The 218,991-nt window shown below is 41.6% G+C and overlaps 1 protein-coding gene across 5 annotated transcripts; it reads right to left on the bottom strand.

Moving 5' to 3' along the window:
• Positions 1 to 11,251: 11,251 nt before the first annotated feature.
• On the bottom strand, positions 11,252 to 209,639 carry asic1b (acid-sensing (proton-gated) ion channel 1b). Of its 5 annotated transcripts, XM_053867455.1 has the most exons (11): positions 208,577 to 209,639; positions 191,397 to 191,592; positions 36,837 to 36,987; positions 31,487 to 31,614; positions 28,107 to 28,257; positions 23,674 to 23,730; positions 23,068 to 23,221; positions 19,084 to 19,175; positions 18,860 to 18,939; positions 17,910 to 18,011; positions 11,252 to 13,537 (listed from the first exon to the last, which is right to left on the bottom strand). In XM_053867455.1, exons 1-11 carry the CDS (start codon positions 208,936 to 208,938, stop codon positions 13,442 to 13,444), a joined length of 1,569 nt encoding a protein of 522 aa, XP_053723430.1. In that variant the 5' UTR covers positions 208,939 to 209,639; the 3' UTR covers positions 11,252 to 13,441. The 5 variants fall into 5 exon arrangements, with proteins under 5 accessions (XP_053723430.1, XP_053723428.1, XP_053723431.1 ...); XM_053867453.1 differs by lacking the exons at positions 191,397 to 191,592; positions 208,577 to 209,639 and adding an exon at positions 82,674 to 83,345; XM_053867456.1 differs by lacking the exons at positions 191,397 to 191,592; positions 208,577 to 209,639 and adding an exon at positions 55,832 to 56,028.
• Positions 209,640 to 218,991: the final 9,352 nt, after the last annotated feature.

Genomic DNA, 218,991 nt, shown 5'->3' with positions numbered 1-218,991 from the left:
CAAGCAATAGACTTTATAGAGGACTTGTCCTCCACATATTTAATCCAGTGGACAACATAAAGCAGATTGTGTTTATTGAACAAATAGCATTAAAATATATTGATAAAGAAAGACAAAATAATTACCATTTGACAAATTATCCGTCTTAGAAACCACTTTCATTGTGTGATGATTGTTTTTAAGAACTGGAGGGATGCCATGTTTCCATACAACCCAAGGCGATTCTGGTGCCACAAACTTTTCCAGAATCATTTAAGGACAATGGATGTGCAATTACTTAATCGCCCGTCTGGGGATTTATATAAAATCAATGACTAATAAAAAAGTGGTGACATTTTTTTAAATGGGCCCTGAGTCATCCAATTTTTCACAGAAAATGATTCAAGGGCACTAAATACTTCCTCATTTTGCCAGCTCCCGTTCGTACCTTTACTCAGCGCAAAACTCATCAACACTGGCTGGCATTTTCAATAAAAGGACGTATGGTTGGTAAATGCTAGGAATAAACCTTTGAGGCACAGGGTGTCTTTTCTTTAAGATAAGTATAGCCACATTCAAATCCGCTTAAATTGTATAGACATTACATACTTACATGTAATAAAGCTTTCGAAAAAAGTGAAGGAGGAAGAAGTCTTTTTGAAAATGTAAAAGCCACAACTGACACAAACCCAACTGAAGGAGGCTTTTTCATGGTAATACTGACATGTCCTGTGAAAGCTCGCACCTCAGTTGACGTAACCTCGGGTTTTGCTTCTTGTCTTTGTTCTTCCCGCATGCCAGTTGGACGTTATTTTCTGTGCTGCAGAAGGATGAAATCACAAATTCCTTCAATAAAAGTTTTTTGCAGAATTCCCAGTAAAACCAGCCAGCATGTTTGTGTTTTGGAATGTCAGTATGCGGTAGCAAACCTTGATGGGAATTCCTGACTCGATTGGAATTCCACCTTCCTCATGACTAAAATCAGAATGTCAGACTGAAAGCTTAAAGCTGTTAAGTCACAGTTATTATACATTAGAAAATAAGTTTAAAAGTCAGTTTTAGTGACTTCTAGAAAAGCCATTATTAAAAAATACACTTTCAGAGACAACAGAGTTGAATTCATTACACACAGACTGCGTGCGACCTTTAAAAAGGGCACGAGAGAAGGGAAATTTGCATCTTCGACATGAAAACATTGAGAAAATGGAGCATGAAGGAGTGAAGGAGGGAAGAAAACAGAAAGGGCGAAACTTTAAAATGGATCAATTCAAGTTTTTAGACAGGACATGTGCGCTTGCACTTCAGATGTAAAGTGAAGAGATTCTTCTGCAGATCTAGGAAGATTGTTTTGAGGGGGTCAGCAGATGACACTGCAGTGATTTTAGGGATTTTTGGTAGACACTGGCTTTTGCCCACGTCATCCCTGTCAGGACTATGTTTTGACCACTTGAATAGATGCACTGATTTGACATCTTGACTTGTTCAACTCACTTAATCTCATTTAACGTTGGAGAGAGTGAGCAGTTGCTTTTAAAGCTCTTCTTCGAGGCAGTGGGTGGAAAAATGAAGGCCAAAGAGGCCACAGTATACTTGCCTTATGCTCTTATTCTGTCACTGCGGGCTGCGACACTGGATGATCCCACATGTGGTTTCAAAACAATCATTTTTTTCATACTCAGATAAGATGCTCTTTCAATGATTTTTTTTGGGTTCAAATCATGCCAAAAGAAACAATTCCCTGGAACCTTCCATTAAAGCTGTCAGCAGCTGCTGAGTGGAACAAACAAACATTTGAAGGGAGTGGTCAGTAGGAAACTGTGGCAACGCTGAAGGCAAGAGATGCACACATGGTTGGCTAAAAATGCATTATACAATTCTAATTTAAGTCGCTCCAAAAACTAGCATATTGTGACCTACAAAGATTACAGGGTTCAAGCAAGGCTGTTTTTCAACATTTTCAATTACAGCGGACTCTTCCAGAACACTGTCGCTGGGTGGAATTCTATTCAATGCAACTGAAAGCCAGGAAGTCTTTCTTAGACCAAGTGCGACACTAAGTTTTGATCCTGAAAATATGATGAACAACGAAAGACTTGAAAGGGAACGCGTGCATTTGTGTACATATTATAATTTTAAAGAAAAACGGCCCCCAGAAACTTTGATTCACCAACTCTTCTTCACCCACATTACAGCCGTGCAAGAATACAAACTCAAATGTCTCATCTGTTTATATGCCAGTTAGTGTTTGATCATTGGGTGTTTGTATTCATGAGAAGGGAAGTGGGCGCATCTTACAACAAATGCCAGCAAACTCCTCAATTATTGGCTTCAGTGCTCGATATTTTATTGTCATTTTTACCTGCAAGAGCAAGGCTTGGGAATTTGATCTTTAAAGTAACCATGAAGGGTGATAAAGAATCATAGAAAATTTGCAGCATATAAAAATGCAAGGTCAAAATAGGTCGCCGTAGTAAGAGCCCAAAATGAATTTGTGTAAAGCAGGAAGGACAATATGCCAAGAAATAATAGATCATGAACAATTAAAAATATATGTTTTTTTTCTTTTATATTTAACCTTTTAATGTCTGGCATGCTCAACTGGCATCAAATATTTTCCTATCGATTATCAGGCAAGATAGTGAACACACAACACGCATAGAAGTTGGTGCCGAAAAGAAGTTCACGAGTTGCCGGAGAAAATAAAAAGATGCAAGATAAAAAAACAAAAATAGAACAAAACTGAAAAAATACAATAGAAAAATAATGACGTGAATAGAATTTAACAAGTCAATAAAGAAGTAAATATATAATACAAAATACAGTATGAAGTGACTGAAAAGGGAAAAAAAAAATTGTGGCAAAAAATAAAATAAAATAAAACAAATAAATATTAAAAATATTGATTGATGCACAATAATGTTTCAGGAATAATATAATGTTACCAAATTATATGATAATAGCTAACAATTAAAGATTGCAAATTTGGTAACACATAACTTAATACTGTATAGGAGAGAAAACACATTAGTAAAAAAATAATAATCTTATTTTCATTGCTCTTACTCTGGATGAAATGAAAACTGATAATAATGAAAGAGAGAACTGTGAACACAGATTTTAATTTGCTGAAATGAAATGCTTGTTCATCGTATACAGAACAGTGGCAGGATGATTAAAGGCTGAGAAGGGCTGATACTCGGCGTGGATGGAAGAACAACTCACGCAAAGCAATGATTGAAATCAGATGCAGCCTCTTTTGTGGCTGTGGAAATTGACTGTGCTACAACATATTAATCCTCTTAGGGTGAGGGATGTAAGCCCAGAAGAGAAGAGCCTCAGTTCTATCACAGACCAACGGCTGAGAATCCAAACTGCAAGACATGTGACTGAGTGGATTCATGCTAACAAGACCAGTCATCCGACAAACCGAAGCCTCTATTGTGCTTTTAAAATTCACTCTCCATACACTTGTGCGGTAAGTTAAGAGCTCTTACGACAGCTTGCTGGATAACAGGAAGCGACAAAACACTGACAACTACATCCTGGACTGTTCTCCAATTGGCTTCTCTTTTGAAACTAAGATTTGTTCAGAGCATAAGTACATAATGATCCGTGATTCAGCAGCTTCAGGCAGGTGCAGTCAAAACGTCTGCCTGCAAACACATTCATATCGCTGATGCTAATGAGTCTTTGGAGCCTTCAACATTTGTCAGCTTCCAATTTAGCATGCCGTGTTCCCACGTGGCAATTATCGTCAAGTGCGGCACCAGCTAGTGTGAACGTGATGTCTTTGGGAAATATTAATGAAAGTGAATTAGAGTCAATGACGTTAATAATCCGCAGCGTCTCAACGAATGCTAAAAACCACTTAGCCTGCTCCTGAATATTGAAAGAAGAAGGCAGCACCGCACACTATAATTTCCCTTCCCTGCCTCACAAACCACATCTGGGAGAGTTTTTGTGCATATTTCTTTATGAAAAAGTCAGATGGAGAAACAAGGAAAATATATTTGGATGTCAACAAGTGTCTTGGAGAAACAATCATTTTAATTTAACATTAAAATTGACAACATCATGAAACATCTTTTTTCTTTTTATGTTATGTAAAAACGATTTGGAAAATATGCATTATAAATGTACCTTTAAAGAGAGGAGAGACTTACTCACTTATTACTATTGCATGCCATTTTTTCAAAAATGCCACAGTTTTGTTGTATTTCAATCTCATAGTAGAATTCAATGAATCTGATGCAAAGGTGTAGCTCCACCATTTTGCCCATCAGCCGGTGCAGTATCTCGTGCACACCAGTTGGTCACATTTCCTCCATATAAAACCTCAATATGCTACACAAATTTTTAAAATCAGGTCTCAGCTCTGGTATTTTCACTTTAAGATTTCAAAGTACACAGGGCGGTTTGGCAGGGCCGGATTGTTATCGGCAGTTTTGAGTTGCCAAAGCCGAGCATTGTCTCTTGTCCCATTTTTTATGGACTGAGTTTCTCCTGGCAGCTATGGCGGGGAGGGTTTTTGTTTCTGGTGACCTCGGGATCTCATCTCTGCTTTCTGCTGATGATGCAGATTTTTATTGGCAACATAAAGCTGAATGGTGAAAAGCCAATTGTGAAGTTCCCAGGGTGATATTCCGAGTACAGGACCAAGGTTCTCAGTCGGAAAGGAGTTTTTTAGTTTATGGTTAAAGAGAGCAGAGCCAAAGGGCAAATCCTTGGATTCACTGGTGGCTCTATGAGGGGATCTACAGGCTGACTCAGGCATCTCACGTCAGACAGCAAAACAAAACGCGTCTCCATTCCTCGTCTAATCAGAATTCAAGATGAAATTCCGACCTGTCAGAAGGCAAACAGATGGTGGGCGGGAGTGGAGCTCTCCGTTTCCGTCCATCTGTTACGATTCATCACACAATTAGGAAATAGAAAGTTTACAAAGTCTGCTTTGCCTGGCAACTGTTGAGGTTAATAAGGAGCCCGGACATTCCCACACAGTGGACTTTTAGCCAGTTAATATTTTGAACTTTGCAAATGAAGATGGATGCAGGGAAATCAAGCTCTATTCCTGGATGAGAGTCACATCCTGCCGCTGAGGCGATGAGCTCAGGATGCTGAGGCTATTTAAAGAGGAACAATAGATTACAGCACATTCCATTACAGAAGCGTTTTGTCCCTGATGGCACTGGCAGACTTGTCGGCCAACAAGGTGGAAGCAAAGAGGGAGCAGTCACCTCCAATGTTTTATCAGCACTCGACTCAGTATTGATCTCACCCGCTCGTACAGAGAAGAGAACATGCTACGGTGTTGCATTCTAAAGAGTCCTGCAGGTTTATTTTGGGTGCTTTCGATCCTCTTAATGGCTACAATCATTTGTCATCATGCATATGTATGATAAACAAAACAAAATCTTCAAACAGGCCAAACCTTCTGTTCCACTCCAAATGCAGAACACCATTGCTGACCCTATATGCACAAACTGAATTATTTATCTCGAGCCTCAATTGCACATCTTTATTTCTAAAAAAACCCACAACTGATCTATGAAAGTTAAAAAAAAAAAAAAAAAAAATGGAAACGGATATCAGTGTACCTTCACAACAGTTGTGTCAAACTGATCCACAAAAGGGCCACAGTGGGTGCAGTTTACTTTCCAGCCCATCAAGCGCTCACAGTTTAACCAATCAGGTGTCAGCTGAAACAAGCAACACCAGACTGACAGTCATCTGATTGCAGTCTCAGACATCTGATTGGTGAAAGGGTGTTTGACTGGAAGAACAACCTGCACCCACTGTGGTCTTTTGAGGACTGGTTTGAGATCCTGCTTTATAGAAAATAACTGACGGCTAAATTTAGCATAGGCTTCACAGTGGTTCGCTTCAGAGCTGTACGTCCTTGTCAACACATGTCCCTGTTAAATCGTGTTGCTTTAAAACAAACATTGTAGTGCAACAGTTTGTGGTGGCTCTAAGTTGACCACGTGTAAATCAGGAATGGAAAGTAGCAACAGAGCTTTTCTTCTTGAAACGCAAACAATCGACACATGGACTTTGTCTTTAGGGGCATCAAACTGAAAATCATCTGGAGTTGCAACTTAAAGCAAATAAACCAACAGGAAATCCATAAGAACATTCAAGGAACATTCAAAGTTCAGGGACCAAAAGGCCATGTTAGCAAATTAGATCTTACATAAGGAAATACGTTCGGTTAACAATGTACCGGTAATCGCCAGTTCTTGAAAATAAAATTTAAAACTAAATAAACATTAAACAAGCACGTGTTATTTATCAATGGATTTTAGAATTTAGCGATAGCTGGTAGCAATAACGGTCTGATGAGGTTTCCTGAATATTATTTCCCAAGGTCAATTGGGAGCACTCTCGGTTTAAAAATGATGCAACACTTCATTGAAGTAGTTAGTCAAAGCTAGTGATGGGCAAATGAGGCTTCATGAAACAGTGTCCTCATTTTCAGAGACAGGGATGGAGCTCTCTTTTTAAAAATGATGAGGTTTTCTTGTTTGTTCAAATGAAAGAGTTTAGTTTGTGCACTAGAGGATCGGCCATATGGTTTGTACATTGTTGGTTATCGCAGTATTTTTCAACTAGGGTGCCACAGAAGTGTGCCGTGAGAGACTGTCAGGTGTGCCGTGGGAAAATGATCCCATTTTTGACCCCAAAGACTGTCTGCACCGCAGAGCTAACAGAGCTCACTTCAAAACTTTATTGATACTAATGGACTGTCAAAGTCTGCTTTGTGGTTTAAAAGTTGGCGAAAAACGAAATAAACGAAAATGAATGTGCTCCAAAATGTAAAGAGATTGTTTTTATGTAGCAGGTTCAAGCAAAGAACGCTAAGGATTTGTTTGGAAACTCAAAACAACAATAAAATCATGCAAAAGAGAAGTGATAAGTTAAGTTAATAAGTAAAGTTATTAAATCAATAAATCATGACATATTTTGCCATATTGCCTGTACACATTTGAAACAAACACATTTTCTGCAATTTGTTCCTGCAAATAGCCCGGTAAAATAACAACCGAGTGTCTCTACAGTTTTTCACAAATGTATAGGGATTTTCCATCGGACCTGAAGCACAAGTGCGCTTTGGCTGAAGTTCCTTTTGTGGTGTGCCTCGGGATTTTATTCAATGAACCAAGGGTGCCGAGGCTTGAAAAAGGTTGAAAAACACTGGGTTATTGATGAGGTCAAGAACTTTAGTTTCACACATTTTAAAAGAGGTTTAAATTAAAAACACTGAAATACTTGGATAACAAATCAATGTAAATTACATGTACCAATCTGAAGAGTCAAATATACTTTGACACTCAGGGTGCAGACTCAGGCCACATTCGGCCTCATTTCAGTCTGTAGATTTTAATTAATAATTCTTTTCATTGCATTGCTTATATCATTGATGGCACTGAGTTTAGTGGGACAGCAGGTGGCAGCAGCATTCAGGAGCTTGCTACTGTCACACAACATTCAACAATACAGAGAGTGACGAATCATGCACAAAGGTTGGTGAGTCAGCAGGTAATTCTGATGGATCTACAGGCTGCACATTTCCAATAATAAGTTAAAAACTAAAACACTCTTTTCTTAATTTCTATGGCAAGATTTGACAAGGATGTAGCAACAATTGACAGACACACGTTTGATGGCGAGTTTGTGTGATCGCGGCTGTAAAACATCCACGCACACTGACATGGTCTTTTTAAGATCCGGTGGGTTTCATCCAGAGGATTGGCAGACGCATCTCTTCTTCGCCTTTGACTCGTCTACAGACGTGTGAAAGACTTGCGCTGTCACTCAGACAGCGTATAAAAAACCAGCCTCTTGGCAGAAATAATCAAACCATCTGGGAGGAAAATCGTCTTGCATTTTCACAATCATGTTCCGTCAGTTTCAAGAAAAAGAAATCATGATGTAATGCATAGAAACATAATATTTCCAAGAATTCCCCAAAAAGCAAGGAAGAGGAAAAAGTTGCTGGCTCCTGGACCCCTGAGGTGAAAACCGTCTGCGGGGAGGTCTTAAATCGGCTAAAAAACCAAATGGGGCTCACTGGAGTTCCTCCAAAGAATGAATTAATGAAGCAAAGTGGGTTAATGAAAAGATTTAGATCAGATGATGCAGCGATAATTCATATGTGATCTCATTAGAGCGCATTAACTTATCAAATCCTCAACCGACACAGCACCTCCAGCAATATTCTTCCTAGTCATCTGTTGATTATTCCAGTCAGTGTTTGGACTGTGCAAGGCTCGCTGAACAACAATCATATTTCTATTTTATGATAATGCTCCATGGCACATTCTTGGCAGGGTGATGTGAACCTTTATGCTTGCAGTGATGAAGCGATATTTAAAATGTTTGAAAACTCGACAAACCTCTGCAATGCTCGCAGGAGTGCATAAAAGTCACTCCTTAGTCACGGCTTGGCAAGGAGGTGGAAAAAAATGACAAACCAGGTCCTTGGAAAAAAAAGCCCTCTTCACCCACCAGAAAAAAAGGGCATTCACTGCAAAGACTATGATTGTTTGATCGGTTCTTTAGTTATGGAGGTCGTTTCATTTATGGCAGTGATTCTTAACCATAGGGCCGGGGCCCATGGTTGGGCAGCGAGCGCCTCCTAGAGGGCCGCTTAAAGTTCTTTTGTTTTACATTATCGGGCCGTGAGGGCCGCGAGACGCTCAGATTTAATACATGAGCCACGTATGGTGGAACTAGTGTGTCACTGAACTGACTTCACAGCTGCACATCTGTGATAGTTAACAACAATGGAGAACTTCTTGAAAAGAAAACATGCTGAAGAAAGTGATGCCCAACAGTAAAAACAGTTCATCAAAGCACCTGTTGAAGCAGTTTTGAAATTTAATTCGTTTTATGGCGATACTTAAATTTACACTACACTTATACCTTCTTTAGAGTTTAAATAAAATATATAATATTTATTTTATGATTATATTATATTTATTTAATTCAGAATTTTATTGAGTTTTTCCAATTTTCTCAACAGTTTGCCTGTTTTTTCTCCAGTACATTTGATGAATATGAATTGCACCTGGTTCTGCTGCTGGTTGGACTTTTCTATGACAAATATCTTTGCGATGATCACATGGTTTCACGTCATTTCACAAGATTTTGTTTTTTTTTTTACATCTAAGTAGATTAAATGTGGTTGTTGATCACAAATGAAAACAAGAGTCATGAATCAGTTCTATTGAATGGGCCCCAGGTCCATTTGTTCGGGGAAAGGTGGGCCCCGACATCAAAAAGGTTAAGCACCTCTGATTTATGGAACTGTATGCGGCACTTTAATATAAAATCAATCAGTTTTTATGTTGACTGTGCTGACAAATTGCTGAATGACGGGAACAGCTTTGACAGTGCTCATGTCCACGGCCAGGGTTCCATTCCCTGTCCTGGATTCAATTTCCTGAATCATAGGATTTGATGTTATTTTCCTTGGAGGAGTGAGGTGCGTGTTCCTAGTTTGCTTGGTTTAAATGTATAAGACCTCCAATGACTGAGTCTGGATGCATGTTAAAAAGATCAGTACAACTTCATACTGTGAAACAGGAAGTGAATATTGTGGCACTGCTATCGCAGTTTTACTTACCTGTTCTCACAGGTGCTGTTAAACTAAATTGCTTTACTGATTTTCAAATATCTAGTGAAGATGGGAATTGTAAATTTTTCCTCCAGGTATTGATATCCACCTGTGATGTGTAGCCAAGCGCGCAGCAAATTGAATTTCCAAGCATACCATGTTATACAGGCCCTAATATTCATGCTTCAGCGGCCGTTGGCAGCAGTAGCCTGACAGCATCACAACACAAACTGACCAGCAACGGCAGATAATGGCTGACTGAGGAGGTGAGTGAAGCTTGTTTTGGCAGAGCAAAATATGTCTCATCTATCTTTTTGTCATTGCCCAGATGGAATTGTTGAATTTCTTATTGAAAAAAAAAAAAAAAATCATCGGTTCTGGTCATCTGCAGAGAAAACGAATGCTCAGCGCTGATAAGAAATAATAATACCAGGCTGGGTCTTCAGTTGATCTAATTCAAATACAAAACTGAAATAGAAAAATGTCTCGGATGACATTCCGCATACATAATATTCATTCTTTAAAACAGTAAACTCAGCTGGGAGGGACAGAAAATCACTTGAGCTTTGATGTGTCACTGTCTCATTAACAAATGTTGCTCTGAGGTGGAGGGAAAATGGTGGAAGAACACTTTGCATTCAGAACTCTGCCCACACAAGCTCTGTCCTGTGGCCTTATGGTCTGAAAAATGGCGAGCAACTATGTTCCGTGAGAGATTGTGTAGTCATCTTTCATTTATTACTTTTTTTTTTGAGACAGCAAAGACGAACACAGTCACTGATGAGCCGCCCCTCCCCTGCTCCCCTCAGGACATGCTCTCTCAGTTCAGGAAGCTGAACCTTTGGTAGGCTGCGGGTCCGGACAGAGTTTCCCCTGCCATCCTGAACCATTCTGCTACTGAGCTGGCTCCAGTGTTCGCGGACATCTTCAATGCTTTCTGGGTGTCCTGTCAAAAATTGAACAATGACGAAAAACAAAAAAGCACCTTAAAAAGGAACATTTTTCTCATGGTGCTGAAAAAGAGCTGGTGCCATCAGTGTCATAATGTGTTTTATTTTTTTGAATAAAGTGAATTGTTCTTGTTAAATTGAAAAGATAACACACACAAATACTTAATATCACCCAATTTCACCTACTTCTTATAGGTTGTCAATATTAAATAATATGAAAGACGAGTATGTAAGTGAAAAAAAAAATACTGGAAAAGGAATACAGTTATTATTTAATATAAAAAATATCTGTCATCTATATTTTCTTGGAAATATTACTTTTATCTAAAAAAACACAGAGAACTAAATGAAAAGAAGTTTCTTTTTTAAAAATGAGTAGACGACTCAATAAAAAATAAAATTGAATAGTAATAAAATAAAAACTTTAAGATCCCTTGAGGGCCACAAGTGACCCAGTGCCCAGACTTCTGGTTTCAGTTTCCTTCTGGGATTGAATTCAGCATGATTAGGATCAGCACCCAGGTGTGTGAAGATTCTCAGTTGGATTTTCCACTGCGAGGCACATCCTGGCCACTGAAGAGGTGGTATTTGGGGAACCTACCTGTTATTCCAAGCATAATCCCACTGTTACACACGACACTTCAAAAATACAATTTCAATGTATATTTACATTTTATTGATGTTTTAATAACTAAATATAACAGTATTTACCTGGGAGATGGATTATCAGGCAATATCGAGTGTTTCATAGTAACCGAAAGAAAGATAAGCCCCCGAAAACAGTCAGATCAACACGATATTCATAATAATGACAATATATCAAGAAGAAGTATATATTTCTGTTACATCACCTCTACATACTGGCGGCGGTTTTGTGCTTTGATAAGACGTTTGCAACGAGAACACAGACACAGGAAACAGGCTTACAAAACTCAGCAGTACGCACTCCTCACCAAGGAACACAATAGAAACACACTCTCACCTCGTTGTGAACTCAAGATCGGAGCAAATGAAGCTGAATGGAGGCGAAGGTGGGCGTCCTGACTCAAAAGGCTGTTGTTGGAGCGTTAAAAAAAAAAGAATTGAATCAGCCATTTACATTCACTCAGCACGCACTCCACCTGCTTAGCTGTAATACATGAATACACACTCATCACAGGCCTGTACATTAATGCACATCTCCTACCTCTCAATATCCTCGCTTTTACACATGGTGCAGAGACCATACAGTGTGTCGCTGAGACCACAGAATAGAGAGACCAAGAGCAAACTTTGAGGTCCTGAGACTGAGGTGACACCATGACCAATGAGGGGCGAGACCCAGACCAAACTGAATACAGAGCACAAAAGCTGAGTTGTCTCTTACAGCAAATTTTCTAAATATATAAAGGAATTAAAGGCTTTCTTTAGAATAAGCTAGTTTTTTGTTCTGTATTCAGTTTGGTCTCAGTCTTGGTCTAGGTCTTGCCCTCACATTGGTCTTGGTCTCGACTGCAGCACTCCTGGAATAGTTCCAATATAACAGAGTTCCTGACAATCCATGAAAGAGTTGTATCTAGATTGAAGAGAATTGAATCAAGCTAGTTGGTCTTCATAGACAGTATTTTTTATGAACTAAAATGTTTAAGTAATACGGTCACTCTTCACTTGTCAATGGGACACAGTGGATTTTATTTCTAATAATGCATTGATAGGAAGGACAGGGCCTGGTGGAATAAGGATAGCTATAGATCAGCTCCAAGTTTGAGACATGGTTCTCAGCAAGAAAGCAGAACGTTCTCTGGAGTTTGACAGGAAGTCAAGAGTCTCGCAAAATCTTAAGTGGACGACGGTTGAAGCACAAGTTCAATCATTGGGTCGGCCGCGTGCCCTCCGTCATGAGGACTCTGAACTGATGAAGAAGAGTGGCGCAAAATGGTCAAGCTCTTCATGGAGAGTCTTTTTATTCTTTGTGTCGGAACTGAAAGAACTTCACTGATGATACAAGGAGCCTACATCTGTTTTACCTAGGGTACACTAGGGTATAGTCGTCTTAAACTTAGCCACACAAAACAAATGGCTGACCTTCAACAGGATCAGAACCAAACTTAAAAGCAGTCATATTGACCTTGTGGGGACAGGCAAAACCTCAAACCCCCACAAATGGCAAAGGAGGGACCCTTTGGTGTGTTTCCAAGAACAGGTCCCCACAAGTATAGCTATACAAGCTATACAACACGCACACGTACGCACGCACACAAATGTGATGCAGATGTATTATCTTCCCTTTAATTAATATTGTCGAGGCAAACCTGGTAATTATGTTGCAATATAGATCATATATAATAAAAAAATCTAAATAAGAAATGGTATGTAAAAACGTGCACTTGACAAGTATAAGCATGCATTTTCATGATTGGACCTGAATCGTCACTCCAGAGCCTGTAGATGATGTTTCACAACACACCTTGAAACTGCGCAAAATACACTCAGTGTGACAAGAGATACATTCTTGTACAAACTAGTTTGGACCGCAACATGTATCGATGCTGCTACATGGATGGTGGAGAGAGTCAGTATTCTGAAGCCATCACGTGTGGATGCGTAATATAAAGGCTTTTCTGATGTCTAAGTTGAGATACCTGTACATAGATATTTTTTTTCAAAAGTCTTTTGAAGAAGAGGTCCATGTTGACAAGGTTCTAACATAATTTTCTTTACGGCAGTTTTCCCAAATTCCAGCATGAAATAGGAAATCTCCTGCTGAGTGAAAGTCCGCCTCCCGCCTCTGCATTTCTGTTAAAAAAAAGTTGCCTCCATGAGCCTTTGAATCAGTTCTCACAGCACGATGTCACAGAGTCTTGTTGTATGGTTTGCTTTGGTTGCGCAACACTCCCGCGAAGCTTCAGTCTGCTCAGCAAGTGAAGTCCTCAAAGTTTCCCTGCGCCGGGTGATGAGGTAGCATGTTGCCTGGATATGTAGATGGAGTACGCAGGTTCTCACAAGGAGCCTGGGTCAGGAAGAAAGAGGTGGAATTACTATTAACCAGATAAACAGAGAAGACAACTTCAAATTGATTCATAGCAACAAACTCATGGGGTATGCTTGCCGTACAATGTATACCTAAAACGAATGTGGATGAACCTTGACCTTGAGAGACGCCAACGTCAACAGAAGAGCAGTTAAAAAAAAGTTTAGTTTCGGGTGTCTACATCTTGAAGAGTCTTCAAGTTGTGGAGCAGATGTGGGCATAGTGAGGCACGGCCTCATGAGGTCAGAGCAAAACTGCAAAAGCTGTTTGACATATTTCATTGTTCATTACTAATTCAGTTGTTGTTACTCATCCAATCAGCCTTTCCTTAGTCTTAGTTTAGTGTTTAGCTCTAGTTTTAGTATTAGGTCTTAGTAAACATGGACTATTGTTTCCCTCTAAAGTATTCCCCCAAAAGCTATTTGTACTTGTATTGAAATGTTGAATTAAATAATGCTCATTGTAACAGAATTTCTCGTCCCTCAAAATCATCATTTTTGGATAACTGAGTGCACCTGAATATAAGATGCACCCACATGATTTAAGAACAAAATAGATTTTGTACACACATAAGCTGCGCCGGTCAATAAGCCGCAGATGTAGTGGTGGAGTCTATATCATAGAAAGGTCAGAGATTTCTGTGTACTGGCTTAAAAATGCATGAGGTTATGTAGGTATCGGTATCAGGACCATAAAAGTCGGATCGGTGCATCCCTAATCCAGACGCCATCGTCCTTCTGAAGTGGTGCGCGACGGGATTTCATCTCGTGGCTGCAGCATCAGCATAAGTATGCAGCTTTTGGTTTGAACAGTGGAGTATGGCGTCACGTCTGCAGCGAGCTTATATGAAATTGTGGTGGTGGAAGATCACTTAACACTGTGCTGTTTCGCAGCCCGGAAACAGTGCTACTTGAATGTCGTGGTGTTGGCGGTTGTTGACCAGCCTCGACTCGCCTGCTGTCACTGACGCACTGTGGTGATGGTCAACGTATTTCCACGAGCAAAGAGCCTTGACGTGGACATGCACAACTTTTTCTGCGGACCATGTGACCACAGGCGGCCCACTATTGCTTTATTAGCCACATTGTTGTAAGCAACATGGTTCGGAGTGTACGAGAAAAGTCACTTTTTCGAGCTTTCTTGTTTTATATTTTTTTAAGTAGCAAAATATGAGACTCATTTTCTTCTTTTGTGGTGGTCCCTCACCACAGTCACAGTACATGATGTGGCCTACAACCCCAGTTGTAGAGCGCCTGTTAGCGCTTCATCCCGCGCCACTCCCACGTTAGTTGGAATCATTACGACAGTCATTTTAGCCTTGGTATCTTTTTAATTAGAGTTTTTTTTTTTTTTTAATTAAAAATGATTTGTTCAGTTGCAGTAAAACAAACAAAAACAGCCTGTTTTTATTCAGTGTGTTCCACACTTTGGAGGAGAAACTGAGGTGGCTGAGTAACTTTTAAGGATGCTACCTTGCTAGCTTTGTTTCTGAGCTTTCCTGTGATGTTTCTGAAACCAAGCCAAATCCCTTCCCTTCTGTTTCAAGACGAAACAACCAATTACTAAGTTCTCGAGTTGAATAAGGCCACTTATTTATCTTGGAAGAGTTTCACCTTAATTCCACAAGGCTTCTTCAAACAGCGACATGAAAGAGGACAGAAGCAGCATCTTGATGAAACTGTTACATAGCAACCGGAGAAGACTTGTTGGAATTAAGGTGAAACATTTTCAAAGTTCACATTGTCTTATTTTAATCCTGGGAAACTTAGTAAAAGGACCCAGATGCATGAGAACCAACGCAAACCTTTAAGACTGTGGAAACTGTGCCTTTCCCACTGATGTTAGCATCACGTGTAGCAGTTGAGAGTGATTTTTCAACAAGGATCTTGTCATTGATATAAACCTTTAGAACCATTTGCAGAGCAGAAATGAGAGCAGATGATGGAGCATGTGCCGCTGCATTTGCCCTCCGATACACAGCTCCACTGGGACACGACATGCAATGATACCTGCATATATGCAACGTACTTCTCCAAACTGGGTGCACTGGAGCTCAAAAGGAGGCGAAAATTTCAATACACCAGAGTGCAAAATGATCAAAAATGAAATTGAGTCAGATCAGAGAAGGATCTATTCCCCCCTATGATTTACAATTTAACTGAGTGGAGTTCATTTACTGGGGGGAGTAAGTGGGCTGTCACAATTCCCCACCGCTGCTTTGATTAAATCCCAACCACTTCCCTCTCTCCCACTTCTCTCGCCCTCTATTTTCGCTGTATTTCAATGAACTCATCTCTTTTAAGTCTCTCGCCCGGCCGGGTACCTTCATCTTCCCCTGTTTTCACTTCACAATCACCATCCGTCTGGTGTAGGAGGGTTGAAGGTCTCACTTTCAAAGCAAAAAGACTTGAAGAAGGGCAGACTTGCTCCTTTGTCTTCAATAAATAGAAAGATTCGGAATTATGAGCGGGAAGTTTAAAATTACATTCATCAATAAATGGATTTAAACAAGGAAATACATCTTTAAATGCAGTTAATCCGTTCAATGCACATATGAATTTAAGTCGTTCTGTCCATCATGAATATTTTCTATGCTATCTTTACACCTCATGATTATATTTATTCAGTTTCTCTACACGTTTATTTATTTATCTCATTTTAGTAATCAGTGCTTGACAGGAAATGAATAAATAAGTCTTGGATCTTGATTTTGGACTGAGCGTCAGTCACAGCTAACAAAACATCATTACAGGTTTTTAAAATAAATAATATAGATGATGAAATGAAATAAATACTACAGCTTTCCCCACACATTTTACTGAAAAAAAAAAAATCCACTCATTCAATATGGTCACGATTCAACTCAGGCTATGCGGATGTTATTTCAAGCACATTCTATTTAAGTTTTCCCCACAATGTCTTGATGTTTAATTCACTTGTACCATTTGTACTCCCAGTCAATTCAAATTCTTTGTCGGGCTCCATCTGTGCCTGATTCATGTGCACACTTTCATTTTGAATTTCCACCTCTTCATCTTGTCACGATTCATCTTCCAGTCAATTATTAGATTCACATATACATTCATGTATCTATTGATGTCAGGGATGTGAAACTGAATCACAGTAAGGGCCAGAATCCTACCCTCAGTTCTTCTTGAGTCTGTACTTCAAGCAGCACTTCTTTAACAGAAAAATGACAAGTCTGAACGGGATTCGACATCAGTCTCTGTTTTCACTCTCGTACGGTCAGTTTAGCATCAAGCATCCCAGTGGTTAAATAAATCAATTGTTCTTCCTCTCCTTCGACTGAAAACACCACAGTCTATTTTTTTCTCCTTGAAACACAAACTTACATTTGCTCTCTCATCTTTCATCCAATTCCCTTCGATCTGCGTCAACTTTTTAAATCAAATGCAGACGTTTATCATCATAGCCTGTCATACAGTAAAGCTTCACAAGAGACAATATCAATTAAATAATTCCAGAAGCTGTTGGGATCACAAAAAGTTTGACTTTCAGAACCATTTTATCCTTGAGAGACAGTTGAAAGTGAATTAATCTGTCACAGACACAATGAATACTAATGGCAGACGTGCTTGACAAAGTGCTTCCTACAATGGAAGTTACTCACAAAAACAGCCTTGAAGAAGAAGTAAAATCAGATTCCCTCTATCTCGGCTGAGAGTGGCTGACAGCGGCAGCAGAAAACACGGAAATCCCAGATATTTCTGCCACTGTCCCTAAATACATTTTCTAAAATTGATTTTCCAGCTCAAAGCATCCTTTTCTCTCCCATGACAAACTCAAAATGTCCTTTGCAGCCCAGGTGCCTTGGTGTGTTCGGGTACGTCATCAAATGTAGGATCACCCGGTTCCTTTTTTGGTGTTTGTCTGTTTTTAACTTACATTTTGGCATTGGGCATTTATGTGTTAAGTAGTGCCAAGCCTCTTTGATCTTTTTCAAGTTGGAGGTCTGTCTGTTCCTTCATCAAATAAAGCCTGTCATAGATCAATCTCACATGATAAATTGGGCTTGTGCTATATTGTCAGAAATAAGTATATTTATTTATTTACATTTATATTGACACTGTGTATAAACTGAACCACCATGTGTCTTTCCTTTGATGTTGTCAGTTTGTAAATGGTTCTTTTTAAGGTGAGCAACTCTGATGCCACATCTCAGTTTGTTGCATTCCGTGAACTCATTGAATTGAATTTAAGGCTCTTTTTGGCCACATAAAACGACTTGTCGGGCCTCGTTTGGCCCGCGGGTCATAGGTTTGACGTCGGTAATTAAATCTTTGATCAGTGGAGTGCGACTGCAGTTGACGAGTGTCTCCGGGTTACTGACGTGGCGTTTCACATCGTCCAGGCTCAGCACAGCTCCTCTGTCGTTGTTGCCCCGGCTTTTATGTTTCTTCTTCACGCAGCGGCACATCTTGTACTTGATCACCTGAAAATCAGCACCAGACAGTCATTGATGATGTTTTCGGGATGAAAGCTCAGCAATCTTCTCCGTCACCCCCCTCCTCCCCCACCTCAAGTTTCTGAATATATATATATATATCTCCTCTATTTTCAAGGCGTTCACACAGTTCAAGCTAACAACACTTTGAAGCCTGCAACCAGGGAGCAAGTGGAAATTCAAATGTGATTGATTTTATGCTTCTATGAATAAGTTTCCTCATCGATCCCCAACATCAGCGGCTGAGATTGTTCTTTCATTCCTGCTGTCCATCACACACACACACGCACGCACGCACGCACGCACGCTCACAGCTGGGCGTATAGAATCACAATGAAAGCAGAAACTGACAAATAAAGAACTTTCTATTTAAACTATTAGAGAGTATACAGCGAGAAATGTTTTTCACTTTTATGATGTGTTCCCTTTTATATGCCAACAATATACATAATTTATCCAATTATTCATCCAATATTTTTCGCATTTATCTGTCTATCTTGAATGTACTCATGCTATTTTTCCTGATCTTTTTAGTCATTCAAATAAACTGAAGGAATGCAGTAGTTTGTTCTTCACTAACATATCACCTGCATTTTCATATTCATCTTTTACAAAAAAAGCACCCTTGAAAGAAAGATGATTCTCAGATGAAAGTGAATGGACACATCGTGACTAACCACTCAAACACATGATGAATGTAAATGTATTCAGCGTTAATGCTGCAGAGACGGGTATGACACGTCACTGGAGCAGAACATGGCAAACGGTAACTACGTGTGAAAAATTGAAATTAATGAGGACGTAATGCTCCATGTGACATAAAAGATGTCAGTTACCTCGTACAGATAGTCAAAAAGCTCCAGGATGGTGAGGATGCTGGCGCCGATAAACAGACCCATCTGGCCGCCAATGTCACCTAATGAAAGGAAACAAAAAACAAAAGTAATGAGCAGTTGCCGGGGTGAAATACAGATTCAAGAGACACCTAAACTCAATGCAACTGTAGCCCAATATGTAAACATGTCATTTGAGATGACAAACATCTGCTGTTTTTTCTTACCCAACAGCCCCGCCAGTTCGTAGGCCTTCTTTTGTTCGATGGTTTCGTAATTCAGAGCTTCAAAGAAGATATCCAGAACCAAAATGTTATCTCTGAAAACAGAGAGAGCAGGAACAGAGTTTCAACTCACACATTTCCAGCGCTCAGAACTACATTTCGGCTGATCGGTCGAGAGTGATCTGGAGCAGACAGGCGCGCTCACTCAGGAAGAAAAAAATAATGAAGTGTGCTTAACAAATAAACCAACCAAGCGTGCGTTATCTCGTCTTCAGGACAAATGAAAGTTTCTTATGTTTTGCAATCCATCAGATTTTTTTTTTCATATTTCCCATTGAGGTTCAGGACAGCAGTGTCACATGGGCTCCTATTGTACCTCTTTGTTGGTACATCTGGCTGCAGTCTACTGTAACTATGGGTGAGCACACACATGGAAAACATTGCTTCTATCTTAGATAGTTCTTGAAGTTTCAATATGAGTGTCACAGTATTGTTGAGCGCGCACAAGTAATTCTCACATGTTGACGATTGTACTGACTGCGCGATGTTGAAGCAGGACCTCGCCATTCAAGTTTCAAGTTGCTTGGCCATTTCAGGTGAATTAAATGTTTCCACTCCATGACAATTCCTGATGTTATATATAAAAGGGGCTGGAATGAAAACGGGGCAAGGCGACGATTGATGTTCTCATGGTTATTTATTTTGTACTTTTCTTGATGCTAGTTGGTAAATGGTACCTTGTGTGACTCATGGTGGCAACTTTTCAGCACATAAAAACATATGGTACTATATATACCCTATGGACCCGTGCACGGAACCCCGACCTCAACCTTCTTTTTTTAACTACGGTTCAGGCACATAGGGAATGTTGTGGAAGGGGAAAACATCTGATTCAATTGAATGATGAACGTCAAAACGTTACGCCTTAGATAGAGAGAATAAGGCCTGACTGACAGAGGTGCGCCACAGACTGGGGGTGATAACAGCCTGCAGTGCCAAATAGGAGCCACAGATGGAGCTAAGTGGTCCATATGAATAGGTGAGATGCACAATTCAGTGGAGTGAAAACATCTGCACCGGCTGACTGAAGCATGGGCAAAAGGCAAGCGGCGCTGTGCCAGGATAGCCTCTAGGGCAGGGCTTTGTTAACACATGATCGGCCAAGCAATCGACTGTCCTTGGGTTTCCTTTCACATTTAAGATGGGTGCGGAGGATTTTCTTATTTTTGACCTCAGGATCACAAGAGTGCTCTTTATGGATGGAGTGAAATATGAATTGGCATTTGAAAACAAATGAGCAGCACTGGAATTGAAGTAATCTGGGGTGAGGGAAGGAGCATGCTGTGCCAGAGAAGGTAGAATTGAGACCTTCATTAACTTTGGTAGTGCTCAAACAAGATAAACACAAGCGTTTCCAGCTCGTGGACCCTCCCTTCCAGATGGGCTGTCATCAGGGGGGCACTAAGAGTAAACCCTTTCTGACAAGAAACCAAGAAAAAGTGGCTCAGGCATCTAGAAAGGATGCCTCCTGGATTCTCTGGACTGACATTTTCCTGACACGCCCGAGCACCGGGTCAGACAGAGGACAGACTCCAGTAACTGTCCTGGTATACCCTCTGCAACCCGCAGAACAGCTGGGCCTCTTCCTACTCTGACTGGTGGCCCCATGACCCGACCTCAGGCTGGCCAAAAATATGTTATGAAAAAAATCTTTCTTAAATTGCCCTTGTATGACAGTGTCATTATCATGATTTCACACTGACATTTCTTCCACAACAAGCAAACCTTTTTATTTTAGCGCCCTAAAAATCCAACAGAGTGAACAGATTTTTTTTTTATTATTTGTGAAATACTGTTGAGTAAACAGAAGCAAGTGAAAACGGCTGTTCCTCTCGGTAAATAACAAAACAGATGTCTTGAATTATTTCCCATGAGTAATAAAAAGCCCTCAGGTGGAGTTGGTAATTTCAGAACACAAAAGAAATGATGACAGTTATTTAGATTCCACTGTGTTCAAGAGCAAAACTTAAAGTACCATGAGTTTAGTAGCTGGGGGCTAAACACTTTTATTCTCCTTCTTTATTATCTTTTTTTTGTAGGTCAAACCTGTGCAAGATTAAATTTTCGGTTTCGGTTGATCCATCTTTTATTTCTTCCTCTGGGGCAAGACAGTGAGGTGACTTTTAATTTCATAGCAAAACATGACACCATTAAAGCCAAAAACACGAGCTTAAACTATTCACCATTTGTATACCACATTTCCATCTGCTAGACAGATGCCTACGTTAGAACTGTTGGAAGTTTCCATCCAGCAGTTCTGACATCCACTCATCAGTTCAGTCTAATAAGAGCTGCCTGCCAGCCAAGCAGTTAGATGACAGTTTGTCTCTGTCATTATCCAAAAGACATAAAGTCCAAATCCTGTCAACTGCAGTTTCACACCACTGATCTCCCAACCGCTCAATCACGCCGACCATAATAAAATCATTTAGCAATATCGCGGAATGAATCTATCTAGAGTGGCATAAAGAAATGTAAGGGAGACTGTTTGAAGCCATCTATTCACGTACGGTGCAATGATCTCATCCTCTGCAGCTCCACTGGGAATTATAGGTAAAAGTCTTCCAGAACCTTTCGCAAATTCCCCCTTGGCTCTTATGATGTTTTCCATCAATTTGGCACTGAATCACTCCATTCTTGTGCAATTTAATCAAATTCAAGACCAGAAGGTCCATTTCACATTTCCCTAATCCAGGATAATACTGAGTTCAACACTGTTAGAGCAGCGGTTTAAAGAGGAATATCTGTTCATTTAAGCTTGGAACAGTCACTGCAGTATGAGCAGGCGTGATATACTCACTGCTACAATTGACAAACCTTCATCTGTCAAATGAATGTGGCTTTTGGAAATCTTTATTTTAAGAGGAAGAGCGTTGAAATTCAAAACAGTGTTCTACCTCATACTGATGGTTATTCAAGTTTTTTTGTTTTTACATTTTTCTTTTCCAGTGAATGCTGTGTTAAAAGAAGACAATGCTCACATAGTTTAGCCACAATTCCTATAGTGAATAAATGGATAACAGGAAGTGCCTGACTAAAGCGAGTCCATTATTTACTCAAGGGTTGAATACATTCATTTTTAACCCCCGGAAATTGTTTGTCAAACTCCTGATCTGATGCTGACCTAAAAAAACTCCCTTGACTCAACGCTATGTCGGAAGATCACTGGATGAAACTGTAGGGGTGTCTGAGTCACATTCCTGCACGCAATAACCAGCAGTGGGGATAAAGAGAGCAGGAGGCATTGGAGAGCCATACTGGGTGGAGGATGGAGAAGGACCAGGGTGAGCTGAGGATGACCTGAAAATGTGTCTTAAGTTAAGCATGTGCATCACGGTTTAATGTAATGGCGGAATAACACGGTGGACTTGTGAGTGTTTGCAACTTCATTTTACTTCAACACTCCTCTACGTTGTGTTATAACACTGCTTAAACGTATAATGCTGCCTCCACCAGTGAAGCCTGGGGATCATCTGCGTTGCACTCAATTGTAAGCAAGATGTTGGTCATAACCAGAAGAAAAATAACTACTCATAACCTAAAGTTAGGCCCTTGCAAGCCAAGCCCTGATGTGTTCACAGGAAACACCAGATAATTGCTACTACGGCCGCACTGGGATTGTTCTCAACACAGAGCTTGTAATGCCACCTTCCCTGAACACCTCACAACCTCTTCATATGAACCTGGTTGTATACCTTTCCAAATCCACAAAGAACATGTAAGATTGGATTGACATACTCCCAGGATCCGTCCAGGAGAGCCGACATGGTGAAGTTTGTTTCTTTGCCAGGCAGAAATTTAGCAACATAGTGTGTAAAAATGCTGAAAAATGTGAAACATTTGCTCTTGGGAATGATGCACAAAAACGTTTTCCATTTTGATTAAGGACACATTTTGGCTGCTGTAATACAAAAAAATGTGACTCACGAAATGTACTGCTCCGTCTTGTTGAATTTCTTGGCGAGGTACTTGGCCGAAGCTTTGCTCGGGATCTTGACGAAGGACATCTCTTTCCCATAGCGAGTCAGATTACACGGGGTCTCACAGACGCAATAATCATTGTCCCTCTCCACCAGGAAGTCTAGAGAGTCGGCACGGGGGGTTAGAAAACAAAGTTAGAAAAGTCGTGAGGACGCGGAGCTTCATCGTCGCATCAGGGATGAAGACACCAGCAGAGTGAAAGGCATCAAAGATAAAGTGTGAAAAGAAGCTGGAGGCTGCGATGTAGAGTCACACAAAGTTACACAAAAGATTTAAGCGTGAGAGACAGCAACAGCCCTGAGGCGGCACGTGAGAGGAAGATGTCGTGAAAGAGCCAGAGATTGCAAGTCAATAAGGATGCAAACAAGTGACATGGAAGCCCGATAGGGGTCAGCTGATGCACAAACAGCCTGCGGCGAACGAAAGAGTGTGAGGTCACAGGTTTGTAGCTGGATCACCATCAGACTGGGTAACACTATTGTCTGTTATCAGCTCTGATCACTGGCTCAGTTGAGAGCGGCATGTACAAATGGTTTGGGTTATCTCTCTTACCCAGGGCTGGATCTGCACACTCCTTGTATTGCTCAGGGGTGCAGTATGGGGCGTCGCCTGAGGACAAGCAGACAGACAACAATGTTAGAGTTAGGGGGGTCCATGATTATTAGCACCTTTCTCTCATTGTTTGTGTCCAAATTTTCCATTTTCATATTTGTGCTCAACTCCGAGGCTGAAATGATGGGATTCCTTATCTGTGAGACAAAAGGATTTTTCTATCTTATCTCACATTGCCCCGAGGAAAACACTTTTCACTCCAATTTTTCATCAACATGAACAACAAACATATTCCATTTGATTTCATTTTACTGGAGATGGAGCAAGAGCCTCTATAGTCAGTGTGGTCATGTTGATGTTGACGTGACTGTCATTTTAACCCTCTAAACCTTGTGAGGACAGGCCAAAATGTCCTCACAAAAGAAATCACAATTGACATTACAATCAGTAAGTAATATAAAAAGGCCCCGTTTATTTATTGGACACCAATGGCCAAACAAAGCACCTCTGTGGTTCACCACCAACTCTGGCTTGTGGTGATCTAGTTTTCAGTGCAGTACTGAATTGAATATATGCTAGATACATACTCTTGCGGGACACAAATATGACATGTTGGTCCAAAAGGCGGCTGGACATCTTTGACTTTATTACTTCAAAATCCTCCTCTGGCAGTATTGATGTATCGCCTCAGGTTAGGGTTGAGCAACGTTTGGACACTCAAGGATTAGGGTTCCGGGATCAAGTCTGTAATATTCTTAGAATATGTTTCAGTGTTTACTTTTTATTTAGTATAGCGCCATCTGTAGTATGTTTATCATATCCATTGTTAATCACAGATGATGTGACTCATGTGCTTCTGACTAGAAAAGAGGATTCTGGGAAACAGAGAGGCCACAGAAATTGATGAACCTGTTGCACTGTCAATAAATTATAACTACTTTTAATAGTGGGTCGTCCAGATCCTTGGTTACAAGAAACCCTAAGAACAAGAGAATCTCAACTCGCTCCTGTCCAGCAACCAAATGAAATGATAAAGGTTTGGCTTTTATGTAAATCAAAAGTCAATTTTGTAATTTAGTTATTCATGCGTGGGAATCCAAAATGAAACAATAGAAACACACAAATCAACAGTTTGGCTAGTCAGAACTTCCCTCAGGTCAACAGCATTAAAAATATTTGGATGTGTAATCCTCTCACCATCAAACATCTTCTTGGCATCTTTTCCAAAATGTTTTTTTCCTCTCTAATTGGGGTGAGTAAACATTCTAAAATTCATTAGATTTGCCTCACAGAGACTCAACAAACAGAATCGACATCAGACACAAACAGAATTAAACCAGCAGAATAGCAAAAAAGAGCAGCAACGAACGTATTTTAAAATAAAGAACACAAAACTTCTTGTCACAAGGTAGAAAAGAACTCAGAGAGTGCAAACTACCACTAAGCAGCTTCCATCTACCCCAACACTATCTCCGAATGAAAAAACAAATCCTGAATTCAGCAAACAATTAGTCGGCACAGTGGACTCTAATAGTCGATTAGTCGCCAACTGCTCAGGCTCTGGGACCATCGGGACAACAAACTATTCAGCACACAGTTTGACTGCATTTGATTGAATTACTGTAAAATATTCGGTTTGAAAACAACGCTTAACACTGTATAGTTGCTAAGATCGTTGCGACTTGTCGACTGTCAGTCTGGTTGTAATTGAATTTAACTAGTGTTTTCAACACTGGATGCCACTCGGTCTTCTCTATGACGACCAGTGTGTTACTTGGTATATAGAGCACCTTAAAAGTCAACTTCAGTTCAGTCAACTCAAGCACAATTTAGAAAACTTTTTTCCATAGACAGAAAACATAAAACTCAAGTCCAGCTGAAAGAGAACACGCTGACTTTGTGAAATGTGTTACTTCCTGTTTCTTAAACTTTGAACTTGATTTGAGCAAAGCTGTTGCCATAAATGTTTCATGTTTCAAAAACGTTTCGAAGCTTTGTTTTCCTCTAGATTTCCAAAAATATAGCTTTTTCCCGAAATAGAGGTTTTAAAATTTTCTTTTCTAAGCAAAACCCACTGTTTTACAAGAAGTGATATTGTGAAGTCTCCTGAAATAGTCTGATGCTGTCAGCTCTGTCTCTCGCTCACTGAGTGACGACTCCTCATCTGCCGTCTCTACCTGGCTGATATTAGTTGTCAGGTGGATTCAGAAACAGAAACAGGAGGACGTCTCCTTTGAAGATGGTGAGTTGGTGTTCTTCCTCAGCTGAAAAACAGGTTGTGACTCCAACTCAAAACAAAAACATCCTCTGATAAACATTTCGTGTGTCTTGTTTTTGTTGTGTAGTGGCTTGTTGGTATTTCAGATCTCGTATTTGCCATGACAAGAAACATGAAGTTGCAGTTTTCTCAAGATCATTTGTATGTTGTGAAACGAAAATATATTGATTTGGGACAAAATAATGAAGAAGAAATGAAACAACAAATAAAAGAAACAACCACTCACAGTTCAAACACAAGGACCTGACTTTTTACTACCGAAACAATATCTGTATTTAGCTGTATTTCTCCTAAGGTAAATTTAAAACTTAAAATCTTCATTTGTCCTGTTGACGATCTTCCACAACAAGACAAGGGATGTGCGGACAGTTACCACGATCTTTGTTGCCAGCCGTCGATATTCCCAACAATTAGTAGCCCTAAACCAAATACTGGGGTTAAACACTTGAAGCAGGGACAATGGCGACAATATTGCTTTGGCATTAAACTAAATCAATCAATTAAACGTGTCTAACCACTAATCCAAGGAGACCTTTCCCCTCCATGCTGTTACGGAGAGGACACATCTGGCAAATGATCTGCTCCCTGCTTGCCACCAGCAGAACACCAAACAGCAAATGCTCCATCTGCTCATTGCTAGGCTGCATCCATGTGTGTCAGATCTTCTGGCAAAAATATTAAGTGAAATAAAGAAGACAAAAAAAAAAAGAGGAGAGTTCATCCGTTACAACCCACACGTGGACTTCATGACTAAGCTCATGCTCTCACCCACTCTGCAGGCCTCCATCTGGTGGCCAGTCAGCCCAGCACTTCATTACTGTGGGCAGTAAATGAAAAGATGAACAGGAAATTATTTTCCAGGAGATAAGCGCGACAAACAAGGCGAGACGGGGAACACGAGGTGGATGCCACCTGTAGGCTTGCGTTAAATCCACAGCGATTTCAGATTAGCACGAGTATGGATCGGCTGCTTATCTCAGCTCCAATATTGGTGACAACAGTGACCTCAAGTAAGAGCACTTTGATTCTCTTCAGAGAGACACACACAGCGTTATTACAGGACAAACACAAACTGAGTACAGCAAAGTCGGGTAATCGGGTAATTTAACCAGCCAAATGAATTAGCTGCAATGTTAACAACTGTGCTAGCACCCCCGAGCCATGCTACTATTATCTCGATCAGTTTGTGTGCTACTACTCATTGTGTATATTACCACATGAAGACACTGCTCGCAGTACTTCCTCATAAACAAACCCTTGGACTGCGGAGACCCAGTTTCTATGACAGTTTGCAATTACACTCTTATTACCAGTTGTGGCGCACAACAAATATTTTTTATTCCTATTGGGCAACTACAGTGGTGGAAAGATGTTTTCAGTTTCACACAATCTCAAATATGACCATGAAACACCTTTTGTATTTCAGAAGGTGTGGCTGCATTATACAGACAAACACACACAAATACAAACAATACATTTTTGTACATTGTTTCCAAGAAAAACTGCCAAACTTCAATATGTCAGTTTTTCATATTGTCGGTGTCAAAGTCAACAAATAAAAGATAATGTGATCAAAACTGAAAATAAATAAATAAAAAAACAGAACCATGACATCATCAGATTAAACTTTAGTAGTCGTGCCATTACCACCGCAGGATGCATGGGGTTTTTCCACTGCCGTATATTTAGAAACACCTAACTCATGTTTAAACCTCGTGGAACAGAAAATCACAGGCGCAGAGTGATAATGATAGTGGACATGCCAGAAATGAGCCTGTAAAATTAATAAACTGTAGTGTCAGAACCCCAAAATGGCAGGCCATTTCCTGGATAAGTGAAACCTGCTTGTGTTTATTATAAGGTTCTAACATTATATTTGTTTTCTTTGATGTATATTATATGAAATAAAGGTAATTTTTGAAATTTATTGGGTCACAGCATGTCATTGAAGGGTGGTGGACCTTAAAGCCAGACCGGTTAAGAACTACTACTCTAAAATATGCCAAAAGCAATAAGACAAAAATAAATACATTTTTAAAAAATGATGATACAATATGGAAACAGAGCACTGGTGTCTAAGTCAAGGCCCTGGGGCCAAATATGGCCCAAGTACATTGATTCAGGGCTGAAGGAGAACCAAATCATTGACTTCTACCTGGCATGTGGACCATCCTGCAGTTGCAGTTCTCCACCAGATATCTTGTTTCACAGTCGATCCGACACGCTGTGATGCTGTAGGAGCTGAAGAAGTCTGAATCCATCGCTGTGGCCTTGCAGTCTCCCCACGGTGGAGGCAGATACGTCAGCTGAGGGGGATGAAAAACACTTGAGGATCATGGAGACCACCTCTAACGAAAAAAAAAACATTTAATCTCCAGTCAATAAGGCAACCGCTGAACTTGTTACACCGCTATTAGACTCTCAGCAGAGGAGTGGTGGCCTGGAACAGCGAGGGAGGGGGCGCTTGAATGGAGGTGGATGGGGTGGGAGTTTTATCTCCTCCACTTCTATTCTTGTGCTCCCTCTGAGCATTCACTTCACTGCCCACTTGCACAGAGCAGGAGATGAAGAGAATCAGCTGTTGAGAATGGGTTACTGGAACGCTCCAAACAACTTCATCACAGGAGTCTCGTTTCCTCGGTAACACATCGGTGTATTGAGAGATTCAAACTCGTACTAGTGCAACTGCATGCCTCAATAGAAGAACCCACAGAAAACTCTGCTCTAAGTCCCATTTGGGGAATGTACCAAAGACCTTGGGCCTGGAAGAAAAAAACACTTAAGCCTATTATCTATCTATATATATATATATATATCGGTACAAATGAGTGCTTCTGGGTTTGACTTTCAAGGTCCAGTTGAGGAGTTCAAATGAGGTGCCTGACGTGGAAGCCAGGGCTCCTTCGTGCTACAAGTTTCCAAGGATCTTAAGAGCAAAACTTTTTTTCCCCAGGATGTTTTCAGGCCAAATGTCTGTCAGAGCCCGTAAATAACCTCCTCCCCGCTGTCCTTTATCTCTGATGAGGATCATAAATGATGGCTTGCTGGCTGGGGACCAAAGTTTCCCTCTTGTTTTCTGAAAACTCATTCAGCCTTCACCTTATGCTTACGACATCTGAAAACGAAATGTCTGTGGAGACCCATTGTTTTCCGTGACCTTTGAATGGTCGACCTTGTAAAGGCTTCATCAACAACAACAACACCAGCTGCTAATCTGCCTCAAACTGCTTTTATAAGGCGTCCACTGTGTTCTGGTTTTCAGTTCTTTTCACATTTCGACTGGGTTTTCAATGTGCGTGAGATGGTGGATTGGATGTCGATCGTGTCTGCAGGTTTACTGTCCCCCCTGATTTCTCCACCTGCTGCTGCATTTTCATTAGCATCAACAATCCCTCTCTCTCCTGCTGCTTATACATTTTTCACTATTCATGCATGTCTATGCAGGTGCCTTATTTTAATATTTCTTCAGCTGAACTGTTCGTTCCTGCAGAGGAGGACATTACCTCTGGTAACCCACTGAGTGACAAATGTTGCTATTTTCATCTTCTGATTCACTGGGGAAACGCAGTGATCTCATGGGTCCTGCTATTTTTATCAACATTGATCCAGTCATGGTGCTTCCCACCATTCTCTACACCCTTGACCTTCAATGGGCGGCACATGGGCCCCTGAACTGTTATTCCTTAACCCCTTTTTTTACCGATCCTGTGCTGCTGACATGATTTGACACAAGCATTGAAGATTGATATAACTCTCTGTATCTGATGTGGATAAGTCGCTCACCACCTGAGAGGAGAGAACCAGGGCTTTCATAATGGCCACTATGGTAGTCCCCAAAGCTCCTGGAGCGTCCAAACACTGGGCAAATTTACCAGAGTGGCCCCAGTTTTTGTGAATTTTGGAGTACAATGGCTATTAGATGGTCAGTGCAACTAAATAAAGAGTCCCTGAGAAGCTACCAAGCGCATTCATATTGACAGAAAAACATTGCTAAATGCAGACGGTTTCAGCAATGAGGAGCGTGACAAACTGAGAGTAGTGTTGCTTAATATGTTTGATGTTGAGTGAATGAGATTATATTTCAGAAGGCTAGTTTGGGTGTGCTGCTTCACATTTCTAGCCTGAGTCTCACTCAAACCCATGCTGTGACTGTCACTGACAGTGAGAGAGACCACCAAGCTGCTCACTCTTACCCGGACTAGTTAAAAACGCCTGGACAACACTCTTATCTACTGGCTGAAAAACGAAATAAAACAGGTGCAGAAGTAAAAGTTCTTGTTTTTGTAGCTGTGTAGAACAGTTCAGAGTTTCAATTCATCACCTCATTTTGCTTATTCACGTCATTATAGAGTTATTACCACATTATTAAGCGGAAAATGCTGGTTGCAATTTGTTCAACAGTCATCTAATAGACAAAAACTCTTTCTGCTAATCTGCTATTCAAGGAGAATGCAGTCATTCTCCCTCCGACCGCACCAGTGTGCATCATAAGCCAGGAGACTGTTGCTCTGATGAAGATTCATAATTTAAAATGGCTTCCTGCTTTCTATTTTCGTTTGTTTTGAGTGTCGCGGTATAGCATGTTGCCAAAACGATCAAAGAATCTGCAAATAACAATTCTTTGAGTGTCTCATTTCCTTAATTCCAGCTTGCTTGTCCAGTTCTGACTGTGTGGTCAATCGCAGCCAGGTTCCCCAGCGTCCTGCGACGCTTGGTACTCTCAGACATTTCCTTCTTTCTTTAGCTCAGCAAAGTGAAAAGAGCTCCCCGCAAACCTTGTTGTGATGGTACAAGCACCTGACGCTAAATCATTTCATCAGGTGTTTGCTTCTCTCTTCAGATTCTGAACAAATTTAAATGCAAATTGTTTAACGGAGGAGACGGAATTCACAAAAAAAGCACTAATTTAGTTGAAATATAGCAGCGTCCTCATTTAATTCAGCATCACCACTAAATATGTCATGATGATTTCTTTTATAGCACTTTACCTGATGGGTTTTCACTCTCATTTCTGGACTACATACAGTATTTGTTTGTGTGTAACTACTGTTCTGCGCATTGCTTTGAGTTACAATCAACCACATCCAGTATTCTCCACAGGCAGTTGCCTCCAGCTCCTCACAACAAATTGTAAAAAATGCAGGTCCCTAAATCACAGCGGTGGCCCTTCATTTATTGCTGCGTGAGCACTCAGTGATGCGCTGGTGAGATGAAAACACACAGAGGCTGTTTTATGGCCCCACCCGCCCTCATTTAATGCATGGAGTATTGCCCCCATTCCAGCGCGACGTAAATCATTAGCGCCATAATTTATGATTATTATGCGAATGAAAATCCCTCGATGTGAGTTCAGGTCACAAAATGTAAAGTGCATCGTCACGTTAACTAAATGTGAGCCATAAAGGCGCAGCGTTTCAATGATTGATTGTGGATTTAACGCCTGGCTTTTGCAAATGAAGTCGAAAGACTAAAACTCTGGGAAGTGAGCCCCTGGCCATGTGGTGTTTGGGTTGAGACGTCAGTCCCAAGACGTACCCGTTGCTCTTGACAGGAGACAAAGGTCTGGAACCCCGGTGCCACTCCAAAGCCCAGCTGGTCTATGAACGGCGGCTCATCCTGGGTGTGGATTTGAACTTTGATCCCGGCTTCAAACGACGTCTCGTCTGTTGGCAAGAGCGGATACAGCCGGTGAGGATGAGGGCGATGACTTGTATGCACGTGTAATGAGATCCCACAGAAGCGAAAACAGAGGACGTCGGAGAAGAAATAACACAAGTAATGTTCGATGGAGGAACTAGCAGATTAATCCCTGCTGTCTCTCAAGAACGCGATTGTTGAAACATCCTACATACTTTTAACATGTCTATAAAAACACGGCACACAATCTGATAAACAAAAACAGTTCACTTGCTGTGTTGTACTGGCCTCTTGGCCAGCAGTGACATTTGTTTTAGCTGTAGTCTGGAGTTATACCTCTTGGTAGCAACAATGTCACGGCATTACAATGCATTTTGTCACTGTGGTCACATCATTTCATTTTTCATTTTTTTTAAGTAAAAGTAAAACGTCAAAATAAGGCACACGGGCAGCAACGGTGGAAGCCATACAAATGAATGACATGCCCCTTTTGACCTTCTTAAATCCAGGTAAACCAGAAAAGTCAAATTAATTATTCTTTTTTTTTTATGGATCAGATTTCCGTAACTTGTCGTACTGTGTTGTGGTGTTCCTCATAGTGACCTTTTTTTAAATCAGCAAACTGTACTCTTACATCGAGTGGTGCTGTCATTTCATGTCAAGTATTAGAGGATCTATATTCATTTATTTTACTCTAGAGACATGCAAGTCACTTCCTGGGTCAAAAATGGAGCTGTTGGATATAAGCTCTGTTTTCGTGTCTTTAGGTAGTTTCATTACACCTTTATTTTCTCAAATGTACATTGTGTATGTGCAACTGTGTTTCCTCCATTCACCACTTTATTTAATTTGCTGTGGCAATGTAATTCCTGCAGAGAAAAATCGATTTATCTAATCTCTTATCTTAATGAAGCTGGCTGCTGTTAACCATGAGTTTACATTGGAGACACAGAGGTTAAAGAGATTTTTATTTCGACTCTGTGTAGATTTAATTACTTTTTGAATAACAATATCTGTACCTAACTTGATTATGAGCAAGTCAGATTATTGCACTCTGAAATGAATTCATTGCGGCAGGCACAAGTAAAATAAGAAACGGAAGCAAAATGCAAATTAGAATATTGAATTCCTCCAATACTGCATCAAATAGGGGCGGCGAGTAGTGACCAAGGGAGTAAAATGTTTATGTAATGATTTTATTTTGTGATTTTTTTTGTTACACAATTGATAATTATTGGGAAAACTAAGGAATGAGACTAGTACTTGAGAGGAATATAATTTATCATCCATTGTTTATCGTGATTTCAGGAGTGTGTACTGAACCAATGGAAGCCCTTTGGGTCACACAGTGCCCTTGGAATTAGCTTGCGGTTGTTAAAAGGTTGGTGGCCCCTGGTGTAGAACGCTTTGTATGCTATATGATGTTGGCTTTCTTACTTACTGTTGTTTTATTATTTTTGTTAATATTCCACCCCAACCAACCTACTAAAAAACAAAATACAAATGCTGAAAAAAGAATTGAAAGTCTTTTTTTTTCCCTTCGGCAGCGCTGATGAAAGCGGAAACAATGCAGCAGACAGTTTTCCCGCCGACTTAACAGTGGATTTTAAACAAAGCAGATGTGTCTTTGTCATCGCGAAGCCAGAGAACATCGCAGCGACACGCTGACTGCAAACCAACGTGTGCGGTCATGTCACATTTGCAATGACCTGGAATCGCTTGCTTGATAAAACCAGGATGGGGCCATGTTTTATTTAGGTCATTTGAGAGCCTGCTGAGGCCTGGAGGCTGAGGATGTATTTCCCAGACATTTTAATGGCCATATATTGGACTTTAACTGGAGGGCTTTCAGGCTGTTCAATAAAACAGACCATGACAGTGCAGCAGCAGAAATAAAGCAGCTGTCTTGGATGTTGACACATAAGAAAATGTAGTGCTGCTTGTGTGATCCTCTTTCATGACGTCAGTCTTGGAGTTTAAACTTCAGCCAGTGATCATGAGAGTGTGCATAGAGAGTTTGCGGGGACCACAAGCAACATGCTCAAAGCAAAGGCATCCATGTCACTACTTCAGATCAAGAAGGAGAAAAACACAAATCCAACACTGAGAAGTTGGTTGTTGGCTTGATGGCTGATGTCACTACACAATTATGTATAGTCATTGCACTTCAGTAGGAATGAAGCGAAATTGTCTGTGGCAAACCACAGTGACATCTCAGAAAAAAAAACATGTCCCTTGTCACATCTTCCATCGAAATCTTCTTTGTTGCTCTGTGTCCTTTCCATCCAATAAAAAGGTGTCAAGTCACCAACATATGACCGACCATGTTAACCATTCAACTGTATTGATCTAATACTCTAGTAATTACACCACAGACAGAGGTCTAACTTTGTGTTCAGAGCTACTGCAACTGGTACCAGAGTGACTGCTGCATTCCAGGTACCAAAGCGACTTTCCCGCTATTCTCAAGTCTCATCTAAAGGGTTGGCTCAGGGTGGGTCTAACGCCTAAAGTGGAAGGCCAACACGATGGTTTCGAGAGCTCTTTTTTGACTATGAAAGTAGATCGAAAGCAGTTTTGGACACCTTACACGACAGCTATCAGCTTCTCTACTATTTCATTTCCTCAGCATGTTGATGAACTTTCCCACTCTACCTATGTCACTGCAAAATCTAGGCTCTGATTTTTCAACTTCAGCGTTCGATGCGACAACTATTTCCTGTAACGCAATAACATTGCGCCCTCCCATTTTGTAGCACTGCAGTTGCATGTAACCTGAACTGTAAATAGACTTCACATACAAATCTGTCGTTTTTTTCACTTTGATTTTGTATGTTTGGAGAGAACATACGATAATAATGGATTTGGGTTTCTGAAGACTTTGGAGGTTGCTTTTAGCCTCGTGGTGCCTTTTCAACAGCTTCATACATGGAACAAGATTGAAAGCTTGAAAGCTCCATCAGTGGCATTGGCTGCTCATCTGGCTCACTGCACTGATATTGCTTGGAAAATACCCCCCACAATCTAGATACCACCTGCAAATACAACCCAGCATCATGGAGGACTATCAGCAGCATTGTTACTGACAAGTCAGACAGTGTCAGCCTGCAGTCGAGCAGCTTCCACCCCCTCTGTCGATTTGTGTTACATCCATCTACTCATCCCTCTGACAGTTTAAGAAGCGGTCATCACCGCGGATATTCAGCTGATTGTTGTCTCAGCCGCAGACTAGAATGAGAATGTGGCCATCAACCCTGGAGGGATCCCTCCGTCTCGCTGCATGCAGCACTTAGACCAACGTGATGACTCTCCAGGCGCGCCGGCTCTCTCTGCCCTCTGTCTCGCCCGACTACATCATCTCCCCCACCACCACTCAGCCGCTCACACCAGCCATTACCAGCAATAAGCCTCCGTCTTCTACTCACGCCAACGTGTTTGTGCCAGGCTAGCAAGGGAACCAGAGGTGACATCAAGTAGTTCAAATCCCTGTAAACAAGTATCCTATTTGGGTTCTTTATCATGAATAAATCAAGCCTGGATTATGTTCCCGCAACATTGTGCACAAACATAAGTGCCTTTTTCACTGCCTTACAATTACACTGCCATGAATTCTTTATGCTTCAACCAGTTTCTAAATTTACCTATTAGTCTACAGCATGTGTGAATGACGTATCTGGGGACTGTGTTTTAGCGTGAGGCATCAAACGCTAGAGCGATGATGCTGGTGTTAGAGCAGTGCGATGAACTTTATGCAACCATTTTAATTTCTCTGCTGGTGGTTTAAACGAATGACCTTTCATTGAGCAGAGAGTGTCCCCTAGAGGCATCAAAAAATGAGAATGCGGGTTTATGAAACCTCAGTAGCCCACACAATTGAGTTAAAATGGAGCTCTCTGAACCTCATAATGGCTCCAAAATCAGTCAGAAAAGCAGAAGTCTAAATTAAGTTTGGTTGTACAGTAGGTACAAAATGTGTCAGCTTATGTGACGTTTCCGTGCAACAACATAAGGTCCTGCAGTTTTTCCAAGAAACCTTTTTTTAATGATAAATGGAACTTTAAATATATATATATGAACAAGCGTCAAGCGGGTCATTTGACAACCGTTCCACTTTGTGGTCTGATGACGGATCAATGGCGATTGGCTAACAAGTTCAGTTTTTCTCCATTGCAGAATTGCCTTCTCAGTAGACTTTTACTCACCACAGAAGATACATTTATAGCAAAAATATGCAGCAACGAAACAGGTATTCCATGTCAGCCAATCACAATGAGCCCATTTACAGACCCGTGAGTAGAACGGACAAATGCGTGGAAAAGACCTGCTGGACAAATAATGCCTTTTCCTGATGGAAATGTTTCACATGAGGTGGAAAGTGGAATCGAGTCCTTCATTTGAAGTCCCTTTTACTCAAAACAAAATTTTTAAAAAGCCGACATCATTACAAGGCAGCAGCCCGAACACATTGCGCAAGTAGAGACATTTGTCTCCATCCGGGTCGGGAACCTACGGCTCGCGAGCCAGATGTGGCTCATTTGACTGCGGTGTCTGGCTCTGTCAATGGCTCTCGGTCGAAATAACCGTCATAACTAAGATTCCCTGACTTTGTCTCAGCCACACACGAAACGGATGCTCATCTACCTTAGACAAAATGGAAAATTCCAATGAAGTGTGTCGGAGGTACAAAGGGATTCATCAACTGTCTAGACACTTTGTTGAGCACTCATAAGAATCAGAGTCAGGGATTTTGAAAAGGAAGATTTAAGTGGCAATTCAACGTTTACTGTAAGTTTAGCTCACTTAGAGATGAGCAATCGAGTAGGCAGCCTTCGCTGGACTTGGAAGCCTCAGGTCACGACTGCCCACAAAGAAAGTGAAGTCTTGCAGCTTCTCATATCAGTGCCTTGAATTTATCCAAGGTCGAACCTGAATGACTAAATGAAGCAGATTAAGCTGACACAACCTCGGGTTAGCATTAGCATAAAGCATTTAAATAGTAAATAACTAGACAAAGGATGTTTCTGGATAATAAGTGATTAATAATTCAGCTGGAATGAAATTTAAGGTTAACATCAAAGGGTGTGCGGCGAGTGTGCTAAAGTCTAAGGGATTTGGGGGAAATCCCAGTGATCTCAAATTTCCACTGATGTTAGGAAACATTGTCGCCTTTAATTGATTATCCTTTCAAGTCGAGTTCACGCTTAAAGGCAAAGACGTCTCAAACCGAGCTTTCAGACGAGCAGCTTACCGGTTTCTCCCCACACCGGCAAATACTCGTCCTGCTGGATGTCCAGCATGAGCTCCAGGCCGTTGCCCATCCCTCCCTTCATGGTCACCAGCAACGGTCGTCCGTCCTGGCCCGAATTAAAGGTGTAGCATTTTCCATAGCGCGTGAATATCTGGAGAGAGAGAGAGAAAAACTGTCATACAAAATAATATCATCCAAATCGTGTTCCAACAGGTACACAAAATTCAGAGGTAGTTTTTGGGAGACAAAAACACACATGCAAGCATGTGGCGAGACCTTTGTGCTGGGAATATAAGGCAGCACAAAGCAGAAAACGGAAGCCGCTGCAGGCGACTCCACAATAGAAAGGCCCGGCCTATTGACAGAACATGACTGCCAGTGGATTAATGGTTGTGTAATCAAATTGCAGACATATAGGAAATTGAAAGGGACAGCAATGTCTCCGACGTGTACCGCTTCTTTTATTGTTGTCTAGCTGCATGATTGCCAGTCGCCCATCAAAGCATCAATTAACTTTTTATTAACCTTCTGACATTTGTGAGGAAATGAAATAAAGACAGGGAGACAAGGAGACTTCTGTGCGCAAGAAATGGAGATAAGAGTAGCCAAGCAATATCTGAAATGAGCGTTGTCTGCCTCCTCAGCCTCTTTGTTCACATGCGTGGAATAAAGAGAAGATAAGCTTTCACTCGAGGAAGAACAACTTGCTGACTGCGACAGAGAGGCCGTGCAACAGCAGAGGGAGTGACCATGAAGACTGCATCACACACATGCAGTCGACTCTTCAATCATCTCAACACCGCAGGACCATCAGTCCATGAGTGATCTGGACGTCAGTCTTACTGAAGGACACAAATATAACCAAATTAAGCTAAGCAGTGGCTTTTTTTATTTATACATGATCATTGAATTCCATTTTTAAACTGGATGCATTCCAAAAGTGCATTAGCTGCTATTTCCACGAGGTGATCTGTCTGTTAGCAAAACAACTCAAAAACAGTTGAATGAATTTTAGAAGTTTTCAGGAAATGCAAGTGGAACACGGACTTATTTGACAGGTTTTATATGCTTCTATAGTTATGATGTTCAAGAGTGCCGCAGACATCTAAATTTGAATTTGGCAGAAAGGTTTTTTTGGTCGCCAACACTATATGCAGCAAGTCAGGCGTGAAACTATAAAGATTTTATTAATGGTCATTAAGCAGATGCTTTTATCCAGAGTAACTTAAAGGACGCAATAAACCACGGCTGTTAAAACTCAGAATAACAAGAAACAATGTTATTTTTTAAACTCCACAGTGAGGAAACATCACAAAATAAAGTGAATAATAACTAAATGACATGAAAATGTTGCAGAACTAAATTGCACGCATGGACATGGACAAGACGGCTACTGCTTGGAGTGAGGTTCACTTCTCATGATTATACAGTAAGATACGTTTTCACTGTCAATAAGTATTAAAACTTCCCCCTTTACTTCAACGTTTCTCAGGTGGAAAGTTGCTTCTTGACTTGTTACATTCTGTTACACATGCCAGCACAGGAGCAATCTGATCTCACCATATACAAAATTAGAAAAGCACTCATACAGATCAAACCTCTGCCAATATAGAATCCTTTAAAGAACTAAAAGTTAAACCCAGACCATGGTGGTGACAGCGCCCAATACCGACCCCTTGTACACTAGAGAGTACGGACACCTTGAAAGTGTGTACATTTTATTCCCTTATAAGTACAAATCAGTAAAGACAAGTAGAGCTGCCAACAAGCTGCAATACATGGACGGTGTGGTCTCTATATTTGTGTCGACTGCTGCCTCACAGACCTTGGAAAAGCCCAGGTTTATCTGTGAGGCAACACATACGTAAGACTTTTCCACGAAACATCCATCAACAGCAACAACAAAAGCCATGTTGCCCTCTGTGAGTACGGAGATGAGATGGAGGAGTGGAATTCCCAATCCATCAGTTGCTTCAGTGGACCCAAAGAGGTAGAATGAAAGGAAGAAATCATCAAACACAATATGACATGTGACTTTGTAAACTCCACGACTGTGTCTCCAGGGAAGCGAAAACAAACGTCGCTTAAGCGCAAAGCCCAGACTCGCCTTCACCACACAATCAAATCAGCGCTTGTCATTCTTCTTCAGAGTGTGACGTAAAGGAGGACACATCCATCCCCGACCACCGCTCACCAACGCTATTGGCTCTGTTCGGAAAACAGCTTTTCTCCCCCTCATACCGATTTACTTTCAGAGCAGACCCACAGCTGCCTGTTATTTAAGCACAAACAACCGATTTGTCTTGTACAAGACTTTTTTTTTTGCATAGCAGATAACAAAAGCAGACCCTGTGAAAGTAAACTACTGGCTTTATTTTTTTCCAAAGCTTTTGTGATACAAATGTGAGCCACAAAGTCTGAAAGAAAACATATTGATGGACCAGTTCTGGACTCCCGTTTATTGATAGCGGCTTTCTAGGTAATTCAGTATTGCTCAATGTCCAAGTGCGATGAAACCTGGCTTCTCATGTTGCTCCACTTACTTTTCCAACCACTTGTGCCAACCTCAAGCCCCGGGGGCCAAATCTGGCCTGCTGTGTTGTTTTATGAAATAAGATACAGTATAAATGTGTAGTTAAAAACAGCAAGCATGTTGACATCATTAGCTGCTGGAGATCATAAATGTCGAGAATAAATAAATCTGGAAACTCTGAAAAACTGATGCAGATCAAAGAGAGTATGATGAAAGGTGGGAAGTGGATGATTTTTTTTTTTTTATTCAAGAAAGAAACCAAACTGCTGCCGGCATTGTGAGTGAGTGAGTGGTGGCAGTTTTTTAAAGCTAACCACAAAGAAGCCTGATGCTGAAATTAGCCTCAAAGAGGAACACCAATTCAGTATAAACTGCTTTTTCTTATCAAAACATACAATTGACAGATTGCTCTATAAAAATGTGTATGGAATTTGGCCCCTGGCGCCATGGAAGTTTGACAGCCTTCCTAGAATATAGCCAAATACCATCAGTACCAAAAGACTGGGGTGCTTGACTACTAAATTCAGGTCATCAATCCAAAGCACAGAATGCTTATTCCAGAGAGCAGCTCTGTTCTTCTTGTTCCTTTTCTTCACAATATAAAAGCAATTGGGATTAATGCTCCGAATGCTAACAAGATGAAAAGATTGCATTCCTCCGACAGAAATTTCACCGCAAAGACAGTGACATTTTACATTATTTTTCATTCATTGTATGCAGAAGCAAGACTCTGAAATGTGATTTCCTGTAAAATATTTGCAGGGATATAATTCCACAGGGCTGCAGGTGTGAGGCACCTCGTACGAGAACATGACGGTGCGTTGGCAGTGCTTCTGTACAGTATTTTGGGAGCATGTGTGAATCCACCTCTGCATTCCTTCTGCGTGCACGACTGATAGGGTGGTGATTGACTACAGGAGTCCTGCAGTTGGAGTTGCTGTGGTAACCAGGAGGAGATTGTGTCGACAGCATTGAGTGAGGAGCAGCAGTGGGGGCCGCTGGTGACCTTGGGGAGCGATGATCTTCATTGTGCTCCGTCGCTGTGACGCTCATTTTTCTCTCGTCTGTCAGCCACGCAGCCTGTCAGTCGTGTTCTAGTTTTGTTAAATGCTAACGGTAACTCGCGCAGACTGAACTTTACTGTTGCCAACAGGTTCTACACAAGTTATTTGAAACTTTCTCAATTTTACAAATGTGTGTGTATGTGTGCAACACAGTCAAGAGTAGCAAAAGCAGACTTTCTCATTTGTGAGGTAAAACTTAAATTGAAAGAAAGAGAAAAAGAAAGAAAGAGAAAGAAAAAGCTAAACATTCAACTTGAAATGCTAATGTTGTCAAGGAAAATATTTTAGGTTTCACTTTTTAACATTTTTTGAAACAATAATATTATTACCTCAAATTGTCATGGTTCGCTTTTATTTTGGTTTCTGTAATTCCCGTCTTCTGTTTCCTTCCTTCCTTTCTGTTTTGTGGCACACGGCTGGAGTTGATTATCCTCATCATCTGTGCATAAAGTCACCTGGACTCCAGCAACGTGCACCAGATCGAGTCACTTGTATCCATAGTAAATTGGATCTCCTTGCTTGCTCTTGTTCCGTTGTTTATTTATCCGTTTGTTGACTTATCTTTTGTTCACTCTTTCTAAAACCCTGGTGCTTGTTTTGTACTTTTGCCTTCCTTTGTCTATTTGCTCCGTGTTGCCTCCTGGTTTTCTCTTTGTTGTTGCTTTTCCCTGGTTGTGAGTTCATTTTGACGACTGTAGTTACTTCGTGTTTCACTGTTCATTATGTTTGTTCTCTCTATTTACAAACTGTGTATGTGTGCATTCGTTCCTCGGTTTGGTGACACTTCATGTTGGACTCATTCCGGTTCGTTGATGCTTCGGATTTTAGACTTTAGCTTATTTTGCCCATTTTCGTGAGGCTTTTTGTTGTATTGTTGTATTAAACTATTGTATTCGACCCGCTGTCTGCCTCCTCTGACTCTTCCATTACTGCACTTGGGTCCCGCTCCACGTCACGAACATTAAAACAAATATACCAAATCTGACAATCAAGACGGTGTAAATACAGGCCCCGTTCTCATAGTCCTAACACTGCAGCAGTGTCTCATTCTTGTAGCTTCCACCTTGTTATCGTGACCATAAAATATATCCCATTCTTTAGCATCTATTGTTGAACAGCCCCAAAACAAGTGTAGCCATGATCAAGGGAACTGTTGGATGAAAGCATGAGCACGGCATGCTTTGATGTTGCTGCTGAGTAACAGAGAAAAGTGCCTGTGATGGAGGCGGTCAGAGCGGAGGAACATGATGAACAGACATGTCAGGGATTGTTAGTAGACACTCCTGAGTTTCAATTAATTTAATGAGATAATTACAATGGGGCCAATCAGTGGAGGAAATATGTTGAGTGATCAAGTGACAAGCAAGGTTTCTAGGTGTTTTTTTCACCTCAAAAAGAGGTGAGTTGTCCAGGGAAGGATAACCCTTTAAAAGCACGGTGGCGGCACATACCTTCTCAGGGAGACGGTGATTTATAGAAACACAGCTTGCGATCAAATCAATAAAAGGCCTTCCACGACTCAAGAATTACGTTTGCTCCGGGCGAAAGGGAATTTCCTGACCTGGACTCCAACAGAAATCCATTATGCATCAAACTTCATTGAAGTATGTTCGAAAGCGACAGATTGAGAATATCGAGTAACTTCCTTGTGGGAGGAAACAGTGGGTTTTTATCAGTACTGGTCAAATGTGCCTTTGATGTATCATATACAGGTTTTTATGTGGTTCACCACAAGGATATGAATGCACAAAAACTCCAACTCCAACAATTAATACACATTACTTCCATTCTATGTGATACGTACTCTGCCCTTATTGGTTACCACAGGGTGCTGGGAGCGGAGGTAACCAATAGCGAAGGCCGTTAGAGGGCGTCGCACGTATTCATAGAACTGAAGTTACAATAGGTAACTCAGCATTTCTAAACAAAGGACGTTAACACCAACTAATCCAGCAATGCTCTAGGATGGCTGTTGATAACTTGGATCCTGTTGAACACATTACACGGTCTTCCACACTGTACCACTGACCAGACATGTCCAAAGTCCGGCCCGTGGGCCAAATGCGGCCCGTGGTCAAATATCATCCGGTCCGCAGCCTCTGTCATAAAATCAATAATGTATGGCCCACACATAGACTTATTAAATTCAGCAGCAGTACTGCTACCCGCATATGAAGTAGCTTACACACTAAATGCTGTTACTCATTTACCCACTAGAGGGCAGCAGCACTCTGAGCGACATCACTGTGTATGACGCTTTACCCCCAATTTTCTAAAATGGCGACAATAAACAACAAAAGGAAAGTTGACTGCGAGGGCCGACGCTTCAATGATAGGTGGAAATTGGACTATTTCTTCACTGAAATACGCACCAACTGCGTCTGCCTCATTTGCCAAGAGACAGTGGCTGTTTTTAAAGAGTTCAATGTCAAGCGACATTACCAAACGAGACATGCTGACATGTATGACAAGATTACAGGGAAGGAACGCAGCGAGAAAATGAAGCAACTTGAAGCTAGTTTAATCTCACAGCAGCAGTATTTCGCAAAAGCCCGAGAGTCAAAAGAGAACGCTACAAAGGCTAGTTACGAGGTAGCAGCACTGATCGCAGAGCATTGCAAACCTTTCACTGAACATTGAACTGCCATGGTGATATATTTCATGTTTCAAATGTAATTTGCACTCAAGAGTACAATTACTTCTGTTTAAGAAAAAAAAAAAGTTTAGTGAATATTCAGCTGCATGTGATATGCATGTTTCAAATGACCCACAACACATGCTTAAGATTGTTGAAATTATAATAAAACAGCAAATGTGAAACACGTAATGGCCTTCTACAATTTGTCTAAATATATTGTTGTTGTACGTAAAGAACGTCAGCCAAGGTCGGCCCCCTTTGCAAAAAGTTTGGACACCCCTGGCGTAGACTCTCTCGCAGGTCAGTCTGTTTAAGTCTGTTTGGCTCAAAATGTCTGAGATTCAAATTCCAAATTTCATCCAAGACTGCTCAGTGGGAAGTGTGAAATTTTGCCAGAGGCTACTCATCTCAAGATGCGGCGAATGACGTGACCGACAAAAACAGCCCACAGTGAGTAAATTAGTGGTCCAATTTGGAAAGAAAACAACTTGATGACAGACACTATGTTGCCATTTTTGATCGTGTTAACTTTGCAGAAGAATTGCTTCCACTGAATACGGAAGGCGCTTGTAACCAGTGACAACAGGTCTTCACATACAACCGACCAGACTGAGCAGTGAAGTGTGGCACAGAAGGTGTTAACAGAAGGTGCAACACATTCTCACTCTTCATGTGTCCCATATTGACAAGTTTGGATCCAGAAATTGAATTAAATGTTCCCTTCCTGTGGCATTTCCAGACATTCAAATGGTGGGGTTGAGGTTAAGATGAGGATGTGGGGAGGATCATTGGCTCTAACTGTTACCTGATGTCAGGTGTCAGGGACCTGACTTGGAGTCTGGCTCTTTGACCAAAATGAGTGCAAAATACTGTCTGAAGTAACTGCAGTTTCTCTGATTTATTTCCAATTCTGTTTGGCCAGCACTAGAAAGGAAGTCGCATATGAGGTGCCATCGCCCTCGACAGCCAGCTCAGTGATGGTGACTTCCCATGATGCTCTGCAGCCCAGTCAACCAATCACAGTTGTTGGTTACTAAATGATGGAATTTTGCGATCAATCGAGCTTCATGCTGCCAAGATTGAAGATCCTTGTCACATCAAACCAATGAACTTACAGTACAGGCGTTTTATTGACTTTACAGTGCTTGGACACGTTGTTTTCGGGTATATGTTTTCCTACTACTGCTGTAGAGACGGAGCCATGTTGTAGCGATCAACCACTGTGATTGGTTGAATGGACTGTAAAAGCATCATGGGGACTGTTTACCGTCACCGTAACTGAGTTTGCTATTTAGATTGGACCGATGCTGCTCTGCTCTGAGTCAAATAGATGTTGCTAGTATTGGTTGGATGTGCTGTACCGTAATAACACAAGGTTCGTCGTCAGCGTTTCTCAGAACCATTCAGTGTCATCAACTGGTGCCTGGATCAACTGGTGCAGTCGACCTGGCGCACGGAGTATGTAACTTTATAGAAAAAAAAAAAAAAAATCAACTCACGATGGTCTTTACTTTCCATTTCGTTGTATTCAATATATATGTAGTTAGCAGTATATATATATATATATATATAGATAGATAGATAGATAGATATAGAGAGAGAGCTCTCATGGAATTGCATGTGGGTTTTTCAGCTCTTTCAGTCAAAACGTTTTCCAACCCCTGCCTTATGGTATACAACACGTAAATATACTTGATATATGTAGCACCTTATGCAACCATGAATTTCATTCATGGTGCCACATTTCTGGGGAAAGTGAACTTAAGGTCAACTTAAGGAACTCCATGCCCTAACCGTCATCCCAATTGACAAAGTGCTGCCTGCGATGGAGTCCTCTGGGCCAAACCCCCTTCAGGTTCCCAGACAGCAGGGTCTTCTCTCTATCCCTCACTTTTCTCCCTGTGGACCAACAGCTCCTGACATTTTGGTTAGCGAGAGGAAACCAGAGTGCCTGGAGAAACCAACACAATCACGGGAAGAACATACACACTCCTCACAGGACAGACACTGGTTCACCACAAGCTATTGTTCCTCACCTGAGGGACGGACACTACTTCATCACCTCCTCTGAGCCTTTCCTCTGAGTGTGGAAATCTCAGAGAATCGCTTTAGGATAAATAATTCACAGACAGGCAGCCCGAGACCGAGGCGGTGGCCCTCGGCTATTCTTCTCGCGACAGTGTGACAAGGATGCACAAGCTGTTGCCCAAAGTTGCCAGGGAGCCACTTTCTCCTCCTCTCCATCTATTCTAGTTTGACAGAAGGCTCAGAGGAACCACGCGTTATGACAGCGAGAAAAACACACCTGAGAGAAATCGTTTGGGAAACTCTTGGCACGCAGTCAACACAAATCATGTGAGCGGCTCTTTTATCAGTTTGTTGCACATTCACATTATTGTAAATCAATTGAACATTACTGGATAATGAAGCACAGCTTTTAAAAACTTCCATCTGTCTCTCTCTCTCTCACACACACACAAGGCCGGTCACAATGCACTCCATTATGGGACAACAACTACAGAGTAAACCGAACATATATCAACCAGCAGCACAATGAAGTCCCAGGATTAACATTAAAACTGTACTTTACATAACTGCAGCAGCTTTTTAAATCATTCAAATGAATTTGCCATTCCAACACACAATCCTAATGGTTGACTGAAACGCTGCTTTGTACAATCGCATTTGTGTCTGTACTGCTTTATATTATACAAATATTAATACACATCAGTATCCTTGAAAAAAAAAGACTATGTGTCCACAATGCAGTGCTTCTCAATCATTTTCTATCGTGCCGCCCCCAGGAAGAAGAAAACGTTTCGCACCCACCCTCAACTCTCCACTGCCTCTGTAAATAGAATTTTTTTTCTAGTTATTAAGTTATTATCAGTACACCTCTGCATAACATTGGATCCTTGTTAACATTAAAGAATAGAAAAAGGGAAGTAATGTAGTTCAACTTACAATAAAGAATAACTTTATTAACATTACACTTTATTCTAGTATGGCCAAAAAGTATGTTCCCAAAAGTTTGCGCCCCACCCCACTATTTGAGAAGCCCTGCCATAATGCTTACCAGAAGTTATTGGACTCATGTGTGCCCATAAGCTTGAGTACTAACCTGAAAATGAAAGTTATAGATACTGGTCCAGCTTTTTGGTGTTATGATCGGTTGCATTTCTTCAATCATAACAGTCGTTACGCATGTACGCATAAGGAATGACAATATGTCATATGTCTAATTCTAAATATGTCTAATTTCTACAATTATTCAAGGATTCAGACAAAAAAGCATTGTATAATATTGTCATTTTTGATTCATCAACACTCAGCACTCAGGCAAGACTAACCGCTAACCTGTTGTCTCCATTTGTTTGACACAAATGAACCAAAGTCTCTTGGAAATATATATAAGAAATAGACGATGAACATTCAATTCAGGCCTGTGGAAGTACCTGGCCAGGACACATGAGGACGGACTTGCATGCATTCCTGATTTGTGTCAGAGTGTCAATTTTCTTATTCCGGTCTTGCAGTGGATGAGTGGCAGCAACAAGGCTGGAAGGTCAAAGAGCAGGTGGAAGGAAAATAACATGCCATGTGTGAATGTGAGAGACACGAAAACAATACGGCCGAGCAAATAGCGTATTTATTAATGGTGGCCTGAAAATGCCAGGCAACACTTACCAAGATGACCTTTGCAGGGGGAGAGGAGTGAGCCAAGGTTGCAAAGAGTTTGTCCATTTTACACTTGAAGGATTTATTCTCTGAGCAATGTGTGCTGAATGAATTCCTGAAAATATTCCGCAAAACAAAAAAATGCTGAGGCAGTTGAGCGCTTGATACAGCACGTTTGTTTTCCGGATCCATTAAATCATTACAAAGACAAGGACAGAACATGCAGCAGACCGGCTCTTAGCTTTAATATAAAAGCCAACTTTCATTATCCAGTTCATCACATTTTGCACCTTCACTTCATTTTATCTGCTTTGAAACTTCTATGTCGCTTCTCATACCTTTTTAAGAAAACTACGCATTAGCTATATTTAAGAGTTTGGTGCAAAGTTCAGGTGAAAACGAAAGATCAACTGAAAATAATCATCTGTGGTGGCTTCATATGACACATTAATGTGAAGGTACAAGGTATGGAGCTCAATATTTGAGTCAATAAATATTTGAGTGGCTCTGTTTTGCTTTCAGGTTCTGCCAACTTTTCCCCGAACACCATTTCTCCATCCCCACTTCCCAGTCCAATTTTGGAAATCAACTTCGGCACCAGATTTCATGTGAACACTACCAACCACGTGATCAGGTTTCCATGCTGTTTCCCAGTGGCCCTGCGCCATTTATGATTTTCACGATTCTGCGCAATTCCAATCAGAGCAGGTTGTCCTTGAGTGTTAAGTCAAAAAAGTCACACTGTGCAATTCATCACAGTTTCAGGTTGAAATTCCTTTGAAAGCAATGTTAACATTTCAGAATAACTCATTGTTTTTTTGAATGCTTTTGAATATGTCTTCCACACGATTACTGGATCAAAGTCAACACCTGTATTTCTACTCTATAAAGACTAAACATTTGCATAGTGCTGTGTGCTGTTTTACACTGCAGGCTGCCTTTTTCGTCAATATAGGACGCAAAAGTCCACTTTCCCAACGTCAATATATTATGCCATGGACGGGTTGTCCAGTCAGACCACCAAGTACAGTGATGATCTGACCAACTTACTGTCCGTTAAATAATTCTCTCCAAATGTATTTAAGGTTCCAACATTTCATGTGTGGCTGGCGTGTGAATCCAGGCACTAGCACGCTGAACTTTCCGCCTTCCATCAATCACAACTAAGAGGGTGTGGTCTCAGCGATGACAGCGTAAAATTGCGCCACAGTGTGAAGAAGTTGCACTGCACATTAGTCAAAAATATTTAAATGAACTTTTTGCCGCAGGACACTGGGATCATCTATCAAATTGATGGCATGAAATTAGCATAACACTTAACCGTGAAGTTCATGCAATGTCAAGGAGAAAAAAAATGATTCGCTGGTGCTTCAATGTAATTCCAAATATTTGCACTTGCACCCCCAGGAGTCTAGTGGATAAAGTTCCATGACAAATATTGCACTTGCTGTGCCAACATTTCTGCCAACAGGACAGGATAAGTTGTGTCCTTGGAGTGAGAAAAGAGGACTTTACATAGGGCTGGGCGATATGACCTGGACGTAAACAGGCTGGCTGCAGCTGTCGCTCAGTGGCAGGCATTGGTTTGTGTTTAGCCTGTGTTTTAGCTTTTCTCTGAGGGGAGAGCACAAAAGCGAAAAGTTGATCATTGTTGTCGGATTGATTCGCTATTTCCTCATCATCTGTCTAGATGGGTGGAGTCACGTCACAACACCACACATGCATCTCATCTTAAAGGAGAATGAACACTGCCTACCAGAACACATGGTCTGAACAGATGAAAAAAGACTTATTTCTTTTTTTTAATTAAAATATGGAATCATGTTATCTTGGTAAAGTTCAGTTTATTGCTGCGACCTAACTCTACATCAGTGCGATCCCAAACAAATAGACCTGTGGACGGAAATGACTATAGATGGTTCAACCATTTTATTTCAGTGGAAGGTTTACAACAAACAAAGCTGTTGTGAAGGAGGATGCTGGCCAAACAATTTGGATCTGAAACGCATTGGAAACCAAGTCAGGGAAACATTTTTGATCAAGTATAGATTATAATGGGGATGTCACACAGATGGATTCAGGGTCACAATAATCGATCCAACTTAATAATTTTCTTAAAACAGCATCACGCTTCCGCACAACGTTCGATAACTCCTGACAAGTTGGCCTCTCCACTCCTTGCTTCACTTCTCAAGTGTAGCCGGCTCCTCCGCTTCAACTTAGTTTGCTTAACTTGAGACCAAGTGGGGCGACATAGGTAATCGATACGTATAGCCACTGAAACTCAGGCCGCTGCAGTCTGTCTCCAAAAATTAGTGCCGTAGGAAATGGAGCTAATGTGAGGTTTTTGTTGTTAGTCATCATTTTGAGCTGCTTTAAATCAAGTCTTTTGGGGGAACTAGGTTGTTGACATTCCTCATCCTCACAGATAGGTTCAACTCATGCAGTGTCTGTCTGTAACACCAGTCACATGCTGATAGAAATGCTTTCAACATCAAGAAAACACACTTCACGTACTTTACTTGATTATTTAACTGTCCTTTCATGAAAGGACATCGAGATGCAACACCTCCTGAAGGCAGGGATCATTGCCTACAAATGAAATTCTCACGCTCATCTTGATGCTCAGAACGAGAAGAGAATGTCACAGACCAATGAGGCCAGGAGAACGACATCATCTTCAAACACCACTGATGAAATCCTGAGGTCATGAACGCTGGTGTTTACAGATACTTCCAGTAATTATAATGCAGAGTTCAGATGTTCCTTAGTGGCTTAGCATCACAAATATCCTCTCAAAAGCACTTTGGAGACAAGTACGATGTACTTTCTAGCGCAAATATCCGCAACAATGCATTCATTCTATTTTTCCATGGAGCACAGTTTTCCACTGACTGCTGGGAACATTAGATGAAACTGCAGTGAAAGGAGAAACAAGGATGATATCGGAAACAAAACCCCAGAGCCCGCTACTTTGAAGTGCTGCAAAAAGTGTAGGAAAAATTAGGTAGAGGGCAGCAATGATTATGATCAGTTGACTAGTATATGTTGTAAATAGAGACTGAAAACAGAGTGAAATGTTGTGTAGTGTTAAATGTTAAGCGTGTTAAACTAAATGCAGCCATAAATATCCTGTGTAGTCAAAGCCAACCTGGCGCAGCACTTCCATCCCTTCCATAAACTCACACTCAGGTCTGACTTCACCAGCCAAACTGCAGGCGACAGAGGACTCACATTTGACACTAGTTCTCTTCTATGCAGACAGGACTTCAAGGTTTTTATACCAGTGTCTCAGAAAACGTCCCCAGTTCAACCTCAAACCAGACTGAATTGGACGCTGGCATCTTCTGCTGATAGCTTCATGTGATATATTTCCACCATCACCGTTGCCGCTACCTGTCGCTGATAACAATAACATCAAACTGCGCTTAACGCAGCAGAAGAGAATCTATTTAACTGAGAACAAATTTGGGTAATGAAGTGAGAGAGGGAACGCCGACTTTCACGTTCGATGATGGATCACAATCAATGAGCTTGTGGGTTCGCAATGAAGCCTTCGCTTACGGCTCTTTATCACACTGTCATCTCGCGTAGCTAAATAAATGAAGTGTCTCTGTTCGAAGAAGTTTGGTCTCCAATGAGCTCAGGTTTGTTCCCGATTGATCCAGCAGTGATGCACGACAGAGAGGGCCACTTTGGTTGTGGGCAATAACAACAAACAGCCTGGCCACTTGTATAAAGATCATTTTGTGAGCTAAATTTCCTTTGTTGATGCCTTTGGTCAGTCATTTTAGATCCATACATTTTTAAACAACGAAACTGGATTATTTTCGTATTCAGAGCGTAGCTTTCGGCCGACAAGAGGAGCATCCCTGTGTTTGCTCATTAACGCTCCAACAACAGCGGACGACTGTTTCATTTTAAAGTCCAACGTCTCATTTGTATGATGAAGAAGCATCCTGGGGCAAACAAAACAACTGGCTCATAGATCATTATTAAGTTGAACAAATGCACTGCGAGGAATATTTGTGGATAAACCTGAAGCTAAAGGAAGACGACTACAGCCGCTAGAAATTAAAGATGAACACTGTCAAAGGAGTAAAAAAGTAATAAATTCAACTGATAACTTGCCTCTGAAAAAGACAGAGACAAGGAATCATACAAACTCGATTTGTCCTGCTTCTATGATAACTATTACTGGCGAAGTGAAGATACTCATTATCATCATCATAACTATCATCGTCAAGCTAAAGAGTGCTAGTTTGGCATTTCCCCATCGTTTAGAGTTCAGTTGTGGCTTGAACCTTCCGCTGGCATCCACCAGTCCAGATCAAACGCAACCTTTAAGTTAGTGTTGGAGTCGCGACCGCCCAGCCAGGGACCGAGTCAAGACCAAGACCCATCTGTACAGACACACACAACGGGGAAATGAAGCGAATTATTGTGAATATTGAGGTTTCATTTTGAGCCAGGTTGGTGCTGAGACAAGGAGCTCTCACTTTCCTCTTTTCATTAGGTAAATAAGGCTCATTAGACCATTGTTTTCCAAACACTGTGGAGGTGACGCTGAAGTCGGCCTTCCATGTCCATAGAGGCACCTTCCAAGGCACGTAGTGAGATGTATGTCACGTAACAGAAAGACACACAGGAGGGAAAACTCCAGTGAAACACCTGGGCATAAACATACCATGCGGAACGCTGCCTTCATCTTCATTCATTGGACGCAAAAGTACAGTTGAAAATTGTCGAGATTTTATGCCTTCGTGAGCGTCCTGGTGCACCCAATACAAACAAAGTCACCCCATTGAATGGGCAGTTTGTACAGCACGCATCAACATTCAAATGGGTCACCAGGCTCCTACTGTTCCTCCTTGTTGGTTCACAATACTATAACCATCTCTTTTCATGAGTGTATGGTTGGGGTTAGGCTCAGTATGAGAGGCTGTTCAAAGCTTCCTGGCTGTCTCTCATGGCATAATACCAAGTTCATCTGACTTGTCAAGAGTTCGGGATCAGTAGCCATCAGCTCCAGTCAGGGTGTTTTTGATACATAATCATAATTTACCAGAATCTGGCAATGTATGTTATATGACAGTATATTTCCTAGCTGCGTTATTGAGGAAAAAACATGAGTTTTGCGACCCATAATTCAATGCAGAAAAACGAAATGTGTCAATCCCTCATTGAATGGTGTGATTGGTGGCTACTCTACCACCTAGAAGGCACAGTGGGAGCCCACTGGGCCATTTGAATGGGTGATGCGTGCTATAAAAAACTCCCATTACATGGGGTGTTTTTGTCTGTATATCAGGTGTCAGATCAATGAAGACCTAGTTTAAATGCAGTCCCGACCAAAACAATACCAAAACCTTGGAAATGTGGTCTGTGGTGGTTTGAATTCATTCTTGCAGTTGTGAACTGATTTTAAATGTTAAAAATGAAAGAGTAATAGTTTATGCCAAGCATATCAACTCAATGCCAGGGGGCTATGTTCATAGCTAAAACCATCTGTTAAATGATATCAGTTGCAAACCTTTTGATTCATGTTGCTTACAGACGAAGACCAAACATGGCCTCCCTTGGTGGAGGGCTTGATAGCTGGCTGGCTATATCATTTTACATGTTGATAATTGGCTCGCCTCTCATACAGAGGCAACAGTTTGATCTGTTTCAGAAAGTTCAATAAACGCCCAAGCTGTGTAACCCCATGGATCCGACTCCATTCGCTCTGTAATTGAGGCTGATCATCCGTTCATTATGGAACTTGCTGCATTATTATAGTTGCATTCGTCCAGACCAGAGGGTTCAAGCTGTGGGCTTCTCTCTTTCAACATTCGCCCCTACAGGTCCTTCTTGTGACGCTACTGCAGCCTGTGTCGCATGTCTCTTGACATCAGCCTCTAACCTTTACAAAGACAATATTTCTCTTCATCCTCTCTTCTGCCCACACTCTTTGTGAATAAAGCTAATTGAATGAGGAAGAGGGTGAAATAACGGCACGATGCAGCGGGTCAAATTGCAGTGATTCAGTGGAATGAAGACGCTTGCATGCGTGTTCAGGCTCTAGAATATTGAGTGCATTAATAAATGTCGAGCGTGTGAACAGCATGCTCATGAATAACTGTATGAAAGCTGTGTCGGTGAGAGGGCCATTTAAATGTAAATATGTACAGGTTATTGTCACTCATGAAGACAGAAAATTCCACGGTCATTGAAATTTCTATGTAAATCAGCGACTCCAACGGCATCAAATGGGAGCTAGATATGAGGGAGTTTAAGTTGTAGAGTCAAATCTTTTTCTGAGTTTGCGGATTTCCGGCAGTTCTCTTGCTTTGTGTTGAGAACAGTTGGCGAAATAGACTGACTTTTTACTGCACAGATAGAGGCTGATTGTGAACTTCCCCACGGCCGATTCTCTATTATCTTTCCATCAGAACATCCAAGCAACTTATCTGCAAACAACAAATGGCCATCATGGTTTTGTTAGAGAGAAAAGAGAGCGCTATCTGATCCAACATAAAAGACAATTCTCTCACAATTAATGCATAACCAACATTCAACATCGTAAAATACTGTGTGCAATGTAATCTGTGCGTGTGTTGTATGGAGAGTGAACAGTGTGGTATGAAATCTTAGAGGTCAAACGAATAAATGAAATGGAAGCAGGCGTGTTTACTTGCATGTTCACAAAGATTAATTACAGTTGCAGCGACCAGGAATGAACTGAATTCTAATGATTCTAATCCTGCATTAGGATGTGGAGGGCGGTTTAGTTTGAAGACACTCACGGTGCTGAAATTGCGCGGCCCACAGAGTTCCCCCTGATACCGACAGTACAGCAGCATCTCCTCCAGTTGGTGTCCCAACCGGTCCAGGAGCTGCCTCATGGACGGCTGGGACTCCCGCGGAGGAGGGAGAAAGTGGTTAAAGTCCAAAATCCGAGACAGGGGAGGCCATGGAGACTCGCTCTCCTCATTCCCGGGATCATCCCCGCGCAGAGCGAGAAGCGCGTCCCGGGCCGCCGGGGACACCTGCCAGTTCCGACCCAAGAGTCCCAACCACCTCCCCGCGCTGAATATATCCGTCTTCTTCATGCGCCGGGGCAGAAGCAGGTTCTGGTTACAGATGGTAACCGCGGGGAAAACGAGTCTTTTGGCGTAAACCATGTGCGCTTTTGTGTAGACGGGCGAGGAAAGCAGGTAGCGCACTCGGTTGGAGGACCAGGTAAAGAGAAGCGCCACGGCGGCCAAGAACGCCAGCAGCCAAGCCACTCTCCTGGGGTAAGATCCACTCAGGAAAATGTGTTTCAACCCGTGGAAGGTGGTGTGTTTCAAGAAGAGCCTCCCGGCTTCGGACAGCGACTCCGGTCTCGGTTTGGATCCAGACGTGTCGCAGTGGCACATTTTGACAGAACGCAGTTGCGCGCCGTCAGTGCGGACGCGCCGAGTAAGTCCGAACAGGCATATGCGCTTGTTTCTGATGGTCCTCTTCGAGAGAGCGAGAGGAGGGAGACGGAGTCAGAACGAACGAGTGGAAGAACAGAGAGAACGAGAGAGAGAAAGAGAGGGAGGAGGAGAAGCGCTCGCGCGCAGCTCAGGCGCTGATGGAAGAGCGCTCCTTGAGCTTGTCCTGTGGGAAGAAAACTTATTCCCGATGATGAAGGGACTTCGGCCCATCCATAAGAGGAGCGTTCTGAGGATTATTCAATCTCAAAAGCATTCTATCTTTCGATACATACAAATAGATTTCTTCTAATTAAAAAAAAAAAAAAAAAAAAAAAGGAAAAACAGGACCGTGACATCTGCTGTCTCACCCCAAAGCACTATTATGCCCCAATTCTTGTGTCGTTACTTATGCACACACAAACACGCACACTCCATCTTGCCTCTGTTTACTGAATGAAATAATTGCCATCATGGCTGCAGACCATTTGTCTTCCTTTGAAAGCTGTTATACACAAATGGACGCGGCTGCAGTGGAGCATTAACGCGCTCTGGGCCACTCAAGACGTGCACAACTTTATTCTAGACACACACCTGTTACACACCTGCCAACTTAATGTATAACCACAAGATGGCATGCACATACGGACGCACCACACAAATACAGCAAACGTTCAACACAAATAAACATGCGCTGCTACGAACTACAAACAAAACAACACACGTTTAAAGTAAAAATAACACAGCACACGCACAAATTCCAGAGGTTACCCAAGTATACATTTGCATGCATGAACATGCATCAAACTGAAAGCATAATGAGACACCGAAAACACCCCAAAACAAACTCTCACACATAAATATTAACACACAGGAATGTGATGAATCAACACACACAACTGACCTACTTATACACAAAAACAGCGCGCACAGAAACACACAGGAGGAAGGACATGTCAGCAAACGCACAGCTACATTCATCAACACACACACAGCTTCACACGCATCCAAACAGCGCCTAGAAGCTACCGCTGTACCGAAGAGTCTCTCACCAGTTGAATATTAAATATTTCACATCAAAAGCCAAACGATCCTGCGGTGGGTGTTTAACATTTAGGTGACACACAAACATCCTGCCTGCCAATTCTCCGGTGTTCTTCAGCGCGAGATGTGAACTGCTCGTGAGGGGACGAGGAAAAGGTCAGGGGGCTGCCGACAAATTAATGCTAATCTTGTCGGATCAAAATCTCCTTCAGTCTTTCATTTGTGATTTAATTGATTTTTTTTTACCCTGCAAGTTCCCTCTTCTGATGGATGGTATAAACCTGCTCCGACAGGAGACAGTGCCTCGACTGAACTATTGACCGGATGAGTTTAGAGCAGCGTCGCTCAGGTGTTGGCTAAAAAGTTGTTCACACTCATCTGCTTGTGATCGCAGTGTTGGACGTCCGTGAAAAAGCTCTGATTCTCACTCGAACTTCGGGTAAATGGACTTCTTCAGTCCATGCTTGAATGAGCCACCTGCAGTCGGACTCCAAGCCGCATTGATGAGACAGACAGTCGATTTTCACGCCTTGGATAAGAACAGCAAATTGGGCAGGCAGCAGGTTGCAAACACCAGAGCAATTAAGTCGGCTCACCTGGGCACGGAGAAATGTCGGTGGAGACTCTGCACAGCGAAATCAAAACAACTACAAACACTCTTCAGCTGGCAGGAGGAATCAGACAGCATCCCAGAGTGGACCTCTTCAGCACTAATTTCAGCCGAGTGAAGGATTATATTTGAATATCTGTCCATACTGACATCTTGAGAACTAACCACCGCAGATGTAAACAACAGAACCTCCTCTCGGAGTTGTGCGCACTGATCATTCGCTGCTCCAGGACCTCTTTTATTGGAATTCTCGTCCCATCACAGCACATTTCTGTTTGCAACATCAAGCTCGGTTCAAAGGTCAGACAGTCTTGAGCTACATTACGATGACAACGACAGCTCAGCACCTAGCTTGTTCTGTGACAAGCCGGCCCCTGCAGTCACAACATCACACCTTTGTGACATCAAAGGAAAAAAACAAAACTCCTCTGCTGTGAGGATGACAGTCGCTCCAGCTGCTTGATGTTTCTTCTACATATAGAAGAGTTCATTGATAACCTTTGACAACTTGTGGAGTACTCTGCAATTATGTGTTATGAAAGGTTGTGAGTCAATTTGTCACGGTCCATTGAGGGCGCTGCAGTGCTAAGCTGCATTGCGTTTGCATAGACACAGCAACATGTCTCCTTAAAACAGTGGAGTCAACCTCTTCCTTTCTACTGTGGCGCCAACATGTGTGGCTGTAGTTCATTCCACATCACTTGAGGTTGCTAAAATGGAACGCGACAGACTTCAAAACTCAAAACCACTTGAGCTTGCATCAGGTGGACCAAAGTCAAGAATTGAAATACATCACAAAAATACAGACTTGAAGTCACATTGCTTGTGGAGTTTAGATTATGAGAGGAATGTGTGCTCTCTAGAGACTTATTTATTCATTTTACTGTGATGCTTAATGTAGATAATTTCGGGTGATGTGGACCTCAGGAAGACAGGGTCTCTGAGAGGGTCACACATCTCATCTATGGGGCTTTTCACACTGCGTTTCTGTCTCAGGAGTTTGATTCGCCCCTGCTGTGCAGCCTCACACCTCTGCGCTTCAGGCCATGTCCTTTTTTTCTCCTCAGCTGGTGGTGCTCTGCGCAATATAGCTGGTTTGTGACCCACGATGAAGCATGTGTCAAGGAAGTTGTCATCAGCCGTGCGACAGCCTAATAAATAATGTGGCGTTTCACGGCCAAAACTAAACATGAGAGAGTCTCGTCATGTTTATTTTACAAGGAAATAGTGGAAACAACTTCCATAATATGAAGCGTCTTGGTTGATCCACGCTACTCACACAACACCTTGAACGCAGTGAAAGAGATGACTGACCATCGAGAAGATTTTAATCATTTAAGTACAGATCCAGACGTCAGAAATGATCAATGAATAGTCTGGTGATCTTCGGTAACTTGGGGAAAATCAGCGTCTTTCCTCCTTGCAGTTCTCCTCATGCAAACAACAGCGCTGCAGCCACATCACAGCAGTGAAAACAGTTGCTGTAGAGCGCGGCATTATTAATTTAAGCAAATCTGTCAGTCAATAAAATCAGATGTTTATCAGCCTAATGAAGGCGAAAACATGTGAGTTATCAAACATCATCACACATTTTCCTGCAGCTCCGGGCTGCACACCTCAGCGTTCTGGGAGTTTGCATAGTTATTTTTGAACCATGTTGCCTGCCCAGACAGCGATCAGACCCTTTACTGCCCGGCACCTACCATGTTTGTGTGGCGTCGCCCTGTACACGTAGTTTCCAGCGTCTAGCGCCGAGTCGCCTGCGGTGAGAAGCTCAGAAGTGTAAGATCTAATGAAACTTGCTGCAGCTAAGAATAAATCCACTGATCCATTTTGCTATCTATTAATTGAACTGTTCTATAAATGACAATTTTTTTACAAGAAACATGGAGCTTTTGGTTGGATCAAAGTCTCATCTATAAAGCATAATCAGTCCATTCATAACCTTTATGGAAGATGTACTGAATGCTCATAATCACGTATGACAACTTCTAACAATATTTATTTTGTATTATAGAGTTAGGTTTATATAATACTTTATAAACCTCATCATGAGTTCTCAAAAATCCAATAATAAAATCAATACAATGAAGTGACACTCAATGTTTGGTCTGAATAATAACACTGAATTATTTGTTTATTAAAAAAAAGTCGACTTAGTAGGGTGAAGAATTTCATGTATCATCTATCGAGATAACACAGCTGTCTGAGGGTGTTCAACAAGTTGCAAGGCACACATCAATTTGCATTGTGGGGATCAAGTTGTAAGTCAAATTTTGGGCCACATGAAATGGCTTTGTAAGCTGAACCCTGCTTTCCAGAAGGTGGATGGAAAGTTGGCCTGTTTTGAGGAGACTGGTTCACTGTTGGATAATCTATGCTCCCGGGCGACTTCATTGGAAAAGAGTCAGACCAGATTTTAGCGAGGACTGAACTTCTGTATGTCTCTTATTTGCCTTTGACTCTCTTGATAATGATCATCGGCAGAATTCTTAGCCTGCAGCTGCCTGGAGTGTAACTGTGCGCCGCACATCTGTGACTCTCAGATCCACTGAGTGACAGAGTTCAAGTGTCTCGAGTGAGGGAGGCAAGTAGTGTGAGACGGGTAGTCAAATGGATGCAGAGACCACAATAATGGCTGTTACTCTGCTGAGGAGAAGATTTAAGTCCCCCCTCATCATGAGCTGCTTGAGTGACAATGAGAACTGTTATCCACAAGAAGCTCCAAGTGGAAGTGCACTTCTCCTCCACATGGACAAAAGCCAAATGTTTAATTATATTCTACTTCTGCAGAATTCGCCGCTCCCAGATGGCAGGATGGGGGGAGGCCGCAGGGCAGCCCCGAGACACACCGACAGGTGGAAACCTCTCAGCTGAACACAGAATGGTGCAATTCTTTAGAGTAGCTGGAGGGAGAGTCTGGGGAGAGGGCAGTGGAAATGTCTTCGCTGCAGCTGGTGTGAAGACTTGAGTCAGAGGCTCTTAAATTAATGATCATTTACCATATTCTAACAAGCACACTTGAACTCCCTTTTTAAGTATTGAATGCCATGAAATAATTATGACTGTGGCATTACAGGACCTCAGACAGGAGAGGACTTGAACCACTGGTTGTTGTCTACAAGACCTTTGTTTTTCAGATGACTTCATTTTTCAAATTCCCACAAGCTCTACATGCAAACCAAATCAAGACGAAATGTAACAAACGGAGATGAAAGAAAACAAGTGCATTAAAAAACATTTAGAAAACAAGCGGCTTAACTCCTTGGAGGCAAGAAGAAAGCCCGTCTTGGGTGAGTTGCAGTTTAATGATCCCACTAGATGCACTTCATGAACCTCATTTACATACATTTGGAGGAATGACATTCACGCTAATATGGACCCGGCAAATGGAGATTCTGGAAATCTGTGCATCCCAATCTGAAATTCAAAAGAAAACCTTGTCGTTTTAGTGTGGCTGCAAGAAGATTCCTTCCACACAATCATCACCTGATTCAACAAATGGTCTGACTTGAACACACAGAGGACGGACATTATAAGTTCAAAGAGGAGATAATGGCCAGCAGGAGAGAAATCGAGTCTCACTGAAGGTAGAGAGCGATCCAAACTCCAGGCTAACTGCCATACTTTGCATCTCAACATCTGTTAATGGAGGCCTGTTGGTAAAAAGCATCCCACCACTCCAGCACAGCACAAGTCTGTTCCAAAATGCACTGCCGTGATTTAAGTGCCACACTTGTTTGGTCCTCACTGTAAGACTGAATTTGTCCTGAGGGCCTTGTTCTGCCGTTTGGACCATGAATCACTGCGGCTGTAGATGATGGATACCGTTTTGGGATGATATGAATCGTTTCCATTTGTGGTGAATCGGGAGCTTGTTTGACAATGAAGATTTAGCATTGACACTAGATCATGAATCTAGTCAGCGCAGGACTCGGCTGAAAAGGTGAGCTGAGGAAAATATTACTGGGGAGCAAAATGCCGTCCCCTAAAACTGCTCAGTTCATTGACGTCAAAGAGCAGATGAATGGTATGTCACCGCTCAGAAAGCAAGAACCAGATAAAGACCATAAGGGGTAAATTTTCTTCCTCATTTTAATCCTATACAGTATGGACTTTTTTGTTCATTTCAACTTTTGCAATACATGGGTCTTCTTTAACATTCACAAGATTAAATATATTTAATCTTGTGGGCCTCGGCCCTATGGTTAAGAATCACTGATCTAAGCAATACATGGTGGTAGTGTTAAGGCCAAACGGATATCTGTAACTCCCAAGAAACAGAAAGTAAACCAAACAGTATGGGAAGTTGCCAGCATGAAACTGTAACTCCTGCATAACTGTGTGCCTTTGTAATAGCTGCGACCTGTATGCGTTGAAAAAAACAAAACAAAACTTTGTTGGACAGGTGTAAAGCATGATAGTAATAAAATTATACTGTAATATAGCATCAGAGGTGTGGTTTGAATTATTCAATTAATGAATATTTGGTTCAAAATTAGAATTTCCAATGAGTATGTTGCATGCTATTCATCAAAATTCTCGCCCAATGACTGTTGCGATAAGCTGCAGCACTCCCTGCAACCCTGAATGGGATGGTTATTAATGTATGCTTGTATGTATGTTGCATGTTAATTCTATGAGAGACTGAAGGGCATTTTGAAAATAAGCCACTGCCTCCAACGACATCACATGAATTTTCTTCCACCCAGGGTGAAACGGAAATCCGCTTTCCCGTTGCATGTTAACACATTTAACTGTCAACTGAATCAAATGTTCTCCTCCTTTGGCAATTCCTGATGCTGTGGCCAGCGAGGCACAGAACGTGTCTAAAAAAACAAAATGGTTGGGAAAAGGATTTCGCCAGAGGGTGGCGCTCCCTAAGCTTGCGCTCTTACATGGAACGTGACTTGGGGTATATATTGTATGAGACCATGAGCTGGACTCATGGCACCACACTCATAGCGCTGTGGGTCAAGCTCACGGTCACATAAGGGTCTACACATGCCAAGAAACAGCGTAATAATGAGAGTTTTTGATTGGCAGCCTCCAGCTTCACCTGACCCTAAACATTCTATGTTAACATCAGGAAATGCCACGGGAGAGTGAACATTTGATTCAGACAGAAAGCCTAGTGTCAACACTGGATTGTCCTGTGGTGCCTTAGGAGTAAGAATAAAAATAGTGTAGTTCAGTTTAGTTTAATATACATTTTGACACATTTTTATATTGTTACGCTCAAGGAATGCAAACAAAAGTAGCTTCAAAGTCGAGTCCAACATTACACTCTCTTTGAAGACACGTGCCGACTCGCTCAAGGTCACCAAATTCAGGGGACTGAAGGCAGCCAAAGTCATAAAAACACAGCCACCAGCTGCAGTAGTCGTGGATGATTCAGGAACAACTCAGTTTGCCCAAAACGCTCAGGACCCAAAAGTCGTGAATGCGAGTGGTGAGTGGTGCGTGTGCTTTGATGGACTAGCGACCTTTAGAGTATGTTCCCAGCTGTGACAGAGATAATTCACTCCCGAGTCTCGGAGACGTGCCATCATGAATTAGTGATTTGTGAAGCCACAGATTCTCATGAGGCCAGTTAAAAGACAAGTTACCTAAACACATTAGGTGAACTGGAAGTACTCGGCCACACCCTCTTGAGGTCATTTAACCTTTATTTCTGTCCTCCCGCTCGCTCTTCAGCCCGACACACATCATAACGTCCCCATGGGGAGCGATCAATTCCTCCCTCTCGACGATTACTCACGTTTTATATGGAGGTGTTAGATGGAACAGTTGCTTGAGTCTCATGATGAGATAAAGCCATCATGTATTCACAGGTTGTTCCTCTGCTTCTGAGCACAGTCAAGTGTGAACCAGGAACCAGAAGGTGAGAAGGTGAGAGAGAACTCCACTCGACAAGAAGAGGCTGAAGCAGCTTTCATCTGTGGTAAACAGAATACAGGAAGTAGCAGCGGCACTTCGCTATGTATAATTTATATTCTATCAACATCAGAATTCGCTGGGGAATCACGCATCCTGCCACTTTTGGCATTTAACAACTTCTATTGAAAGTCGGTTTTCCCGGGCCGGCTCATCAGCGCCGAGACGTCTCAAAAGAGAGTGTTTGCGAAAAGCTAATCCATCTAGGTTAAGGGATAAGGACGCGCTTGCTTGACAGGGAAACACAGTTCCATTGCAAGTATGACAACAATAGAATAACAAATGCATGCTGCTCCCAAACTGAACCGTTGGAGCTTCAGGCTATTGTAAAGGCAGAGATATTTGTTTGGACTTGCCATTGAAATTATGGGCTGGACTAGCGACCATTTTAATCAAAAGTATCAGGCACGTAATTCAATTATAGATCAGGTAACTTACATTCTTAGGGCTTTATTTGTCACCATTTTTATTGGGCAGATTATTCCTTGATGCCAGGATTCTGGACGTTTTCTTTGCCACAAAAGGGAATGGAGAGTTCCTCACAGGTTACACATAGACAGAGAATTAGGGCTGCAACAACTAGACGACAAAGTCAACTATGATCCATCATTAAACTGGTCGCCGAGTCATGATGTCATATCTCTCTCCACAGTGTGCTGCAACTACAGGACCACCACGACCCAAACGTCCAACCTAGGGAACCATTTCATTCAAAAGAGGACACATCCATCAAAGGACACATGTCTTTCACACCACATTTTGAGCTAGTAGGAAGTCACTTATGACAATTTATATAGGTTTCCTTTCTTTTTTAAATGATACACAACATGGTGTATTCATCAACCTGTATTCGTCATAAGCTGACTCTTATTAAGTTAGTTGGTGACTAGTCGGCTACCCACCAATTGTTCACTCAGTTAAACTTCTCAATCTTACATTGCCTGGTACATATCCTACTGCATATGATCATGAGCTTGACTGTGTCGAAATGTGTCTGATCATAAGTTAGGCTCATGATCACATGACATACTTTACACAAGTAACATCCGACTTACGACCTGCTCGACTTATGTCCGCCTGTACTTACAATCCAGAGCCAGCAGATGCCTGTTTTTTTTTGTTCAATGTATGGCACTGCAGCACGTAGCAGCCTGGCAACACGTACGACAGTTACGACAGCACAGTATTCCAGCATCTCACTCTCACACAGCCATCTACCACTACCGTAGTACCGATAACCCTCGCCTCGGCTATTTTGAATGGCATTTGACTTACGACCGGTTGGTCGTAACAGATCCCGGTCATAAGTCGGATGTTACTTGTATACCAAGTGATCAAAATGTTCTGTATGGTTGGAAGCTCATGGAGCGACCAATGTCTTGACCCATACCTCATCCAGTCTTGTCATATATATATATATGTGTGTGTGTGTGTGTGTGTGTGTGATTGCGACATAGTTCAGATGGTAGAGCGGTTGGTCTGATGGCATAAAGTACAACCGTCTCTTGACCCCAAAAGTCCTCACTGCATGCCACCGAAGAAGCTTCTTCAGCTGTGGCAAAATCCTCAGTTATTCATCTGTTACAGTGAATGGTTTGGACGCAGACAGTGACTGAGAATCACCAATAAAAGTTCAATATTGGGTGCGACCTTGAATCTAAAATCTACCGAATTCTACAAAAGGAAGCTCATGGCCGTTTGTGGAGCACATAGCAGGTCCTAATAAATAGCACTAACCCACAGTTTTCATTCTCTGATGCCTCTGCTGATATGCTATTCTAGTTGTGTTCAACACTTGTGTTTCTGATGTAATAAATTTATGCACTCTTTTACCATCTTCTTCTGTGTTCTTGTGTGTGTATTTTAACACCACACACTGGCCATGCGTTTTCATCTTGACAAGCCCTTTGTTAAAGAAGTCCATGACTGTTGCTGTACTGGAACAACCATAATCTGATAGATGCCCTGGAATAGGAAGCGAAACGAAACTATCCTGCCCTTCTGTGAAGACAATCCAGCCAATCACTTTTAGAAATGAATTCTGGAGTGTACAGAAAGCAAAATATGAATCCACAGAAGATTATTCTTTCTCTCTTCCATACTGTTATTGGTTTCTCAATATTGTGTTTACTCCCTGCCAGATTTATTTTTTATTTAAAAATACTTGGAAATAGCCGGCAAATATGTCTGTCAATGACACATTGTTATGCCTCCATGAAATGCAAATACAGAGTATTAGGTGTCTCATGGCTCGCAGCTAATGTGGATGAGTCTTATCAGCCGATTGCTGTTTTTGGTGGTTTGACAGCTCCAGCAAATAAGGTAACGTTTACCATCAGTCATGGCGGTGAAGCAGCAGCGGCTCACGATGACTGAAACGCTGCGATGTGAGAGCTGCCATTTGACGTCAGACATTATCACTCACCGAAGCGTGCAAGTCAAGGTGTTTACCTATTTCACACACAAACACACACACACACACACACACACACACACACACACACACACACACACACACACACACACGGTGGGCGTTGCGCTGATTTACATGCAAAACCAAATACAGCTATTTTTCATAACTCAAACTTCTGGGCATTTTCAAAGTTCACAAAGTAACAGCTGCGGTATCAGTCAGAGTGATTTCCGCGGCTTCCGAACTTTTGTTAATTTCGTCGGCGTGGAAGACTAAATATGAGAACAGACAGCAGCTAGGTGCCAGAGGGTTCGCTTGGCGGTGCACATTCACCAGACACCATGCGTTCACACCTTTCTTCTTTCCAGAGATGCAGGATTATATTTGCATCAACGACACGTTCAGAAACAGTTGTGTCTCGCTCAGTGATGCCACATGACTACACGATCGACTCTCAAAACAAGTGAGGACACTAAGAAGCCCTCTATTTAAAGTTTGAAGGAGCAAGCCTGAAATTAATAAAAAATGAAATGCTATTTTTAAACAAAGTATTTACAGTAGAACCCAATGGATTTCTCACCCTTCTCACCCTGGACATGGACTGTTTGTTCCTCTTCCCTCTGGCAGGAGGCTACGGTCCATCCAGACCAGAACCTCCCGTCACAGGAACAGCTTCTTCCCCTCGGCCATCAGACTGTTTAATTCGTGAACAGCCTTGTTGTTATGTTATTCTATTTATTTTATTTTATTTTATTTGTTCTTTGTTGCACTTTATTCCAAGACACTTTCCTAGTCAGTGGGCTCCCCACTGACCATGGCAATAAATCTGATTCTGATTCTGATTTCCACCTAACTCTCCATGGTTACGCACGGCTCATGGCGTCAGACACCCCAAACTAAACACATACCATGAAGTTGCCATTGAACCTGCCGCTGTGTTTTTGGCCTTGTGTTGACTGTATTTGTGTGAGGATAGAAGGAAGATCTGAAACTGCGCTGAAACCTTCCATTGTGTCGTGGAATCAAGCTTCTCTTTTTATTATGGCTGTTAACAATATTATATTTTCTCTATATTGTAACATTTTTCTATCCAAATATTTAATTTGTATGGAAGCCAAGACCGTACATATATTTCTTGTTTTCTAATTTTATAATGCTCTCCTAACTTGTTATCTTGTTATCATACAGAAAATGTTTTTGTTTTTGATAACTGGCTGAACCTCCTGAACCATGTCTAGAGTAACACACATCTAACCAATCTGCGCCACTGGCATTTCATTCAGTAACCATTATGGCAACCCTCCTATCCACTTCTGCCTCTTTCAGACCTCAGGTAAAGTACACCCTGACTTGATGACCAAAACTTTTTGGTCTGCTATTTTCACCGCATTGGGAACTACCTGGACCAGACAGAGATCAGATCAAGATCAGGACAACCCCATAAACCACAGCACTATGATCAGACTTCATTAGATTTGTTAGCCTTGGGAAAAAAGGCTGTTTTGGGCCTCTGTAACTTTGAAATATTACTAATAAACTATAACTAGTAAAGTATAACTTGTTTATAAATCACCACCTTCTTTTTTATTTGACTTTTTTTTCACTCTTTTTTACCTTATAGTACTTAGTAGTATTTAAATATTCAATGAAATAACATTCTTTGTCTTTGTTTGAGTTAATGATTATACTTTGATAGTGTTTCATGTTCGCATAATTTCGTGTGAGTTCTTAAAGACTACTGCCACCTGCTGTCCCATTGTGCTCATTGCCACTAACAATATTTTAAATTCCAAAAAAAGGAATAAAAAAAATAAATGTTGGCCACCGCCTGCATCCTCATTGTATAGGGCATGAACATGAGTATGAGGAAGGAAATTATATTAACTTTTTTTTTTTCATTTAAAAACAAGTCTCCTTTGGTCTTCTTATATTGTCTTACTGATTAAATCCACATCCAACTACTGCACTATGCAGTGATTGGAAAAGAACTTGCAAAGTGCCTCGGTCTGGAATAAAAATGACTTGCAACAGCATTCACTCAATGATCTCGTGCAGAGCACTTGTCGGTGCTGGTGCCAGGATTGTTTGTCAGGAGTGTTGAGTCTCTTGGCAGTTAATCAAACTGTCACCCCAGTTCTGAGTCAGAGTGGCGCGGCCCTGACTGACCCTCGACATGTGATATTACGCTGGTTACTAACAGCGTGAAACGCTCTTCAGAAGCTCAGCATCTCTTTGCCCCCTGAAAGGATAAAAGTCAATAGATCTTTGCTTCCTGCTGAAACTGATAACCAACCCTCCTCACACACCTTCTCACTTGGTCTGTGAGCCTCGTCTTGATCTCCCACTGGGACTGTTGGTTCCTGTTGGCAACCTAAAGAGCGACGATGACAAGAGAGGAAGGCGCAGAGAGTAGGCCAGGCTCCTGCTATGTATTAAAAAAGGGCAGCCACAGCAGTCACGATCAGGCTGACAAAGGGTAATGGCAGGCGACTATTTGCAGAAACTATTTACAGGATAATTGTGGTCGACACAATCGTCGTTGGGACCCCTTAAGAATTATCCTCTGAATCGTGCTCTTCACTGCTGAATTAAATGCAGGAGAAGCACTTAAGTACGTCTGCCAGGACAAACATAAGGGATGCGAGTGAGTGAAAGACTCTGAGGGGTTGAACAGAAACACTCCCCAACTGTGGCTCAGTGTTGTGCAAAGAAAAATATGAGGTTTATAAGCATTTGTCCTTGTCCTACTTACACCAGAAAAATAGTCATGACTTCTCCGTGAAGGAAACTGAGTTTGTGAAATTGAATTGCAAACCATCAAAATTCAAATCTCATACAGGAGGGTAAAAATGAGGAAGGGAACGGCAGAAACAGGGGTTGGGAAATGCTAGAGTGACTTCATTACATTTCAAAGACAGATGGCTTGAACACAATGTGTTTTGAAGGTAGTTTGATTGCTAGTCATGATAACTAGAAAGTCAAGTCGTTTTGTAGAAATATGTATGTTATTTTGGAGCCAACAATATGTTTTTTACTTGTTTGAATTTCCTTTGAAGTAAGAATAATAAGTAGGAATGGTCTGATCAGGTTTTACTCCAAAACGGCAACGGATCGTTTCTGTCTCCACATAAACAACACCTGAGAAAGGCTGCTCATCTAGCTCAGTGAAATTAATAATTATTTCTTATTACTCCGAGTGTCACGCTCAGATCGGCGGGTAATGCTAAGCGTTAGCTGCCCTAACTCCCTGCTGCTGAGGAACCAGGATCACACTTTCACGAGCCTGGAAAACTCTCTGTGCTGCTTTAAATGGCGTGTGCTGCAGGATGCAAACTTTACATGACAGATTGAAAGACCCTCTACAGCAGACATGCCTCTGCTTAGTGAGCAGCGAGTAGGGAGGAGCGGACGCATAGAAACCAGCGGGACTTCATCAGAGCGCCGGCTGTCACACGTGATCGGTTGTTGTGATGGGCATTCACAGATCATGCTGAAATCGGTGGCCGATCGTTCGGAACATCCCAAATAATAAGGTTTTCTCCTGGTCAATCCCAATATGGGATGAATTCGTGGAGCGTGTCCCAGCTACATAGGGACACAGTCACATGAATCATCTCATTTTTATGTAATTATTTTGTGAGGAAACTGGAGATGAAAGATTCATACCAAGTTTCCTCAAGATAGATTTAAACCTGGGACCTTCATACTGGGACTCTGCAACACAAACCACTGAGAAGGTTCTGCGGTATTGAATTAACAAAATGAAACTTAATTTACATTCATAGAGGCAAAGCCACACAGTGGGAGACATTTTTTTGGGGAAAAAAGAATCCTCTTCTCCTTTTTGAAGCTGTCACAAATCCCATGTTCCCAAAATTAAAAGAAAAAATCCTAAAAGACTTTTCCCAGTTACCTAAATAATGAACATCACATAAGGCGGATGTGTCAAACCCGATCACTCAGGGGACCTCGATGCAAAGTGCAGCCTCAGCGGTGGGCCAGAAAAAAACACCTGGAAAGTCTGTGACTGGTGGAGGAAAAATGGATCATGACAGAATATAGAAATCAATTTGCTTTTTAGTCGTTGGAGCCGACTTTCATTAATTTTCCAATTAATAAAGAATTATAATTTAATTCAACCACAAACTGGACCATGAAATAGAAAGTCCTGAAGCACAAACATACACCCACCTTTTCTGGTTAACTGCTGAAAACTATCATCATCCTGTGGGACGACTAAGCAAAAACACATTTAATATGCTTTGAATGTAATTGAATTTTAAACCAACCGTAAATGTTACAAGCATGGCTCAGGAAACAACACTTCACAAAAGTACTAGAAAGTTCAACTGTACTGTACACTCTGTTGTCCACAACCACTCGATATGACTGGTACATGAATATGAAAGCTTGACCACATTTGAGAAGCAGGAAATACCAACATGTTTGTCACTTCAAGTGAAGATATGCGAAGCACGTCAGAGCTGACAGCTGATATTTCAGCACAGTTGACTCATGCGGTGAGTCACAGCCTCTCACTCTCTTACTCTTTCACTCAAGCAAGCACTTGTAGGAGCCTGGAGATAGTCCGACGGGCCAAGAGCACCACCACAGCAAGGAATACCCCAGGTTCGCTTATGTCTGCTTGGAATCATGAATCTTTTATTAAAATAAGTGTTCTGTCATCCATGGTCGATCTGCTTCGATCTTGAGGAGGAGACACTGCAAGCGATAGTATCTCAGAGGGGAGAGGAGAGGCTTCATGAAACTGTGCTGTCATTTTCAGAGGCCACTAGATGGCTCTCTTTACTGGATATTTTTTTAAACAAGGGCACCACCTACTGAGCATTCCTGATTCAAGAGATGCTGGATGATGTATTGTTTATGAAGCCTTTGCTACCTAGTGGTGAGTTGTAATACTCAACCATGTATGAATCATTACTAGAGTAGAGTGCATCTAAAACTACACAATTGATCCACAAAAAACACAGTTCAGGCATTCAAGCATGCAGTTTTCAGTGACGATATATACAACCAATTAATCCAAAAATGTCCACATCTGTGAAAGAAGAGAAGGGATTTAATGAAAGATAAGTGAGGAGGAGGACAAAACAGGATGTTACTTTTATACCGATATAAATCCCACTGTGTGGCCAACAGTGCAGTTGGCTGCTTGTCTTTTCGAGTTTGACTCAGGAGAGGCAGCAAGCTGATAATGCATCGTCCACTGCATAAAAGTCCAGAAGTCTGAAAACTCACAGTCCAAGCAGCTAACAGATATTGGTCATATTGGAAAAATGAACACATGTGGCAGCTCTTTCATTAGCTGACACAAACCTACTAACCTCTTACGGACAGAACAATCTGCAATGTTAAGTAGACAACAAGGTTCACCTCGCACCAACCCTGGATTTTCATTGAGGGAAACTCTGTATCATCACCAATTCCCACAAGGCACTGCAGCAGTGAATATTTATTTTACCCGACTCAGTGATTCAGTCGAGGCTCCCCCCCATTCCCTCTTGTGTTTGATTTAAAGACCAGACAAAGAAGCGATGCAGACTGCAAGACTGCTCCGTAATCGCAATCCTACAAAGACCAGCGTGTGGACGCGACGGATGGAACACTTGCTCTCTGAAATCAAACCATTACTTTACTGGTGGCTTTAGAAATTGGCTGAATCGCAGAAAATCTTCTTTTTCAAACCACACAATTGCTCAGTCGCTCAACGATACAATGCGGTGCAACCGCTATCTGCTCGTAGCGTGACTCTATTAATATGAAAATTGCGGGTAAAAGTTGAGCCAGAAGGGATTCAGATGCGCTCCAGTGTGTTCCGCTGTGAGGTGGCAGTCTACCTCCTCCTTACTCAGCCGCTGACACGGCTAATTCATCCAGGCGGCACCATGGCAGCTGGGCTGAGTAGAATTTAAGGAAAGGGGGAAATGTTTCTGATGAATGAGTTTCAAAGCAGTGCCGCTAGATACAGCAAACCGTCTCCTCACTCCCTGTGGGCTTGATGCATCCTATTTGCCGCTCAGGGAGAATGAATGAATGGCCCTTTGTAAAATAAATGGTTCCTTCCTGTCTGACATTTACAAATGAAGCCTTTTGGAAAAACTAAATCCGCCCCAGTGGATGTATTAGTCATTGAGGTGGGTTTTGGATGCAGGTGGATTTAAGCATTTTGTTTGGTCAAGGATCAATTACAGAGCTGGCGTGACAGCAGGAGCTCATCCTGCGACAACGTGAAACAATTATGGTATAGAGCTTCACTGGCGTTGCCAAGATTCCCTTCACAAAAATATCTCATACCTTTTGAAACACGTTGGTTAGTGGAGCAGTCCATTCATAATGTCAGATATTATCTATTTTTTAAATGTGTCAGGGTGTACTTCAGGACACTAAGTGCATAGTAACAGCACTTAGGCCGCCATTTCCTTGGTGACTATTGTTATCTTCCTCACTCACCTGCAGCAGTTTTTGGTTCACAGCTTTCTGAATCACTCTTCTTAAAATGGAGTGCGGCCAGTTGATAGTCAGTCGTGGTCGGTGAATACAAAAGGAGCAGTCTACAAAAGTCAACCATGTTAAGATGTTGGCAGTGATTCAAGGACCCGGATGAGGACTCATCCAGAGGCTTACAAAGGAAGGTCAAGTAGGTCTAGAGGTACATTCAGTGGTGCAGGTAATGTCAATGTGATTATGCATGAGAAGTTGCACTAGAACAGGGATCACCAACATTGGGGACCATGGGCACCAGCTAGCTTCCACAGTCCAAATGAGTAGCCCACGGGCAGTTAGCTCGCGGTTGTTACAGGGTGGTGACCCCTGTCCTACAATATGGCAACGGGTGACGCAAGACGTTGTGTGACAACACATCTTGGAGACTGGAGACAAGCACGTGCCACTAGCAGGACATGGGTTTACTCTGTGGTGGCAGTAGAACTCACCCCTGCGCTGGGAAAAAATTCTGGGGAGGACCATGCAGAGTGCTTTGTACATCCATAAAAGGTGGAGTCCTCCTCCATCCACAGACGGTGATGGAGTGCCGACATTTTGAGTCACACTTCACTACATGTTGAAAAAAATGGCAGAAAACTCACCATACAATGGGAAAATCCAGGGGGGTTAAATCCCCAGTGTCGGGAGGCCAATGCTGCTGAAGCACTGGGAAGAACCCCGAAATTAATTTCAACAACTGAGACTTGTTTTATGCGATATTGTTTGAAATGTCGACTAGTCTCTGTTGAGTCATGAAACTTCTTCCGAAAATAAAGAACTGACTGACTGAGTGGTCGTAAATTATTACTCTTGAGATATTGTGTGCGATAAAGCAAAAAGAGCTGAAGCCATTATTATGCTACATGAACTATATTCTCTAAATGGAGCTTTGAGCTTTCAGTGATTGCTATTATTACTTTTGTCATTTCTCCATTAGCCAGTCGTAATTTGGCTCAGAAAATGAATACGACGCAGCAGCAGTCTTAATAGGTTGAGCACAAATATTCATTCTTAAATAAATCATGTATTTTCGCATTTTTTTATTTTGTATCACAACAACACATTACATTCTTCAAGTCAGGAGGAAAATCTGAAGCAAAATTGGTTGTAAAATCTGTTGATGGGAAATTTAAAAAGCTTCTTTTGCTTTGAAATGGAAAGTCTCTCTGAGAAAGTAAATAATTCACAACAACTTTAGTCAGGACTTAGTTGGTTTTCTCAAGAGCTTAGACGCCATTGAATCGGCATCATTACTACCCAAAATCATCAATCTGTAAAAAAAAATAAAAAAAAATAGTGTCCTTATTTTCAGAGCCCAGGAGATGGCGCTCTCTTTTTTAAAAATCATGAGGTTTTCTTTGAATTGGTCGTCCAAACCTAAAGATTTTAGACCAAAAGAGTGTCATTTAGCAGGTTCTTTAAAGGAGCACACTGTTTCCATGAAGCCCATCACTAGCGTCAACCCAGAACACAAAAGACGAGCGTCGCTACTTGACTCCTTGGGAGTGAGATTGGGTTGCAAAGAAAATTGTGTGTTCAATGAGGCGCTGTGTTGCATGGTGGTGGTGGGATTTGCTTTGATAAAAATCGCTCTCTAGTTTTGTAGATATTTGCCTCTTGGTATTGCGTATTATTAAAGACAAAATAAGGTTCAAGAAGGGGTTAACAGTGGAGTATATGAACGCCTTGCAGTCGTAATAACAGTTGCTTTATAACGGTATATTAAAGCAGAGGACTTTGTAGCGTCCTAAATTACACGCGGCTTTGAAGCAACCCAATCTCTGGTGAGGTACGAGTCCTGCTGATGCAACAATGTTCCAAACAGCCACCGGCTACTTCACTGAGTCCTGCTGACCACAATGAAAGCAGTCATCTATGAAACCGTGCAGTGAGGAGGCAGAGTGACCGCAGCTTACCAGCCAACTTCCCCACAACACTTACAAAAAATTTTTTCAGGCATGAAGCCAACAGAGGTAAATAAAGAATGGTGTTTTAGCATGAGCTGCCACATACGAGAGAAGGTGGCATCAGAATCCAGATTTAATCTGCTGCAAAGCCAAGGGTGGCTAACGCTAGCTAGCTAGTGATGGCATTTAGCTGGGTTATTTAATCAACAGCATGAGACGCGGCGCGTACGTGCGCTATATATCAAAGTTAGGAGGCGTCACACTTATAATATCACAGGCGCGGGAGGGTTGCTAGGTAACACTGGTAACTCCAGAGTTGCTCTGACACAACTCCAATACAATTTTCCTGATGCTGAAATGTAGCCAGGAGAGTCATTACTTGCTCTCTGATCTTATAAGACCCATCATGTGTTGACCTTGATCGAGTTGTTTGTTTACACCTGATGTTTACTTCTTAGCATGCTGTCCTTCCAAACGCCATGCCCAAGCTCAATTATAGTATAATTATAGTAAAAATGTATATTATAGTATAAATGTACTACTTATACACGCGCGATCTGCTGACTTTTTTGGCTCTGGTATAACATGCAATTTGAACGACTAAAGCGCTTCCATCACCCAAATTAGCTCTCCTTTTTCGGCCACATACAGGACACATACGTCTTGTTCCGCTCTAATAGCTCCGACCAGACGGCCGGCGTGGCTCATTTTCACATCATTAGGGCTCATTTATCCACGTCACAGAGTAAAGTAAATGTTTCAGACTTTCATTCGTTTCTTTTTAATGATTCTTTAATGAAGGCCGGGGCAGATCCAGTCGATGGTGGTGCGACATCACGATAGAGAGATGGCGAAATGATGCTAAATTAAATTGAACAGAAGAAGGTGATTTCACAGTACATGAGTGTTAATAAGAAGAAGGAATAAATCACATCATTGATCATGAACTTGGAGCCCCTTTATGGACATATGTGGAAGGAAATTGAGATAAATGAACGTGTTTACATACAATTAAATGTTAGCAGTTAGCAAGACTGAGCACACATGCTAGTTTGAAAGACACAAACTAGCATGCGTGCACCTTAGTTAGTACTTTTGCTCCAGTGTTTAAACAATGTTTTGGTGGAAGAAATGAGAATACCATGTAATATAATAATACCTTCACCAAAGACAGTAACTGAACCTTTAAACCTCTGCACATTGCGTGAACGTGCGCACAAACATTGTGTTTGGCATCGCTGGGACGCCAGGAATCATGAGTTAATCTTTTTTTCATGTCAGGGAACTGTTCTACATTCTCTTTTTTTAGAGTGTAAGACTGCATAAACCATGGAACACCAAGCTCCGATTTAAAGCTGGGATCATGCATGGACATGTCAACCACATCCTATGGTCCAACCCTCTGTGCAAACTTTGAAATTGTGCACGCTAACAATACAGAACTGTTGGACAAAGGTGTTAAACTCACAGTCCAAGTTGTGTGCCGTACTAAATCTTAAACAATGAAATAGTTTACGACAGGAAATCAGCACAATATAAAGTCAGTGTCTTAAATGTCTTCAGGCAAATATATAACATGAAACAGTTTAATAATTCTCATGTTTGAGTAGGTGGTGCCCTTGGATTCAAGATGATGATAAGTTTCATTGCAATAGCTGGTAGAAGTCAAAGCCCATCACTAATGTTCACCATAGACTCACAAGAAAGTTTATGTATTTATTCTCTCCAAATATTCACTTGACTTTTCTTCCATAAAAATAAAAAAATGTCCAGACTAACTGTTGACATTTTTTGTCACTGCCTTCAGGGGTCATCTAGTTTTGAACGATTTGATTTGAGTGTCACTTAAAATTATATTAGACACATCTTCTAATCTCTATTGAGTGCATAAGCCCTGCACATCATACAGCAATAACACCATAACTGAGCATCTTACTGAGCTTACTGAATCATGGTGAGGAGGACGTCAACATTGGAAACAGTTGAGTTCAGGAACATCAGGTGAGATCCCTTTTAGGGTCATATTTGTCCCCCAGGGCTGGAGTTTGACAGGTAAATCATACAGTCACCCTTTAAAGGAGGACAGACATTTCAGAGAAAGAAGTGCAAAATTAACGCATCTACATATTCCGTATAAAAGTGTCTTGGATGCAGACAACCAGATGCGGCCCCAGGCTCAGAGGTGTGCAAGGAAATGTGTGAGAAAAAACAGCTTTGCCTTTTATCCTACGCACTTTCCAAAATAAAGGGAAGCTGGTCAGGCATCAAGGGAAGCAACAGATCCATCACCTGGACTCAGCCTGAGAGATAATGCGCAGTGACAGTGCAGGCGACTGATATCAGGCGAGGAGGAGAGCCAGCTGCAACAGAAATAGCGTAATGGGGTTTGGGGACTGAAAGCAGACGCTGGCGCCTGTTTGATTTGTAATACTGGTTTTTATAATCCCTGCATCACAAATAGCATGCGTGTTCCCTGGACTGGCGGCGGCTCTGCCTCCACATGAAGGACTGCGGTCGGCGAAGCTGTGATCCCTGAAATCAAAGTGTTTTTCAGCATATTTCTCTCAGATTTCATTTGAACCAACAGAGAAAGCGCCTCACCGCCAAGAACCACGGGAAATAATTGTAACACAGTGCCCCCTTGTGATCACAGCCTCACACTCCCACACATGCCAGCAGTGTCCAACTGGCGAGCCAAGTGACTGCAAATAAAGTGCAAATATTTCCCAAAAAAAAGGTTTTATCTTCTGCAGTTAGCTCTTCAGGCTGGCCAGGAAAGCAGTTGAAACTCAAGGTAATGTGACTGGACGCGACATAATGATGCTGATGACAACCTAAAACTGCGAGGTAATACAGTTTCATGAGCTGCCTTTGAGCACCTATGAACTCGGGGTAATAAAGAGTCAGACACAGCCATCTGAACTTCACAGATGCTATAAATATTTCATGGTCCTCTGCTGTCACTCTGCATTTGAGAGGGCAGAAGGGAATTTAGGCGGAAGCTTTAATAAGCCCTTTCTAACAGTTCCACAGTCTGAAATTTAAAATCCATTTGTGTTCACTAATGTCATTCACGACTGCTGAGGCAACGGTTAAAAAAAAAAAAAAGCAGAAGGTATTTTTATGTTAGGAAAGGATGCAGTGCTCGTAGTTATGCAGCAAAAACTTGGTCCATTATATTCATTTTTCAGTCAAGGCAACAAATTTTCCCCTTGGAAATTGCTGATGCATAAATGACTCTGCGTGCATCAACAAGAAAAGGAAAATTGGAAACAATTTTGTTAGTTATATTGCCAATTCTAGCAGGAAAGAACAGAGGGGAAAAAATAGAATGTCTGCAGATACATTTTAATATACAAAAAAATGAAGAAAATAAGCAACATTTAAAAAAAAATAATGAATTAATATTTATTTAAAATATTTATCTTATTTTTTATTATATTTATCTATTATCACAATAGGTGTAGCTGCATATTCCCCTGAACATAAAGGCTTCATGTAATGATGGTCTGCTGAGGATTCATGCAACAGTGTCACTATTCTCAGAGTAAAACAGAGGTTTAATTGAAATACTTGGTCAAAGGATTATTAAGTAGACAGAGCCATCTATAGGCCACAGTTTCATGAAACCTAGTGATGGGCAGATGAGGCTTCATGAAACAGTGTCCTTATTTTCAGCCGCCTGCTTGAAATTGATGAAGTTTTCTTTCAAAAAGTTGTTCAAATCCATCTATTTTAGTCCAAAAGAGTGCCATCTAGTGGGCTCTTAAATGGACTGCACTGTTTCATGAAGCCTCACAAGCCCATCACAGATGAAACCTCAGAAGCAGTGAGGGGTCGATAAGGTGGTATCATTTTCAGAGCTCAGTAGGTGGCGCTCTCAGGTTTAAAATACTGGTTTCATTGAAATACTTGGTAAAAGGATTATTAAGTAGAAAGAGCCACAGTTTAATGAAACCTAGTGATGGTCAGATTCATGAGACAGTGTCCTCATTTTCAGCGCCCATGAGATGGCGCTGTCTGCTTGAAAATGATGAGGTTTTCTTTCAATTAGTCGTTCAAATCCATCTATTTTAGTCCAAAAGAGTGCCATCTAGTGGGCTCTTAAAAGAACCACACTGTTTCATGAGGCCTCATGAGCCCATCATGGATGAAACCTCAGAAGCAGTGAGGGGTCAATTAAGTGGTATCATTTTCAGAGCTCAGTAGGAGATAAAAAATAACATAGAAGGTTTCAATGAACTAGTTAGTAGGTAGGTAGTAAGTAGGTTACACAAAACCACTAGGTGGCGCAAGAAAGGTTTCTAGAGGAGCAGTCGCACACAAACGTTGTCTTGCAACCCTGGGATGAGGATATGAGCGGATACAGTTTGAGATAGTACAGATCAGATCCTCTTTATTTATCCCAGAGTGAGGACATGTACATATAATTATCCAAACAAAAAGACAACCTATCCACTTCATCCCCATTTATGAAGCATGGGAAATTGATGGATGAACCAGAAATGAAAGTCCATCATGCAGATTCAACGTCTGTGAAAGCCTGTTCAGTCTGGACGAATCGCTCCACGAAACAATTACAACTGCGTCTGCTTGTTCACGTTGATGGATTTGAACTTGAAGCCAAATGATCCAAAGACAAGGTTGTATAATGACAAACAAAACGGCCACAAGCTTAGCTGGATATTCGAAAGATAAAAAAAAATCCATTTTTGTTTGGAGAAGTGACAGTTTAATTAGCCTAATTGTACAAGGTGAAAAGCAAGTGTCGCAGCACAAGTGACAAAGACAAATGAAGTTCAGCGCGCTCCTGCTGTTGCCGTCTCGGAGGGCGCAAACATGATTTGTTCACAATAAATTACCAACTGTTCTTCAAGGTAATGACTCATGTTGACGCAATGATGCATCTATTGTTGAGAAGTGTTTTTGTCTGGGCTGTTTATCTACTCAGGAAAAATAGCTAGTGACGCTCTTAGTGGGACAGGAGAAGGGCGTAACCGGATCCCGGGCTGATTTTATTGACAAAGCAAAGCTGGAGAGAAAGAGAAGAAGAATCTAATGGCACGTGGATCGGATCAGGAAGCTGGGATTTGGTTCAAGCACTCCGAGGGAATCTCACATTCTGCTCTCAGACAGAATTTCAGCAACCCGAACCCTCCGCCTGCAGGACTAAATCAGAGCGGCTCATCCACACACACAGTCCAACACGCGGCGACAGAGATAAGACGAAAGAAGTGAGCAGGAGCTTCGGCAGACAAAGGGGCCGATCAAATTGCTCACCTCAAACCTTCCTTCGTCGCCGCCGGCCATTAGTGGCTTAAATAAAAAGGCGCAAGGAAGAGATCAGAGCCTTCCAGGCGCGGCAGCATTAGCAAAAATAAATAGCTTCTATTGATTTCCTGTTGGGAGGAAAAGACATTACACAAATACATATTGTTGGCTTCAAACCAGTCTGCTGAATATAGTGCTGAGTAGCCAAGGCAGAGCAGGACTACACGGTACTTAAAGAACTTTGTGTTTCCACGCTGCCTCGTAATTTTTCTTTCATGACTCGTTCACAAACAAAGATGCTATTTATTTTTGTATCGTCGCAGGCTTTGTGCAAGACTGCTCATCAAAGAGGGAGACAATCGATACAACTTACAGGCCTAGCAAACAAACAAGCTGCCAAAACACATTTAACTTGCAAAGAAAAACTGTTTTTTTCTCTTTCCCCGAAAGAGGGAAAAAACACTAAGTGAAAAATGTGGTTTGGTTTTCTGATCAAAGTTTATACTGATTTCCTTTAATCATTTAAAAATATTGGTGACACATATTAACTATTAATAAGCTAATTCCTTGCTTATTTACTGTCATTAATAATCAATAATTGAGGCTTTGTTTAGTGTGAACTTTCAGTGACCAGCCCAAGGTAAAACTTTGTCAGGCTTAACAAATATTTGGGAATATTTGTTTCCTAATCTAAAGTGAAACTAAAACCAAAAACAGAATGAAACCGATGAGACTAGTATGAAGAGAGCATTGTAATAAAAACAATAACTAAAACACAAAATATATATAAAAATTGATTTTGGCTTAAAAATGCTACAAAAAAATGACTATAACACGACAATATTGACTATTATAACACAGGAACATGAACAACACAAAAGACAGTGGCTGGTAAAGGTTATGAAAATGCTACCATGCTACAAATAAATACAAAGTGTAAAACCTGAAATTTTACAAGAAAAGGTGTGATTTTTTTTTTAATTAAGTTATTTCTTCATATAAATTGCTATGCTTTTTATGCAACAACTTTTCTTTTTTGATTATTTTATGTAACTTTTCAGCATCTCAGTATAGAACTATCCCTTACACACCAATAAATAAATAAACTTAACTGAATAAATCTGCATTATGCATGTGTTCATATCATAATTTAATACAAATAAATCCTTATTTATGTTGCACCTTTCAGACAAAAGTCACAAATTGTTTTCTCTTACAAATATTTAAATTAACTCAATTAATGAATGTATCAAATAATAAACAAAATTCCAAGACTTTAATCTGATGAAACCAGTAAACATGTTTTCAAAAATGATGTAGTATTATGAGAATGACACCATAAACAGAAGGAATTCAATATTAAAATAAATACAATGACAGAAAATATGAAGAGAAAAAGGACACATTTCTGTTTTTGTTGCATTTTATTGCACTTTGAATTCGTTATTTTCCGGTTGTGAACAAACTACTATATGTATTTATTGACAATTAGAAGAAAGTTTCAGCTCGAAAAACTATTTACTCAGAGGATCTAACTATCGGCAACCTAAACAAATAAGTGAGCAAACATGTTCATGACTAACATCCAAATGTTGGCTAAAGAATCCCTCCCTTTTTTTACACTGCGCTATCGCCTGATGTTGTTTATGCACCAGCCAAAAATGTGACAGACTACAACAGCAAAACCTCATGCTTTTGAAAACATGCAGAGGTGACAGCTGGCCTTATCTCACCCCGAGGACGATGCCCACACAGATTATTTTCCTGATCTGCAACACTTCTCGCACTGGTGTCACATGAAACCTTGACAAAAATGCCAGGAAAGGGAGAGAGGGTCTGTCAAAGTGACACTTGGTTCCCTGCCTGGTGTCCAATATTACATTGTGAAAGCTGCTGGCACAAAGTGTCAACATGCATCATGTGCCTGCTCCCTGCAACACAAATATCTCACCAGGGTTTTTACTTTTATACTTCACATCACAGCATCCATTCTCCAACAGCAGGGCAAACATGTCTCCTCCTTTCTTTCTCGCACGTTTCCAACCTCTGGTAATTATGTCCATCCATCCATTCAGATGACCCCTCTATCCAAATGCAACTTATTAACTACACATGTTTGTGTCCATCAGTCTATCTATTACTCACATTTTACGAATCCATCCAATAACTCAGCCCTTCCTTTCATTCACACCTTCATTCAACTGTCTCTGTTTCTTCAACCAATCATCCATCGACATGATTTACCCAACCCAGTCATACATATGTCACAGTAAAACAAAGCACAACAGTATGGAAATAAAATAATAATAATAATAAAAGCGAATGCAGTCTGTGGAAGTCTGCTTGTTAAAAGATCATCAAAGAAGCTGCAGACTCAGCCCGTCTCCTCAGGCACGAAGCTCCCAAGTCGAGGACCTCTGACGGAAAACGCTCCCTCTGAGCTCAGCCTAGATTTAAGAACACGTCTAGTTGGAACTCGCCCGAGATTGAAGACTGTGAGCTGGTTCAGTGGTGGTCAACATGTCTGAGATGCAGCTGAGAGCTGGACCAAGGTGAGGCTTAAACATTACTTTAAAATCGATTCATAAATGGCAGAAGCCAGCGCAGGGAGGAGGAAACAAGGGTGAGCTGATGCTGACTGTTGAAACCAGTTACAGTGGAGGCTAAAGAATTAGGGCTTAGTTTTTCCTGGTCAGGTGTATTGAGTCGATTTCACTTCAAGTCTGAAAAATTTTTTCATGTAGGAGACCAACGACAGTGAAGAAGGAGACCAAGGTTTCTGGCTATGGGTTTGATGTGTTTTAATGTTGAGAGAAGGCGATTCATTTGGGGGACGGGACACAATGATTTCAGATTACGTTTTGGTCACATTAGAGGAGGTTTTCAATTCAAAGAAAACCTTATCATTTTTAATCTGACAGCAGCATCTCCTGGACTCTGAAAATGAGGACACTGCCCAGCACTACTGGTTACAGTAGAGGAGGTTTTGGGCGATCTGACTGGCCACATTGTCCATTAATTCATCCACCGTACATGTGGCATAGAGGGGAGCCTATCCCAGGTAGTCAGGGCAAGAGGCAGTGGACACCCTAGATAGGTTGACTGTCCATCACAGAGGGCATAGAGACACAAAACCTCTTACACCTACAACTGGCTTGATTCAAACCTGCACCACCTTATTTGACTCTGGGATACGGACATGAGCCAGGTGAGGCAGCAGTATGTCATTTGCCAACCAATGTAATGGGAGCTCATGTTTCTTGGCTCCAGACATTAGCAGTCGGCACAAACATATCCAAAACTTCGCAAAGGTCAAGCAAATCAATAGACCGATAGCTGGATTGTCAACACGACGGAGTCACTCTGTATTCTACTCGTGTTCAGTCTGATATGCAGCAACACGTCGGTGCAGGAGTTGCGAAACAAAACCCCCTCTTTCCACAGGTCTGCATTCTGCGTCTTTTCGTTCGACGTCATGTGTTTGCCAACAGCGGCACTTAAACTAATGAGGAGAGTTTTTATGATGTCAGCCGACGTTTCATTGAGGCAGACTTGCTGACTGGGAGGAGCCTTTTATTTGCCCACAGAGTGGCAGCTGTAACAAATGCATTACTCCTCCAACCCGAAGTTTTCTGCTAGTTTCTACTCATCTAAAAATGGACAGAATAAGGAGTGAATGTGAATAAAACAAATATTGTAATCAGAGAAAAGCAGAGGTGAGATTAAAATAAATCATTTAAATACAATTTAAACATTTTATAATTTGATACCAGAATTATGACATTTAAGTTGAGCCTGTACACCTAAGCTTAAACGTCGGAGGTGAAGTTCTCCACTGATAAACAGATCTATGATGCATAAAAAAGTCACAGAAAAACATTTTTCCAAGAGGAGCTAAATGAACATGCACTCATACACCGCAGACCTCCACCAAGCTGCTCCTTTACACCCACAATGCATTTTTTTCACCCAATATTATTGCCCTACATTTATGATATGATTGCAATGAGCACAGCAGGAGACGGTAGCATTTCAGAACTTCCTTTTTTTGCTGGTAATTTGGAACACTGCCAATTGGCCCATGTAATTGAAATCTGTTCACCAGACTGAGTCACAGACAAAAACATGAAGGTGGAGGCAATGACGTACATTGTCTCAAACGCTGGTGCATCATAGTTGTGTAATGTAATGAGTCATCCAAGACTCTTTTAGTGACGCAGCATTGAAGGCCACATCACCGGTTTATATGCTGATATCAGATGATGTCTGCTAGTCAGACATCCTCCTCCTGCAGGGGAGACCTCTGTAGTGTGAAAGTTGATGGCCAGCCTGGGAAATAAAAGGTGATATCTGACCGCCAAGCTACCGAACACTGAAATTTGCCATGTTTCCGAAGCATAATTGATAACAGATTTAATAGTCTATAGGTAATGTGGAAAACTTCAACTTCATTATTAAGATGTTGAAAATCAAGGGTGAAAGTCGTGACAGCTGTGATATTTTCCCTCCATTTTCTACTATTGACTTAAGATGATCAAGTTATAAGAGTGTTTCTATACGTTAAATCAAACATGAAGGTGCAATGATGAATGCTAACTGGTCAACACATGTTTGGTAAAATACACAAATGTTCAGTCTTCTTTAGCCGTGGTGCATCAACTGCATAGACTTGCATTTGATAATATGCATGGACAATAAGATGAAAAACTTGCAAACCCTCCATGTTTCCTGTTTTCACTCTTCGATTGGAGGACAGATCAAAAGTGGTTTTTAGCAGCCATCTGGCCCAGGCTCACCTCTCTGAAGCTCTCCGGTCCACACTCCAACCCCCTGAAGTTACACTCCAGCAGCATGTCTTCTATGCGGTGCCGAGTTCGGTTGTAGAACTCATCCAAGCTGAAGCGCGAGCCTGGTGGGCGATCTGGCTCTGGGGCCAGAGGAAACCCTGGGGCCATTCCTTCTTCGAACCCCAGCAGGGGACCCATGAAGATCAAGTCACTGTAGCTAATCTGAGACTTCCGGATAAAGTTGTAGTTACAGATAGTGATGGCTGGGAAGGTCATATTGGTGGCCCAGCGTTCATCCAGCATGGTGATGTGATCATACTGCAGGTAATAAATGACCCGGTCGGCCACCTGGAACAGGAAGAGGGCCAAAGCGGTCGTGAAGACCACTGCCCACATGCCCTGCCGGACGCCAAACTTTTTATCCTCAACGAAAACATGGTTGGCTCCGTGCAGGGAGCAGCTGCTGAAGAAAGTGGCCAGATCGTTGACCTGAGGGACACTTTCCTCCTCTTCCTCATAATCGTCGGCCTGACTGCAGCCGTTGAGGTACTCCTGAGAGTCTCCATCTCCGTAGTCCTTCTTCACCCGCTTGTAGTGGTCGTCGAAGCCGTCTTTGCCGAATCCTCTGCCGGGCTCATCGTCGGCAGAGAAGGAGATGGTGCACATGATCCGCACAGGCATGATGGCTGGGTTGTCAAGGTCAAAACCAGGAGCCAAAAAGTCAAGCAGAAGCTTTGATCCGTTCTATCAAACCCTCTCTGAGTTCCAATTGTCTTCTAATAGAGCACAAGTTCCTTTCCACTAAGACGTGTCCTTGCGGTGCTCGGTCAACCTTCACAGCAAGTTAGAGAATAAGATGAGGAGAAGGAGGCGGAGGAGAGGCCACGAGCAGAGCAGGAAACCGTACACTCCCAAAGGGATCGGCAACAGGTCCCCCTCGACTGGGGCCGGATTTCAGGCATTTACAGGAAAAATACAACCTTTGCCGCAGTGCTAATGTCAACTAAGGTTCAGTTAAAAAAAGTAAAAAGTAATTTTTCATGAGCTTCAGTAAGGGTCATTTATCTGAGATAAAAAGGAAAAGAAAACATTTTGATAAATGAGCCTGAGTCAAACGTTGACATGTTTTCCTCTGATCATTTTAGTATGTTTTGGATGCTACCCTGCGCTTGTGTTGGCTTCCTCTGTGCACTGGTTTCCCCCCACAGTCCAAACACATGCAGCGGTTCAATGAGTACTCTACATTTTTCTGCAGCTGACCAGTCCAGGGTGTCCCCATCTCTCTTGCCAAGTAACTGGAATGAGTTCAAGGCAGGAATATGGGACAGAAAATGAATTGAATGGCAGGAAATGAGAGAATTTGTTTCAATGCTTCAATGTAATGAGTTCTATTTATATAGATTCTTAAGTTGTTGTTGATAAAAATCAATCATGATTTTGAAAACTTTATTTTCACTTGACAGATCTCTTTCCTGTGTACTTTTAACCTCAAACGTAAATCCTAATAATCCGCTGCCAGAGTGAGAAAGCAGACTGCTAAAAAGCTGCATCAATTGAATCCCACTTCCCAACTGTTACCAAACTACTTTGACAAACTTATCAAATTGGAACACAAACCTTGGCGTGGCGGCAAGCGGTTCGGGGAGAATCAGATTATCTGAAAGAAAATACCTACCAGTGAATACGGCGAGGAAGAAAAACACCCTCAATTGATCCTGCCGTATTGAGCTAAGAGCTAACGCAGACTCCCAGAGGTGGTGTTGGTTGTGATATGAAAAGGAAACATGAGATTCTGATCCATTTGAATTGATCCACAGCCATTAGAAAGAGAGGATTATTTTCAGACACATGATGGTGCCAGGAGATTAAATGTTGGTATCGCTGAGGGGAAGGAATCAGACATAAAGACATCATCTCTTATGAGCCACTTGAAGAACCGTTATGCAGTAGAGTGAGCTGTGGTTTAATATGGAGTAAACAAAAACGTTAAAAAGGGAGCGAGACGGGCACTTACTCATCACGTAAAATGTTTATGGAAACAAAGATGTGTTTAATGGATCAACTAGCAGTTGGTAAATGTGCTCATGAGCATTTTCTCTCCTCAGAAAATAATTGTGCGTAAGCACCATACATTTGGCAACTTGTTTTCTGCATTTCGGAGAGTGAGTAAACAGGTTTGTATGCGTTTCAGAGAGTGTAAACCCTTCTCAGACTGAAGCAGCTGAAATGACGCTCTGAACCACCAAACCAGAAACAAAAAAACAAAACAAAAAAGCAACTCACGCTTGTTCCTCTCCAGGGCTCACAGCGTGTCCCAGCTCCATAGGTTGAGAGGTGGGGAAACCGTAGCCAAAATATCCAGCCACCACATACCTTAAATGATTTGCAAATATATATGGTGCGTTTGCTTCAAGAAAAAGGAAACGTGGTGTTAATCATCGTATTGATCTCACCTTTCTAACACTTGGTTTTATGTTCGATTAAGCTGTTCACTCTTGTTGAAATCACCCCAAAATGCTTGATCTAAAAGTTTAAAATCCAGGCGTAAGGGAGAGAACAGCAGCAGCTTCAGTAAATATACAGCAGAAAAGTGCTGACCGAAGAACTTGGATTTTTTCCAATTGTTCTTGAGCCAAGAAGATGGCAAATATAAATACGTGTAACCAGCCGACTTACAAGAGACATCACATGAAGGTCGCTGGGCCTCTGTTGGTGAGACTTCGGGTTAAGTTTTAAATTGATTTAACAGCGCTGAAGTCGGTGCGATCATGTATATAGCCACCGGGAGGCAGCAGTGGTGCATCCCACAGTGTCCGAGGAGCTGGAAGTAACGTGCTGCTCGTCAACCTGGCAACTTGGTTAAAAACCTGCCAGTCTCACAGCCCTGCACATATTGGTCTGCAACGCATATGGTTAAGGTGATTCTGAAGGCACAGTCAGAAATCTGGTGTATAAATGTCAAAAATAAGATGAAGGAAACGCTTATAGATGAGCTTTAACACTTGAAAATATTGGTCTTGACAGGAAAGTTTCAGAACAGGTTGAGCCTTCCACAAGAAATTGGGAACATCTGCATCGCATCAGAAAACTAATTCTCTGACCACTTTATAAAAAGTTGTGGGCACTGCTGAGAAACAAAGATGATCTCGAAACACTGCAACCATTCTGAAAACTCATGAGAGGTTTCATTTCGGAGTGGATCCAACGGGGGCAGTGTTGCGAGCGGCCCGAGTCACAGACCCCTGAGGCCCCGAGATTTCAACAGGGCCTTGCGTGGCAGATGAGAGTCGAGGTTTAACACTCGCTTTCAAGTCCCCCTTCAGCAGCCCCACTCTCCGCACGGACCGACCTGCCGTTGCCATAGATACATCCAGGCCGTCAGCAAGAAGGGATGCACAAAGCCCATTACTCAGAACAGGCAGAGAGACAAACACATATATCCATGGGCATATAAAAAACAAGCGCATCAGTTTATAACACCGTCCTCCCACACAGCCGAGGGACATGCAGCTATGTTAAGATGCTTTGCTGAGACAGACTGTAGATATTTCGTGTCACTGATGTGGTCGGGGGTGATGTTGCATCATTGCTCTGCCATTTGTTTTCACCTCTTCTACAGGGACCCATGCACACACGAACCCATTCCAGCCAGATGATGGACGACAGATGGAAGGCGAAACCTGATATTCTTCACAATCCGATGAGGCAGCAGACAAGGACGCCCTCTATCAAGTCTGCTATGGTCCGCTCTCATGATTGAGTCCGGAACAGCAGATAATGCAACACATTAAACTCAATTCACAAAAACACACAATTCCATCAGCAGGGTGGCTGAGTGCAACTTTGAGCCTCCATATTTCAGGATGCAGCTGACCCCCATGAGGACAGTGTGTGACTAAGAAGCATTTCTGACCATTCTAAAGTTTGTTGTGACACCGGCTGCTCATGATTTCTGACATGTGCAGAAGTAAAAAGGAAAGGATTTTATTTTTAATCTCATTACAGTATTCTTTATAATATCCATGTGATAAGCATAAATAAATAAATCATTTCAGAAATTATTAATGTATCAATGTGAGTGTTTCTTTTTCACCTAAGCTTTTATGTAATTTTAATCAAAAATAAACAATAAGACGTGTTTATGTTTTTTCTTAACCTTTAACCGTAATTTTTCATTTGTGCAGAAAAAAACAATTTATTGAATCAAATGAATAACAGAGCTGCAGTTGATTCAGTTTTAATCATTATAAAATCATCATAAAAGAGAATATAATAACTATACAGCAGGCTTAACTTTGGTGAACAGGGGTCCTTTCTAGTCCTCACTAAACCGATGATGCTATTCAGATGAGACTATTTTTTTTACCATTAAATATTAGTTCTTGAGGGTTTATGTTGTGCTTTTGCAGATATTCCTATTCATCCAGATGAGTGACCCCAAACAAGGGACATTGCCATCCAGAGCATAATGGTAGCAGAAAGCACAATTACCTCCTGATTATTTTCTGTTTACAGAATATTTTTTCAATTAAATCAGGTGATCTGAAGCAAAAAAAGATATGATTATTACCCCCATTTTATTCATTCGACAAAATAAGGCTACTTTTCTGCCTAAATTCCATTGCTAATCCTCGAGCCAGCGTTTACACAACTGTGAGCGAACGCATGTCCTACTTTTAACACTCATTATCTGCTTCTACCTACATCCATCCAGTCTGAATTTTGGCAACATACTGTCACAATGACTCATGGAAAGAGCTGCTCATAATTTACTCATGTGTAAAAACCGCATTAATATCCACCAGCAGGATTCATTTTTTGGGTTTAAGTATGTTTAAAATTGATGCTCATGAGACATGAGAGGGAAATTAAAATTGTGAATGGGCCACATGAAACACAAGGACTGTGTGGAGGAACTCCTGAAGTAAGTCTGTTAAAACAGCATGTCGTGAAGTGTTTTCTAAGTGTACATCAGTGCTTCTCAGTTATTTTCATTTTTCCCAGGAAGTAAACATGTTGACCCCACGCAACTCTCCGCCGCTTCTGTGAATAGTATCATTTGTCTATACAATTATCATCAGTACACCTCTGCATAACATTGTGTCCTTGTTAACATTAAAGAAAAGAAAAAGAAAGTAATATCAATCAACTTAGTCTTTAAGTGCATCAATTTGCCTGAAATAAAAAATAAACACTTCCGACATACTACAATAGTTTCAGTCATGAAGCAATCTTTGTTTGGCGTTTTATTAGAAAGTGCATCACAGCACTATTCATCCATATTTTATTTTTTTTTTTGAAACCCTATAAATTGCTAAACATTTATTTTACCTACATAAATGAGTTAGTATTTGAAATATCATTGATTGAAATGTGCTGAATTGGACAGTAGGTGGCAGTAGCACCACAGAACCAGTAAGCAAAATACAGTACAGTGGTACCTCGGTTCTCGACCACAATCTGTTCCAGACAGCCGTTCGAGAATCGATTTGTTCGAAGTCTGAATCGATTTTTCCAGTCACAATGAATGGAAAAAGAAATAATGCATTTCAAGCCTTAAAATAGTCTTTTGTAGGAGTGAATGTAGAGTGTCTGCTGCAGGTGCGCTGTTCGTCTATGTGTGTGGCCGCTGCATGTGGGAGGGGTTGCCTAGTGAGTGCCGTCTCTCCAGAAGTGAAGAGGTGCCCGGTGCGTGTCCAGCTCTGAATGTGCACTTCTGTGCAGTTTGGCTGTGACAAAGTCATAAACCAAGTAACACTCTGTCCCAGACTCGCCTCATCTCTGTCCGAGCTCCAGCCCACAACAGGACATCAAACCCTGGAGTGAGCGCTCCAGCCTCGGAGGTGTGGAGGAGCACCTCCCCTGTGACACTCTACCACGGTCCAGTGCGGAGACAGGAAAGGTTTTACACCTCAATATGAAGAACAAAACAGTCAGTAAATGTGTTTGAGGCTGCGTTATACACAATAACAACGCGCGTCGTGGGTCCTCTGATAGGGGCATTTGAGTTCTGGATTTTCGTTTGAAATCCGAAGCAAAAAAATCTCAAAATTTTTGTTCAAACTCCGAATTCTTCGAATTCTCGGATGTTCTAAAACCGAGGTACCACTGTAAGCTCCGAGAAGGAATATTCATACTCTGATGATGATCGTACAGAGAGACAGGATGTGACGCTGCTTCTACGCACACTGACAGCAACAGTCCACAAGATGCCGATGTCTCACCTTGTCCAGGGATATGGTGGCGAAACAATACAATACAGAGCTAGGTGGAATGTGAGAGAAAAAAATGAACCACAGTAGCAGTGGACGTCACGGTCGATGCCATGGGAGAAAACATCAGTGATGCCATCATTGACGCTTGAGAGACTGGCGGTGACGTGAGGGAGATGTGAGATGTGTTTACTCCCATCCTCGACCATTTTCAAGCTGACACCTTTCAAAATAGTGTTATTGTTCATATAATAGTCATACGTTAATATTTCATTGAAAAAAACTCTAAAAGGAGAACATCTTCTAAAAATTGAAATTGAATTATACTCACCTGTTTTTCAGTTATTTTGTAAACAGACAACAGACATGACTGCTGCTTGATGTAGCAGTAAAAAAAAAATGAAACCAGTTCTGCTGTGTCTTTGATCAAAAAACAAAGACATAAAAACCACAGTGACAAGTGACTGAAGTGATCAAAGAATTTCAGACTGAATCACATTGTGACACGATATTCAAGAATCATCTGTGTCTATTTTTACCGAGCAGTTGAAAGTGCCTCCGACACAGACAGACAAACGAAGCGTTGACAAGATAAAGAGACTCAAAAGGGACCTAACTAGGAATACACACAGTGTTTAAATAGATGCCTTGTCAGTTCCCTGCTGGCAGGATCACGGCCACCAAGAGATTTTCAAATAAAATCGAGACTTGAACAGAAGCGGAGACGGAGCCAACTTGTTAAGGTCACTGCAATTAGCGCAGCATTGAGGTTTGAGATGGATGCCAGACGGGATACAGAGCAGAGGACAGCAGTCTCTGAATCAATGGTGATATCGCCCGCTCTTAAGATCGATATAATGCAGGCGAATAAGAGTGTGAATATAGATCACAGGCTTCGGAGAGGTCGCCACTCTCCAGCTGTGGCTGACGTGTCATATCTGAAGACGTGGTTGGCTTCACCTGCTCCTGAGGTAATTCTAAATAAGGAAACTACCTTTTCAAATTAAAATACATAAATCAAGAATTATAACACATGATAGTTCCATTCCATGTCATCCAGTAACATGTACATTCCTAATGTACATCTTATTTTCTGAAGAGATCAGGAAGGAGAAGATAATACTAATACTAATGCTAATATTAATACTAATCCAAATACTACTACTACTACTACTACAAAAAATAATAGTAATAATAATTTTGGAAAGCTGTTCACACATTACCTGCGCATATATATATATATATATATATATATATATATATATATATATATATATATATATATATATATATATATATATATATATATATATATATATCCTGTTCTTTGAGCCGTTATTAACCCTTCAAGGGCAAAATTGCAGAACGCAACATCACCACATTTAAATAAGCTCAGAGAAGGAATTTTCATACTCATATGTGACGCTGCTTCTATGCACACTGACAGCGACAGTCATATATATACTGTATGTATACACACAAAATAAAAAAAAAAATCATAAAAAATACACTTGAAAATCGGGGCATGTCTAATTTTTGATAAATAAGTTAAAATCCCATTATTTGAAAATAAATAAATTAATAAAAATCAAGCAATCTCACAAAAATAACCCCAGCTTCATGCAAGTCAAGCAAAAACACATCACAAACGTTACGCTAATATGTTTACAGCTGCTGTTTACTCCCACCACATGGACACGCTGACAGGTCTGAAGCCTCATAAACACAGAAAAGCCACTCCAGCTACCCAGAGCCTGAGGCGCTTTATTGTTCAGCCTCATTTACACCGTTTCACCTCTGAATCTTATTTCTCCTCCGTCCAGCACGTTATCTCCTGCACCATGACCTGGTCAGTTCCTTTCTAAATCAGCCTTCACTTGTTTGATTCACTCTGACTTTTATCTTTCTTCGCCTGCGCTACCTTTCCCCCCCTCTATTACTCTGCTGGGGCAGTGGGCGGCCTTTTCACACATCAAGCAGAATGGGTTAAATGTGTTACAATGTGGTGTTTTCAGCCATTGAGGTCAGAGCTGGAGTCCTGCAGCTCTGGGATCTGAACTCAGACATCAGTGAATCTCTGTCATCATGCATACTAATACCATTGCACCCCACAGCTTGCTGAAATGAAGCACTTCATCGGTTGCTCCTCTCTCAAAGATTAGTCAGTAGCAAGTGGCAGCTCGTAGCCTCTGAAAATGAGGACAACGAGACATAAAAACCTCATCAGCCCAACACAAGTCCAAATCCAGGAAGGTACTGACACCCATCAACCTAACACTATATAAACCCAAAATATCAAATTAATGAAAACTTTGATATCTACAGTGTTGACACGTTTTCAGAAACCCCATGCATTCGACTGTGTGCTTAACAATGAACAAACAAACAAAAGATTTGTTGGTTTGTGTCTGTTAAATGATAAATAAATGATAATAGAAAAAAATATTACAATGTAAAAAGAAAATATTTTTTTCACAATATTTCAGATTGTGTGCTCCTGTGTCAGCGTCTTCATACGAGACGACTAACATACTGTAAGGCGTAATATGTTGACCTTATGAAAGTGGACTGTCCCGCGGACTTCTACCATGTTTTACCGATTGCACTTTCTTTCTCATGCATTACTTTTCTAGCTCATTATTATACGATGATTATTTTAAAGCATCATCAACACACCTCTGGAACAATGCGTAAATATGCAGAATCATATATGGTCTAAAAAGGTAGATCTCATGAGGATAGAAGCCTGTTCTTCCAACCGAAAGATGTAGAGCATCACCAGAATAGGTGACGCAAATTTAAAGAATGAGGGACGACTGGCAACCATCTCTGCAGGGTTATTTTGCTTTTTTACAGGTTAGGAAACCTACAACAAATGGCGAGTGACGATACCAACACAAAAAGAAAGAAAAACAGCGGTGAGGAGAAGTCAATACTCATTCGTAAAAGTCCGACTGGTTACCCAAACGCATCAGGTGTTTTGGACTGCTTAAGACAGTTTAACATTACATTTACATTACTGTAAAGTGCTGACGTTCTTCATGAATCTGCTGTTCTTCCTCAAAAACCGTGAACAAATCCGTCTTATTGCCACTACTTCCATTGCTTCATACTGGTACTTGGTGTCTCCAGTGACGTCACAAGACATTAGGACTACTTATGCTCGTATATGAAAATGAAATTCGAAAGATTTTTTTGTAAACAGGGGATGAAAACCCTGTGTTTTTATTTTATTTTTAAATCTAAATTAACACACGGACAATACACCAAGATATCCCAAAAAAACTACTACAGTCAAGGTCTTGTGGCCATAATTAAACAAAAGAAAACAAACTTCTTTCTCTTTCGGCTTCTCCCTCCAGGGGCCACAGCGGATCATCTTCCTCCATCTCCCCCTGTCCTCTGCTTCCTCTTCTCTCAAACCTACAAACCTCATGTCCTCCTTCACCACCTCCATAAATCTCCTCTGTGGCCTTCCTCTCCACCTTCTGCCGGACAGTTCCAACCTCAACATCTTCCTACCAATGTACTGGCTCTCTCTCCTCTGTACATGTCCAAACCATCTCCATCTAGCCTCTCTGACTTTGTCTCCTTGACAACACCTGACATGTGCTGTCCCTCTGATCTACTGCTTCCTGATCCTATCCATCCTGCTCACTCCCAGAGAGAACCCCTCTCATCTTCATCTCTGCTACCTCCAGCTCTGCCAAACAAAAGAAAACAAACAAACAAAAAAGAAAAGCCAACTAAGTAGCATTTGACCTCTTTGGTCTCATATTACATGACTTTCATCCTTGGCGGATTCATTTTTCCAATACAGCACAGTAGACAATGATATCATGTTCTCAACGTAGCATTAACCAGCATTTCCTCAAGAATGAACAACCAAAATCAGATGTTTATCTCACACTCTGGCGCCTCTACTGATCAGGAGGAGCAGCGTCCAATAACACTTTTCTACTAACCTTCAACAGGTCGTATTAACATAGAACATTTCACATTTGAATCAATCCATCAAAACTGCTTCCCACTTTCCTCTGCTCAAAATGACTCTTTCCTTGCTTAAATCTGGGCCTGATCTGACTCAACTTCCCTCGAGCCTCCCAGCAGGATGTTTCAGCCTCTCTCAGTTCAAGGAGGCGCAGCAGACTGAAGGAAGCGCACGGATACAGCGGTGGGCATGTTTTTCCACCCATTTCTGACAGCTTTGAAGCTTCATCTACAAATTCTTATGTCTAATAAATTATTGATTGATTGAAATCTAAAAGCTTCGCACAGCGCAGCTCTTATTTTTAGCCTCCTCACGCTGCGAATCACAGATGAATTTCTGTAGTCAAATGTGATGAGATGTATCAGTGCAGAGCAACATTACATCTCGTGTATCTGCTGGTTAAAGATGTCAGGATGAGTCAGAGCTTGCCAGAAACCATTCCACATCAGTCTCTGGTCTGATCGGTTACAAGCAGAAAGACAAACACTCCTCCGAGGCAACAAGTCAGGACATTGATGCTGCTGACTGCACATCAGAGCTCAGTTGTAAACACACACACACACACACACCTTGCATGTTTGGGCATCACAGTCACATGCAGGAAAGGAGCCAGTATTTTCGGAGCTCTTTCTTTCATCCACTGAGGTTTTACTGAGACAAATCATGTTTGATTTGTTTATCTGTACTAAAAGTCAAAAAAAGGGAAACAAATCACAACAAACTGAAATGTTTTATTTAATAGGACTCTGGTTTCTGCAACATTTTTGTCAAGGTTCCTCATTATCATCCTACTTGCTTTTTTGTGCGCTGAAAAATCCTCCCAACCCATTTGTTTTCCACTTGTTATACAACATTGGATCATGGGGGCCACAACCAGAGCAAAGAAGTCGAGGCTCTCTCCAGGTAAATGTTAAAACAGATGATCATAAAATCACTGTCCACTTGCAACCAACCGGTCGTAATTCTTCCCACCAAACACCTACCCTGGACAACATTTTGTTCACGATTGTGAAAATCAATGCATCAAAATGGATTCACCCATTGTGAATACACGTATTAAGGCAATTCAATTGAATCACAAATCTAATTTCACGACTTCCACAATGTTTATCGTTTCTCTGTGCAACTAGTCAGGCAGTTTGGTTGAGAGCAGAAAGAAACTGTAGCAGCACTATCAACAGTGTCCTTATATTTACAGCAACCAAACACTCCAAAAGCTGCAATGAACAACTCAATGACTTTACCTGTCTTCTACCTCTGACCGCCGTTGCAGCTCCCTAAAACTGTTCACTGTTCCACTACATTGGAATTTGTGACGCGTTCAAATCATAAAATTCGCTCCAGTTAAGCGGAAAAGTTTTCTCAAACATCCACTTTCATATCTGAATTCCAAGGTCCCAATGTGTTTTTTTTTATTGGAATAATATAAATCAAATATAATAAAAAAAGGATGGTGTTAAACCATCATGGCATTAAAAATCCAAATGAAACATTTGACAGGAAAAACTCAACAGAATGTCCCGGGGATTGAACTTAACACCTCCGACTTCTCATCATCCCATGAATCAAAGATATTTGAAAGAATACAGAGCCATCAACTGGAGAAGATTAGGATGAAGACAGGTCCTGACAGCGGCTGAGTACATGAGATTTACCACCGCCTCGGCCCAAACCGAGGCCTGGCTTCTAATGAAACGGGGCAAATCAATACTTCCTCCCGTTCCCATGCCAGGTATTTGCGCGAGGCACTAAAAGAGGGTCAGTGATTTAGGGCAACTCGAGCTGAAGGAGATGAATAAACATGAGTAAGGATGCGTCTGGTGTGGCACGTTCACATCAGAGCGCTGAGAATGATGAGGAAAGTTAATTCCGCCCGCCGAGGCAAGGTCACTTCTATTTTGTTGAATCATGAATCTACCTCTCTCAGTCTTTCTTCAAATATTCTCCCAGCGTTCTCCCATTCCCCGGCTTGTCATAACTTGAAGTGCTAAACGCTAATCATTTCAGTGAATGTGTTTTTCACAGCGAAATGTAAAATTTAAGTGTCTGTCATCGTCTATGTAGCTTTAGAAAACACACACATTCGAGGAAATGCTTCAAGTGAATCCCTTACTTGATCTGGAGTCAAAGACAAAGAAACATTTACATATATTTAAAAGTGAATCAAATAAACAATGGTTGGAAAAAATGTATTATCTCGCGAAGAATTATTCTTTGCCATTGAATGTAACATGGAAACATTTCAATTTCTTAAAACAAAGCCATTGTCCATACAAAAGATTACCGTAATTTGTGGAGTATAAGCCACTACTTTTTTCTCACGGTTGGAGCCCTGCGGCTTATACAACAGTGCGGCTAATATATGGAGTTTAACAGGCTGAAATCAGATTAAATCATAGCCGATGATATCAGCTTTTTATTTACACTTAAAGTGCTGAAAATGCACTGTTTTCGCCTGCATGTCCACATCTCCGTCAACAGAGTTGATCTCCTGGAGGTTTGGAATCGAGAAGCAGCCGCTGAGACCGGGAGTGGGGTCGGAACTTTTGAGGCATTTTGAGGCCTTTAAGGTGAGACAAAGTGCATATGGCTCAAAAGAAAGTGAACACAAGCCAGTCGGGTTTTGGCCACTGACATGATCCCGGCTGGAGAGCTGCACCTTGTCCATTGTGAGAGCAACGGGGATAAATCAAGAAACTCTGTATTACGCGGCTTGTTTCCACTGTTTCCTCACTCTTGATGCTGGACCCCGTTTTGAAAAGGGGTTTTAAGGTGGTTCATTACTGACCTGTCCATGGCGCAGACAGCACCACTGAATCTATATAGACTGGTGCAGATAATGTATGAACAAAATCTATTTTCCTTCTTAAATGTAGTGGGTGCAGTTAATATTCCGGTGCCCTCTATAGTAAATTATGGCATATGCGTTTGTAGTACAGTCAAATGGTGAGAGTCATTGTTTTTAAAGGGGCAGGAAATAGCTCGGCCTCCCATTCGGCTTCCTCAGTAACACTGACTTCAATTCTGTTCAGAAAGTCCCAGTTTATTTGCTCAGACTAATGTTCATCCAACTGTATATTAGCACACAAAGAAGTTTTCAATGTATTCAAATGAAAGGATGACGACTGAATTTTGATGACCTTCTGGGGTACTATTTGAAATTACCATTCAGGATGGCATCAAACAGCTCATGCTCTCGCACCCTTTTCAACTTTGAACTAGAAAAAACTTTGAGCAAAACCAGACTTTGATAAAACAGCAAACTAGAGAATCACTACAAGAAATAGACTTTTGTGAGACTGTGGAGGCGAAATGAGTTGCTGTTGTTCATTCCAGGTTATTTTTGGGACTCTAGATAGGAATGCCACAGCCTTGCAAACAGCACAACATGGCAGTTGACAGTATCAAGTCATCTGTTTTACTGTGACAAGAGAAACAAATCAATGAGTGGGAGAAGCAAGCTTGATGAGAGAAGGGTGTTCTGCTGCCTGCCACTCAACTCCAACAGGATGTGTTTTCTCCTCAGTAAAATCATCCAGAGCTACTTGCATCAACTAATGCTCCTGCTAAAACACTAGACAATGAATAAGACATGTAAAAAAGCATGGTGCAGTCTCCCTTTTCAGTTTTTTGGAGATATTCTCACACAGAGCAGTAAAAATCTCGCCTGGGGGGACAGCGCTCCTTTGATAGAAGCTGCAGGGAGCTACCTGACTGTGATTTAAATTCAAGGAGAATAAAGGCTTTGTACTGTATGGAGAGTCGCGCTTCATTAGCGCACTGCGCCGTCCAAGCCTGATGTTAGGGAGAGTGAGGCAGACGACGGCGTGGACTCAGACACAAAACCAGTGAGGGGAAAACCAAAGACGAGCTTTGACCAAGCGACCAAAGGCAGCGTCTAACTGGAAACTTACATTTGGGAGAGCCTTTGATGTACATCGCAATAATAGCAATGAGAAAGAAGTCCATCTAGCAACCTTGCCGAACCCGCTTCTCTGTCCACCCTCTCTATATATGCTGGGCGTGCTCATAAAAGCAATGCAATATGACCATCATATGGATGCAGAGGAGCTGGTCAGTAGGCAAGAATGAGAATGAAGATTAATCGCATCACTGGTTGAGCACCTTCTCTCTCTGCGGATTTGATTGGTCAGCACTTTGTATAAGACGTACATTGCGGCACTAGTTTATGGCTTGCTGAAACAAATAATACGGGGTAAAAAATTGTTTCTGACAGACAGAGAAAAGATCTAAAAACTGAGCTCTCAAAAAGACAGGAAGTGAGGAGGTCGATTCCAGTGTTCCGAGTATGTTGTCAAGACCTAAGGACCCAAGACCAGAAAATCCAAGCACATTATCCATTGAGGACTTTGGCCGATGAGTGTGCTCCAGTTGGACTCAGAACTCCCAGTTACTCCCAGTTACTCCTGATGAAGGATTTCCTAGCTGGAAGGTCAGAGAATCCTCATTTCCCCTGAGTACGCTATTCAAGTTGGCTTCCCCAAACGTAAACAGGAAGAAGAAGTTTTGAGCAGAAATACACAGAGAAACAAACTCATTCTGAGAATTTGATTTTGCTCTCCATCTGGACGGTTTTTCTCATTGCAAGAAGCTGCTTATGTCTAGACAAGGTACGAGTGAGAATAGCTCTTGTGGATCAGCCTCAGCGCAGCAGGCCACATGAATCCTGGCCCCTCACCAGCCCCTCCACTTGGAACCACACCATCACCCATTGTTCTCAGGCTAATTGAAGCACTTGAACTCCTTCCATGTGGTCTGCATTTGAGTTGCCTTGTCACATCTCAGGTCTCAAAAGTAGCAGCTGATATAATCAAACGTGCATTAGCAGGAGAAACAGACCAGTCGTGCGGCTAAATCAGAATTGGGGTCTGGGTTATCATAACAATGCTCTTTACACAGCAGTGGAAACAGAATAATCGACCACTGTTTAGTGCTGGATCCAGTGCAGGAATACATGCTGTTGTCGTCCAACAACGATACACAAGCAGCTTCTCCATACTCTGCATTGACTCTGATGATTCTCGCTCCCGCAAAGAAGTGTTGGTGGAATACATTATGACGAGGCGACAACATATTCTGTGTGTACACAAATCACACAATGCTTCATCGTCTGCATATCTGCACACTTTGGTGGACAATGCGTTGCTCCCTAGAGCCCCCCTGCAATGTATGTTGTCACTCAATGACAAAGCAACAACATCACCCATTTCTACCTGAGGTTGAATGGCACTGTGTCCGAACAGATGTGTTTTCGTGAGGTGTAGATTTTCCCTGATCCAGAGCCAGTTGTCACGGCCGCAGTCACGGCGGAAACTTGGCCAACGAGTAAGCACACGAAAGGTCTCAGGGAGCTTTTTTTTTAAGTAGTTAGTGTTAGTTATTGTGTTATTGTTAGTTATAGTGGTTATTGTTTAACCGTAATGGCGTAGTTTGTAACATATCACTTGTCGGCTTGTAGTTTACAACAACATATTGCATTCTGGTATCAGGGTCATGAACAGCCCTTGCAACAACGGCCACAAACAAGCACACTGTTTCTAGATTTGAATCACAGTTGCTTGACTTCTCCAAATGCCTGAGTCAGCACATTAGGAATCCAATACAGTTTAAATGAGGTTAACGCTGCAAGATAAATATCTGAGAAGAAAATGACGTAACAAACTCATCCCAAACTCATAATCACACCATCTTAGCTCTTGCTTGAAGTGCGGCTCTGTCAAAATCAAGTTAAAAGGAATAACCCCCAAAAAGATGGTAACAAGGGAAAATTGCAGCAGATATTCAGACACGCCGGGGTGAAAGTCTCTGGTTCTGAAGGAGGCTTGAGATCATATAACGGCCGACACCTCAAAAAGAAAAACCTGCCTTCCACCAAAAGTGGAGCCGTGAGAGGAAACGCAAGTGTGTGATTAAACAGAAACACGGCCATTGATATTCCCGGCATGACCCTCCAGGTTCTCGCCAAAGGAGAGATGAGGAGAGACAGAGAAGGGGAAGCGGGAGAAGGGAAATGTATTACTCAATGTCAGTAATGACCATAAACATATAAATCACAAGCAACCGAGGCTGTTCCCTGGGAAATGAATCGGGCGACGTCATGGGTGAAGAGATGCCCGGGATACAGCCGCGATGGGGATGAAGGCAAAAGTTTAATGAGGAGAGTTACTCTCAAAGAAAGCAATATGGGGCTTCCAGAGGATGATATTGACACTTAATGGAAGGGAAGGAACATCTATCCATCCATCCCTCGACTACCACTCTGGCTATAATTGGATTCAAATGAAAGTTCAAACCTAATACGAACACAGTTAGCTACGCAACTTGATCCCATCATGATAGTCCAAGGCTATTGGTCTGAACACCCACAGGATGACATCCAAAATTTGATCCAGTCTTTGTCCACCTCCATGAAGTAGAGAGACTCGTCTTGTTTTTTAACTTTTATTTTACTCTTATTTTAGTAGCAGCACAACAACAGCACTCCTGACGTCGCACCATCAGTATATATATAATTTTTTTTATTAAATTCTGATGTTGACTTTGTTGGAAATGCTAACACAAAGTAGTTGGCATCTCTATCCTTATGAGCAACAGCCCATTGTTGGTAACATGTAATGCAAATGAGTTGAGAAACACGATCGAGAAAAAGATGTCAATCAAAAACAACTTTTTCATCCCAGAATCAAACAAAAGTTGAATTCAAATGTACACCAATAACTCACATCTTGACTCATAGAAGCTTCCCACACAGCAGTCACTTTGTTGTCTACTGTGTCAACTGTGATGAGGTTTTCTGTTAACTCTTTAGTTACTGTAAAGAGTTTTAGACTTTGGATTATTGCTATGGCTTCCACCAAAGTAGTGGCGTGGTCAAACTGGTGCACAGGAGGACACAAATACTATGAATTTGGTCAACGCATTTCTGGGCTGTTCACAACCAGAGCTGCAAACCAGTCAATGCATCGCACACCCCAAATTTATCATCAAAATTTCACAGTGGTGAAGACAAAGTGTTCCTGCACTCTATGGTTTTGGTCACGACTCATTGTGTAGAAAAGGATAAAAGGCTCCCTGCTGTCAGTCACCACCTTGACTAAGTGGTTTTCTATGAGGAAACCCTGTTTCTACCTATCTTGAATATGTAAATTTTTATTTCAAATGCAAATTAATTCCATTAATTAACACCATTTGATATGTGATTCTTTGTGTCATTTGAATTCAAGAGGCCCAATTTTCCCGAAACATCTGAAGAAGCAACCATTTTTGATAGTTTTGGGCAAAAATCTATTTTATTTCCAGAGGAAAATCAGTTTTCAATAGTCATATTGTAATCCTTAGACACCCCCAAGGGTCATATAAAAGACTTTTGCGTGGTCTATATTTGATCTCAGGGATTCGTTTGTCAGTTCTGGCCCACAGAGGACTCAATAGCAATTAAACCAAACAAAAAAAAAAAAAAACTTCCATGGTTGTGGTAGTTGTTGTTGTCCGCACAGAATCATCCGATCACACATGAAAACCTCAAACTGAAACCCAATGTCACTCTTGGCTGTGTGTCGCCCTGAAGGTCCATTAACCTTGCATGTCATCATCAAACAGGAAGCTGCAGTGGGACGCGAGCACCCCCTCCGCACCGTCCCATGTGCTCCGGCGGAGCCAATGAGCTGACCGGCACCGAATCCATCATGATTACCTGGCTTAAATAAGATCAATGCAGTTAATGACCGTGGTGACTTTGTGTCTCGATCAACATGAGGAAACAAGGACACCTAAAAGCCCAAATCCCCATTTACACCTCGCACTGTCGGGACTGTCATAATCCATGTGTTTTACATGTGATTCTTTTGTATTTCTTTACTTTTGTCAGGAAGGTTTTCTTGAAACTTTTTATGACATTAAACATGATTGTTTCTGCGATGTTTTACAACCACTCTCCACCGCCGTCTCTTGTATTTTCAAATTAGACCCCAGGGACGGTTCTGTCCGGCCTGACTGAGGACTGTCCGTTCACCATTGTTTTTGTTTCTCTTCGGACATCGTGATTAGATTGTTTTTCTCCTCCTTGCCGGCAGTTGTTTTCCACAGAACGACCCCCGGTGGCTAAACTTCCTCATTAGCCGTGCTGCTGAGTGGCGCAGGAGCACCTTACCTGCGCCGATATGTCTCCATTTAGCCTTCACTCTGCCGACAAGCCCTTCAGCAAAAACCACCTCACCACTCTGACATCTTAGTTTCTCTTTCATGTCTAGAAATGCACCATTTTTTTTTTTTATTCTCAGGTGACTAAAAAAACATTAACGCTGCTTGTATAAATGGTGCCGCATCTCATACCAAGTCATCTCCGTCTTTGTCCCATCAGCATAACTGGAGCTGGTTTAATTGCTGACATGGCAAATGCTGCCATTATTTTGAGGAGAAAACAATCTCAAGAGATCGAAGAGTGAAACGACACCTGGCATACTGTAGACAAACTCAGCAACAACTAAACTAGCATTTAGTGACTTCCTTTGTTGTCACACAAACATAAAACTGTTGGTAAAATACATTTAAACAAAATTTTCACATGTATGGTCTCTGACTGCCCAGCTCTGTTCAGAACTAGCAAAAACATGTGACTTCCTTAGACACAGCGCACTCTTGTGTGGTTCACCCCAAGTGGTGCTCACTTGCGCTGTTCGTCTATGTGTGTGGCCGCTGCATGTGGGAGGGGTTGTGAAGTGAAGAGGTGCGTGTCCAGCTCTGAATGTGCGCTTCTGTGCAGTTTGGCTGTGACAAAGTCATAAACCAAGTAACGCTCTGTCCCAGACTCGCCTCATCCCTGTCCCAGCTCCAGCCCACAACAGGACATCAAACCCTGGAGTGTGAGCTCCAGCCTCGGAGGTGTGGAGAGCGAGCACCTCCCCTGTGACACTCTACCACGCTCCAGTGTGGAGACAGGAAAGGTTTTATAAAACCTCAATATGAAGAAAAAACAGTCAGTAAATGTAGCTAACGGGACACGTCTGCATACAGAGGCTGCGTTATACATAATAACAAATTGCGTTGTGGGTCAGCTGATCGGTCAGCGCATGTCATGTTTTATTCGGCTTTTTTCGGGGGTGTTTGAGTTCTGGATTTTCGTTTGAAATCCGAAGCAAAAAAATCTCAAAATTTTTGTTCGAAATCCGATTTGTTCGAATTCCGGGACGTTCAAAAACCGAGGTACCACTGTAATTATGATTATTAAACAAAAAATATAACACGAGTCGGCACTAGCAAACAGCTCTGTATTCTTTCTTTATGTTGTTTGTAAGTGTGAAAGTGGAACACACTCACAGCACGCACGCCTGCAATGGACTTTCACACAATCTCTTTCAATGTGTGTAATTTTGTCGTACATCACCCTTCTTTCATCGCCTCTCTAATTTTACCCGATTCTGCGGCGGAGATAAAAGAACCCACCTCTGACTTCCCACACTTGTTGGTTACCACCTTCTCATTTGAGGCCTAATGCTGCTGAAGACAGATTCTCCAGCAGGTTTATGTAAATGAGTCGCTGTGCCACTTGGCTCAGTGGCTCTTTGAAGTGCGATCTCACAAACAGGTCTGCTTGTGTTTTACTTCCACGAGCAGAAGGGAGGAGGAGGCTGAAGTGGGATGGAACCTTTATTTTGGGTGACTAGCCTATATAATGAAGAATTTGTGTTTTCTTTTGTGTCAGAGATGTGATGCTTCGTGAGCGACACGGAGGGATGTTCTGTGCTCACAAAAGATGTCCACAATTCTGGGGGAGAAAAGAGGGTGACATTTAGCGGTGGATGGAGCTCATTAGCATTTATGAGAAAGCACAGGCGGCACAGGAGCTGGACGGAATTAAAGGCTCCGTTTCTCAGCATCATTTAAAGAAATCTTTTAGAGCTGCTGAAGCGCTCTTTTTCCATTAGACAAACATGGATATTTGTCTTGACAACTGTGCATGAAAAGCATTTTGCAAGACAAAGTGAAACTCTGTTGATTAGAAACATGCCCTTGAAGCACAACAGCCTGCAGGGCTGAAGTTGTTGAATAAAAATATACTCATTAAATGTGTGAATACGGTCTTTTCTGTTCATCCCTCTCCTTTTTATAATTATCTGCTGGAGAGTAATAACCAATATTCTGGTTCTGATACCGTCGACAGCTCACAAAAGCTTTGTTCATGTTGGTCGGAGGTCTTATGAAGTCATACGCAGCTACAATAAAGGATGGGTGTGAAACGGAACCTGAAAGCCAAAAGGTCTGGCCTGGCCCATGGGACACAGTTCAGTCAGTGCTGCGTGACAAGTAGAGCAGGCTTTATTCTCAACGCACGGCACATGCACATGTTGGCAGGCTGGTGTACAAAATGGCATCTATCGCTAAATTGTTATTATTATAATTATTACTGTTGGAAAACAGCATGCAGTCGAATCATTAAAAAAATCAACTTTAATAAGTCTGACAGCAACTGTAACAAAAACATGTTACATGTACTGCACATGTCTGTTCAACTGTATAACGGAATGTTGGAGGATTGTATCCAGCATCTTTTAAATGCATTTGACTGTGTTTTAATTCTAAATATCAAAGTAAACACTGCATTTTCTCAAAACCATTGAACAATCAAAAATAATAAAACTCATCAATACCCTGGCCGAAGGGGATCGAACTGAAATACAGTGGTACCTCGGTTTTCGAACGTCCTGGAATTCGAACAAATTGGAGTTTGAACAAAAATTTGGGCCCCTGAAAAAAGCCAGAAAAACATAACGTGCGCGGACCGATCAGCTGACCCACGATGCGCTTTGTTATTGTGTATAACGCAGCCTCTGTATGCAGACGTGTCCTGTTAGCTACATTTACTGACTGTTTTTTCTTCATATTGAGGTATAAAACCTTTCCTGTCTCCACACTGGACCGTGGTAGAGTGTCACAGGGGAGGTGCTCGCTCTCCACACCTCCGAGGCTGGAGCTCACACTCCAGGGTTTGATGTCCTGTTGTGGGCTGGAGCTCGGACAGGGATGAGGCAAGTCTCGGACAGAGCGTGACTTGGTTTATGACTTTGTCACAGCCAAACTGCACAGAAGCGCATATTCAGAGCTGGACACGCACCGGGCACCTCTTCACTTCTGGAGAGACGTCACTCACTCGGCAACCCCTCCCACATGCAGCGGCCACACACATAGACGAACTGCGCACCTGCAGCAGACACTCTACATTCACTCCTACAAAAGACTATTTTAAGGCTTGAAATGCATTATTTCTTTTTCCATTCATTGTAATGGGAAAAATCGATACAGATTTCGAAAAAAAGTTGCTTGTCGAACGGCGGTCTGGAACGGATTGTGGTCGGGAACCGAGGTACCACTGTACATTTGCGATGATTTTTTTTTTCCCTGAAGAAAAAATGGGCTCCACACTTTTCTTGTGCATGGGATTAGGGACTGGTGCTCAAACAAAACGAGGGGTCTATCAGTGCACGGCCCTTCTCAACTCTCTGAGACAAGTGGTGTCTCAAGTGGGATGGCAATGACAGGCTATCCATGGGTTAAGGGGACTAAACAAGAAGAATCGTTGAAGTTAGGATAAGGATGTGCCAGGGTTATGATTTCCAGTTCTCAACGACCACGGTTACATGGAGAGAGTAGCCCGACTAAGGCAATAGCTCGACGAAGCCACCGAGTCCAATTGTGTCATGTTGTCCTAGTTTACATGCAGTGGACAATAAACTGAAGAATGAGTAAAGTCATCTCCGTGACAAGGGGGTGGCGTAGAGAACACACATTTCTGACAGGTTGTGAAGATATGTTTCAGACTTTTACATTGTACTCTGTGTACAGCCATCGTTCTAAATGATCTATGAGTTTAACTTTGAGTGTTGGTTTATCTCCGTCACCGCCATTGAGCTGTCATCATCGCCAACACGCTTATTTAATCTGTACCGTCAAGGACGCGTGATGCGTTCTGCTGTTCTAGTTACTGACCAACCTCAACCCGGAGGGGGATGGTCGTCCTAGGGTGAACCCCAGTCAGACGAAGCACTGACTATGATATCAGGAAATGCCACAGAAGAACATTTGATTCTCCATCAGATCTGATTCAGTGCAGCCTCGGGTTCCGGATGTAACCTCGCACCTATGCAGCTCAGTCTGTTTTTTTCCAATCGGCTGGGGGAGCTATGTGTAAAATAAGTGGTTTGTGACCCATGAAGAAGTGTGTTTCAAGGAAGTCATCATCAGCAGAACATTGTCTTGATCACCTCATTTCTCCGTCAGTACCAAACACAGTTCAGCCTACCAACGCGAACATCTTTTGTATAACAAAGTAATACCGTTGCAACCCGCTGTAACTGTACAGAGGTCATGACGGAGCACCGCCACCGGCTTTAACAGAATGCTCCACACATTTCAAAGCTTCACTTGAGACAGTGTGCTTTCATGTGTATTTTCATTGTCAACAACATGAAAAATGCGGGACTACAGACACTCTGCATTTATCGGTGCCACACTCACAAATTGAGAAGTTTTTCTCATGGTCGAAAAACAATCACTGAACCTGACTTTTCTCTGTCAAATGATCAATTAATAGTCTGCTAATCTTCATTCACTACAGAAAAATCAGCGTGAGTCTTTCCTGCTTCTCTGAGTTTCCCTCATTATGACAGCTGCACAGCTGAGAGCACATCAGTGAGAACAGTTGGAAACCAACTTCATTCATTAAAGTGACTCTGTCTATCAATGAAACCAGGTGTTTATCAGCCCAAAAAAATGGGAAAACATATCAAACATATGGAAACACAGTCCTGGGCTGCTGCGCTGTTCAATGACGGGCATCAAAATCACATTATTTTGGGTGAAAACCTCAGTTTTTCAGGAGTTTTGTGACGTTGTTTATGAACAACATTGTCACGATGCAAGCACTGTGACTCCGCCCAGACAGACAGTAATTTGGGCGGAGTCACGGTGCTTGCATCGTTTCTGGCATTTAGCACTCAGTCGGCCAAAAATGCGTTGTTTGTGTTCACATCCCGGAGTTTTGAGCTCAATGGACCTCGTCTCAAGACAGAGTCCGTGCCATGAAAGCGACTTAAAAACCAAACATGTCAACATGCAACTTGATTTCTGCATCAACATTGGATGAAGAAGTACGGATGACAATATGCGACCCAAAAAGAGTGACAATGTGTCGTGCTAATGCATCGCCAGTGTTTGAACCAATAATATACTCAAACAGTCAGAAGGCAATGTAATTTCATCCTCACTTTAACAGTCTTGTGCCTGGGGAAATAATACTATCAATGTGTGGCTTAAGAAGGTGACTCATGTTGGTACTTGGAGTTTGTTGGCCCACTTAGCATATGAAATCCTCTTTTAGAGATAACTAAACCTTCCATTGCTTCACACACACCGGAAAAGACGATTAAAGAATAAGAAAAAGATTAAAGAATAAATTCTTTAATATAGTAATACTATAGGTACATAAAATATAGAAGGAAATGCTTAGAATATTTGCAGTGCGTCGCAATAATGTAACAATGCCAGGTGGAACACTACAACTACAGCTGTTCTTCAGTGAACAAAAGCTGCATAGAAGGTTCTTCTCATCTTCTTCAGAGCTGCCCTCACATCCACATAGCTCATCCAGTTCAGCCGTCTAGCCTCCACAATAACTGGCAATACAGTCAGTATTGATATTAACGCACCTTGCTTGTCTGGGACTAGGGTTCCCACAGCAGTAAACATGACACCATTCCTACTTTAAAGTAGAGGGGGTCACAGGGGAGAGTACATTTGCAGCAAGAACAGACACGCTGTCTTTAGATTGTGCTTAGTAACAATCTGTTTGGGTTGCTTGAGGCAGTCAGGTAGCTATGGGAACCAATGCAAAGTGAAAAGAAAACACTTCAAACACTGAGCTAGGTGTTCACCTTATCTTGTTACTGTAACAGTGCTGCTAACTCCCCAGCACTGTCGTCACCGTACAGCAAGAAAAATGCTTAAATCTTCAAACCAAGATATGGGTGTGTGCGTGCATTGGGATTGTTGGCATCATTATTGCTGTATGTTACTTTGTGTATCATGTGAAGTCGGCGAGTGGGAGTTGGTGTGACGTAGAATAAAGGAGAGCTGGCGTTTGAAGCGAGAAGGAGCAGAGAAGCCGTTTGATCCAGTGGGAGGTTTGTGCTGCACCCAGATACAGAGGTTCTGACAAACCCAGGCGGATAGAAGGTGACAGCAGTTGCTCCATCAGTCTCCGGGAGCAGAAGGTTATAGGGAATTGACTGCTTTAGCTTTGCTGCGATGCCACAAAAAGCTTCAGTAATTTTCTAAATGATGGTATTCGGTTTCCAAGCTGACATAACAATGACTGAGGCGGCATGACTGCACGTGCTTGTGTGACTGTACATGTGTCCGTGCAGAGCTGCAGAGGTGTCACTCTGGATAACAAATCCGGCACGTGGCTGTGTTTTGCAGCGCAGGAGAGGAAATCAATACGAGGAGCCGCAGCAGTGAGACACACCAGTCGGCCTGATGACTAAAACCTGTCTCACTCACAGTTCACGCTGACTGACGGCCGCCGTGACAGAGACGCTGCAAAAGGTCAGCGTGCTCACTAACTGCCCAGCACTGTCAGATCTGACGGAGTGAAGTCCAAAGATCAAGCGCGCTGCCGCTAGGAGCGATGGTCAAGCTAACACCGCTGGATGTTGTGACATCATTTGGACCTCCGATTTCTTATGTCTGTTATTTTTAGAGTGGAGTGGGTGGATGGACTATGAATACAATCAATGCAAGAGAATAATCACGCTGGCGCACGGCAGACGGCGCATGTGTGTTCAATAACACGGCTCCATGTAATTGGAATATACTGTCATTATGTTGGCCACTTTATAAAATGTAATGTGCTGCATAACACCAAACACAATAATTGTCCGCATGGCTTTCTGAATCACTTAAATTAATGATAGACTCGTTCATAACATAATGAAGCAGGGTGTTGCATGCATGGGTTTATGTGAACAGGGTTTCATCTAGAGCAGGGCTTCTTAACCTTTTTGATCTCAGGGCCCACCTTTCCCAGAACAAATGGTCAAGTGATAGAACTGATTCTTTACTCTTGATTTCATTTGCGGTCAACAAGATGCGGTCAACAACACATTTAATCTACTTAAATATGAACAAACCAGAATCTTGTAAAATGAAAATCATGTGATCATCGCAAAGATATTTATTGTCATTGAAAAGTCCAATAAGCAGCAGAAGCAGCTGCAAGTCATATTCATCAAATTAATAATAACATAAAAACAATATATTTTATTTCAACTCCAAAGAAGACATAAGTAAAGTGTAAATAAAAAGATTGCCATCTAATTTTGGAATTCATTTTCAAAACCGCTTCACCAGGTGCTTTTATAAACAGTTTTTACTGTTGGGGGCGCCATCACTTTCTTTATCTTTATATTTTTTTCTTTTCAAGAACTTCTCCATAGTTGTTAACTATCACAGATTTGCAGCTGTCAAGTCAATTCAGTGACACAGTACTGCCACCATACGTGGCTCATGTATTAAAACTGAGCATCTCACGGCCCAAAGGTGTAAAACAAAAAAGTTTTAGCAGCCCTCTAGGAGGCGCTCAAGGCCCAACTATGGGCCCAGAGTGGAGATGCACCGTTTTGTGGGGTCCATCAAGTAATTAAAGAGGATGGCTGTCCTCCAATGTTCCAGAATAAACCTGCTTCTCATGTATTGCTATCGACTGTGACTCCCGTGACACAATTCCACTCCCCCATTCCCAAATTAGCCTGACTGCTTCCTGCCGAGGCAAATAACCTCAACACCCCTAAGTCTGTGGGCTGTGATCTGTGAAAAACATTTTAGGACTTGCCAATGTTTACAGTCTGTACAAATAATCTCACTGTTTTTCTTCCAGTAAAAAAAAAATATTTTGAGGTATTCCCCTCAACATAGTAGTTGTTTCTGCAAGTGAATACTCACATAACCATCATACTGTTTTTGTCGCGATTTTGCTCCTTTCTGACCAAAGAGGGCAAAAGCCAGATTGTTTTGTGTGATAATATTATCACTCTGAGGTGTGTTAGGGGTGAATTTACCCCAATAAACAGCTCTGTACACGGGCGTGGCCAACAACCATAAATATAAAATGTTCACTACATACGATCGAAAATCATCACGTGAGAGCCTACCATCGCTGACTTGAACTAAGCTACACTATCTTTTAATCTAGAGAAATAAATCTCCTCCCCACCCAGTACGCTCCTTCAGGTTTTCCATGAGCAACTGTTGTGTTCCTCCCCTTTAGTTCTTCAGGATTTTTGCTGTTAAAAACACACCGAAATTTTCTGAATGTTGCAATGTTTCTTGTCTTTTATCATGTGGGATCATGCAAGACGTCTGGGTTGGAGGACAAGATTTTTGACCGGTGGTGGGTCAGAATCTTGACCTGTGTTGAGAGACCTTCTCTGTACATGATGTGAAAACATGAACCATTAAATCATTTTAATTCAGACACGTTTTAATATACCTCTTCAAGGAGGCAAAAAAGGAACAAAAACCTGCAGAATGCATCAACTATTCTGTCAAAAGGACAACTGAAAAACATTTAAATTGATGTGAGACGTCACAGTTTGGTGAGTATCTTGAGACTTCGCTATGTACGTGAAATATTTACATCCAGGCTGCTTGTAGCGCGACTCCGAGACAGAGAGCACTGCATTTATGAAAGTTTCCACTCCGGACGTTTTCAGAAGTTTCCGATTCAGGTGGCTGACTAACGCTGTACCCGACTCCAAAATGGCGACGGATCCGGTCGTTCTCATCTCTGCATAAACAGCACTTGAGAAAGGCTGCTCATCTGGCTCGGTGAAATTAATGATTATTTCTTGGGCCTGGGCTGAATGTCACGCTCGCCCTGCGTGTGTCGCTGTCACTTACTGAAGTAGATCGTGTGTTGGACTGGTCAGTTCATGTGCCATTTGAATTTGGGTCTTCAGTCCACTTGGGATTTACAGTATGACAGACAGAATCATCGGCTAAGTGGCTACACCTCTCCATGTTCTGAATCTGACTGATGCTAAAGAAGACAAAATGTAGCGTGCGCACTCGCTTGTCGTGGGAGTGTGTACATCCATTCAACTTCTTATTTGGGCTGGTCGTTTTTTTGGCAACTTTTAGCATTAGCCACTAAGCTAACCAGCGCTGATATGGCATGAGCGCAATTCCGACTCGGTCAGTGTGATGGAGTGGAGTGCACCGTTATGTTGTTCAACATTTGTCGAGTATACATTGTTTTTTATGTTCAATGTTATGAATTGTTTCCATGTTAGATTGTTGTCAGACAGACGGAACCCGCACAAGAGCTGCTTGTTCTTGCAAAGTCGCGTGCAACTACAACAAATCCTGTTCGGCATATTGTATAATTGGCTCACCACTGAAAGAGAATTATGACTCGTTGAACAAAAGCCAAGTGGGAGAAATGGCAGAAGAGCAGACATAAATAAGTAAACACTGTTTTATTTGTCTTGCAGGTGAGGACTCAAATGATTCATCTGAAATCCGATACTGTACACTTCATCCTTCAATACAACAATATGCTTATATAAAACAAAGTGACTGCGAATGACTCATCAAAACAAAGATGTCTGTCTTCCTATGAAGACACACAGAGAAGAAACCTTCCATTACCTCTGAGACAAAAAGCTCCTGAGGCAGGAAGAGCGGCAGACTGCCATGCAGGTTGAGGAAAAGACGGAGTGCAACGGAGGCAGAGGGAAGCAAATGCCAACAGGTCAGTGGTGTACGGCCGCGGGCTGAGAGCAGCCGCAGACGCAGAGCTCATTAAAAGATAGTCTTGTGAGGAGGAGGACAATACTGAGCGGTGGAGAGAAAAGCCGATGGCTCCGATGTTTTCTGCGCGGAACAAGGGGCACCAGACAAAATAACTGCGGGAAAACATACAAGACAAATGGAGAAATTGGAAGTTGAGATGAAAACAATGTGGTGGGTGGGAGAAGATCGGAGGGAGATCTACTTTGTATCGCCCAGTGAATGTTGAAGTGACATGTCTCCTTTTCAGAAGTCAAACCAAGGAGACACATTTTTATCATGACATGCGTCTACGGAGGGATCTAACTGTCAACAACTATGTGTCTTTGGTTCTCCATGGGGAGGCAGGAGGTGGCAGTTAACCTCTGCGTGTGATACCAAAGTGTGCGCGGAGTTTGTTGGGATGAGCAAGGGGCTACATTATAAACTGTGACTCAGTAATGGGGGAAAAAAAAGAATGAGATTTTTCATCTATCAGTAACCTTGAGCAATTTTCCATTTCACTTCAACAGTTTATTTTTTTAACAAAGACTTGTTGAAATTTCATATTCATATTTCATATGAAATTCAACACTGACAAGAGACGGATGTGAGATTTGAGCATTTCAAACCCTGTAAATCTGACTCCGGTCACCAGCTTCTCTCACCGCACGTCACGGCTCAAGGCTGGAATTAAAACAGATACACAAAATGCTTGAAAAAAGAAAATGAAGACCTAAAAAAGCAAAAAAAAAGATAAATCCGAAATGTCTTTTGAGGTTTTTCTCTGACCTCATAAGTGCCACATCAAAACAGGCATATGAAAATCTGTTTAATCATTTGGAGAACTTAAATGATTTTTAAGTTAAATACTGCTCTGTGTCTTCCTTTGACTGCCACCAAGCAGGTGTGATTGTAAGCATTCATCTCTTTGTTAATCTAAAAACAATAAAATGTTGATAAAAATGCTGAAAACATAGTGACACGGAGCAGATGATCACATTTTCCAGGGCTTCCGGACTGCTCTCTGGATCCACAAATCTTGAATTTAACTGTAGAGGAAAACTTAAAGTTTAAAAGAAATATTACCAAATATAATTGTTGAAAAGCAACAAACAAACCTCTGAGCACATTTCCAGTTTGTTTATTTTGTAAGATGTCTTGTTCAACTTAAAAAAAAAAAAAATATGATGGTCTGTGGTCAACTCATAAAATCAATATGTAATGCATACAAAATACAGGTCTTATCAATCACATCACAAAGCAGCAATGATTTGTGTTCCTCTCACACAATGACTGTCGACAATATTTGTAGCCACAAACTCTTGTGTGGACTTCTCCGAGCCAATTTTTTTTGTGTAAATGATTGATAAAAATAACAAATTTAATCTGCAATTTAGAATTAAACCTGCAGTGCTGCCCCACAGGCGTTGCATGTGGCCTGGTTGTCAGCGGTGAGATGTGTTGCAGATAGAGTTCACGTCCTGTCAGACGTCCCGGTGATTCTGTCAGGCCTGCAGATGTGCTGGAGGTGAAGACAGTGATGAGAGCGGGAAGACGGGTTCTTGCCCCTTCTGCCCCCGTCTGTCCAAGGATCCAATTGGTGTTGCAGTCACGAATGCTTGAACAACCCTCTTTGGCACAGTAACACGTGGCTAAAAAGAGAAAAGCTTCCTAGGAGGTCTGAGTTGCTCCAAAGGATGGATTTATTTGTGACTTCTAGTTGTGGGGCTCCATAATTTAAGCTCATAAATGGCATCAGTTTTACCATATTAATGAGGCCCCCTGCAGAGTGAGAGCGCAGACATCTATCTATGCCATTAAAAGGTTTCTTCTAGCCTTCTAATAACTGAAGTTATCTTTAGAACATCCATTTATACACACACTTTTCTGGGAACCTGTGGCTGTAATTGTCTTCTCCCCTTTCGTTTACCAGCGAGCCGTGGAGCTCATCTGCTCTCAATGAGAATCAGGACAAATATTGTTATTATCTCTCGGCAGGAGGGGAGAAGACTCTTCTTCTTAATGACACTTGACAAAGCGAACGCGAGTTTCCAAATGTCTCCATTTACAGCAGAATATAGACGACGTAACGCCGGCAATTATGACGAGCAAACACTACAAATAGAGCTAAAGTGGCATGTCAGTGGTGCGTGAGAGGAATCACCCATCCGTCCAGTCCACACAGACGCTGGACTCTGGCAGATGTTAGAGCTCGCAGAAGCAGATGTTCACATGTTTCTTTCATTTCCTGATGTGACATCAAGAATGACAACATGATCTACAGTTACACCTGACTGTATGAAGATGTAGCTATTCAGTCAGGGGTGCGCAATGCGATTTTTTTAAGGGGACACATTATACACTGAGACAGTTGTGAGGGGCCAAAATTGAACTCAAATTTTGTTCCAAACATGGAGAAAAGTAAGAAAAAGTGTAATTACGCCATGACAATAAAGGCATTATACTTGATTAGATATTGTTTTATTTTATTACTTATCTGATTTAAAGCTTGCCAACATATAATATAATATTCACTATTAATATCAGGTTGGGGAAAATGGGAGGGGAAATGAGGACCTGAAAAATAACTTTGAAGTAAAATTAATTTCAGGGCTGAATGTGGCCCCTGACCTACATTAAATGGTGCCGTGATCATTTTTTTAACGCATTGTTTGATGTATGTATCTTAACTTCAAAACATCTGCCTGTTATAGTGCATTTAATGGCCTGCGAATACAGACATATGGTTGTTAGCTTCTAGTTGTTAACAGAGAGGCTGAGCTGCATCAGATGATCTTCAGACCCATTACAGACGTATTTTTTAAATAGTCATTATGAGTTCCAAATTACTTTAAAATATTACAATGAAAAACCTGTTTGTTCATTTCCCTCTTTACTCTCTTGTCTCTTGGCGATTTCTGGTAGAACATGAGCAGCTCATGTGGACAATTTCCCCGCGGTGTTTGGTCCCATCATTCCTACTGAGGCAATTAATGGACCTGGCTGGGTCTCAAGTGTCACGCTTCAGACCCTGAAGAGGCTCCGCTGTTTCAGTCTGCCAGTCTACCAAGAAGATGGACCTCAATCTGAGAGTGACAATAAAGGTGATCTTTATCTTAGTTTGTAGATCACCTTAGTTTAATATAAAAAACAATATAAAAAATGAGGTCTGTGGAATACAGTATGCTGCATTACAAGTTCATTTTTTAAACAGAAAATGGAAAATTGCTTTGTTTTCTGACAGACTGAATAAAGCACTTAAATATTTGTGTTACTCTAATGACAGGTTCAGCACAATTGAAGAGAGAAATGATCTCCCTATGTATCCAAAGAACAGTTCTTAGTGGCCTTTGTATTCTGAGATAAATAAACACTAAACTATTTTTTGACCATTGTTTCCACTTCTATTTAAAGGCCTATTTACGCTCAATGTCACATCTGGATCCGGATACGGAGGGATTCTTGCATTCATTTCATCCGTATTTCTGCACGTTTCCACACAGCTTACGGATACGGACTAAACGGGACATGATGAAGATATAACAATTGTCATAATATATTCAACCACCGCCACCTGCAGCGCTGCCTCCGTTTTCCTTATTTGTGCAAGAGTTACATTATCAATACATCTTCCACAGTCGCGATGTTGGACCTTCGACTATGGGCTGCTCTCCCTGGTGGATACATTGGTGAACAGCAACACCATGGTAAAAAATGGATGAAAGTATGTGATTGGTGACGGTGACGTTTGAAATGGACAGGTACAATTTTGTATGTAAAGGGAGCATAAATGGGCCTTCAATGGACTGAAGCAGCCATTGACCAATCACAGCAAAGGGGTGTGGTCACGTACAGTAGGAGTTTTCCAGATGGTATGCTCAGTGGATCGACGAAAAATGGCGAACTTCTCATGAAAACTTCTTGGTATAATAACAAAAGAAAGAGTCGTTGACTGCGACCTATTATCTGTTTAAAGCCGCTGAAGTGAGCGTGTTACCGCCACTATGCTGTTGAAGTGCGGCAAGGGATTTGTTCAGCATTGAGGTGACAGATGTGGCGGGAAATCTCAGCTGGTCTCCAAGAGACAATGCATCATTCGACAAAGGCTGCACATACAAAGGTCTTTGATTGAAGCCATGTGACATTTTGAGGCGTCTTGGAAGGATTGGCCCAATTCCTTTGCCTTTTGCCTGCTCCCTCCAGGGACGGCTGACGCGGCGGAAACCAGGAAGCAGACTCTGAACTCAGGTGACTGAGCTCTCTTTTTGGATTACACGGTCAGCGTTGACAACAAGACGAGGAAGTGTTCGCAGTCATGACGGACGCGTGTGGTGAGAAAACAGTCATTTGTAGCGCCATCACTCACCAGTGTCGAGGAACTGGATATTTAAAAACGTTTCTTGATAGAACTCCAAAGAATTAGAGTACTGCTGGGACACTTTAACAGCGACTGCATGTATAATTTAGCAAGAGACAAGCAAGTCTCCCATGCGTTTGAAACACCAGAAGGATTTGCGCTGTGATCTGGTCTGCTGCGACAAAATCTACTCGACATTAATTTAATGATTCCAGATAACAGGAGGGATGATAGGGCATCAAACTTGAGTGAATTAAATCAACTCTTCTGAGTAGATTTGCATATTTTGGTTCATTTAATGAAGCCCCACAGGTTAGTGTGCGCGTGAGTCACCTCCCCTGACATCTGAATGTGCTCACTTCTGATGCCAGGGTGTTCATTTCAAATACTCAAATCAGTAGTGGGCAAATGAGAGTTTCAATTTTCCATACATGTAACTTAACCACTAAAAATAAAATAAAATAAACATATAATTTATGGACTTCTCCCGCTAATGTTTTATCAGCATGCTTGCATGCAGGATTAAGCTAGAAAGTGAAAGTCACCCATCCACCTGACACGAGTTCGTGCCACTCTGTGGTAGAGCTCTGCCTCTCCACCACAAGCATCTCTGTTTTGCTTTCCAGCAACCGATTGTCTCCATCCAGTCCACAACATTTCATGGCGCAAGTCATTTTCTGACCAACTGCATGGTGAATGTAGATAGCAAAAAGCAATTGTTCCCACAAAACCCAGTTGAAGAAGGGGACGCCCAATGAGACCGAAGATTAATCGGCAACAGGTTAAAGCCGGATGCTTTGCCCTCCCTATCCACTGGATGGGATGCAGCTGGGCTCTCCCAAACAATACAGACGCATGCTATTCATGCTGGTTTTAAGCTTGAACCGGTTGCCAGTTCATTTGTCCTCCACAATTACCTTCCACCAGGGAGGTCACATGGTTTCAGTTTTCAGGAAAGAATACAATCAGATCGATAAACTTCTTCAGGTTTGCTAAAAAAGTTAAGTCTGAATTGTGATGTAGCCCATTGTGAGCAAATATGAAAAAGTTATCTTTCCATTTTTGTGTACAAATTATATCCCAGGAATCAAAGGTGAGTTGCAACAGATGGGTTTTTGACTGTAAATGGAAAAACATAAACTCAACCAGTCGTTGCTGGAAACACCCTGTAGCTTCGCCCCGAGACAATATGAGTATCCTAGAAAATAGTTTACCTACAGCGGAACTCAAAGGTGGCAACTAATGGTTTCATAGGAGACCCACAGTCGAGCTCTAAATATAATAGCTTTTTAAGACAACCCCAGCACTTTACTGAGCCGCACCGGGCCAGACTGATGTAAGCGTGGCTACCATTTTGTGGCGACATATTCACGAGTGGCAAGGTGGGGTCAGAGACGTGACCAGGAGTGGCCAGAACCATCCGATTTTTGGATGACCAAGACCATGTTATGGGTTAGTTTCAGACTGTGACATTTGAAGATTCAAACATCACCCAGAAAGTGTCACCGTCATTACTTACACTGAGACACTTCTTTTACATTTTTCATTCAATTAAAATGATTTCAAACAAAATGAAAAATACATACTTTAGAAGAAAGAAATTCTAATTCAGAGGATGAGCTAAGAGGCTACAGTGTAGCTTTTATTTCTATTTGCTTATATCGCAACTTTAAACAGAGGAATGCACTGATTATGTACATGCTGCACTTAACCATGGAGGAATAAAAGCCTCACCTTCACCTTCTTCTGCCGCTTATCGGGTCGCGGAGGCAGCAGTTGAAGCAAGGAAGCATAAACTTCCCGATCTGCACAAACCTCCTCCAGCTCTTCCCGGGGGATCCCGAGGCGTTCCCAGGCCAGACCGGAGACATAATCTCTCCAGCGAGTCCTGGGTCTTCCCCGGGGTCTCCTCCCGGTAGGACATGCCCGTAACACCTCCCCAGGGAGGCGTCCAGGGGGCATCCGGATCAGATGCCCGAGCCACCTCAGCTGGTTCCTCTCGATGTGAAGGAGCAGAGGCTCCACCCCGAGCTCCTCCCAGATGACCAAACTCCTCATCTCAGTGCGGATGAGATGAGTCTCCTGTGGAGGAAACTCATCTTGTATCCGCGATCTCATCCTTTCGGTCATTACCCAAAGCTCGTGACCATAGGTGAGGGTGGGAACGTAGATTGATCGGTAAATCTTCACCACGACGGTCCGATACAGCGACCACATCACTGCTGCCACTGCACCAACCCGTCTATCAATCTCACGCTCCCCTTTTCCCTCACTCGAGAACTATACCCCGAGATACTTAAACTCCACCACTTGGGGCAAGAACTCTCCACTGACCCGGAGAGAGCAAACCACCTTATTCCGGTCGAGAACCATGGCCTCAGACTTGGAGGTGCTGATCCTCATGCCGGCCACTTCACACTGCAAACCGGAAAAGGAATAAAAAAGGCATAAAAGCCTTAAAAGAAAATGAAGAACAAAACGCAGTGCTGCTCACTGGAGGCTTCCCGCTAATACTCACTCACATCTTGTCATATAGGACACATCCCTCCTCGGTCCACGCCACAGTCGCCAGCAATTTGCACTAATGCAGTCGCAGTGGGTTAATCATAATCAAATTACTCAGAATTACATTACCACAATCACAGCGACATATTCCGTCTAATTAAAGATTTTTTTAATGGTTTACTGGTACCATTAGATGGACAGATCTATACGGCTCATTCAGTCCAGCAGAGAAACGAAATCTTTAATTAAACTCGAGTACATTAGACAAACAAAGACCGCCACATGAGTCAGTTCACTACATAATTGAAAAAAAAGGTTAAAATAGCAACATGAGCCTGCACTCACAATACAGCCGGCACTTAGAGATGTCATAAGCGGACGCAAATGTGTTATCTGCTATGTAAGACGCATTCACGAGTGCACTCGTCGGCTCCGCTTCCTTCACAGTAATGGGTTTTAAGAAGAACCATGACATTCATCACAAAAGGAAAATGCTTTTTCGATCAAAATGTATTTTCCTTCCAAAGAGTTGGTGTCCTTCACAGGTTCAATATTCAACTGACAACGAAGGTTCATTTAAATCTACTTGTTAAATATATAAAATTAATACAACTTTGCTAACACAGAAACAATTGAAATATGATCAGAGTTCAGCAGTCTCCAGCTGCCCGGTGAGATGTTCTGGGCAACCTGTAACACCCCACACAGCAACGTTCCCTCACATTTTTCATGCGTCTGAGCAAACACACAAACTCTCTGAGCGGTCACCTGGACCAAGTTCTCTCTCTCTCTCTCTCTCTCTCTCTATATATATATATATATATATATATATATATATATATATATATATATATATACTGTATATTCTCTCTCTCTCTCTTGTTTCTCTCTCCAGTCCGTAACTCCGCCGCCCAATTGACTCAGTGCATGCGCACATTTTGACCAACCACGAGCGACTTTAAGAGATATCAGCTCTTCAACATCAGCCAGCTCCAATGGTTCACTACAAATAGCAGCTCTTCTACTGTACTTGCTGTTCACCCCATTGTGTATGAAGCGATGTCAGAAGCCCTGTAGTACGGAAATTGCGGTAATTTATATTCAATTCAGGATGCATTTTTGTTGCGGAGTGTAGATATTGAGATCGTATCAGCTGTGCGCAATTGCGCACGTGCGCAGCTTAGAGGAAACATTGCCACAAAATAGCTGTCTCTCAGTTGACCTGCCTCGAGCTGGAGTTTCTACAGAGAGGTTTGGACCTCTAACCCCATCACCAGGGAGAGCAGGAGAAAATGGCCTGTTTTTCATGAGACATATTACCGATCATAAATCACACTGTGATTGAGCATCAGAATTAGAATGTAGGACATTTCATATTTGAGTGACAGCTTCAATTTCATTTAACCACCAAGGTGTGTAACTGACGGTCCAGGGGCCAAACTCAGAAAAGGTAGATTTAAGTGGTCTGGAGAGAAGAAAAAGGTCAAAACTAGAGCTATGTTGTGTGCATGCAACACTGAAATTGCAATGTTAACATTGATACCCAGGAAGATAAACAACACTTGATACTAAAGAAAGTATTGAAAGTAAAGAAAGATAAACTCTAAAAAAAGAACTCATTTTTATGAATGTATTTTCATTGAAAACAGATTTAGTAAATAAAGCACTTAAATATTCTGAAAATGGGGGTGAAAATAAAAAATAAAACCAACCACTTTAATGTAAATTATTGTTTTCAAACAGCAATGGCAGTACTGGCTGTCATTTCTTAGGTTCAGTTGCAGGTCAGCTAAAGGCAGCTGGCTACGGCTAATGCGTCATCACAAGGGCAGCACGCTAAACACAGCTAGCATGGACGACAGTAGTGTGCGAGGCAAAGCTAACAACATATCAACGTAACAAACATCAGAAATACAGTATTGCCTGCCTGCAGAGTTCGTGTTGTAGTATCAATACTATGGCAAGTTAGCATCAATAGTAACCTGAGCTATCTAATATAACCTCTGCAAAGCGCACACTAGCGGCGCTACAAAGGTCTACAAAAGCTTGACTGGAAAACGCCAGAGCCGTTTGGGATGCTCAATTATTATACCGCACTCAGCCACTAGTTTTTATTGCTGGTGCGGTAACACCCAGTGATGAAGAGAAAAACATCAGCAGTAACAACCTCCTCGCTGGAGTTAATGAGACTAGCAGGGGAAATTTAAATGCACGATCCCAACGTGATCAGAGGGAGCTGCTCGAGCAGATCAGACAGAACCTATTGATCAGGTGGGAGACTAACTGGCTCCGGCTTCTCTGATGCCTCCACCGAAATGTCAATAGCGGCGGCAGGAGTGTGAGGTATGATGATGAATGTAGGAGATGTTGAAAACATGATTTCAGGTCAGCTACCAGAATACACTGATCATCTTTAACACATGACCTCCGCTACTCTGAAGCTGTGCTCGGATACGGCTATTCTGCTCATCCAAGCTAAAGCCTTGAAGGGATTTGGTTTCTGCACCAAGGCTTTTTATTATTTTATTCAGTAGTTATATCAGTCTGTGCTTTTTTTGAGGAGAAGCCAAAGTGGACTCAAGAGGAAATTACATTTTAAAATGGATGGGATGTACGTTTCTTTTTTTTTTTTTTTTTTTTTTTCTAGTCAATAAATGTATAAATTAAAATATTTGAAGAAATAACTAAAAATAGTGAACATTTGTGAACAGGACTGTATGAATGCAATGGGACAAACTCATTTTCGGTGGCACACGTTGAAAATATTTCCAATGAGATTCAACTCAAAAACAAAATTCTAAGTCAAATATATTTTGAAAATTAGTGGCATGTCATTGAGACCCACAGTATTCGTTTTGCAGGTGGAAATTATTTGTATTTCTCCCTAAAAACAAAAGTGATAATCAGAAATGAAAGTTGTATTAAAATAATTGGTTGGAAAACTGATACCCTTTGGCCTCCAAGGTCAATGGACATTTAAAGTCACCCATCCATGGGCCAAACTCAAAAGTAATTTAAGTCAATATTTTGGCAACCGACATATTGAAGATAGATAAAATTATGAAACCTAGTTTTCTTTCTTTCTTTCATTTTGCTAAAGAGCAAATAAAGTGAACGTTAACAGGTTAAAATCCCTGACCTAATTGAACCTTTGATGAATTATTGTAAAGAGTTTTAGATAAGAAAGAATAGAAAGAAAACACTCGATGCTGGTGTTTTTTTTTGGGTGGCAGTAGTCTAGTAAGATAAAGTATATAGGCAGCATGAGAATCATAGCACCAGATTTTCTGGCAGAACATCACTAAAATCGTCACTTCCTCTTTCTGCAGCACCTTCATCACAGATATCCAACATTTTTCTACTACTACTAGAGCTCTGATGCTAACACTTGAACCAGTGCGCATGGGTCAGCACTGCATCCCAACGTGCCCTTTTTCTGAGGCACACATGAATAATTTGCCGTTTGGTATCTTGCTAAGACCAGAAGGTCAAAGGCCAGAGAAAGGAGCTGCACTTGTGTTTTAAAAACAGATCGCTAAAACAGCGCATAATGACATCTCACTCTGCAAAGCAGCCTGCATCTGATCAGCTCTGCTGGAATCCCAGCGTCATCTTTTCACTCTCCCCCAAAAGAAAAAAGTCATTTTCCCAGCTAACACAGAGCTCATCAATCATATTTTCAGCTCTGAGTTGTGACAATATTTTTTTTTTTCACCAATCAAACAGAAGAGAAAGAACGATGGGTTTAATCATTGTTTGAACGTTAAGATTCCCTCTGGCAGTGACCTTTGCTCCATTGAGACGAACGACCAGCTTCAAGCGTGGATGACCTTTAATGCACCATGCAGCAGGGAGGAGTGTGTTTATCACCTAATTGCTCAGGTTGAGTCCAGCACTGACACTGACAGCTAGAACTGCGTTGCTAAAATAATAATAATTGATAGTGAATAGAACCACGATTCAAGTGAAGCATGGTGGAAATGCTCAACACATATACGGTGGTGCCTCGGTTTTCGAACGTCTCGGAATTCGAACAAAAATTTCAAGATTTTTTTGCTTCGGATTTCGAACGAAAGTCCAGAACTCGAACGCCCCTGAAATAAGCTGGAAAAAACATAACATGCCGGGACTGATCCGCTGACCCACGACGTACTTTGTTAACGTGTATAACGCAGCCTCTGTATGCAGACGTGTCCCGTCAGCTCCATTTACTGACAGTTTTGTTCTTCATATTGAGGTGTAAAACCTTTCCTGTCTCCACACTGGACCGTGGTAGAGTGTCACAGGGGAGGTGTTCGCTCTCCACACCTCCGAGGCTGGAGCGCTCACTCCAGGGTTTGATGTCCTGTTGTGGGCTGGAGCTGGGACAGGGATGAGGCGAGTCTGGGACAGAGCGTTACTTGGTTTATGACTTTGTCACAGCCAAACTGCACAGAAGCGCACATTCAGAGCTGGACACGCACCGGGCACCTCTTCACTTCTGGAGAGACCTCACTCACTCGGCAACCCCTCCCACATGCAGTGGCCACACACATAGACGAACCTGCAGCAGACACTCTACATTCACTCCTACAAAAGCCTATTTTAAGGCTTTGAACACATTATGTCTTTTTCCATTCATTGTAATGGGAAAAATCGATTCAGATTTCGAACAATTCGCTTCTCGAACAGCCGTCTGGAACGGATTGTGGTCGAGAACCGAGGTACCACTGTATACAAGTCTTGGTCTATGATTAAGCATAATAATGATAATAATAATAATAATAATAATAATAATAATAATAATAATAATAATAATAATAATAATAATAATAATAATAATGTCAGTATTGTTATAATATTATTATTGATTATTACTTTTAGTTAATTTTCATTTCACTTGGAGATCTGTATAAGAAAATGGAACATTCACATGTCTTACAAGTTATGGATAATAATGACAAAGCTAGGATTTGTGTTCATCATCCTTCCGTCAGTATGGATGGAGAAAATGCTGTAAAAAGTTGCAGATTTTTGTCGTCACTTTGTTTTCTTATCCTGACATGTCATCAGTTTATGATTGTATCCTGAAAATTGATTCTGAAAATTGTATCCTGAAAGATTGAAACCCGACTAAACTGCATGCCAGAGATGTAACCAACAAGCCATGTAAAAAGTTAGAGTTAGGTTTATTGAATTAAAGTTGTGACAACTGACTTCAACAATCTGATAGTTCAATCTACAGCGGCACATTGCTATATTATATCACGTCACTCAGCTTCAGGTGCAGTTTTCTGTCATCACCTTTCTCACCCGAGTGTGTAAAAATCCATACCAATCAAGTCCTCGAAACACCGTCCCGCGCAGCTTTAGGCATTATGACATGGTCACGCTTTCGTAGTCATGAAAAATGCATCATCGTGGCGAGAACAAAAAGTCTCCTGTCACCAATCATCACCATCATGGGCAGCAAAGAAAAGACTGTTGTTACAACCGAGCGTAGCAAATTCAGATGGCGGCGACGGCGAGCGTGATCAGTCGTCTGCCGTCCGGCGAGTGTTTCAGCTTCACCGTTTATGACAGACTTTGTTTTGGTTCAGAGGGGCTCGCTGCTGCACTGTCAATCACACTTTGAACAATGATACCTGCGATAGCAGCTCCAAGTGGCGACTGTCGGAGCGAATCTTTAAAAGACTGGGACCACCTGCTGTGGTGGGAAGTGAGACGAAGGATTGCGTAACACAAATGCCCTCTGAAGAGGAATAAAAGGGAAAACGAGAAGTCATAATTTTGCTTTTGTCTCTCTTTCAGCAGTTGAATGTTAAAAAGAAGATGAACATAAGGGCTCAGACAGTAGGAGGCTTAGAGTTGGTGGGACAGGATATGAATTTCAAGTAGCCACCATCCGATGTGACTCTAACAGGCAGTGCTATGTATAAGCTGAACTGATCTCAATGGAGCGCGCACGTCAAACACATGGCCTGGGAGCACATTCTGGGCCGGCCACTTCATTCAGTGTGGACCAGACGGGTTGGCTTCAAATATGAAGGTAGGTTTACAGTGAGGGAAAAAAAGATATTCATCGTACAAATCAAGGAACATTTCACAGTTATTTCTAACGCTAACTTTAGCCACCAGCTAAGGCAGTTTTCTACCCAAGTGAAAGGCTGAGTGACACTATCACTTCAACTTCAACTGTCATATTTCTTGCTTGGAAATTGATAGATATTAATCCCAGTTCATACGAGGTCATACTACAAAGGCTCGGAAGTGCAGTATATCTCTAAATTAATGATGCACATTGATAAAAAAAAAGAAAAAAAAACATTTAAACAGTCAGACATCCCCACAAAAAAGTCAGAAGTTACCATCAAAATGAAAAAGGATAATCTCTTTAGGAGAATTTTAAAGTTGCATGTGGATGGGTGGGGACTTCACCAGTTAATTCAGCTTTGGTTGGAGACAAAAATAAACAAGTAATGAAATAAAAACAGCAGGAATGTGAGGAATTAAAACACAATATTTTTGAAGACATTGAAATGAGAATAGTCTTTCAGTTTGACCTGCTGTGTTTTGCTGTTCAGGACTACAATGTCATGGCACATGTCATTTGCTTACCAAGCTAGCTGGGACTTGCTAACGTTGCTAATAGCAAAACTAACATCTACACTGTAAAGACAATGAGAAAAAAAAATCTTGCATATTATAAATGAGTATGAGCAAAATTAAACTGTTGCAGTGTGGGACGAAACCAACGCTGACAATTCCATCATGTGGGACAGATCTTGAGTTTTACTTGTTTAAACAGCTCCCACCCAAACAGGACGCCATCACCTCCTTCAGATTTGGACAAATAAAACTTGACTAAAATAAACCTAAACCCTAACCATGATCTTGTATTCACCCACATACTCACCTTACGCTGTTATGTCACGCTCCCAGTTTGAATTTAGATTGCACATTATTTCTGAGACCAGAGCGATGGAGAAAAATAGTCATTTCCATGTTGGATGTCGAGCCACAGGTAGATTTGCTCATGAGTTTACTTGAATACCAAAATCTCATTTTCACTGTCAGGGGTTTCCGTGATTCATCCACATTTGATGTTTTCATGTAACAATTTTTCAATAACATTATTCCGCCCTCTCAATGCTCATTGTTATTCTAATGGATATCTGTATTGAGGGAAACACATTTATTATCTGAAAGTCCAGCATTTATCTTTCATGTTACGATCTTTCTCTAGTCATATTTTTTCAAAACCTTATTTTCTCCCAAAAATTCCTCATTAGATTTTCTTGTACTCCATCACTTTGACCTCCTGTCACCTAAACAAACCTCTTTTGTTAAACTTGCAGCAGTCGATGAAGGTGACATCCACATAAACAACGTGTAAATAAAAAGATGCTCCATCATCACCTTGCCCATCTAATGACGAGTTTGCAAAGACTGTCGGGGCCAAACATCCACTCAGCTGCTGTCAGCCGCAGCCGCAGTGATCTACTGTGGGGGCTCCACGCACGCCAGTGTTAGTGCTCTACCACTGATTTATTGGGGCTAAGCAGGGACAACAGCACGGCTGAACCTAAACCATAACAGCAGGGGCGGATGAGTGATTCTCTGGCGGACAGCACCTCCTGCAGCAGATAATGGTCATAAAAAGCCAAATAAATGCAGTCAGGGGCGACCAGGACCGCAGGACTGCCTGCATGAATATGCAAATCTGAGGGCACTTTTTCTCAATTTATATCCCCAAAAATATTTTACAGGGACAATTTGCTGATGGCCATGACATCGATATCTCAAGAAACCATTGTATATTCTCTCAAAGTGTGTCCTCATCCTGGATCACTCCCTTGTTAGCACCGAAGCCTTTGTGGTGCTTCCATACGGTAGAACACACAAGAGCAGCAATAAAAGAGAGAATCCTATTGTTTTGCTCACAAGCCTCGAGCTAAAGAGCCGAACTGTATGCTATAAATAGCTTATTCACAGAGCAATGACAGATCAGCCAGATGCTATGAAATTTGGAATCAAGAGTCCCTATTAAAGGACTGAAGAATAGATGAGGGTATTGTTACCAAGTATGCATAATAGACATTGGCAGCAATGGAAATGTATTCATATTCATTAATTTGTTCATGCACTTATCAGATAAAAACGCAACACAAAGTAATGCACAAAATAAAAAAGGCACTGGGCAGAACGAGATTGAAGATAAAATCAGGAATAATATTTGAAAACTCAATCCAGTAAGAAAACACAACACGCAGGCGATGAGCCACTCTCAGGGACGCTGTAAAACCAGAGCTCCCATTTCAGGGACCAGTTCTCCTGTCCTAGCAATGAAGCACCATCCTGGGCGTCTGAAGGCTCAGCAGTCCTGACCTCACCAGTAATAGCAGAAAATTGCAATCAGTTGAATTTTCTACCTTTGTTTTGGTCACTGCACGATTGCTTAAAAGCAATTTTAAAATTTATTATAAATATATTTTTTTATTTATAAGCAGGTAACTGAAATTAACATGCACATAAAAAGGATTAAGGATTATTTATGAAACATTTTGTGAAAAAAAAACAAAAAACAAAAAAAACTTGCACTTCTTGCAAACAAAATAAAAAAAAAATGGTGCAGAGTTAATACTGAAAATAACTTATTTTTATGGGTTTTTTTTACAATAAAAAAACTGTGTTGTTACCATTTATAACAGAAAATAAATAGAAACATGAGAATATGTGGCATCTTTTGCAAAACAAACATAGCCATGTAAGATTTGAAATAGACCTGCAGTTTTGTGAACAGTGTTTTGTAGACCTTGTAGACTACAAAAAATCTGGTGCACATAAAGAATTTCAAATGCTGTTTTTGTTTGACCTCATCCTTCTTGTAGCCAAAATGTGCTCCAACAACTGACACGAAATCGGGTGCAATTTGTGTTATCATGTCGGCTTGGTGTTTGTATTTTCCTCTCTCTGCTTTCTCTGCAGCATATTGCCTGGGACAGTGTCTGCTAATTCTTCTGCTGGTTTTTTGGCATACTTTACAGTTAGCGACACCTGGCTGCCTGTTACATCAACCATGACCAAAACAAAAAACTAATAACCAACAAGTCAGTTTTAGGGAAGTTAAAACCTTCAAATGTCAGTAGATTTAAATTAATGTTATTAGTTCTGTTTGGCCAGTTACACATAAAGGCACATAAAGTTTTGTTCACATTTCTGTAGAACCATCAAAAGAAAAACATTGCAAAATATTTAAAAATAATTTACCTAACTGAATTGAAACCACGTTTTATTAAAACAGGATCCCAGAAAGATTACTATCCTATCTTGACACAGACTTGCTGGTCTAAGATTCATCAATAAACCTATATGTTTTGGACGGTGGGAGGAAACCAGAGTGCCAGGGGGATAGAGCGACTTCATTAATAGTATTTTACATTAGCATGAACTCACTGCAGAACTTGCTTTCCACCTATGATTAATTTGAAGAACGCTGCATCCATCTTGGGCGCTGACTTGGCAACTTTTCAGAACACAGGCAACATCACAGCGGGGACTGACTTTTACAAATGTGTTGCAATATCATTAAGGAAACAGCAGGGGAGCTATTATTGTAGATCTGGCTGGCCTTTCCGCAAAACAAATAAACATCATTTGTCCCTATCGACCACTTCATGGGAGAAGGTCAACCTCAGGGAGCAGGAATTCACAATCATGAATTTAAAAAATGTGTACTTCGCCTTTTGACATTTGAATCATGTTTGCGTCCATCTAGTAAGTCGAGTTGAGCCAGGGCATAAAATGTCTTTATTAGCCTATTCATTCTTTTATTCTAACTTATTCAGCGTCTAACCCAGAGCTTCCCCCCTCCCAGGAAGAAGTAAACGTTTTGCGCCCCCCAACTGTAATATCTAACACGGCACAAAAGTGTGTTCCATGAGGTTTCATGCCCCACTATTTCAGAAGGACTGGTCTAACCAAACTGTGTCCCATTCATCCACCCATCCTCAGCACAAGTAAATACAACAAAGTGCAGCGCGGGGGCCACATGCGTCCCTTTGCTTGCATTTATGTGGCCCTCATGAGTGAAACAATGAAGCTGATCATCTACAAATGTTTCGAACAATAATTTCCGTTTCAGTTCCGTTCCGTACAATTTCAATACTGAATATTACTGGCGTATTACTGGAGTATTTAGGACTCACTTTTCGTTTCTCTTTTATCCTTTATTTGCCACTATTTCAAGGATAAATGAGACCATATATGTTTGATAAGTAATTGCTTTCATTGACCTTTTTGTGATGAATAATGCAAAAATTATTTTGGAATAATGTGCATGTCTATCATATTTCCATGCTTCTAATCTCTTTAGTGTTGACATTTACTGCTTAAATAGAAAATCTTCATATATTTATTAAGAATCATACAATAAAATGTATATGAAATTATGTCTAAACATATAACCCAACATGTTAACTAACTTTTTAAAATCTGAATTTGCAGAGAGTAGAGTGAATATAGATTATGTCCCCAGATGGGACCAAATCCCGCATCAGTGAAGTAAAAGCTCAAAGCAAACGATAACCAACAGTTCCACGATCAGAACTCTATATTTTTAAACAATCTTGCTGCTGTTCCCCAAAACAGACAAGCAGCAGGAACATATTTTTAGAGTTTTGCAGCAGCTTCAAGGTGTTTTATGGCCTGTTTGAGTTTATCTGTCAGGCGGCAACATTTTCGATCTGGCACACTGTCACCGCTCCATTTGTCAATTTTAGTGCAATTTTAAATGCCAAGGTTGTGGCTGAAAATTTTAAGCAGCGCAGTTCTGAAATAAGAATGGGAATAAAAACCAAAATATCCCTCCAGGAACGGATTTCATAGGTTGTCTTGAACCTGCATTCGATCATGGAAATACAGTAGGATGTTTTATTGCATACAATTTTAAGTTTATTTAAAGGTTATGTTTGATGGATTTCGAGTCTGAATTCATTGGTGTCAGCTCATCATGTTGTTTCTCTAGAAGTACCATTGTACCTAAGCAAAGGGAGGAAGACCTGGATTAAGATCAGAGAAGGGGAAAGAAGAAAGACATCGGCAGGAGAGAGTGGAAACCTGCCGAAGATGTGCTGACTCCCATGTCTTGGGCAGTGGCGGACATGTTGGAGAAGTGCTGAGGCCTGCACACAGGGAGGATTACCGGGCTGGCAGAGTGGAGCGATTAGGTCTGGATTAAAGTAGTTTCCTAGCACTGGTTATATATCTAAAGTCAAAACCATTGACTGAGCTGAGAACCCAACTCTTGAACAACCATAGATGCCTGTGGCAAGGACCAATTAATACTGACATTTCTAAAATCAAACACAACAGTAGAACACCACATAAATCTCTAAATTTAAAAAATAAAATGGTAACTTTAGCCTTTTAGTATCTCGGGGTGTGAGGGGATCAGAGATTTGGAGATTGGTCGGCGAATTGAGGCAGCAGGGCCGGTATTGCAATCCCTTCGCCACACTGTTGTTCATAAGAGAGAGCTGAGCCAGAAGGCAAAGCTCTCTATATACCGATCAATCTTCGTCCCGACCCTCACCTACGGTCATGAGCTTTGGGTCATGACCAAGAGAGCAAGGTTCCGGATACAAGCGGCTGAAATGGGTTTTCTCCGAAGGGTGGCAGGCGTCTCCCTTAGAGATAGGGTGAGAAGTTCTGTCACTCGGAAGAGGCTCGGAGTAGAGCCGCTGCTTCTCCACATTGAGAGGAGTCAGCTGAGGTGGTTCGGGCATCTCATCAGGATGCCCTCTGGACGCTTCCCTTTGGAGGTGTTCCAGACACGTCCAGCTGGGAGGAGACCGAGGGGTCGACCCAGGACCAGGTGGAGAGATTATATCTCTATGCTGGCCTGGGAGCGTCTCGGGATCCCCTAGATGGAGTTGGTGGATGTCGCTCGGGAGAAGGGCGTTTGGCGTGACCTCCTGAAGCTGCTGCCCCTGCGACCCGGCAACCGATAAGCGGGCGACGATGCATGGATGGATGAACTTCAGCCTTGATACCAGAGCATGCCCTGAAGATGCTACTGAATACCCTTGCCAACAGTAACAGCAAACTTCCCCGGGTAGAACACCAGGCAACATGCTGCGCTCGCATTTAGATGAGGTAATTTAGAATTTAGGGGTCTTTTGCTTTCGGCATTAATTACTCTCAGCAGCTCGCGGTGGTGAGGGTTAATCACTTTGTGTTTTTTTTTTTTTCACTTTCAAGCTTGAATTTAGTTGTTTTGAAAGACAACAAAAGAGGATTTTGGGTGCCATTACATTTGTATGGAAATCAATTAACTGCTCGCTGGACCACTGTTACATGTTAGCTGTTTCTTTACATCAGCTCCGCCATTTTGCAAGCCTTGAAGTGGCACTTCATGTGGATCTCATCTGCCTGAATCATTGCACTGTACGTACCACCCATTAACAGTATAAGGACTAGTAGGCTCCGACTATGACACCAGGTTGGTGCATCAGGCAGATTTTATGAATGGAAGTCTCACATTGTGAAAAAACACACGTTTCAAGCTCAGGTACAAACACAGCCTCCACCCTCGCATTTGCCATTCTCCATGACAAATGGTGTCAGAAGCAGGATAAGGGCAGTTGAGGCATATCAATGGCGCAAGGGTGATTGAACATGTTTCAAGGACCGAATGATGGAGGACTAACGACTTTTGACTGAGCGAAGTGAGAGGGGACTCTTCACGTACAGGAGCAGAAATGCCATAACTCACCATAACAGCCTGCGGACGAGCCACCATCAAACTGGATAAGTGAAGTCTATTCTCCAGAGCAAGCTCAAGGAAAACTCCTGTGGTGTTTCGAAATGGTCGGACAAGACTTTCTCCTGTTTCTCCTGCGAGTTTATTGACTTTGTTAGGAGCTAAAGTGCAAAGAAGACAATACATTGACAGGTGACAAACAAAGACAACAATATCTATTCATCTATACAAACACAAACCTTAGCATGCATTTGCATCAAGTTCTCGTTTTATTCGGGTTTCAAAATAAATGTGTGTTGGAAATATTAAACTGTTTTGGATTGGCGGCTCTTCAGAGCATGTTTCTGAACTCACCAGTGATACCATCTAGAGCCATACTTAGATAGACCAGCTATAAAGTGCTGCGGGAAACCCTGGTACAGAGAGAGAGAATTGTAAGAGGGAGAAAATTGAAATAACCAGACATAGTAATTTTATGGCGGTTTGAATCTCTAGATGTTTTGTTTGTTTGTTTGTTTTGTTCATTGCCCAGCCCTACTTTGCAGTTTTGTAAGGAGGTCCATATGCATCACCACTTTAGTTTTACTGTGGATGCATGGTCAAATATAATCCACACAAAATAATCTTAGCTCAGTCAGGGTGTTTCATTGATATTTTTCCAACTTGTTTCATAAAGGTTTAAACTGTTTGACTGTAGTGGCTAACTCATTTTTCACCTGGCCATTTTCTCACAGTGGGATCACAGCGTTGCCAAAGGCTGTGGCTTGACCACCATCTGCCGCTACAGAGAGAGTCAACAAGATTAATATCATTTTTCTTCAGGTGTGTGTGTGTGTGTATGTGTACATGTGTGTACAGGAATCTCACTTTGCTGTCATCAATCAAGCAGATGCAAAATCTTGCCTCAGTAGCTTGTATTTTATATACTTTTCTCCTTCCTGCTGGTGTTAGAGAAAAAGCTGGGAGGATGTAAGGCACAGTGTATAAGGCGCCTTTGCATGTGTGTGCGCGGCTGTTGCTGATAGATGGCAAAAGCAGCAGAGCGTCACAGCCACTGCGGAATATAAACAGTGACTCCAGATCAGCTAATGAAGGCTGGAGGCTAAATGTAGGTGCAGAGGAACGTGTGTGTTGGCTACAAAAGCACCATACTTCTCAGCACAAGAACACGTGTAAGCACACTGGAAAATCTGACTAATTAAAAATAAAGATGATAAAATACAACTGCAGGCGTTTTCTGTTGATGCACAGTTATGCAGACCAAATTTTTATTAGGAGCTTCAGTCAATGGCAAAACATGGAATCCAACAGAACCCTCAACGCATTCTCTCGGCCATCGCAGCCATCTTACTGTATGTGGAGTGAAATTGCGATGCTATGCTGAAGGCAGACTCCTGAATAGGAAATGGACCTGTAATGGGCAGTTCGACAAGAGGACTCTTTTAGAAAGAACATGGCATGAATTGGCTTAACTTTGTTTCAGATGAAGTTTGTCACCAGTTTGGCGACCCAGGCAAACCCGCGGCCGGGCCTGAAACAGGAAAAATTAATTCTGTAGAAGAGGCAGTCTCAAGTGGAAATCATCCAGCAGCACTTTGCTCTCACTTCGCATCAATTACATTGGCGCGCTACATGCCATCGCCACCCTTGTAAGTGTTTCTCCAGAAGCTTTTCACACGCCGTCGAAAACCCCAGTGATCTGCAAGACGGCTCTAACAATCGTTTGGCACCGTTCAGGAAAACATTTAACGACTGTACGACGAGAGACTGAGTGTAGTAACGTTTACAATAGGACAAATGAGGGGTCATAAAAGGAGCTCACAGGCTCTAAGTGGTGGATTCCAGAGAGAAACATTCCACAGATCTGAGTTGACCAGAGTTTTTCAGGTGAATATAGGTGCATATTTAAGCTAAAACAGTCTGCAATAGAATGTCGAACGTATTTCTTTCCTTAGAAAGACGTAGAAGAAGACTTGACTGTCTGCACACCACACAGGGAGAGGGAGGAGTCTTCATGGACCATGATGTTTCCTGATGATACAGTGATTTGTAAGAATCATCTTGTAAGAATAACGCTGGGCATACACTGCAATTTTTTTCAGTCACAGTATTACACAGATTACACAGTAGCTGCTGCTCATACTGTACGAGTGAATGACAGTTCACAGCTCATAACTGTTGTTCTCACACAGCACGGTCTGATGCACGAATGCAATCTGACTGCTCACACCGTACGTCCCTACATGACACATTGGACTCTTGTCTCCGGAAATGCAATGTAGAAGAAGAAGAACCACATGGAAGAACACTGGAAACTGGAACGTAGCACAACCAATCCACAAGGCTTTCGCCAGAGAAACAGGAAAGCAAGGGAAGTTTTGACATATTTTGAATTGATGACAATAAAAAAAAAAGGCTCCTCATCATGAGAAGTGAATATCAGCCCATTCCGTAGTCGTCTTTACCTGGTCCATCTCTTCATATGTCTGGAAACAATTTCACAGCATGCAAGAGCGCTTCAAGGGCAGTGGTGTTAAAGTCAAACACCAAAATGGACAAAATGTTACACATAGCCAAAGGTTAGGACAAACTTTCACATGAAAATTTTCTTCTATTTGCATGATTTCCGACTTCATGATTTTCCAAACAAAAACTGGCCCACCTGCAGCAAAGTCTGAACAAAAAAAAAAACTGAACAGGATGTTGGTGTTTTGCTTGTTGGAAGCTAATCGTAGCCTTTAGCCGGTCTGTGGTTCACCGCTGACTCATTACACAAGAGAGACTGTAGTTCCTTCCTGAACCACAAACATCTGCCTTCGCCTTTTTATCAAATTCCACCCTTGGGGATATTTGAAATGTATATTTTGATGTTTATTTAAAATGCTTGTGGGTTACATGAATTCATCTGTCGGGGTGGTTGTGCCCCCTAGTCATGAATTTGATACATGCTAAAGGGTTTAATCCAAACCAAAAAGGACATGTCTACACACTTTAGGAGTGGCATGTGAAATCAGTTTCACTCACTAGACAAATGGCGCAGGGTCGAGCAAGACTTTGAAAGATTTGTTTTTACATCACAACTGTGGTGAGCTATGTAACCGAGACATGTCAGTCATCAACGTGTGGCACAGAATTGATTCGGCAAAAATTGTGAGAGGCAGTTGTTTGAACTTATACTGATGCTCTTTTCACACACTCTTTTGCTACTCACTGGCTAAAAGAGCATTTCAGCGTAGGCTGTGTAAAACAATGATAGTGACACTCTGGGACTGAAGTCAGAGTGAGTTATCTGTGTTGGAGAAGTTTGTCATTGAAATCGTGAATGTTCAAAAAAAAAAAAAAAAGTTAAATGAATTTTGAATGAGAAAGCCAAGGTTTTTGAGAGAAACTGATTTTTTTAAATGTATGTCTGTGTGATATGCTTTTTATTTTTTATTTGTGTGACATGCTTATTTCCCTAAGATCGTTCAGCCCTAGCTGTTGGGAGTGAATTGAAAAAAGCTACGTGAACACAAAACAGTAGATTTGTCTTGCACTGTTTCCATGCCACCGGTGCTTTATTGCTTTAAGATGATAAAAGACACCTTCCTTTCAGCAGAGCAAAAAAAGAGAGTGTTTGTGGGAAGGCTTAAATCTGCTCCACCACCAGTCAGACAGGTAGATAGAACACAACCCCTCATTTGACATATGCGTTTCAGGTACAGGTATTGTTTTATAGGTTTGTATTTTATTGGTTTGCTTTTTTCACTCAAGTGCTACTCACTGTCGACATCTGTGGCGTATAAAAAGAAACATTGATAAAATGTATCCAATGTTATCGCCTCGAGGGCGCACATTTTAAACACAGCCCAAGAGGCGGGCTGGACGAAATCTTTTTTTTTTTTTCTCCTTGAACCGCAAACATCCAGTGGCTACCTAACTTCCTCCTATTTGCATTTAAAATGTGCTGTTTAATAGTTGACATTATAATCTCTGCTTTGTTTAAAATAAACAAGTAAACATGGCATCAACATGCACGATTGAAGATGATCTGGTTTAGAATAATGTTCAATATTATGCATAAGGCTGCATTAGGCCCTCAGGCCTGGAGTTTGACTCATGAACGACAGACTAATCCACTTGTTATTCACTGTCACTGATAACATTTCATAGATTAAAAAAAACAATGAAATATGAAGATTATTGCGGCGCAAAAATAAAAAATAAATAATAAAAAACGGGATGGGTGATGCTGGCCCTCAGGTCTCCACTTTGATATGGGTTCTCATCGCGAACAAGCAGATGATGGAATAAAAATGATGATGACCTTACAGCCTCTCTGTTTATTCAGAACATTTCCAGCTAAACTGTCCAGCTATTCCTTCTCAGAACTCATCTGAAGGCATGAGACTATTTTCCTTTTCCGCTGCAACATGGATTTAAGGTCAATGGCCTGGTACAATGAACATCAATGTTGAAACGGCTTGCTTATCGCTCATGTTGTCGACGCAGGAACCAGCACAAACACGACCTAAAAGTCACCAGCAGCTCAGTGGGAGTACTGATACAACTATCACCTTCAGCTGGTCATGACAGGCGGCTGCAGGGATGTTGGTGAGTTTAAAAAGGTCGCACAGTCACTGAAAAAAGAAAGAACTGGCTACAGCGGGGTGATCTGAACACTCAATGCAGCGAGCACGCACACACACATTAACAAAACAGCTTGTGCTGTATCAAAAGCCAAAGTTACTCTGATGAACTTTAGAGGTACGAGACTGTGGGTGGTGGGAATGGAACACTGATCACCTGCTGCCACAAACGCAAGTGTTTCAACTAAAAGGCAGGTGAAATTCTGACTCAAAATCTATGCCCTGAGGCAGCATGGGGTCCTTGTGCCTGAAGTTCCGTCTCAGGTCAGAATGAAGCACTGAAGCTGCTCTTGTCGAAAAGCTCCACTGGTTTATGATATGATGGTTCTAAGATAATTTAATTGCTCTGCTTTATATTTTCAATATCATCTCCCTATTAGTTTGATGCATGCATTGATTGTTCGGTACATACAGCAATGACTATGAGTCCCACTAGAATTCCATTTGCTTTCTAACATTGTGTTTATTGAAACAGTAAACGTTGCATCCATTTTGTTTTATATATACAAAAAGTATACAACATTTCTCATAACTCTCTCAGTACTTCCCTTGAAGTCTATTTAACAGTTTCCCTTCTCCCATATTGGTATATTTCCAATGAGGTTTAGAAAAGATAAGAATGGTTTGCGAGGTGACGCTTGAAACCACTTCACCCTCACTCACTGACAGGGAGGAGCTGGATCACTGACTCACCAATTGGAGGATGAGTGGTGGAGTCTGCCAACGAGAAACAACCTACTGTTCAGTTTCTTGTGTGAGCGCTGAAAAATAAGGACTGTCAGCTATGCCATGGGAAATGATCCAGTTTCACCTCATTTGTCCGGAGATAGAGCTGGGCGATATGTTGACATTAAATCTTGAACTATTACAATGTGTCGATGATCTACCAACGTGAAGGAGATTACATGGATTCTGTCCCATTCTTTCTATACACTAAAGATCTATGCTGGTGCATTGAATAGTCTATCAATCGCAGCCGTGCGTGTTGCTCCTCCTCCCACACACTCACAGCAAAGAAGCTGGCCAAATGCGTAACTGAGTTGTTTTTAAACCTGATGCGCCTCTGACTTGATCACACACCTTCACAACAGACTGATGGAGTGGTCCTGGTCAGACCTGACTGTCTGCTCTGCAGAGCTAACAGAGCTAACAGAGCTCGCGTGATGTCTCGCTTCAAAACTTTATTGACACTGAAAGTTTGCTTCGTGGTTTAAAAGTTGGCTAAAAACTAAATGCAGAAGAAAATAAATGCACTCCAAAATTTGAAGAGAGTAAGAATCACTGTTGTTGAAGCAGAGGAAAAGAATGTTAAAGATTTGTCTGTAAAATCCCCAAACTAGAACTAGAGTTATTTAGCCTAAATGGTCTGAGTTTTCTCCAAAATACACGTGAGACTGGGACTTCAAATAAATAAATCATGACATATTTTTGCCATACTGCCCAGCCCTTTCTGCAGAAATGTTTACATATTTCATTTCACATACAGATAATTTAATACATTTTCTGCAAATTCGTTCTGCAAATAACATGCCAAAATAGCTGAGTGTCAGTATCTACAATTGTTCACAAATTGAAAGGGCTTTCTACAGGACTTTCGACTAAGTACAATTTCTCTGGCTGGGGTTCCTTTGGTGGTCAGACTCTGGATTGAATTAAATCTGCCTGTCTGGTGTTACACACATACTAGATATCACAATGCATTATTGCATCAAATATTGACTTTATTTGCACTGATTTTACAAGTAAAAAAAAAATTAAAAAGAATGTTGTGTACAGTTGTTCACTAGTATGTTTTTAATAACATTAGGGAATTTAATGATACAATTATTTATTATTCATGTTTATTTTTATACATTTTCACTCACCTGTTATATAATGAACTGAACAAAGTAAGACTGAAATGGGTCGAGAAACTTCTGCAACTAGCCAAACTCATGATCATAGTGCCACTGAGGGTCAGAGTTCCCGCAGTGATGGCCGTAATAATTCCAGGCTGTGAATTTTTCCATTTCTAGGCCTCCACACAACGCAAAGGAGAACACAGAACCTGAATAATCAGAACACGAAAGGCTTTTCTTGGACTCGTAATGAGAACAACACCAAATCCAGCAGCTATAAACATCACATGAAGCACAGTAGGGAGAAAATATGCTCCAAAAACTGCTTGTTCTCCCCAGAGCTCTGTCTTCCAACGTAGCGCTAGCGAGGCCCCAAACACACAGCTCTGGGCTTGAACACGCCCCCGCTGCCAGTGGGAGAAGGTCAACTCATTCACACATCTGATCCACCACGAGGAGGACCAGCTAAGGTGAGCAGGAGATACAGTGGCGCACTAAGTCTGTATATAAAAGCCAAGAGAAGTGCGTGACTCTAGTCGAGATCCAGGAGGGTCATAAGGAGACTGTTGACTCATTACATATTAAACACTGTTTTCATTGTGTTTTAGGTTCTGCTAAATATTCATCAGCTGCTCTTCACTCACTTTTTGTCAGTGATTCCTGAAGTGGTCACCGCGACAACACTTTTTTTTTTCCCCCTCTGTCTTAGAGTGACACATTTTCACGATGACCTATCACTCTCGCCTCACTCGCTAGAGAGCTTTCTGGGATTCAAATTGGCGCCAGACAAGGCGATCCTTAATCAAATGTTGCAGAGAAGCAATTCTCCCCCAAGGTGACCTCTGCCGCTTTTCCGACAAGTCGCGGTAATGAACAGTTTCCAGCCCAAACACAGACAGGTAACCCTCGTTCTTGTCTTCAGCCCATCAGCATCACATCATTTGTCTTCAGACGGATGGAGGGAAGGAGAAGAGAGAGGGAGACTAATATGGAGGACAAAATGGCACATAAAACAATTGATTTTATTGTTATATATATATATATATATATATAAGTTTAGAGAAGACAAGAAAGGTATTACTTTTCACAGCTTAAAAATAATTTAATAATAATGATAATAAAAAAATATAAGTATATATATATATATATATATATATATATATATATATATATATAGAGAGAGAGAGAGAGAGAGAGAGAGAGAGAGAGAGAGAGAAGACAAGAAAAGAAATAATGAGACCATTACGACATTATGTCCAAAAGCAAATAACCTTCACGTCATGTTGAGAATTGAAACAGACGTAACTAGTTCTGCAGGACCATTACTATGGACCACATGAATAGAAGAGGAAGAAGAGGAACATAGTATCTGAACAGAGATAAATAAGATATAAATAATAATAATAAATAAGATAAATAAGAACACACATGAACATTGGTGACACCTTTCTGAAATGGAGAGAACTTCGGGATTGTCACGATCTGATGCTAGACTTGAGAGATGGCACTTCTCAGTTACCAAACTAACCCACCAGCCCACTTGAACAATTGTTTTCTTTGTTATTGTGGATATTTTTGTTATGAAAGCAGGTAACAAGCAAACAATCCGTTAACTGTGATCTTCAAGTAGTCGTGACGGAAGTTTTACCTTCTCAAATGCGAAGAGATGCAGTCAGGGTTTGCATCATGACATAGCGAGTAAAAAACAAGAAGAAATAAATAAGAAATCCGTGGAGCTAATGACTGCAGCACAGCTAAGTGTGACCCAGTTCAAGTGCTACTCATTGCACAAACCCACATTGGTAAAAAAAAGTTTTTGGCAAGGTGTCCTAAGCCAGGATCAAACCCATCACCCAAGGATTACTATTTATGGCGCTCAACTCATTGAGCTTGCCGTGTAATTGACTTCACAGAAGATATCAAAGAAAACGTCTGAAAGAAGTTTATGTTTCAGTCAGTTACCTGAAGTTTAACATCACGTCTCCGCATGAACTTCCTGTATTTCTACACAGGGTAGCTGTGGAAGGCTGAACTGACTCCAACTGAAGGTTTGAACCTGGAGGCGGAGTCAGACCTTGGGGTCGGGGTGGTACCTGGTGGTTCTGCAGCAAGGACTCTCAAACTCAATTGCTGCTTCACCATGTGACGTGAGGAGAGCCTTTGATACTCCATTTACACGAACGATGACGACACAGGAGATGAGACACTATCTTCCACGGCACTGGCAAATAAATATTACTGAGGTCCTTTTGATTTGATACAATTAGCCCCCAAAGGAAACAAATCCTTTTGTTGTTGAAAGCTCTTCCTGAAGAAAGCTTTCCTCTTGAACTAGTGTAGTAAGATTACAATAAACTTCTTCAAAAACAGATCGGGAATCAAAGAAATCCAAAATCATTTGGAGCAGCTATGATAAATGCTGCAGTGACACAGATGCAAAAACTGCCGGGACGCTCTTTTTTTTTTCCTGGATAGCAGACAAACATGACCTGGAATCTCTGGAAACCATTTGTTTCCCTCTTCTTCTCCATTGCTCACCGCTGAATCATTTATTGAATAAATGTTAAGCCGACCTGGGCACACATGACACATTGCCGTCTACAGACCACAGACTTAATTGAATCCAATTTATCACTTAGGATAGCTGCTCTGTCAATGTGGAGGATGAGGGGAGCCGGGGAAGAAAGAGGAAATAGAAATGGAAGCAATTGAAAATGAAGGAGTGCTGATAATTACACGCGTGTTTGTCATTATCGCACAAGAATTGACAACGACAATCTGTCTTTTAGAATTGGGATTGTTGAAACTAGATATTCAACACAGGAAATGAATCCCAAATTCAACATAATTTCATAAAATCCTGAAAAATATATGGGCAATGGGCACCTCAGCAATCTTCCGTTAAAAAACCTGCAGTTTAATGTGTTTTTGGGGGGCTTTGAATGACTTTGCAGTGTTGTCCAAGCGTGTGTGTGTGTGTGTGTGTGTGTGTGTGTGTGTGTGTGTGTGTGTGTGTGTGTGTGTGTGTGTGTGCGACTTGACACATCTGCATGGTGACAGTGTATGTATTCTGCTGGTGTTCGTCTGGTGACACTGTCCAGGAGTGTAATTGATCAGCTTCCACAGGTAGCACATCAATCACCTCTGTCAGAGAACAGGCCATACGGACACATGTGCACACGAACACACACACAGCTGCCAAGGGCTTCGCAGGGAGGGCATTTTGATTAACGCTGTTTCATTATACAGAAGAGCATCGCCTTTTAAGAAACCAGCAACCAGTTCATCTTGAACACACCCATAGTTTCAACAAGAGGAAAAATATGAAGCTTTTATTGTGAGCTCTCATGTGGGAGTGATGATCTTTGAGAAACATAACCTTCTTCTTCTTCTTCTTCTTTCATTTTTTGTAAGTAGTTAATGAAATATTAAATAAATTAGATTACGCTCAACAACTGAGCATTCTGACAAGCAACAATTGCGACAACCAATCACAAGTTTTTAGTGATCCTTGCAGTGCAGCAAGAAAAAACTGTAAAAGAATGTAGCAGCTTTGTGGCCATCTTAATGTAACAATAGTCATCTGTAAACAACCAACAGCTAACATGACAAAAGCAACTTAGAATACTTGTGCGTTAATGGCAGACATTTTTTGTGAACAAAAGTGTCTCTTATCACCAGACAGGTGACTTTTTTCCACATCTTCATGTCCAGCTGAGCTAAACAGGTGCTCACTTTCAGGGATCAGAGCAGCGAACAGCAGGCCACTGGCTGACACTTAGCTCCCATGAACATTGGCTTTAGCGAGATTGTGAGCTTCAAATGCAGATTAGTGGTTTCTGAAATGGTAAATGAATCAGAATCAGAATCAGAATAAAATTTATTGCCATGGTCAGTGGGGAGCCCACTAACTAGGAAAGTGTTTTGAATAATGTGTAGTCAAAAAGTAAATAAAATAAAATAAAATAAAATAATAACAAGGCTGTTCACGAATTCAACAGTCTGACGGCCGAGGGGAAGAAGCTGTTCCAGTGACGGGAGGTTCTGGTCTGGATGGACCGTAGCCTCCTGCCAGAGGGAAGAGGAACAAACAGTCCATGTCCAGGGTGAGAAGGGTCGGCTCTGATCCGACCTGCACGTCTCTGGGTCCTAGAGGCATACAGGTCCTGAAGAAGGCTGCAACCGATCACCTTCTCAGCAGAACGTACGATGCGCTGCAGTCTGCTCTTGTCCCTGGAGGTGGCGCTGTTGTACCAGACAGTGATAGAGGAGGTGAGGATGGACTGGATGATGGCGTGTAGAACTCCACCAGCAACTTCGTGAGGCGGTTTGTTGCATTGTACAATTGAATTTCGGTCCATATCAAACGTGGATATAGACGTCGCTAGAGTGACTTCCCCACCATGGCAAGTCGCGTTAAAAAACTTGATCAAACTGCGGGGCGGGGGTCTAAAATTAGAACTGGAGAGGCAGGAGTGTAGACTTTATCGACTGTGGAAGTATATCAAAAGCAAAATAATACTTGGACGACACCGTTTCTGGGTCCATTGGATCCTTTAGAGGGGAGTCGTAGCGATCAAATCTTCAATTTGTTTGTGTTGTAGATGAAGTTTCACTCTCTGCAAACGTCACCCTGAGAGCTGGGCTCTGATTGGCGAGCGAGCAGATTTAATGCAACACCTGAAATATGTTGGTTGAAACTTGCTTGAACTGCGACCCTCTCGTCTCTCAGTGTGTCGCATCACCAGCTCCCACGTTGTTGCGCAACAGTCTGTCGCACACATTCGCACCGGTGCTTTGACTTTACATATAAATCTGTGACTTCAGTTGCCATTTACCTATTCATGAATTCCAAATTGTGATCGATAGGCTTAAGGCGCTCTGGAAAATTGACAATCAAATCTTTTAAAAGAAAATAAAAAAGGAGCAGAAATACGTCAAGATAGATAAGATTCTATTTTCACTCTGCTGCTCTTCAAGCCCTGATGTGACATTGAAAGTGAAGTGTTGTTTATATGCTGAAAAGGGGGTTGGTGGTAAACTTTTAGCTCAGTCTTCAATTCGATCCCAATATGATTCATCGTAGTCCATAAACAAACCGTCACAGAATGAACAGAGGTGATGGAGGGAGGTGAGGAAGAGAGTGCAGGCAGGGTGGAGCGTCTGGGAACGACTGATAACTGCTAGAGTGACAGTGAAAAGGAAGGAGAATGGCTAAGACATTTGGCCAACACAAGCACTGAATGGCAGACCGAAACTATGCCAGTTTTTGAAAGCTATTTTCCATGAAATGTCTTGTAACTTTCTTGGATAAGAATTCTGTTTAACGGTATGTGGGCAAAGACACAGATGCAGAAAGCTGGAGGATGAACTTTGAATGGAGAGAGAGGAAAAGATGAGACTCACAGCCAGGGGAACAGTGGAGCACAGACACATATGGCAGTGATGGAGATAAAACCCAGCTGGGGGACGACACAGCACCAGTTCACTGTGACTGGAGGGGAGCAGGCCAACAACCTCGCGGCTGCCAGAGGAGGACTCGCTGAGTTGTTTATGTGGATGTTTCACAGCTCTGTTTCGCACTGGGACAAGAGTAAATCCCCGACATGGAACACAATAGCTGTAGCAGAGAGCTAATGGGATTAAGAATGCAGACTCATTCTCATCCGTGTTGTCTTTTTATGGAGACTTGTGCAGCTAACGTGTTGCCTTAAGTGACCTTCGCTGACAGTGAGAAGATTGTCAACACAAATCATTACTTCTTCACTTTCGCCAAACTCTTTCAACCAGCAAAGGTGCCCATCCTCATGAGCACTCATGGTGTTCCTCTTTTTAATATTTTTGCCCCTTTAAATCAATCAATTCAAATGCAGATATCAGGCCTCTAAATGTTCAGATCACCTTCAGCTTTTTGACAGAGTTTGGAATGGAGTCAATAGCACAGCAACCAACTTTGTCAGACAAGAGAGAATTCCAAAAGACACGAGCCATCTTGACTTCACAAACTTGAAAGAGAACCATTGTTGTTTGGCGTGAGAACAGTTATTTCCAGCCTCCCTGGCCACCACCTGGAAGTGACCTCTTCCTACCATCAACTCCTCGAGGTCTTGAAGAATCTGTGCCCAGTTTGTCTGACCATTTATATCGATTTATGGTTGGTCACTTAAGACTGACCGTCGCTCACCAGTTTCACCACCTTCTCAATTCACTGCACCTCCCGAATAAGTCTTTATATATATATATATATATATATATATATATATATATATATATATATATATATATATACCTAGAATTGACTTGGGAAATGAGCTGTGGGTTGATGTCTCAGACGATGTTCTCAAAAGGTCATAGTCACGGTGCATTTCTAGAAATATCCCCATGATTAGAAACTAAATCCAGATGATGTATTTTAAGGGATATAAGAACGTAAGCAAATGCCAAAGACTCATATCCTCACTTCCGGGAAGCTACTTCCCCTGACAGACAAACAAAAGCTTCATGTGTATTTATGTCAAATCAACATCCTCAACTAAAATGATTTTCATCCTGTTGTATGGAGACATCCACTGTCTTTAAACAACTGCAAATAATATGAATCATAGGCAACTGATTTTAATGTTCATGTTAATATAAGAGGTCAGCTGAGTTGATATTCAAATATTTACCAATGGTGCATCACAACTCATTGTCCTGTGATAATTTTTTTCTTTCCATCTGCCAGGAATGGATCAGGGTTCGGGTTTGGTGTTTTCAAAAACACCCAAACACAGATTTTGATTCATTTTTTGGGACAATGGAAGCAACTGTTGTTGGTGATTTGAACTTTAGATCTCCAAATCACACGTCACTCTCCATAAAGATGCAGCCAGAGGCTACCACCTACTGTCAAACAGCGATCACTGCAATCAACAATATTTCATATCAAATTATTCAGATCAATAAATGAAGGACAATAATATTGGCTGGAAAAAAATAAATATAAATTGGTGGTTCTGCAGGGATCTGCGCTCTGATTGCTTTAACTAACCGTTTGTCCCAGCTCCATAGGGTGCAAAGCTTGACACACTTTGGCATGAAATCGTCTCTTATATTACAAACAGCTACATGCTATGATATACACAAGACATTCTGGACACTATTCCATGTATTTAAATGCTTTACTCTACTGAAATAATAAATAAGGTAATGAATCAAACACGCTCTTGCTCCTTAAATAGCCCTCACTTGCTCTGGCGAGTTTGTGATCCCATGATGACTTTAAACACTTTTGGTGAACTCGAAAGACGTCATGTTGACAACTCCACTCACAGAGGTCACTTGGCTTCGGCAGACAGGATTGACGGCACCTTCTCCAGCAGGCCGTTATTTATGTTTGACCTGTCAAACATGCTGCCTCTTCTTTATTACTATTGGATTCTGGTGGCCTCCTGAAATTACCCGCAGCCATCCACAGAAGTTCAACCTTCAGCCTCATCAGTCTGAATAACACCAACATTGTGTGGGTGTTTCGCACTTTTTAAAGCCCAAATTTGCTGCTCTTCTATGGCAAGTCAATAAACAGCATCCTTGGAGCTTCTCACCGACGGTGCCACTGGCACACTGACATATTACCTCCCTGCTAACACACTCTGCAGATCAGATTGGTGTTTCACAATAAACCACGATGGAACCGCCAGAGAGAAAGGTTCCTCCGTACTTTGGGAAAATCATCCTTTCTCTCCTTCATCCATTTGAGCTTTATTCTAACTAAACTCATTTTGGAGTGAAGATCAACCAGAGGTCCGGTGGCATCAATGTTATGCAAATTAGCTGCGTGTAGATTTCACTGCGTGTAGAGTGCACTGATGTCATCACTGCTGTTGCCATGGAGATCTGACAAATTCAAGAAAATTACATTCTGACAGCCCCTTCAGCGAGATGAAGACGAAGTAAACCAAGCAGAAGACTCCAACCTAGACGCGACACGATCAAAGGCTTTGTGCTTTTTCAGCACTTTTCAGCGTGAAGGTAAAACACCAAACATCCCCATTAACCTGGATTAAATGCTGTGACACTGCAGCAAATTAACATGGTGCAGCATTCCGTGGAAGACCACTGCACATCAGTTCATGGAGAAAACTGTCGATAAAAGATGCCCACAAATAGGGAAAAAAGGGTGCCTAGATTTAAGGCTATCCAGGGTGTCCTTTGCCCACTGTCTAAAGTAGGAGGGAAAGAAATGTGAGGAGTGGATTTACAACAACAGATCAAATGCTGCTGCTCCTGTTGTCCACGGCGATGGCCTGGGCCCACATTGGATTCCACAACCTCTCATTGCTTGACTACACTCTGTGCTACATATACCAAGTGACAACAAATTGTGGTACAAGATCAGGACCTTAATGACCAGCTCCCAGTGTGAGTTACTGGATCAGGAAATGGCAAGGGATGGCATTTGTTTGAGAAGCCTCATGCAGGGATTGGGAACCTAAGGCTTGTGAGCCAGATCTGGCTCTTCTGGCGACAGGCATCTGGCTCTCTGCGTGACGTCAGATGGAAGTTTCTCCAACTTCAGACCAATTTTTCCTTGACTTCAGATGAAACAGAGTAGCATGTGAGGTGCCCTCACTCTCAATAGAAAGTACAGTTGCAGTGACTCCCGATGATGCTCTGCAGCACAGTTAAGCAATCATAGACTTTGATTACTATCAACATGGATTTCTATGCTGCCAAAATTGAGCCTTGTCACATCAGACCAATGGAATTACAGGCGTTTTATTGTTATTATAAGTGAGTTTGTTATTGAGAGTGATGGGACCAGGCTGCTCCGTGCAACACTGTTAAGGGAACCATAGTCAGAGAAGTTAGTGGCTTGTCATTATTATTGTTATAGCACATCCATTTCTGATTCAATGGATCTTGAATAACTCACTCAAGGCAGCATATATCATGGTCTGTGTTGTTTAAGAAGTTAAAAGCACTGTTGAACTGGTGCCTTAATGTTGAATTGTAAGGATGTTTGTTTTAGGTTGTTGTAAGTTTGTTATGAAAAAAATGACTGTTATATTTAACTTTTAGTAGAATTCAGTGTCTCCCTACATGAGCTTTCTTCTGAGAAAGCAACGGAATGTTGTGATGTTTTATTTGTGGTCATGCAAACCTCTAAAGGTCAACTTTCATGTCCAGAATAGACAAAAAAAAGTGGAGACATGTCTTCGACTCAAACTGTTATTCTAGCAACACAACACAGCAGCTGGCGCAAAACTAGATTAAAAATAACTTCAAATTTCATTAGTAAGTAATGTAGAATTTATTTCACAGCACACAGTGTTTTATTTATTTATTTATTTTCATGCAGCGATCACTGTGACCAGATGAAAACAGCTGGAGTTGTCAGCTAAATGCATTACTAAACTTGGAAGAACCCTCTTCTCCTGGGACATAACAGCAATGGCAACTGGAGGGAGGACGTTTTATTCAATTATAAGCCTTTGGGTGTTTCCATTTGCTGCACGCCAGAATTATTTCAGCACATACAGTATATCTGATATGGCGTTATAAATTAAAGCCACATGACATTGATGGTCCGTATATAGAGTTAAGCACAGACCAACTGGACCTGAGTCACTATGAATCTCTAATTGTTTGCTGTTTGCTCTTGCTCTCAGAGTGAATGTAAAACAAAGTGAGGCACTAAAGATGTCAAGTAAATACGCGGAGTCTCTGGCTTGTATTAAAACAGATGAGTTACAGGAATGTATCTTCTGGGCTCCACAGCTCAAGACTGGAACAGATGTAGCTATAAGCACCTTTCATCGTTTCATCTCTGCGTCGGTGTTTTTACACTGCGCAGGACGCTTGACATCTGGTGTACACAAATTCAGTTCCCTCTGCAGAGATAATTACACACTGCACACACACGTACACACGTACACACAGACACACTCAAACACACCCATGCACAGAGATAAACAAACATCAAAACCCAAACTCAGCAGGAGGCTCATCCAAACGCGACACTGCATCAATAGAGACTCATACAATGAATACGCTCGGGTTTATGAACCGTGCAGACGGACGACCCGGCCTTTGTGCTGACCATTAATTCTCCAGTGAGGCACACATGACATCCTCTGGTTTCCTTTATGTTTCACCTGGACTGCATCACTTCCTCAATCGTGCGTTTCAGTCTGACTAAAAAGAAATCATTGCCTTGCTTTACTGCCTCCCTCTGCCGATCCTTTTTGTGGCCCAATTGGAAAAAGCACAGCATAAAGCGATAATAACAAATATATATAGATATTCTTTTTTACTTATGTAAACAGTTGGACAATAGAGCAAATGAAATGTAAACATAATAATAACACTATAAGAACGAAGAACATGAGAACAATGAACCAGGGGAGAGTGGTAACGTGGTTGCTTTTCCAACCAAAGGAATTGAAAGTTGAGAAAATGTGTTGCGGTGAAACGTAGGATGGACGTCATTTTCTAAAATCACTACAACAAGTTTTAATCCCATTTTTTAAACATTTTAAATAGACCATTTTATCCAGGAAATTCGTCTCACTGACCCATGTCTTTTTGAATTTTACCAACCAAGCCAGTCTTTATTTGTGACACCACATGATTCCAGTGAGGCATCGACTCTTGACGTACCCAGACCTCTCGTAAATAATGCGTTTGCTATGACGTGTTTATGAGTGTTTGTATGCGATGAACCTGCGACCTTTCCACGTGTCACCTAGCTAGCTTTAGCAAACCTGCCAGGACAGGGAGTGATGACGAATGACTCAACCCTCAGGAGCCTTTTCGTTTGCCAGATCAGTCATTTTGGTTTTATCTCTCAGCTCTACTCCAGCTGCTGCTGCAGCTATCATGCCCCATATGGATTTTTTTTTTTGTGTCAAGCTTATTATAAAGTTGAAGCGAAAAAACCAAGTGAATTTACCGACCGAGACGCCCAGGAGGTAGAACAGCGACTATCTACCTTGCATACTTGCTTCATCCGTATGTTCAGACATATTCAGGATGCACCGCCGTCCCTGCAAACGTGTGAAAAATGACCTGAGGTTCAGTGTTCCACAAAAACTGAACAAGAAAACATCCTCTGCCTGGAAGTGATAAGAGAAGCCGATAACCATTGAACAAAGGAGCGGGACAAACAGTTGACACCGATAATGTCACAGCATTCGATGTAGTTCGGTAGAAAATTACCAACTCAAATCATAAATGATAAATACACTGTTGTTTACTGCGGCTGCCAAAATCTCACAGTGATCAATATGCGGAATAGACAAGCAGGAAACAGAGCCAGGGAGCAACTGCATGCTGTATTTAACAGGAAACGAGCAAGCTGTTCTTCAGTCACGTCAGTGTTTTGAAGATAAGATTTCCGCTCTAAACAATTCTACACACGATGGCTGTCCATAACAGGCTGTTGGTAAAAATTCATTTCCAAACACTGAACACGTTGATGATTCATGATCTTTTTCATTTTTCCGGAGTAATCTGCATGGCGTTTGCATGTTCTCCCCGTGTGAGCGTATATATATATATATATATATATATATATATATATATATATATATATATATATATATATATATATATATAGCATCTCACTCTCACACAGCCATCTACCACTACTGTAGTATCTATAACCCTCGCCTTGGCTACTTTGCATTCGACTTACGTCCAATCTGACTGATGACCGGTTGGTCAGAACCGATCCTGGTCGTAAGTCGGATGGCATATGAATGGCTGATGCACTGTAGCAGTGTTAATATCATTGACTAAGATAATGATTTACAAAAAAATGTCAAAGAACGAATTACACGGACTCAAACAGATCAAAGACAAAATAAAACGTCAGCTGAGATGACGAAAACCATGACGAAATATAATTGTTAAATGTCTTTCATTTGTCCTACCGTGGGGAAATTCGACAATGGACACCGTGAAAATATGGAAATCTGCGACAAGATGACAAGCCAGTTGTCACACCTTCATTTGTTAATTGTTGTTGCAGTGCTAAAATGCAACACTAGGGTTCGGATGAACACGCAGAAGACATTCAGTCACACTTTACCATTTTAGACAAGTTGTGAATTACATGGAGCATTTCATAACAACAACAAAAAAAACATTAATATGATGCCAGTTGAGATCCAATAGAATTTCAAAGGCCCCTCAAATGACCATTCCCCCTGAACAGTCTTCTGTTTTGTCCATATTTGCAAAGCATTGTGATGATAAGCCCTAACATTCTTCATGGTGCCTTTAGCATTTCCACGCAGAGATGATTGTTCAGAGCTTGTTTTCTTGTGTTGACTGCATCTGATTTCGATTTGAATCCAGTGTCGCCTATTGCCTTATTTGTCCTCTGCGAAAGGGACACAATTTTGGCCTGGAGCCAAATTCTATTATTGCAAATTGAGAGCAATTTAATTATAAAATTGTGCAAATAGAAAAATCGATTTACCCCAACCATTAGCACCGCCACAAAAACACACACACAACATCACAGGCATGCTGCTCTCTCCCTCCATCAGTCACTCCATATCCCTATCTCAGACGGTGATCAATAAAATGCACACAAAAACAAATCGGGAACTACTTTAATAGATTGTTGGTTTCAATGTCTCTAGGCAGCGATGAAAAAGGAAATACAACTTGCAATGCCATGATCATGACATTACATCTAACAATAACGGGACAAAAAACAAAGACTCAGTTGTTAGTTTCTAGTTCAGCGCAACATGTGTTTACTCCTGTCCAGCTCCAGCTGAAGCCAAGCGAGGAATCCCACTGCTGCTGTAGTCCAGCAGCTTTGACAGTGATGCATTATTGTGGTGATACTTTGCAGTTATTACCCTTTTATCGTGTCGCCCCCCTAGCTGGACATTATTTATCAAAACACACCTTTGTTCTCCATTTCCTCTAAAACATTCCAGCTCCCCGTCCGCATTTGGCTCGCCAGCGAACATTTCCCCGGAGACGCAGAGGACCCTGTAATGCAATTTTATACAACCCACAAAAAGGGAAGCACTTGGATTTCCTCCAGCTTCAGAACCACCTGAATAGCTCGATGATTTTCAAGTCTATCGAAAAGTTGAGCGAGGACTTGGGACCAAAGGGCTTAATGGATCAAAGAAAGACATTCGGAGATACACATGGAGCAAATAGGAGTGAGAAGTGGCTTCAGGAGGAAGGGAGAATGAAGGGTGAGAGAAAAAGAAATGATTTCTTTGAAAAAAATTATACAGCTCATATGTCCGCATGAGATCACTGGTCAGTATTAAAAACAGGTTGCCAACCTCATTGGACTCTTTTATTCCTCAATAAACTGACTCCAGCTCGTGCAAGGACACGCACCCTTCCTCTGTCTTCTCACAGCAAGTAGCTCAGACCTGGGCTCCTATAGACCCCTGTCATCTAGATGTCACTGTGAACATGACAAATGTCACATAGTTTTTTTTATTCAGTTTCAAGCTTCCATAATGTTTTTTTTAATATTCAATATTATTTCATGTATTTATACAACATTTAAAACAAATTCAAGTTATTTTAAAATAAAAACTGAATATTTTTTTAAATCTCTTATTTTATTTCACTTACTTTATTGAACTACTTTTTTAAAGTACAAATGTAAATGTAATACGTTTGGAAAGAAAATGCTGAAAGTGTACACGTAAAAAAACAATCCACAACTACACTATTGGACGCCTCAGCTCCCAACATAACAAGAATTACATTCACGCAGGGAGATTAAAATGAGGCAAATTTGACTTCACATGATGCTGACCCTTGATCTTCTCACGCAGGTGAGAGCTGCACCACTCCTTTGTTTCTCCTTTTTCCAGATATGACTGTCTTAACAGTCAAAATTTTGTCACACAGCACTTCCAGCAGCTTTCATTTTGTTGTGTAACTTCCTGCCCTGGTTCCGTTTCTCTCCCTCTCTCTCTGGAATGATCTCAGGTACTGGTTATTTCCTCCAGGGCTACGCAAAACCTTCACCTGTTGCAGTATGACTCTCCACATGGTGATTCCTCTTTCTTCATTTGTGGGTTTCTTCAATTTGTATATTTGGTCTCCTGATTTTGCCCTTGAGTATTTTTTGCAAGTTGTTTTTCAGTTGTTTTCAGTCACCCTCAAGGTCTATTTATGCTCCCTTTACGTACAAAATGGTACCTGTCGGTTTCAAACATTCTTAGTGTCGCAGATAACATCACTTCAATGCATTCTTTGCTGTCCACCAATGTATCCACCAGGGGGAGCAGCCCACAGTCATGAGTTCATGTTAAATATTGTTATTTCATTGTCATTGTTATGTCTTCTTCATGTCTCATTAAAGCTACATGGACATGGACTGTCTTGTTGCTGTGTTCTTCTTGCATTCCTTGAGACAAATAGTAAAGCAACCTGTTTTTACGTCTGGCTTTTTGTCATCTTTCACTCCTGTGCCTCACTCTCCTTCTGTTCCTGAATAGTTGAACTGAACATATTTTGTCAGGAGTGCTTCCATCCCATCCGTCGCAGAGGAAAGCCGCCCTGAAAGAGGCCCCATGCAGGCCAGCTGGATTAACCCTGCATTGAAAAGGGACCCTAACGATAATGGAACAACTCCCAGAGCAGGATGGAGAAATAAAGGAAGAATCGGTCACCTGTGGGTTACTCTTACCTCTTGACTAACTGGGGGAGCCTTTATTAGCCTGTCAGGATGACTGATCGGTGGAATCTCCAGAGGAGCCGCCATCACTACACTGGTTGTTTCCCTTGCTGCTGAAGTGGTGCGGATCAGAAAAGAAATTCTCTCAGTTGTTTTCTCTGCGAGACAGAGAGCTGCCTGTGTCAACAAAAAGAAGCGTTGTTTCAATGACGAACAAACAGAAAGGAGGGTTTGCGAACGCTTGATTTCTGTTTAGAAGGCTTAAATATTTGAGATGAAACGTTTGTGCAGCTCAAGGAATCCAACGGAGGATTAAACACTTAAGCCATATTTCTACACCGCCCGAGAAAACCATTTAAAAATGGGCTTCAACTGTGCTACAGTGTCGTCCATACAAAGACGCGCACAAAACATGTCAAGCGATTATCAGCATGTGCTCTTTGTCTTCTCTTTACCTTTAGTGTTCAAACACTTGGGGCCACCAACTGTGCATAATTCATACCAACGACCCCCCCTGCAGAATCCACATGCTGTTTATTCATGCCCACCTGAGTACGGAAAGTCAAGAGCTGATTTACATAGATATATTAAATTTCATGAACCACGCACATAGAGGAGTAAGCCACGGTATGAAAAGAGACAGTCGCCTCATCGAGAACACCATAGTGATTCAGTTTGGCATCAGAGAGTCAGGGCTGTTTCTATTACTGGTGAAAGACTTCAATTAAACAAAACAGTGAAAGTTAGTGCAGTAGGTTTTCAACTTCTTATAGTTGAGTTGTTACTGCTTTTACTGATCCTGGCTCTGTAGACTAGATTTGACCAGATTAGCATGACTCCTTACAGCTAAGAGCAGAAAACAAAACGGGAGCCTCCAGGCCAGGTTCTGGACTCATCCTGCCGGTGGAGTCAGGGCTGCAGACTGTTGGTTTTAGCTCCATGAATTCTCCCTTGCTATGGACTTGATGTGTTCTAGTTCTGCATCATTTGTGTCAGGGTGATGTCTAAAATATAATTTTACAGAGATCCTCTTGCTGTTAACTGTTTATAATTGTACGATAATAAATATTAATAAATATTGCCCAAGTAGCATCTGCAGCACTCAGAGTAAATATTGATTATAAACTGTGTTCATTTTTTGTTTGTCTTGAGGACAGACTACAGTTTTTCGACAGACAAATGATGACTCAGGAAAAAAAAAAAAAAGAGGAAGTTTGAGAGGATCTATAAACAACCAAACTCAGCGGCCATCTGGCCTGGACAAGATTTATTCAGCAGCTCTGCTGTTCAGCACCTCCTCCTTTTTTGCATCTCCCTTTCAAGTTTTAACAAGATAACTTCCACCACTTGCTCCCCCCATTCACATTATTTATTTAAGTTATTTCTTTTAAATGAAATCTCTGCTGGCGGGACACTGGCTGGATCTGTCAGGCGAGTCGGAGGGAAGGGCGCAGATGGAGAGCAGGGTCCACTGATCTCTGTCCGCTTCAATCTTCTTTGCGTTAATGAACTCCAATCTGTGATCACATACCTGAAGGCGCTTCGCCTCTGTCCGCGGCTCGCTACGTCACCTTGTGAACCGAAAACTTCCCTGCTGGCTGGAATAAAACTCTTTGAAACGTTTCAACAGGAACATTCCTTGTGATATCCAACATTTATAAGAAGCTAGGAGCGACTCAGACAAGACTAGATGTGAAGGTTAGAAGTATAATACCATCACCATTACAGTGTAATCTGCTGGATCACACATTGGTTTGATGATTTCATAACCAGCAATTCATGCCTCAGCACAATGGTTTTAGCGGCCCCTTTCATTCCAAGTCAAAGTATGACACCCTTTGTTGGACACCTAAAAGTCCAGCTTTGGTTTTTATGTCACTAAAAAGTGCCGACTAAGAATTCACACCCAACTCACAGTTCACTTGAACTATAGCTCTATTAAAGCACAGTAAAGTCATGTTGGTTTACCCTCACTGTCTCCACAGCCCACACTCCAGTGACAACAAGGGAGGTGACATCAAGGTCAACGTGGACCTTTCATTTACTACTGCCTAAAGCAGGTAGGAACATAGATTAATGATGGCACTGTCGTGATCCATTTGTTGGCATCAAGAGCTTCCCATCTCTACTTAACGGTCAACGTAGTTGCACAAATTTGCTCGTGGATGAGTTGCGGACGTCATCCCTCAACCTGTCCCTGAAACTAACAGGTGTGACTTTGTAACATATGCGAGCGCTTGGCAACCAACAGAAAAATGCAGGCGGCTACTGCAACAACACTGCAATTTGAAGCATGAGGACATGTTATCATAAAAATGACATTGCTTTTCCAGTCAGTCTGTGCTATGTGGAAAAATAGCTTTGATCATCATTATCGCAGTGAAAATGCTAATAAGCGCTGGCGCTGTTTGTTTTGTTTCTCCAACATATGCTTGACCAAATAAATGAGGCCTTTATATATATATATATATATATATATATATATATATATATATATATATAGTTTGGGTTCGAAGTGACTCATAGTACAATGAAAGTTATTCACACTGCTGTATTTGTCACACCCACCGTTGTAGCCATGGCGTGTCGGCAGAATCCAAGTCACAAAAATATATTCATCCGGTACATACTACAGATTCGTTGAAAAACTACCAAGACAGTTGTCAAAATAGTCCACTATCAAAATAGTTGTTGGAACAGAATTAGTTCAAATGTTTCCAGCGCACTTGGAAAGCAGAATCTATGGTAAGCTATTTTAATATTACGACAGTATGTTCCATATCTGTATCTTCCAATCAATATTAGTTTACAAACAACAACAGAACTGTAAACTGGAGACAAGCTGCAGAAATCTTTGGACTAAATCTTGCTTCCATGGCACATGGACAAGGCATATTGATCAAATGGAAATTTCACCTCCCAAATCTGTTACAGCCTTTATATAGAACCTCAGTGATAAACAAACTAAGCATCACTAAGGCGTGTGTTTGGCTTTCCTGCGGACTAAATTGGAACAATGCCGACTTCCTTCCCACTTCGTCGCCTCATTCTCAGTCAAAGAAAATAAGTGAAAGCATATGGAATTTGAATTTAAGCTCTCGTCCCTTTTGGAGAGAGACAGAGGTGCCTCAGATAACAGCACTGAAAAGGGAGAAGGAGAAAAAAGACCTAAGGTCAGGTTGAAAAGGAGGACAAGAGAGGGAAAAAAACACAAGTTTCAGCTGATTTCGCAGGTGTGCTACCCACTGTCTTGGGACCTTAAAAGCAAGGATGTGTCGACACAAGCACTCATCTGCAGAGAGCACTTCAATAAGAGGTCACTTCAATTACCAAGCCACACAGCAAGCTTTTTGAAATGCCAAATTTAAATGTTGAGAATCCTGAGAAACAAGAAAAACTGATTCTAACACAAGGAGCGTGATTTCAGGTAGTGCGTCATATTCACGCAAATGTGGGTCACCTGGATAATGACAGCAACAGCAGGCCAAATTCAACGTTTGTGAAAGACGCTCAGCCTGACAGCTCTTTCTCACCAATTTGTCATCCACTGTTTGTACAACCTCCCAATACGCCAGTCCATCACCGGGACAGCTCTCACCCTCACATTCAATTAACCTCAGTTAGTTTTGAAGAACTCATTTATAAAAATTAAAAAAACAAACCTGGGACTGGCTGACACCAAAACAAGTACATGTAAATGTTAAATTAAATGTTAAGTAAACTGTAATAACAAGATAATAATAAAAAGGTGGACGGCACTTTTACTACCTGAAAGCTTGTTTTCTGTTTGTGGCTGAATTTCAACCCAAACATTCCACAGGCTCACTGTGGATGAGGAGCACTCCATTTTATGATATTATTCTGTCTAAGTTGACAGCAAGCATGCGGTACGTTGTCCTGAAAAAGACCTAAAAAGACGTTGACCATTAGTACTGCATATCGAAGCCTATAGCAGGTCGGAACATAGATTAATGATGGTACTGTCGTGATCCATTTGTTGTTGTCTTGAAAATATTTGTATCAGAATTTCAGTTTTATAAGAATTTCAAGTGCATTCAGAGTAGTGGAAACCCTGGCCATTGTGTAGTGAAAAACATCCCTGAACAAAAGCAAACAGAAGCTTTAGTTTGCTTTTGTTCAGGGATTCCTCCATGTTTGTTGTTGTTGTTATCATCCTAGCTGCCATGTGTCTTGTGCATCAGTGTGATCAGTGGAACAGGAACTCCTGCACTTACAAATGTTCCCTGTTGTCTGGAGAGCAAACTGTTCAATTGAATTATTATATTAATAATATTTATATTATTATATGTATATATACATATAATTATTATTTTAGATTTTGGTGGCAAGTATGACAAAGGGAGTAAAAACAGTATGCAGAAAAGCCTCTGTCTGTCTTTCAACACATTCTGAAATAGTGGGCCGAAAACCGCAGTACTTACAGAACCATGGGTAACATGTACTGTTGTGGCAATGATGCACACTCAAGTGACTTCCACTCAATCTGTCAACACGGTGGATCGGAGAGTTATTTACTGCAGAAACCTATTAAAAGCAGGATAACATTCGGATGCCGCCATCTCAGGGTCCATCAGATCCTTCAGATCCTATGAGCTCGGTGAGTCGTAAATGCCAGCAACCGCTACTTCCGTTTAGCTTCTTTGTACTGTCGCTGAATTGTCCTTCTCTGCATATGCAATCGTAAGGTCTGGGCTCTGACTGCTGCAACTTGTCACCGTTGTAAGACGCGACTTCAGCGCTAGCACAACAAAAATCACCTGAAATAGTGTAGCACCACAGCTATCGCACGTTATCGCCTCTCTTCATTGAATTTACTTGAAAGACACTTTCTTGACATAGAACACGTTCAGTACATGTGTGACAAAAACCGCAGGTAGCTGGAAACTAGTCTGCTAGAGTGACCTCTTATTAAGAGCACTGTTATCGCGCTTCCTCCGTCACCAACTCTTTAATCTCGGATAGTCTCTTCGCCCTTTTAGGCCAGTCATTCCCCACAAACCACGTAATGATGACTCCAGTTGACTGTTTTTAATGATTTGATACCGTGTTTAGTCAGTCAACAAGAGCCACAGGAATCTTCGAGGGTTAATAGCTGAGTCTGGTGTTGACAGTCGCCCCTGTAAAGTCTCACTGACATTGCCTGGGAGTTAATGAGCAAGGACAGCAGCAGCTCCCTCCCGGACTGACGTCGGAGTTTTATCCTCGCCTGAGGCGGCGGGATTCAGCCCAGAAGACGCACTCGAGCAGCCAAATGAAATAAATCACTGGATATTGGTTTTGGCTTTACAGACACAGCGAGGCCCGAGCCCTGGCGTGTCTGTCGGAAAAGGTCAATGGTGCAAATGCTGCGGCCGAGGGTGGGGGGCAAACACGCTCCAGAGGTCTACGTGGCTTGTCCTCCTACAAGCCCGAAGACTAAAGGGATCAAAAGGCTGCAGTTGCCTCGGTGCACAAGGCCAGAGTGATATAAGAATCTGTTGATGTGTGGATGGATCAATACGGACGTGTGTGTCTCAGATTAATCCTGCCAGTGTGGGTGTAAACTAGAGTGTTAGACATGAACCACACCATATTTCGTTTCTTACTGGCAGCCAAGTCGATGCTCCATCCTCATAATGAAAAGCTCCGCAGCCGCACCAACACCTCCCAGAACATTTTGGCCGAGATTAGCGAAAGTCTGACATGTTGCATTGGGTTTGCGTTACTTTGGACGAATATCACAAAGACGAGATTGTTCACTGTAAATACACAATCAAGCTGCCCTGCGTTAGTCCTGGCATCCACTCAGATTTCATTTAACACAATACATTTGTGGTCATGTATTGCCCTAAATTGCACAAAGGCGGGAATGTAGAGTATAAGTTGTCTTTGAGCAGAGACAATAAAAGTTCCCACAACATACCCAGCGACTGCTGTGAAGGGCCATGAAGTAGAATGATGAGTAGAATGACTTTAAATTTGATTATTTGTTTTACATTCCTTTAACTGTGTATGCATTTTATTTAAATTATTATATGTAAATTATTATATGTATATTGTTTAGATATGAAACTTTTTATATATTTTTATATTTTATATTATATTTCTGTCATGTTTTGTTTATCTACGGAGCCCTGGAAGTTAGTTTTTTTTTTTTTGGATGTGGCATGCATGACTTTATTTTTTTCTGCCCAAGATAACTATCTCGAGATCATTTTTATCTCTTGATAATGCGTATCTCGAGATAACAGTTATCTCGAGATACCCGCCATGGCTTCGTAACTGTTCGTCAACGTTGTCAGTCACTGTCTGCAAAAGCGCACAGACTTATATTCTGACTTACAGACAGTGAATGACAACGTTGACAAACAGTTACGAAGCCATAGGGGACATAGTGGTTACAGGAAGTCATTGTTTCTTGAGATAAAAATTATCTCGAGATAACAGTTACCTCGAGATAATTTTTATCTCGAGTTAACTCTTATGTTGGGCCAAAAAAAAAAAATAAACGCATGCTTGTCACTTCCAGAGCTCCGTATTTATCCTGTCAATTTTCAATTCATTTTGAGAAACCACTAGTGCTCACTAAGAATTTCAACTTTTAAGTGATATTTACACTTGAACTGTTACTGAATAGAAAAATGACACGTGTACCTTCCTAACTCGATGATCAGTTGTAGGGCTGCATAAATACAGGCGATGGGGGTCGGTGTTCCTGTGTATCCACAGTTGGAATGATGCCAGCAGCTGTTGCTCATCAGTGGTTATTTTTCAACTGCAAGTATCCACATCTTTGGATCATTACTTTGCTTGCAAACACTCTTACTCTTTTTTTTTTTTTACCTTTTCAGCATCTTTTTGACTGAGAGCAGCATCAGTCAATAGTTAATTTCTCAGGACAAGTCAGAGATAAGGAACGGTAAAGGCAGAACAAAAATGAGAACGGTAAACAAAAATGATAACTGTGGAAGAAGTATTGATGATGTACCAAAAGAGGTACAAAAGAGGAAAAGGAAGGCAGCGTTGTAGGACGCGGAGGTCGGTGAGGCAGTAAAATATATTGCAACTGGAGGCCGAAGAATGTCCGCCATTGCTATGTCTTATGTCATTTGAGCTATTAGGGAGTAACAGCAACACTGCCCCCACAGTTTCCCGTGGTAGTATCCGTATCCGTAAGCTTTGTAGAAATATGGACAAAATGAACACAGACCATAAATGGACCTTTTATCGCCTCTGGAGCGCAAGGCAGGTGTTGCCTGATGGATTTGCTATCAGTCAGATGTAAAATGGCATCTGAGGATGTAGCATGACAAGTTACTCCGTCCATTATATTTTTGAGATTTTGAATTGCTCAGATAATAGCTGCCTCACGTAATTAATGTTATAGCATATCTGCAACAGTCCAACTCATCTGACAGATCCACAGTAAAGATTTTTCACAATATAATTAGCAATATCTTCAAGGACCAGAGTCACAGCTGAGCTCGCGCCTCATAAAGCCTTTCAGCTCCATCTGTAGCTGTGTGATCGCCACAGCGAACACAACAATTGTAGTGAATTGTACACACTTAGCCATGTTGCATTAAATGATAGTCTTTAACAGAAAAATGGCGAGCGCAGTTGACAGCGTAATACCAGGGATACGTGAAGAGAGCAGTCTTCTTTATACCCTGCAGTGTTGTTGGGCTTCCTTTCCTTTAGTTTTGTTGTCACACAAAAACACCCAGTTTCATCGCAGGGGTTTCAGAATCGTGTGGTTAGTGTCTTTGCTGTTGCCCATGAAGGATATCTATATCTATATATATTTATGTGTATCTATACCTTTAGATGCACAAGACACGTCGGAGCTAGGATGATAACAACAACAACAAACATGGAGGAATCTGAGAATATGTTACTTGGACTTATGGGGGGTGTAATGTCAGGCAGTTTGCACTTTTTTTTGTTTTGTAGTTTCCACTTTATGTCACGATGTTTGGTCATGCTTTTATTTTGTAATTGCTTTAATGCCGGTGCAAGAACAACATCCTGAGACTCCAGCTCCTGACTGCTCGTGCGGAGATACTCAACACACATTGTTCCTGATATACAGAGAGAGATGTTTGTTCTGCATGATTTTGGAGTGACAAGCGAAGGAGTGCAGCCGCACCAACGGTTTAATTTAGCGCACTTGGAAGGCGAAACAAGGTACGATTGTTCGAATGCATGTCCGTATAGTAAGTAGACTGGATGAATGGGTCGTGTAATATGTATGTGCTTTTCTGTTTATTATTCTGTGGTTTTCATGGTGCAAACAGACAATAAAAGCACCAGTGTTGAGAGGACACTACAGAGGGCAAGTTTCATTTATATTTTCACGACATTAAGACATTAAGAGCGGTTTAGTTTAAGTAAGGATATATATATATATATATATATATATATATATATATATATATATATATATATATATATATATATATATATATATATATATATGGGCAGTTGCCCCTGTAAGAGTTGGATGTGACACACAGTTAGTTAGTTAGTTTTTAGATGCAATGCATGGAAGTTGTAGTTAACCTGTGTGTCAGCAGCACAGGGCGAGAAATGCAACATCAGGTCACAAAGTCCTAGGGTATTGAGTTCAACTCAAAAACAAATTCATGTTCAAGAGATCATTCTGCTGAAGCAGCTGCTTCTATTTAAAGATGTTTTTAGAGATGTTTGTGATTAGAATCTTTTTTTCATTTCTGGGGGCTGTCCACCAGTGGAGCCTCGCAACAACCCTGAACTCTACTTGACTTGAGTTTTTAGCATCGCTTTAAAATCGTAGCCTCCGCGGAGACAGTTGTTGAAAGTCTTTCATTTTGTTGATATTAGCTGCAGGACTACAGACTGTGTCTCTCCAGACGAAGCGCGCGTTAGCCAGCACATGGGTGCCATTAATATCTCCACAACTATTAAGTGTCAAGTGGTGAAAGTGTGATCGGGCACTCTCACACCCATCGTGCACATCAATAGCACTTGGCTCAATACACTTGGGGGAAATACTAGCCCCACTCTCTCTGTAACAGCGCCATAATTGACAATTAAACACCCAATTTGGAGTGGGCGAAACAAGGCTGTTCACAAGAGAACAGCGCGTTTTAGAGGCTGATTTATTTACCATAGATCTCAGATGGAGCCAACATCCCATGGCACATCTGTGGATGCTGAGCTCCTGATGAGAGGATTTGTGGACGCAAAATTACAACTGCGAGGAGCCGCTCAAAACAGGCTTCACTAAAGCTTCTACTCATTAATGTTGTGCATGTGTAGGAAACGGCACTCTACGACCCTTAAAGAGCACTTGTTTGTGAATAATAAATATTACTGGGGATTCATGGCAGCCCTTTTAAACAGACGAGAAAGTGTTTGCCCATCATTGGGTGTGCACAGGCCGCGAGCCAAAGAAGACACAGGGCTGTGTTGCAGCATCAGCAGTTATGTTGCCATTCAACAAATGTAACAATGTTTACCCTTGAAACAGCGAAAGAAAGAAGCACACTGGTGGGTAAAAATACAACATCAAACCTTGAGAAACGAGAAACTTTGTGTCGCTTTTACAGTAAGGAAATTGGAGTGAGGCATGACGGCAGGTTCAAGAGGTTATCTCAGCCCCTGACTAGGGGCCTCAGTAATATGAGTTCTGGAAGAAGCACAGTAAACCTTTACTTGAGCAAAAATAACAAAAACTTACTTTGGTAAAAGTTAAAATTCCCCCCTTCAGTGTAAATACTCAAGTAAAAGTTGAGTTGAATTCAAAAAGGGGCTCACAATGAGTATTATTTTACTTGTGCTCAGGCATGTTGCTCTACCTTGGACTCAGTAGTGAAGTTGCATAACCCTTTAGGGTCTGAAACATGTTTTAGTGGTTCAAAAAATACTTTTTTTTTTCTAATGGCCACATAGATTTCCATTTTTGATGCACAAAAAAACTATTAATGGGCATCTCTTATCATTCATAATGATTATGTGGTGGTTTTTGAATATCTGTCCCACACCAAAACCACTGTTCACACTTGAAGGCACAACGTCACTATGTTAATCTTCTTGTGTTCTACTAGTCATGCAAGGGTTAAGAGACTGAGGCGTCGGTAGCGTGATGCCTTAATGCAACACAGATGTTGTGGTAAAGAAGGAAATAAACTGTGAAGTACAACTCAGTTGTCTCAAGCAGTCAAGAGTACTGGGTGATGATGAGGAGAACCATCAGACATAGAAGATGGAGCAGCCGTGGATGGACTGTGCATCTCTGGAGAACATTTATGAGGCAATTATGATGTGGGATGTTTGCTATACATAGAGAAGCAGGCATACAGGACAGCGCTTCTCTCAGTTTAACTAAATACTTGATATAAATTGCACTGCACATACAGTACAGAAACTGCAATAGGTCAAGTGAGGAGTTGGGACTGTTCCTGAGGCACCAAGAGACACTTCTCACCAACTTTTCCCAGGGTCCTCCTCCCAGTTCGACATGCCTAAATCACCAGTGAGTCATCCTAAAGCGGTGCCCAAGTCAACTGACTTCTGTTGATGTGGAGTAGAAGCGATTCTTCTCAGAAACTCTCCCAGATGACTGTGCTCCTTACTTTGTCTCCAAAAAAACAGTGCAAAAGGCACTTTTAACCTGGTGCCAGTCGTAGAAAATGAAGCTGGCTTGTTACCTCAGAGAGGCATTATTGACTGATTCAGTATCTTCTACCTATTACCAAGAAGAAATATCCAGTCATCAGGGAAACTGAACTGAACTGAAACACGAAGTGACAGAGAACATCATTTGCCACGCCACGAGAAAACCTAGAGGACAGAACATCAGGTAAAACCATTACTTCCCAAGTCCAGTTTTGGCCTCTGAAACACTCTCCTACAAACCCATAGCAACTCATAGCAATACTGCCAAAACGCCGGAGAGAACTGATGGTTTTCAGCTCCCTAGTAGGATGTGAAATATTAGAAATATAGGCATCGGAAAACCCTTGCTCCGTTTCACCCATGGTTTATTCGTCCACAATTGACAGAGGGATGGTATTAAAATCCACAACTTCCTTTTCCTTTCTTGACATGCAGAAGCCTATTGATAGATTTTAATCCTCACTGCAGGAATCAGAAGAGAAATTGATAGGATATGATCAGAGATGAGAATGTGTTGAAGTCGGTTATGTTTTTTTTTTTTTTTTTATGTGGCTCGAACACACTCCTCTGTCTTTATAAATGCAGACTAAACACTTTAAATATTTTTGGATTGTTGATTGAGGTAGCTTGGTAGCAGAAGAATGGCGGTGTATGATTAACTTTTTTGTAAATTGATTTTCCTATTTCAAATTTCTTTATTTCAAATTTAATAAAAATACGAGTCAATGACTATATTTGATTGATAGATGGCCGTCATGAATTCAAAATGTGTTACAAATCTTTGAGGTTCCACTTTTTTCCCCACATTTTTTTGAGTGCTTGATCGTCTACACTATCAGTCAATATCTTATTACTTATGGATTATATTGACTATAATGTTAGCAATAAGTATTAAAACTAATCTATATTCAAATTAATGGCATGAATACTTAAAACCTCAAGGAAAGAAGTGCGGTACAAAGAGTTAAGGGTATGCTTTTATTTATTTATTTATTTTCCCATCTCTCTTTCTGTCTTTGGTTTCCTCACTTCCTTCACCTTCTTCTGCCTCTTATCCGGGGTCGGGTCGCGGAGGCAGCATTCGGAGCAAGGAAGCCCACACTTCCCGGTCCGCACAAACCTCCTCCAGCTCCTCCCGTGGGATCCCGAGGCGTTCCCAGGCCAGACCGGAGACATAATCTCTCCAGCGAGTCCTGGATCTTCCCCGGGGTCTCCTCCCGGTAGGACATGCCCGGAACACCTCCCCAGGGAGGCGTCCAGGGGGCATCCGGATCAGATGCCCGAGCCACCTCAGCTGGTTCCTCTCGATGTGGAGGAGCAGCGGCTCCACCCCGAGCTCCTCCCGGATGACCAAACTCCTCACCCTATCTCTAAGGGTGCACCCAGCCACCCTGCGGAGGAAACTCATCTCAGCCGCTTGTATCCGCAATCTCATCCTTTCGGTCATTACCCAAAGCTCGTGACCATAGATGAGGGTGGGAACGTAGATTGATCGGTAAATCGAGAGCTTCGTCTTGTGACTCAGCTCCCTCTTCACCACGACGGCCCGATACAGCGACCACATCACTGCTGCCGCTGAAGGTTTCCTCACTGAAGTCCAAAAACATAAAAAATCTCTTACTCACACTTGCTTCACTAAGTAAGAAGACTTGAACTAAGTGAAAGAAAAGGAGTTTCATTCAGTTTGTGTGCATGCGTGTGTAAGAAGATGTGTGTGTGTAAGCAGGCAACAGTTAGTCCTTCATTTATTTTTATTCTTTTGTTTTCTCCCCATTGAAAAAAAAACAAATATTTGCCCAGAGGATCTTTGGTCACTCTTTCCTGCTGAAGTGTTTTTCAATTTTTGAAAGCAAACTCAGAATTTTTTTCTTCTTTCTCTCTTTTCAAGTCATAAAGCAGTGAGTCTCGAGCTGCTTGGTGTGCACAGCTCCAACAGGATGCCTAGCAATATAGATTATTTCCACTGGCGATTTGACCTCCCTTCAGTTTGGATCAATGATTAGCATAACAATGCTGCTAGGCAACTTCTTCCAGAGATAATTGCTAAGTAGCTTATTATTCACGATAATACAAATTACTGTCTTCTGGAAGAAAAAAGATTCAACAAAACCAAAACACAAAAGCAAATCTATGAATAATAATGACTCCAAAATAAAGACGAATTACGGTTCACGCTTCGATAAATGACTTTTCCAGCTATTTCCAGCTAATGTTGCAAATGAATAATCTACTCCAGCGAAACAATACGTCCATTGTGAGAGACAGTTAATTCCATCCGTGGCTGCAAGGTCAGATTTGTTCTGGCAAAATCCCTGTACAGTACCATTTATTTCCATGCAAGGAGCATTTATCAGTCAACCAGAAGACATTCTGAATGGGAGATTACATCTGCGTGTGGATTAGAGTCGGACTGATAATTCCGCTGCATGTGTGCCATAAAATAATATCATGCCTCTGGGAATATGACACCAGACAAAGAAAATAGAGATTTTTGAAGCCGTCAAACTGAACATACACACTGAAGATTGCAAGTCCTCGACTTGTCAGCGCTGGCTGAGGTGGTGATGATGATGATGATGATGATGATGAGGCAAAAATCCAAAAGTAATTACGCCTCCCTATGACTTCTATTATCACCGCTGGCAGACAACTCAGCTGAGAAACAGACCAGAGCTTCTCTTCACCGTGATAGGATCTCCGAGAGCAGTGGTGCGAACAGTCTGGAGTTTTATGTTCCGTCCTTTTGTCACATGCTCTGACTGTGAGAAAGAGTTAAGAGAAAGTCCAGCCAGTGGTAATTAGTGGAAAAGGATAAGGAAAGCAGAGACCCAATCTCAATTAAGAGGATATTTACAGACCCTCAGCACTTCCTTTATGTCTCCCCTGGACTTCTAAAAAGAGAAGAATGAGGTCTGTTTTACTGTAGAGGACACGCTGAAGTGAAAACTTAAGAGAGGAAATAAAGCTTTCACATTGAACACTACTTTAAAGCTTTTTTTTTAATGTGTCGCAGCTTAACTGGGGATTCTCACTGGTTTACAATGGCCATATAAGTTTGAAAGAGTCACATAATAAACACAGTATAATTTGATAGTTTAGTAGTTGTGAACACCATTAAAAAGTCTGTTGTCATTATCTGGAATTCAGCAGTTTGAGAAAGAGGCAGCAATGTTCCATAACAAAACGTGAGAGACCCGTGTCAAGAAGTGCCTTCAGGAAGAACTTGCTTCCGAAACATGGTGAAATTAAAGGCCCATTTGTGCTGCATGTTCAATAAAATGAACATGCAGCTATAAAAATATGTATTTTTTTTTTTTATTAATCAGGGTCAAACAGCTCCCCAGGAAACTTGGCGTGTTACTGTGGCAACAGCTACTGTGATCATCACTGTTAAACGATTATTTGACTATGATGTTTGTTTTTATACAAAGTTATTTTAGTACAAATAGATGCCTACGGATTGTTTTTTTACAAAGCAAGTTGTTAACTCAGTCGTTGACATAGTCTGGAGGGGAATGGACTGGGGGCGGGGTTATGGGCTGGAGGCGGGGCCTTGGACATACCGTTTCAAAATCCGAGCTAAAAGCCTGCGGACACAGCTTTCTGCCCGTGCTCTGCATTCCCTTGTCCATATTTCTGCACGTTTCCACAAAGCTTGTGGATACGGACCAAACGGAGCAGTACCACCGGAAATCGTGGGGGCAGTGTTGCTGTCACTACCTGATACGTAGCTCTAATGACACTTGAAGAAGACATGAGTCAAGACATGAGTTTGTTATTGTCATAAATGTTTCACCTTGGGCTGCTCCCCCTAGTGGATATATACGTGCACAGCAATACCATTGTCAAGAGCGCATGGAAGTATGTGATCAGTGACCCCAACATTTGAAATGGACGGTTACAATTTCGTATGGAAATGAAGCACAAACGGGCCATTTTCTGCGCCGGTTTCAAAAATGGGCTCTGTAAAAATGAAGCCCTTTCGCTCCACACAGATTCACTGGATGATGAACAATGCAATGCACATGCCAGGACTGAAGAGGCGCCGTAACGGTCTCACAGCAAATTACAAGCTGCGCAAATAAAGCTTACGTTGGTCGCTTTTATAAATCTATCTTTCCTGGGAGGGCTTACCTATTGGAGAGGAAAAACACAACAATGTGAGCAAGAAAGCTAAGTCAGGGTCTGTTTTTCTGCAACTGAAACAAGCATCATTTCCAGAGAAGGAAGGCTAATGAGTTTGTGGTCACTGGTCCATCAGAACGACCTCTTACTGAGGAACACACAATTACCTGATGAACTTCTGGTGAGGACTCTTCCAGGCAGCAAAGTTAATTAGCGCAGTCACACTCTGATGCTGTGTAACCAAGAACAGTTGGGCCACAACTTGAAAAGGTGCTTTTGTTCTCCATTTTGAAGCCAAAACATTTGCTTAAAAAGTGTTCCTCAATAACTTATGAAAGACTATTGACACCGATCCTGTGAAACACAGGCGTAAAAGACACTGGAGGACACCACAGTAGAACTGACTGAAGGACTCATTTGGGAATAATAAAAAGGGACTGACAATATTAGGACTTTATTAAAGCAGAGACAGTGCATTTAGCGATTGGAGACAGGGTACCGCTCACTGGATCTATGCAGAATGACAGTATGTCGAAGTGTTGTACTCTTTGACAGATTGAGGAGTGTGTTCATGGAATAGTGGGGTCAGAAGAATGTTTATTCCATTCTGCATATATCATCACGGACAAAAAAGTATGAGGTTCAAGGAAGGGCATCACTAGAAATGCAGCTGCAGAGCCAGCCTATGTTCCTACTCATCTGTGGAGATGACTTTGAGTTGTGACTGAGACCACAAGATCATGGAGTCATGGCCAGAGACCGTTGCTCATCCACACTGAAAGAAAGGCAGGTCATGTGGCCAGGTGGGGTGTTCCAGTAATGTCGAAGTGGGAGGAAGCCAGGAACAGATCCGAGACGTATGGGAGAGACCAAGCCTCCTGGATGGCCTGGAAACACTTTGGTTCTCCCCTGGAAGAGCTGGAGCAGGTTTCTGAGCAGAGGAAAGTCTGGGCCACTTCATTGCACCTGCTGCCCCTGCGACCCAACCTTGGGTACCCATTTGAAGATGGATGGCAATATGGACATATATTTTAACAAATGTCTCTTTAAAACAGACAAAAAGCATTAAAGTAATACATATCTCCTAATACAGCATACTTTTATAGAGTGGGAAAGCTAAAACTCTATAATTATTAATATATTCCAACATGTAAGATAAAACGTTCCAGATTACAGCAGCGCTCCGTTCCCATGTTTCTCCTCTCCCCATCCTCCACAGCATTGTGACTCATCCAAGTTTACATGCAGCTGATGATGGCCCTCTCCTCCCTTCTTCAATCCTGAAATAAAGTTGCATCTGCAGTTATTTTCTAATTCCCCTGCTTCATCATTACCCCAGAGAATCCCTCCTGTCTAGTTAGACCCGGCCGTCCATCAAAGGGCTTTGCTTTGATACTTCTGCAGCAGCATAATTGTGATTCAAAAGAGATAGTCGCGAGGTCCCAGGTCATTTCCGTCTCCTCCCCATTTTCGTTTCGCCTCTTGCACTTGTTAATCCTCTCTTCCGCCTCTTCTTCTTTGCTCACTTCTTTGTTTCATCTTATCAAAGGCTTCAGACCCGGTTTCATGCACAATCACTTTAAGACATCAGTCGTGATCACAGAGCACTTCGTGACGCGTTTCAGGGCAGTTGGAAATAGTTGGCACACAGATAAAGTTGTATGTTTCAAAGTCTTACAAGAATGTCACTGATCTTTTTTCACAAAATACTTACATTTCAGTCATAAAGTCATGTCTTCTGTTTGACTAGACAGACAGAAACCATATGACTTTTGATGGGTCGCTCAAGCGTCCCTTGATTTTCACAATACAGAAAAGCCCTTCAGAGCTAAGAAAGCTGTGGCCTGTCTCACAGCACCTCAACAACAACATGTAAGCATGTAAGTATCCTAACTCAACATTACCTCCAGGAGTGTATACATTTCATCTGTGAAGCAAGCAGCAACCCTGGAGCACCAGGAATGACAATACATCAGAGACACCCGTCGATGTAGTAAGGTAAGTCCACGCCATAATTACATTATATCTATTGTAAAAAGTTCATCCAACTCTCATCGTGCAAATTCCAGAATGCACTGCAACAGTCAAAGCTGAGCATGCAGTTGTTTCTGTCTGTCTGGAATCTGTCTGTCATCCAAAAAGTTATGCAAACCTTGACGTATTAAAATTCCATTTTTAGAAAGCGACAATGATACCATTACACTCCAGCGAAGATTAAAAAAAAAAAAATTCTAACCACGACTCAGATCAAGAGACTTTGACCACACCAATGATCCAATAATCTTATGTCTCTCTCATAGTGGCTGAAGGGAGAACCAACCCAACGGAAGAAAGAGCAGGTATTCGTCCTTGAAAAGGAAGAGATGACTTGTTTTTGTTAGAGAGACAGTTGCCATTTATATTCTTCAGCACATTTTACAAATTAATAACCTCATTTGTCAGTAATTGAAACGCTTCATTGACTCATATGAAACATCATGAATGGACCCTGACACATGACTCATTGTCATGTGCTTGAAAAATGAACCAAAAAAATCACAAATGAGAAGTGAAAAAGCTGCAACTATTTTCGCGGAACCGACTCAGGTGCTTTCATCTGAACTTTTCAAGGTGGATTGTCTCCAATGAGGGATTCCATTCAATCCTCCGATCAACCTTGCTCGTCCCATTCAACACGCGCTCCACTCCAGAGTGCCGATTCAAAGAGTCAACAGGTGACGACACCTTGAACTCACTGGTGATTAAACCTTTACATCATGTCTACCTCTCAGCTACCATTTTTTGATTTGAACTCGCAGAGCAGTATGTCGTTCTTTTTGCCCTGAAGCAAACCGCAAAAGTGAGAATTCCAATGACAGGTGCAGAGAGAAAAAGATTCATGAAGGGTTTGTGTTTGATATTGGATTCCATCATTCCAAGCTATGTTACAGAGCTTCGTTTCTTTCATGCCTGGAACTGCGGTTCTCAACCTTTGCTCTCATTGTAAAAGCGAACAAAACACCAAGCATTTTTGGCTGGAAAACCTCTCTCAATCACTTTATGAACACGGTGGAAACTTTGTTACAGTAACTTTCTTTTGCACACATCCTTATTATACCCTAAATAACAAGTAAAACATTCTTATTTATTTATTTATTCTTCCTCCCTGGGGTGCCTGTACAGTCAGTACCACCATTTGACAAAACATTGACTTCAAAAGAGATATTGCACTGTGCACAAGTTGCACAAGTCCACTGACACACAGGCATCTGCTCCTGCCACCAGATGACACTGCTGCATGTAGTATAGGCTGTAACACATACTATACATAGGTTACAATTATACATAGTATGCAACCTCCAGACATCACTTCCAAACACTGTGTCAACAAACTGGTAGCTGCTTCAAAAAAATTGGTCTACGGAGGAAATCTTGAGCCTATTTAGGGCTTAATACAGGTCAAATATGAGTTCGACACCATGCTTCACAAGGACAAAATTTGGCTCTGCTACACACGTGTTTTACTGCTGTTTTAGTTGCACTGGACAAGTGCCACAAGGGTTGAGATTCCTGGATGGGACTGAGATGTTTCTTGTCAGAGAACCATGCATGAAAAGAAGAATAAATCTTGTGTTGTTTGTCATTTTTCCTACTGCACACTAGAGGTGCAACGATTAGCCCACATAGTCGACTTGGCTGCGGCTACATGACCATAACGAACCAAAAGTATGGGACCATTTCACAATGGACAGATACCTCGAACACCACATTTTGATCGATTAAAATTCAATTCAATTGAAAGAAAACATCATCATTTTTAAACAGACTGCGCCATCTCTGGGCTCTGAAAATGAGGACACTGTTTCATGAAGCTTCATCTGCCCATCACTACCAACCGTTAAGGTAGTAAGTGACAAATCATAAAACGCAGAACAAACATTGCGTCAAATATGAAGCAAAACACATGACAAGCGAGTGGCAAATGTGATGGAGCTCTTTCATGCTTATTTAAGGTACAAATCCTGAAAGAAATTTTGGGCAATACATTATATGTGTCAATGTAAATACAGGTGAGAAAGATGAACATTTTTCAATCATAAAAGTCTTCGGTAGTCTTCCACGTGAGAACCTAAAAACTAGAATCCTGAAAACTGGAATGGACGGTGGTTAAAGCTGTTGATATATGTAATGTTACTAGCTTGTCTTCTGTTGCTTACTTCTGGAGGTCTATGAGCAGCGAAGAAGCTAGTACAGATCTCCCACTCTGATCTTAGTCAAGCTGATGTTATAGTACATACAGGTTTTGACTGAATTCACTAACTTTCATCTATCTTCCACCCGGCTAAAAAAATAACCTTTCAGCTGTTTCCACCAATTCTAAAATCACATTTTTGTTGTTTCCCATTTCGTGACAAATACAGCCTGAACTATGCCCACTAAGATCAAGGGTCCCTGCCCAAGAAAAAGCTGCTGTTGACGCCTCCGCTTCAAGAAACCTACAAGTAATGTTAGTGAAAATAATGGACAAATGTACAATCAGATTTTACCATGGACTTCAGGTTATTTTCACCGTGACCAAAGCAGGGATCATCTCATGATCAGGCGGTCTCTTTCCACTTTAAGTGTTTTTTCTTAAAGACACATTGGCAGGAAACCCTTTGCTTACTGGCTCATTCTCTCCAGAAAGACCCCAATTCTCTGCTCCGTGGTCAGTGCCAAGAAAACATACAGGAGTCATCAGGATATGAGCTCAGATCAGCTCTGTCATCGCTGACTCACATAACAGTTTCGTCGGAGTGACGCATGGATTAGTCATCTGATAGGCTTAAGTGGTTTACAGGACAGTCACTCACATTTGAGGAATTCTGGTAAAGACGACCATAAGTCTTGCAACAGAAAAAAGGTACCAACCTTTAATCTTGTTTGTTTCTTGTACTCAGCAATAGTGTCGGCTATGTTGACTCAAATAAACATGTCTGGTGTTTCAACGCGTGTGGAAGGAGGCGCAGACATGCATCTTGACTTGACCGATCACATCATCCTTCACTGACTGAGCGAGAGGCACGATATGCAGAGGTCGTGCACTCGCGGTGCCATATACAATATTGATGTAACAATATCGGGAATAAAACAGGAAGTGCTGCTTCTGACAAGGATGATGACGGAACACTTGTTTTTCTCGATCTTGGCGCGATTGGCCTCATTACCCAAACTGTTCATTACAAGCAGTTTAACTGCGAAAAATGAAGCCCATTGCTTTCCCACGTTTTAAAATTTGACATTAATGGGCAAGCTGATCTACTTTGACCAGACGACAGTCAGTAATGGCAGCGTGGATCCAGCCTGTGATGCTGCATAGTAATTGCTGTTTACCGTGGCTGTGCGCGAGGCTGCTAAAACAGCGAGGTCACGTCTCCTGCAGAAAATCCGAGGCACACTTCAGGTTAGAGTGCAGTGACCTGTGGCTCTCACGCCGAGCGCTTTCGCTCCGTGACTTCATGCAATCATGCAAATGAGTGCACACGCATTGTGTATTCACACGCACTCGCTAAAAACTACTCAAGCTGGAACACTCAGGATGAGCGATATGGATTAATATCAGGGTATTGATGGCTGCTCAAAAGAACGTCAGCAGATCACCCCTAATGCATGTATGTTCAATGTGGAAAAACAAGCAGTTTTCTCCTAAACATGAACTGTTTGTAAATATTTTAACTGTTGTAAATTATCATAAATAATTATTAGTAAGAATGCACTGTTTTTTTTAGTATAGTAGAGTATAGTTTAAGTGTGTTATATTGTATTTTGGAGCCCATACTGCTAATATCATGGTATCGCTCGACCGCACGAACGTCTGCTGATCACGCCAAATGCATGTATGTTGAATGTAAAAAACAAGCAATTTTCTACTAAACATGAACTGTTTGTAAATATTTAAAAAAAAATGTAAATTATTAGTAATAATGAACCAATTGGGGTTTTTTTTAATAGAGTTTAGTTTAAGTGTGTAATATTGTATTTTGGAGCTTTATATTTATTATTTATTTATTATATTTATCTTTAAATATTAAATGTGATTGATGAATTTATTTATCATCACCAACATTTACAACATTTTTGGCTATATTTATATCTTTTTTCCCACAATTTTCTTTTAAACTAATATACAATGTTCAAACCCTATGTACATTTTATCGTCACTAATGCCATGCCACAACATTAGGTCATGTTTTGAGCCGAATAATTTGGTGTGGTTTTTAACCTACATTTTCAAATTGAAAACTTCTTTGTGTTTTGATTCATCAAAGGTCATGTAAATAAAAAAGGTCATATAAAACCAAGGTTTTAATCCAGATTAAGATGGTTTTCACTATTGTTGTTCAACATGTCAAGACATTGTTATTCATTATTTCAATAGATAGGACAGTGTTTTCCGGATGTGAATTAGATTTTTTAGAGGAAGGATTAGATGAACAAATTTTCACCATTTGAAAGGTGATCAGTGTGTTGAAGTTTCATTTTGACGCTATATATTTTTGTGTCTTTTTTCTTATTGCTTCTCAATAATAATAATAATACAGCAAAGTAAGTATCATTGAAGAAAACCCACTTCAAAAGCACAAATGACTATATTATCATAGGATTTCTCAACACCTTGGAAAGAACATCTTCCTTTAACTTGCTGCAAAAGCCGTGTGGTGGATAGGTGCCACAATTAAGTTGCAACTTTCAAATCCATGTTTTTTCTTTTACCCCCCCCAACTGTACCTGCTGAAGAGTGTAGAGTGTAGAGTGTCGTAGTTTTCAGTGACCATCTGAAGTGGACATCAGCATTATTGGGTGCCCATTGATTTTCCATCCTAAAAAGCTCAAATGCCAGAAAACATAATAAAAACAGCCTCAAAGTTATGGACCTGTCGAGTGCAGACCCAGTCCGTCGCTGAAGTGGACATGCAGTCATCACAAGTGAAACAGGGTCACACTAGCAATTTTTAGTGCCAAAATTCCCCAAAAATTGTCTGAAACCTGTTGGCAACCGCTGGACAAGAACACACACAATCTATTTTTGCTGGATCTTAAATAAGACTGCATTAGCCTAGTCCTACACGCGACCAGACTTGCTAGCAAAACTCTCAAAATGTCGACTCCTGACATGCTCAATTCTCAGATGTGACTATGCTTCAGACCAGCAGTCTTGAGAAAGAGTGCCCAAGGATCAAAACGTGACCTGAGTGTGACCATAAAAAAACAAATATCTGTGGCTTTACACTCGAGCACCTGTTCTTAAAGCTGATGCCATCCCTCTCAGTGTCTCGCTGCTGAGCCTCGGAGGAGAAAATGGCGAATGTCAGCGCATTAAGGGCTCGAAGCTGAAACTAATCTTTGTAGACAGACAGGTTTTTGAGAACCTCAGGCAGGCAACTCTCAAGGAAATGTGTAAACCTTGCTTTCTCGTGCTGCCACACTCATTTAAAGGCTTCTGACCTGTAATTGAATTTGTGTTTAAAGACAACTATATATCATTTGTGTCTCGAGGCTTGAGGTGAGACGTACATGGAGAAAATAACCATCCTTGATAGGACAGAAGAAGTTTATTTGTGGTACGTGCACATGGAAGAGCATAATAGAGACCCTTTAAAAATACATTGTCTGCATCTATGATGTCATCAAAAGAGAAAATAGAAAGGAGAAAGCCTTCTGTAGTACATCCCAACCTCATTATGGTAAGGATACTGCATACTCAAGTTATGGTAGTCATTTGTTTTGCACACATTTTGTAAACAGATGAAGGACTTAATAAAAAAAAGGAAATAAGGTTATGTAATACTGGTGATTTTATTTTAGTCCAAGTTGGAAACAGGACTGGACCAACAATATCCAGTTTGGTGGTAATTTAATAGTACGCAATTCTCACAGCACACACTGAAAACTGAGAGAACATGTATATAAATAGAAAAAAATCATACATTTTTTTCTATATGGTTGTCTTTAAAGAAGAAAAACTTTAAAGACAACCATATATCAATTGTGTCTCAAGGCTTGAGGTGAGACGTACACGTGGTCTGTGACTCTGTGGCAAGGTTCGATTTTAATATGTAACGTCTATAAAGAGACTGGTGGTTTGCAAATGTGTAGTTTAGTCGTATTCTGTGAACCAAAACAAGGTTAAGACCATTCATTAACTCCTTGGGCGTAAACTGGTCTCACGATGGCTTTCGCAGTCACCATCTCTAAACATCCTCCAGCAGCCAGACAACTTGACACAGTTAAATGCTTTCTCCCGTGAGAGCTACTTTACCCAGAAGATGCTGACACTGCAGCTTATTCTGGACACAAAATCTGCTGAAAGTGATAAAAAAGAAGTGCCTTTGCAAAGCCCGGTAGACTAGGAAAGAGAAAGGTAACTGTTTAAAAATGAAACGCGTTGGGTGACACTAATAATCAGTTGAAAAACTAAACAAGCTGAAATGGATTTAAACATTTATAGATGCTGGATATGCAGTATGTCAAAACTTATCTTTGACTTTCATGCACAAATGCAAATGCTATATGTGGCTCCAATATTCCTTTTTTATTATTGTTACTCTTTGATTTTTGACTTAAATGCATCTATTTGTGTTCAAAATGTCTTAATAATGTCTTTTGAAGTGAGTGTTCTTTTATCTGTAACTTTCACTAAGGGATTGCTTACCTCACTAGAAATGAAATATTGTATCACTTCATCGTGGATAAAGGAAGGAGTAAATAATTAAAAGAACTGTATTTGTTATTACAACATCAGTCCGTCAGTGATGATAATTTGATGGAATAGGCAAAGAGGCTGTCACTGCAACTCATCTGTATGAGAACTTTAGTAAAAATTTATATGCATTTTTGCCCATTCAGCACCAATTTTATAAAGTATATGTCCATCCAACCATCATCTTCAAATGCTTTTTCAAAGTTGGTTCGCAGGGGCAGCAGATGGAGCAAAGAATCCCACTTTCCTCTCATCCGGAACCTCCTCCACTTCTACCAGGGGTTGTGCCAAGGTGTTCACAGGCCAACACTTGGCCTTGGTCTCTCGCCCATGTGCCAGGTCACCTCCTCTGGGTTATTTCTGAGTGAATGAGCAGTGGTTCTCCTCTGAGTCTCTCCCAAAAGACTGAGCTTTTCACCCTCTCTCCACAGGACAGTACAGCCGCTATCTGAAGAAATCTTTGATGGTGGATGTAGAGCAACCCTTAAATTTGCCCTTTGGCTCAGCTCTATCTTCACCACCAGAACAGCACGATGACTGAGTATGTCTCTCGCTCTCAGCCATCTTTCACTCAAACAAGAACCCTGAGATGTGTGAACCCTTCCACCCAGGGACAGACCTTTAATGGCCCACAAGAAATAGAATATGAAATTGTATATTTACAAGGACCGGCGGTGACAGTGCTCATTGGTTATTTTCAATGCCATCATGAGCCAGTGGCTGTACTTAAAAGTCCTCAGCAGCAATGGTGTAAAATTATAAACCATTATCAGCGTATTTAGCGCAGCAGCTGTGGGCTCGCCGGCTTAGCGGGCGCACAAACTCAATGAGAGCATTACCGAGCAGCGGCAGTATTTCAGCCAGGCCCGCTTTGGCTGCCACCTCCTGTCTACTGATTTGTAACCTGGGCCTTCGCACATGCATTGTGTCTGGCATCAGGACCAAATTACTTTGCTGTATTAAAATCGAAGTGCTGCAGTAAGCTCTGCCGCGGCGCTATATTAATGCCATTACCTGCATTTGCTCATGTGACAAACGCTGCCAAACATATGAAAGAAAGTACAAAGTGGAATATAATTCATACCCAAACATGTTGCCAAATACAAATGCCAAGTACATGAAAGAGACGGGCACGGAGGATTCTCCCAGATAACGCTTTAATCTCCAAATAACTTTAAATGAAAAAGGAAGTTTGCCTCTAGAGGGTTCTCATGAAGATGCAGCTCTGCAATTTTCTTTAGATCACACGTTTTGGACTTCTCTGTGCCCAAGTGGACATGCACACGCTTAGTGGAAATGAAAAGACCCAGAAATGAGATGAATATGCAGCCTGCACCTCTCGCCCGTTTGCAAACTATAAATTAGGTTTGGGTGAAGTGTCCACTCAGCGATCTGGGCTGATTTCTGAGGCGCTCTCCCTCCCTTTTTGGAAGTGTTCCCACTTGCATGTGGAATCCAGAATCCAAACAGACGTCAAAAGACAATTAGTTATTGAGCGATTGTCCATAAGTCTGGTGTAATACATCAATATTACAGTAATTATTCCATGGTTTATAGTTAAGGCGGCCTTAACAACAACTCCCACCACTTTATCCCAAAATAAAACTGACAGAACATATTGTGTATAGCATTACAAACACAACAATGTCCTACGAAGCGTGAGCTTGAAGGTGTGCCATCTTCTTCATTGTGTGCCAGAAGACACACAGTGATACATCGCCACCTACAGGAATGCCATGTGTACTATTTGTTTGCAGCTTATCTAAAATTGTGTCCCCCAAGTCACATTCTGACCCCAGCTTGTCACCACTTTCATTTGTACTCACAAGTATTACAGTCACAAGTGTCATGTTCCGTGTTCCATGTTCTCTTGTGCTTTATTTTGTTGTTGCCTGTTTGTTTCAGTTTCCTTCTCTGTCTCCAGCTTTCTGAGCGACATTCATTCATGGGATTCAGATTCATTTGCAAATCAACCTCACATGGATTTCAACACCCCTGTCCCAGCTTGTGTCGCCAGATGGTCGCTTCGCGTCCTCATCGTATAACTCCTTCAATCCTCGCTTCTCTTGTTCTCCTGTAGTTCCAAATTCTTTGCGTTCTTTTCTCAACCTCCGTAGTTACTCTCGTTTCTCCCCCTTCGTTTATTGCGTCTTGCTGCTGTTGTGCGAGTGTTTTGATCAGACTCGCTTTTTTCTGTTTCCCCGTGTTACAGTTATTCCTCGTGTGTGTGTGATTTAGATCTACCACTGAGCGCCTTTTGTTACTTGGGCGTCGTGAACAACCTCGAGTGATTCTTCTGGGTCTACTGGGTTCCACATCCTTGACAAGCCATGACAAGCACGGGGAATTGAAGAATATGGAAATCTGGGACCAAATCTGGCCCACCAAGTCATTTTATGTGGCCTCCAAGTGACTCAAAATCAACCCCCTTTAACACCCAATGGAGCTGAATCTACTGAAAAGTCAAGAGGTGGTTTGGAAACTTCCAAAAACAAAAAAAAAAAAGGAATGCGATGAATGAATGTTGACGTACGTTTTTATATAGTCATAAGTAAAACAGTGACAGTTATACTATTATTAGAATCTGCGTTACACAAAGTCATCATCATTCATCTACACAGTCTCACACTGATGGCAGTTGGCAACAATGCAGTGAGCCATCTGAGCCACCAGGAGCCACGACACAAACATGTCTTGAGTACGCATGACATTGCCCCGATGAAAGGACTGACAAATGTACTTTTAAGGAAATGGTTATTTTTAAAAAGCTGAATCTATGAAAATGTCAACATGTACGGACTGTCAGCTGTCTGACGTTAAAAGAACACACATTATTCAGGCATGAGGCGAGAATGAGATTTAGTCATCGTACATGGAGGGATGGTGAGAAAAGCACTGGGGAGGCTGCTGACGACAAAGACAGAATACTGAACGACAGCTGGAGGGCATTTTCTTTCTTGTGTCGGCGCTCGGATCCTGAAGCGACACACCTCAGCCCTGATAGCGAAGCGATGAAGCAGAGATTCACACAGAAGCTGTGAACATCAGGCCCTGCAGACTTCCACTTATCCCAAACTGTTTGACTGCAGGAGATCTTCTGTGAGTCTCAATAAGTGACATATGAGGAAATGTAGAGCATCGCGAGCTTGTGTAGAGGATTGTGCGTCACATCCCGAATCACTCAACGCACACATCGGCCTCATTTGATCACCGCTGTGCAGTCAGCATTGGATCAATTCTCCTCACTCTATTGAAAGAAATTTTGAGCTGAAAAAATTTTTTCTTATTTCGTTTTGGACACATCTCCATGAAATACAACACAGCCAACTGTCAATATTCTCAACGCTCTTTATGTGAAGAATACAAACATCAACGGCTGTAAACAACAGCGATGCCTTCAGGCCGTGTTGGGTAACAGAGGATAACAAGGACACACCGGGTTTGTTTGAGCGATGAGTGACAGACGCTTTTTAAAATGAGGAGGGAGATCCAGCACATCTTTTATTGATGTGCCTGACAACTGTTGACTGACTCGCACAAAACTGGGGCAGTGAGTGAAGGTAATGCAAACACATCAGACAGAAGAGACGTAGCTCTGAAGCTTAAAGGAGGGGGTACCAAACTTAACAGATTCTTACGTCTGAGTTAGATCAAGTTTTAGGCACTTTGTCAGGTATTTTTATGTTGCGATGTTTCATCTTAATTTCAGGTATTCATATATTATTTTCATGTGCATGACTTTAGATCTTTGCATCAATTGGCTTCATTTTTATTTCAAACTGAAAGAACCAAGTTAGATTTCTGACTCACAAGTAAGCTTTAATGAATGCAAAGTGATGTTGAGTTCACCACAGAGCCATCCAGCTGCCCACTAAACTAAGGTTGCATTACAGTGGTGTTAGAAAAGTCTGGGTTTAGGCCAGCTTTTCTATGACATCAAAAATGCCCTTAAACCTCACGCGGGAGGAATCCTGGATCGATGCCTGCACCACGTCAACTGGCTCCTTCAACATGGTGGATCTATGGTTCAACAGCGAGCCTCCTCTGGTGGTTCCAGACCCCCACTGAGACAACTATTTTTATCCGCTTGTACCCACAAAGAGTGGGTATAAAGAGTAGGGGCATCAGCTCTTCATTCCCAGGACAGAAGGATGTAGCCTCCTTATGAGCAATCCATTTTTTATGACCACCCTCCATCAACCCATGAAAAAAAATCCATGATTCAAGCACTATCTTGAATCACAGCGTAGTCACATTAAAGTCGCTTTTTTTTAAAGTTTATTTTTCACGAAGGCTTTTCAGAAACTATAGATTTTTCGAGGGACAGATAGACGGACAGTCGGTAAGACCGCCGCAGACAAACAAAAGCTCCTTGTCGAATGTAATTGTCAAACTACAATTGTGAGCTGAACTTTTTGTTTCGTATTTAAGATGATTTGTTTTTCTAAACGGTAAGCTTTTGATCTAGAGATCAAAGGACCAACAGAAGCCATCAAAGTAAAGCACACATTAAAGCACTGAGCAGACTTGGGACCAAAAAACAATTGAATATCCAGTAAATGGAAGAAAACAGAGAATTCCACTGGGGCACACTGACGCTTCAGAATATTTTTTTTTTTCTCATCTACTCCCAAGACAATATTCTATCCTGCTGTCTCAGATATGAAAGGTGAGATTTCTGACCCATCTCTCTCTGCTTTTCCCAAACGTCAAATCTTATCTAACATTATCAGAGGGAAAAAAAGAAGTGTTACGAAACAGTGGAAAACTACATGCGCACGGCGTCATCAATCAGCCTCCCTAATTATCAGAACCAGCTCCAAATGCCAGAAACATTCATCTTGTTTTCCCATCATATTTATTTCATGAATCTGAAGGTGTTAAATGAGCGAGATAGGAGAAAAATAAAAGACGTCAACTGTAGTGTTCCCATGCAGAAATGAAGGGACAGAGGAGGAGAAGCAGCCGTGACGGTAATAGATTCAGATCATGGCTAGAAATTAGACGACAGCAGCATAAAAACACGACGGATCTGTCTGGAAAAAGACGACCCGAGCGGCACCCCTGGATTTGTTCAGTTTCTCAAATAACCTTTTTAAAGATTTAAAATGTATAGCTTTGGATGTAACAAATCATCTTGCAATCAGCAGTGTGAAAAGCCAAAAAGAGAATTCCCACTGAAACAGATCGTTCAACACACAGTGTTCGGGGCAAGGATAGAGGTTGTATTTTATGATCTACAGAATACATTTGAGGTTAAATTAAGCATATTTGTGTTTGGAGTCAAGGTATATAACATATAAAATATACAGTATGACATGAGTGTGACCCATAAAACTAAAGCTGTTTGGTTTTTTTCCCATGGAAGTATCTCCCGCAAAGACCAAGAACAGGAGAATGAAGACCAAGGACTGGATCACAATGCCAACATTGATCGTCCGGTGATCTAGTTTAGAAAAGGCATGAGGTTGGAGATGAATGGAATTTTGGGCTGTTGGGTCTTGAGTTTAGAGCAGGGCTTGTGAGTCAGATGAGAAAAAGGAGTTTCTTTGAACGGCTCTCCGACGTCCAACTAACCGCAGTTTCTCTGACCGTAGCGTTGTCAACGGCAGCATTAGCAGCCTGCTAATAGCGGGATATGCTGCATTGTACATCAGCTGGTATGATCAACCTGGCGCCTGGGAGCTTCATCGCTGCAATAAATATTAAAAACTCAACTCACAACTGTTGGTCTTCACTTTTCATTCTGTTGAGAGTATGAAAAGTGAAGACCATATATATATATATATATATACACATCAGTCAACCAGGTTCCCGACCCCTGGCTTAGAGCATATGATATCCAGATGAAATCCCTGTCCAGAGCTGAGACCATCAAGCTATGGTCATGAGCCTGTGAGAAGAAACTTGAACTCTGACTGGTCACAGAATGTTATGGAGGTTTGTTGAGTTGTATTGCTAGATTACACTGACACAGCGACATCTAGAGTACTGAATACTTAGGTGCCACTGTCATTTGGGCCAGTTGGTTCACGCGCTGCAGACGAGGCACATCGCACCACATTGTAGTCCAACAAGCTGTCATCAGAGTTCTACATTGACTTGCATGTAAATCTCCTGCTATTGAAGCTTCAGCTTCATTCTTCCTCCATGTGCAGATGAACGTTGGTGGAAACCGTTGTCGACTTGTTTGTCTTTCAACGTCCATCAATCCCCACTCCTTCCCTCCTCCCTGCTGCCGCTGCAGACAGCCTGAAGCCGCTAACTTCCCACCAAACAGAGAATCTCCTGCTGGCACTCATCACCGCTCTTATTTCAGGGCGCTTCCCCGCCCCCACCGCTCCTCTCCTCTTTCCCACTCCAAAGCCCAGCTCTGCAGTCCCTCAGCTCTGATCTCAAGCAAAGTGTTTATAATTGATTCTGTGGGGATAACTTATCTTCTCCACTTTCTTTTAAAACTTTCTAACCACCAAAGGTTTCACCCCCCATTGCGTTAATCCCCCAGCCGATACATCATTAATTTTTTTTTTTTTTTTTAAGGGGCCAGCTGCAGTGACGGGGTCGCATGCAATAAGAGGATTTTAGATCTTGCCAGGCTCCCAAAATGTGCATGGGTCCCCAGATTTCCCTGCAGTACATCAGAGGACACCACTGAATCCTGCACATATTCCACCCACAGGAGCAGTTTACTCCACAGGCGACACTTACACTTACAGCATAATTACGAAAAAGTTGTGCAGTGCATAAAGTTCAGCAAATTAAACAGCAGCGGAAAGTGTGTGTAAACAGCCGTACTTCAATGACCTTACTGTGGACCACCACAGCATTGACAAGGAATTAGATGTTGACAATACTGACTAACTCAATAATCGAACCATCCAGTTTACTGGATGATCCAGGCAACCTTTAAGCAAAAGGTGTATGTCACATAGAAATCGGCAAGTCAAGTCATTGTGACACGACAAAATGATTCCATTCACAAAAATACGATTTCAATGCAATTTCCAAGAGATGCTGACAGATGGTGTTGCAGATTACCATCTGGATCCACAACTCTTTCGAAGAATTTTGCTTTGTGGAGTTTGTGTGCATCTTCTGCTGAGCTGCTTCTCCCTCAGCTCATGACCATCAAAGATACTTGAAATGCTTTAGAAGGCATTTCGCTATATAGAAAATATAATGGTGAAAGATAACAGGGGGTAAAAAATAAATAAAGCAGTGAGACTGAAAATGACGGCTGAAACTAGAAAAAAAGGAACACATAAAAGCAAAAATAAAAAAGCAGCAGTGATCATTACATTTGAATCTGCTCTAATATGAGTCCAGTAATGCTGACCCAGTCTAGATGAAAACAAAATGGCAAACATTGATTTCTGTGTTGTACAGAAATTAAAAACCATAATACATATTCTAACCTTTGTGCATGACAACATTCCATTCTTTCAGAAGCAAATACATGACACGTATTCACTTTTTGATGACTTATATTCAGGAAATACATCTCCAAACTTCATTTCTAATGCATGTGGTGAATCCTAAATCCATTCCCATCAGCCCACAGTGACTCCCCACCACCACAGTTGTGCTGCATGATTACCATAATGACTGTATTGAACTATTGACATCATCACGGACGTACTGCTTCCTCAAGTCCCCGAGCTGTCGCCAAGTGAGACACCCGGATGATGCATCGCCATTTACTTAGCGGCAGACGTTCAACTTTAAATTCACTCTCTCAAAAAAGAAATAAACATCAGAATAAGTTTGCTCTGGGCACAGCTCTGCTTCATTCAGATTGAATCACAATGACACGTTTTGATTTATTGATGTTGCGCCAAATTAATCTGATTTTTTTCTTTACTATTCCATTAAGCCATTTCGTATATTACGACTAAAACACAGCTAAAAATTGCTTTAGATAGCAATCGGAGGGAAACTACACATCTGTGCAGTCGTTTAGCAAACACAGCTTGACCTTCGTCTATCAGCATGTCACGGAGGGCAGGGGCTCCATATATCTACATACAGTCCATCTGAGCTCCATGGCTGACCTTCATTACAACCTTGAACAAAGCCCATCTTCGTGGCTTAAGGATGTCCAAGCAGTCGCTGGATGTTGTGGTATTTATGCTCATCCAGTTTCTAGCATCGCAGTTCAACCTCCTGAGCTCTGGTACCACTGTAATTACAGCTTTTTGCTCCAGTTTTTTTTTTCATTATTACTCAGAGAGAGATACTTTGAATAAATAATAGTTATGTTTGAGCCAGCAGCAGCGTCAGTAAGACGCTTGACAGAAAAGATTCTCGGAAGAGCCCTGATGAAGGACTAACCACAGCAGCATATGCGGCACGTCTCTTGAGCAATATAACACGACTAAATTCACATTACAGCGCACATTTCAATATCTTCAAATGTCAACTTCAAGACGGCGCTGGAGTAGTGAGATGATGAGAGTTGAATACAATGTCGGATGTCATTCAGAGCGGCAGCGCTGCTTCACCTTAAAGTGACGGAAATGTTTTACTTATGCTTCCGTAACTGAGCACAATCGAATTGATCGCGTTCTCGTGAGTGTCAGGAATTTATCCAGTCACACAAAGAACAGGATGAATTTAAAAAAAAAGCCAGTCATAAATAGATGACAGTGATTTGAGGAGTCGATTATAGCAAGTGTCTTGTAAGTGTCAAAGCAGTTATAACTTGAACTGCAGAAGTAATAAAATCAGAGCCAAACTGATGCCATTCATTGTGATGACACTCAAGTCGGCGCCCTGTCTATTCTGTTCCCAACAATAAAAGGTATCAACGGTATAAAAACTATACAGGACAGAAAACCAGCTTCAGCAAACACTTTGTTGATTTAGAAGTGACATCAGAGCGAGAGTCTCTGAAGAGGCTTTCACCATTGATCCCGTCTCATTAGCATCATATGTGTGGGCAGAGAATGCGAGTCAATGCGCCAGACCAGATGGAGCCAATAGTTCAATACGGTGATCATGGCAATTATGCATAAGTCCGGGTTACACAAAGGTGGAGGTGGGGAGTCACTGACACGGCGGAGAGTTTAAATGGGCTGAGGGACAGCGCCAATGTACGCCAGAGATGTATATCATTGCTCTTAATTTGAAAATATATTCAGTGGCTGGATCAGTTTCTATTATTCAGACTCCGTTCAGGCACAGAACCATATTTGACCCTTTGACTCTTCCTGCAAGGTCCATTGAGTCTTTGTTAAATTTTAATTATCCATACATGACAATGAATTTAAATGTTAGTGAAGGTAAAGGGCCTCAAACCTGAGAGCTGGTCTACAGGTCTAACGCTGAGCTTGGATGGCAAGCCACCAAAGATTTTCCCACTCATTTTTCAAGCCACCGTGACCACGATGACATGCACAGAAGAGTAGGACAGATGGTCATATACAGTACATGCAGGTGAGAAAGTTCAGTCGCTCATGGTCAGTAATGCCACTGAGGCACTGAAGCACTATAAATTCACACTCAACTGAACTCAACTGTCACTTCTGATTTGCTTTTTTGTTTGTTTTTTTTGGTGGTGTGTGAGATCAACCATTTCTGACACACAATGTTGTGGTGGTTCATAGCGCTATAGTGTGCTGTGTTACTTCCATTGGGTGAATTCATGTTTGTCATTGGGTTTGTTGCTTGAAAAGTAATAAGAAAAAAATCAACATATATGTTGTATCAGTCTTGTCTGCCTGTTTTTGATGTATTGCTACAATGACTAAAGGTAGTGTGCGCGCTGTTAGCAACATAGGTAGGAAATTTCCGGAACTATTAATCACTGTTATAGTTCAATTTGTGACAACAACGTGTTGGATGGAGCCCAAATGTACACACCTGCATATTGGTGTCGCACTCCACCAATTGTACGCGACCAGTGATATTTACGAAGTACTAAGTGAGATCACAACCTTTTTCAGTAACAAGTAATCTAACACGTTGCTATTTCAAACAAGGTTATCAAATTTATTTTACTTATCTAAGTCACCGTGCGTTACTATTGTTGCCTTTGTCAGGAATATTACCATTAATATTACCATTCGCTTTCTACAACTGTCAGTCACGGTTTCAACACGCGGGCAGCTCACGTGTCAAGCAGCCACACGGCAGTAAATAATATGCGCGAGGAGAGAGATGCACGTTTCTAGCTGAAAATATAGCCACTACCTTGAATTAGTGTCTACTCTAGATGACGGTATTAACCCTGTAGTGTCCACCAATGCGCAGATTCACCAGTTAAAGAGAGCAAAATAAAGTAGCCTCGCAAAAGTGTGGACTCAAAAAGCTATGTACCAGTTTTTTTTTATTCTTGACAGGTCAAGTTAAACGACACATAAGATAGGTTTTTAGACTTTTATAGATTATTTTTTCTTTGGCGCAGTAGGAAACGGTACTGATGTGATGTACTGATGATGCATTTTCTCTTGAAAGTCAGAAATAAAATGATGCTAAATCCTAAAAATAATGGGGCATTCCCTACATTTTATTATATAAATGCCAATATATCACTTTGTTTTGTTTTTCATTCTTGTTGCATTTTGGGTGTGGTTTTTGCTCCGATAGGTGAGAGTGTGAGAAAGTAAAACATTGACTGTACATTCATATACCGGTAATTGACATTGTGCTAAAAAGAATGACCCCAAACATGGAAAAACACCCCCAAGAACTCCAACCTCAAAATTGACATAAAAGATATTGTTTTAGCGACGAGAGCAGTAGATGGCTGCCAAATGTAACTTGACAAGTAACTTTTGTTACTTCTAAATTCAAGTCCACAGTAAAGTAACTAAGTTACTTTTTCAGAGAGTAATCAGTAGTCGGATTACTTTTTCAAAGTAACTGTGTACTGTACGCGACACACACACAAACATTCACAGATCGTAGACCACCTTTTACTGGTCAGCATGTTCCACAGTCCGATTGGTCCCTTCTCACATGCTGTTAACTCAGTGCTAGCCCTAATGGGCAGGAGTCCCTTTAGAACATGTGCAGCCCGCCTCATATCCCGACATGGATTTTAACAAACCTGCCACAGTCGGAGCAGCGTACATGAATTGCTTTAGAGGAATAACAAACACCACTCTCCCGGCAACATCAATGACATGTACATTTCTCACAATTGTTTTATATTGAAGCTGTTATTTTCCTCTCATGCAAATTGTAAGAAAAGCTTCTGTTTTATTGTATATTGGGCGCATAATTGTGCCGACATAAGAATGGAGCTAGAAAGCAGCTTAGGAGTCTTTACTGTGACTTCAATGCTAAAAGCTCATGTGTGTCTGCTGATAGAAGTTGGTGGTTGCTGCAATTGCTGTGGCAGGTTCAGCTCTCAGTGTCTTTTGTGCCACGGCAGCACTTGACCATTATGTTCATTCCCAGCACAGAGTGTTCCTCCTCTATTTCTCATTCTAAGCATCTTGATTTGTTTTAAAAAATGTGTCCCAGCACTGGAAAACTGCATTAATAGTGGGTGTTTATCACAAAAGTATCCCAGAGTGGTGTTTGCTAGATCACGACTTCAGCTTCCTCCACCTTGACTGATCTTGATCACTGATCAATACTGGTTTAAAAAAAGAGCTCTCTGAAAACACTGCCATTTCTGCCGTCCACACGGATTCACTAGAAACGTTTGTAGTACAGTACATATTCCAAGACTGTAGAGCTGTAATTCTCTCGCTGCAAATAAGAACACGATATGGCATATGATCGATTGATAAGAAACATGGGTGCTTACATATGACGCAGTTGAGCGTTGATAAGAGTCATCACTGAAGTGCAAGTCTTCAGAGGCATGAGAGAGTGACCTGGGACGCGTGTTTTGAGTGCTTTTAGCAGCCCTGCTTCATCGACACATTATTAACAACAACCTAAACAGTTGTTGTCGAATGTATACCACTCTCTTGTTCGCCGGTATCATTGTGAGGTAGCGACTTAGACACATGGATAGCATGCCATGACACCTTCCATGAAAATGAAAGGCCTATCCAACATGGAACTTACCGACTGACTCTGTTGCCATGTGGATGGGGTCTTATTCATCTCACATTCTGCTTCATCACCTTCATGAACCTCATTGGATGTCTTTCATTCTCCTTTTGCTCAGTAAATCCATCTCCAACATTCCTCATCCGAGATGTTCCAAGTCTCTCCCCTACATGCATCCAAACCATCAGAGACTGACCTCCCCAAGTCTGTCTCCAAGACAAAAGCTATCACACCCCAAAAAACCTGACTGTCTAACACCGTATCCACTGTTTCTAAATCATGATTCAAGGCAGGATTCACAACTTTCCTTTAAAGTAGTGACGATCAAGTGAGGCTTCATGAAACAGTGTTGTCCTTTTAAGATCCCACGAGATGGCACTCTAAAATCTTTGGATTTGGACAACACATTCAAAGAAAACCTCATCATTTTTACATCGCCACCTCCTGGCTTCTGAAAAACGGGACACTGTTTCATGAAGCCTCATCTGCCCATCACTATTTCAAAGCTACCCTTTCACACAAGCTGCTGCTTTTATGTCACAGATCACCCCTGAAAGTCGCCTCTGCTGCACTCTCTTCTTCACCTGATGGCAGAGCTTGTTGCTGCTTGGTTGAAATGGCATAAAGCAGTGCTTATTGACAGCACAATATTTAAGATTAATCCCTACAAACATACAATACTCCAGCTTCTATAGAGAGAAAACTCTGTTTATGTAACAAGTGAACTGCAGCAGGAGACACCAATTGAACATGAGCCTGTTTCAGCCCTGATAAGACTAGATTACGTGACAGGTTGGCCACAGACTGTGTTCCATTACAGCTATATCAGAACACTGATGGAGATCCTATGACACTGTAGTGGTTAACAAAAACAAGAGAGCAATATCATCACAGTTCTGCCCTCTCTGCCCTTAAATGGTGATTTCCCTTCTAATGCAAAGGCTCTCTGCTTCACAGGAATTCTCAGCTGAGCAGTTTGGTGCAGGTCAAGTCATGTACCAACACAGCAGAGGCCATCTGCTGTGAGCAAAAGTAACTACGGCAAATGTGAACACATCAGCACATTACACAAAATACACGTCTGCTGCCGTAACACTGGGTTTTATGGGAAGCAGCGGAAGGCGATATTCCACCTCAGAGGACTGATGAAGGACACCAGGCTGCTGGTGTAGTGTTTCAACATCCAGACTCAAGTAGGCCAGCATCACACAGAAGTAGTGTTCATCTACGGATGACGCGTTTTATCTTTGGATAAAAGGAACCGAGTGCTAGCTCAGCAAAAGCGATGAAACAGTCAAGGTGAAGACCCCACATTTAAGATGAGTTTTCCTTTCTATCCTCAAGCTAGGAAGGAGAATAGCTCTGATAGAATGGGTTTTCTTCCATGTCTGGGTGGCTTGACAACAAGATTACATCTCTGCTCCAGCCCAGGAGCATCTCAAATCCCTCAGCCTGTTTATGAGGGTGAGCGATGAAAGAAACCCCTAATACTTACTACAGCACAATGACGTTGAATATGAATGACTAATAACTGTCAGCAATAACTTTGGAACCTCTTCATTAAACAAGTGCCATGGCCATTCTACGGCAACTGAATGGGATTTCAAAGAAGAATGATCTGCTGACTCAAGCCGTCCGAGAAGTCACTTCGCTGCCGACCTGCTCTTTTGCTGATCAAAACAAACAACACATCTTGCAGCAAGATTTGCATTTCATTGGTCAAAATTCTGCGATGCAGCTGAACTACTGGCAAGCCCTGTTGTTTTTGCAATACAGAAAACCATTAGTTGACATCGAAAATACCAGTCCACTGCACTTGGTTTTCATTGTTATGGAACAAACACAGTTGTAGTTATAGAAACTTTTAAAGTGAAGTAAATTTTTTAAGTTCAATAGATTTTAGATGTTGCTGTTTATACTGTGCATTATTCTTTTCAATAAAAAAAAAACAAAAAACAAAATATGGTCCATAAAAAAATTGTGTTCAATTCCACTAAACCTTCACCTCAAAATGCAGCAAACATTTGTAATATATATATATGTGTGTGTGTGTTCTATATCTGTTCGCCCATTTTACCTCTGTATTCAGTTAGTCGATTTGATTTATTAAGTTAAATGTCATTTCTAAATGGATAGAACGTTTAATTAAATTACTTTGTTTCACTAGGAAAAAAAGAGGTCACGCACATTATAACACACGGCAAAAGAAATTCCAGCTGATTCTGCGGTTTTGCTGCGCCACACTATTATGTCGCACATTTGCTGAACAGCAAGTAACAAGACTCGATGCATCAACCGCGTTTCCCTGCTGCAGCGAGCAGCCGCTGCGCTGATGATGAAAGACGACTGAGATTTAAAGGGACTGATGACAAAAGTTAACAAGGTTGCCATTAGATTTCTTCACCACACATTTACATTCCAGTTTAAGAAATTATTTTTATCACCACCTGGAGAAACGAAAAGAGACTTAACATTGTTTGTGATGTTTCCCATAGAGATATTGGTCGACCGTGTTATGCCCCAAATGAGGCTTCATCTTACAGTATCAGTAGTCAAAATCCATCACACTATCATGCGATGCCAAGCTGTGTCACTGTTACCGCAACTAAAAATAACCACGTTCATGTCCGCGGAAGCAACACAAACGATAGCAAGGAGCAGAGCATGAGATAAAGTTATCTGCAATAGATTGCTGTTGGAGCAGAGGACTAGAAAATTGCTTTATGCCAAAAAAAAGATATCACAACACCAGGAATTGGTGCATTACTGCATGCAAAACACATAGTAGGAATTTAGAGAGGAAGGAGAGAAAGATCAGAGAATGTCTGGAGGGGTGGAAGTAGACTCATTTCTGGGCTATAAGTCACAATTATTTTGGTAGTTTCCGACTATTTTCCTTGACAATTAGTTAACCAGTACGGTGGTACCGAATGCTCACAGGCAAACAAATGCAAACAACAACACTAACTTACAAAACAACAAATTCACCAACATTTAAAACAGAAGTCACAACGGACGTTCCAATGCCACGTAACCCAACGTCACAAAAAGGACGATACATGGTAACCTGTAAGGAGGAGAAATATTCGCCCAATCCACCTTTGCTTTATATGTGTTAAAAAGAGTGTTAGCATTATTATAGCAATAGCTACTACATTATACAATCAAAGAGCACATTCGTGCACATGGCATCATCGTATTACTCAGTGATACTTTTAAAAGTCTAATGTAGTAGATTTCTGAAAACCATGAAGCAACATCGATCACTTAAACTTAGTTTTCTGAAATCTGTCGCCCCTTTCTCCACAGTCATTTCGTCATCCCACTAACTTCTGTTGTGGTGTCTGTAGTAATGTCGCAGCGTTTTGCACAAAGAGAACGATGATGTTGACAACTAATTTAATCGTCGATTTTGTGTTGACAAGTTGTTCTCCCCCCGTTCTTTAGAGGAGAAGCTTTGGAGCCAACCTACTCTTGGACGCTCGACAGATCTCTTTATCCATTACAAGAAGTTGACTGCATCCTGTGAGTTCATACATCTAAAAACCACATACATAACAAAATATTTATTATTACAGTATTAATACACTATAATATCGATAATAACAGTATCGCTATTTTCTTGCATCCATGGGAAACATACCTTTGTTATTACATGCTCCGTGCCTGCACTTGCAAGGCAGTGTATTTTCTTGCGCTCACATTACACAAAAGAAAATCTTGGTCATGCACGCATCACCAGCTAAATGGGAAGATCAATAGCTTTAGCTAGATGTTTTGCTACTCTGCACTCAGGAATAAAAAATGTGATTTGCCTTTGCTGTTTTGATGAATATGCCCGTACAAGGAACGTGATTTTGGGAACAAGAACAAAAAGATGAATCCTTCAAAGGAACATGATGCAGGTCACATGAGTTGCCATAAAAGTCAGAGGTATTCAATGAATAATAACCGCAAGAAAATGATGATCCTTGAAGCAAACCTACAAACTATTCCATCATGCTTATAGTCATGATTCATTTTCCAAAGCTACAGCCAATTTCTGCCCCATCTTCTGCTGTATATGACATTCTTATATAGCACTGTCACACGGGTCACGCAGGCTAAGTGTGAATACCTGCACCATCCAATAACCGAGGAACGCAAACCATCTAATAAAGTCACAGTGAGCAACCCATTTTTGAGCCAGTGACAGCAGCGACCCAAAGGTCAGCCAACATGTGACCTTTCTGAATGCAAAAATCAAGCTAGCAGAGAGCCAGTGTTATGGCCTGAAACACTCCTGCACTGCAGTGCGATGCTCCTTGACCTATGAAGCACCACCATGACCTCAGTCGCCATGTTTGTAGAAAACACATTAGTTTACAGTCCAGATATCATTGCCAATATTACAAAGTCTCCACACGTCATCATCGAGGCTCAGTCGACCCAAAAGGGAGTGACTCACCACTTGGAAGTCTTCAGCGCTGCACTCCATTCCACGGTAGAAGCAGGAGAGAAGCATGTCCTTCAAGTCGTGTCCGGTTCGATCATAGAACTCACGCATGTTGAAGGGGCGGGGCTTGTAGCTGTCAAAGTTTGCTCTTTCCTTCAGGACCTGCAGGACATTCTCCTCCACCAGGTGAGGGTCCCGGATCTCATACCTGAAGACCGGGGTGTGAAGAAATGGATTAGCCAAGTAAAAACTGTTCTCCAAACCAACATGCAACAATTTCTCTCGTAAAAACATGACAATGACCAAACCTTTATTTCCCATGTATTAAAACCATCCAATTGTTTCGGAGAACTGATTTCAACCTTTGGGTCTGGATGAACCATTCCACTGTTGTAGTGCATTATGAGACTTTCTGTTTGAGCAGCGCAGATCCTGCTAGATGGGGTCTAGAAAAAGACAGAACTACTGGCGCCACTACGGTGTGTATGGAAAGTCCTTAGCCGTGGCCTGCACACCAAAAGGGTGGAGTCTCCACTGTAAATATAGCCGACCTTTCTTGTCGAGCGAGTCAGTGTTTTCCATCCAGTCCAGCTAATTGTTTAGGTGGACACCCAGATATAACACATACAAGTGTATGTCTGCACCCTGCACTCTATACAGTTTTCCCTCACCTGGGTCACAGTTATCACTCAAAACCCATCAGAATTGTGGCTTTTTAAGTGGTTGTGAAGAATGGACGCGCATCTCTACTCTTAGACCCATTTGTCCTTTGTAGAGAGAGAAATACAATTTATTTTTTGAGCTGCTGAATAAAAACTGATGCTCCCCTTCATGTGTCTTAAACTGTAATTGCATTGATGTTACGTGGTTGAAACAATGTCAGGAAAAGAGGTTCGCCCCCACACATCATCCAGTTGTGCCATCTGTGGAAAAAAAAAAGTTGAGACACCCCTGACACACAGTTTCACTTCCTCAGGAGGTACCTTGTGAGACATTCACCTTACCATCACCTGTACTTGTCAACGTCTAAAATAATGGCACGGAAAAACCTTGTGAACATCGAATAAATAGCATTCAATAACCAGCTAAATCTTGAACAACGTGACCAGCTCTTAACCCCTGATGCTTCTGGTGGAAATTTTTTGACAATTGATCTGAATGAGCTCTGTGTTTAACAACGACCCATCAACATTCAGCACCATCTTACGTTCACCGTGCAAATCAACTTAACCTCAATTAACCTTTCTCCGAGAACAGACAGCCATGGCCGAATAATTGCCTCACCACGGGACACAAACCCATAATCTGACTGAGGGATGGAGCAAAAAAAAAAAAGAAAACTGAGCGTGTTTTGAATACATTGGCGGGTTTAATTATGTAGAATTAATAGGGGATCGTTGCTACTCATCTCACCTTCTCAAAGTTTCTGATTTAAACCAAGAATGCTTTGGAAGAATTTCAGGGTAACACTCGGCTTCTCCTATAATAAGATTAATCCTTTGTGTCACTGTTCAAATCTTGGATTGGATGGCGAAAGTTACATTTACAAAGCGGCACAGACCTAAATTAGAGCTGAATATCAAGCAAGAGCAGCGTCCTATTCTTCTCCTCCCACAGCAAATCTCAGAGTGACGGTTGTGTCTGACAGCAGTTATTTGTCATGGATGTGATCCGTTTTTCAGCCAGTAATTGAGGGTACATGTTAATGGATGTTTTCTTTATTCTGAGGTCGTAGCCAGAACTTCACTAGAAATACATTTTTTTTGGTTGGAGTTTGATCAATGACTGGTTGATTTGTAAAAACTATTCATTACACATTCACAAAGGATGGTTTATAGAAAGAAATAAACAATAAAAATGGAATTTAATTAAATAAATCAACTATTGGACTCATAAATCCAATTTGTGCCCCGGGGCCATTGAGCGTGAACTTTTACTGAGACTAAACACTTCCTTTCCACTGAACTACAGATCACTAAACAGTCGTCTTCGCCTCAAATTAAAACTACGCCGCACTTTGCTGGTTTTGCAAGGCGCAGGGGTTGATCCTAAAAACCATCTCACTGGAACAGCGAGCCCTCAGTTAAGCTCTTCCCTCCCACTGTAGTCACTGAATTATTTCACCACTGTGGATTTAATCTCTTCAGTAACCAAGAAGGTGTTCGCTGCTCGGGCAATTTGTCACCAAAGTGACACAAAGGTGCAGCTGGTAAAAGATGTTTATGGCTCCGTGTGATGCATTACGAACTCAGGGGAACCTCTTCCGGCCCTCCTTTGGAGAGTTGATAGCAACTTGTCTCAAAGTTGAATTAACTGTCAAAAGTATTCAGTTCAGATAACTGCAGTGCTGACTTTAGAAACTTGGTTATTTGTATTGTTTTCAGTATAAATGTACACCTGAACAACCATTATTCAGAGACAAAACTAGTATTTTTTTTTCACAATGACTTTTCTCTGCATGGCGTCCGGACTGAGATTGAAAACAAGGCACAAGTTGAACTGTTCTCCTCCATCCCGATGCCTTGTCCACACGAAGCTGGGTATTTTGGAAGATGAATCTTTCCCCTGCTGTTTTAAAAAATGGCATCATGCACACCGCATTGTTTTCAAAACACTGAGCGTCATGCAATGAATCTGTTGGCATCTGTGCCTTGGCCAGTGCGTCCGCAAGGGTTTGTATGAATGTAGAAATGAGTCTCACCAAGTAGTTCTGAACTTATTTTATATACAAGACAGTTTCAATGAAGATATCAGTTTCTGCGAATCTGGTTATAAGTTGAGGCGTGCATCTGCAGATCAGCAACCACATATGATTTAAAGTTGGCTTCTGATGATCTTAACTAAGTGTGTGTGTGATGTGCTTCTTGTATTATTCATTATAAATCGCCATGGAGAAAATTTAATTCAGGGGATGCCCTTAACAATCACTCCCATTGCTGCACACAGGCGATATAAAGAGAGATTCCACATCTTCACTTTTTAATGACATAAGTTGCAGTTTGGCGCTAATGACAGGAAAAGTGAAAAATGATGATGGACAATGTAAATGGGAAGTCAGTTGAGCTAGGTCAGAGATCTTGCAAGGACCTGGAGAGATGTGCACCTGGCATCACCACGTAGAAGAAGGCTGTGGTCTCAGTTGACCTGGGAAAACCTCAGTATTCCCCCAAAAAGCTAGAGGGAGTTTCTGTGGAAAGGAAGACCCTGGTTCCTTCAATTCCGCTGATGCCTCCATAACTCTGACTCGGATAAGAGGAAGAAAATGCATGGATTGAAGTAAAATAATTGTGGGTTCACTCAAAAATTCAGTGACTGCGTTTTCATGGAGAGAGTAGCCCGACTAAGGCAATAGCTCACCAAGTATGAATAGCTCACAATGTTCTCCTCCGTGGCGAGGGGTGTCGCTGTGAGATCTTCTATCCGTCTGGTTCCTCTGACCATAGAGGAAGAGCAATCGAAGCTGACAGGAAGAGAGAAGCCGTTTCAGACTGCTACACTGAACTCTGGAGACAGCGGTCGTGCTGACTGATGAACGTCCAGAATCAGGGCGTCGGCGCGACGGTTCAACGCTGTCACCATCATCAACGCACTTCCTTCCATAGGTTTTGGAATTAAACTCACAACTTTCTGAATAAAACTTAATATTCTGGAAATTATGTTGTCTATCAATAAATGATAGATGTGGAGTATCGAAAGCACAGAGTCGCGCCATTGATCGCCGGCGTGAGCCTTGACTAACTTAGCAACCATGTTGCTAACATGGTGGTAATGTTGTCTCCTTAAACCATCAAATCACATCTTCTTATCTTCTTCCGAGAACTAACAATCAAAAAGACATGGGTGAAGGAAGGAAGGAAAATATGCAGATCGCTGTCGTGGCAGGTTACGAAACACACTCGATGTCAGGTTTTATATGTGTTCACCGCAGACATCGGCTCAGACCAAGGAACACACATACTGCACATCTGGTGACACACATGACTTCTCCACTCTGTAGAAGGTTATTACACATCATTAGACCATGATCAGTCTGGGAGTTTGTTTACTTCCGCTGCGTAGCTGAAGCTCGTTCAGCTACTAAGCTACATGCTAGCTTAGTCCAGCTACTAACCGCATTATCCAGGTTGCGTAATCCGACTGAGAGAAATTTCACTTTCTCTCCAGTAGCTGGACAAGGCTGTTAACATGCATTTTAAAAGTCCGAACTTAGCCGGACTATCACAAGTCATGTAAACATGCTCACTGTAATATTCTCTATTTATTCATCAGATATTTTCTCTTTAAATCGTATTGCACCAGCATATCCGCACTATGCGTTTGAAGTTTCTTCAAAAGTGACATTGACTTTGCCGATCCTCAATTGTTTCCCCATTCCTCAATATTTTGAATGAAGTCTTGTGCGCTTCTGTGAGGACCACATTATTTTCAATGAAAGCATCGTTCGGATTTGAAATTCTTGTCTTGTACACTAGCCAAAGTGAAGTCACTACGGAGCGGCAAGAATCGATTTAGGAGCGGCTGAAAAGTGACACGGAGTTTCATTTACGTCAAACTGAGCGCGCTCAAGTCAATCACACTGGCGCACGCACGCACAAAGATACACACACCCCTGACCAACTATTCAATCATGTGCGCATCATTCACCACAAAGTTGTGACGAGCCATCACATCCATAAGAGGAGTATTAAGAAAAAGATGACAGCTGTCGCTCAAATGCCAATATATTTATGTGGAATCCTAAATCTAGAGCATCAGGTGTATCGACGTACAGACATCCATCCAACAATCTCCGATCATGAATTAGAACAGGATATAGGAACAAGGTACATTGTTAGTGTCCTTGTAAGTGCGACAGTGTTCCTCAATGTCAAAAACGTCCTAAATTACACAAGCCCCGTGTACTATTAATTCCGAGCGATGGCACTCAATTCAATTGAGTCGTTTGAAAAAGCTCCATTAGAAAGATTTATCAGCTTTCTGTCTGTGGCAGATGATCTTCAAGTGCCACTAAACACCTCCGTTCTCATCAGATTTCACCATCACACCTTCAAATGGCAAGCATTTCTCAAAGGGTGCAGGTCAGTTTCAAAGGGACACTATGGTGGCAAAAATAAATAAACAAATGAAAGACATAACGTGGTGGTGCATACATACATACATTTATTTACATACATACTGAAATAGAATTTAATGGTTTTATTTTAATTTAATTTAATTTAACCGTTTGCTCTCCAGACAACAGGGAACCTTTGTAAGTGCAGGAGTTCCTGGTCCACTGATCCCACTGATGCACAAGACACGTGGCAGCCAGGATGAGAACAACAACAACAAACATGGAGGAATCCCTGAACCAAATCAAACAAAAGCATCTGTTTGCTTTTGTTCAGGGATGTTTTTCGCTACACATTGGCCAGGGTTTCCACTACTCTGAATGTACTTGAAGTTCTTATAAAATTGAAATTCTTATAGAAAAATTTTCAAGACATTGAAAGACATTAAAAAGAACTTCAATATGGTATATATATATATATATATATATATATATATATATATATATATATATATATATATATATATATATATATATATATATATATATATACCATATTGAAGTTCTTTTTAATGTCTTGAAAATTTTTCTATAAGAATTTCAATTTTATAAGAACTTCAAGTACATTCAGAGTAGTGGAAACCCTGGCCAATGTGTAGCGAAAAACATCCCTGAACAAAATATATATATATATATATATATATGTATATATATATATATATATATATATATATATATATATATATATATATATATATATATATATATATATATATATACTTTCAATAAGGTATATATTGCATAATTTACATTATATTTTTATTCATTGTATATTTTATTTATTTTATTTATTTATATTATAATTTTTTTCATTGTATATTTTATTATTTCATTATATAATTAAAAACAATGAAATATGATTAAAAAAACATATATTTATGTAATAAGGAAGAATACATCTTTAAAACATAGGAAATACCAATGTATTTTCCTATGTTTTAAAGCATTATTCCACTTTATAACGCGCCATGACTATTGAAGTCAAATGTGGGATGAGAACAAGAGACCAGTGGAGACCAGTGAGCTGATGCGTATGATGGACGCACACAGCTGATCGAAGCCCTGTGAGAGATGGTGACGCATGAGTATGACGGTACTAGAATGGAGAAGTATGTCTGGTGTTGCAAGAAGGACTGTTAAAGAAGGGAAGAAAAGGTCACCCTTCCCAGGTGAACAGAAAAAATGTGACACAGAGAGAGAAAGTACGGACTACTCCAGCAACCAACCAGCTCTTTGGTGTTGAGGTTGTGTCCAGGTTTTCCCCGGAGGAGACGGGGGTTCAAAGATGGGTCAGGATGGGTTTTTTCGACTCTCTGTCACAAGTACTGTCACAAGATAAAAACATACCACGCGTTTGTGTTGACTGATGCAGTCTAAACAAAGCTCATCGGAAACGCACAACTGGCCGTGTTAAAGAGCAGGTAACCAATTCTGCATAATTAAATTTACTTTATCGCACTAGTGCTCCGCCAAGTGCCCATGTGACCACTTAAGGAAATAACTTGTCTCACAGGACCACAATGTGATTTGACGACTACAGTCCTGCAAATTGAATGATTTATTCTGATCACGCTACAGACGGAAAGCTATCTTTGTATTTGTCATAAGTCACATGATTCAACAGCACTTGTCACATTTAAATATCAGCCTAAAATATAATTAATATCCCTGGCATTTGGAAGGAAAACGTTATTGTGGACCTTTAAATATCAGGGCAGATATCAAAGGCCAAAAAAAAAAAAACAGTTCAATAGAAAGAAACTCTGAGTGGTAGGTGGCTAGCAGATCTTTCTCATCTGATTCTAGTGGAATGAAGACAAGGCTGTTTTTTGCCAAATTCCATCACTTCATCAATTCTTGTTGCAGTTCTGTAGTTTGTGCGACAGTTTTCTCATTGTGATTTAAGAGACAGAGTATTTTCTAATACTGCTAGAAATGGTGCCAGCAGTGGGATGGCAGTCAAAGAAATCCTTGGGGAAAAAATAACAAGGGATGATGTCATGAACAAGGACCCTTTTTTAAGTGAGGGAAGCCAGTTTCAGTTTTGAGTCAGTTCCAGATGAAGAGGTGCAGTCACACTGGCACAAGATCTTAAGAATGTCGGACAAGCTGGGAACAAAACACATATTTCTTCATCCTTCAGACGATCAATGAAACTCTAATCTCTCATGCTACTCAGCAGTATTGTAGTCAAGTCAAGACTACGGCACACAGAGACCAAGACATATATTCTAGCCAAGTCCAAACTAAATATTGCTCCAATGACAGCAGTTCAGCATGAAACATGACAGCAGATTCTTTTGCAGTAATAAAGAAATGTGTATGTCTAAATAACTATTAGGCTCAACATTCTATATTCTTGAAATTCATTTTGGTCTTACTCTTGGACTCGCCCCCATCATTGATCTCGGTCTTCACTAACACTACGACTCAGTTACCTGAATCAACCGTTGGTGTGTGTCAAGAATGAAGGAGAAAAAACACTCTACTAGGGAGGTCCAATATTGACACAGTGACTGTGCTGCTGTTTCAAATGCACAATGAGGTTGGTCGCATTGAACTTTAGACTTAGACTTTCTTTATTGTCATTGCACAAAAACATATCACTATATTATGGCAACGAAATTTCGGTCTGAGGCCTCCAGTTTCCAAAAACAAAACTATATGTCCAAAAATAAATGAATATTAGATAAATACTAGTCAACTTTCCCGATTCTGTGCTACCACGGGACACTTGTGCATGAAGGTGTTTCAGGTCCACTGGATTATTACACCGCTACCATTGACCCCAGGAGTTCAATTGCAATTCAGAGTTAATGTTTTCGAAGCAAGCCATCGGTAGTGTTAGTAGGTACTGGAGGTTTAACTTCTTTACTTTTATCGCTTTGTTTAATTGTTATGTTTTCTGTGGGTAATTTGGACGTGTGTTGTCTGTGCCTATATTGCATGGCTTCAAAGATGACATTTCTGACAAAGACCACAGCGGGAGCGTGTCACATCACTGTTGAGTTTTATTCTAATAAGGAGATACATTCTCTTATGGTGCATCCTGGTTGTAATTGAATTGTATCTTAAGCTTCTGTCTCATAAGCAACACAAAGCTGCCAGGAGAGCACTTAAGACGCTGCACTCACATCCCGGAGTCAGGAGGCTTTAGCAGAAGCGCTCGCGCTATCACAATAATATGGGTGGATTTTTAATATTGCCCCTGCCACTACTCCCAAAAGCAATCACAGCAAGCTCACCACATTGGGCTGATGCTGAAGTCTAAATTGGATTATGGGCCACAAGCACTTTAATTTTCTTGTGGGGACCAAGACAAACGAAGGAGCGTCTGCAAGGCTTCGCCGCCTCGCGAGAGAAGAGGTGGAAACAACACTGAGGTGATTTTGTAAGATTTGACAGCTTGCCTCTGCTAACACACTTGGCAGCTCCACAGTGAGGCTCACACTCCGAAGGAAGCAGCTGAGAAGCAACAATGAACACGTCCTGATTTGATCACAGCTAATCGCCCAATTACGGATAATTAAACCCGTTTAACAAGGAGAATGTCACTGTCTTTAAAATGTGATAACACACGTGTTATCTTCGCTTTATTATCAACACCTTGAGCGCCATCTGTGGCACAACTTGATTCTTTAATAGGAGGATAAATTGAAAACTCTCTGGTCTCACCTTTAGCGTTTGAGCTAAAGGTGAGACGCAGACAATAAACTTCTTCTTTCTCTTTCGACTTCTCCCCTCAGGGGTGGCCACAGTGGATCTTCTTCCTCCATCTCACCCTGTCCTCTGCTTCTTCTTCTCTCAAACCTACAAACCTCATGTCCTCCTTGACCACCTCCATAAATCTCCTCTTTCACCTTCCTCTCCACCTTCTGCCTGGCAGTTCCAACCTCAACATCTTCCTACCAATGTACTGGCTATGTCTCCTCTGTACATGTCCAAACCATCTCCATCTAGCCTCTCTGACTTTGTCTCCTAAACACCTGACATGTGCTGTCCCTCTGATATACTGGTTCCTGATCCTATCCATCCTAGTCACTCCTAGAGAGAACCTCAGCATCTTCATCTCTGCTACCTCCAGCGCAGCCTCCTGTCTTTTCCTCAGTGCCGCTGTTTCCAACATTGCTGGCCTGACCACAGTTTTGAACACCTTCCCTTTCAGTTGAGCCTAAGTACTTAAAATCATCTACCTTTTTTATCTCTACATCCTGTAACTTCACCTGTCCACTTGGGTCCCTCACATTCACACACATGTATTCTGTCTTACTGCAGCTAACCTTCATTCCTCTCCTTTCTAAGGCAAACCTCCACCTCTCTAGCTTATTTTCCACTTGCTCCCTGCTCTCACCACAAATCACAATGTCATCTGCAAACACCATCGTCCAAAGGGCTTTTTGTCTAACCTCATCCGTCAACCTGTCCATCACCATGGCAAAGAAGAAGGGGCTCAGTGCTGAGCCTTGGTGCAGTCCCACCTCCACCTAGAACCCCTCTGTTGCACAGATGCAGAAAATAAACAGAGAAACAGACAAACAAACCTCATACTCAGGTCGGTCATGAGTCAGAAGCAATGTTCTCATTTGGAAACTAGAGTGAGGTTAATATATCAGGTCACAGTTAAGAATGACTATTCAACAACTCTCCCCAGGAAACAAACCCAGCGTGTCACTTCACAACAGCACTTTGCTCCAACAACTTCTGCCATAGAAGTTCAAATAATAATGCTGGTCAGGGAGTGATCCCACTTCAGTCACCGGTTGTTGACAAATCTTCTCCTCACCAAAAAGACCAGGCTTCCCGGGGGAAAAACTGCACACAGAACTCAACACCTTAAAGTTAGCTCCAGACTTTGGCTGCATTGTCATGTCCGTATTGTTATTGTCATGTCCGCGCTTATCATGCTTTTATTCTTGTGATCCCCGGTGGTTCATTCGTTTCCGTTTCCTGTTCTCTCTCCAGCTTTCCGACCGACACAGCTGCCGTGCATTTGGTAATCGGACTTTCCACAGATATCAACTCCTTGACGCCAGCTTGTGTCGCCAGATGGTTTCTTCACTTTCCTAATGGTAAACTGTATGAAGACTTTGCTTCGTCTCTGCTTTCATTTTCAACCTCCAGGAGATTTCCGCATATGAGTATTTTGTCGATCTCACTTTTTGCTTTCTCATTGATATAGTTGTTTCCTTGTGTGTGTGTTTTCAACCACCGAGCGTTTTATGCTAATTGGGCCTCACGAGTACCTTCCGAGTGCGTTTGTGTTCTCCCCGTCTGTTAGGCTTAATTACAATTCGCCTCTCTTTTGTTTCCAGGTTTTCCCCAGCCCTTTCGTGTAATTCCCAGTCCGTGTTCTGGTTCCGGCACCTTTCGTTCGTCTGTGTAAAACCTTGTCTTGTTCATTAAATTATTTAATTGAATCTCGTCTCCGTGCCTTCGGTCGTCCAGCACACGTTGCACCTGGGTTTAACCTTCAGACAGCCATGACATGCATGTTTCCATCGCTTAAGACAAACAGTGCCAACACATGTTTTGTTCTTTAAAGGGGCATTGGAAAGCAACACAGCAAAGCTGATGCTTTATCCTTAAAAGAACAAAATGTTAAGTTAATTTGCACAAGATGTACAAATGACATAAATGTTATACAAAATATCAAAATAAATAATAATCAAAATATCAACTTTTTTTCTTTTATGACCAAAAATAAATGCAAATTAAAAGGTTTTTATAATCTTGCAAATCTCAAAATGTTGCAAACCTGGTTTGAGTACAGCCTGTTTTTACTTGGTTTATACTGGGATCTGAGAGCAGGTTTCTGAAACTACAGCCATCTGCTGCCCCTCATTTTAATGAGAATACAGCGCGATGAGACTTGAACTGCTTAAATAAGGCAACTTTTCATGTAGATAACATAACTGAAGGACAATATCACTGGAGGATAGTCATCAGCAGAGAGCTGCAGCTTATTTTCAAACTCACAATGGAAAACAGCACGCAAGAGACAGTTCATTGTAAAGTAATAATGTTAGGTTTGAGCTGATGTGTCAGTAAAGCAATTCATTTAGTCAGCTTTAGTGAAAATAACCGCTAAGTTAGCAGTGGCATGCTATTATGTTTTTGTCGAGCTATTTGCAAACTTTACTTCACTGCACTCCAGCTACTAATTCCCTTAAAAGTACATGCAAATGAAGACAGTTCAGCAGAAAAAGCTTGATGATCTCGCTCTACTGTGAACCTCTCACACCCCTAAAATCAGATCGGTGAACTTGCTGAGACGGCAAACACCATTAAAGTTACCAAGCGTTACATTTTGTGGGACAGTTTGGCTCTGAGCAGAGCGGACATGTACCAGCTGCAAAACTGTAAGCGGACGACTCGCTTCTCTGACTTTCATGAGCTGATCCGACACATTACGACTGCAAACCTCGCACCTTTAAGGAAAATACACTTACCTTCTCTAAATGTCTCAGAAACTGCAGCTGTGTAAAAAGCCAAACAGGTCATTGGACTGACATTTGTGCCAACAAAAACATTAAAGCCAGTCAAGAGAGACAAACAAAGATCTGGCTGATGCAAACTTGGTTTCACAGTGTTTTAAATTTTCATGTGATGCGATTCCCGTTTTTGTATCTCAATGAACAGTCATTGCCCGAGTCGTCTTCGACATGTTAAAACACAATGATTGCCTCTTTATAGAGCCTGACTCCAATTCTTTTAAGACTCCTGGGCATTAAGTAGCTCCGCTGCGCCAGACCTCCCCGGGGAGAGACAGAGTAAACCTCACATGCTGATTAAAAAAAACACTTTGCATACTACCAAGAAGCTTTTACCGTATTATTTATTCATTCATCAATAGATGCACATACTAAGTAGTTGTCAGGTATGATCCTTTCATTCGTCAGGACAACAGGGCGAGTACACAAGCATCTGATTCATCAGTTCAGAGGATCATTTTTAAGGATAAATCACCTTGTTTTATGGCACATCCTCTGAGTGGTTTATGCGTTTCATAATGTCAATGGTAGTAAAGTGGCTTGATTCGATGTAGTGAGGGAAAAACAGATTGAATGGGAGAGAGGTTTGACTGGATTTGGATTCCATGGCTTTGACGTTTTCAGGAATATTGGAGACAACTTGGTAAAATCAAGATGTTTGTGACAGGCCACTGTGATGCAGGTGAACAGCTCACTCTCTGGGATCGGATGAACATAAAGAACAACAGGCAGCAGTCGCTGCATTCATGGACGATTAAATGTAATATTAATATTCTCCACTGGGCTCTCGGGCAGGACCTCAGACCTTTTGGAACAAGGTAGGCATGCCGAGGAGAGGAGCGTGCCAACACGAAGTGAACTCGTGTACATACGTACAACAGTTAACTTTCACTCCCTGTTCACTGTTGTGGGGAGGGCTTGACCCTATCCCAGCTGACATTGAGCGAGAGGCAGGAATAGACCTCGGACAGGTCCCTGGACTCGTGGTTACCACTAGAAAAATGAAATTGTACTCTACAGTAGTTTATTTGAGGAAAATCTGAATGAAAGACAGGAGTGTTATACTGGGATCCAACATTATTATTAAAGCTGCTAAAATGAGCAACAAATGGGACCTTTAACTTCAAACTTGTTTCAACTTGAGATTTACCTGTTTACCCCTAACTTTTATACTGCCTGCACTCCACCTTCCTGTCGTGTATTTACTAGAAACAGCTCAGTTTCAGAGCCCAAGAGGCGGCGCTATCTGTTAAAAAATTATTGGTTGTTCAAATCCATAGAACTTAGTCCAAATAGTGCCATCTAGTGGGCTCTCAAAAGGGCCACACTGTTTCATGAAGTCTCAGGAGCCCATCACTAGTTATAGCACTCCACTGAATTGGGCATTGTCACTTTAACAAAGACTCAGACCTCTATTATTGTGAACATTTCACTCTACAATTTTTTATCATGAGAAATGTCAAATCAGCCAAAAGATTCGTGGATCTCAATGGTAATCCAGAACATCAGCAAAATGAAATCATCTGTTGCTTATATTAGACGTTCACATGAGAACAGTTCCTCTCCTCTACCGTTTGCAGTTCAGTTCTGAGAGCTTTTACCACTACATTAGTCAACATACGTGCCTCAGCCATTTCATCTGTATTGGTTTCCTCTGCATGAATAAATGAATAAACACACTTGAATCATAACGCACAGCTACTGTGAGCATAATTTCTCAAACAGACGTTGCACATTGTAGCTCTCACTGAAAAGGAACCTCCCTCAAGGCCACATGTAACTAAAAGGGCAGGAAAACAGAATGTGAGCATTAATCTGCCAGACACTCCATAGCTTAACAAACAAGTCTAATTACACGGGTATAAAGTCTTGTTCATCAGACAGCTTACGAGACACCAGTTAATTGCCTCTTCTGGTGGGTCCCTCCCAACAGTATGTCAGCAAAGTCCAGATTTCGCCGGATGTAAACCTACAACTCCAGCCTGAAGTGTTGGAATCTATTCGTTCTGTAATATTCAAAGGTCACAGACACAAAGACCGTCGAAAGGAAAATAGAAAATTGGATTTATATCAACATGGTGTGTACTATAGCTCCTGCTGAGCCTCAGGCAGCACAGCTGTGTCAGTCAGTATGCTAAAAATACACTGAATAATATTTTCAACACGTGTTACTTTTTAGTGGATATAGGCAGACGTGTAGGCGCGGGAAGTGAGAGCTCGCTACATTGGATTTGGCTCCAGTGAGTGGACTTTCTGAGAGCATGAGGGAAGTTGTTTGTCGGTCTGCAAAGTAACTCAAAAAGTTATGAACAGATTGTAAAGAAATTGCCTGTGAATGGGTATTGTCCTGACATTTTAAGTTTTTAAGTTATCTATATGTATGTTTAACACATTTTGCATACAAGTTTCTTTGTTGGTTAAGGAAGCGATTCATTCCTCAGTTGGAATGTGAAATCTAACTGAAGTTTATCTGGACTGTCATCATAACAATAAACTTGTTGGCTCTTATTACAATACAGTGCGAAACTCACAGTACTGCAATATATTGCAATGTACCGTATCGCCACTCCTGTATACGTATCGTATTGCAAGGCATCTGCCAATAGACAGCCCTACCTTCAATACGCAACTAACCATCTCACGTGAGTCCAACAGCCTATGGCATTGAAAATGAGCAGGAAATCAGCTGCTTGGAGGAGGTCTGCACTCTGTGAGTGCTTTTCACATAAAACTTTTTTTTTTATTGTATAACCATATGTGTAATTATTTTTACAATTATACAATTATGTATATCTCCAGTCACTTTCAGATAAAATCAAAGTTTAAGAAGAATTTTACTGCATGTCATTTAACCTGAGGAATATTCATTATTTCACCCGAAAACAAACCAGTAGAATTAAAAAGATAATATGTTGAGCTCAGACACACACATGGAGATGGGGACAAGATGAAGATACACGAAGGACTCGGAGGAGGACCACCGGCAACTTTTGACATTTTTGGGGGAAATTTCTTCCCTTTAGATCGAGCATGCAGATATTTGAACATCTATTCAAACATCTTCTGAGCACTGACCTGAATACGGAAGCACGAGAAGCTCCAGCAAATTGGGATTTCACATTAAAAAATTTAATACGGTTTTGGAAATTCTCAGTCATGCAGCATTCAAATTTGTTGGGGGCATTTGCTTTATGTGTGTGGTATGCAGTTTGAGCAGGTGAGGCTCAGCATCAGTGAGGTTTTTAAACCCTTGACTGAGATATTACACCAGAGCCTCTCTCCACCAGTGAAAGAAAATGAATCAATCTGCAAAATGAGGAGAGAGAGTTTCACCTGCAGCACTGACTTTCGGGGCATCTAATATGAAAGCATCATCCCTTATATTTCATCCACGTGACTACCATGATGGATCATAAAAAGCAGCAGCTGTTTTCAAATGAATGTCGGGTTATATTTCACATGGCTTCTCACACATGTGGCATGGACTCGAGGTGACAGTATCAGTAATGTCACTACATTATTTAATAACTGCGCAGCCTTCAATTCTAATACAGAGACCTTTTCCCTGCTTTTCCCCTTTTAAATTACCCCAAGCAAAAGGTCAGTCCAAGTTCAATTTCACTCTCGGCCTTTAAAAGCTTTGCCTATGTTGTCTGGAGCTCCCTGTGGCAAACAGCAGTGAGACAGGTGTTAGGAACCTGATTTCCACTTCCACGTGACGACCAGGACAATTAACTCCGACTGAAACACATGTGCGTTAGACAGCCGGGTCACACGGAGACGCAGCGTTTTCATGGGTTTAGTTTCCAAGTGAAAGCATGAAAATAGGGGAAATGATTGCGGTGCAGCTGGATAAAATGCGCCCAGTTAAAAGCAGTGGGATTCAATTTCTGTTATCTTGCATCGCACAGTGGACATAATAAAATTCAGAATCAACAGCTAAAACCTCACAGATGGAATTCCCCGAGGCGTAAACAGCGAGCGTGTGCTGGTTTGTTTTAATATATTGCTTCTTCTAAAGGGTGCCACATGGAAGCATACAATATTACAGTCATTAGGGAGGGAGATGATGCGATTTTTCACCACTGAGTCCAACCCAACACTGAACAACAAGGACTGTAGATTCAAGATATCAATTTCCCCCACCCCCAAAAAAAAAAAAAAACGGACTGTTGCCACATGCACTGTGATTCCAGCTGTCTTCAGAACTAATGTGGCAAGAACAGACAGATTCTATTGGGGTTTATGTTTACGGCAACAAACAGTAAAGCATCATCAGTGCCATATAAAACTTTTCAGTAGAGGAAATATGATAAAAATTATGTGTCTTTTTCGGGGTTGCCAGAGCAGGTCTTGATCATTGCCCCTAGTAACAGCATTCCTTTTCTCATTTTTTGCTTGGATTGCTGCCAGTACTTGGAGTATGTCCCGCTCTTGAATAGGTTTCTTCATCAGGACTTTAAGCACCAGTCACAATTAAATCACCCAAAACATTTACAGTGTCATATGGAACAGTTGCACAATATCATCTGGATGAGTGAAGATCGTTACAAGGCGCTAACAGCTACATCTCATTCATCAAAAAGAAAGAAATATTCAGCAAATAATACCTCTAGGGAGACACAAAATATTACTTTCCCTCCTGTATTCAAACCTCTCCATGGCCAAGGAGGAGTCCCACCAAGCCCAGCTTTGTTGGTAGAGACACCGGATGGGAGCCACACACAGGCACAACCAACTGTTGCATTGTAAGGACTCAGAACAGTGGACTCAAGCATAAGAAACCCACACAGGCGTGACTCAAGGCCACTTGCGTTACTTCGAGGATTCAAAGGTATTCACTTGGTTGTGTCAATCTAAAGGTTCCGGGGCTCACCAAGTGATTTAATGTGGCCCACAAAAATCTGTAGAACAATTGTCAGTTTCAAGACAAGCTCACTGTTTTTGGCGCAGACCGTTTCCAACTAGATTTTGGATGACAGAAATTACATCCAATTTGATGAGAGATGACAGAGGCGGATGTAATGAAATGTAACATTTTATGAAGCAAAACTTCTCCAGGGTTGCCGAGTGTCTCTGTGTCGATTTCAAGTGTGACGCACTAGTGTCAAACTCAAGGCCTGTGGGCCAAATTCAGCCCGACAAATGATTTAATATGCCTTCAGTACAGTACATACAATGTACTTCAATGATGATTTTCATAGCTGCGTTTACAAAAAAAATGAAGCTAGAAAAAAAAACCCTCCAAAAATAAATCAATAAAAAATAGGAACACACTTTGGCTTCATAGAGTGTGTGTGTTGTGTTATGACAGTTCAAATATTTTGACACCAACCAGGTGAAAAAGACAAATTTCACTTTTTGTTTCCTGTGTACTGCATATCGACCAATAGACACTTTTGTGTCCCTTATTGTCATTATAAAGTGAATTTACCTCACAACCTGGGCTTGAATACAACGGTTTTATGCTTATATGGAACATGCATCATGAGCACTCGGATTCGGGGGTGCGTTTATCATGGAAGCCTCACAACTGCACGCTTGTTGCGAACCCTCTCTAAGTGTAAACACGCAAACTCACGCACACCCACCTGCCGTTGAGCAAGGCCAGCAGCTCCCCAGCATGGTACAGGTCATTGCGAGTGACCCTGCTGAAGCGGAAGGAGTTGAGGTTGCAGAAGGTGACCGCAGGGAAGTTCATGAGCGTGGCAGCCACCTCGTCCAGCTTGGTGACGTGCGGGTACTGGAAGTAGAACTGGACCCGGTCCACGCACACCAGCACCAGCACGCCCAGGGAGCCCAGGAAGAACAAGATCCACAGACTCCTCTTGATGCACATCCGCTCATAGGTGAACATGTGGGAGATGCCGTGCAGGGTGGACCTGCTGGCGAAAACTTCAATCGGAGCGGGTCGCTTGTAGTCCATGTCCTCCGAGTCCGCTTTCAGATCCATTATTTCCGCGGGTGACTTCCAGTCGCGTTTTTTTCTCCAGACGGATAGACGCGTTATTAACGTGAAGGGGTCTGCGCGTCTGCGAAGTTCACGCCCTGCTATTGCTCATGCGGTCCTGCGTCAGAAGACATCCAGATCAATCAAACTCAAGCGTCCTCTCAGTTCAATAAAAGTCGCGGATCCGCGGCGAAACACGCGGGGTCGAGCGCACACGGACGGATTCCGCCGCTGCCACTTGGCTTATATTCCCTGAATTGCTACAATCGCGTCGCCTCTCGGGTGTTTAAGCTTGAGACATTAGCGGCAGAAGAGGCGAAGCTGGTTTCCTCTCAGTCCGCGCCAGCAGCTGCATCACACGGTCAGATCGCTTCCACGGTGCGCCTCCGCTCCGCTCGCATCCATCCATCCATCCATCCGTCCTCCTTCAGCGCGGGGGCTCCACAACAATGCGGCTAATTACTCCACTTGATTCCCACTGGTGGAGGCGACAAGGGTGGGGGGAGTGAAAGCGATATCCCGGTGGAGAACCACAAGCTCGGAGGATCCGGTCACCTCGGAGGCAGACGCGCTTGTGCCTGGATCAATTCACTTCGCCTCAAGCCGAAGGAGGAGAGGACACCGGGACCCCCACTGAGACAATCGCTGTCACTGAATTCACCACGTGTCAGTGGGCAAATTGAACATGTGGTGTTGTTATAAGATAATATGGCACCATGGCTCGCTCACACCGCATGTCTATGGCCGGGCGCGACTTCCACGTTCCAGTAAACACCAAGACTGAGCAGGTTGTTCCCCGCCTGCAGTGGTCAGTACAAGGGTTCCAGGCATGTCCTCCTTTGACTCCCTCATTGGTTGAGAAGTGTCTGCTAAATATTAACCCTTTCAGGGCCAGGGCTTTTTTTTTCATTGACAATTTCCATTTTCATATCAGTATTTCAGAAGGCTGTAGCTTAAAAACTGTTTTTAAGAGATAAAGGTACATGGCAAAGATAAAGGTACATGGTAAAAGAGAAGACATTTCAGTATTATTTGGAGTGTAAGGCCTCTTCTTTAGTTTAGTCTCATAATATTATGAAATTAATCTTGTTATGAATTCTTGATATTATATATGAGTTTAATCTTGTAATACTTACTATTAGTTGTGTAGTAGTTACTTTATGCTGTACTGCACCTTGGTCTGTCTTGATGTCATAAGTAATTCATTTAAATAAGAAAATGCCTTGTTGCACTTCATAATTTTGCAATCTAGCAAAGCGTAATAGTCCCACTGTCTCCATGGCCACTTTGACCATGCTCCCTCCATGTTTTGACGGTGAAGCAACAGTATGTGTGGCTTGTGTGCTGTCACACAAATTGACTCGCTTTGATTTTGCTCGTCACTTTTTGTCTCCCCATACGATTTTATGAGGGGATGTATATTCCTCTTCAAAATCTGAGTCAGACTGAGTCAAACTATCTGTTACATATTTTTTTAATGACGGCAAAAAAGTTAATCGCTTTAAACTGGAAGAAACCTGGACCACCATCTATTAAAAATTTGGGGGGGAAAATTGTATACTGTATGGAAAAATTGACAGCACAGCTTCAGTTAAAAATGGACAGTGTCCAAAAAAGATGGAAACAGGTGACGGCATACATCCTAGAGCCCTTGACCTCAGTATAATTCCCTTTGCATTGGTTTATGGGGTCATTTAAACATGAATGTGAATGTGTGGACATTTGTCACAAGGGAACATGTTCTGTGTCTTAAGGGAATTTCTTTTGTATTTATTTTTATTTTTGTTCTCTCTCTCTCTCTCTCTCTCTCTCTCTCTCTATATATATATATATATATATATATATGTATATGTATATATATTTTTTATTATGATTAGGCAATTAAAATGTATTATTGATTGGTATGTGTAATTGTCAAATGTCATTGTAATTGCCTGTCAAATATTACGAATGGCAATAAAGAAAATTAGAAAAAATCAGTCAGGCAAGTTCACATTCTTGCTCTCTGTTATGCTCTTATTACAGAATTGCAACATCACTTGTCTCCTCGACTGAGGCTAATAAAATGTGTTGCGATACAATTCTTGTATATTAGCTTTGTTAAACTATCATATCCAGATGAGTAGGTCTCATTCTTGGTATTTGTTGTGCTGTAGTACGACACAAGCACGGCAAGAAACTATATTTCACTCCCGCATATCTCCTTGTGCAGACAGACAGACAGACAGAAGTACACTGGTAGCAGCCTACTCACATGTAGATACAGAAATGAGATACACAATAATAACTGCGTATGCCAGCCCACATGAATCCCCTAACAAATCAATTTTCCTCCACTACAAAGTCTCTGTAGCTGCCTGAATGGAACAAGCAAATATGTCAGCGGCAGAGAGCAAGTCAAGCAATAAGGCAGATGTGTCGCAACAACGCCCGAACCAGATCTGTCACAGAAACAGTATTGCCAAGAGGCGATGGGAGTTCACCCATGAAATTGTTCATAATGCATCCATAATTGCCTTTTGCCAAAGTATCGACTCTGACAATGTGGCCGTCATCCGTAAAGCCTGTATCTTATATTGACTGGGAGGATGAGCAATGATCACCTCTTGCCCTGATGAGGGGTCTGGCGGCACGTGCCGCAGCCCCGCTGCACAAAGTGCTTATTTGTGGGCAACAGGTGCAGGGACTTGTGTTGCATGGCTACACATGTGTCTGTTTTGTGTTCCTTGGTTTCACAAAAAGAGGCAGTGTTGCACTTACATTAATCTGCGGAGCATTATCCTCCCTAATGGGCCAAGCCTTTTTCATTGATGGCTTTTTCAGGAGCTCCAGCATCCCGGCGCACTCTAATCACCTCCCAGATGAATATGTCCAAGTTAAGTCATTTAAATGAGAAAATGTCTTGTTGCACTTCATCATTCTGCAATCTGGCAAAGCTGCATGATGAAAAATTAAAGGTGTTTCCCCATTTCAAGTTGAATCAAATCTAATCTAATGCCCAAACTAGGAGTGAATGAATGCTTTATGTAATCGTTTGTATTCTATAAATTGCACATTAATATTCCTCTTACTGTTAATCATACATTTATATAAACAATTTGAAATCATGCAACTGAAACATATTACAACATTTCAAATCACTCCTGAAATTTAACTAAAATCTGTCAGTTCTTCAAAGTGACATGAAAGCTAAAATAACACATTAAAATAAAAATTCTAAAATAAGAATAAAGGAAAACAAACTAAATACATATAGTGAAACCTTCAAGTTAAACCTTTTAACCGATATTTAAACACAAAAAAAGATATGGGAGACTGATATCAGCAATGCTCATAGCATAGGCACTGCTGCCTCCTCGCTCACTTTTATAAGTTTGTCACACTTCTCATTGCTTAAAATCTGGAATCAAACGTCATCATTCAGTTCCGGAAATGATCACATAGTCATGTCATTGAAGCATGTTCCCAGTTTACGCTTCTTAAAATGACCTGCTGGACTCCTCACTACATGACTTAAAGTCTCAGCACAGAGGATCACTAGGGATTCTCCAGCTCCAGTTGTTTATTTGTTTTGACAGCAATGCCACTTGTGGTCTGCTGTGTGTGTGTGTGACCACTCTTAGTTCCGTGTGTATTCGATCAGTCCACTAGTCGACCAAAGGCTCTGTACAGAAACGGTCTGGTCCAAGTACATGTAGTGCTATACACAATTCATTAAAAAAAAAAAAAAAAAACACTACTGTCGTACAGTTACTCTCCTTCATACTAAAAACCAAACACTCGACTACATCTGTAATGAAGTCGCAAAACATTCATATTGATATGACTTGGCTATTTTCATTCATTCTCAAGCGTGAATGATGAGTGGGCAGCGATGAAAAAGAAAAATCCAAAATACAGATTTTAGTCAATAGAAATAATGTGAATGGGCGTGACAACCAAATGTGACAACCAATTTTCTCAATCAAGCGTAAGAAGGGCCCATGTGTGAAAGATGTTCAAGTCAGAATCACTCCTTTTTTTATATATAAATCATTCCAAGAGTCAGATGCACACAGTCCACAAGGCTTTACTGAGCATTGCTTTGCGATGCATCAAATCAGAAATGTCAGAGCCAGTGGTGGGCAGTGAGTCCCACCACAGGGCTTTGGGGGTCACAAAGATGCTCCATCAAGGCAGCAGCACTCTGTGTTTAAGTAGGCGCCCACACAGTGCCTACTCTCCGCTTTAGATGCAATAAAGTCAGATTCAACAACAAGATGTACAGTTTCTACACTGTCATTCACAGACTAAATCAGCACTTGTTTATCTATGACTGTCGTTCACATCCTTTTGCTCAACTGAGAAATTACTCTTCAGTAATAAAGCCAAAAAGATTCCCACAGTCCAAGGACAGGGAAACCATTTTGTTGATGCTTAAATTTGGAAATGTACCGGCCGATCCAGTTCCTAAACTGGTCACATGGTATGACCATTTGCAAGGCTACATTTACGTCATGGGAGATTTAGAGTTTCTCCACTACAATTCATTGAGTAAATCAATACTTCTTTATCTATGGCTACGTTGCTCATCCGACAAATGAGTCTTAAACAGGGAAGATTTGGAATCTGATGGTCTTGAGAGTGAAGGTTCAGAGGTTGGAGCAGCATGGCAGCTGAGCCAAGGACAAAGCTCTCCAATTTCAGATCCATTCCCATCTTCATCTGTGGTCATGCCCTGCTGGAACCGTCACCCCCTCCTGTCGCCATCCCATAGTACAGGTGAAACAGAGGTCATTTCACTGTATCTTACAATTGTGAGGCCACATTTTTATACAGCACCTTTACTAGTTGTGTCATTTTTGTTTTCACATTTTTGTTCATGCTTTTATATTCTAATGGTTTTCTATCCATGTAAGATTTTGTCGGAATTCATCTCTTTGTCTGCTTGCAAAGTAACTCCAAAAACTTGGAACACATTTGAATAAATTCCTGGGAAATGTAAAAAATGGGAAAAGGAGCAGATGATCCAGAGACATCTGGATCCAGTTGGCTTGTCATGGACATTGCCCTCTTTCCTGTGCTGTGACACCAGGTCTCCTTCTTTTGCTTGGAGTCGAACTGCGAGCGACTTCACTACTGCCACCTTGTGGCCTTTGAGCTCTCAAATGAGGGGTCTGCGATCTCTGAGTTCTGATCTACTTTTGAACAATTTAATTGTAAATTTTTTTTTTCTTTTCTTCCCAAATCATGTTGCCTTTTGGTTGCTTGTGCTATTGTTTATTTTATTGACAAAATGGATTCATTTTTAAATGTTTGTCATAATTGGATCCAATGGCACTGTTGAAATTGCCCACTGCAAAAGATCCCAACAGGAAATGAAAAACCTGCCGTACATTAACAGTTCAAATGAGCAACTGTGGTTTTCACTCAAACAATTTGTGAAACAACTGAATGTTTGAAAGCTTAGACAGTTGCGGAGAAAAAGCGAGGTTGTATATCTCAGTCAGACTTTAAGCTGAAGCAGAACTCATGTGGGTTTACACACACGGGACACGCAATTTGTCTGCATAATGCTTAGCGCCATGCCTTCATTAATATTTCATTTGGATAATGAGAGTGAGGGAAGCGTTACACACATGCCATTATTGCGTTTACTCCTTCTTCTGTGGACTGACGATAGCCTGCCAGCTGACTCAAAGAGAGCTGGCACGGACTTGGAAGACACTCTGGGGTACAATTGATGAGATTTTCAGACATCACTGGCCAAGCAGCTCACAAAGAAAGCAAGAGAAAGTTGCCCTTGACTTGAACCTGCTTCTTGCCCCCATCGAGAGTCGAACTGAGCGTCGCCGTGGCACCCCACCACAGGATCTCAGACATTGTCAGGCGAACGACAAGGACTCGTCGGACAGATGGCCATTAGATCTGCTCATGATCATCTGAAAGTTGGAGCCCAGTCGAACATGTACTGCCGTGGCGGGGAATGATCTTTAGTGAAGGATGCCTTTATGAACCGCCGGGGGGGCCACCAGCCAAAGAGCTTTCACACACCCGACTGGGCAGCATATCTTTTAAAGCACTCTAATTAAAGACAAAGCTTAACCACTCGCTGTTCTCACAAGCTTTCTGTTTCAAGAAGTTAAAGCTCATATGAGGGCACAAGCAACCAACTGTGGCTCAAACTGTCACAAGGTCACAAGGTCTGATTTGATTCTTTAGCAATATTTTGATATGTTGCATATTTCTTTATTGATTTATTTTTAGATTTGCATGAAAGTGAAAGGGGGGTTTTGCCTAAATATTTGTTTGCCGACTCATTCTCACTCCAAAGGCGTCCCATAATGTTAGTTGGCCTTTATCGTTCTATGTTGACACAGAGGTCATGATTGCATTTTGACATGGAGCGACTGAATGAAAGAGCTGTTTCTTGTAGCCGAACAACCCAGTGCTATTCAAATGGTTCATAAGTGGTGCGGCTGAACCATTTTATTTCTGGTGTCGGCTGGCAAACTGAGAGACACTACAGCACAAAGATCTGTTCATTGACTCGGTTCAATTTAGACTGAAGCAGAAGAAGCCTTGAGCTTGACAACGTCAGACTTAATCCGAGAAGTTGGTCGTGAAAAGAGTGAAAAAGTACATAATACTACATCTTAACCCGTATTTTACCCCAGCGTGTCGACAGGAGGAAGCAGCGAAATAACTCTGTTAAGTGCTGTAGATTGTTGTTTGCCTGGCAGGCGGATTCTCTCTGATGACATGCATGAATTTATATTTCAGACATCATTTGTATCTCAGGCAACAAAGCTGCACTGACTCACTGCTCATATGTGCATATGACATTTAGACTACATACTAACATAGATAAAAATATTCTCATAGAATCCACCTGATAATTCTTATTCAATTGGAAGCGTTAGGTTTTCTTCTGGGCTTCATGTGAACATGCCAGTAAAGCAAAAGTGGTGTGTTTACTAGCAGACCCAGGGGTATAACTTGATCGATCGATTGGTCAATACGATTGCAAATTTTTTGAGAGTCCCGACCAGTCCAACTCACTAAAATACACACAAGACTCACTATTTTAAAAGGAATAGCGCAAATCTATTGAATAACAATAATACTGAACCATATTGTATAAAATAAATAACTTTTATGCCGTTTTCAATGAACAATGAACAGATCCAACCCACAATGTAAACTTCACGAGTCACTCATGAAACACGGGAATGCTGCCCTACAACCTGACTGTCTGCTCCTGCTTTCATCGACTACATGTCCAGGGAGTGAGCAGGTCCAGGTGTGCTGTTAGCTAGAAAGGTCCGGTCTTTGATAACAGAACTCGGCTGCTTGTCCAAAACAATAAACTCCATTAGCATCCCTCATGGATGTGAGGGATTGACCTCACTATTCTCCACATTCTGCTATTAACAGACTCGTGAGTGCGATTGTCACTTTGAGGCCGCTAAATGCGTGTGTTTGATCGATATTAAAGAAGTTATTGAGCCACTGTTTGACTGACACAGGATCAGGTGAAGCACAGCATTAGGAGCTGGTGACTGAGACGCACAGATGGACTTGACTAAAGGATGCCAGAGTATGTGTCGACAAGAGTGCCTTTCACTCTGTGTGTTCAAGCTTATCTATCCTAGAGAGGACACCTCCTTGTGAGTCCATTTTGCCAGACCCCCAAAGGTTAGGTTTAGGGTGAGAGCTTGTATCAATAAGCGGTCCCCACAAAGATGGTGTCACACACCTCTGTGTGTGCTTGCGTGCATGTGTGTGTCTGCGTAATATGTGACACAGTGTGTAATATGGTGTCACATTTGTGTGAACACTTAACCTGAAAATGCGACCATAGACCTTGTCGTTATTGTCTTCAAATAGCGTCATAAGTAGGATAATCGCTGCCCAAGGCTACGTTTTTACACTGAATGAAAAACCAACAACTCTGTTTCTGCACAGCGATGTCCAACTCTGCCGCTACTAGGTGACTGGGTTGTCAGTGAGCTGAACTGCCATTTTCCCTGTGATCATTAAAAGAATGAATCACTAAGGTTGTGTCCACTTTACTTGAGTCAGTGCAACATTGTGAATGACACATGGTGGAGCTTGATTTATCCACAGCAGCGGCCACCTGAGCTTGAACGTTTGTTCTTAGGCGCAGTTGTTTTCACACCTGCATGCAGAGTGATGTTGAGAGAAACAACATTGCCATTGAGGTTTGAAAATATGATGCCACGGCTTTAGTTTTTGTTTTTATTCTTTCATTTCATTTCATTTATTTTCCCAATTGGTCATTTATCTGCGCTGTTTTTCAAGTAAATGAAAGTGCTTTTTTACTCCCTTCAGAAATGGGATCACACTTCAGATTAGGGAACATTTATTACCCTAAATAAACTACATAGTCATGAGTGTATTGTCTTGTTATGATTGACTCGATTTTACCCTGGAATTGTCAACAACAGCAACACCAGACAGTGAATGACACTGTTGGCAAACAGTCACGAAGCCATGGGAGACATAGTAGTTACAGGTGGATGTATACCAAATGCTTTGCCAGAGAGGCAACTACGCATGCGCTGACATTTACGATTGTATCTTGAGATAATAAAATACTAATTATCACAAGATAAAAATAAACATATGCATGTCACTTCCAGCGATCCATAGAAATTAATACATTGTTACCCATTTATTTTCTGAATATCTCCTACAAGCAACTATCGCTGCAGTTCAGACTTACCAACTAAAATTTAAATTCTGGACCCTGTTTTCAAAACTATTCAAGCAGCATGCGGAAGAACATCCAACACCAAACAGAGTCGCAGTCTATCAACAAACTCACTGGAGTTTTTTTAATCTCTTTGTATTGGAAGAGAGAATTTTACATTGCAAGGTCAGACACGGGATTCCCTGGGGCCGGCCTGAGAACAGTCACCATACCAAGGATGAATACTGAGCACCCTCCAAATAAGCGAGGGCAGACAGTGGAAGAAGTGGAATAAGAAGTGGAAAATCCTCCCTTCTTCTTCTCTCTTCTTCTTGGGCAATTCAGTGCAGACTCTATATTCGATCATTCAGTCACCTGTGCACACGTTAGTTCTCCACCCAAGCATATTAACATCTATATTCCACTGTGGAGCTTCAACTTATATTCAAGTCAGACATGACGGAAGGGGTCAGGTCGTAATGCATGCCACTGTGTGAATGCCACGGACTTGTTGAACTGCAGTAATACAGCTAACTAAAACAGAATTTTATTTGTATGACAGCGTTTGACCTCAGCCAGTTGTCTCAGACATGCTCAAGCCTGGACTGCAATTTGCCATCCAAGCCTTTGTTTTGTGTCATTCGGTGTCCCACGAGCAAATTTGGGAATCTGCGGATCAAGCCACCAAAGTCTTGGCTCTCCCGGAGCCCAATCAACACAAAACCTGACCTCAATTGCCCTTCTAGCAAGGTGGTGGGCCCATGAGAGGATTAAAGCAGCCAAAGCTCCTGCTCCGCTCCCTCTCTTCTTCTTTCAACTAGAAAAGTTACTCGCAGAGATGGTGCAGTCTCATTATTCCTGAGTCCCGTCTACCCACTGCCTCTCTTTATTCCATTGTGTTTTAAATTTCATGCTTTGACTGTTTGGCACTCTGAACAAACCAACCGTTCTACTTCTCCACTGTCTCTCAGGTGCTGTGGGACACTTCTTAAAATAGGCACATCCCAAAAAACATTGTCCTTCCCATGTTCATGCGGCGAACCTCTACATGCAAACAAAAGGAACTGCCTTCTTTTATCTCTCTTGGACTCGCCCGCGCAAACCTCCCAGTGAGAAAATGAAAATGTAAATGCTTTGCTTTACTCCTTTACGGTGCTAAGTACTTTGAACTTGAATACTTATTCTGTTTTATATGCAGGAACAAAGGACTAAATTCAGTATATCCATCCATCACACCTGGACTTGCCTGTGTGGAACCCATTGTTAGTCCGCCTCTAAGTGATATGCGCTTGTCTCGTCGCAATATTTCCAAGACGGCGTGCGCCTGTAATGCATAATCAGGCTCTTAAAAGGCTGGAAGT

This window comes from Synchiropus splendidus, chromosome 6 (assembly GCF_027744825.2).
Source record: "Synchiropus splendidus isolate RoL2022-P1 chromosome 6, RoL_Sspl_1.0, whole genome shotgun sequence".
Taxonomy (NCBI): Eukaryota; Metazoa; Chordata; class Actinopteri; order Syngnathiformes; family Callionymidae; genus Synchiropus; species Synchiropus splendidus.
Note: the sequence above shows the minus strand (reverse complement) of the source record. Positions and strands in the feature narration are given on the sequence as shown.

Bases quoted from the DNA above. Each gene is read 5' to 3' on its own strand.
- asic1b (XM_053867453.1), bottom strand. From the start codon at position 83,345: ATGCCTGTGCGGATCATGTGCACCATCTCCTTCTCTGCCGACGATGAG. The intron at 18,940-19,083 runs GTAAGAAAAAAC...TCCTTTCATTAG, and splicing joins CGAACTGGCGGGGCTGTTGG to GTGACATTGGCGGCCAGATG. The intron at 13,538-17,909 runs GTCAGTAACCCG...TTCCTGACCCAG, and splicing joins TGGACGATGTGAAACGCCAC to GCTCCTTGTGAGAACCTGCG.